Consider the following 277172-nt stretch of genomic DNA (forward strand, 5'->3'; position numbering starts at 1 on the left):
GTCCGCCTGCCTGAAGTGCACTGCAGTATCCACTAAAACTGCTCCAGGGACCTGCATACTGCTGTCATGGAGCTGGGTATGATATTTGAGGCTGGCATAGAGGCTGGAAAAAAATATTAAAAAAAAATTTTTTTTTGGGTGGGAGGGGGTTAGTGACCACTGGGGGAGTAAGGGGAGGTCATCCCCGATTCCCTCCGATGGTCATCTGGTCATTTAGGGCACATTTTTGTGGCTTGGTCATAAAATAAAAGGACCAAGTAAAGTCGGCCAAGTGTTCGTCAGGGACACCCTTCATTTTTCCATTATCGGCCGAGGACGCCCATGTGTTAAGCACGCCCCAGTTGTCAGGGTTATGGCGGCCGGCAGCAGCGGTAAAATGCGTGCAGGCTTGGCCCTTTTCTCTCTGAGCTCTGGTCCCGCCCTCATTTCCTGTTTCTGCAAGGGAGAGAGAGAAGGGCCGAGCCTGCACGCTTTTTACCGTCCTCGTTCTGCTATCGTGTGGTTAGTCAGTGCTGCTTCTGACGAACCTGGAAGCATGCTGACGTCAGGACAGGAGATGCATACAGCCTTACAGGCAGCATGAACCCTACAAACACTTCACTGCCACGGAGTCAGCTTCAGAACGTTGGAGGTGCTTTTTATTGTAGTAGATTATCACATGCACACACCAGAACAGGCATCCATAAACACATTGCAAATGTAAACAACAATATCTACAAAGTACATCCAAAATTTAATTTTTACTTTCTCATTTCCGTCTTCCAAAATTCCAAAGCAGTCCAAAACAAATAAAGTTAAAAAACAAACAAACAAACAAACAAACAAACAACACAGTTTATAGCTAATTGTTCAACCACCCTTAGGATTCACCTTTGGGTTCAAAATGCAAAACTATGTGCATGTAAGAACTGTATAGATGAATTAAAACAAAGTTTATAGCAAATGTCCTTAATATGTAATACTTGGTATCAATAATGAAATAGTGATGGAATATTCACATAGCAAGCAGCCTGAGCAAACAGATTTATTTTCCATTGAACATAATTAACTTTGTATGAACCTGGCAGCTAAAAGTGTGCTGAACTGGGCAATGTTGGCACATTTAGGGCCCTGTTTACTAAGCCACGCTGTAGGCACACTAACTTTTTAGCGCATGCTAATGGTAGAGACACCCATTATATTCCTATAGGTGTCTCTATCATTAGCTTGTGCTAGTTTTTAGTGCACGCTAAAAAGCGCGCCTACAGCATTGTTTAGTAAACAGGGCCCTTAGACTGCCTCTGGACAGAACTTCTGCATGAAGGAAGCCCGTACCTCATTGTTTAATACATATCTGTGAAACAGTAGTATAAAACAAAGGCAAGTGCATTTTTTATAATATACCACTGCAGTCCACAAAAAGGAGCAAGTTCTAACATGCCATCTTTTTCTTTTGATGTAGGCACACGAAAAAAGATGTTAAATGCTCCCAGATCCAACCTAATTAATGTTTTTTTTTTAAATTGTACTTATAAATAATAAATGTGATTGTTAAGTACCTGATTCTCATAACATGATATCTGTTTTGGTGCCCCTTTACTAGGTGAAAACATCTTTCCATGAATACAGGGGGTGCCTATAGCCAGCCCCTCCAAATGATACAATGATTTAAAATGTAGAACAAATTGGTACTCTAACCAATGAAACCAATACTTCTTATGCAGAACAGGTCTCTTTGGTGCCTTTCCAGGGTGAATAGGTGCTTCTCATGGAAGAAGAAGAGCTCTCTGAGGAGCAGGTTATCCTGCTTCCTGCCCTGCAAAGCCCTTCTCTCTCGCTCTGTGCCATAGCTGCACATAATCCATTGCACAGCACACAGCTTTATGTGAGGAGCATGTGACATGTTTAACATTCGTATCTTTCATTGAGGAACTGAGTTCAATTCCCACTTCAGGCACAGGCAGCTCCTTGTGACTCTGGGCAAGTCACTTAACCCTCCATTGCCCCATGTAAGCCGCATTGAGCCTGCCATGAGTGGGAAAGTGCGGGGTACAAATGTAACAAAAATAAAAAAAATTTGGCGCTGCTAAGCTGGATGCACTACCCCTCATTGTCCTGGGTGTACACAAGATCTATGTTCATTGAAGCAACATAGTATACTTGGATTTTGATTCACAGAAACTTTTAGGGGGAGGGAGGGCTGAGAGGTATATTTCATTGATGAAGGATGACAGGGGTCCCCGCTCCTGTCTTATAGCACACTGCGATAATGGCATGTACACGCTGCTTCTCCGGGATGTGTCAGAGGATGGCGGAGGCAAGTTGGGAGACAGGTAAGGGCTCGTGCAGGCGCCAAATATAGGTGTTGCACTGGGCTTGATCTGGTGGGGGGGCAAATCATGCAGTATTTCACAGGGAGATGGCTAGATCTAATGATGAGATTGCTAGAATTAAAAACCCATTTATAATCTTCAAGGCCCTTAGAAAAAAATGGATAATCTATTCTTCAAATAACCTGGCCTATCTACATACTTTAATGGTGTCTAAGGTCCTCCAAAACAGCAGCTCAGGCTGTACCTTCCCAAAAAGAAATTATGCAATGTGACACTTGCCAATGGGCTTTCTCAGGACCAGCTCCCACACTCTGAAACTCATTCCCAGAAGGACTCTATCTCACTGAAGAGTACCTCTACTTCAGGAGTCAGATGAAGCCTCTTTTCCCATTCATTTGGCTATGGCAACTGACTAGCCAGTCACTCATACTGTATCATGATTGGCTTGCCAAATGGTGGAATGGGGACTGTGGGGAGCTAGGCCTAGAGCTTGGGGCTAGTAGCTGAGAGGTGAGGACTAGGGGGGAGCCAGGCCTAGAGCTTGGGGCTGATAGGTGGGGGCTTGATATGGTGGGGCACCTTGGAAGCCAGGCCTTAACCTGGGAGCAGAGGGGTTTACATCTGTATCAGTGTTTCCCCACTGTGATAACATGCATTTTCTCTTTCCTCTTCTTCATTTTCTTTCAGATGCATCTTTAGAGAAAGGGGGATCACCCCCTCCCCCACCACCAAAGCCGCCACAGGCACTACCACCACCTGAGCCATTCCTTGAGGTGCTGGTGGCCATCCACCTGGGGACCCCCTCCAACCATCCTCATGAGTATTGCTGTGGGCGGTTAGTCGGGGGTCTAATATTAGTGGGATGGGAAGGTCACAATTTGCTAATGTTTCTCCTGTCTAAACGTTTGAGGTATATAGATAGTGGAGGATCAGGATGCTGCTGGGCCCCCACCTACCCACTCCTTCCCGCCTCCCCATCCGTCCCTCCCCCCTTTGTGAATACTGTTTGTTGACAAATTATTGAAATTACTAAGGATGCTGTTTGAGTCATGAACCCCATTATGCCCGGCCCCCACCATGAGAATAGTAGTCAATCTTGTGTGATGGACATTTATTTGTGGGTTGTTGGTTTCCCTCCCTACAGCAAACTAATGGTAACTGTTCCTGTTTCAACAGCCAACAACAGTTTCTGCCTAGAACATAGTTTCAGGGTACACAGTGTTTGGATATACTAGATGTAAACAACAGGATGCACAAGCAGGACAAGATGTTTTTAATCTGAAATGGGGGGGGGGGGGGGGAGGGAACATGTATGCTAACAGGGCGTACAACATGTTCTAAAGGTGCCTCCTCAGGTGGGGGACATGTCTCCTGAAACCCTCTATCCTGCAAACACCAGATTCAAGCACGGAAAAGAGCCGGACATAGAGGGTGAGCCCCATGTCTCCTTAGGTACACATTCCGAATTGACCTGGCAGGGTTGATCCATTCCAGGGTTAACTCTTTGGCGTGCAGAGACTTGTAGTAGTGATTTTTCGCAAGACTATCACCAAGCCTTGGAGTGGGAGGACCCTCTCTGCCAAATCAGAATTCCTCTTGGCAAACTCCAAAGCACTGCCCCCTTATATAGTTAGGAAAATTGATCAGGCAAATTCTTGACAAAAGTAAAAGTTTGATTTAAAAAGTGCTGTTTATGTATTAAGACAGTATACAGATGGATCCATACATTACCAATGTTCTACCTGTAATGAAAAGGGTGCACACACTGTTTTGAAACTGTTCAGGGTGGACAACATGTTTTGCGAAAGCTAACGGTGTAGGGATTGTCGAGGAAAAGGTAGAAAAGTCTCAGAGCTCAGCTCAGAACTTTAATGTTCTCACAAATCTTCACAAGCCACATAATAGGCATAAAAACCTCCTTTGAGCACAAATAGCAAAAACAATATCTTTACAATGAGGACAACACTCTCATGTTGATGTTATGGGGTTGGGAAAGCAGTTTTATTTTCATCTCAACTGGGTGGACAACATGCTAACGTTATATCAATGTGGATGGGACCATACTGCATGTTTAAATCAGAGAAATGATAACCGTCCGGGGGGGGGGGGGGGGGGGAGGGAGAGGGGACAACATCTAACAATAATTAGAATGTAACAGGGCCCACGGCATCATCAAAAAATGAATGCCGGTGGGGTCGACAGTAGTTTGCTTTGTGCTTCTTCATAATCTTCATAGGGTTCAGATTAGAATGTCTCTGAACCACAAGGCCACCACTCTGCACAACTCTCTGGCAGTCCTGTGTATGTGCTCTGCAAAAGAAGAAAGGCATGACCAACAGGAAGAATGCAGGAAATTAAATAAAAGGCAATACAAACTGCCCCGTACTGCTATTAGTATGGCAGCATACTATGAGACACCACACAGATCATTGTCGCTCACAGAAAAGAAAAAGACACACGGAGACCCCTACATAGTATAGATGTGCACAGGCTTAGAAAAAAAAAGGGAGTGGAACACTTATCTTGGACCCAAGGTGGGGCATGCCATCTCACTCTGACTCCGTTGCTCCTGAGGGGAATGATGAATCCTGTTTGGGGACACAAAAAAAATGGTGTCAGCTAGACAGACAATGATAAAGTGTAGGCCTGCTCACAGGAACACGTCAGCTGTCCAGAGAAGAACAATGTTTACAGCAGTGAGACATTAAAACAGTACCAGTAATGACCTTTTAAAAAAAAAGAAAAAAAGGATTGTATCTTTGTTCCTAGGTGGGCCCTGCTATCTCAATCCACTCACTCGCTGTAAAACTTGAAGGCTGAACCACAGGAACACAGTCAGCTGTCCGGGGGGGGGGGGGGGGGGGGGAGGGGGGAGGGGGATGATATATTCTGGATGGAGGCAAAAAAAAGAAGTGTCAGTAGCACAGGCAATAATAAAGGTAGACATAGAACCCCAACAAGTCCTGACTTTTCAGAACCTTACAGGAACTGAAAGGTACACATGGGATCTCAAAATGATGTCTCTCCTTGGCCCATGTAATTGTTCCCAGGGGCCTTCTTAAATCCTTTTTCAGCTAAAAAGAGCCACAAATTCAGGATGTAGTGAAGTAGGGACTTCGACTAAAAAAATCATGGGAACATTACACACATACTTGTATGAAATAAAACATGCGTCTGTCTTACTTATATGAGAAGCACCACTCAATAACGCTTTGCCTTGTCGGATTCCCCCTGTTCGCATCTGTCTCATTGCTGGCCACTGCTGGGGGTGGAAATTTGCCTCGGCTACCACAGCAGGATCGATGCAATATCCAGTGATGTTGTGCAGGTAGCGATACCTAGAACCCGCCACAACAGCACTCAACAGGAAATGCTCAAATGTACACTTGCTCCAAAATAATAAAATACACACAATCATCAGACTCTGTCCACGCTTCTCCCAAACTCTGCACACAGAAACAGCTACCTGTAGCACAAAACTGCACATATAAGTATTTATTTATTACATTTGTATCCCGCACTTTCCCACTAAAAGCAGGCTCAATGTGGCTTACATAGTAATAGGTAACACAGAATTTTGTTATGTAAAGTAGGAAATTAAGTATAACATAATAGAAGGATGGATGGCTAGTAAATGGATGGGTAGGTAGGTAGAGACACGTGATAGAGAGAGAAGGGTAAGGTGGGAGATAGATTCTGGGTCAATGTCATTTTCTCTTCAGTATATGTAGGGTAGATGTGTTCATGAGATTAATCTGGGTCTTTTGGGTAGGCTTGTTTGAATAGATGGGTTTTTAGTGCTTTTCTGAATGGTAGGTGGTCATGGATTGCTCGGATAGGTCTAGGGAGAGCATTTCATAGACGGCTGCCCAGGAAGGAGAAATTGGATCCATAATAAATGTTGTATTTGAGACCTTTACAGCTGGGGTAGTGCAGGTTGAAGTACTTTCATGAGGATACAGACATGTTTCTTGCTGGAAGGTCGACCAGATTTATCATATAGTTCTTGTGGATTAAAGTCTGGGTTTTGAAACACGCCCTCTTATTGGCTTACATACTAAAAGCACAGATGTGGCAAGCAATTTTATGAAAGCTCTTTTCTACACGTAACGCATGCTTTACACACAGAAAAAAGGTTAAGATATGGAGTAATTTCAATCTGCCATGGCCTGTGTATGGCAAGCTTGCACCTACTTTCTCTGAAAAAACAGTTCCAGCAAGAAGGTCACACTTAGGGACTCTTTAACAAAGTAGTGCTAAAAAGTGGACTTAGTTCTGGGTTTTTTTCCACATGCTATGGCCATTTTTAGCACAGCAATAAAATGGCTGATTTTTAATTTTTGTATTAATGGTCACATGCTAATTTTCCCATTAGTGCGTGACCATTAAAAGATTAGCACGTAAGTCCTTACTGCCACCTATTTTGTAAGCAGTTAGGGCACATGTGCTAATCAGCACACGGCAGTGTAGCAGTGCTGATTACCGCAGACACGCCCCCTCCGTGGTAAAAATAAAATTAATTTTTTACTGTGTGGTGTGTGCATGCTACCCGGAACTTACTGCAGGATGCCTAAGTATGCCCTGCAGTAAGCCCTTTTAAGCTGCGGTATGCATACACTAATGCTTACTGCAGTTTGGTTAAAGGGCCCCTTAGTCACTGGGCTGAGGAGGTAGGGCAAGGCAGTCTCCAGCTTCTGACCAACTCCAACAACTTCTGCCTTGAATGGCTACTATTTGGGCACGCACGAGGTGTGCACTATTTGCAAAGAATGTGTAGTATTGAAAATAGCACGAGCATGTCTAAATAGTGTGCGGCATACATGCACTAATTTTCAATAGTGCGCACTCTATGCAATAGTGCATAGTCTTTGAAAATAGTGCGCATTATAAGCAACGTTGCCCAACAAAATAAAAAAATAAAAAATAAAACAAAAGGAAAAATGCCTCAATCGACACAGAAAACTAAACAAAATGAAAATGGTTGCCTTGCACAGCCTTATGACACTGCGCTGCAAGGGGGGTAGGCACTTTTCCTGGACTGCTCCTTTGCCACATTTCTCCTCCACCTTGCTCGGATAATATAAGCAACTTCTCACACAAGTGCCAAACTGAAAGATAAAAAAATCATATAAATAATAATAATATATCCCTGAAAAGTTGAAAAACCAAGATGAGAAGCAAATGCACCTATTTACTAAAAGGTTTGTGAATAGTACATAGTAAGAGGTCCTTTTACTAAGCTGCAGTTAAAAGTGGCCTTAATGTGCCCTTGTGTGGGTTTTTCCTGTGCACTACAGCCATTTTAACTACAGCCATAAAATGGCCAGTTTTCTAGTTTTTGTAGTAATGGCCATGTACTAATGTTTCCATTAGTGCACTGCCATTAAATAAAATTACCGTGTGAGCACTTACCACCACCTATTTTGTAAATGGTAACGGTTCACATGGTAAACTGTGCTAACCAGTTAGCATGTGGTAATGTAGCTGTGCTGGTTAGTGCAGGAATATCCGCTGTCCTCCCCATGACACCCCATCAAAAAAAAATTACAAATATTTTTTGATGCATGCAGATTTGGCAGTTACCGCAGGATGCCTGACTGCCTGTGGTATGCAGCTTAGTAAAAGAGTCCCTAAATTAATTGTTTGTGTATGACTGAGATGTTTTAGAGCACACTGAAATGACAGCATGTTCCTATTGTTTGATAAGGGATTCAGTGGGTACTTACAGAAAGTTTATTGGAATCCCTGAGCATACAATAATTTCTGGTCCAAATGTTAAATCACTTTATCATAAAATCAAGCATCTGTTTTCTCTTCACAAAGAACATATTCACCAAAAATGCTAAAGAATAAAGTGATTAAGATCTTGTAAGTGCTTTCTATTTCATGAAGTGGCTTCCTCTTTTAACAGCACCTCTCCACTCAAAAAGGATTCTTCTGCCCTCCCAAAACAGTGAGAGGAAATGAACAACCCACAAGGTGGCGCCAACATATCAAACATTAAAAAACAAACTGGTCAATGTCACCAATGATAATTTTTTTTAAAATTTATAGATAGATAATTCTAAATAACAGCTTTGACTTGCCAAGCCTATAAGCACTCTTCTATAACACTTCACTGAAACAGATTACACTATTCAATTGTATTATGTTAAATAGTAATATGGACCAAGCTCTTTGCCCCTTTAACTTTACTGCCTGGTCATTATCAAACAGAATTAACAACAACTTTAAATAAACCTATTAGATTTAAGAGTGTAATTCTATACAGGGTGGGTGCTTGTTATGGCACCTATTTTACGTCTATTCTATAAAGAAAAGTAGGCACCTCATTTTCTTTATCGAACACTATCCTAACCCTATACTAATGTAAATGCCCATAACTAGATGTCAGCACCAACGAGTGTAAATGCTGAAGAGTTCTATAGTTTATGTGCAGCACCAACGCTCCATTCAAACTCTGCCCATGCTTACATCTACCTACAAAGTACACACCATCAAATCATAGCACACACACTTCCGCTAGTTACTATTCTATAAAAAGGCCACTTATGCACATAAATGAACAGAATGATGCCATTTACATGCCTTCCTGTTTCCTAAACCTAGGTGGCTCTTTATAGAATTACTCTCTAAATGTAAGGATATTCTCTCTCCTCTTACACCATCTGCCTTCTCAGGAAAGACCCCTATTGTGCCGCCGAGATCAGGAAAATATGTTTTTTTTTCCTCCAGTTGTAGTTTTCTGCTTTCTGATGCGAGATCATTTCATCCCTCTAGGTGTGCACAAACTGACAACATTAGAGAGTCCTTTTTCTAAGCTGCACTAAAAGCGCTAATGCGTGTGTACCACAGCTAAAAATGGCTTACTGCGGGGTGCATTCAGGTGTTCTGTGGTAATTTTAGGATCAGCACGCGCTACCCAGGTGCTAGAAAATAAAGTTTCTTTTAATCACTCTGGATGGGGCTAGGATCAGGTCTGGGGTGGAGAGTAGGTTGCTCTGCGTTAATCGATTACCACAGCTACATTGCCACATGCTAACTGATTAGTGCATAAGCTTTTACTGCCTATAAAATAGATAACAGTAGGGGCTCATGTGCTAATGGCCATGCATTAATGAGAAAATTAGTACATGCCCATTAATTAAAAAAATTAAAAAAAAACCCCATGGAAAAAAATGGCCTTAGAACGCAGGAATGACCTGTGTAATGACACACTAAGGCCATTTTATTTTACCACAGTGTGGTAAAAGGGCCCCAAAATCAGGTTGTCAGTAAAAATTGGGCAAACTGTAAACCATGTTATCATGAATAAGAAACGATATCAAAATAAATGCTCCATTAACACAGTTCTTTGAAATGCATATATGCTCTGTGTGTTTTTAGCTTAGTCCAGTGATTCCCAAACCTGGTCCTGGAGGCACCCCAGCCAGTCAGGTTTTCAGGATACCCACAATGCATATTTATGAGATAGATTTGTATGCAGTGGAGGCAGTGCATGCGAACCTCTCATATGAATATTCATTGTGGGTATCCTGAAAACCTGACTGGCTGGGGTGCCTCCAGGACCAGGTTTGGGAATCACTGGCTTAGTGTGATATACCATGCATAGTAACACATAATGCTAAAATCAGTGTAGTTACTTTTAGCATGCTTTTTAGCACATAGCCTTGTATGTTACACAAGCAAGCAGCTGAGATATCTCAGGAGCAGATGAGAGGTGAAAAGGACAAAAGAAATGGTAGAGAAAAGAAGCACAGTCTAGTATTAGTGAAGATCATGGGATAACCAGTTCAGGACCAGCAAGTTATAGCTCACAAGGAAACACTGTCGATGCTTGCAGGATGGTGGAGACCGTTACTATCCAAAATGTCCACATTGACCTAGAAGACTGATTATTTACATTGGAGCTTGGTGGAAAAGCATGATGAGGAACCCCCCCCCCCCCAAACTGATTGGCAAATCAATAATGCCCTGTAAGCGATACATCTCACTACACTCATACCTTTACTCACAGAAAATGTATACCAAATGCCTTCCTGTTATTATATATTGCCCCTTTTAGTTCCTGTTGTTTCCTTCCAATGTTTCACTGCTCTTTCCATTGTTATATTCCTTAATGTTACTTTGACTTTGTCTCACATAACTCCTCACAATGTAATCTATAACCGAGTTGTAACAAATTGTAAAGACTTGTATGGTCTGTGCCCTGAAAAAGGCAGGTACAAATCAAGGTAAGGTATTCGCATATGAGTTTATCTTGTTGGGCAGACTGGATGGATCATGCAGGTCTTTTCTGCCGTCATCTACTATGTTACTATGTATTACTCACAACTTATTGTAAGCCACACTGAGCCCGCAAAAAGGTGGGAAAATGTGGGATACAAATGCAATAAATAAATAAATAAATAAATAAATAAAATCTTCTTCATTTGGAATATATGATCTCCTTGTAGTGGATAGGGCCTATTGGGAAGACTGGATGGATCACTTGGACATCAACTATGTTACTACTGTCTAGCAATCACTAAGCAATTTTCAAAGGATTTAAATGTCTAACATTAAGAGTTAGGTTTTCTAAATTGTCACCTTTGAAAGCTGACTAGGGCTCTGTCCCTGAATATAGACTCTTGAAAAGTAGGCAGGGCCAGAGACTAGATCAGGTCAGAGGAAGTTAGGTGTCTAGCCCTTATTTCCAGCAAGAAGAGCCTTAAGTTCATAAATATAAATTAATACATAGCTGACCTAATTTTAGATTAATCAGTTTTAGGAGTCTGAAGTGCGATGAATTTTCAGCTCAGAACTTAGGTCTAGGCCAGGTACTCAGCTTTCTTTGAATACTCACCTACATAGAATGTAAAGTACAGCCTGATTTTCCTGTCTTTAAGCTATCTCTATGCCCAGGATACAGACATTATGTCTTGTTAAATCCTGACAACTGTGGGAAAAAAATATAAGTAATTGTAACCATGATTGAACCCTATGACTTCTGACAGTGTCTTATGACTTATTCAAGGCCTCCCTGCATGGGAGATGGCACAGCAATCAGCAGGCCTGAAAAACTGTACACTAATAGCCTCACTGAAAACCTTATAACATATTAAAGAAAGAAAACTCTGGAATATATCAAGACTTTCCTATCTTAATTCTCAGATAAGTGACAAATGGTATTGTGTTCATAAGGTTAATGATGTGCATCATGACAAAACCCAGAATGATATTTTTCTATCATAATAAATGAATTACAGAGTGTCAAGGACATTGGAAAGCTGCCAAGAGTTGCAGCTTAACCTGGAAATGTACATCAGACAAGTAAAATAAAAAATACACAATAACAGTGGTTTATTATTATTACCGAGGCTAATATTTGAACAGCTGCTGAGTGGGAAAGTTAACTGGACAACTTTTTCCATATATGTAGCCTATATCTATGTGGCCTGAACATACACAGATAAAATTACCCCAATAAAGTTACTGAGATAAAGTTGACCAGATAACATTTTCTGGTTAATTTTAGGGTACTTCTACCTGGAAAACTTTGACTTGCCATTTTTCTTAGCAACCTTCTTATTTCTTATGAACACAAACCCTGGCCCAGGAGTAAGGTTCATAATTATCATGGTATGTACAACACTAACCCATTTGGAGATACTGGAGTGTAAAGCTGTTCTGTGTTCTGCTTCCTGGATCCAGCTCTATGGATTATGTCTGGAAAGCTCTTACCTCAAGTTTAAGGTAGGCCTTCACGCTTGGCATTTTTCCCAGGCCTGACTTGCAGGCCTAGAACAGTTTCTGGCAACCTTATTCTGATGCCTGTGTGGCCTATTTGATGGTGGCCAGCTGACTGCTCACTGATTTACTTCCTCTGTCTGTTTCCTTCTTTGTTCTCCCAGTGTAGCCAGAAGGCAATTTTTGGGTGGGCTAGCAGGTGGGAAAGAAACATTTTCTCTCCACATCCCACTCCTACCTACCAAACTTACATATTGAATACATTAGCTGGCATGGACCCTAAGCCCTGCCAGTTGAAGACATCAGTGATTTGTGTAGGCTCTGGCTAGAAGGAGAGAGAGGCAACCGAGAAGGAGGAGGTGACCCCTGCTGAGGATACACAGGTGCAGGACCAAGTTCCTGGCATTGTCATAAGAGCAATACTTATGCATACTTAGGTTTGGCAGTACAGTCATTATTTATCTAAGCCAGACGTTACAGGGCAAGCTGTAGCCTTCCCTAAGAGAGGCCACACCATGCCAGTGCACCTGTAGGACACCGCAGTCCTCATCTTTTTTGCCACTGGAAGCTTTCAGGTGAGGGTAGCTTTGGAGATGCTGCACAGAAGAAAAGTTTATTAGGGTGCTGGTCTCTAATTGGGATCACCTCATAAAACTGCATAGGGTCTTGAAGGATAGGGGAGACTTTGTGCAGAATCTAAACTGGAGTAAAAATAATAAGACACCAGGCAAATCGGCAAAATGATGAAAAAGTATTTGGGTCAATGTTCAGCTCACGGCAGTCAGCGGTATTTTAAACACTGGTCACTGTGGATGTTTTATACCTAGATATTTAATACTGGGCTAAACCTGAATACTAGCATTGAATATCCAGTTATAATGTAGCCACTGGCACTTCGAAGCAGAATATTTAGGCAATGCTATTTTGGTGCCAGGATGGTCCGGTGCTGAGAGATTTAGGCACCAAATGGTGGTGCATGAACGTCATATACCCCTGGCTCCTGCTCATCATGCTGTGCCTACAATGCATATCCCAGGTAGGTTTAAAAATCCCCCAGTACATCAGTGGAGCTTCAGCAACACTGATTGCAGTAACTTCGAACACCATGAACCCTGCACATAGGACTTCACCTAGCGACAACAGTTAGTCTTTCTCCCATATCCCACCTCTGGCACCACCCACCAAGAACAGGAGGTAGGGCAGATAAAGGAGAAGGGAAGAAGAATAAAAGCTGGAGAGAGGATTCTGAGGAAGATTAAGGAGGGAAAGATGCAGGAGACAGAGGCTGGGGTCAGGTGGTAAGAGACAGAGGGAAATGCTGGGCCAGGGGCAAAGGGGTATCAGGGCAGATACTGGTGAATGGAGGGAGGAGGCTGAAGGAGAGAAGAGACACGGGGACAGATGCTAGGGCAAGAAAGAAGGGGTAGGGGAGATTCAGGAAAGGTGGATGAAGGATTAGGAAAGGTAATACACAGGCCACAGGTATGGAACAGACAGTAGGAGAAAGGAAGGATGCATAAGGAACATAGGGAGAGGGAAATGAAGGGGGTTGGTGGAAGCAAGTAGAGAGGATGACAGACAAAAGAAAGGAATGGTTAGAGAAAAGAAAATGAAGTGGAGGGATGGTGAGAGAGCTGAAAATATAATAAAACTACAGAAGAGTGAAGAGAAAAGATAGCAGTGAAGGGAGGAGAGACAGAACATTCAGACCAATACTCAGATAACTACCTGGATAAAGTTAGGCTAGCTTTTTTGCTACCATTCTATCTCAGATGGATTACTGTAATTCTTTGTATTCTATATTTCAGTGAAGTTTAAGATGAAACTTTGATTCAAAACACTGCTGCTAGGCTGATATTTCAGAAAGCAAGATTTGATCATGTCACCCCTTTGTTTGTAAGTGTTCACTGTTTATTTATTTATTTGTCATATTTATATCCCGCTCGATCTTGTAATTCTTGGTGGGTTACAATAAAAACATACACATTTTGTCAAAACAAAAACATCATAAACAAACGGAATAAAACAAATTAAACCACTCCTTCCCAGTAGTCATACTGAGTGGACCACATAAGCCAGCTCCCTTGTGTTTCAAAGATGCGGACCAACAATTATAATATCCTGCAAGTTCTATTAATAATACATTCAATAATGTCACACTTCATTCAATGTGTCTGATATTACAGCCGGTAAACCTGCTCGAACTGCATTGTCTTCAAGTTCTTTTTAAATGCAGCAAGAGCCTTGACCTTTATTAATATTAAAGGTAAGCTGTTCCACAATTCAGGTCCTTCTACTTTAAATATAAAGCAACGATACTCTTCTAATCTGATTACTCAATATGAAGGGATATCAATCAAAGATTTAGACACAGACCTTAGGGGTCTTAATGGTTGATATCTCCTTAGTCTAGCTGCCATCACTAGAGATATCAAGTTATTCAAAACTTTGAAGAACAGCAACAAGATTTTAAACTTAATTCTATACTGAAATGGGAGCCAGTGTAGGCTTGTATTTTATTTAAGCTTTGTTGTTTGGCTTTTAAAACTTTGAATAGTGATGCACCTGAGGGTTTTTCTTTTATGTTTCAACTTTTAGGCGCCAAAAATAGTGAACATTTAATTTTGTCTTTTCCATCGATGAAGGTAGTGAAGTTTAAATCTGCTCATGAAAGGTCTTTTGGCTATGGTGCAATTTGGAAATATGGTGCATAGGGAAAGGAATGGCCAGCAGGAAGAAGGAAGTGCTACTGCATCTGTATAAGTTGCTGGTGAGACCCCTTACCTAAGGTTACCATCCAGCTTATTTTTGAAAGAGATCGCCGGCCATCTTCTGACATAAATCGGGAGATGGCCGTTGATCTCCTGAACCCGGCCAAATCGGTATAATCGAAAGACAATTTTGGCCGGCGCCAACTGCTTTCCATTGCGGAGCCGGCGAAACTTTGAATGTAGTTGCAAAAACCTCAGAAAGGTGGTATATCAAGTCCCATTTCCCTTTCCCTTTCCCTTCAAGTGCACTCAATCTGCAGCCCCCCATTACCTCTCTACCCTCCTCTCCCCGTATGTTCCCACCCGTAACCTCCACTCTCAGGACAAATCACTCCTATCTGTACCCTTCTCTACCACCGCTAACTCCAGACTCCGCCCCTTCTGCCTCGCATCACCTTATGCCTGGAACAGACTTCCCGAGCCCATACGCCATGCGCCCTCCCTGCCTATCTTCAAGTCCTTACTCAAAGCCCATCTCTTCTCCCTTGCTTTTGGCGCCTAACCACCTTCCCCATTCATGTTACCTACACTGACTACAGAGTTTGTAACCTCTAGATTGTAAGCTCTCTTGAGCAGGGACTATCCTTTCCCATGTTAAACTTGTACAGCACTGCGTAACCCTGGCAGCGCTATAGAAATGCTAAGTAGTAGTAGTGGTGGTAGCCGTGTTAGTCCACTCTTAAGGTTATCAATAGAAATCAAACAAAATAAAACATGGAAAAGAAAATAAGATGATACCTTTTTTATTGGACATAACTTAATACATTTCTTGATTAGCTTTCGAAGGTTGCCCTTCTTCGTCAGATCGGAAATAAGCAAATGTGGAATTTTGTTGTTAATGCCTGCCTCTGGACATGCTGGGAGGAGCAGATTACCCCCTCCCTCTAATTGCTCTTCTGAGGCAAATAAGAATAAAAGAACATAGCCATACTGGGTCAGAACAATGGTCCATCTAGCCCAGCATCCTGCCTCCAACAATGGCCATTCCAGGTCATAAGTACCTGGTAGGGGAAAAAAAGGCAAAACCAAGCTTTCCCCCTGCCCCCCAAATCAAATCAACATTAGAGGGGAAGTGAAAACAACAACAACTACTACTACTACTACTTATCATTTCTTTAGCGCTACTAGACATATGCAGCACAGTACACTGTACATGAAAAGACAGTCCCTACTCAACAGAGCTTACAATTTAAGTAGGACAGACAAACAGGAGAGATAAGGAATAAGGGAATTACTAAAGTGGGAATGATAAAACATGGGTACTGAACAAGTGAGTAAGGGTTAGGAGTTAAAAGCAGCATCATAAAGGTAGGCTTTTAGCCTAGATTTGAAGACATAGTAACGTGGTAACATAGTAGATGATGGCAGAAAAAGACCTGCACGGTCCATCCAGTCTGCCCAACAAGATAAACTCATATGTGCTACTTTTTGTGCATACCTGACCTTAATTAGTTTCTGCCATTTTCAGGGCACAGACTGTAGAAGTCTGCCCAGCACTAGCCCCACCTCCCAACCACTAGCCTCACCTCCCACCACCGGCTATGCCACCCAACCTCCGAAAAGCTTCTGAGGATCCATTCCTTCTGAACAGGATTCCTTTATGTTTATCCCACGCATTTTGGAATTTGTTACCGTTTTCATCTCCACCATCTCCCGCGGGAGGGAATTCCAAGTATACACCACTCTCTCCGTGAAAAAATACTTCCTGACATTTTTCTTGAGTCTGCCCCCCTTCAATCTCATTTCATGTCCTCTAGTTCTACCGCCTTCCCGTCTCCGGAAAAGGTTTGTTTGCGAATTAATACCTTTCAAATATTTGAACGTCTGTATCATATCACCCCTGTTTCTCCTTTCCTCCAGGGTATACATGTTCAGGTCAGCAAGTCTCTCCTCATACGTCTTGTAACGCAAATCCCATACCATTCTCGTAGCTTTTCTTTGCACTGCTTCAATTCTTTTTACATCTTTCGCAAGATACGGCCTCCAAAACTGAACACAATACTCGAAGTGGGGCCTCACAGTTAGAGATAGAGCTTCTCCACTACTGCCAACTCCAGACTTCGCGCCTTCTGTCTCGCTGCACCCTACGCCTGGAATAAACTTCCTGAGCCCCTACGTCTTGCCCCATCCTTGGCCACCTTTAAATCTAGACTGAAAACCCACCTCTTTAACATTGCTTTTGACTCGTAACCACTTGTAACCACTCGCCTCCACCTACCCTCCTCTCTTCCTTCCCGTTCACATTAATTGATTTGATTTGCTTACTTTATTTATTTTTTGTCTATTAGATTGTAAGCTCTTTGAGCAGGGACTGTCTTTCTTCTATGTTTGTGCAGCGCTGCGTATGCCTTGTAGCGCTATAGAAATGCTAAATAGTAGTAGTAGTAGTAGTAGTTGATGTGAGTAATTCAGGTGCCATTTGTTGCTTTTGCCTTCTAATTGCCACTGTCACATTGTATTTGCTTGTCTGAAAAGTCATGATTTCAGTAAACAGTTATTTCAGAACAACAGCCTTGGGAGTGGACTAGCTTATTGTGAGAGTGGGGAGAGAGTGAGTAAAAACTGTTTATGGTCTCCTCTCCTGGAGGATTCCAGGCCACTGTCAACCCTGCCTTATATACAAGAAATGGAGTAAGATATGGATCACATCAGTATTTCAGCTACATCCATAGTTGACAAACCAACTATCCAGGCAGATATTTCACAATGCAAGGCCTTAATCTGTGCTTTGACTCCTAGGGCAAAGACCTTCATGTCTTCGTACTAACTGAAAGGATAATGTCCACATACAAAAGGCAATACAGGAATTTTAGTAGTCTCAACATCAATGTGCAAATCATGTATTGAGCATAGCCTCCATCTGACATCCCTTATGAGCTGTACAGGTTTGTTCTGGAAAGAACTTATTCATGCTCTTTGATGTAACAGGTAGTTATAAAAAAATTTACTGTGGAAGAACTACACTGATTCAAGCAGTTCTGCCTCGGGATTTAGCAAATCAGTCTACTTGTTTTCCTGAATAAATGCTCTATCTCTAAAATTGTACAAGTTTTGTATTTCACATGTTTTGGAAGAGACAGATTTTATGTGAGCTTAAAGTCTAAAGGAGCTTGGTTGTTTTGTACAATGGAATCCCATTCCTCACACACAGCCCCATACTAAGGGCTGTACAAAGGGTAGGTTATGCCATTGAACTTAAAGTGTCCTTCAGAAATCCTTTGTACCATTCTAGAAAAACTTTGTGACACCTGCTGCACTTAACATAAGAACATAAGAATAGCCACACTGGGTCAGACCAATGGTCCATCTAGCCCAGTATCCTGCTCCCAACAGGGGCCAATCCAGATAACAAGTACCTAGCAGAAACCAAAATTGTAGCAACATTCCATGCTGTCAATCCCAAGGCAAGCAGTGGCTTCCCCCATGTCCATCTCAATAATAGAGTATGGATTTTTCCTACAGGAACTTGTCCAAACCTTTTTTAAACCCAAATACGCATCCTCTGGCAATGAGTTCCAGAGCTTAACTATTTTGTGAGTGAAAAAATATTTCTCCAATTTGTTTTAAAAGTATTTCCATGTAATTTCATTGAGTGTCTCCAGGTCTGTACTTTTTGAAAGAGTGAAAAATCAATTAAATTTTACCCATTCTACTCCATTCAGGATTTTGTAGACCTCAATCATATCCACCCCTCAGCCATCTCATTTCCAAGCTGAAGAGCCCTAACGTCTTTAGCCTTTCCTCAGATGGGAGGAGTTCCATCCCCTTTATCATTCTAGTCACTCTTCTTTGAACCTTCTCTAATTCTGCTATATTTTTTTGAGATACAGTGACCAGAACTGAATGCAATACTCAAGGTGAGGTCACACCATGGAGTGATACAGAGGCATTATAGTATTTTTGGTTTTATTTACCATCCCTTTCCTAATAATTCCTAGCATCCTGTTTGCTTTCTTGGCTGCCACCGCACACTGAGCAGATTTCATCGTATTGTCTACAACAACACCTGGATCTTTTTCTTGAGTGTTGACTACTAAGGTGGACCCCAGCACCAGGTAACTATGATTTGGATTATTCTTCCCAATGTTCATCATTTTGCATTTGTCCACATTAAATTTCATCTGCCATTTGGATGCTCAGTCTTCCAGTTTCCTAAGGTCTTCCTGCAAATTTTCACAATCTGCACGTGTTTTGATAACTTTGAATATTTTTGTGTTATCTGCAAATGTAATCATCTCACTCATTATTTTGATTTCCAGATCATTTACAGTATAAATTACACTGGTCCCAGTACAGATCCCTGTGGCACTCCACTATTCACCCTCTTCCATTGAGAAAAATGGCCATTTAATCCTACCCTCCATTTTCTGTCCAATAACCAATTCCTAATCCATAGAAGGACATTGCCTCTTATCCCAGGAATTCTTTTTCTCATGAGTCTCTCATGAGGAATTTTGTCCAAAAGCTACATCCACCAGCTCATCTTTAGCCACACGTTTATTCACGCCTTCAAAGAAATGAAGCAAATATGTGAGGCAAGACTTCCCTTGGCTGAACTCATGCTGACTCTGTCCCATTAAACCATGTTTGTCTATGTGTTCCATAATTGTATTCTTTATAATAGTTTCCACTATTTTGCCTAGAACTAGAACTCTTTAAAAAAATTGGTGCTACATTGGCCACCTTCCAATCTTCAGGTACCATGGATGATTTTAACAACAGGTTACAGATCACTAAGAGCAGATCAGCAATTTCAAGTTTGAGTTCTTTAAGTACCTTGGGGTGTTTGCCATCTGGTTCAGGTGATTTAATTTGTCGATTTGGCTCAGTACATCATCCAAGCTCACCGAGATTTCTTTCAGTTCCTCCGCATCTTCACCCTTGAAAACCATTTCTGGTACAGGTAGATCTCTTGCATCTTCTTCTGTAAAGACCGAAGGAAAGAATTCACTCAGTCTCTCTGATATGAACTTGTCCTTCTTAAGTGCCCCTTTTGCTCCTTCATGATCTAACAGCCCCATAGATTCCCTCACAGGCTTTCTGCTTCTGATGTATCTGTAAAAGGTGTTACTATGAGTTTTGTCTCCATGGCAAATTTTCTTCATGTTGTCTTTTAGCCTTCTTTCAGTGCTTTGCATCTAGCTTGACACTGCTTATGTTGCTTCTTATTTTCTTCATTTGGATTATTTTTTCCATTAGTTGAAGGACGTTCTTTTGGCTCTAATATCCTCATTCACCTCACCTTTTAACTATGTTGGCTGTTTGTTCTTCTTTCTAGCTTTGTTAATACATAAAATTCATCTGGTCCGGGCTTCCATGATGGTATTTTTAAACAACGACCATGCCTGATTTAAAGTCCTAACCTTTGCAGCCAATCCTTTTAGCTTCTTTTTAACCTTTTTTCTCACTTTGTCATAGTCACCCTTTCAAAAATTAAATGCTGCTACTGTAGATTTCCTTAGTGACTTCACTCCATATATAAGCTCTATTTGATCATGTTATGATCACTGTTTCCCAGTGGATCCAATACCGTTACCTCTTGTATCATGTTCTGCATTCCACTAAGGACTAGGTCTAAAATAGCTCCCCTTTTTGTCAGTTGGACTGTTGCTCCAAGAAGTAGCCATTTATTACATCTAGGAATTTTACCTCCCTAGTATTCCCTGATGTAACATTTATCCAGTCAATATTGGGGTAATTGGTTACATTCAGTAAATAAAAATCAGCTGTTTCAATAAAAATGAAAAGTAAAAAAAAAAGAGAATCAGCTGTCATTGCCTAATGCAAGCTGTATTAAGTTGCAGAATACAAGAAACAGGACCATTCTAGGTAGTGCACCAATGGTGTGGAATTCTTTACTATGTACATTAAGGTACACAAAAAGCACTGAACAATTCCACAGTAAAAAGCTCAGCTGAAACCAAAAAATGTGGAAACAAACTCTAACCTTTAACAATAGTTTACAAACACACATCTATTTGTTGTGAATCTTTTTCACGTTTGTTCTTTTCCTTTTGATTATGTACTTTAAAAAGAAGGAAAAAAAAGGCCTCAGCAGTCACAGGTTAAAGCTATGGAAACTGGGCACTGTTCACATGACCCAGTAAACCACTCAACATGAGGACCACAGCACCCTCTGACTTAGACCAATCATTGGCCAAAAACTTCCCAACACTCTTTTTCAATTTTTTCAAAATCTTGCATCAAACATGTCATGTATTTACATTTCTGCCCACTGATGTCTGGTCACACGGGGCAGGGGGGGGGGGGGGAAGCACTTAATTGTGCAGCAGCTTCATTCTGATCCCAACAGGGACCCATTTCACTGCCACAGGTTTCTTCAGGGGAAACTGTATATCTTTTAAATGCGCTGCTGAAACCTCACATTGACCGGCAGAGATCCTTCATGTGCTTTAAGGACAATACATTGCTATAGAAAATTCTGGATTGCTTTCAGAACCTGGATTTTCATCAATATCTATAATAGGTTGATTTTGTTATATATCTATTTAATGATAATTTAATTCTTTGCATCTGGAATAATTACTGGACTGTGATGTAATAATTTTGGAATGATGTCTGTGTTGGACGATTGTGTAGATCATTTGCTATGTAAACCATCTTGACCTATATTGATAAAGTACAATATAAATGCCCATATTAAATTACATTAAATTCTGGGCTCCTACCTGGGTAACTAGTGCTGAGTATTGACGACAGAATCTTTAAGTTAACACTGTTGTGAATTGGAGACCAATATGAACATCTTAAATGTGCGGTAATGTAGTTTTATTGTCTACGGCCCACTGAACCAAGCTTCAGCATTCTCAGTTATTTACAGCAACCATTAAAGATCATGTTGACCAGGCCAAACCCAGATATTTAGTGGCACATATCTGGATATTTAGACAGACCTCTGCAGCACCATCCAGGTATTACCTGAGTAGTCCAGGGGTGAAGTTGGGGCAAAGGTGGGAGTTACCTGGGTACCACCAATATTCAGTGGTTGTATTCAGATAACTATCTAGTTAACTTAGCACAGCAAAATGGCTGTTCTGTGTGAACTGAGTAACTATCTGGGTATTGTCTCTGAATAATGATAATACCATGGTAATTCCCGGCAGGCTGCTGAGTACCCAGATATTCAGTGCCTGCATTTGAATAGGGGCCAGCGCTGTATATTCAAGTATAATTCAGCTGGCAGTGGCCTGTGTTTAAGAAAACACTGACTGGTATTGGCTGAATATGGACCAGTCTATGTTTGAACTTTTGGGCGTTGGCGTGCTTGGACCCAGCTTATCTCAGAGAGTGATTTACTTCATTTATGCCTCAACTTATACTCCAGTCCCAGGGAGATCATCTGTTAAGAATACTATCAGTTAGACAAGCCAAGTTGGTTGTAATTCACAAGGAAGAGTTTCTTGAATTGCACCTTCACTTTGGAAAAATTTGATCGAAGAAATACACTTTATTGATGATTGTCTCTACTCTCAAAGCAGCTTAAGTTGTGGCTGTTTCTATCATAGGCATGGTTTGACTGTTTAATTTGGGGGGGGTAACCAGCTAAAAAGTATATTATGTTTAAACGTTTTTATTGAGATTTCAGCATTATACATCTGTTCAAAACATTGCACTTTATATATTCCACAAACAAACCATGCTGTATCCCAACACTTAACATGAATCCACATCCAAAAGTGTTTTAACATTTTCTCCCCTATCCCTCCATTAACCCTCCCTCCACCCCGCTCCTATTGTCATAATCCAAGTTAATTTTTGTTAGTGCTAGCCAAAAATTTTTTTATTATTTGCCCTCTTTTATAGAAGCCTGGTCTGGATTCCACAGTTATTTCTAACTTTGACCAGTCTATAATCTTCACTGTCATTTCTAAAGCCCTGGAGAAAGTAGTCCTTGGTTATTTGAACAAGTTTCTCAAGATACCAATGTTCTTCATTCTAGGTAGTGTGGGTTTCATCCAGCCGTATTACTGAGGTACTCTTGGTTGCTAAGCTGAATGAGAGCTGCTGCCATCTTGATGCTGAGAAATCTACTATAATTGTTGTAAACTCAGTGCAGCCATTGATTAGTAGACCGTCAGTTATTGTTGGTTTGTCTTCCAGAGCTAGGGCTGGCGGTGACAGTCTTGGAATGGTTTCTCTCATACCTTAGTAATCACTTTTTAAAAATGACCTCTATACTTCCTACTCTCATACTTTCCCTCTACAGTAATGTATTCCTCAGTGCTCTCTATTCTCTCTGGTACTGTTTAACTGTTTCTGGCTCCATTGACCACCCTTGTACAAAACAATGGCATTTATAGTTTTTACTATGCTTATGACACACTGACAGTGGCCTGTATTGACCTTGTGTGCTCTGATCTCATCCGTCTTAATGGCTGTCTACATACTATTGCCATGTGGTCCACTAAGAACAAATTCATCCTTAATCTGGCTAAGAATCTTTATGGATAGCTAAGAAGTTGCCTCTCCCTCAGCTTGTTCCCACCATTTGTGGCTACTGTATTTCAGTTTGTGATGTGGTTATTACATTAGGATTTTGTGTAGATTCGTTGTTGTTATCAGGTGACCTTTGTCATGAAGTCTCAGTTTTCACTCTATGGAAGTTCATGCTTCCAGATCTGTACTTGATATCACAGAGCTCCAAACTTTGACCCATGCCGTAATTCTGAACCATTTTGATGACTGCAGTTCTTTCTATTCTGGCATTAGAGACTTATCTTTGAAACATTTGCAGCTGATACAACACACAGCAGTTAAGCTTTTATACAAGGCATGAAAATTGAATCATGTGACAGCTTGCTTGGCTGAACAGCATTGTCTCTCACTTTTCCTAAGAATTGATTCTGATATTGACATACAAAGCCTTTTAATCTAGGGTTTCTCTTTATTTAGCTAAACTTTTGACTGCTTGTTATCCTGCATTCTCTCTTGTACACAGCCTGTTAACATATTCACAGTCCCCTCCCTGGTGTTTATTTATCTTGAGATTACACGCTGGACTCCCTTCACCTATCTTGTTCCGGCACTGTGGAACTCTTTTCTGCTTCATTTGAGAACCATCTGTACTAAGGTTTAAGGCTTTACTTAAGTCGTTTTTCTTTACTCAGGTCTTTAGTAGGTTGTGGTGTAGGGTGGTGTGTGACCAGTGTTAGAAATGTGAACCATAACCTTTTCCCTTACCTGTCTGTTTTATTTTATCTAGTCTGTTTTCCTCTCATCTCTTTAGTTGTTTGCTTGACTACATTAATTGTATTTTTAGCATGTTTTTGTTTTATTTTGTGTAAACTGTTTTGATGTGACAGGTGGAATAGGAAATCTTTTAATAAACCAAACTTAACTAATTCTTACTGTTCCACCCTGAGTGCCTCTATCAATATTACTTGCCACAAATATCTATATATATATGTATTTTTTTTTTTGTTACATTTGTACCCCGCGCTTTCCCACTCATTGCAGGCTCAATGCGGCTTACATATTATATACAGTTACTTATTTGTACCTGGGGCAATGGAGGGTTGCCCAGAGTCACAAGGAGCTGCCTGTGCCTGAAGTGGGAATCGAACTCAGTTCCCCAGGACCAGAGTCCACCACCCTAACCACTAGGCCACTCCTCCTTCCTAACTAAAGGGCCCTTTTACTAAGCTGTGCTAAAAGGTGACCTGCACTATGACTAGTATGCGGGTTTCCCTGCACGCTGAGGTCACCTTTAGCGCAGCTGTAAAATAGCTGAGTTTTCATTTCCACAATTAGTGGTCATGCGCTAATTTCCCAATTAGCCTGTGACCATTAGTGCATGAGCCTATTTAGTGGGCAGTAAGGGCTCATGTGCCAACCATGTGATAATTGGAAGGAGCACAGCAATGTAGCTGCACTGACCGATTAGCGTTGGGCATGCCTACTGTCTGCTCCCAAACACCCCCCCAGGGCTAAGTATTTTTTAGCGCCTGGGAAGTGTGCACAGATGCCAACACTACTGCGAGATGCTGAGCACACCCCACAATAGCGTATTTTCCTGCATGGTAAACATGCATTAGTGCTTATTACCGCTTAGTAAAAGGACCCCTAAGTAAATAAATACTGGGGAAAGGTGTATGTTTGTCTCCCTAAAAATGAAAATGGACATCTGCAGTTAATTCAGAACGTGGCAGAGTGGTTTCTAGATAGGGTTACCATATTTGCTCCCCCCAAAAAGAGGACTCATACCCCACCCCACCCCTGCCCCACCCCACCCCTGCCCCACCCCACTACACCTCCACTCGCCCCCCTGTCACACACCGCCCCACCCCTTTCACACCCCCACCCGGCCCCCTATGTTACTATTAATCCTCTCTGCTCCCGGCTGATGCACAGATCTTAGCTCTGACATAGGCAAGATCATCAGATGTCACCTGACCTACTGGCGCGTACATGTGGTGATCTCTTAGCACTCAGTGCCAGTGAATCAGAGAAGTCTTACGTGTGCACACCAGAGTGTTCTAACTTCCAACTTCTGTTCCTTCCTTGCCTGCAGTGCTGCGGCTCAAACCCAGAGACTGAGAGAGCCAACAGAAATTTTTTTAATGTACCATTAAATTCTTGTTGTCAGAAGGGAATTCCAGAGCATGGAACCTAGGTCATAGAAAGCAGTATTCCTTGAAGACTCAAAGCCTGCTGAATGTACCAAAGACACAAACAGTCAGAACTGATGATGTAGAGTAAGGAACAGTCATAGCTGATAGATAAGATGGACAACCTTTATAGAGAGCCTTATGATCGAAAGACAAAATCTTAAATTGAATACTAAAGGAAATCAGTATGCAATGCTGGTTCCTAAAAAGAGGAGTGATTCGATCAAACCTCCTAACCTGACAGAGAAGTCTAACTGCAGTGTTCTGAACTGTTTGAAGTCATTTAACTAAAGAGAGGGGAAGACCAGCATAGAATGTGTTACAATAATCCAGTCTAGACATGATCTGATTATACAAGAATGTGTGTTGAGCTGAAGAGTCCAGGTAATCACATAGGCCTGAAATTTCCATAAGGACCAAAAAAGAATTCTGTCCAACAACACACCTAGATAGTGGAAAAAATCTGCATGAGAAATTGAAACACCGGCCAGTAATGGCAGGGGCAGCAAAGTCGTTTGCTTGTTGTTGGATATCCAGCAGGCGATAGATTTGGAGGGATTAAGGACCAACTGGTTTAAACAGAACTAGGAATAAGTGGCATCTAGGCAAAGTTGAAGTGAGGATAGATCTGGGTGAAGGAAATCAATATGTAAATAGAGAAGAATATCATCATGCTGGAATATTGTGTGATTTAGCTCATGCTTTTCTTAGTTGTAATTTATGGTACATTACATTCAGGTATAGAAGATATTTTCCTGTCCCCAAGAGGATTTACAACCTAAGTTTTCCTGAGAAAATGGAAGGTTAAGTGACTTTCCCAAGATCACAAAGGAGGACAATAACACAAATGTATATTATGAAGGAAAGGAGAGACAGAGGTGATTTGATACAGACATTCAAATATTTGAAAAGTATTAATTTTCAAACAAACCTTCTCCAGAAACGGGACATGAATTGAGGTTGTGTATGTGTGTGTGTGTGTGTGTGTTGGGGGGGAGGCAACTCAGGAATAATGTCAGGAGGTACTTTTTCACAGAGAGGGTGGTAGATACCTGGAATGCCCTCCCGTGGGAAGTGGTGGAGATGAACATGGTAACGGAATTTAAAAATGCATGGGATAAACACAAAGGAATCCTGTATAGAAGGCGTGGAACCAAACAAGCTTATCAGAAATTAGATGGCAACATCAGTAATTGGGAAGCGAAGCCTGTGCTACCCCAGCGGTAGTGCTAATTGGGTGCACACTATCCGCATATTATCCCTCCCACGCCTTAAAGGGCCCCTATATATTTTTTGGACCCTCTCCATTTGGAGAATTTTTTGAAGGATACGTTTTCATCATGATTATTACCATTATTGTATCGGAGTAGTGGTAAGGTTCAGTAAATGTAATGTTCGCTAGTGTAAAATTTGAGGTTTAATTGTATTTCTTGATTTTGGTGATTTATTTTATTTTTTTCTCAGGTTTCCCTGTGATTGGGCTTGTGGCACTAATTCTTTAAGGGTTTGCCCCCGGATTCTATACAGTACGCCTAGAGATCCATGCTGAAATTGGCGCAGATTCTATAACAACGCACATAACTTAATAGGCTTAACAAGTTAATCAGCATTGATAACAGCTCTTAACAAGCAATAATAAACACTAATTGGCACTGATTAGAATTTATGTGCACAACTTGCTAAGCATATTCTGTAATGAAGTGCGCCAAACTTGTAATGCGTGCAGGCAAAAAAGGGTGTGGTTAAGGGAAGGGAAATGGGCGTTTCTGTTGCGTTCTCGAGGGCTGTGGCATCCTGTCCGGTCCTCGAGGCAGGACTGGAGTTCGTGAGCCCTTGGGCCACTGCCGAGGAGCGGCAGCGGCAGGCAATACCACCTCGGGACTGGAAACACAGAAGAGCAGTACTGGAACTCTAGACTGGAGTAGTACAAGGCAGGCAACTAGAACAGATGAGACAGGAACAGCTTCACCTGCACCTAGCCACCGTTCCTCTGGAGTTGAGCTCCGAAGTGCAGGTGGCCGGCAGGACTTGCAGGATAAGGCAGGAACTGAAGATCCAGAGGACCCACCCTGGGTCTGGGATACACGAGGGCGACAGGGCACGGAACTAGACTCAGACAGTGTGCTGCTGCACAGCCACTAGCAAGACCCAGAAGACAGACCAAGAAACACAAGGCGTACAGAAGCCAGCAGGAGCAAGGACTAGGGCAGCAACACACTAGGCAGAATGGGAATCCAGGAACACCCACAGGGTAAACCCTCTAGCTAGGTGGAGACAGGATACAGGAATAATCACCCAGGAAAACACACTAGCCAGACCGATACAGGATTCAGGATATACCCCCAGGATATACAAGCAGCGTAGGCGCACAGGCTAGGCAAGGCAGGGTTCAGGGTAAAGACAGCAAACCAGGAATAACAGGCCAAGGGTCTTGGGCAGGCAGCACAGCAAACAGAGTAACCAGGAAGAACAGGCCAAGGGTCCGAAGCCACAGCCGTTCCACACACTGACTGGGGAACCCACAAAGGCTGAGGCTTCGCATACAGACAGAGAACAAACCCGGACAAAGGCTTCACCCCAACCCAGGGTAAGCCAGGAACAGAGGCTTCACCCCAAACACAGGGTAAGCCAGGAACAGAGGCTTCACCCCAAACACAGGGTAAGCCAGGAAGGACCCACAGTCCACAGACAGACAGTGGCAGGGAAGACCCCCCACGGAAGGACAACAGAGACACAGACACAGAAAGAAACTGGGCTGGAACCCAGAGAGAGGCTAAGCAGTAGTGCAGCAGACACTTACTAACCTGACCTGGCCTAAGAGCATAACACTTATGCAAAGGCCCTGACTGCAAGCACTGCACTTCCTTATGAAGGCTCTCACTGATGAGTCACCAGCAGCAGGACAGAAGCAGGAAGTACACTGACCCCAAAGAGAGGCTTGACACACATAGGAAGTGAGCCCACAGGAAAGACAAGCAGGAGTCATCTTGGAAGCTGGCACAGAGCCGGTGGCAGCCATCTTAGATGCTGGCTCCCTAGAGCGACATAGCCCACACAGGTGAGGTCTAGTGAAGCAATCAGGTTCATGCTGGAAGCAGCCAGCACACCAGGACAGAGACAAGACTAACACAAACACAGACAGAAGCCAGCAGAGCTGCTGACCCCCAGAAAGAAGGTAAGGCTGAGGGTGGTCACGGCCACAGACGTGACAGTTTCATGGGTGTTCCAAAATTTGCATGCATAATTATAGAATATGGCCCAATGTGTGTAAATCTACGTACCAGGATTTACGCACATTTTCATTGGTGTAAATGGATGTGCATAGTTTTAGGCACTGAGATATCAACTAATCATATTCTAGAATTGGCGCCTAAATCTAGACACTGATTATAGAATACAGTTCAGTGCCGAATTTTTAGGTGTCATATATAGACTCTAGTCCTTAATCTCTATTTGATTTATGTCTTTGGATATTTTTCCTATGTAGTGTCTTTTCTTTCTTTGTATTTTTGATATAATGGAATTACAATTAACAAATTAAAAAAAAATGAGTCTGGAGTTAATAGAACAATCCAGGATTTTTACAGTAGTTACCAAAGTGATTGGAACATTGAGTAACAGAGGACCAATAACTGGACTATTTGAGGGAACCTGTAATCTTGTGGCATTGTTTTAATCTATTTTCTTCTAGCCAGGCTGTAATAGCTACCAAGCAGGAGTTAAGAGGTGAAAGATCAATGTTATTGCAGTCTACAAAGTAAACTAATTGAATATCATCTCCATGGTAACAACCAGTAATAACCAAAACTCTAGAGTACAGTTGACAGAGGACTGAGAAAAAGATGAAATAGTATAGGGGCAATTAGAGATTCCCAAGGCACCCCACAAATCAGGTCCAAAGGCAACTAACAAAAATCTTCCAGATAGCAGATTAACCATTTCAATGCCTTGCTACACACACTGTAACTTAGCTCAGTTCCTTATCTCTTGCTTAATATACAATGGACTTGCCTTGAGTTTAGCTAACCACCAAATTATCCCAACTGACTCTGTACCACGCATGTTGTTCCCATCATTTATCTGCTCTTGGTTCCTCAGCTGTATGGTAAGCAGTATTGTAGAAAATCTTTAGCATCCTATCTATGTTAGTTAAATGTTCTAATGCATGCTTATTAGGTGTATCATTAGTTTTATGCTAACATTGTATTATATCTCTGGTATTTGAATTCCACTGCTGCTAAATATGTATATTTTTGATATTGTTTCATGGTAGTTCTATTATTAGGTTTCAAGTTACTGTTTTCAAGTTTACCTAATTTATTGTATTTATGTTTATTCTTAGTTATTTTATTATTGTTATGCTGTTAACAAAATTATAAGTTTTATGTTAAACTGTACCCACTGTACACCGCCTTGGGTGAATCTCTTCATAAAGGCAGTTGATAAATCCCAATAAATAAATAAAATAAATAAATAAGAAGATGAGACTAAGTGAAAGGTGACAGCAAGGTCTAAAGATATAAAAACCGGTAGCCTTCTGCTATCAAGTGTTTCTCACAAATCATGTAAAATGAGGCTAAGACTGTTTCTGTACCATACTAAAATCCTGCCTGGTTGCAATACATGAAGAATAATGGTTTGTTCTATAAAATGTTAACTGAGTCAGTAGTATGCTTTCAGCAAGCTTAGAGGCAAAAAGGAGATTTGAGATGGGTCTGAAGCTAGTGGGGTCACTAGGGTCTGATTTGCAGTTTTTTGGGACCAATATAATAGTGGCCTGAATCAAGGTTGAAAGAACCAAACCCATATTCAGGCTGGTGGAAGTGAGACCAAGGGTCAGATTTTAATAAAAGATGGATGAAAAGAGTTGGCCAACATATTGGGAGATTTAACAGGTTACCCAGAATATCTCAATACACAGATGATTAGTCTGTGCCTCGGGAGACTTTACATTATGGGTCCTGCTTACTAAGCTGTGCTAAGGGTGCGCTAGCATTTTTAGCGTGCACTAAATGCTAAAGACTCCCATATATTCCTACGGGTGTCTTGAGCGTTTAGCGTGCACTAAAAGCACTAGCGTGCCTTAGTAAACAGGGCCCATTTGCATTTTTTCAAGTTTTTTATTTGATTTCTTTTTCTTTAGTTTTTGGTGGAGATGAAAATGGCAATGGAATTCAAAAATGTGTGGGATAGACACCAAAGAATCCAGTACAGAAAGAATGGATCAACAGAAGCTTAGCAGAGATTGGGGGCAACACCAGTAATTAGGATGCAAAGCTAGTGCTGGACAGAGTTCTACGGTCTGTGCCCCGAAAATGGCAAGGACAATTCAATGTCAGGTATACATATAAAGCAGCACATACAAGTTTATCTTGTTGGGCAAACTGGATTTACCATACAAGTCTTTATCTGTCATCATCTACTATATTACCATGTTACTATCTTAGGGGCCCTATTACTAAGTTGCATTATTTGCTAATATGTGCCTAATGCAGCATAAAATGGGAACTATGGGATGTGCTCAGGCATCTTGCGGTAACATTGAAATCTGTGTGCACTAAAAATTTTTTTGAAGGGGCATATCAGAGGCGGAGAGTGGGCATTCCTGCATTAACTAGTAAACACATTTACATTACCAACGCAGGAGCCCTTACTACCTACAAAATGGGTGGCGTAAGTGCTCATACGGTAATTAAAAAAGAAATGACCACACACTAATAGCAACATTAACATATGGCAGGAATCACTGACCAAGAAAGGGATCTAGGCGTCATCGTTGAGGATACATTGAAACCTTATGCTCTGTGTGCTGCGGCGGCTAAGAAAGCAAATAGAATGTTAGGTATTATTAGGAAAGGAATGGAAAACAAAAATGAGAATGTTATAATGCCTTTGTATGACTCTATGGTGCAACAGCACCTCAAATATTGTGTTCAATTCTGGTCACCGCATCTCAAAAAAGATATAGTGGAATTAGAAAAGGTAGAGAGAAGGGCGACGAAAATGATAAAAAGGATGGGATGACTTCCCAATGAGGAAAGGCTGAAGCGGCTATGATAGAGGTCTATAAAATAATGAGTAGAGTGGAAAGGTAGATGTGAATTGGAGAAAATCTTTCTTCACTCAACATGTAATTAAACTCTGTAATTCGTTACCAGAGAATGTGGTAAAGGCAGTTAGCTTAGCGGGGTTTAAAAAAAGGTTTGGATGCTTCCTAAAGGAAACGTCCATAGACCATTAGTAAAATGATTTGCAGAAAATCCTCTGCTTTTTTTTCTGGGATATATGCAATACAAAGAGTGTCTAATATCTTCCAAATGGGTTTTTCCAATGTGTTATTCATTGGAAAAACCCAGTTGGAAGATATTAAACACTCTTGCTTTAAACTCTACTATTTTTTGTATTGCATATATAACAGCATTAGTAGATTACCGCTGCTTTAGTTTGACAGTATTTCTGGGATAAGCAGCATAAAATGTATTGAACGTTTTTGGGGATTTTGCCAGGTATTTGTGACTTGGATTGGCCACTTTTGGAAACAGGATGTGGGCTTCATGGACCTTTGGTCTGTCCCAGTGTGGTAATACTTTTGTACTAAGCACCAAGGTGGAGAAACAGGATCTGCTAGGAGGAGAACAATACAGGAGCTCGGAAGTAGCAAGATCAACAGGAAGGAGACAGAAGGATGATGTAAATGGATCCTTTATTGAAGTAGACTCAAAATGTCCACGGGCTGAAACCTAAAAGCTGAACAATAGTGGAAAACAGTGAAAAAAAGAAGAATCGGTAGCAATTATGTAGTGCCCAAGAACAAAAAATAGAGAGCTGCCAAAAGAAAATAGTGAGGGAAACCGCTGCAGGGTGAGGAGCAGAAACGGTTATATACTACGTACACAGGTTACTGAAAACTTTGAAAATAAATAAATAAAACCAAGACTACATAACAAATCCATCACTTTCAATTATAATGTTCTATTATGTATTGTGTTGACATTGTAAGTAGTATACCATGCCATACTTTGTATTGTTTTTGAATATTTTTACTGCTGTAATTGTCTATTGCTCATGTTTGATCTATTCTTACTGTACACTGCCTTGAGTGAATTCCTTCAAAAAAGCGGTAAATAAATCCTAATAAATAAATAAAAACTCATATGGTCTATCAGCAGAAAAAAAAAGTGTATAGGTAAAAAAATGAGTATGCAATTTAAGGAAGCAAAATCACAGCATCAGATGAATGGTGGTAAAAGCCGAGCGGCATGCAGTGAGTGTATCAGACACTGATTACCTTACGATAAATGAGAAAGCTGTAAAGTATCAAAGTGGAGTGCTGCAACGGCAGTGATGAGTGTGGCTAGGTAGCGATCTGTATTCAAAGTAAAAAAGGCGCCAATAAAAAGTTGGGGGAGCTATGAATGACGTATGCTATATGTTGTCCCATAATTATGATACCCATTATTATGATACAAATAGAGAGCTGCCAAAGTAAAATGGTGACTGAATCGCCACAGAATGAAGAGCAACAGATCTCTGCTACATACACAAGTTGGCTGAAAGCTTTGTAAATGAAAATAAAAATAAACAAGTAAGGTCTGTCGGCAGGGAAAAACTCCGTACTGAAGGAGAGACAAACATGCAATTAAAAGGAGAAAATGTGCAACATCAATAAAGTGTGTGTAAAAAGCACATGACATGCAGTAAGTGAAAAAACAAGTTTCAACTGCTAATTACCTTAAAATACTTAGATAAGCTGCAAAATATCGAAGTGGAGTGCTGTGACAGCAGTGATTAATGTGACCAGGGATCGATCTGTGTGACGTATGCTATATATAGCGCAATGAATGAGAAAAAGTGCAGCAGTCTTTTTGGTTAAAGCACTTTTTCTCATTCATTGCGCTACACTTGGCATATGTCACACATGGCTTCCCCCTTTTTTGGCTCCTTTTTCATTTCATATACAGATCGGACCCTAGTCACATTCATCGCTGTTACTCTTCATTCTGTGGCGATACAGTTTTTGGAAGAGTACTGTTGATCCAAGATTAACACATGGCCATTAATGCAAAAAAAATTAGAAAAAAGGCATTTTTACAGCAGTAAAAATGGCCTTAGCGTGCAGAAAAGACCAGTGTAAGGGCATGCTAAGGCCACTTTTTACTGCATCTTAGTAAAAGGACTCCTTAGTTTGTAATTTGTATTATGTATTGTCTGAATTATTTTTATACTAGTAAAAAAGGCCCGTTTCGTAAGCAAATGAAACGGGCGCTAGCAAGGCTATAGAGAGAGTGAGAGTGTGTATATGTATGTATGTGTGTGTGTGTGTTTGTGTGTGTGTGACACAGAGAAAGTGTGTGTGTGTGTCTCTGTGTGAAAGAGAGTGTGCACAGGTAGGGTGAAAATGAAGAGACAGCAGTGAAATTTTACATAGGACAGCTGAACCATTTGAGGCATGTTTGTGTGTCTGTGTGAGAGAATGTATATATGTATGTGGGTGCATGTGTGTGAGAGATAGAGACAGTGTAAGTGTGTGTGTGTGTGCGTCTGTGTGAAAGAGAGTGTGAAAGGGTAGGGTCAAAATGAAGAGACAGCATTATAATTGTACATAGCACAGCACAAACATTTGAGGCAGTTCTTGCCTTATCTCCCCTGCCGCCCCCTCCATACCCAACGATTCGTTCCTTGTCTTCCATCCCCTCTGTGTCCCGTGTGTGTGTGTGTGTGTGAGAGAGAGAGAGAGACAGAGAGAGAGAGGTGCTAGCAGTCCCTGTGATAGTGGCAGGTCAGTTGCTCATTATAGCTAGTTAAGAGTGAGTGTGTTTATGTTCTGGTTTTTTTCCTTCCCTCCTATGCCCTCTGTGTCCGTTGTTTGTGTGGAGAGCAGAGATCTATATGGTCCTTTTAGCGTTGCTGTTGACGTCGCGTAGCAACTGTGTGCTGCTGGTTTTCATTGTTTCGCGATGTGTCTTATGACACGTTCCGTCACTTAGTAACGGGTTTGCGATGCGATTGGTTGAGTGTCATTGGTCCGCCCTCGACGTCATGACGTTTGATGCAGGGGGCGGGGCCAACACTCAAGGGTGAATTCTGGGTTTCACCACCATGCATTTAGAACGTTGGGACTTGTGGAGGCTTCAGAACATTGGAGGTGCGTTTTATATAGAGAGATATTTGCTGTTTATTTCTGATGTTAATGTAATCTTTGGTTAGATTGGGAATTATTAAAAGAGGCCCTGGGTGGGAGGAAGCCCAGGGAGGGTTGTGAAATCATTGCAGTAAAAGAGTGTTCTGATTTGCAGAGTTACAGAATGGGGAGGAGCTTGGTAAGTAATAAATAGGGAGAATTAGAGCTGGGGGGGAGGGGGGAATTGTCCTTGGTTGCCTAGGTTTTGAATTGTCTACCAGCCCCCCTGCCAAGTGACCCTTAGAAGTTTAAGGAGGATCCTGAAGTGCCAACTCCAGTTGGCTCATTCTAAAAGGGGCAGTTGCTGTCAAATTCATAGAAGCTGGTACAGGAGCCAGAACCTCGGGCAGATTTAGGAGTCCGTCCTGAAAACAGGGCTAAGGGTAGGACGCGCTCTGTTACCCATATGGTGATACCCATGAATAGAAGACAACCACATAGGGGTCCACACTTGGTGGTGATAAAGATTTACTGGGAGGAGGGTGCAGCCCTGGTGTTCCATCTGGTTGCAGGATAGGCATAGCAAGGTTGTGCCTGTGCATACAGCCTTATAAAGAAACTGCTCATTGCAAACTCCTGGTGGGTGTAAGAAGTGCCCACTGATGACTGAAGGTGACCTGGAGTTATATGAGTAATTACTTTATGGATTGTGTTTAAAAGATCATTGAAGCAGAGTTGCTATCCGATGAAGCTGCAAATAAAGTTCAAGTTATCCTTAAACCTTTTGAAGTGCTGCATAGTTAAAATATTAAAAAAAAAAAAAAAGAACCACTAGGGATATAGGTGGGGGCCTGCCTAGACTTCAGGAGGGGCCCATTCCAGGAGAGATGGGAAGGGCATTAGTTCTCACCGGCTGGGTGTAGGAGGGAGGCTGGCAGCTGCAAGGGGCAGGAGCAAGGGGGCTTTACTCTTGCCCCCAATGACCCCACTAGGACCACCAAGGATATAGGTAGGCTTGCTCCTGGGGGACGGGGAGGAGCTTGGATTCCTGTGGTCTCGGGATAGAATGGAGGGGGACTATTTTGGAGGCCAGGAGGAGGATTATGGGGGGGGGTCTTTCAAGTTCAAAAGTAGTTATGTGGGTTCTGGCCGATATTCAGTGCTGGGGCCTGCAAAACTAGGCAGGAGAATTTAGGACAGTTTTTGATCTATGTGGGTCCTGGCACTGAATGCTGCCATACCCGCATAACCCCCAGATCCTCCCCATTGCCAACCTCTGTCCCAACCCTGACCTGCTCACTTTTTTGTTGGGTGGTCTGTGGAGGTATTCAGCAGCACTGTCTAGATATGTGTCGATGAATATCACCACTTAGGTGATGGTAAGTGATTTAAGTTGGCAGGAGCCGCAAGGCACAGTAGTGAGAGGGTTTTGCTCCTGCCCCCAACAACCCCACTAGGACCATCAAGGATACAGGTAGGCCCAGGGGGCCTACCTAGACCTCAGGGTGGGGGTGGGGGCTCATTATGGGGGGAAGGGGCGGGGATTTTATTCTTCCAGGTTAGGGATAGGAGGGAAGGGAGCTATTTTGGAGTCTGAGAGGGGGATCAGGGGGATAGCAAGTTAAAATATAGTTAAGCAGGTCCCAGCCAATATTCAGCCGGCACCGTCATAACTGTCTTATGCAGGCCCCGGCTGAATATCGGCCTAGACCCATATAGGCTCCAGTGGACATCCCCATCAAATTTAGCCCCCGATATTCATTGCTGGTGCCTGGACATAGCCTGGCACTGAATATTGACAGCTAATCTAACTGGTGATAGTAAGCATGTAAAAAAAATGTTGACCACTTCCAGCTGAATATCAGCTGAATAGTTTTTATATAACTCACTTTATCACACCCTGAGCAGCTACAAAGTGACATAACATGTAAGAACTATTTTTGAGAAATACATAAACAAATGTGATTCACTTCTGGTCATTCACTTCCTGACTTTATTATGTATGCTGACAGGTTCCCAGTATAAAAACAAACATTGACACAGAAGTAGAAAAAGCTTATGAACTAATGCCAGGTGGTCATTAGAGACTCATGTGACATTATAAAGTATCCTTACTGTTTAAGTAATGGTGCTACATGGCATCAGAACTGCTTTACACATTCTCTGTCTGCTGGATGGTAGGTGTGGGTTGGCACAAGGGACAGGCAGTGGCAAGCACAAAATAAAGCCAAGTAGAGTGAATCATGCCAGAAATAATTTCGTTCAAATGTTTCATCAAAAAGATTGTGCAAGCATCGTTACACCTGCACATCCTGAAAGTATAAAGCACAAGGTGAAGAGGGCCACAGAGGAAGATCCAGCCTCACGTACAGAATACTTGCTGGTCCCTCACTCACAGTCACTGCCAAACAGGCTGTACTGGTAGGGAACTGGCAGCATGGCAAAGCCAACAGTGCTGCCTTTTGTCCTCTTCATTCTCTGCTTGGCAAGCTCATCCTTTGCACGACAAAAGATTTTAGTTTTTTTGCTGGACGGCCTACGCTTTGACTACATTAGTGACAAGGAACTGGATTCTCTGCCTGGATTTCGAGAGATTGTGGAATGGGGTGTGAAAGTAGATTACATGACCCCAGATTTCCCTAGCTTGTCCTATCCCAATTATTACACACTTATGACTGGTGAGTACTCCTTGTTTTTATTTTGTTTATGTCTGGTTTGGTTTTAGAAGCTGATTGGGGTGATGACATATTACTTTTTCCCTCACGGACAAAAGTTCTTTTCACTGCCTCCTAATTTGTGATGTATTGCTCATTAAAGCTTCATGTAACAGACAGTGATCTTCATTATTATTATTTTTTTTTTAGCAAAGGTCGTATTTGCAAAAGAAATCGTCAATGTGAGAGCCAAGATCATTGCTAGACAAGGCAGTCCTGACACACTAGGCAGGGGAGGGGACCCTCTTCCAAGACACAGCTGTCCTGGAGGGTTCCCCTCTGATACAGTCAGTCAGATGAGTGTGGAGTAATTTGTGTAACTAAAACAGTCTATCCCCACACATTTTCTTTCCCTAACCCAGTGGTTCCAAAACCTGGTCCTGGAGGCACCCCAGCCAGTCAGGGTTTTAGGATATCCACAATGAATATTCATGAGAGAGATTTGCATACACTTCCTCCACTGCATGCAAATCTCTCTCATGAATATTCATTGTGGATATCCTGAAAACCTGACTGGCTGGGCTGCCTCCAGGACCAGGTTTGGGAACCACTGCCCTAACCCATTTCCCCCACACAGTCTGTATCCCTGTTCTGCAGCTACTCTCCCCAACAATCTCTCTCTGGATTAGTTTGCCTCACACCCTGTAACTAAGGCTGGTTCTTTTACCTAATTCAACTGTACATACAAGGTGAGGCAAAAAAAAAAGTAACCCCCTTTCAGTTTTTTTGCAGTCAACAAGAAATTTTACATACCTATTTAGTCATCATACTTAAGTATTACTATTAAACAACATTTAGTTATCTTAAGCTATGTCGATGTTACTGACATTTTAGCGTTACTACCTAGTGATTTTTGCATGTTAAAAATGTTCGAGTTAAAACACAGTAGAATAACACAATTCAGACGATACAATTAAAAATGTGTCAGAATTTTGCAGTCGCACTGACAAATTTTCTTCACAGTTCTGAGCTTTCAGTTCTTGAGATGAAAATGCTGCCAGTATCGCCTTTGCTCTGAAATCTTGTTCAGGCGGTGTTTGGATTCTCATTTTGTCCCATAGCGACACCTTGCCCACGATTGCTGTTTTGATCTGAAATGCTTTTAAATAAATTATCTGTAAATTATTCATATTATCAAATACAAATTATTCAAATTCAAATTATTTTTTACAAAAGTCTACGTCATTCTGGCATCATTAATAGTAAGCTGGTACCCCATTTTTTTTCAAATAATGGTAGCTTTACAGTGCAAATGTTTTTGAATGCATGAAAATTGCTAGGTGGTCACACTAAAAGTTCTGTAACTTCGCCATGTTTAAAAATAATCTCATTGCACTCGGCTCATAAACGTAGATAGTAACAACAAATAAAGCTGTAATATTTACTACTATTACTAGTAATCAATTCTATAACACTACTAGATGTATGCAGTGCTGCACACATTATATATAGGTACTTTCTCTGTCCCTAGAGGGCTCACAACCTAAGTTTTTGTACCTTGGGCAATGGAGGGTTAGGTGATTTGCCCAAGGTCACAAGGAGCTACAGTGGGCCTCAAACCTAGATTGTCAGGATCAACACCCACTGCACTAACTATTAGGTTACTCCTCTACTCTACTTTCACATTGAAATTCCAAGTGGTTGCTGAGAAAACAGCAAAAAAAAAAAACAAACAAACAAAAAACCTCTCACCCTGCATAATTTCCCTTCAGTATAGCCACCCATCTATTCATCCCAATGACTGTTTCTTACCCAGCTTGTCTGTTTATATGTCTCAACTGTACTTGCCCCCTCAGCTGCCGATTAAGATGTTTGATTGCATTATACTAACATTATGAGTATCATATAAGTTATTTGATTGTTCTAATGTGTGCCTATTCAGGTGTGTCATTTGCACTTAGGAGACATGCTGGCCGATACTCAGCCTACGGTTGGTCAGTGGGTTTTTTTTTATGCCGACCGTCACAGGCAGAATTAGCCCTAGATTTTTAATGCTGGCCAATGTCCAGACATTGGCTTTGAATATCCAGGGCTAAAAACACTTGTTCTGGCCGCTGGAACTTATGCAGGTCCTGGTCAATATTCAGCCAGAACCCATATAAGACTCATATGCAGGTCCTAGCTGATATTAGATACATAGAAAAATGAAGGCAGATAAAGACCATATGGTCTATCCAGTCTGCCCATCCATGCCACTTTTGATCCCTTCCTCTCCTCTAGAAATCCTATATATCTGTCTCAAGCTTTCTTGAATTCAGTTACAGTTTTTGTCTCCACCACCTCCACAGGGAGTCAAGTTCCATGAATTCACCACCCTTTCTGTGAAGAAGTATTTTCTCAGGTTACTTCTGAGTCTGTCCCTTTTCACCTTCATCATGTGCCCCCTTATTCCAGAGCTTCCTTTCAACTAAAGAGACTTGCCTCCTGTGCATTTATGCTATGGAAGTATTTAAACATCTCTGTCATAGCTCCCCTGTCCTGTCTTTCTTCCAAAGTATACATATAGAGACCTTTAAGTCTGTTCCTCCCTGCTGTTATGGTGAAGACCAATGACCAATTTGATAGATGTCCTCCAGACTGCCTTTCTGAAAATGATGTAAGAAGTAATATTTCTAATGTCTTTAGGCAAGTTATTCCATAATTCTGAACCTTTGCCAATTGTATAGTTCTATTCCTGGTAGACATCTTGCAACAAGTCAACATAGAAGATGCTTTTAATCTAATCTCCTGAGCCAAATGTAAGAGCATTGAAGCAGAATAAAGCGTTACTTCATTAAAGAGATAGTCTGGAGCTAAATCATATAGAATTTTAAAAACAAATAGCAGTAACTTAAAATGTATCCTCACACTAACTGGCAGCCAGTGTAATTTAATCAAAAGTGGCATTGCATGGTCAGATAATCTACCTCCCAAAATCAGCTTTGTGGCTGCATTCTGCATATGCTGTAAAAATGGATTGCAGAATTAGGTAAACCCAGCAAGACTATATTACAGTAGTCTAGTTGATTAGTATGGAGTGTTGCCACGATTTGGGTTTCTGCAAGGTATTTGTGACCTGGCTTGGCCACTGTTTGGAAAACAGGATACTGGGCTAGATGGGCCATTGGTCTGACCCAGTATGGCTACTCTTATGTTCTTATTATAACCTGTAATATTGTCCTTAAATTGATTGCTCCAAGAAAGGCTTAATTCTGCGCAAGAGCTTAAGTTTGAAAAAAGATTTCCGGACAATCTCATTTTTGTGCACTTCCATACTCAAAGTAGAATCTAATGTCACTCCTAGAATTTAATATTAGTTTGCAGTGAGATCTCAGCTTCCTGCAGTTTTACTAATAACCTAGGTACAACTACATCTTCTGGAGAGAGGTGGGAGGGAGGGGGGATTGAAATGGAATGGGGTTGTAATGTTCTCAGGGGTGGGTGGGAGGGAGATCAGCACACTTAGACCAGCACCCAGAAGTTATGTAGGCACCAGCCGATATTCAGTGTTGGCACCCGCATAGCTAAGTGGGTTAATTTAGGACTACTTAAAAGCAGTCTTAAATTTGCCTGGTTATCTATGCAATTGCCAACACCTGCATAACTGGCGACTCCTCCCCAACTCTAACGCAGCCCCGTTCAAAAATGACTGTTTTTTTGCTGATATTCAGTGGCTGCTGAGCATTGATGATTACCTGGCTCCAAGCAATTTTTTTTTAATTTTATTTTTTTGTTACATTTGTACCCCGTGCTTGCCCACTCATGGCAGGCTCAATGCGGCTTACATATATTGTATACGGGTACTTATTTGTACCTGGGGCAATGGAGGGTTAAGTGACTTGCCTAGAGTCACAAGGAACTGCCTGTGCCTGAAGTGGGAATTGAACTCAGTTCCTAAGTCCACCACCCTAACCACTAGGCCACTCCTCCACTCCTGCCAGCTTAAATCACTTTTAATATCAACCAGATGGTGTTTATCCTATGTTAGTCGAATGTCTTAATGTGTGCCTATTGAGGTGCTTCATTTGTATTGTGGTGACATTGTTGAATATTATGTTTGTTACATGAATGTGCTTTCCATGGTGCCTATTATGATACTGTATATCGGTTACACTCTGTGATTTATCACATTTTTATTTTATGATTTTTCTACTATGCTGTGTAATTATATATTTCTGTATCAGGCTAATTTTCAAAAGAGATAGAAGTCCAAAAAGTGACATAAGTCAGCATTTGGACGTTTATCTCACAGAAATGTTCAAATCAGTATTATCAAAACCTCTTTTTGGACGTCTTTCTCTGAAGTCCTTCAGAAGGATGTCCAAATCTCAAGGGGGCATGCCAGGGGCATGTTCAAGGCAGGACTTGGGAGTTCCTAAGATATCGATGTCTTTTAGCAATAATGGAACAAAAGTCCAAGACTAAAACTTAGACATTTTGAGCTAGATCTGTTTTTATAGTGAATAGCTGCAGTGGGAATTGAACTCACTTCCCCAGGATCAACATCTGCTACACTAACTACTAGGCTACTTCTCTACTCCACACAAGAGGTGCCCCAAATGACCAGATTACCACTGGAGGGACTCTGGGATCTCCTCCCCTTACTCCCCCAGTGGTCACTATCCCCTCCCACCCCCCCAAAAATGTGATTAAAATATTACTTGTCAGCCTCTAAGTCAGCCTCAGATGTTATACTCAGGTCAATTATTTATTTATTTGTTGTATTTGTATCCCACATTTTCCCACCTATTTGCAGGCTCAATGTGGCTTACAATTTCTGTCATGATGGTGGATTACAGTTCCAATTATAAGTCATTATGGTATGTCGAATTAAAGAGATGTGTCTTCAGAGCCTTACGGAAGTTAATTAGGTTGCGAATTATTTTCAGGTCCAATGGCAGGGCATTCCACATTTGAGAACTCAAGTATGAAAAGCTGGATGCATGTATTAATCTATATTTTAGACCTTTACAGCTGGGGAAGTGAAGATTTAGGAATGTGCGTGCCGATCTTATAGCATTCCTGGGTGGAATGTCAATAAGGTCTAACATGTAGGTCGGAGCAACACCGTGAATTAATTTTATGCACCAGAGTGCATATTTTGAAAGTTATACGTTCTTTAAGAGGGAGCCAGTGTAAGTTTTCTCTTAGGGGCTTAGCACTTTCGTATTTTGTTTTTCCAAATATAAGTCTGGCTGCAGTGTTTTGGGCAGTTTGAAGTTTTCTGATGATTTGTTCTTTGCAGCCAGCAAGAAGACCATTGCAATTGTCTAAATGACTCAGTACCATTGATTGTACTAGATTTCGAAAGATTCCCCTGGGGAAGAAAGGTTTAATTCTCTTGAGTTTCCACATTGAGTGAAACATCGTCCTTGTTATATTCTTCACATGGCTTTCCAGTGTGAGATTCCGATCAATGGTTACTCTGAGAATTTTCAGGCTATCTGAAATGGGAAGGGTAAAGTTTGGTGTGGATATAGTGGTGAAGTTATTAGTATTATATTGTGATGTAAGTACAAGACACTGAGTTTTCTCTGCATTTAGTTTCAATTGAAATGCATCCACCCAAGAGTGCATAATTTGGAAGCTATGATTAATGTTGTTGGTAATTTCTTTTAAATCACGTTTAAATGGGATATAAATTGTGACATCATCTGCATGTGTGTGGGTTAAGGCCTTGATTGGCTAATGATTTGGCTAGCGGTGTCATCATTAGGTTGAAAAGGGTTGGCGAGAGTGGAGACCCTTGGGGAACACCACAATCGGGTGTCCATGAAGATGACATATTTGAATTAGATATCACTTGATAAGTTCTTGTAGTTAGGAAGCCTTTGAACCAGTTTAGAATGTTACCTCCAATTCCAAAGTATTCTAGGATAGATAATATAATTTTATGGCTTACCATGTCAAATGCACTAGACATATCAAATTGTAGGAGGAGTATGTTGTTTCCAGTAGCACTTGCTTGTTTAAATTTGTTTAAGAGAGTAATTAGTACTGTTTCAGTACTGTGATTGGAATGGAATCCCGATTGAGAGTCATGGAGAATAGAGAATGTATTTAAGTAATCAATTAGTTGTTTTGTAACCATGCTTTCCATTAGTTTGGTTACAAGAGGGATAGATGCCACTGGTCGATAGTTAGTTAAGTCATTGGTGGTTTTCTTTGAGTTCTTAGGTTTGGGGGTAAGTAAAATATTTCCTTTATCCCTAGGGAAGAGTCCATTTTGCAGCATAAAATTTAAATTTATTGTAAGTTCTGATATAAATTGTTGAGGTGCAGATTTTATAAGGTAATTTGGACAAATTTCTAGTTTGCAATGGGATTTGGCGAATCTGTTAATTGCTCGAAAGATGGTATTATCCGAGAGGGTGTCAAAGTTAGTCCAGGTTCGATCAGCTGGATGTTCATCAGGGCATGGGTCTAGGCAGTCGAGGAATTTGACATAGTTGATGTTGTTGATTGGTAACGTAAGTTGTATTAGAATTAGAATAGCATGTAGGTCCCTAGAGTAGTCTAGTAGTGGTGTAGTGCACTGCAGACAGGTGAACCCAGGCTTCTACTTCCCCCTACTTGTGGAGGAAACTATGAGCCCTCCAAAACCCACCAGAAACCCACTGTACCCACATATTGGTGTTCTCTTCACCTGTAAGGGCTATGGTAGTGGTGTATAGTTGGGGGTAGTAGGTTTTGGGGGGTGCAGCAGACAAGGTAAGGGAGCAATGATGAGATGTGTACCTGGGAGCATTTTATAACGTCCACTGCAGTGCCCCAAGGAGGCACTATTGTTTTTCTGGGATGTCACTTTTCCACTATTCTACCTGATGCCAAGCTTTCTATTTTTTTTTATAACATCTGAGCTTTGTGTCTATTGTTTATCATTAGATTTGGGCTTTGAATTCAGATCTATAGATGAAAAGGAGGTCTCAATACATGTATCTAAATACCAGAGTGCTATTTTTCCATACGTCATAGCAAGAGTGTACATTTCCTAATTACCCATCCCAATGCAACTGAAGCTTTTACCTCCTCAGTGCATTTAAATGGTTTCATCCCTGTGTGGATTCTCTGATGCCATGTGAGGCTTTCTTTCCAACCAAAGCTTTTACCACACTCAGGACATGTAAATGATTTCACTCCGTGTGTCTTCTCTGGTGCATTGTGAGGTTTACCTTCTGACCAAAGCTTTTACCAGACTCTATACATGCAAATGGTTTCTCTCCCATGTGAACTTTCTGATGCACTTTGAGATTTACATTACAACCAAAGCTTTTACCACAATTAGAACATGTGAATGGTTTCACTTTATTGTGGATTTTCTGTGTATTTTGTACGTTTTGCATTTGGATGTATTTGTTTGAAAATGGACCAAAAAATAAAACATCCAAATCACAAAACATTTTTCCAAACAACATTTTCAAAAGGAAACGATGGACTTTTTTTTGTAGAAAATGACCTTTCCTGTTCTGATTTTGGACGTTTTACAAAAAACATTCAAATTCAGACTTAAATGTCATATTCAAAAATGCCCCTTGTGCATTTGAGTTGCCTAAAGTCACAAGGAGGAGCCGTGGGAATTGAACCCATGTTGCCAGGATCAAAGCCTGCTGCACTAACCATTAACAACAAAGAGAGTCCAAATCTCCCGCAAAAACACACAAGAAGCCAACAAGTCAAGCGGAAAATATCCAGAAGGACCAGACTGAAGTCACGGATGTTAAAAGCCATAATGATTTATTGGGACCCAACACGGTCCGTGTTTCGGCCAAAAAGGCCTTCTTCAGGGGTCTAAAACAAAAATATATAAAATGTTTATAACAAAACATATGCATAATAAAAACATATAAAGACATGTTTCATACATAGTGCTATGTGTGATATAAAAAGTAACATGGAAAAAACAATAAAAACATAATAACAATTACATATTATCGTAAGCCGTCTATGCAAATATATTATAAAAGCATATATATGTACCATGAAAAATTACATTTAAAATAGTCAAGACACCAATCAAAACAAGTTTCATGATAAAGGCAAGAAGGCTTATGAAAATAATGGTATTATGATTATAAGCTTATAAACACATTATATGATAATTAAAGATTAAAAATTAAAAATTACAATTTATATATGCAAATTGTGGGATATAGATCCATCCTAAAAACATGTTAATAATATATGTGCTAATGATTCAAGGCAAAATCTATAATTGCAAAAATGAACGCTAAAGATTTTTGAAATGCAAATGGATACATAACAGTAAGGGCAGACTTAGACGATAAAAGGTAGCAAAGGATACAATAATATTGCGTTGGTTTCATGAAAAATATATCATGCCTTCAAATTCGGTAGATACGGATAACCCTTCCAAAAGTACTTAATAAGCAAAACGATCTGGACAATACCAAGAAAAGAAAGCTGTGAAAGAATACAAATGAATAAAAACTGAAAATTAAAAAATTAAAAATTAAAAATATATAAATATATGTAAATTGGATGATAATCATGTTATAAAAAGTTGCAGTGTAAAAGTTAAACATGGTACGTGAAAGAGCCATAGCATATGCACTGTAGGTAGAAAAAGTTCTGTTTACTAAAAAGGATAATGTTCCAACCTTATTGCTAGAGAGACGAAATGGTACTGAACCAAAAATGTATCAATATACAGTGGTGGAAATAAGTATTTGATCCCTTGCTGATTTTGTAAGTTTGCCCACTGACAAAGACATGAGCAGCCCATAATTGAAGGGTAGGTTATTGGTAACAGTGAGAGATAGCACATCACAAATTAAATCCGGAAAATCACATTGTGGAAAGTATATGAATTTATTTGCATTCTGCAGAGGGAAATAAGTATTTGATCCCCCACCAACCAGTAAGAGATCTGGCCCCTACAGACCAGGTAGATGCTCCAAATCAACTCGTTACCTGCATGACAGACAGCTGTCGGCAATGGTCACCTGTATGAAAGACACCTGTCCACAGACTCAGTGAATCAGTCAGACTCTAACCTCTACAAAATGGCCAAGAGCAAGGAGCTGTCTAAGGATGTCAGGGACAAGATCATACACCTGCACAAGGCTGGAATGGGCTACAAAACCATCAGTAAGACGCTGGGCGAGAAGGAGACAACTGTTGGTGCCATAGTAAGAAAATGGAAGAAGTACAAAATGACTGTCAATCGACAAAGATCTGGGGCTCCACGCAAAATCTCACCTCGTGGGGTATCCTTGATCATGAGGAAGGTTAGAAATCAGCCTACAACTACAAGGGGGGAACTTGTCAATGATCTCAAGGCAGCTGGGACCACTGTCACCACGAAAACCATTGGTAACACATTACGACATAACGGATTGCAATCCTGCAGTGCCCGCAAGGTCCCCCTGCTCCGGAAGGCACATGTGACGGCCCGTCTGAAGTTTGCCAGTGAACACCTGGATGATGCCGAGAGTGATTGGGAGAAGGTGCTGTGGTCAGATGAGACAAAAATTGAGCTCTTTGGCATGAACTCAACTCGCCGTGTTTGGAGGAAGAGAAATGCTGCCTATGACCCAAAGAACACCGTCCCCACTGTCAAGCATGGAGGTGGAAATGTTATGTTTTGGGGGTGTTTCTCTGCTAAGGGCACAGGACTACTTCACCGCATCAATGGGAGAATGGATGGGGCCATGTACCGTACAATTCTGAGTGACAACCTCCTTCCCTCCGCCAGGGCCTTAAAAATGGGTCGTGGCTGGGTCTTCCAGCACGACAATGACCCAAAACATACAGCCAAGGCAACAAAGGAGTGGCTCAGGAAGAAGCACATTAGGGTCATGGAGTGGCCTAGCCAGTCACCAGACCTTAATCCCATTGAAAACTTATGGAGGGAGCTGAAGCTGCGAGTTGCCAAGCGACAGCCCAGAACTCTTAGAGGCAGATGCAGCAACCAAACGTAAAAAAATCTAAATCGTTAAAGTCCCTAACGATTTTAAAATAACGAAAAATGCACCAAAAAAAAAAGTCACACATGCTGAGATCGGTAGTGAAACGTACAATGTATCAAAGAATCACAATACATATCGTTAATCGGCCCCCAAATCATGCGCAGAGCAGCCAAGCGTTATGTTAGCTGCTCTGCGCATGCCACAAACAGTCAAAACACAGTCAAATCGCAAGCACATGGCTCCCAAATAAAAACAAAAATAAAAAAAAAGGGTCGGGAGGGGGCAAGGGCGCTCATCAGGAGCGTCCTGTATAGACGGCCTTGCCCCCCCCCCCGCTGCTCCCCACTTTCCGCCGCTCCCCCCACCCCGAAAAAGCAAAATTCTAGCAGCCCCTGCCCCCTCCCCACTTTCCGCCGCTCCCCCCACCCCGAAAAAGCAAACTTCTAGAAGCCCCTGCCCCCCTCCCTTCCTCACTACTCTCTCACCTCAGCTCCGCCTCCCGACATCCTCCGTCCGTGCCCCGCCCCCTTTTGGGGTTGTCGCCGCCATTCCCCTCCTCCATCGGGCCCCCCTTCCTCTTACCGGGCCCGTGCAGCGCCTCTCTCCTCTGTCCGAAGGCGCTGCACGGGCAAGAAGAAAGCTGAATCAGCTGATGCCTGCCTTCGCCTAGCTTCGATAGAGCGTCTTTCTCCTCCTGGGCCCGCCCCTGTCTGACGTCAGTAACCTACGTAGGTTACTGACGTCAGACAGGGGCGGGCGCAGCAGAAGAAAGACGCGCCATCGCGAAGGCAGGCATCAGCTGATTCAGCTTTCTTCTTGCCCGTGCAGCGCCTTCGGACAGAGGAGAGAGGCGCTGCACGGGCCCGGTAAGAGGAAGGGGGGCCCGATGGAGGAGGGGAATGGCGGCGACGACCCCAAAAGGGGGCGGGGCATGGACGGAGGATGTCGGGAGGCGGAGCTGAGGTGAGAGAGTAGTGAGGAAGGGAGGGGGGCAGGGGCTTCTAGAAGTTTGCTTTTTCGGGGTGGGGGGAGCGGCGGAAAGTGGGGAGGGGGCAGGGGCTGCTGGGATTGTGCTTTTTCGGGGTGGGGGGAGCGGCGGGAAGGGGGGAGCAGCGGGGGGGGGGGGCAAGGCCGTCTGTACAGGACGCTCCTGATGAGCGCCCTTGCCCCCTCCCGACCCTTTTTTTTATTTTTGTTTTTATTTGGGAGCCATGTGCTTGCGATTTGACTGTGTTTTGACTGTTTGTGGCATGCGCAGAGCAGCTAACATAACGCTTGGCTGCTCTGCGCATGATTTGGGGGCCGATTAACGATGTGTATTGTGATTCTTTGATACATTGTACGTTTCACTACCGATCTCAGCATGTGTGACTTTTTTTTTTGGTGCATTTTTCGTTATTTTAAAATCGTTAGGGACTTTAACGATTTAGATTTTTTTACGTTTGGTTGCTGCATCTGCCTCTTAATGATTTAGAGATGATCTGCAAAGAGGAGTGGACCAAAATTCCTCCTGACATGTGTGCAAACCTCATCATCAACTACAGAAGACGTCTGACCGCTGTGCTTGCCAACAAGGGTTTTGCCACCAAGTATTAGGTCTTGTTTGCCAGAGGGATTAAATACTTATTTCCCTCTGCAGAATGCAAATAAATTCATATACTTTCCACAATGTGATTTTCCGGATTTAATTTGTGATGTGCTATCTCTCACTGTTACCAATAACCTACCCTTCAATTATGGGCTGCTCATGTCTTTGTCAGTGGGCAAACTTACAAAATCAGCAAGGGATCAAATACTTATTTCCACCACTGTAATAATATGATATAATATATGTCTATCACAAGTATTTAGATGTAATGTACTGTAAGTAAATGCTAAAACACAAAAGTATAGTTTTATAGTTTTACAAGGATGTCCGACCATCTGAATGTACTTAAAAACCATTTGGAGAGAGAAATATAACACAAGAACCTGCAGATCAAATTGAATAAAATAAAAATTATTTAAAAGCGAGTGTAAAATGAGATTAATAAAAGGCACAGGAGTACATTCACTTTCGTATGAGCTAAAATCTTACCTCTAATACGATCCAAATCCAGCATAGACTTTCAAGTCTACTATGGTGAAAAGCGCTACTATTTAAAAAATGGACTGATGTAACAAAATGTCTGAATCAATGGGTGATAAATAGGACCCAGTGGGAGCACTGATATTTAAAAGAAAACAAAATTACATTGCAACCGTCTGAATCAATCAATGTCAAGACAAAAATGGTGATGGAATTCAAGAATGAGTAGGATAAACACAGAGGATCACTATATAGAAAAAGGATGGAATCCAATTAAAGCAAAACTTAATGACCTCATAGCTGGAGTGAGCTTTGACGTCAGCTTTAGAGGTTCAGGAGTCAGAGCAATGCTGGACAGACTTTTATGGTCTAGGTCCTGTAAATGGCAAAAAGCAGATCAGGATCGAGGTTGGAGTAGGCGTCGATTGCAACTCCAGTAGTTGAAAAGTAGAACCGGGCCAGGCATACTCTTATGGTCTGTGCCCCAAAACTGGCATACAAAGACAGGATGAGCACTCTTTATAGAACAGCATTGGGTGTCAAATTCTGTGCCCAACTTTAGACATGAGGACTTACATCAACTGAAACAGGTGTAAATCCTGGTGCGCATCTGCAGTATTATACTGCATGCAATTTTCTTTGACCCACCCACGCCCCTCCCATGGGAATGCCCCCTTTACAGTTGCACATGGATACACTTAGGTGCTATCCTATAACTGGGTATGTAAGTGCATTTCTGCGTTGATCTGCTATTCAGCCCCATTTTGGCACCTTGCATCTGTTGGAACGTGTTTTGGTGACAAAATTTGGGTGCCTAACTTTAGATGCCATTTATAGAATTTTCCCCATATGCAAATGAGGCTTTAGCATGTGCCCTCCTCCATCAGCAATTTAGCATTTGCATTCTAAAGTAAAAAAAAAATTACTCCTGCCTTAGATCAAGCGTCAACATTTTACTGAACATGTTACTGAAAGGGTTAGCAAACTGTAAGCACTGTACACGGTTTTGGTGTATTAAATACCTGCATTGGGGGAAAACATCAAAAAGTCTCCTGTAACATAAAAATGACACATGTGTAGACATTGATGACTATTGCCTCTTTGAATGATGTTTTCGGTTTTACGTCTTACAGGAGATTTTCGATGCCTGGGTTTTCCCTAATGCAGGCATCTAATATACCACCACTTGGCTAAGTTGGGAGCTTGAAGTCACACTGTTTATTTCTTTTATTTATTTATTTGCAAAGTGAAAACATGATTTCAGGTTTACACAGTGGTTCCCTGAATTTCGAGAAAAACCACAGATATATAAGTTAAGTATTAACAGCCAAGGGACTTCAGGAAGTTTTTCAGTGCAAATCAGTGGGTCTCCTTTTGAAGATTAGATAATGGACTATAGAAATCTATGGAAATCTAGCTTATGGATCTCTGTGATTTTTTTTACTATTTGAAAAAGGTAAGAAGTCATAAAGAAGTTTTTAACAGGTCAATAGGAAGCACAAGTTTTTGAAGAAAAATTAATGTGATAAAAGAATATACAGAAAAACATTTAAGGAAATGAAATTTGGAAATAAATATTAAAAATAAGTGTTGGAGGCTATGACTGTAAGATATGTTGTTGGATATGTGTCTGGTATAGCCAGTGCAAATTATGGCTGCTTAATTATTATTATTTTTATTTTATCACCTTTGTACTTTGTACCAAAGATAGCTGATGATTTATAGGTCATATAATCAGCCCTTTAGCTGCCATTCCTATCTGTTCACGTTTCTGTTACATATTCTGTATCTTCTGCTTGTGTAATACTCCCAGCTTTTCTGATATGGACAATTTTTCCCCAGTGCAGGGGAACAGCACAGCCTACAAAGCTCTTATAGATTTTTGGGTCAATATTCAAAGTGATTTAACTGGCCAGAAACAGCTCCTGGCCAGTTAAATCAACTGCTTGGGGCTAACCGGTCATTTTCAGTGGCACTTAACAGGTCAGTGATGGTAAACAGCAGTTGGCGGAGTGGGGGGGTGAAGGGGTCTAAGATGGCGGACGCTACTCGTTAACGCGCATCGGGGCTCTGCGGACTTCTATTCCTATTTTCCTGAAATTACTTTTAAACTACAAACTATGCCCCATACAAAAAGGAAAGGGCTGGTTAGGGGCTTACCGACTGCGCCCAGAGCCTCCCAAGCAGTCCAGCGGACCCTTGATGAATTCGCGACGAGTACTCCACGGGATAGAGAGGCGAGGAGCCCTGCTGTGGGAGCGATCGGAGGAGCGGTGGCTCCCCTGGGGCTAGAGACGACGCTTTCCTCGCCCGAATTGAACCCGCCTCCATGTCCAGCAGAACTCCGTGGGGAGGTGGAACCTTCGGAGGTGACCGGAGAAGGCGCCGAGGAGAGTATCGCAGTCGGAACCCCCCCTCCACGGAAATGCTGTTGAAGGTTTTCATCAGGAGCCAGGAGCCTGCGTGGAGGTTTCTCTGGAAAGCATTTGGGCAATGCTACAGAATCTTCATAAGACAAATTCGAAAGCTGCCTTGGACACGGCTTCATTAGTGATTAAGGTAGATTCTTTGCATGACTCTTTTGAAAAATTCAAATTAGATTCTGAGAAGCAAAAGGCTTTGTTTCAACAAGAACTTACCTCATTAAAAAATACAACTGAAAGTTTGATTAAGGATAAGATTATCCTACATAACAAGTTAGATCAAATTGAAAATTTCAACAGACGCTTCAACTTGAGGGTATTAAACTTTCCAATTATGACAGAGTTGGGCCCAATGGAGTTATTTAAAAAATATCATCAACTACAGAAGACGTCTGACCGCTGTGCTTGCCAACAAGGGTTTTGCCACCAAGTATTAGGTCTTGTTTGCCAGAGGGATTAAATACTTATTTCCCTCTGCAGAATGCAAATAAATTCATATACTTTCCACAATGTGATTTTCCGGATTTAATTTGTGATGTGCTATCTCTCACTGTTACCAATAACCTACCCTTCAATTATGGGCTGCTCATGTCTTTGTCAGTGGGCAAACTTACAAAATCAGCAAGGGATCAAATACTTATTTCCACCACTGTAATAATATGATATAATATATGTCTATCACAAGTATTTAGATATAATGTACTGTAAGTAAATGCTAAAACACAAAAGTATAGTTTTATAGTTTTACAAGGATGTCCGACCATCTGAATGTACTTAAAAACCATTTGGAGAGTGAAATATAACACAAGAACCTGCAGATCAAATTGAATAAAATAAAAATTATTTAAAAGCGAGTGTAAAATGAGATTAATAAAAGGCACAGGAGTACATTCACTTTCGTATGAGCTAAAATCTTACCTCTAATACGATCCAAATCCAGCATAGACTTTCAAGTCTACTATGGTGAAAAGCGCTACTATTTAAAAAATGGACTGATGTAACAAAATGTCTGAATCAATGGGTGATAAATAGGACCCAGTGGGAGCACTGATATTTAAAAGAAAACAAAATTACATTGCAACCGTCTGAATCAATCAATGTCAAGACAAAAATGGTGATGGAATTCAAGAATGAGTAGGATAAACACAGAGGATCACTATATAGAAAAAGGATGGAATCCAATTAAAGCAAAACTTAATGACCTCATAGCTGGAGTGAGCTTTGACGTCAGCTTTAGAGGTTCAGGAGTCAGAGCAATGCTGGACAGACTTTTATGGTCTAGGTCCTGTAAATGGCAAAAAGCAGATCAGGATCGAGGTTGGAGTAGGCGTCGATTGCAACTCCAGTAGTTGAAAAGTAGAACCGGGCCAGGCATACTCTTATGGTCTGTGCCCCAAAACTGGCATACAAAGACAGGATGAGCACTCTTTATAGAACAGCATTGGGTGTCAAATTCTGTGCCCAACTTTAGACATGAGGACTTACATCAACTGAAACAGGTGTAAATCCTGGTGCGCATCTGCAGTATTATACTGCATGCAATTTTCTTTGACCCACCCACGCCCCTCCCATGGGAATGCCCCCTTTACAGTTGCACATGGATACACTTAGGTGCTATCCTATAACTGGGTATGTAAGTGCATTTCTGCGTTGATCTGCTATTCAGCCCCATTTTGGCACCTTGCATCTGTTGGAACGTGTTTTGGTGACAAAATTTGGGTGCCTAACTTTAGATGCCATTTATAGAATTTTCCCCATATGCAAATGAGGCTTTAGCATGTGCCCTCCTCCATCAGCAATTTAGCATTTGCATTCTAAAGTAAAAAAAAAATTACTCCTGCCTTAGATCAAGCGTCAACATTTTACTGAACATGTTACTGAAAGGGTTAGCAAACTGTAAGCACTGTACACGGTTTTGGTGTATTAAATACCTGCATTGGGGGAAAACATCAAACATCAAAAAGTCTCCTGTAACATAAAAATGACACATGTGTAGACATTGATGACTATTGCCTCTTTGAATGATGTTTTCGGTTTTACGTCTTACAGGAGATTTTCGATGCCTGGGTTTTCCCTAATGCAGGCATCTAATATACCACCACTTGGCTAAGTTGGGAGCTTGAAGTCACACTGTTTATTTCTTTTATTTATTTATTTGCAAAGTGAAAACATGATTTCAGGTTTACACAGTGGTTCCCTGAATTTCGAGAAAAACCACAGATATATAAGTTAAGTATTAACAGCCAAGGGACTTCAGGAAGTTTTTCAGTGCAAATCAGTGGGTCTCCTTTTGAAGATTAGATAATGGACTATAGAAATCTATGGAAATCTAGCTTATGGATCTCTGTGATTTTTTTACTATTTGAAAAAGGTAAGAAGTCATAAAGAAGTTTTTAACAGGTCAATAGGAAGCACAAGTTTTTGAAGAAAAATTAATGTGATAAAAGAATATACAGAAAAACATTTAAGGAAATGAAATTTGGAAATAAATATTAAAAATAAGTGTTGGAGGCTATGACTGTAAGATATGTTGTTGGATATGTGTCTGGTATAGCCAGTGCAAATTATGGCTGCTTAATTATTATTATTTTTATTTTATCACCTTTGTACTTTGTACCAAAGATAGCTGATGATTTATAGGTCATATAATCAGCCCTTTAGCTGCCATTCCTATCTGTTCACGTTTCTGTTACATATTCTGTATCTTCTGCTTGTGTAATACTCCCAGCTTTTCTGATATGGACAATTTTTCCCCAGTGCAGGGGAACAGCACAGCCTACAAAGCTCTTATAGATTTTTGGGTCAATATTCAAAGTGATTTAACTGGCCAGAAACAGCTCCTGGCCAGTTAAATCAACTGCTTGGGGCTAACCGGTCATTTTCAGTGGCACTTAACAGGTCAGTGATGGTAAACAGCAGTTGGCGGAGTGGGGGGGTGAAGGGGTCTAAGATGGCGGACGCTACTCGTTAACGCGCATCGGGGCTCTGCGGACTTCTATTCCTATTTTCCTGAAATTACTTTTAAACTACAAACTATGCCCCATACAAAAAGGAAAGGGCTGGTTAGGGGCTTACCGACTGCGCCCAGAGCCTCCCAAGCAGTCCAGCGGACCCTTGATGAATTCGCGACGAGTACTCCACGGGATAGAGAGGCGAGGAGCCCTGCTGTGGGAGCGATCGGAGGAGCGGTGGCTCCCCTGGGGCTAGAGACGACGCTTTCCTCGCCCGAATTGAACCCGCCTCCATGTCCAGCAGAACTCCGTGGGGAGGTGGAACCTTCGGAGGTGACCGGAGAAGGCGCCGAGGAGAGTATCGCAGTCGGAACCCCCCCTCCACGGAAATGCTGTTGAAGGTTTTCATCAGGAGCCAGGAGCCTGCGTGGAGGTTTCTCTGGAAAGCATTTGGGCAATGCTACAGAATCATCATAAGACAAATTCGAAAGCTGCCTTGGACACGGCTTCATTAGTGATTAAGGTAGATTCTTTGCATGACTCTTTTGAAAAATTCAAATTAGATTCTGAGAAGCAAAAGGCTTTGTTTCAACAAGAACTTACCTCATTAAAAAAATACAACTGAAAGTTTGATTAAGGATAAGATTATCCTACATAACAAGTTAGATCAAATTGAAAATTTCAACAGACGCTTCAACTTGAGGGTATTAAACTTTCCAATTATGACAGAGTTGGGCCCAATGGAGTTATTTAAAAAATATCTAATTGAAGTTCTCCACTACTCCTCTGATTGTATTCCTCCGATTAATAAAATATACTATCTCCCAATTCCACGAAAAAATGAGGAGCAGCAGAGAACAAAGGTTCAACAGGATTTACAACCTTCAGGATTACAGGATCTGACAGCATTTCTTGAGAAATCGTTGACTGAGATCCAATCTCGTGCTACTTTATTGGTATCTTTTATTTTTGAGCCCGATGTTAATTCAATTATGAAACTATTCTTTAAGAACTCTCAAAAAATTATTCTATGGTGCTCGAGTATGGATCTATCCGGATGTGATAAAATCCACCCAAGAAAAGAGGCGGAAGTTTTTGTTATTGAGAGAGGATGTTAAAAAGCTAGGAGCCAGTTTTTTGCTGGCTTATCCTTGTAAATGTCTTATAAAGTATCAGGAAAATAAGTATACTTTTTTTGAGCCTGAACAATTGAGAAGTTTTGTTGAATTAAAGAAGCTTGCTAAATGACTTTCCAGGATTAGGGTTCAAGACAGTGTTAATATGCCTGTGGTTAGCTCTAGGTCTTAATTTCTATAAAGTATGATTGTGTTAAATTTCTCCTCAAATTTTCTGACCCCCTTCCTTATAGTTGTGATCTAAGAAAGGGAGATTCGTTTTTTTTTTCCTGTAATTATTTACTTGATTTAATATGACTTATGTCTCTGTATTACCTAAAGCAAGGTTATCTTGTATATTATTGTTTGAAATTATAAATAAATAAATAAATAAATAAAAGTAAACAGCAGTTGGCGCATGCTGCATGCTTACCATTCGGGTAGCACATGAGACCTTACCACTAGGTCAATGGGTGACAGTAAGGTCTCATGCTGAAAATTGAAGTGCGCTGGTTTCAATTTTAGCGCACGTTCATTTTCTGGCCCCTTTAAAAAAGGCCCTTTATTCTAGATGTGGTAAAAAAATGGCCCTGCACATGCCCAAAAGATATGCTCGTACTACCATGGGCCACTTTTTACCACAGCTTAGTAAAAGGACCCCTAAGTTAGCTAAAACGTACACCAGGGGTCCAAAATGTGATGCCCAATCTTCTTCTGAACTATCAGCAGGTCACAGAATCCCACCCTAACTCAGTCCCAGGATAACACTGGCTGTGGTCAGAAAAACACTGGGCACAGCCGGCTGAATATCAACCCCCTTTGTTTTCTGTGCTTTACCAGTGTGGGCATGAAAATGTCCCTTGTGGTGTATTAAAGAGATTTTGGGAGGTGAACGAGTGAGCTTCTGTCATGAGAGCTTCATAAAGACTATCCACCCAATATTTAGTGCTATTTAACCAGTTGGAATGGATGCTGACCAGATATATAGTGCTTAACCGGCTATCCACCATGATATAACCGGCTATCCACCGATTTTTAAACCGTGTCAAACCCTGGTATATCTTTGGCTGGTTTAAAGATAACCGGCTATGTCTGAATATAGCTGGTTATCTTCAAGCCAGCCAAAAGAAAACCCGGATATTCAATGCTGGTCACTGGAAACGACCTGGCATTGAATATCTGGGATCAGCGTGGACTGCAGGAGACAGCCCAGCTAACTTCCACAGTCTGAATATCGGGGCCTATGGGGCTGATATTCAGACCATGGGAAGTAGCCGGGCTGCCTCCTGTGGTCAGCGCTGAGTCCGGATATTTATTACCAGGCTGTTTCTGGTGATGGGTATTGAATATCTGTTTTATTTTTGGCCGGTTACAACGTAACCAGCCAAGCCGATATTCAGCACTGGCCAGTTAAGTTTGAACCAGCCAAAGCTATTCCAGTTATTGATATGGCCTGATTTGGCTGCAAAACTTAGCCAGCGATACACTGAAAATCGACGGATACCTGGTTATATCGCATGATATAACCGGCTATCCACTAAGCACTAACTGGGGATATTCAGCGGGAGATAACTGGCTATCTCCTGCTGAATATTGGCACATAGCTGCCTAAGGGGGTCTTTTATTAAGCCGCAGTAGCATTTTAGTATGCAGTAGAAATCAGATAGTGGTAAATGCCGAGACGCCCATAGGAGGGCGTCTCAGTGTTTACCACCAGCTGATTTCTACCGCAAGCTAAAAATGCTACTATGGCTTAGCAAAAGATCTCCTAAGTACCATTAACCGGTCAGGTGCCGTTCCTGGCCAATTAAATGGTTTTAAATATTGGGCGGTATCTCTCCAGGAATTCATAATTCATCCGAGTTTCATAATGCTGGAGTAATTCAGAGGTATTGTTACAGTCCAATTTGATTTCATATCTGCCTAGTTATTCTGGAGTGCCTGTGCTCAAGAAAGAACCTAGGAGCAGTGTGGCAACTTAAGACTATTACCTCAGTTCAGTACAAGGAACTTGCCAGTATCCTGGACTGAACTGACATGGGATATGTGACTAAATTTCATGTAGGGAGTCTCATTCCTTGTTTTTAAGGCTATTTACTACAGAGATAAAATGTTGTGAGTATATTCCGAGAACCCTTCCTTGAACAGACTGAGTGATTATAGTGTATCACTTTTAAAGATGACAACCTTTGGGGGTCCTTGGTAGAAACTGTGTTATGTCCTGAGGGAACATCCTTGTTAGAGCTTCTATAAAATTTGGGGGGAGGCAGTGCTTGTTGCTCTGAAAATCTGCTGTTTCCATTTTTTATTTATTTTACTATTTATTTATTAGGATTTATTTACTGCCTTTTTGAAGGAATTCATTCAAGGCGGTGTACAGCAGTAAAAACTGTTTCAAATGAACCCAGGAAGACACACATTGATCAGCGTTGGTGAAGTTTTTAGGTTTGCACCAACTATTTCTAATTGCCCCTGACACAGCCTGTACTCTTGGGAAAACATGGCCATGTCGGGCATATGATTGTGAGTCCTGGGAGCATCAATAGAACTCATTAAAGATTGTGTTTTCTTCAATAAGATTTGCTTCTTTTCTTTTGTTCCATGGTGGATATTGTAGACCGATTGCCTTCTTGTTTCCTTATCCTTGCATTGTGTTCCCAATATCCATTGCTTTGGTTTCTATTGCTCTGCGGATGGACTGGAATGTGAAAAAGAACCTGCTAACTAAGGCAGGGTACAGTAAAAAAATCCCATTTTGCATTCTGCATTGAAATGTGAATTGGGACATCTAGATTCACAATTCCTCCAATACAGACTCTTTTATGGAATACATATACAAACCAACACTATAAAACTTTATTTCTGCTCTATTGATTGTGTAAATAGAAGGTGTGGTAAAGGGCCATCATTTAAACAGAAGCCTCAGCTACCCCGAGGAAAGTCATAGACCTTTCAACAATATCTCTATGGGGTTTCTATCATTGGCTTGAGCCTGACTAAAAAAACAACGGTGGGAAACAACTCCCGAACCAGAAGAAAAAGCTATTGCTGAAAAAAATAGTTTAGACTCTTAAAAATCCCAAAACATTTATTTATTTATTTATTTGTAGCATTTGTATCCCACATTTTCCCACCAATTTGCAGGCTCAATGTGGCTTACATTTGCCGTAATGGCGGTCGCCATTTCCGGGTAAGAAACTCTTCTGTTAAACACTATCCCCTACTAGTCTTAAATGCAATTGTTTTTCAAAAAACACTAAGAGGGTCTTCCACTAAGGCACGCTCATGTTTTTGGCGTGCGCTGAAATTGTGGGTGCGCTAAACGTTAGAGATGCCAATGCATTCCTATGGGCGTCTCTAATGTTTAACACACCCACAATTTTAGCGTGTGCTAAAAACGTGAGGGCGCCTTAGTAAAAGACACCCTAAATGATGCTTGTATGGAATGTAGAAGTTAACTGAATTCTCATGCTGCACTGTGTTGTCTCACTAACAATCTATTGTCAAACTTTGCATAGCAGCTGCTATTACTTCATAACATCCCAAATCTTCAAGGCTTTAGCACCCCAACAAGGAGCATTTCTTATTTTGCCGAAGCTGTGTCAGGAGGTGAGAAACTTCTCAACAGACTGTAAAGCTCAAGATGACGGCAAGAGTAAATTAGGAGTTAAATTGGGTGATTTTGTAGACTTTTCTGTATCTATTTAATACTACCTAATAACATTTAAGTCTGCTGTTAAGAGACTCTTTAATAGTCTGTGTGCAGTGGGAAAGAAGGTTTTTGGGAGATTTGGAGGGGCAAAATGGAAAGATCGTCCAAGTACGAATTAGGGCGTTCTTACGAAAACGTCCAAAAATAGACCTGTATAATGGAAAAATAGTGTGGGCGTTTTTCGATAATCGATTATCCCTGTAAGAAAACAATCAAATGACGAGCGCATAAGCGTGACTAAATTGGGCGCCCTAACACGGTCGATTATTGCAGGTGCAAACGACCAAATCACGTGGTGTGTAAAATAATGTACATAGGTGTATCGCAAGTACAGTACATGTTGTTCAGGCCATCCAGGTACGGAAATATATGAGGAACGCATATATTTGTCAACTACAGACATATCATGCTGCTCCACCCATACTTTCATCATATGTGCCCATCTGAATGTGCGGATCTGCATGCACTGTACACCTACTGAACATGCAGTAAATGCATATTGTGTATATGTGAAAAGGGTCGGGTGGGGTGCGTCATACTCATCTATAGAAGCCACGTTTCACACTCCTGCAGGCATGTGCACGTCAAAGACGTCTATGCTTACGAGGGCGTCCACGTGCTGATAGGGGCCATATATGGAATGGTCATCCATATATGGAGCTGTGCGTGAAACGACGTCCCTCACGCAAGGTCGTCTATATAAGGCACTTCTTTTCCAACACGTGGAAAAATGGCACAACGAAGAGAACCCAACTTCGGACAGGAGGAGAGCCTGATGCTGGTGCGGCTGTGCGTAAGGCACCGGCACAGGCTCTTCATCCAGCACCATCACCTGCCCCCCAGGCTGCAGGCCATGCGAGCCTGGTCCCGCATCCGGGAAAGGTTAGAGAGGTAAGGTTATGGCCCAACCCCCCTCCCCTCCTGTACCTACACATATAACAGCTCCGTCATCAATGTTACCAGCAGTAACTGGAGTGTCCATGCAAGGATCATGAGTAATATAGGAACATGCACAATCACTAATAATTTGTATGTTATTGAAACGACCACCATTCCCACATCCCTACAAGAATGTATTTCGTTAGGTTAGGTATGTGACATTTGCTATTAGTGTTATGTGACAATTTCGTTAGTTATGTGAAGGCCACATTTTCCAACCCCTCTTTGGAGCCTCCGAATAGTGGAAGCATGAGACCAATGAAACCTATACCATACTTTATAACATGGTCATGATAACACATATAAAGTAGTTTAACAAGCATACATTATAATGTATACAAACGGTACTGTCTGGCCTCATGGCCACCTCTCTGGCATCATCTGCATAGGAACCAACTCGGTGGCTGCTGTGGGTGCTTCACCACCCCACCCCCAATATCAAATATGTATGGAGGGAGGGGTCATCTCCACTGGGGGTTCCACCCCCCAAAATGGAAAAAAGGTGGCTCCTATGATTCACTACCAATGGAGGTGCCCCCCCCCCAACACTGTAGACCCTCTCTCTCTGGTATGTGAATAGCAAATGAATGTGTGCAGAGGACAAAAAGGACCAACACCCCTGACCCCTGCTCTCCAAACTTATATCTTACAGACGCTTTGGAGTCCACCGGGACCTCGAGTCCCTCCGGAGGCGGTTCCGGCGGGTGAGGCGGGAGAGGCCCGACCTCATCCGGGCGGTGCGAAGGCACCTCAGGGCTCGCCGTAAGTATTCAAAAACAGGACACCTGTACAGATTACTACATACATTTCATGAATAAAGCAAATGTGTTGTACAATATCACTTCCCATGTGCCTAATAGCCACCTAGTAATACCAATCTGTCCCAGATCAAGGATGCAGGTTGCAGGGGTTCTCCCATGAGCGTGCCTGCAACGTCCGACCATCCCCCCGAGATGAATGAGATGATATGCCACACTTTACTATTCCCCTTATTGTGGTGGCTGATTACTGTGTCCTGGTACAGCTGCCTGAGGCCCTACTTGTACTGCATGTTATGGCCTAAATCACATAAAAGAATTGTGCTCAACACCCTTCCCACTGCCCCCCCCCCCAATAACTCCTACAACAACTGCCCATCAACCCCTCGTTGCATCTCACAATGCAAACATGCTGGCAACATGTCCTGCGTGGTGTGTGTCAGAGGAGGGTCCAGGGTTCTGTTTCATGTCATCTGATGCAGCTCATTCCCCATGGGCATAGGCTACGCCTTACCACACCCTGCCCCATCCCCTGCCTCACGCCACCCAGCTACTGCACTATGCAAGCCATGGTGTATGCACTGATCTCAATCACACTCCTTTTTACATACACAGGGCTCCACCAGCAGGAAGCTGAGCGGCAGGATGAGGAGGGCCACCACCTCCAGGAGGAGGAGGAGGAGGAGGAGGAGGAGGAGCAGGAGGAGGAGGAGGAGGAGCAGCAGGAGCACATGGATGAGGAGGAGGAGGAGGAGGAGCAGCAGCCAGGCCAGGAGGCGGCCCACCAGGAGGAGGACTCGGACTCGGAGGAGGGAGTCCTCATCATAGATGAGGAGGACAATCATGAGGACCCCTCCCCACCTGCAGCTCCGTGTGAGGCCTCTCCCTCCCCTCAGGCAGCGCCATCGCCTGGCCCACCTCCATCCCCTGGGCCAGCGTCCGTGTCCCCTGGCCCACCTCCATCCCCTGGGCCAGCGTCCGTGTCCCCTGGCCCACCTCCATCCCCTGGGCCAGCTTCCGTGTCCCCTGGGCCATCTTCCGTGTCCCCTGGCCCACCTCCAGCCTTTGGCCCAGCTACTGTGGTCCGCCTCCTGCAGCAGCTGGTAGATGGCCAGCAGCAGCTTATAGTTGGCCAGCACCAGCTGCTGCAGGAGGTGAGAGCCCTACGGCAGGGCAATGAGCAGCTCCAGGGCCCACTAAGGGTACTGCTGGGGCTGCTCATTGCCCTGCTACAGAGGGCCTTGCTAAGAGGGCGTGGCCGCCCTTAATTGAAATAGGGGGGCCTGTTGGGGGTGTGGGGAGTGGGTGGGGGAGGGAATTGTTGGGGTTGTGTGTGTGGGGGGAGGGAAATGTTGGGGTTGTGTGTGTGGGGGGAGGGAAATGTTGGGGGTTCTGTGGGGGGTGGGGGAGGGAATTGTTGGGGTTGTGTGTGTGGGGGGAGGGAAATGTTGGGGTTGTGTGTGTGGGGGGAGGGAATTGTTGGGGGTTCTGTGGGGGGTGGGGGAGGGAAATGTTGGGGTTGTGTGTGTGGGGGGAGGGAAATGTTGGGGGTTCTGTGGGGGGTGGGGGAGGGAATTGTTGGGGTTGTGTGGGGAGTTGTGGGGGGGAGGAGGGCATTGTTGGGGCTTATTTTGTAGGGGTGGGGGTGGGGGGAAATAAATGTTTTGTTACAATATAACTATCAGTGTGTGTGTGTGTGTTTGTCTCCCTTGTGCATTACATATCACCAAATGGTGCTGTTGAGTTGAGAGAAAGGAGGCAGCAATATGCATAGCATTAAATGTGCTGTGTGAATGAGAAGGTGATGTATGTCTGAGAATGTTGGCCATACAGAACGCCACCTGTTCATTCCAACCTGCATGCCCATATGTGCAGGGGGGTTGGGCCAGGGAGGCTGGATGGATATTTGTGTTCATTAATAAAAATGGCCAGCCAGCATCTCTCTCTCCCTCCCACCCCTCCACCATACTGACCCACAATACAGAGTGCCATCAATAAGAGATTAATAGTGTACCACGTGTGATCTGCCAGGTACACACTTCCACATAACTCCAGGTACCACATACACAGTGTTTGCTGTCTGATGGACACATATCCTTACCCACAATCCACATTGGTGGGGGGGGGGGGGGGCCCAAGAAGGACCTACAAACAGCTGGCTCATATTTTCACATTGAATACATCAGCTATGGTATATAATGCTGAGGAGCAAAAGGGAAACAATGGGAAACCCAATAGATGGATGGTTACTTCATCACAGTTGCAATGTAATACTTGTGTTAGGGAAGGGCACAAATAAAAATGGTGCTCATTATTTGCAGGTGTGATCACACTTTCTCCAGTAGTTGATCAAGGTATGTTACATTCAAGTATTCTGGGTTTGTGTCAAACTTTGTCCCTGAAGTGACTTGCCTTAGGTGGGATTTGAACCAGCAACCTTATGATTATAAGGCTGGTGCTCTAACCACTAGACCACAGCAGCCACCAGGCTTTAGCCACCACCAGTTACTTTGGGTTGGTACCTGTACACACACCCCTCTCCCTCACCACCACGTCATAGGCCTCAGTGGGACTACCTGTAGCCACCTCGATCATTTTGTCCAGGCTACCGATTAAAAACAATGTAATGTGCATGTTCCCTACCCTACTACCTATGGAGCAATTTAGGAAGGTGTTCCATAATGTGCTATACACATCCATTGCATTAATCATTCTCCCCTCCCCCGCCTATGGACCTTGAGAATGGGTGGCCACTTCATAAATGGGGACTGGGGTACACCACATAAACAAGGAAGATGGAAGCTACCGGGAACCAATACAGCACCTCGAACAGCTGGCCCACACCACTGAGGACCTGCCAACCCCACAGTACAGTGCACAGGAACCTGGTGAAAAGAGAGCTACCTAACATCTGACTCCAGACTACATACATACAGTGAATGCACACTCCTTGACTATGAGCACAAAAAGAAGAGGTGGCAGACAAATGAGAGCTTACCATGAACGTCTGTTTCAAGACTGTGTAGTGCGCCTTTTATCTTCTGGAACATTAGCTGCACATCTCCTTGATTGAAATGACCCTTACCGAGGGGTGCTTGATGTGGGCCGACTGTACTAAATTCTTGGCCCCCACACACTGCCTGCTACAACCAGGCAGAGAGAATGGGAGAAAGGAAGGGAGCATCAGGGGATGTGGAAGACAGGAAACGGAAGGCGTGGTGGCTGAGGGCCAACAATTATTCCTCCCCCCCTAAATACACAGGTGTACCCAAGCATACTTAGCTAAACACATACCTTCATATAAGTGAGGGTAAAACCCTGTAAATGATTATTACGAACAACGGGCAAGGTCTAAGTGCAGGAAATGGTAGGTAAAATGGCAATGAAGAAAGGGAAGGCAGGTGGAGACGCCCATACTTATCTACTCATAATCGAAACCATGTGTTCCTAATCGCTATCTGAGCTGGGCACGCTTAGGAATTATGTGTATAATTGAAAAAGAAACGCCCATATCACAAACGCCTATTCCCCCGTCTCAATGGGCGTTTTTGGCGCCTATATAAACGCCCACTCCGTATTTTCGAAAACCCCATTGGTACAATGCCACCACGCATGCCGCCGACCCGGAAGGGTAATTTTGTCGAGGCAGAGGTGGAGCTCCTGGTCCAAGAAATTGTACAGCGCCACCGGAGTCTGTTTGCTCCCACAGGGCAGAGGCTGGCAGCAACAGTAAAGCAGCGCGAATGGGAGGCAGTACGGGACAGCCTGAATGCTGTCTTCCATGCTGGGAGAGACGTGGAGGACTGCAAGAGAAAGTGGCGGAAGCTGAGGAGGGATGTTCGCAGGAAGGCGGGGGCCAATCCCCCAGGCAATGACACTGCCAACCTTACACCCATGGAGCTGATGGTGTACTCCCTCCTACCCCAGGAGGGCATCCACGGGATTGGCTCCCTGGACACCTCGGGCCAGGCTGAGGACTCAGGTAGGTGTTTCATTATGCAGTTGGGGTATCTGTTGTGCTGCACTACACTTGTGTTGGGGTCAGGGGGAGGGAGGTGAGGAGTGGGGGGCAGGAGGAGGGAGGTAGGTGGGGGGGGGGGGAGTATCTCTGGCTGTCTTTATGTATATTAACAGGCCACCTTTATGATGCTGTTGTGACCTGGTAATCCCTACTCCCTAGCTCTCTACCCTTACTCCCTATCCCTACCGTTGTCATTGGGTTTCCTCTTACCTGTCCTGTGTGCCCATATTTATTGAATTAATTGTAAGCTCTATTTGAGTAGTGGTAGTGGTCATGTGTGTTATAGGAGCAAGCAGACAGGGTGGGTGCTGTGTGTGAGCACCCCCAATATTGAGGAAAGATCATGTAGCTGTGCAGGGAGGAGGGTTGGTCACTGGGCTTAGCACCCCCAATACTACTTTCCAGTTGGCTCCTATGGGTGTGTGTAGGTTACTACTGTGGCAGAACTTTGGGGGCCGTCCTTCCCTACTACTCCTCTATTTTCCCATTACCAAACTGTGCCTAGTTCCTCCTGTGACCTCTGTGCTCTACTGAGTGTGGGCCACATGCATTCAACTGAAGGAGCCTGTAATGGGGGTCATAAAGCAGTTCTATGCAGTTTAGCAAGTCAGTAGTAACACAACACATGCTGCAATGTTGTTCAATTTAACATTTATACAACTAACAGCTTGAGCACAACGTTGTGAGTGGTGTCCTTCTCTTGGCTGCTCATCCACCACCTCTACCCAGCTGCCTGCGGGGCTCTCTCTTTCGTACCCGTGTCAATTCCATTCCTCCTCACCATCTCTTTGCTGGGTCATCAGGTTGGGGGACATACCAATGTATATGAATGCTGAAAGACAAAAGTGGGTTATTTGCACCAACACTATTCCTCACTCTTGTGCTATACAGGTGAAGACTCGGAGGAGGCTGGCCCTAGTGGCCTGCAAGGCCAACGCCCTACACCATCCGTCCAGCCTCAACCTCCACAGCCTGCAGCACCAGCAGTCCAGCCTCCACCACCTGCACCAGCTATGCATCCTCTGCGTTCACCACCACCTGCACCAGCTGTCCAGCCTCTGCCACCACCACCACCACCTGCACCAGCTGTCCAGCCTCTGCCACCACCACCACCACCTGCACCAGCAGAGGCCGCACCTCCAGCACCGGAGGACTTTGTTGAGGAGGAGGAGGGCCCAGCTCCCCGCCAGAGGCCATCCGGCCAAAGGAGGCAACTCCTGCGGCTGGCCACCGAACTACTCCGCCACAACGTGCGCTTGGAGGAGTACCGCCAGCAGAAACTGGAGCTGCAGCGCCAAGCACTGGAGGCACAGCAGCGAGCACACCAGGAACTCCTCCAGGCACAACGTGAAGGCCACCAGGAGGTGCTCCAGCAACTGAGACGGCTGGAGCAGAGCATCCAACACCTGCGCCCTCAGGGCACCACGCCTACTCCAGCCCCCGTGCTGCTGGAGCAGCCCCTGCCATCAACATCCTCCTCCACTGACCACCAGCAACCACCAGCTAAGAGGTGGGCATTGCGATCCTCAGCCTCCGCACCCACTCCTGCAGCACCCACCAAATCTGCTCCCATTCTGGGTCCTGTGGCCAGACCACTAGAACCAAGAAGGTGGCCCGATTTCCATGGTGCAGCCGAAGCCGCAGGCTGCCGTGGGGATAGGGAGCAGGACACTGGGAGCAGCAGCTCAGAAGAGGGTGAAGAGACTTCCCATGCAGCACCAGCTGCAAAGGAAGGGCGTGGGAGGGGTAGGAGGGGACGAGGGAAGGGAAGGGGAAAATGATGGGACATGCTGTAGGGTGAGGGTTGGTGGGAGGGGGATGGGTGTGGGAGGGGGGTGGTGGTGGTGGTGGTAGTGGGGTTGAACACACACATATGCACTGAATGTCAAAAATAAATGTTCACTTACTTTCACCTAAAACTTGTTTCAATGAGTCTTTGTCTTGCTCTTACGCCAAGCTGGTAGGCATTGAGCTCTGCTCTGTGGGCTGGGGGTGGAGGGGGCTCCTCTTCCAGCTCATCTGGGGCCTCTTCTGGTGGTGGCTGTGGCTCCTCTGGGAGAGGCTGTCCTCTGCGCTGGGCCAAATTGTGTAACATGCAGCACGCCACAAAGATCTTGGCCACCTTTTCTGGACTGTAGAGCAGCTCTCCTCCAGACCGGTCCAGACAGCGGAAGCGGTTTTTCAATAAACCAAAGGTGCGCTCAATGATCCCCCGGGTGCTGCGATGTTTCCTGTTGTAGGTTTCTTCTGGCCCTGGTTGTGGGTGGATCAGGGGGGTCATAAGCCATGTCCTCTGCGGGTAGCCTCGGTCACCTTTGCAGAAAAGCAGAATGAGATAGATGAGTGTGTATCGCTTGGAGCAGGTACAGGGGGGGTGGGGGGATTTGGATAGTGGGTTGTGGTGGAGGAAGCCAGGGCGGAGGGTTGCCCAGTGGAGGAGGTCTAGTATGGGTGGTACATGCATGTTGCACTTACCTAGTAGCCATCCACCAATGAACTCCCCTCGCTCGAACCTGCGGAAGATGCCCGAGTGCTGTAGGATGTAGGCATCGTGGCTGGAGCCGGGGTACCTGGCACACACGTCTAATATCTCCCCTGGGCATCACATACAACTTGCATGTTCATAGAATGAAATGCCTTCCTATTTCTGTAGGTGGCTTCGTGTGCCCGGGGGGGTCTGAGGGCTACGTGTGTGCAGTCTATCACACCGATGACCGAGGGGAATCTAGCAACAGCATAGAAGGCGGCCATGTTGTTGTGCAGGGCCTGGGGGGTGGTGGGGAAAGTGATGTAGTGTGAGGTGTGAGTTATGAAGGCATCCAGGAACTGGGTGAGACAGTGTGAAATAGAAGCCTGGGTGAGGCCTGTGTTAGCAGCTAATACGGATTGAAAACTGCCAGTGGCCAGGACAGAGAGAGCGGAAGTGATTTTGAGGTGGGCAGGGATGGGGTTATTCCTACGTGTCTGGGGCTGAAGGAGGGGTGTCAGCTGCTCACACAGCTGACGAATGGTGGCCCTATCAAACCTGAACCTTGTTAGACACTGCTGGTCAGTGAGTTGTAGGAAGGTGGTGCGGGGCCTAAACACTCGTGGCCGTGAATACCTCCTGCGGTGGGTGGCCTCTTCGTGTAGCATGCATGCCACAAGTGCATTAAGTGCATCCATATCCCCACCACCAGTGCAAGTATTAGGACTAGTAGTCAAACAAACAGCAACACACACAGATCTTTCACTTCCAGCCACCACGCCCTCTGGCCACTCACTCGCCAAACAGTACAGGAACACAGAGACAAACGGAGGTCAGGGAATAGAGTACACACGTGGGAAGAGTGAATGGGGAGGGATAGGGGGAGGGGAAGGGGGCGATGGAGCAAAGGAGTAGGAGTAAGGAACGGTCAAAGGGTAAGACACAAAAAGAGGCAGGGCACACAGACGACGGTCACAGGTACTCAACACGCTCGGCTTTCTCTCTGCAACCACCACTTCCGCTCTTCCACCAACAATATCGCCACTCTCCAACTACACACAATCGCTAATGGGTCTAAAGACAATTTCCCCCTTGCTCTGGTCGCTTTTATTTCGGGTCCATCATATTACGCCCATCTTCCCGCTCAACCAGAGCCCTTTCGCTATTCGTTATACGTTGTACCCGTCCACGTCGTATCACCGCCCCTAACACGCCCCCGACACGCCTCTTATTTGGACGTTTTTACGTCCACGTACGAGCGACACGGGCGCACTGAAACATTGCTTTCGATTATATGGATATACTCGTTTTTGTGAGATTAACGTCCATCTCCCGATTTAGGTCGGAACTTGGGCGTTTGTCTCGTTCGATTATAAGCAGGTCGATGTGTTTGAGCCATAGACCTTAAATAATTTGTTTGTGCACCACCATCTGGGGCAAGTGGTTCCCAAACTTGGTCCTGGAGGCACCCTGGCCAGTCAGATTTTCAGGATATACACAATGAATATTCATGACAAAGATTTGCATGCAGTGAAGGCAGTGCAAGTAAATCTCTCTCACGAATATTCATTGCGGACATCCTGAAAACCTGACTGGCTGGGGTGCCTCCAGAACCAGGTTTGGAAACCACTGATCTGAGAGGCCATTTTATATTTTATTAAAGCATACTATACCGCTCAAGCTAACTTGCAGATCTGGGCGGTTTACAGTTTAAAACCAAATATAAATAGAAGCAGGAAAAGAACTACAATATGTTAGCCTATTAAGGTGCAGTTTTGCATATGGTAACAGCTAACGCATAAACATGGTAACCACTTTTGCTGTATTTTTAAGGATACCGCTCGCTAAGTTGTACTTTATGGCCATTTTGTGTTAGGCGTGGAACTAGCTGGGGCATGGGCAGAGAATGGGCATGAAGGGTACAGAGTAATTAGCATGCTCCACTTACCATGCGCTGACTAGCAGGCAGTTAGTATGGGACCAATTAACGCCTCCTAAATAGTACCATGCACTAATGCAAAAGTTAATGCATGACCTGCAATGGAAAATTCTAGGCCCACCTTCAATTGTTAACGCATTAGAGTTGCAGCTATCACGTGTATTTTCTGCATTAAGTCACGGTAACTGCAAAATTTGGCACTTTAGTAAAAGGGCCCTTTTGTTTGTTGAAATCAAGTCCTTTTTTCTGAGAACATACATTATCTTATGAATTGCATCATAAATATATAAATAAATTTAAAAAAGAAAATCGAAAGAAAAAAAGAGCAGTGGGCTAGGAATCATGGAAACTGGATAAGGTAGGGTGACATCAAAGGGGTAAATGGAGTACACTCTGAAGAAAGGGACAATATCAGTGGTATGCCATAGGGATTGGGCCTTAATCCTGTTTTTAAATATTTTAGTAAGTGATCTTGCAGGAAGGCTGCCTCTTTATGGGTGTAACCAAAATCTGCAGCAGGAAAGCAAGATGCTGGCAAAGCTTGAGGAATGGTATAGATTTCAGCAGCTAAGATTTAATGAGAGAAATGCGGGTCATGCATTTGGCTGCAAAACCCTAAGGGGGCTGGACAGTATAAAGGATGAAGCAATATACACGAAAGCAGAGAGAGACCTGGAGGTGATTGTATCTGACTATCTTAAGGTGACTGAACAGATAGACAAGCCAAGGAAACATTCATCCAGTAGTTTTTCTTTGGAAATTCACTTTCATGTACATGACTACTAAGATTTGCATGCATTTTGCTCTGCTATTTCTGCAAGCAGAGGAACAAGAGAAAAACTACTCATGATTTTTTTTTATTTCCACTATTTACAGATGGGGGGATAATTCTATAAAATAGGTGCTATCATTTATGTACCAATTATGCATGTAAATGTTAGAATAATAACAAAAGAAAAGAGAAAGTCTAAAACTTCACAGAGAAGCAAAAACAGCTAGCGAAGTTACATTATGAATCCTGCTTGTTCTCTATCCAGACTCCCCTTGTGTGTATGCCCATCTGCAATACAGGCTACTTAGATTTGCACATACAGTATATGCCATTATTCTAAACATTAAGTGAAGGGGGGGAGTAAAAACACTTAAAAGCGGTATACAGATAGAATCAACCTTTTATCTTGCTGCACCATATGCCTGGAATACACTTCCTGAGCCAGTACGTCATGCTCCATCTCTGGCCGTCTTCAAATCTAGGCTAAAGCCCACCTTTTTGATGCTGCTTTTAACTCCTAACCCTTATTCACTTGTACAGTACCCATGTCTGTTTTACCATTCCCACCTTAAGTATTTCCTTTTCCCCTTATCTGTCCTGTTTGTCTGTCTTGATTAGATTGTAAGCTCTGTCGAGCAGGGACTGTCTCTTCATGTTCAAGTGTACAGCGTTGCGTACGAATAGTAGCGCTATAGAAATTATAAGTAGTAGTAGTAGTATTAAAGGGATCCAACATGGTCACTATGTTTCGGCTAGAAAAGCCTGCATCAGGAGTTGGTAAGACCTCTGGCAGGTATATGAAAAAAGGCTTCAGTAGGTGAAAACTAAATATGCAAACACTGGGGCTGGCAGGAAAAAGTATCTTCACTGAATCCGGTGAAATCAATCAAGTGGATTGCTATGTGTTATGCAACACTGTTTGTACACCGTTTCACATATGTTTTGGTTAATAAAAAGATTGAACCAAACAGTGTTTTCTGTGTGTAAAGCCTGTTTTATATAAAGCAAAGGGACTTTGTAAAATTGTGTGACCGCATACAAGCATAAAACGTATAGCAATAAAGGTGTGTGACCTGCTTGCAGGCATTCTGGAAGCTCAGTTTTCAGCGGTGTACTTGTGTATTTTATAGGCCTGTATAAGTGTAGAGTACCCTCCAAATTCTATATATGGCGCCAAAAGTTGTGTGCCAGGGGCGTAGCCAGACAACAGATTTTGGGTGGGCCTAGGCAAGAATTGGGTGGGCACCAAGTGTTCTCCCCCCCCCCCCCCAAAAAAAAATGATCTCAGCTGGTGGGAAAATGCTTCTTTCCACCTCTCCAGTCGGTTCAAAACTCTGCTGCCCATCTCGTCTTCCGCCAGGGTCACTTTACTCATACTACCCCTCTCCTCAAGACCCTTCACTGGCTCCCTATCCGTTTTCGCATCCTGTTCAAACTTCTTCTACTAACCTATAAATGTACTCACTCTGCTGCTCCCCAGTATCTCTCCACACTTGTCCTTCCCTACACCCCTTCCCGTGCACTCCGCTCCATGGATAAATCCTTCTTATCTGTTCCCTTCTCCACTACTGCCAACTCCAGACTTCGTGCCTTCTGTCTCGCTGCACCCTACGCCTGGAATAAACTTCCTGAGCCCCTACGTCTTGCCCCATCCTTGGCCACCTTTAAATTTAGACTGAAAGCCTACCTCTTTAACATTGCTTTTGACTCATAACCACTTGTAACCACTCACCTCCACCTACCATCCTCTCTTCCTTCCCGTTCACATTAATTGATTTGATTTGCTACTTTATTTATTTTTTGTCTATTAGATTGTAAGCTCTTTGAGCAGGGACTGTCTTTCTTCTATGTTTGTGCAGCGCTGCGTATGCCTTGTAGTGCTATAGAAATGCTAAATAGTAGTAGTAGTAGTAGTAGCATGCACTGAAAACTGAGCATGCGCAGGTGCCGGTGTCATGGAGAGTAGCGTTTTCATTACCATCAGGGGAAAATCTTCAGCTGGCGAAGCTTGGGATTCCCACCAGTTACCACTAAACATGTGCTACTGTTGGGTGGGCCTGAGCCATAAATGGGTGGGCCCTGGCCCACCCAAGCGCACTTGTGCGCACTAATTTGGCTGCATGGCCAAATTGCATGCACAACTTAATTGGTTAAGAAGTCAATCAGCACCGATAATTGGATGTTAACAAGCAATTAGTGGCACTAATTGGTTTTAATTTGAATTTACACGCATAACTTTCTAGGCATGTTGTATAACATGGTGTGCATAAATTCTAATGTGCACTACCGTGGGCATGGAAAGGGTGGGTTGTGGGTATTTCAAAAAACTATGTGCACTATTATAGAATATACCCGATCTGCGCCTAACTTAGGCGCAGGTATTTAGACCTGGTGTTAGGTGGCCTAAATGGGTGTGCCTAAATTTTAGGGTCAAGAATGACATGTGAGTATATTTTATAGTTTATAGAATTAAGCTAACTGTGTGGTTTTACGGTGCCGATTTTTAAGGTGCCATATATGGAATTTTCCCCTACATGCACAAGTTTATACTTATGGAGCAGGTATAAATTTGTGCATCAACATTTGTACACTATTGGGGATATATCTGGGAAGCGCTATGTAGGCAACAAATTCCAGTTCTGTGGATCTACACACTGTCTGAAAAAAATGGGACCCCTTGCTTAGTTTTTCAAAATGCTTTGCAATTGTTTAAACATTTAATATAGCCTTTGAAAATACATTAGTATAATGCAGTTAATTCATAATTTGTGTTCAGAGTGACCTCCTTCAACCTTAACACATTCACAAAGAGGGGCATAATCGAACGGGGCGCCCAAGGTTTCCTGAGGACGTCCATCTTTCATTTTGATAATACGGTCGGGGACGCCCAAATCTCAACATTTAGGTTGACCTTAGAGATGGTCATCCCCAGTTTTCGGCGATAATGGAAACCGAGGACGCCCATCTCAGAAACGACCAAATCCAAGCCCTTTGGTCATGGGAGGAGCCAGCATTCATAGTGTACTGGTCCCCCTCACATGCCAGGACACCAACCGGGCACCCTAGGGGGCACTGCAGTGGACTTCAGAAATTGCTCCCAGGTGCATAACTTCCTTACCTTGGGTGCTGAGCCCCCAACCCCCCCCCCCAAAGCCCACTCCCCACAATTGTACAACACTATCATAGCCCTAGGGGGTGAAGGGGGCACCTACATGTGGGTACAGTGGGTTTGTGGTGGGTTTTGAAGGGCTCACATTTACCACCACAAGGGCAAAAGTGTGGGGGGGGATGGGCCTGGGTCCACCTGCCTGAAGTGCACTGCACCCATTAAAACTGCTCCAGGGACCTCCATACTGCTGTCAGGGAGCTGGGTATGACATTTGAGGCTGGCATAGAGGCTGGCAAAAAATATTTAAAATTTTTTTTTAGGGTGGGAGGGGGTTAGTGACCACTGGGGGAGTAAGGGGAGGTCATCCCCGATTCCCTCCGCTGGTCATCTGGCCAGTTTGGGCACCTTTTTGAGGCTTGGTCGCAAGAAAAAAGGACCAAGTAAAGTCGGCCAAGTGCTCATCAGGGACGCCCTTCTTTTTTCCATTATCAGCCAAGGACACCCATGTGTTAAGCACGCCCCAGTCCCGCCTTCGCTATGCTTCAGACACGCCCCTGGGAACTTTGGTCATCCCTGCAATGGAAAGCAGTTGAGGATGCCCAAAATTGGCTTTCGATTATACCGATTTGGGCGACCCTGGGAGAAGGACGTCCATCTCCCGATTTGTGTCGAAAGATGGGCATCCTTCTCTATCGAAAATAAGCCTGAAAGTCTTCTACACCATGGAGCTGTTGGCTTAATGAATTCTGGGGTTTCATTAAATAAGAGCTCAACTGTTTTGTGAGCTTGATGCACTGAAGCTCCATCCTGTTGAAAAATAAAGTACTTAGAAATGTCTCAAATTTTAAGCAGAAGTTTCTGCTGAAGTGGAACATTTTTGGGTATTTTGAAAAATGTTGGGGGACCCATTTTTTCCAGATACTGTGTAGTGAGCTAACTCCCTAGCAATTAGAGGGCTTGATTAATCACATTAATGCCTTGTTTTCTGAGTTGTCCTATACTTGGCACAGACAAGCCAATCTTCTGGTTTTACAAGATGGGAAGGGCATTTCAAATGGCAAAGTTCAATTTTTAACAACATGAGGGAAGACTTAGACACAGAGATAGCAGAATAGGACTTGGAAAAGTGGGACAGAAACTGGGACACAGAAACTGGGACTCGGAAAAGAATATTTGTGTATGTGTGTGTGTGGAGAAAAGAGTTTCCTGGCCATGAGCCTAGTCCTTAAATTAATCAGCTGACTGACAGATGCTAAACAGTTTCAACAGAAGTAATTTTCATATTCAGGCGTTGTAATTCTGAAGAATAAGAAAATGGTGAGAGTTGGCAGCCACTAAAGGAAGATACATGAGCTGGGCAGTTCTTAGGCAAAAGAAACCTCTTAAGAAATTTGGTTTGGTCTTTCTACTAAAAAAGTGCACAAGCATATATTGCACACATGAAAACACATACAAATAAAAGGAGAAGCGTGAAGCGTCTGTTTACGCTTTCCAAAAATACTAGGACTAGGGGGTATGCAAAGAAGCTACAAAGTAGTAAATTTAAAATGAAGCAGAGAAACGTTTTCTTCACTTAAAGTGTAATTAAACTCTGGAATTCATTACCAGAGAATGTGGTAAAGGCAGTTAGCTTAGCAGAGTTTAAAAAAAAGGTTTGGACGGCTTCCTAAAGGAAAAGTCCACATAGACCATTATTAAATTGGACTTGGGGAAAATCCACTATTTCTGTGATAAGCAATATAAAATGTTTTGTACTTTTTTGGGATCTTGCCAGGTATTTGTGACCTGGTTTGGCCACTGTTGGAAACGGGATGCTGGGCTTGATGAACCTTTGGTCTGTCCCAGTATGGCAATACTTATGTACTTATGTAAAGCTTTATAAAAATATGTTAGCAACAAGAGGAAGAGCAACACTGGCATTGTGAGCCTGAAAGCAGAAATGGAGGAATATGTAGAGGGTGATGAGGATAAAGCAGAACTGCTTAATAAATATTTCTGTTTGGTGTTCACAAAGAGCCAGGAGTAGGACTACAGTAAAGAAACACAAATAGGAACGGAAGTGAGTTAGATCTGAAATGATTTTCAGAAAACTCTGTTTAGCTCAATTAGAAGTAGACAAAGTGATGTGGCTAGATGGCATACATCCAAAGGTAATGAAGGAAATTTTTGGCTGTCTGACCAGTTTAATGCTTCTTTAGTGTAGGGAGTGTTCTTGAAGAACTGGAAATGAATGGACGTGGTTCCACTACACAAAAGTGGAAGTAAGGAGGAGGCTGGGAACTACTAGCTAGTTAGTCTGATTTTGGATGTCCATAAATTAATGGTATCACTGTTTAAACAGAGGTTAGTGCACTGTGAAGATGCAGAAAGTGATCCTATACCCAGGACCTGCCCTCCAGGAGATGTGATATCCACTCGCACTGAGGATGAGTCTCTAGGGGAGGCAGGAAGTGATCCTGCAACTAGGACCTGTTCTCCAGGGGATGTGATATCCTCTCACATTGAGGATGTATCTCCAGGGGCTTCTGCCTAGGAGGAAAGGGTTAGAATGGCTGTTGTAGATACATGGGCAGCTGGTGGATGTGAGGATTGTTCGGTCACTTGCCTGCTTGGTGTGACGGTGGCAGACCTCATGTGAATAATTTCCGGCAACTGAAACCTTTCTCAGAGCATGTAAAATGTGTCTCTTTTATATATGTTTCCTGTTGTCCTTGTAGTTCCCCCTTTTGACTGAAGGTTTTTCACAGCGCTGTGATTGGCTCAGAGACTTCCAGGTCTCTCGGCTGAGTGAAGCATGGCCAAAAAAGACATTTTTTATTATTGAGGTGAATGGCGGCGAAAATGGACGGCTTTTTTCGATGGCCGGCCTCAACTGCACTTTTGTTTTTATTATTGCGGTGGTGGTGGGGGGAATGACTTTTATAGCGGTTTTTTATCAGTTTTCAATCCCGCGCAGCCCCAACAAAAAGCTTAGTGCATCTCATTACAATAGGGTTTCTACACAATTTGCTCATCAGCATTCCGTTTTTGTTAGCTGCTACCGCCGTCGTAAAATGACTTTTAGTGCATGCCAGGGTTTACTACTTGCTCATTAATGGCTTGTTATTGACTTGTTAGGTTTAGTGCATCTGGCCTGGAGTCTCCAGCAAAGGGAAAGGGAATGGGACGTGATATACTACCTTGCTATGGTTTTTGCAACTACATTCAAAGCAGTTTACACAATATATACAGGTACTTATTTGTACCTTGGAAAATGGAGGGTTAAGTGACTTGCTCAAAGTCACAAGGAGCTGTAGTGAGAATCAAACCCAAGTCCCCAGGAGCAACATGCGCTGCACTAACCACTAGGCTACTCCTCCACTCCTGGCTCAAGTGGGGGCTGATTTGGAATACTTTAAAAACTGAGCCTGTTGTTATCTTGGCCATAGCTTCTATTGCGACTGCTTTCGTTACCATTATTGCTGTCAGCGTGGGAACATGCTCTGCCCACTGTCCTCCCTGTCATCTCGGCTTTGGGCATGGGAGCAAGTTCCGCCTATTGACACCTACATCAGATGACACGGGAAGTTTAAACTGCGGCACCTAGCAGAGCGCCGCTACTCGGCACATCGCCTAAGGCACAAGCCAAAGATGCACATCTTAGTGCAGCACCTGGTGCAACAACTGGCTGAGAATTAATTTAAAGTTAGTTATGACATATTGTCATAGATTTAATGCTTTGTGCAAGGTGATTCTTAAGCGAAACTTGGGTATTATATAAGTGATGGTATTTCCGCATTCAGTTGACTTCTACTACCCCAAGGAATCCTAATCCACCCTGTTAAATTGTCCAGGGGTATAAAATACAACATGTTCTATATGCCCTAGAGGGGAGAAATATGTCCTGTGAAGCACTGTTATGATTTTTTAATCTGTGGATGAATAAGAGTCATCAACAATGTCAGGATTCAGTCTAGCTCTCCTGTCTTCCACAGTCCCTCCTGAAATAGAAGATGTCTTCTTAGAAGATGTGCTGGTAGCAGGATGTACAGGATCCCACATGCAAATTTGCTAACTGTGGTCAGCGTGTTTGCTTGTTTTTCCTTAAAATAAAAATATTGTCGTCTGCTCAATCCAACATAACAGTCCAGTTCATTAACAGACTTCAAAGTAGAATGTGACATGGGGACAAGGTTTGTCCCCGTCCTCATGGGCTCTGCCCCATCCCCTTCCCGTCCCCTTGGGCTCTGTCCCCATCCTCACCCTATCCCCGTGGGATCTGTCCCCACCCTGTCCTTGTGGGCTCTGTCCCCATCCCCATCCCTGAGGTTACTTTGGGTCCCCATCCCCGTGTCATTCTCTACATAAGAAGTTTCTATCAGCTCCACCTCCAACCTGGCATTGGTTCCACTTTGGTGAATGGTTGAGTTTATGGCTGTATTGATTTAAGCCCAGTCTTCTATAAGCAAGGAGCATTATTTATATTTTGTGGCATATTTACTTTTTATGAAAATTGTTTTTTTAACTGTTGCATATTTGATTTTCCACATTTTTTTGTGAATGATTTTATTGTGGATAAAATATTTTTGATAGCACATATTTGAGTTCTGCTTATAAAATAGTGCCAGACATAAAAGTACATGTGATGACATGAATTCTTGAACTTTTACTGTACATTATACACAAGCCGGGGAAACCAGAATCATAACGCAATCCAAAAAGTGTATATGTATATGTAAAATAGAGAGCGGCCCTCAGAGATACCATGTACCCATACAGCAATCCATGGTATACAAACCACTAAAGAGGGTGGACAAGTTTTTCATTCATGGGGCTATCTCATCACCATGTGACCAAATTTATATAACTTTAAATAATAATAGTGTCCTCCAAATAATATGCACAATATAGCACACTATCAATATATATATATATACACACTAAAGTTTCTCAAATGGTCCTCACGTAATCCTTCAAATAATTCTCACAATGATAATCTTAATGTATAAGATGTAAAATATTGCACTTATCTCTCTGCTGCCAAGGTGGAATTCCAATACCCAGCAGTGGTTACAAACGGCATCCCTTTTTAAGTTCTCCAAATAAGTCCCCTGTTCGCCCAACGCTGGAGGTTTTGTCTGTGACTGCTTCAGGGACTTGGGTGAGGCTGCTTCAGTCCACTGAAATAAAGCTGTAACAATACAAGAACACAGAGAACTTTCCATTGAACCGGACCCCAGTAGCACACGACTCTTTTAAAGCTCCAAGGCAGAATTATGTCACTTCCTGTATTATGATTGCGGTATGATTCTGGTTTCCCCGGCTTGTGTATAGGGATATTATTGATACTAGTTTAATTTTTACTGTAGGCATTGTCAGAGGCATAGTCTGGGCAGAGCAGTGGTGAAGGTCTCCAGTACATGTATTGATTATAAATGGCATTAATCTACCTGGGTACTTCCAAACTTTACATACAAACATTTACATCAGGTCTCAAGCAGGTGTAAATGTCTATGCCTGCATTCAAGGTGCAATTTATGCCACTTACTTTAGTGTCTTTATAATATAGAATCAAAGTACATGTCTAATTACAATACTATAAAATACTGGCTCTTATCAACTGCGATTTCCCAACAAGGGATGCTTTTACTTAGGCGCGCTAATACATTTAGTGCATGCTACATGCTTTGCAGCCCATTGTATATGTATGAGCTACATGGCAATTAGGGCTAGATTCTATATATCATGCCAAAAAATACACTTAGGCATATTCTATAAACTGCACCTAATTTAGGCACAGTTTATAGAATACACCTAGCGCCTATCCACGTGACTAAATTTAACTTTAAAAGGCCTAGCAGAATAATATGCTTTAGAGTATTACAGTGCTTTTTTTTTGTTGTTGTTGGACCTTTAAAAAGTCTCATTTATCAAGACTCTACCTTGACTACTAGAATTCCACCTTCTACCTGATACGTCAAATTTCAGTGTCTATAAATTTCCTTGGTAGAAACCTAAGAAAGCCTACGTAACAATAAGTCCTGCACCTTTAAATTCTGAGAGTGAAAACTGCTAAAAGAGGTCTCCAGAGTAAAGTCCAGCCTCTGATACAGTAAAGAGCTGCAGATTCTACACTCACAGTTACTGCCAAGTGACAGGCAGCATAGACAGAGAACTAGTGGGGTTTCTGCCAACATGGCAAAGCCCAAAGTGCAGCTTTTCATCCTCATCATTCTCTGCTTGGCAAGCTTATCCTTTGCAAGACAAAAGCTTTTAGTTTTTTTGCTGGACGGCTCCCGCTTTGACTACATTAATGACAAGGAACTGGAGTCTCTGCCTGGATTTCGAGAGATTGTGGAACGGGGTGTGAAAGTAGATTACATGACCCCAGATTTCCCTAGCTTGTCCTATCCCAATTATTACACACTTATGACTGGTGAGTACCATTTGCTTTGCTTTAATCTATGTTGCTTAAAAGAAAGAAAGAAAGAAACAAACCAGACAGCATTTCTTAGTATTATGATCTGTTCATGTTGGGGTCAGTATTCAGCATTTTTGTTAACTGCTGTCCGTGCTTACCCCAGAAATTCAATGCTGGGCCATGTCTGGGCACTGACATTAAATTTCCAAGTGTGCGGAGCCGGCTAAGTGTAATATTCAGTACTTAATTGGCTATAGGTTACTACATAAAGACAGGACTGACTTTTATACAGTCCTCTTTATGCAGTTAACCTGACCAGTTAAGTTCTAAATATCAGCACTTAACCAGCTCAGGGTCGATTCCGCTCCTGGAAAGCCCCCAAAATATCGTTTTTGAGTTTGGCGCTAATTATTTTCAGCAGCACTAACCAGTTAAGTGCCCCCGAAAATGAACGGTTAGTCCCGAACAGCCGATTTAACCAGTCAGAAGCAGTTTCTGGCTGGCTAAATCCCGTTGAATATCAACCCCATTAAATGCAGGGCTTTTTTTGAGGGGGTACTTGGGGGTACTGAGTACCGGCACCTTTTCCAATGTCTGCTAAAATTGACCCATGGTCCCCAAGTTTTAATGAAAGAGCTCAGGCTCTACACACCAATTTTACGTTGTCATAGATTCTGTGACTGGTTGCAGGGGGCCTGGCTATTGTGGGGTGGGTCCCTCAGTGATCACCCCACCCCTGAAGGGTGGCCTGGCATTTTGAGTACCAGCACCTTTTTTGCTAGAAAAACTGCACTGATTAAATGTATCCTCACCTGCCACAGAAGGAAGAATTATTTGTTTGGGATAGGTAAGAGACTTTCAAATGCACTATTCTTCTGAACAGGGCTTCATAGTACTGGTCCTGAGCAGAGTTCCCAGTTGGTGAAAAATATTCTAGCTCAACTCATGCTGGAAAGTAGCCCAAAAATAACTATGTGAAGAGCGGGAGGAGGGGAGGGGGAAACTCCGTCTCCGTCCCCTGACCTGTAGTCACTGCCTCACCCGTGCTGTGCTCACTTTGCCTCCTCCTCCTCCTCCCCCTCCTCCTCATCCCTTCCCAGTACTTGATGATGAATCTGATGATGTAGGCATGAACAAAAGAAGCTATTGAAGCCCCAGAATGAGGGTTGAAATGCAAAGAGCTCAGTAGCCTGAACCAGAAATAGCCACCAAAAGAAAACACATACACACACACACACACACACACACACTTTAGGTAGCCCAAAAACCCATGACCTGCAATCGCCGGGAATTACCCACAACTGACTTTAACCATCCCCCCCCCCCATCCCCATTGGGTGGGAAAATCATGGCATTGGCACCTCACTCCCGAGGCTCCATTTTGATACAGAAAGTGAAAGTGCCTTGGTGCTTTGTAGCTTTTACTACATGAGACGTGGGGTAAGGAATAATATATTGTAAAGGAGTATATTCGAGTTATTCCCCAAGTTTTCCACGTCATCACTGTGACCCCTGACGCAGGTGCTAGTCACCGAAACACGGCCCGTGTCGGGTCTTTTTGTCAAGGCTCATTCATTAAAGAACTGTGTTCCATTTTTAAAGGCCCGTGGTGCTGTTTTTTTTGTTTGGACTTTAGTTTGTACTTTGTTCCCTCTCTTTTGTTACATCCATGTCATATTACATAACATATAACACAAGTGATATCACACTTGTGGTGTTATGTAGTTTCTTGCCGCAAAGGTCTTCTCATACACGTCTTACTGGTTTGTCTGTTTAGGTTCTTATGGGGAGCAAATTGAGTTTTTTGTGACATGCACTTTAGGTGCAGCTGTATGTGCTTTTCTTTTTTTGCGGTGGATGTAATATCATAAGGAGCTTAACCCCATAATTCTGTAAAAGTCAACCAAACTTGTGTACGCAAATATAAGCACATACCCAGTTTGCGTGTGCAATTTAAATTAGTGCCAATAATTGGCTTTTTAATAAGCAATTATTGGCACAAATTGAATTGAATTTTATGTGCCTAAATTTTATGCGCGTTCTGAAAAAGGGGTCGTGGAAATGGGAGGGTCATAGTTGGAACAGGGGCATTCCTAAAATTAATGTGCATTGTTATAGAATAAGAGGAATACACGTTTAATGTAGGTGTGTACATTTGCACCACATTTGAGTTGGTGCAAATGGCCATGCCAAAAGTTAGGCGCAATTACTGGGTGTAAGCACTATTCTAGAAGCTGTGCCTAACTTTTAAGTGCGGCTTATACAATAGTGCTTTTTTTGGTGCAATATATAGAATCTAGCCTTAAGTGTGTAGAACAGAATTTTACAGGCTGATGGAACATCATCTGAAGGTATATGTACAGTGGTGGAAATAAGTATTTGATCCCTTGCTGATTTTGTAAGTTTGCCCACTGACAAAGACATGAGCAGCCCATAATTGAAGGGTAGGTTATTGGTAACAGTGAGAGATAGCACATCACAAATTAAATCCGGAAAATCACATTGTGGAAAGTATATGAATTTATTTGCATTCTGCAGAGGGAAATAAGTATTTAATCCCTCTGGCAAACAAGACCTAATACTTGGTGGCAAAACCCTTGTTGGCAAGCACAGCGGTCAGACGTCTTCTGTAGTTGATGATGAGGTTTGCACACATGTCAGGAGGAATTTTGGTCCACTCCTCTTTGCAGATCATCTCTAAATCATTAAGAGTTCTGGGCTGTCGCTTGGCAACTCGCAGCTTCAGCTCCCTCCATAAGTTTTCAATGGGATTAAGGTCTGGTGACTGGCTAGGCCACTCCATGACCCTAATGTGCTTCTTCCTGAGCCACTCCTTTGTTGCCTTGGCTGTATGTTTTGGGTCATTGTCGTGCTGGAAGACCCAGCCACGACCCATTTTTAAGGCCCTGGCGGAGGGAAGGAGGTTGTCACTCAGAATTGTACGGTACATGGCCCCATCCATTCTCCCATTGATGCGGTGAAGTAGTCCTGTGCCCTTAGCAGAGAAACACCCCCAAAACATAACATTTCCACCTCCATGCTTGACAGTGGGGACGGTGTTCTTTGGGTCATAGGCAGCATTTCTCTTCCTCCAAACACGGCGAGTTGAGTTCATGCCAAAGAGCTCAATTTTTGTCTCATCTGACCACAGCACCTTCTCCCAATCACTCTCGGCATCATCCAGGTGTTCACTGGCAAACTTCAGACGGGCTGTCACATGTGCCTTCCGGAGCAGGGGGACCTTGCGGGCACTGCAGGATTGCAATCCGTTATGTCGTAATGTGTTACCAATGGTTTTCGTGGTGACAGTGGTCCCAGCTGCCTTGAGATCATTGACAAGTTCCCCCCTTGTAGTTGTAGGCTGATTTCTAACCTTCCTCATGATCAAGGATACCCCACGAGGTGAGATTTTGCGTGGAGCCCCAGATCTTTGTCGATTGACAGTCATTTTGTACTTCTTCCATTTTCTTACTATGGCACCAACAGTTGTCTCCTTCTCGCCCAGCGTCTTACTGATGGTTTTGTAGCCCATTCCAGCCTTGTGCAGGTGTATGATCTTGTCCCTGACATCCTTAGACAGCTCCTTGCTCTTGGCCATTTTGTAGAGGTTAGAGTCTGACTGATTCACTGAGTCTGTGGACAGGTGTCTTTCATACAGGTGACCATTGCCGACAGCTGTCTGTCATGCAGGTAACGAGTTGATTTGGAGCATCTACCTGGTCTGTAGGGGCCAGATCTCTTACTGGTTGGTGGGGGATCAAATACTTATTTCCCTCTGCAGAATGCAAATAAATTCATATACTTTCCACAATGTGATTTTCCGGATTTAATTTGTGATGTGCTATCTCTCACTGTTACCAATAACCTACCCTTCAATTATGGGCTGCTCATGTCTTTGTCAGTGGGCAAACTTACAAAATCAGAAAGGGATCAAATACTTATTTCCACCACTGTATGTAAAATGTAGGGGCACAGAAACACACCTACTTTGCCCAATATTGAGGTAATTCTGTAACCTAAGTGTTCACATTATGCACATATTATATGCATACAGTACAACAGTACTGGATTGCTTGATTTTTTTTAAATACACATCCTATCCATTATGAATGAGTTTAGATGTTATGTAATATTTTGAATAACATTTAAAAAGTTGAACAGGTATGAATAAAAATGGGGAGGGGGGAGGGTGACCATTAATGTTACTGTAGGCATGAAATTCCTCCAGTGACATCACTGCATTTACATATATGGAGCTAAATTTCTGTAGCAACATCATTGCCATTCCATAAATGGAGTGGAATTCCTCAAGCAACATCATTGGCTCAGCTCCAGCTGTTGTGCACAATCAACACGATAAAACATATAGCAAAGGGAGGAATGATATTGAACAGAAACACTTTTTCCAAATCTACAGCCTCCTGTAGCTGATTCACTTTTAATGGGCACCAGAAAACTAGTTAGCAAGTTTTGGAATGTACTGTATACATTTGAAAGTATTTTCATATCTTTTTGGAATGTAAACAAATAATATCCTACAGTCTAAATAGAAAAATATACATTAGTGAAACTAAACACTTCCAACTTTGGGATTTTAAAAAGTGTTTTTGGAAATAAAATACCTGTACATTAAAGATTAGTTGAAACTCAGATCACTGCTGTATAGAGGAGTCGTGGCTGGTTTTTACTATGCTAAAGATAAGATGGCATATCATTCTGCATTTCATTAGTGGAAGCCCTCCCTAACATTTTTTGTCTCCTTTGCATATGTGATTAACTGTGATAGCAGGACAGTAGAGTAAAATGCAGAGCCCTGGTCAGTTCCAAACACTGCTGGCTCAGAAGCAAAATACACATTAACCAAAAGGGTGTGAGATAAGTTATCTTAGCATTCTTTTAAAACTGCTCTGTCCTCTCTCCCCCACCTTAAGAGGAAAACAGCTCTGTCAGAATTCTGGACACACACACAGAACAGAAAATCAAGCTCATACCTCTGGATTGGAACTTTACTTAGAAAATCTGCAGAAAAACGTCTGCTGAAAGTAGATTGGGGAAACAAGGGGGAGTATTGTTGGTACTTTTACTTCAAATGAGAGAGAGAGAGAGAGGGAGGGAGGAAAGAAATGGAACAAGGACAGTATAAAAACAAGTCAGCAATTTCTTCAGCCTAGACTTGTAACCCTTAACCTAAAGCTAGCACAAAGGCAAGACTAACAGTACAATGTGTCTCTTTAATGCTCTGTGAAAATAGGAGGCATGCAAAATCTGACCATGTACTCAGAGTTGCAACAAACAACTTGAAAGTTTTATTTTTTTATTTTATTTTTTTTAATTTTGTTACATTTGTACCCTGTGCTTTCCCACTCATGGCAGGTTCAATGCGGGTTACATATTGTGTACAGGTACTTATTTGTACCTGGGGCAATGGAGGGTTAAGTGACTTGCCCAGAGTAACAAGGAGCTGCCTGTGCCTTAAAAACAAATATATATATATATATATATATATATATATATATATATATATATATATAAAGTGATATGTATATATACATATCACTTTTATTCCTCTTAATACCCCTTGTATACCTGTTGCCAAAAATCTTGAATCTTTTTTTTTTATGTTTTGAAATCTAGTGCACTGTTATTTTCCCAGAGCTTACAGTTTACTTTTTGGGCAAACATATTTAATGAGACAATCACTATTTGACGTTTAGGGGTAATTTTATCAAGTATTTTCTGTGTGAAAACCATATTTTACAAGTGGAAATGGCTGTTAAAATCTTGTGTGCGGGTATTCATGCGTAAAAGGTAGGCACACAGAAAGATGGCAAATCCCTGTGAGATACCCATAGACCTCACAAAATACACACAGAAAGAGGCGTCGATCTGGAGCTTATCTACAAAGCAAAGTAGAACACTTTCCTTCACAGAATATTAGCACATCAGTGCAAGTATATAAGTATATAAGTTAGATGCAACCGATTACACTAGCTACAGAGCTTCTGCTAAAACTCACACCTGGATTGCTAAAAAAATACATGTACATTACAGTTTTACATAAATTACACTGTGACTGTGCATCCTGCCCATGCTTTGTCCAGACTCTGCCTATGTGTACCTTACAAATACGTGCCATCTCCGATCACATTTAGGTGCCAGAATATTGGCATTTATGCACATGTCTGCACATGTAGTATATGTATTCTCAGTGCCTAAATGTTGGCGCCATCTTTATAAGTAATTCTTTAACTGTGTGTATACTTAGCTACCTACTTTCCTTTTCTAGAGCACTAGTATAGCCATTTACATATACACATATGCACTTAGAGCTAGTGTATGTGTGCATGCATAGTTGGAGGAGACATGTGTGTAACTTGTAATATTACGCATGTAACTGTGCACCCCCTCTACTCTCCACTCACCTGCAAAATATATACTATCGTAGTGTGTAGGCATATATCTGGCATGTAAACGCAGATGTCCACACATAAATGACAATTTTTTATTTATTAGGATTTATTTACTGGTCTTTTTTTGAAGGAATTCACTCAAGGTGGTGTACAGTAAGAATAAATCAAACATGAGCGATAGACAATTACAGCAGTAAAAAATATTCAAACTATACAAAATACGTACTAGGATACTACTTACAATGTCAACACAATACGTAATAAAACATCCTAATAGGGCATAAGCAAAGATGGAACATTTAGATAGGTAAGAGAGTAAGAGGAGTCTAAGTTTCTGCCAGGTACTTATGACCTGACTTGGCCACTGTTTAGAAAACAGGATACTGGGCTAGATGGACCATTGGTCTGACCCAGTATGGCTACTCTTATGTTCTAAAATAAGGGGATTAATTTAAAGAAAGTTGCACATGAGATCAGAGAGGTGATTAAATATTATCTCAGCTAGGGTAGGAGTGGATAAGCACGTCCTGCTGCAGTATGTGTACTATGTTTCCTCTGTTCCATGGCTGGGCCTTTCTGGGCTAATTATTGCCTATTTCAGTTTGTCTTTCGTGGCCTAATTGATTGTATTAGTAATGTCTCACCATCTTCAAGATTTTGTGGATGATTTTAATATCCTGGTCCCATACCTGTTTAGGTTCCTCAATGGGCATAATACATAAACCTGGCATTACCCATTTTAGATTCTGTATGTAGAGTTTGTATTCAAATACTACATAATTTTTAGACCTGTGCTCAGCCTTTCATGCCATCTCTCAACCCATCTTGCTGGGTCATGAGAAATCCTGAAGCTTGACCTTTAGCTTTATATATTTTTTCTGGTTTGACTCATATTTGAGTTAGTGTGCTTAGCAGGTGAGGCCTGGAGATAGGGCTGTCTTTAAGGCCTCCAGAATTAGAAGTACAATTCATATAAGTCTCTCTAGCCACATATCTAAAGACATCATCACCTCCTTATTTTTCTTTCCTTCTGTCAAATTCGGTAGGTCTGATTGGTCCATTTGAACGGTTAGGTTGGTTCAGCAGAGATGTGTTTTGGGCCTCTAGGCACTTAACTGGGGGTGTTCCAGGGACAGAGTCAGCACATGCTAATATTCAGTACTTAATCAGCCAGGGTAACTGCATAAAATAAGACCACGTAAAAGTCAGTCCTGTCTTTATGCTGTGCCCCATAGCCAGTTAAGTGCTAAATATCACACTTTACCAGCTATGTTTAAGCCAGCTCTGCAAACCCGGAAATTCAATATTGAAGCCCAGACATGGCTAACATTGAATTTCCAGGCATAATTCCGCCAATGGTCAGCAAAACACTGAGCACTGCTGGCTGAATCTATAAACTTTGGTGTATCCGCATCACCATACTTTTTCCTTGCATTTCTGCACCAAAATGCATGACAATTGAATAATGAGTAATAACCTGAAAGTTGTCAATCTGGTAAAGTAGCGTGGAAAGATAACTGGATGTTGTTTGAGTGCATAAAGAGACATATAATCAAGGACAAGAGAAATAATATTGTTCTATTACAAGTTACAAGCAAGAGTATTGTGTTCTGTTCCAAAGGTCACATCTTTGTAAGGACAGTGACCACATAGAAGCCAGAAGACTCCTAAAACAATGCAGGGCCAGCAACAAACCCTGAATGGGGAAGCTGAAGGAATGCTAAATGGATTCATTGGAAGGGATAAAGTAAGGGGAGAATATGACAAACCATTTAAATGAAGTGCAAGATACTTGAATTTGCCCTAGAAAAACAGATTGCATTAGCACAAATTTAGAATTTGTCAACAGTAATGCCAATTGTCAAGTTTCAGACTTAGCTATTGGGCATTCACATATCGTTCATAAGCGTTCATGATTTATTTACCTGAATTTGCTTTATCACCTCTCAAAAGCTTGGAGGAAATATGAGGAAATACTTTATTGAGAGAGTAGTGGATGCTTGGTATAGTTCACCTGCCAGTAGGAATATGCAATGAAACAGTTCTAAGATTCCACGGCTGGTTTCAGGATCATTGTGGCTCTCCAGGTTGTGCTGCATCCAGGTGAGTGAAGAAAGTCATATCATGATGAACGAAACATTCGTTTCACCTACCTGGATGCAGCACAACATGGACAGCCGCAATGAGTTGTGGAAGCTTAAGAGAAGTGTTTTATTGCATTTTTCATTGCACATTCTTACTGGCTGGTGGACTTTAGAGAATGCTGTTGCATTTTGAACTTTTCTTACGGATCATTTACCTGTTTCTTTTTTGCAGCACAATCTGAACAGCTACAGTGAGCAATGAAACAAGCTTGCTGCATTTCAAAATGACTAAATATTTTTATGTCATGTTATTTTTATTTTCTTAAAGACTACCTGTGTTTCCTGGCCACAGCTTTTGAGAGGCCCTCTGAAGTTACTGCTTGTATTCTCATGTTTCACTCCACAGCAAAAAAGAGAGGGTCCAAACGCACACAAAATATAGCAACATAAAAGAGCACAAAAGGGCCTCCAGAACTGGAAAGATGGTACAAGGTGCAATCTTTATTGAAAGTGACCCGACACGGGCCATGTTTTGGCGCTCGACAGCACCTGCCTCAGGGGTCGAGATGAATATTCCTTAAGATTCTTACAGTTCCAAACTGATTGTACCAAATGCTTTGTGATAAGGTTCTAAAGAACCGTTCTGGAATCTTAAGTAAATTATACCGGACGCTTCTGAAGAGTTGCAATGAGGTTCTGTAAGAATCTTAAGGAACATTCATCTCGACGCCTGAGGCAGGCGCTGTCGAGCGCCGAAACACAGCCCGTGTAGGGTCACTTTCAATAAAGATTGCACCTTGTACCATCTTTCCAGTTCTGGAGGCCCTTTTGTGCATGTTTCACTCCAAAAATTATTTATTTTAGGGTGCTATCATTGTTAAAGCAGTTAAAATAAAACAGGCAGGCACTGCCAAGGTAGTTCTGGGATTGGCATGTGCCAATCCTGTACTAAAAGATAGCGTGTTAGGAGGCGGAGAGTAGGTGTGCCCTATACTAATTGGGTGGCACGGGTAAATTGCTGCACGCTTCCGATTAGCGTGGGGTTAGCATGGGAGCAAATAGGTGGCAACAAGGGATCACACGTTAATGGCCATGCGCTAATTGGGAAATTAGCGCATGGCAATTAAGGGGAAAATAGAAATTGTGGCCATTTTACTGCCGTGCTATTAGTGGCCTCAGTGTGTGGGAAACCCACATGCTAAAAATAGTGCAGGCCACTTTTTAGTGCTGCTTAGTAAAAGGGCCCCTAATTGAGCTGAATGGTACTATATACACTCTTCTCAGGTTCCCTGGCTATACCAGTACTTATGGGTAGGAGAGACCCAGCAGGTGCAGGGGGTCTCAGAACTAGGTTGAGGTTTGTGATCAAAGCTTGAAATTGGGGCTTGGTGCAGGAAACTGAAGTAAGCAAAAACAAGGCACTCAATGCTGGACATTGAGGAGAGAGGATTGGAACTCAAAGTGGGTGTGCCACAAGGATTGATTCTTGGACCCTTAGAACATAAAAACATAAGAATAGTCATACTGAGTCAGACCAATGGTCCATCTAACACAATATCCTGCTTCCAACAGTGGCCAATTCAGGTCACAAGTAACTGACAGGATCCCAAATAGTAGTAAGATTCATGCTACTGATCCCAGGGACAATCAGTAGCTTCCCTATGTCTATCTCAAAAGCAGGATTATGGAGTTTTCCTCCAGAAACTTGTCCAACCCTTTTTTAAACCCAGATACACTAACCGCTGTTACCACATCTTCTGGTAAAGAGTTCCAGAGCTTAACTATTCGTTGAGTAAAAAATATTTCCTCCTATTTGTTTTAAAAGTATTTCCAAGTAACTTCCATGAGTGTCCCCTAGTCTTTGTACTTTTGGAACAAGTAAAAAATTGATTTACTTCTACTTGTTCTACACCACTCAGGATTTTGTAGACCTTAATCATATCTCCCCTCATCCGTCTCTTTTCCAAGCTGAAGAGCCCTAACCTCTTTAACCTTTCTCAAACAAGAGGAGTTCTATCCTTTTTATCATTTTGGTTGCACTTCTTTGAACCTTTTCTAATTCTGCTACATATTTTTTGAGATATGACGACCAGAACTGAATGCAATATACCATCTGAAGTACTTGAACTGGAAGGTTGATTTCTTGGTAGCTGTTACTTCAGCTCGTGGGGTCAGTGAGCTTCAGGCTTTAGTAGTGGATACACCTTATACTAAGTTTCATCACAACAGAGTAGTCCTCTGCATGCACCCTAAGTTCATGCCAAAGGTAGTGTTGGAGTTCCATCTGAGTAAGTCGATTGTCTTGCCAACATTCTTTCCCTGACCTCATGCCCATCCTAGAGAAAGCAGCTTGCATACCTTGGATTGCAAGAGAGTATTGGCCTAGTACATGGAGCAGACAAGGCCCCACAGACAGTCCAACCATACCATTTTGTTGGCTTTTGAACTGTTTCATGTCTTTATGTCCTTAGTGAGATACGGTCTCCAAAACAGAACACAACACTCCAAGTTGGGCCTTACCAATAACTTGTACAGGGGCATTAACACTACTTTTCTTCTGCTCATTATGGAGGAGTAGCCTAATTGTTAGTGAATTTTCAAAACAAGATGGATGTCCATCTTTCGTTTCGAAAATACCGTCAGGGACTTCCAAATCCTCAAATTTCGCCATCCCTAGATTTGGACGTCCCTAGACCTGGATGTTTCTGATTTTCGTTGATTTTCGAAACTAAGGATGTCCATCTCAGAAACTACCAAATGCAAGCCATTTGGTCATGGAAGGAGCTAGCATTTGTAGTGCATTGGTCCCCCTGACATGCCAGGACACCAACCGGGAACCCTAGGGGACACTGCAGTGGACTTCATAAATTGCTCCTAGGAACATAGCTCCCTTACTTTGTGTGCTGAGCCCCCCACCCCCCCCCCAAACCCACTACCCACAACTGTACACCACTACCATAGCCCTTATGGGTGAAGGGGGGCACCTAGATGTGGGTACAGTGGGTTTCTGGTGGGTTCTGGAGGGCTCGCTGTTTCCTCCACAAACATAACAGGTGGAGTGGGGGGGGGGGGGGGAGAATGGTGCTGGGTCTGCCTGTCTGAAGTGCACTCACCCACTAAAACTGTTCCAGGTACCTGAATACTGCTGTCATGGACCTGAGTATGACATCTGCGGCTGGCACAAAATATTTTTACAGATGTTTTTTGAGGGTGGGAGGGGGTTAGTGACCACTTGGGGAGTAATGGGAGGTCATCCCCGATTCTCTCTGGTGGTCATCTGGTCATTTCAGGCACCTTTTTGTGCCTTAGTCGTAAGAAAAACAGGTCCGGGTGAAAACGTCCAAGTGCTCGTCAGAGACGTCCTTTTTTTTTTGTTTATGGGTCAAGGACGTCCAAGTGTTAGGCATGCCCAAGTCCTGCCTTCGCTACGCCTCTGACACGCCCCCTTGAACTTTGGTCGTCCCTGCGACGGAGTGCAGTTGGAGATGTCCAAAATCGGCTTTCGATTATACCGATTTGGACGTTTCTGTGAGAAGGACGTCCATCTTCTCATTTATGTCGAAAGATGGACGTCCTTCTCTTTCGAAAATGAGCTCGAAAGTGATACTATTGTAAACTACGTCTCAGTTTTTTGAAAATGAGGAAGGGAGTTGTTCCAGAAAAACCATAAAAAGATCATCTATTGAAAAGGTAGATAAAGCTCTATTTTTGGTTTTTGCAAAAAAGATCCTTGGGACACCTGATTTCTGGGCCACTACTAGCCAAAAAGACGATGTTTTTCAATAAGTATTTTCAGGGAGATTCAGACTTCAAAGCCAGGACTGGAAGGCTTTGATGAAATCATGGAATCAGTACAGGACAAGGAACATGAAGAATCAGAAACTGATAATGATCACCAAGTTAATGCTGATGCGGGACTGACACATGCAGAAGCCTTGAATGTTTAAATACAGCAATGGCTTGGCTAGAAAAGCAGGAAGAAAGCAATGCAATCCAGTGCCTTTGTCTGAAAAGACTATTTGACCTTGCAGCAGAGAAATGAAAATTGGACTTGAAGCAATTAAGAATTACTTCCTTTGTAGTGTACAGTAGTGTACATACTTTACTGTACTGTATGTTATTACAAATTTTTTCCCTTTTTCTGCCAACTATTGTTGAAAATAAAATGATTGTTCAACATTGTTCAATGTTCTGATTGTGTCTTCCTTTTAAAAAAATGTATGTCCAATTACCCAGATTTATGATTATCTGGACCACCCCCTGCAGAGGATAGTCTGGATAATTACCATTGTACTGAATACCAAATCCCATCCCCTTTCTCTATGCAGCCCAGCATCTTTCTGGCTATTGCCACTGCCTTATCACATTGTTTCACAGCCTTGAGATCCTCAGACACTCTCATTCTGAGGTCTCTCTCCTAAAATGTGCTTATCAGCCTTTCACACCCTCATACATCTTCTTTGGATTTCTATACCCCAAGTGCATCATTCTATACTTATTGGCATTAAGCTTTGACTGCCAGACCTTAGACCAGTCTTCTATTTTTTATAGATCACGTCTCATAATGTCTACTCTCTCCAGAGTATCGACTCTGTTGGAAACCTTCATGTCATCCGCAAAAAGGAAAATGTTTCTAACCCTTTGGCAATGTTGCTCATAACTATATTAAATAGAATCGGCCCCAGTAACAATACCTGAGGTACTCCACCATTCACCTTCCTTTCCTCTGAGCGAATTTCATTTATCACTACCCTCTTTTGCTTGTCAGTCAACCAGTTTCCAAGCCATTTCACCACTTTGGATTCTAACTTCAGCCTGCTCAGCATATTCATGAGGCTTCCTGTGAGGAGCCATTTCAAAGGCTTTGCTGAAATCCAAATAGACTCTATCTAGCCTTTGACCTCACTCCAATTCTCTAGTCACCCAGTCAATGGTTCTATGGGAGACTGAAGAGACATGATTGCAATTTAGAACAGGAGCTGCAGCTAGGAACATGAACTGGTATTTGGAACAATCAGGGCAAAGTTTGGAATAAGGGACTAGAAGAAAGCAAGGGTGTAGGGAGGAATTTCCCCAAAGGGAGAAAAAGTAATTTTTATTGTATTATCCAACTGAGCTTTCTATGGATTAGGTAGTAAAAGGGAGGGTGATACCTTATGTATGATGCGACAGATAACATTTTAGAATTCTTGAGCAGATCAATATAAAGAACTGTTAAAACATCAACAGGCTTTCATTTCCCTATAAATGTTATATACAAAACGTCTGATTCTAGTGCCATTTCAGTAACAGCAACATTAGCATGTAGTAACATAGAGGGGCATAATCGAACGTGGCCGGCCATCTCTAAGGGCGGCTATCTGTACTGACGGCCCCGTAAAGCGGCGTACCCGACCGTATTATCGAAACAAGATGGCCAGCCATCTTTCGTTTCGATAATACGGTCGGGGCCGGCCAAATCTCAACATTTGGGCCAGCCTTAGAGATGGCCGCCATTGGTTTTCGCCGATAATGGAAACTAATGGCGGCCATCTCAAACCCGGCCAAATCCAAGCCATTTGGTCATGGAGGACCCAGCATTTGTAGTGCACTGGTCCCCCTCACATGCCAGGACATCAACCGGACACCCTAGGGGTCACTGCAGTGGACATCACAAATTGCTCCCAGCTGCATAGCTCCTTTACCTTGGGTGCTGAGCCCCCCAAATCCCCCCCCAAAACCCACTCCCCACAACTGTACACCACTACCATAGCCCTTAGGGATGAAGGGGGGCACCTACATGTGGGTACAGTGGGTTTTGGGGGGGTTGGAGGGCTCCCATTTACCACCACAAGTGTAACAGGTAGGGGGGGTGGGCCTGGGTCCGCCTGCCTGAAGTGCACTGCACCCACTAAAAACTGCTCCAGGTACCTGCATACTGCTGTCATGGAGCTGGGTATGACATTTGAGGCTGGCATAGAGGCTGGCAAAAAATGTATTAAAATTTTTTTTTGGGTGGGAGGGGGTTGGTGACCACTGTGGGAGTAAGGGGAGGTCATCCCTAATTCCCTCTGGTGGTCATCTGGTCAGTTCGGGCACCTTTTCGAGGCTTATTCGTGAACAAAAAGGGACCAAGTAAAGTCGGCCAAATGTTTGTCAGGGCCGGCCTTCTTTTTTCCATTATTGGCCGAGGACGGCCATCTCTTAACCACACCCCTGTCCCACCTTCAGTACACTGCAGACATGCCCCCTTTGGCCGGCCCTGTGATGGAAAGCAGTTGAAGCCGGCCAAAATCGGATTTCGATTATACCGATTTGACCGGCTTTAGGAGAAGGCCGGCAATCTCCCGATTTGGTCGGAAGATGGCCGCCCTTCTCCTTCGAAAATAAGCAGGATAGTAAATGACAGCAGATAAAGACCTGTACGGTCCATCCAGTCTGCCCAACAAGATAAACTCATTTTACATGGTATGTGATAATTTATATGTATACCCGAGTTTGATTTGCCCTTGCCATTCTCAGAGCACAGACCGTGGAAGTCTGCCCAGCACTGTTCTTGTACTAAAAGTTCTGAAGCTAATGTTGAAGCCCCTTAAATTTACACTCCAGCCCATCCATATCTATTCAGTTACGATCAGGGCGTAGACTGTAGAAGTCTACCCAGCACTGGTTTTGCATCCCAATTACCGGTGGTGCCACCCAATGTCTGTTAAGATTCCATAGATCCATTTCTTCTAAACAGGATTCCTTTGTGTTTATCCCATGCATGTTTGAATTCCATTACCGTTTTCATCTCCACCACCTCCCGTGGGAGGGCATTCCAGGTATCTACCACCCTTTCTATGAAAAAATACTGCCATTACTCTTGAGTCTGCCCCCCTTCAACTTCAATTCATGTTCTCTAGTTCTAGCACTGTAAGAAGAGTGCACACATTGGCAAACTGTATTTCATTGCAAATGACAGTCGATCCCCATAAACGTGTAAACAGCAATTTTAGATAAGGCACTATTTACAGGTGTATATCCATAGGATGCACAGAATTGAAGGAAGTCATGTTCTGGACATACCTTGGAAGTATATGTATTTTGCAATTGAGATATCTATCTAGTTTAATAAATTTAAATGTCAGCATTTACATCTAATCCTGGGCACACATACACGTAAGCCAACCACTCATTTGGACTTCATATTTGGAGAAATGATTGAGGAGGCAATGGTGCATTTAAAGCACCCCAGAAAGCCAGGTTTTGGAGCTTTTCTCTTCTTGGATGTGCAGTTTTATAAAACTTTGTTACTTTGAAATGTAAGTGCCAGAATTTATGCATGTAGAGCCCAGTGTAATGCCACAGTACAAAGAAAACATGCCACAGTACATGCCATAAAACACATGTGTATTTCCTGTGGCATTTCATGCATGTTCAGTGAGCCCTTTGTAAAATTCCCTGCAAACTGTAAACATTTAGACCTAGACATCTCTTTTTGTACCTAGATATGCAAAATTAGGCTTCAAATATCTTCTTGTTTAGTAGTTTTGTAGTAGATCTACTTGAATGTTTTAAGATCGTTGTATTGCTGCATGATCTACTTTCGGCTCAGTATCAGCCTGTTTGCTGTCCTAAGTTATCTGAATAGATATCCAGGTAGCAGCGCTGAAAATCACCACTGTCCAGATATCTCTGGTCTCTACCCTGACACTATACAGATAACACTGAAGTGGCTTGTACAAATATTCAGTGGCACTATTTGGATTCTGCCACTGAATATCTGACTTGGCAGAACTTTTTTTGGGCAGCAGGTGTTGCCACCCTGATAAGTCCTTTTAAATATCAACCCCACAATCTAGTAATATTCCTATGAATATCATTCTGATTCACTATTTTTCTGATGGTTGATACATGAATCTTCATCTCAACTGCAGCAGGAGAGACCTGTTGATCTTTAGATGGTAGTCTGTCATGTTGGCAGGATGAACGCTCCTAGTTAGAGTCATTGTAGTTTTCAATGTTTTCCATTTATAGACTAATCTGATTGACTGTAGAAGTATGGAACCATAAATGTTTAGAAATGATCTTGTAATCCTGTCCAAATAGATGAGCGCAATTACTTGCTCTAAGTCTTCGCTGGCTCTCTTTACAGGCCCACGTCCTTTTAAAATTGTCTTGCATAGTATTTAAATTGTTTGACAGCTCTGCTCCTGAATATTTACTTGGTTTGCTCTCTTTTCCTTCTAATCTCAGACTTTCAAGAGCCAAAGATCCATATTATTTGATTTTTCCGTCATTTTCTGGAATTTGCTATAAAAAGCTTTTGGAGAGCTCAATTTGTTATCAGGCTGACTAATTGTGGCTATCTTTACCTCAAGATCTACAAGCTTCCACTTCTTATTATTCTTTCCAGAAAAATCCAGTAATTTATTTATTCAGAAAATTTCTGTCTTAATTACTCCATAGTATTCTTTGTTATCTGCTTTGAACTATTTATGTTGGGAGATGGCGGAATGCAAAAGTCATATTACATTACATTACATCCTCTGAAATTTTGGTTGATTGATTCATGGTGAGGTCTTACTAACTTTTATTCAATAGATTAGCTGTAGACTTTAAAAAAATGACTGCACAATCATTTTACCCTTAAAATTCTCCTTTTATGTTCACCAGTGTGTGCTTTTCCATGGCTCAGTGTGATGCTTGCATGAGGTTCTGATATGAGACTTGCTGATATCTATGATGGTTAAAGTGTAATCTAATCTAATATTAACATTTTTATTCTACTCTATTGAGGTGGCTCAAGGCAGATTCCATACAATATAGATGCAAAGAGATAATCCCTCTTATAACAATGTCACTTCCACCTCTCCTTCCCTTAATCCATTCTCTCAACCCTCCAACCCCTGCCTCCTTTTCTTCCTTTTCTGAAATCACTGGAGGAAACCACACATCTTCTTTCCTCCTCGAAACTAACTACCTGTTCCTCTGATCCTATTCCCACCCATCTACTTAACACTATCTCCCCTACTGTCATCCCATTTATCTGTCATATCCTCAATCTTTCACTGTCCACTGCGACTGTTCCTGATGCCTTCAAACATGCCGTAGTCACACCACTCCTTAAAAAACCTTCATTGGACCCTACCTGTCCTTCCAACTATCGCCCCATCTCCCTCCTCCCTTTCCTATCCAAGATACTTGAACGTGCTGTTCACTGCCATTGCCTTGACTTTCTTTCACCTCAAGCTATTCTTGATCCACTTCAATCTGGCTTTCGCCCCCTTCATTCAACTGAAACAATGCTTGCTAAAGTCTCCAATGATCTGTTCCTAGTCAGATCCAAAGGTCTCTATTCTATCCTCATCCTTTTCGATCTATCTGCTGCTTTTGACACAGTTGATCACAGCCTGCTCCTTGATACGCTGTCCTCACTTGGATTTCAGGGCTCTGTTCTTTCCTGGTTTTCTTCTTATCTCTCCCAGCGTACCTTTAGTGTATACTCTATTGGATCCTCTTCTACTTCTATCCCACTGTCAGTTGGTGTACCTCAGGGATCTGTCCTGGGACCTCTTCTCTTCTTCATTTATACTTCTTCCCTTGGTACTCTGATCTCATCCCATGGTTTTCAGTATCATCTTTATGCTGATGACTCCCAGATCTACCTCTCCACACCAGAAATCTCAGCTGAAACCCAGGCCAAAGTATCAGCCTGCCTGTCTGACATTGCTGCCTGGATGTCTCAGCTCCATCTGAAACTAAACATGACCAAGACTGAGCTTCTTATCTTTCCCCCTAAACCAACCTCTTCTCCTCCCCCATTCTCTATTTCTGTGGATAACACTCTCATCCTTCCTGTCTCATCAGCTCGTAACCTTGGGGTCATCTTCGACTCCTCCCTCTCCTTCTCTGCACATATTCAACAGACTGCTAAAACCTGTTGTTTCTTTCTCTATAATATCAGCAAAATTCACCCTTTCTTTTCTGAGCACACTACCAGAACCCTCATCCACACTCTTATCACCTCTCGTTTAGACTATTGCAACTTGCATCTCACAGGTCTCCCACTTAGCCATCTCTCTCCTCTTCAATCTGTTCAAAATTCTGCTGCACGACTAATATTCCGCCAGGGTCGTTATTTATTTATTTATGGTTCATTTATACCCCACAATTTCCCACAATTGCAGGCACAATGTGGCTTACATGAATTACAAAAGTAGAGAAGTACAACACATGAATTTTACAGCAGAATAAGGAGAGAACACTAACAACAATTAGGGTGACTAATAAGCAGAATTACTAATGGAGTAAGTTTTTTCAAAAAGGAACGTTTTCAACATCTTCTTGAAAAGGTGATGATCAGATTGAGATTTTAGGTTCAGAGGTAAAGCATTCCAAGTCTTCGGGCTGGAGTAGTGAAAAGTAGAGGCAAAAAGAAGCTTGTATTTGACACCCCGGCAAGACGGATAATGAAGTTGGAGATAGGTGCGGGCTGTGTTGATGGAATTTCTAGGTGGGAGGTCTATTAGAGGAATCATGTATTCCGGAGCTAGACCATAGATAATTTTATGCGTTAAGGTGCAGAGCTTGAAAGCGATTCGCTCTCTAACTGGGAGCCAGTGCAGATTGAGACGTAGAGGTTGCGCAGGAACCATGTGCGATTTGCCCAGGATGAGTCTTGCAGCAGTGTTCTGGGCAGTCTGGAACTTTCGCAGTAGTTGCTCCTGGCAGCCTGTGTAAATCCCGCTGCAGTAGTCAAGGTGAGAGAGAACTAACCAGTGAACAAGTGTGCGGAAGAGCTCTCTGGTGAGACAAAACCTCATATTAGCCCTCTCCTCAAGTCACTTCACTGGCTTCCTATCCATTTCCGCATACAGTTCAAACTCCTCTTATTGACCTATAAGTGCATTCATTCTGCAGCTCCTCAGTACCTCTCCACTCTCATCTCTCCCTACATTCCATCCCGGGAACTCCATTCACTGGGCAAATTTCTCTTATCTGCACCCTTCTCCTCCACCGCTAACTCCAGACTCCGTTCCTTTTATCTTACTGCACCATATGCCTGGAATAGACTTCCTGAGCTGGCACGTCAAGCTCCATCTCTGGCCGTCTTCAAATCTCAGCTAAAAGCCCACCTTTTTGATGCTGCTTTTAACTCCTAACCCTTATTCACTTGTTCAGAACCCTTATTTTATCATCCTCATCTTAATATTCCCTTATCTCTTGTTTGTCCTGTTTGTCTGTCCTAATTAGATTGTAAGCTCTGTCGAGCAGGGACTGTCTCTTCATGTTCAAGTGTACAGCACTGCGTACATCTAGTAGTGCTATAGAAATGATAAGTAGTAGTATTAAACAATGTATTTCCATAATGATTGTCCAGATTCTTATAGAATCAAAATTCTTGTCAGATATAAGGCAAGAAAGCCTTTGATAAATCTCCTAAAGGTGTTGTAAGAAGTTATGATATGAATATTACATGGTTAAAGTGACCAAGAGGTGCTCTCAAATACATTAACTGTTCATATTTCTTTTGGAATGAAAAGAGTGAAGGAAAGGGAGGAATTTTGGATTTAGCTCATGCCTTTTTCAATAGTAGCTCAAGGTGAGTTACATTAAGGTAGAGTAGGTATTTCCCTGTATCCAGAGGGCTTAGGGAATTGAGGGCCAAATGATGCCCAAGATCACAAGCTGGCTTCTTTAATTCTTAGCCTACAGCACTAACCATTAGGCTACCAATAAATCTAAAGGCTGTTTAAAGAGCATTTTACTGCAGTTCAGCACCATGGTCTGGACAGCTCTTGCAACTACTACAAGGGTTGCTGCACTCCTTTATGCTGGTCCCAAACTTTGGAATACACTCCACTTGGAATCCTCTTTAACCTCTCCTCTCTATTTTCTAAGACCTTTCCAAAACCTAATCAGTCTGATGTCTTGTCTTCTCCTGTCACCCTCCTCTTTTCTTTTATTATACTGATTGTTGTAAACCACATAAAGCCTTTGCAGTATATCCAACATTGGTAAATAAATAAATAGCATTCTATAAGTTTCTATAAGTTACATGTGTATATTGGAAACACGCCCATAAGAGAAAAAATTTATGTAGGTGTAATTTTTTAGCGCCATATATAGAATCTAGCCCTTAGTGTGTAACTACAAGGGGCATACAAATAGGTGTACTTTATAGAATAAGCCTAAATTTCCACAAGGATTTTAGAATACACCGAGCGCCAATCCATGTGACTAAATTTAGTTGTGGGCAGTTACACCAAGTAAAATGCTAAATCACTGAATCTCAAAAAAGGCAGGGACATACAGTACATTGAATTCCACCACAAAGTAAATCTGAACAGGTTCTCAGTTCTTACCCTAAAACTACACATTAACAACCTGTCCCCTATATCCCATAGAATAGCAGTAGGAGAAAAAATAAGGATTGGTAGTTGTTTGACAGGCTACATATTTTATTATCACAAGTACAACAGCCCCTACATTTGGAACTATGGTAAAGAAACAAAGAGCCCCTAAAGCTACTGCTTTCATTACAGCTTCTACCACTGTCAAGACCAAACCTTTGGACCAAGACAAGATTCTGGTTTCATGTGATAAATGTACGTACATCGAATCCCTCGTGAAAGACGAACAAGAACTAAGAGAAGAAGTAACAAGACTAAGAAACACCTGAGACAACATTGAGGACTTCCAGCAAAGGGAAAGAATTTCTTGGGCAGACAGAGCACATCTGGAAGCAGGTCACCAAGTCCCATAATATCAATCCTCTAACTCCACCTTCTGTTCAACTAAAGAATTTGTTCACAGCCCTGGAGGTAGAAGAGCTAGAAACAGCTAAAAAAACAGGAGGAAACAATGACCAAAAATGCTATTACCGCCGGACAAATGGCCAAAAAAAAGTGAAAGGTAGTGGTGATTGGAGATTCACTTCTCAGGGGTACTGAAGCACCTATCTGCTGGCCAGACATGTTGTCCATGGAGGTGTGCTGTCTGCCTGGTGCCAAGATTCGCGATATTATGGAAAGATTGCCTAGACTCATCAAGCCTACAGACTCATCCATGTTGGCACAAATGATACAGCTAAATATCCTACTGAACATATCACATGATACTTCATGGCTTTGGATCAGAGGGTGAAGCATCTTGATGCGTAGGCGGTGTTGTCATCGATTCCCCATGTTGAAGGTAAAGCCCGAATGAGAGAAGCTCGCATCTTGGAGATAAATGCGTGGCTGCATGGTTGGTGTTGACGAGAGTGCTTTGGTTTCGTAGACCATGGGATAATTTTCCAAGAGGTACTGAGTGGTGATGGTGTCCATCTGTCAAGGAAGGGAAGGAGTGTCTTCAGCAACAGGCTGGCTAAAGTACTAAAGAGGGCTTTAAACTAAAATTGATGGGGATGGGTATAAAAGGCCACATAGCCATAATTAACCCCAAGGAAGGTAGAACATCTAATGCCTTTATAGAAGAGAAAAAAAAGAGTAAAGTCTTATACTAATGCCCGTAGTGTGGGAAAGAAACTTCCAGATCTTGAGGCTACAATGGTAAGCAGACTTGGATTTAGTGGCGGTCACGGAGATGTGATTCACGGACAACCATGACTGGAATGTTGCTATATCTGGCTATAATCCATTCAGGAAGGACAGAGTAGGAAGAAAGGGTGGAGGTGTGGCATTATATGCTAAGAATGATATTCAAGTGACGGAACTGCAGGACATGTAGGGTAAAGAAGAAGCACTGTGGGTTAAACTGGAAGAGGGAAAGGGAAATGTATCTATATTGGAGTGATATACAGATCACCCTCATAGTCGGAGGAAATGGACAGAGACTTAATTGAAGACATCCCCAAGATAGCTAGGAAAGGGGAAGTACTACTGATGGGAAACTTTAATATGCTTGATGTTGATTGGGGTGTCCCGGCCGCGGGGTCATCTAGAAGCAAAGAGATCTTAGGTTTCCTTCAGGAAGAATTGTTCCAGCAGTGGGTAATGGAACTAACTCAGGATGGAGCTATTCTGGACCTGGTGCTTATGAATGGAGAAAACGTTTCTGACGTCAAGGTGGCAGACCATTTGGCATCTAGTGACAATCGTATGGTGTGGTTCAATATTAAAACAGAAGAGAGGGCTCATTCGAGATTGAAGGTCCTGGATTTCAAAGGAACTAACTATGCCGAGATGGGGGAATTTCTCAAGGAACAGTTAGTAGGATGGGAACAGCTGAAGCATGTAGAACTGCAATGGACAAGACTGAAAGGAACTATATTAAAGGCAACTAACCTTTATGTTAGAAAATTACATAAAAGTAAGAGGAAAAGAAGGCTGCTCTGATACTTGAATGCAGTAGCTGAAAAGATAAGGGTAAGGAGGTTAGCCTAAATACATTATAAGACAACTCAGAAAGATGAAGACAGGAGAGAAGCTGGAAAAGCTATCAGGAAAGCGAAGTGGCAAATGGAGGAAAAGAAAGCTAACATGGTAAAACTAGGAGATAAGACCTTTTTCAGATATGTAAGTGACAAGAGGAAATGCCATAATAGCATTGTGAGGCTCAAAGCTGAGGGAGAGAAATATGTAGAAGATAAAGATAAAGCTGAACTGCTTAACAATTTTTTTAGCTCTGTGTTTACGGATGAAAGACCGGGGGTAGGGCTACAGAAAACAAAGGCTAAAGGGGATGGATGTATGGTAGACCAAGACCTGTTTACGGAGGACAGTGTTCGTGAGGGCTTGCCAAACTAAAAGTAGACAGAGCGATGGGGCCTGATGGGATACACCCAAGTGTACTCCAGGAACTTGGAGAAGTTCTGTTGGCTCCGCTGATGGACCTCTTCAATGCTTCCTTAGAAACTGGAGTGGTCCCGGTGGACTGGAGAAGGGCGGATGTGGTTCCTTTGCACAAGAGTGGAAGTAAGAAGGAGGTTGGGAATTACAGACCTGTCAGTCTGACATCGGTGGTGAGTAAGCTAATGGAAACGCTTCTAAAGAGGAGGATTGTGAGATTTCTTGAACTAAATGGAATACAGGACCCGAAGCAGCATGGCTTCACTAGAGGCAGTCGTGTCAGACGAATCTGACTGTCTTCTTCGACTGGGTGACCAAACAGCTGGACATGGGAGGGGCGTTTGATGTGGTACACTTGGATTTCAGCAAAGCCTTTGACACGGTTCTGCACAGGTGACTGATAAATAAATTGAGTGCCCTCAGTATAGGACCCAGAGAAACCGACTGGGTTAAAATTTTGTTGAATGGAAGGAGACAGAGGGTAGTGGTAGATGGAGCTTGCTCTGAAGAAAAGGATGTCATCAGTGGAGTACCGCAGGGATCGGTCCTAGGGCCGGCTCTTTTTAACATCTTTGTGAGCGATATTGCGGAAGGGCTGTCTGGTAAGGTTTGTCTCTCTCTCTCTCCTACTCCTGATGGGACCTGGGTGATTGTGTCCCGAGAGGAGCAGGAGAGAAAAAACTCTGGCGCTGGGACCCCCTTAGAGGCTGGGAAGGAGCAGGCAAAGGGCTTTGGGGTCTCTGGTTTGGCTGGTGGAAATTGAGCATGGATGATGTGAGGGAAAAAGCAGTCACAGGCCAGGCAATGCGGTGGAGAACAGTGCTGGAAAAAGGCTTCTGCTGGCAGGGCTTGGGGACTCCTGGCAGCCAAGGTATGTGGAGTTGTGGTTGGGGAAAGGGAAGTGGCCCCACCAATTTTCTCTCAGTAAATGCTTGATGAGCAAGAGAGCACAATTGAAAGTTGTTTCCCCCTGAAGCAGCAGTATGGCACTGAGAAACGGTGGACAACATCATGAAGATTGTTGCAGCTGCCAAGTTCAAACTAAGTAGCTGGATTATATTTATGTAAAGACTGAGATATTATGATAAAACATTTATAAGTAAAAAGATAACAAGGAAAAGAAAAACAATTTAACGATTTTGATGAAAAAAGGGGAAGATTTTTTAGCCAATGAACAATGTAGCAGGATCCTTTGAAATAATAACCTGCAATTTCTGAGGCTTTTTTCTTACCAATCGTTGTGATATGCAAAAGTAATCCTTGCTCTGAAAAGTAACTGAACACAGTTCTTATGAGTTTCATTTAATTTAAGCAACTCTACAGGCAATAATTATGTGGCTTAATATAAATCACAGACAATGGCGAAGGTTGAATAATTGTTCAGTTTATTTGTGTTATAACTTTTGTGATGCCACATGTGTTATTTCCTTTGAACTAGGGTTGCATCTGAATAAAAATTTTAATTGTGATTAATCGTGTGATTAAAGGTATGTTGTTTATTTTTCCCCCCACTGCAGGTCCTTGTGACTTTGGGCAAATAACTTACCCCCAGATTCTATATAGTGTGACTGAAATTGCGCGCGCAAATCCGGTCATATTCTGAATTTGTGCATGCAATTTAATTACTTAAGCCAATCAGCACTAATAATTGTCACTTAACAGGCAGTTATTGATACGAATTGCATCATCAATTAGAATTTATGCACCCAACTTGCTAGGCATATTCTGTAAAGTGGAGCATATAAATTCTAATGCATGCTGTCAAAAAAGGGGGCATGACCATGGGTGAGGAATGGACAGACAGTGGGCATTCTAAAAATCTTCATGCGTGGTTATAAAATACACTTACTCTCACCTAATTTAGGCACCAGTATTTACACCAAGTTTTACTTGGCATAAATGGCCACACCTTTGCCTAACTTTAGGCATAGTTTATGGAATACACCTAGGCATATTTTTTCAGTGCTGAATTTTAAGGCGCCCTATATAGAATCTAGCCCTTAACCCTCCATTGCCCAGAGTCACAAGAAGTGACAGCGGGGAAAATAAATAAATAAATAACATACCTTTAATCAAGTGATTAATAACGATTATAAATTTTAATCAAAATGCAGCCCTAAATAAAGAATAAAAAGTAATGAAAAGTTCCAAAAATCAATGAAATCAGTATTGTTTAAGAAGGCTTATTCCCCAGGTTTAACTTAACTTGAATTAACTATAAATTTAGATCCAAGGACAACAATTACCTGTTATTATCTGTTGCCTTTTTGTTGTTTAATTGTTATTTTTATATCTTATTCTCAATTTGTATAATTGTTCTTCTTCCACTGTAGCATTACTACAGATTTATGTAAGCCACTTTGAGCCTGCTATCAGTGGGAAAATGTGGGATATAAATGTAATAATAATAACAACAACAATAAGAAGAAGAAGAAATACAAAATACAAATTGAAAAATTACAAATTGAAGACTCTAAAACAGCATGCAGAATAGCTACAGTATAAACAGCCTTACAGTTTTCAGAGCCTGTTTCAGAAATGCAGCCCTATTTTGAACAGATAAAAATATTTAAACAAATAAAATTACCTCACTGGCTTTGAACTGTGCTAATTCATGCTGGGCTTGACTGCTTGAAATCCTAATACTGTACAATACCTAGAGAATGGAGTTGTAGAGATACATCACTGGACATTGTTTAGACATATCTACCCCTGTTTTGTAAAACTATGTAATTAAAAGTATCACTTTTTATCATTTTGAGGTCTTAATATTTGCAGCAGTCAGTACATTTCTCACTGAAGTTAAATGGCTTGTTATCTTGGCTCCTGCTAGATCTGTGACTCACAGTTCACTACTTCAGCTGTCTGGCACCTGCATCAGTAGTATATGCTTTCTGTGCATCTTAAATTTCCACATTCTTCTTTTAATTAAGAATTTCTGATTTCTTGAAGATTTGTTTTGTTGCATAAATGCAGAATTAGAAAAAAATGCTTGCTAAATTAGGTTTTTAGATATAGTGCTATATAGCCAGAAGCCCACAGACCTTTATAGTTTCACAAACTTAGAATGATAAGTTTGCTTGGAATTCATCTATGAATTGTTTCACTTCAGTTTGTATGTTCAGAGAAATGACCAAAGATTAACAACATCTTTATGTAACTGACAAGACCACTTAGATTCATCATGAAATAAAGTGAGGACGTTTCTATAAGGGAGTTTCTTTTGGGTGCAAAGCAGGCTTCCCAAACCTGTCCTGGGAAACCCTCAGCCAGTCCAGTTTCAGGATATCCACAATGAATATTCATTGATAAATCTGCATACAAATTTAGCTCAAGCATATTCTTTATGGATATCCTGAAAACTCAACTGGCTATGGGGTCCCCAGGACAGGTTTGGGAAGCCCTGGTGTAGAGTTATTGTGAATAACACATATCGCTCATTCCCATTAGGTCATCCTTCTAGGTGATTCCACAAGGCGCAAAAGGAGACAAGGCTCTGGCTCTCCAGGTTCCTGGAGGAAGAATGGCAAATTACTTTACTTTTCTTCTCCACTGAAGTGCTTCCAGGAAAGATCCAGGCAGAGTTCTCATCTTAACACATAATGGATAGAGACACGCATTGATTTTGCCTCTACCAGCTTTGATACTATGTCTGAACAGATATTTGTTAGCTTCATCTGTGGGAGAACAGGATTTCAAAGATTACTTCTGGGGTTCTAAAGGAGAAAGAGACTCAGAGGAAGTTACGGGAAGACTAGATTTCTCTGCGCCTATACTTAAGAACATAAGAACAGCCATACTGGGTCAGACCAATAGTAAATCTAGCCCAGTATCCTGCTTCCAGCAGTGGCCAATCCAGGCTACAAGTTCCTGGCAGAAATCCAATTAGTAGCACCATTCCATGCTACCAATCCCAGGGCAAGCAGTGGCTTCCTCCATGTCCATCTCAATAACAGACTATGGAATTTTCCTCCAGGAGCTTGTCCAAACCTTTTTTAAACTCATTGCCATTATCACATCCTCTGGCAATGAGTTACAGAGCTTAAATATTCTTTAAGTGAACAAAATATTTCCTCCTATTTGTTTTAAAAGTATTTCCATGCAATTTCATTGTGTCCCCTGGTCTTTGTACTTTTTGAATGAGTGAAAAAGCAATTCACCTCCACCTGCTCCACACCACTTCGGATTTTGTAGACCTCAATCATATTCCCCCTCAGCTGTCTCTTTTCCAAGCTGAAGAGTCTAACCTCTTTAACCTTTCCTCATATGGGAGCAGTTCCATCCCCTCTATCATTTTGGCCGCTCTTCTTTGAACCATTTCTAATTCCGCTATCTTTTTTGAGATACGACAACTAGAATTCTTTCCGAGCACTCTACCAAAACCCTCATCCACACCCTTGTCACCTCTCGTTTAGACTACTGCAATCTGCTTCTTGCTGGCCTCCCACTTAGTCACCTCTCCCCTCTCCAGTCGGTTCAAAACTCTGCTGCCCGTCTCATCTTCCGCCAGGGTCGCTTTACTCATACTACCCCTCTCCTCAAGATCCTTCACTGGCTCCCTATCCGTTTTCGTATCCTGTTCAAACTTCTTCTACTAACCTATAAATGTATTCACTCTGCTGCTCCCCAGTATCTCTCCACACTCGTCCTTCCCTACATCCCTTCCCGTGCACTCCGCTCCATGGATAAATCCTTCTTATCTGTTCCCTTCTCCACTACTGCCAACTCCAGACTTCACGCCTTCTGTCTCGCTGCACCCTACGCCTGGAATAAACTTCCTGAGCCCCTACGTCTTGCCCCATCCTTGGCCACCTTTAAATCTAGACTGAAAGCCCAACTCTTTAACACTGCTTTTGACTTGTAACCACTCGCCTCCACCTACCCTCCTCTCTTCCTTCCCGTTCACATTAATTGATTTGATTTGCCTACTTTATTTATTTTTTGTCTATTAGATTGTAAGCTCTTTGAGCAGGGACTGTCTTTCTTCTATGTTTGACCAGCGCTGCGTATGCCTTGTAGCGCTATAGAAATGCTAAATAGTAGTAGTAGTAGAATTGAACACAATACTCAAGGTGAGGTTGCATCATGGAGCGATACAGAGGCATTACAATATTTTTAATCTAAATTTGCATCCCTATAGTAATAATTCCTAGCACCCTGTTTGCTTTTTTGGCCACTGCCACACACTAGGCAGAAGATTTCAGCTTATTGTCTACAATGACACCTAGGTCTTTTTCTTGAGTGCTGACTGCTAAAGTGGATCCTAGCTTCAGATAACTATGATTATTTAGAAGCTGTACTTTTTGATTTCTTTTCTCTTTTTTGAATGTTTGAAATGATGCACTCGTTTCTTCTTTTGGACTGTTGAATTCTAAACAGGGCAGGATTAATCTTTAAGTAGCCTAGTGGTTAGTGCAGTAGACTTTGATCCTGAGTTCAATTCCCACTGCAGCTCCTTGTGACTCTGGGCAAGTCACTTAACCCTCCATTGCCCCTGGTACAAATAAGTACCTGAATATACTATGTAAACTGCTTTGAAAGTAGTTGCAAAAACCACAGAAAGGCGGCATCGGCGGTCGGTGGCCCAACTGTTTGGGGAGGCTAAAAGGGGTGGGGGTTAGAGGTGGAGCCAGGGGTGGAGCTTAAATCCATAATTGTCTGATAACACACAGAAAAAATAAATAAATAAAAATAAGTCACAATTAATACCTTTTATTAAATATAGATATTAGATATGTATCATATGTCAAAGAATAAAGTGGTTGCTCAAAGCATATACTAACCACAATCGCTCAACTGCAAAACACTATGCACAAATTTGTGCAAAAACACACTCAGAACCTTACTGTACCATAAATATTACACTGGACAGAACCTAATACACCAATATACCACCCATACGGAAAATGCAGACCGTCAACAATATGAAACAAGGGATCATATCATCACAATTCTCATGTAGAGCCACAAAACACTCTAATTTATGTTTAATGTGGGATAAAATGCCATACATAAGTAAATAAATAAATATAAACTTTTAATGTTGAGCACCTGATTCTCAAAGTGGACATATTCCAAACACTATAATGAAAATAAAATGATCTTTTCTACCTTTGTTGTCTGGTGACTTTGTTTTTCTGATCATTCTGGCCCAGTATCTGATTCTGCTGCTATCCGTCGGCCCGGAGGACTTTCTAGCAAAGTCCACATCAAAATCAAAAAATGTCCCCCGTCGCGCGGGTGGATGCAGTGCGCATGCGCGCGTCCGTTTTCCCGCCCGCCGCGAGGGCACATTCCTCAGTTAATTTTCAAGAATTAGAGGAATACAACTCCAAAGGGGAGGTGGGAGGGTTGTGAGAATATATTGCCTGCTGTCTTCGGAGAACACCTGTTACAGGTAAGTAACTACTCTTTCTCCAAAGACAAGCAGGCCAATATTCTCACATATGGGTGACGTCACGTCGGCCCGGCTGTCCTCTTAACTCCGTTTCCAGGGCTTCCTTTCCATTTCTTTCTTTCCTTTCCTCCTTTCTTCTTCATTTCTGGTCCTCAGCTTCTGCCTATTTTCTTCATCCATGTGCAGTTTTTCTCCTCTCATCTCCTTCCTCACTCTTCCCGCCCCTCTATCCATGTCCAGCATTTCTTCTCTCACCCCTCCTCTCCATCCACCCATGTCCAGTGACCCTTCTCTCCTCCTGCCCTGCATGCACCCATTATACCCAGCGACCCTTCTCTCCCCTCCATCCACAAATGCCCTGCGACTCCCTTCTCTCCCCTGCCACCCCTCCCGAGTTCTACGGTGAATTCTCCCTCCCTCCCTCCCTCCGGATCCGGTCCCGTCCCTCACGTTACCGACCTGACTCTTCGGAGCTCAGCTGTCAGCGCTAACTCTCCCCTGCTGGCGCTGCCAGCATTCGCGCTTCAAGATGGCCGCTGAGACTTACAGGGCGGCCTCCAAGACTTCAGCAGAAGTCTCGTGAGGCCGCCTCTAGAAGTCTCGGCGGCCATTTTTAAAGCGCGAATGCCGGCAGCGCCAGCGGGGGAGAGTTAGCGCTAACAGCTGAGCTCCGAAGAGTCAGGTTGGTAACGTGAGGGACGGGACCGGATCCGGAGGGAGGGGGAGGAGCCGGCTCGCTGCGGCTGAGGAGGCTTAGCCTCCCCAAGCCTTCGATACTGGGCACCTATGAAAGGCGGTATATCAGGTCCCATTTCCCTTTTCCTTTCCCTTTGATGGTCCCTATGTAAGCAAACATCAGCGCACTTCATTATAGAATACACTTAGCGAGTTGTGTGTGTAGGTTGTAATTAGTGCCAATTAGTGCTCATTATTGCTTGTTAAGTGATGTTATCAGCGCTTGTTAAATAATGCGTGTTACATAAGTACAAGTAATGCCACACTGGGAAAAGACCAAAGATCCATTGAGCCCAACATCCTGTCCATGACAGCGGCCAATCCAGGCCAAGGGCACCTGGCGAGCTTCCCAAATGTACAAACATTCTATACATGTTATTCCTGGAATTGTGGATTTTTCCCAAGTCCATTTAGTAGTGGTTTATGGACTTGTCCTTTAGGAAACCGTCTAACCCTTTTTTAAACTCTGCTAAGCTAACCGCCTTCACCACTGGGATAGTGCTGGGCAGACTTATACGGTCTGTGCCCTGAAGAGCACAGGTACAAATCAAAGTAGGGTATACACAAAAAATAGCACATATGAGTTATCTTGTTGGGCAGACTGGATGGACCGTGCAGGTCTTTTTCTGCCGTCATCTACCAAGTTACTATGTTACTATGTTACCACGTTCTCTGGCAACAAATTCCAGAGTTTAATTACGCGTTGGGGAAGAAAAAATTTCTACGATTTGTTTTAAATTTACTACACTGTAGTTTCATCGCATGCCCCCTAGTCCTAGTATTTTTGGAAAGCGTGAACAGATGCTTCACATCCACCTGTTCCACTCCACTCATTATTTTATATACCTCTATCATGTCTCCCCTTAGCCGTCTCTTCTCCAAGCTGAAAAGCCCTAGCCTCCTTAGTCTTTCTTCATAGGGAAGTCGTCCCATCCCCGCTATCATTTTAGTCGCCCTTCGCTACACCTTTTCCAATTCTACTATATCTTTCTTGAGATGCGGCGACCAGAATTGAACACAGTACTCAAGGTGCGGTCGCACCATGGAGCGATACAATGGTATTATAACATCCTCACACCTGTTTTCCATACCTTTCCTAATGATACCCAACATTCTATTTGCTTTCCTAGCCGCAGCAGCACACTGAGCAGAAGGTTTCAGTGTATTATCGACGACGACACCCAGATCCCTTTCTTGGTCCGTAACTCCTAATGTGGAACCTTGCATGACGTAGCTATAATTCGGGTTCTTTTTTCCCAAATGCATCACCTTGCACTTGCTCACATTAAACGTCATCTGCCATTTAGCTGCCCAGTCTCCCAGTCTTGTAAGGTCCTTCTGTAATTTTTCACAATCCTGTGGTGAGTTAACGACTTTGAATAACTTTGTGTTATCAGCAAATTTAATTACCTCGCTAGTTACTCCTATCTCTAAATCTCTAAATCCCGCGGGAGGTGGTGGACATGAAAACGGTAACGGAATTCAAACATGCGTGGGATAGGCATAAAGGAATCCTGTGCAGAAGGAATGGATCCACAGAAGCTTAGCTGAAATTGGGTGGCAGGGGGAAGAGGGGTTGTTGGTTGAGAGGCTAGGATGGGGGAGGGCAGACTTATACGGGGTCTGTGCCAGAGCCGGTGATGGGAGGCGGGACTGGTGGTTGGGAGGCGGGAAATACTGCTGGACAGACTTATACGGTCTGTGCCCTGAAAAAGACAGGTACAAATCAAGGTAAGGTATACACATGTGAGTTTATCGTGGGCAGACTAGATGGACCGTGCAGGTCTTTTTCTGCCGTCATCTACTATGTTACTATGTTACTATGTATTTATAAATATGTTAAAAAGCAACGGTCCTAGCACAGACCCCTGAGGAACCCCACTAACTACCCTTCTCCATTATGAATACTGCCCATTTAACCCCACTCTCTGTTTCCTATCCTTCAACCAGTTTTTAGTCCACAATAGGACATTTCCTCCAATCCCATGACTCTCCAATTTCCTCTGTAGCCTTTCATGAGGTACTTTGTCAAACGCCTTTTGAAAATCCAGATACACAATAACAACTGGCTCCCCTTTTCCCAGTAATGCCATACTGGGAAAAGACCAAAGGCCCATCAAGCCCAACATCTTGTCCCCGACAGTGGCCAATCCAGGTCAAGGGCACCTGGCAGCTTCCCAAACGTACAAACATTCTATACATGTTATTCCCGAAATTGTGGATTTTTCCAAGTCCATTTAGTAGTGGTCTATGGACTTGTCCTTTAGGAAACTGACCAAACCCTTTTAAAACTCTGCCAAGCTAACCGCCTTCACCACGTTCTCCGGCAATGAATTCCAGAGTTTAATTATGCATTGGGTGAAGAAACATTTCCTCCTATTTGTTTTAAATGTACTACACTGTAGTTTCATCGCATGTCCCCTGTCCTACTATTTTTGGAAAACATGAACAGACGCTTCACATCCACCTGTTCCACTCCACTCATTATTTTATATACCTCTATCATGTCTCCCCTCAGCCGCTTGATTTTGGCGTAGATCTCTAGGCACATTTATAGGCACGCTATACAGAATCTGGGAATTACTGGCTAACCAGCATGATATAACTGGTTAGCTGCGAATATTCAGTGCATCGCTGCCTAAGTTTGGCGGCCAAATTGGGCTACACAAATAGCAGCCCTATCTTTGGCCACTATAAACTTAACCGGCCAATGCTGAATATTGACATGGCTGGTTAAGTTTAAACCGGTCAAAAAAACTGGATATTCAATGCCAGTCACTGGAAATGGCCAGGCACTGAATATCCCAGCTCAACGCCGATTTCTGGACTTAGATCTGCCTCCTGCGGGCTGAATGTCAGCCAGATAGTATTCTATAAGTTGCCTGCATTGCTAGGTGAAATGTTAATGACGTATTTATTTATTAGGATTTATTTACCGCCTTTTTGAAGGAATTCACTCAAGGCAGTGTACAGTAAGAATAGATCAAACATGAGCAGTAGGCAATTAGAGCAGTAAAAATATTTGAACAACAATACAAAGTATGGCATGGTATACTGCTTGCAATGACAACAAATATGTACTAGAACATTATAATTGGTAGTGAAGGGTAAGGCAAAGTTGTAACATATAGATGAGTAAGAAAGTAGGAAGAATTAGAAAGTAAGGCGATTGATTTGAAGAAAGTTGCACGTGAGGTCAGAGAGATGGTTAAATATTATCTCAGCTAGGATAGGAGTGGATAAACATGTACCGCTGCAGTATGTGCAGCCCGAGTCAATCCTTGTGTGTGTGAGTGAGACTAACAAGTTAGTTACTTCTTCCGTTAAAGGCTTGGTTGAAGAGCCAAGCTTTCACCTGCTTCCTGAAGTAGAGGTAGTCTTGTGTTAAGCGGAGCCTTTCAGGCAATACATTCCAGACATGCTGATGCTCCTCCCATGGCAATGCTCCCTTGCAATTGTGTGTTGTGCGACTTCGGTGCACTTTTTATAGAATAGTGCCTAGCACTTACGTGCATAAATGCTAATTTGTGATGCCAATTTTAGGCACCCTTTATGGAATTGCCTTTCTTGTGTTTAGAACATACGACGCTGTGAATGTTTTATGTATACATGTGTATATGCATTCCTTCTTGACAGGATGAGTATGTATAGTGGCAACTGGGCCCGGTATTCGGACCATGGGAGTTAGCCGGGCTGACTCCTGCAGTCGGCGCTGAGCCCGGGTATTTGATGCCGGGCAGTTTCCATTGACTGGCATTGAATAACTGGGTGTTTTTTGGCCGGTTTTAACATAACCAGCCAAGCTGATACGTAGCGCTGGCTGGTTAAGTTGAAATCAGCCAAAGATAGGCCTGCTAATTCGGCAGCTGAATTTGGCTGCCAAACTTAGCCAGTGATGCCCTGAATATTAGTGGATAGGCAGTTATATCACACGGGATAGCCAGTTATATACACGATTTAACTGGTCATCCGCTAACCCCCAGATTCTATATCGTGTGCTTAGAGATTTTTGAACCGAAATTGGCACAGATTCTATAACAATGTGCATAACTTAACAAGCTTAACAAGCTAATGAGCGCTGATATTAGCACTTAACAAGCAATAATGAGCCCTAAATGGCACTGATTAGAATTTAGGTGCACAACCCGCTAAGTGTATTTTGAATTGATTTGTTCCGAATTTCTAACGTACGCAGGCAAAAAGAGGCATGGTTATGGGTGTTTCATGGGCGTTCTGAAATTTACATGCCTAGTTATAGAATATGGCTCAATGCGCCTATATCTTTGTGCTGGGATTTATGCCACATTTCCATTGGTGCAAATGGATGCGCATACATAGTAAACATAGTAGATGACGGCAGAAAAAGACCTGCATGGTCCATCCAGTCTGCCCAAGAAGATAAATTCATATGTGCTACTTTTTTATTTGTACTGTCCTCTTCAGTGCACAGACCTTATAAGTCTGGCCAGCCCTATCCCCGCCTCCCAACCACCAGCTCTGGCACAGACCCTATAAGTCTGCCCAGCACTATCCCCGCCTCCCAACTACCAGTCCTGCCTCCCACCACCAGCTCTGGCACAGACCGTATAAGTCTGCCCAGCACTATCTCTGCCTCCCACCACCGGCTCTAGCACAGACCGTATAAGTCTGCCCAGCACTATCCCCGCCGCCCAACCACCAGCCCCGGCACAGACCGTATAAGTCTGCCCAGCACTAGCCCCGCCTCCCAACCACCAGCTCTGCCACCCATTCTAGGCTAAGCTTCTGAGGATCCCTTCCTTCTGCACAGGATTCCTTTATGTTTATCCCACGCATAGATTTAGGCACGGAAATAACTATGCGTATTCTATAATCGGTACCTAAATATAGGTGCATTATAGCATACACTTAGTCAGCACTGATTTCTTTGCCAATTTTATAGGCACCGTATATAGAATCTCCCCCTAAGCGCTAACCGGCAATATTTAATGGGAGAAAAATGATGATCTCCTGCTGAATATCGCTGGATAGTTGGTTACGTGCCATTTAAATGGCCAGGAGCTGTTCTTGGCTGGTTAAATGTTTTAAAATATCGGGTAGCTTAGGTATTGTTTCTCATGAGATGGCTTTGTGCAGCACTGTTTCAGGTAACACTTTGTATGTTAAATTTTATGATGTGTGTTTTAATATGGAACCTGCCTCAGTTTTAGGTGGGTTATACATTTTTAAAATAAATACAAAAATGTTATGGGTTCTTTTTAAAGTGAGAGTTCTTTTACTGAGCAACCTGGGCTTTGGCTTTAACTGAAGGCACTGCTGGGATGCTGAAAGCCTTTCATTTGACAACATCACTTGAAACCATTTTACTCTGTATCTTTCTATCACATTACTAAAGACTTTGTGATGAGAAAATGAGAACAAATGTTTTTTTTTTCATTGCAGGTCGCCATTGTGAAGTACATCAAATGGTTGGAAACTACATGTGGGACCAAAAGACAAATAAATCATTTGATATTGGTGCAAATGAAGACAGCTTGCTGCCTCTTTGGTGGGATGGGTCAGAACCTCTCTGGGTCACAATGGAAAAACTAAAAAGGAAGGTTTTTATGTACTACTGGCCTGGTTAGTATCTAGAAATGCAATGTAAGAACATCACAAACACTAATGTATCATTAGGTAATACCAAGCTGTTTCACGGCAGACTGAGGTTGAATACTACATATTTAGATTCAAACTGTACAGTATGATAACCAATAGCATGTCCTGATAGAAAACTGTGCCCTCCATGTAATGTTAAAAACTACTCAATGAATGTTCAGTTTTTATCCATTTAAAAGTAGTATTAATGCATTCATTTTGGAATTTTTTCAGTAGTCCGCACTTAATATTGAACTTCAGGGCACAGTTGTACCTCCTAATGACTAAAATACCGACATTTACCTGGGTAGTTTTATAAGGTGGTGCCTAGTTTTAGGTGATAACACAGGTAAATTTTAGTCATTAAGAGGTGTATTTTCAAAGCACTTTGACTTAGAAAGTTCCATAGTAACCTATGGAACTTTGTAAGTGCTTTGAAAATGAGCTCCTTACTCAAGCAGGTGGCCTCTCAAAAAATACTAACCAGTATAAAAATAGCCGCTTTGTCTGCATGGTGCATACTTTTACTATGGACATGTACATGGGCACAAGTATGCACAGGCCACACCTCAAACACAAGGTTATCGTTCCAAATAATCACAGCCCAAGACAGGCTTGCCTTCAGCCTGGACACACAATATATCAGTCTTCAAGATGTTTGCAGAAAGTCTTTTCCACTTCCTCTGGAGATATAAGCTTGAGGGCCACTGCTTCACTCAGCTTCTTCAAGGTACTATATATAGCCCAGCCATCTCCATGGGAGGATACCTCCTCTCAGTCTTCCTCCAGGAGACCAGGGTTTCACTCCTGAAGACCTATTGCCTCAGGGCCTCTGAACTACTCAACCCCAGGGCATTTAACCACCTCCCGGTCACTCCTCTGGCTCAGCTTCTGACATGGTAGGTTAGCACCATGTTCTCAGGGCCACCTGCAGTTATATCACTCACTCCCTCACATGTGGTTTCTACTAAAAATTGATTTTATATCTAAATTTTTAACTTGCTGTGGTTTTAAAATACCAGGTTTTCAAAATGTATAGTACAACTAATGTACTCCAATTCCTGTTTGGCAGTAAAGACTTTTTCTTAAGGCAAAAGAGAGACTTAAATCTTAGTGCAAAATAATTTTAAGAGACTACAAGGTGCACTTAATAAGGAAAACAGGATAAACATTTTAAACTTAAATTCTAATCATAAATTTTGAATATCAGCACTTAACTCCATAAGTGCCAACTCTGCCCCAGGACTGCTCTCAAATTAGCCAGTTTCGGCTTAGGAACTAAGGCCTTTTTAAAAATGGGGCAATATATGGCCGTGTGCTAATATTAAAAATAGCGCGTGACTATTTAATGCCTGAGCTCTTATTGTCACCTATTTACTTGGTGGTAAGGGCTCACATGCAACTAGTGTGGAAATCAGGCAACGTGTGGCAATGTGGCCGTGTTGCCAATTATCGCAGGGAACGCCCCCCGTGGTAGAAAATTATTTTCTACCGCAGGAAACTGCAAGCACCAACTTCAGAACTGCTGGCAGGTGCCTGTGCTACCCAGGTGGTAGGGTTGATTTGGCGCATGCTACCCGTGCAGTAGCCCTACAGTGGCTTAGTAAAAGGACCCCTAACTGTAACTGTAACCCCTATTGTAAGCTACATTGAGCCTGCAAAGAGGTGGGAAAATGTGAGATACAAATGCAATAAATAAATAAATAGATATTCAACAACACTATCCAATTAAGGGGCCCTTTTACTAAGCAGCGTAAGCATCTACGTGCACCCAACGTGCGCCAAAATGGAGTTACCACTCGGCTACCGCATAGATTTTACGGTAATTTCATTTTTGGCATGCATCTGGTATGTGCATCCAAAAAATAAAATTTTTATTTTCGGACGCGTGTATCGGACGCACGCCAAGTGGCATTTGATGTGCATAGGTCATTACCACCCGGTTACTACAATGGCTGGCGGTAAGGTCTCAGACCCAAAATGGACATGCGCCAATTTTGATTTTGCCACACGTCCATTTTTGGCAAAAATAAAAAAAGGCCTTTTTTGTAGGCGTGCTGAAAAATGGATCTGTGTGCGCCCAAAACACACGCTTACACTACCACAGGCCATTTTTCAGCAAACCTTAGTAAAAGGACCCCTGGGCACCACTGAATATCTGTAGCTAGCCCCAGACAAGCAATTTAAACTGCCAGGAGAGCTTAAATCGCTTTGAATTTCGGGCCCTTAGATTTTTACTGAGCCAAGGTCTCTCAGTTATAGATAAATCAATAAATCAGTTCTATGTCTACAATACCAGTATATTTCTATGAGAGTGCTATCTTAGTACTAGTGTTGCAAAAGTTTAAGCTTGTTGGACACATCATTGAGAACGCGGGTATATGGAAGCTCAGGGCTAAAAGTTTGTTTCAGGAGTTTTGTACCCTCTAGCATCAATTCTAGAGATTTTAAAAAAAGAATGTCTCAGCCTTTTCCCATTTTATAGCCTGGTGATTGGGAAAATCCACTTCTTATTTCCAGGATAAGCAGCATAAAATGTACTGTTTTGGCATCTTGCCAGGTACTTGTGTCCTGGATTGCCCACTGTTGGAAACAGGATGCTGAGCTTGATGGACTTTCGGTCTGTCCCAGTGTGGCATACTTATGCACATGATTTATGGCATATAGATAATACAGTGGCTGCTCATTTGCAAAGTCTAGACAGAATTATGTTAAGTAAAATGCTGTACTATCTATGATAAACACTACCTTAAGCAAACAAATACCCCCTTTTCTCCCAAGAGTTCCTTTCTATCTAATCCCTGAAAAGACATTTTACAGGCCTCTAAACAGAGTCTGGAAAATTGGGCTCTTATGACATTTTTAAGGTCAAGTTCTTAAATACTCAGAAATATCATTTGAAACCATCAGCAGTTCAAGTCTTTCATTGAAACGAATGACAGATAAAGATTTAGCACCAAATGTCAAATATGACATTAAGGAAGAAAAATATAGTTTCAGACTCTAACCCCCCCTGTTTACTAAGCCGACACAACCCATTCACTTTTGGGGTGTTCTACAGAGGTGTGCTAGCGTTTTTAGCATGCGCTGTGTAGATGCCTATAGGAAAGTTATGAGCGTCTACATGGTTAGCGCACACTCATTTTTAGCGTGCACTAAAAACGCTAAGGCACCTTTGTAAAAGACCCCCCAAAGTGAATGGGCTGTGTCAGTATTGTCACGCTGCTTAGTAAACGGGGGGGGGGGGGGGGGGGTAAATCTTTAAATTGCATTGTGACACTGAGTAACTTTGTGGACAAAACATTGCTGTTGCTAAATGCAACTGGGGGACTTATAAGTAATGCCATACTGAAACGCCCATCATGGGAAAAGTCATATTTAGAACGTATTAAATTCAAAGTGAAGTCTTCATGGAATTATTACAAGACCTGGCCAAAGGGACTTTGAGGCCATGTTGTTCATCCTTTGCTTCAAGGCAGGATCCATTCTATCTAAAGATATATACCTTTTTCATTGGAACCAACTCTGAAGGTGCAGTGGGCGCTGCTCATCAACCCCAATATTGAGCAGACCCATGCAGTGGGTACTGAACATCCCTAATATTGAGCAAATCCCTTCATTTGTGTCCAGGGAGAGGTAATTTGAATTGTGTTTTGAAATGTTGGCATCTGTGATCTTTGTCGCCCAATTGCTCCAGCCCTGCCACTCTTGTTCATTACCATTTGTTAAGAACATAAGAACAGCCATACTGTGTCACACCAATGGTCTATCTAGCCCAGTATCCTGTTTCCAACAGTGGCCAATCCAGGTCACAAGTACCTGGCATAAACCCAAAAAGTCTACAAATCCCAGGGCAAGCAGTGGCTTTCCCATGTCTGTCACAATTGCAGACTATGGACTTTCTCTCCAGGAATTTGTCCAAACCTTTTTTAAACCCAGATACACTAAACGCTGTTACCACATCCTCCGGCAAAGAGTTCTGGAGCTTAATTATTCATTGAGTGAAAACATATATCTTCCTATTTGTTTTAAAAGTATTTCCATGTAACTTCCTTGAGTGTCCCCTAGTCTTTGTACTTTTGGAATGAGTAAAAAAATCGATTCATTTCTATTCGCTACACCACTCAGGATTTTCTAGACCTCAATCTTATCTCCCTTCATCCATCTCATTTCCAAGCTGAAGAGCTCTAACCTCTTTAGCCTTTCCTCATACGAGAGGAGTTCCATCCCTTTTATCATTTTGGTCACTCTTCTTTGAACCTTTTCTAATTCTGCTATATCTTTTTTGAGATACGACAACCAGAACTGAATACAATATTCAAGGTGCGGATGCATCATGGAGCGATACAAAGGCATTATAGTATTTTTGGTCTTATTCACTATCCCTTTCCTAATAATTCTTTGTTGGTCAGGAGAAGACTTGATTGTGATTCAGGTCCATCTTGCAATTAAATTAAGTTTAAAATTTTCTCTCTTTAGATTTGTTTTCTAAAGATTTGAAAAAAAAAAACATTTGTTTATTGCCTATTAATCGAGAGATCTCTTGATCCCCCTTCCTTATTGTGGACTGGTATTGGTTTTTACTTAAATACATATATATATCTATGGAGCGCCATTAACAATATAAAGTTAAGGAAAAAACCTAAAATGATGCACCCCAAACTAATTTGTGTCTACCCAGGCAGAAGTTATCTTGTTTCACATTTAGGAAGGTTTTCAGTTGCTCAGGACTAAAGAAAAAACACATTTACTCCCACCAAATTTAACCAAACATTTACATGGATAAGATGACAAAAAGGATGCTCCAATATTTTTAGTCTCTTGTCTCATGGGTAGTAAAGCCGTTCTCTCTTGAGTTGACTGGTAACGCTTGGATATATCCAGATTTTTTGGCCATAAAACATAGTTAGTGCATTAGCAAAATACTTTCATCACATGATTCAAATCTTGTTCAAAGACAAACGATACCACTAAGGTGGCTCTTTCAGTAACTTTTGAAATTGATTCTTCAAATAGTGCTGACAAATTATTTAAATCCATTCCACCTTCCTTAAACTGCCCCTCTGGATTATTTCCTGTAGCACTGGTAGCATTTGGATATACTTTTAGAGGGAAAATTAAGAATTTCAGTCAAATATTTTTAAACAATTTTCCAAAAAGAATGCCAGGTGGTTTAGGAAAGTTCAGGGCATGGAGAATCAATCTCCTATTGTAGTTTTCAAGCTGCTCTATTTTCCTATGCAAAAACATCTTATATTAAACAGTTTTTACTTTAAAATCCTGAAGCACTTTAATATCTTCCTTAATTTGATGAAACTGATTGGCACATTCCACCTTCACAGTGTCTACAATTGTTGCTACTGAGAGCCAGAGTCACCACCGTGGAGGTCTCCGATATACCTTCGGTACCTTCGCTCACACCAACGGCAGGGATTCTCTCTGGCACTCTCTCCTCACAGACAGGGCCCAAGGCCATGCCTCCCGATTCCTGGGTGTCCATCAGTGGTGCCAGTGAAACTGTTGAACATGAGGGAGGGTTGGGATTTGGAGGGGATAATGAAACATTTGGCCCCAAAGCAAAGGATGCTCCTTCATCGACTTCCAAAGCAGGGACAACTCCATATTTACCTACGGGGATTCTGACAGCATAACGATCCAACCTCTGGTGAACTGGAGAGGATGTCTGAGCCTGCTGAGGGAAAGCTCTGACCATTTCCTTCGTCTTTGTATGTGGCATCATGAAGAAGAAATCCAAAGTTAAGAGGTAAAAACTCAGCTCAACTAGAGAGTTGCTTTATGCTGCCAGCTTGCCACTCCCCTCTCCCTGGTAATATTTCTTTTCTATATTTTTTCTTGAAATCTCCAATATTTCTATATTAAGTTTGTATTACTTGAATTATTTGTTATTAATTGTACTAAAAATAAAATTTAAAAAATCTCTATCATATCTCTTCTCTCTCACCTTTCTTTCAATGTATACATACTGAGACCTTTAAGTCTGTCCCCCCTATGCTTTACCGCAAGATCACTGACCATTTTAGTAGCTGCTCTCTAAGCTGACTTCATCCTTTTTATACCTTTTTGAAGGTGTGGTCTCCAGAATTGTACACAATATTCTAAAAGAGATCTCACCAGAGTCTTATGCAGGGGCATCATCACCTCCTTTTTCCTACTGGCCATTCCTCTTTCTATGCACCCAAACATCATTCTAGCTTTTGCCATCACTTTTCTATCTGTTTGGCCACCTTAAGATCATCACATATGATCACACCCAAGTCCCGCTCCTCTTTCAAGCACAAAATGCATAACCCTGCATTTTATAGGTTCTCTTTTTTTCAACGCCCAAGGTAAAATTTTACTCATATGCTGATGATATGTTCCTTCTGGTATTAGTAGATGACAATCCTACAATTGCCGTGTCCAGAGAATTCGATAGTATTACAAAGATTGAGATACATAGTAAGATCCATGGACAAGACACAATTGCTGTGGTTCTGCCATCCTATAAAATTTGTTCCCGAAGGTTAACTTTGCCAGATGGTGGTTCTCTTCCAGTTGAGAGGACCTCTAAAGTTCTGGGCTTCTTGTTGGACTCAGCATTATCTCTTGAGCCACAAGTTAATAACACTTTTTGTACCATCTTTCTAAAACTTTGCTCACTGTACAGAATTTGTTCTTTATTCACGATGGAGCATTTTAGTTTGTTTGTTCAGGCTGTTTCCTCCTCTGCCAGTAATACAGTTTTGAGGAACAGAAGTGTTAAAACTTGTATGTAATCCTGGTCTCATCACAGTTCGGGCACCAGCTAGCTTTTAATGGGTCAGGGGCAACTGAGACCAGGGCCACAAAGAAAGGAGGGGATGTCAAGTGCCTAAAAGCACTGCATTTTTTTTCTAGTCACACACACTGAGCTGGACGTAGGCTGGGGCCAGATAAAAATCTGGAAGGCCGTAGGGTTTAGAACTGGGGCTTTATTTCAGTTACTCAAAGTTCTCTCTCTCTCTTACCAGTCTGGGAGTAAACACATTTCATTCTTACTCAAAGAAAAGACTCTAGTCCAGAGTTTTATGCAAATAAACAGAACTTTACTGAAGATTCTGCAACAGGTAGTTAAAATCCTTCTTGAAGCAAACAGTCAATTTATAATCCAACTTGATATTTATTTATTGCACTTGTATCCCACATTTTCCCACCTGTTTGCAGGCTCAATGTGGCTTACAAATACCTGTAATGGAATTGCCATTTCAGGGTACAAAATACAATTGGTGTTACAAAGATAATAAGAATAACAAGGTTCACATGTCAATATAATCAAACAGTTATAGAACGGAGACAGTCATAGTCAAAGAGTCGTAGTGATATGTTGTGGTTAGTTATGGATTCTCGTGGTAAGCTTTAGTGAAGAGATAGGTTTTTAACGATTTGCAAAAGTTGGTTATTTCATTAATTGTTTTTAAGTATTTTGGTAGTGTATTCCACAACTGCGAGCTCATGTAAGAAAAGCTGGATGCATGTATTAGTTTGTATTTTAATCCCTTGCAACTGGGGAAGTGTAACTGAAGAAAAGCACGGGCAGATCTTTTGGCATTCCTGGGTGGGAGGTCCACTAGGTCGTGCATGTATGACGGGGCGTCTCTGTAAATGATTTTATGAACTATCGTTCAAATCTTGAACGTGACACGTTCTTTAAGAGGGAACCAATGTAACTTCTCTCTTAGGGGTTTTGTACTTTCATATTTTGTTTTTCCAAATATGAGTCTGGCTGCGGTGTTTTGGGCGGTTTGAAGTTTCTTGATAATCTGTTCTTTACATCCAGCGTAAAGTGCATTGCAGTAGTCCAGGTGACTTAGTACCATCGATTGTACCAGATTTCAGAAAATGGCCCTTGGGAAGTAAGGTTTTACTCTTTTGAGTTTCCACATGGAGTGGAACATTTTCTTAGTTGTATTCTTCACGTGGCTTTCAAGTGTGATGCAAACTTTAAATCCAGAGACACACTTAGGGATATGGTGTATCTTCTTAAATGCAAATTATAATCCTATAGTATGTACATATTTACAGCTCCTCCTGTCCATACTCATCCTTTCTGGGTGAAACAACCTAAGGTTGTGCCTGCAGCACTTATGCAGCAAGCAGATCTTCCTTTGGACCAGACTTCCCAGTCTGTCCACACTCTCCTCCTAGGTGTACCTCTCCGGGATACCACCTTTGGCTCCGAACAGCAATTCACTGTTCCTGCTCCCAGGCTGGGATCCACTATTTCCCATCTGGAGCACTCCTCCACCTCAGGGTTAATGCTTTACTGGCAGAAACCTCCACTCATCCAGGACTAAATTTTGGTCACATTAAGGGAAGGAAATCTTCAGACAGCCAATTTGTGTCGACAAGATACTTTTAACCTGTGTAACTATCTTTTTTTGTTGTTGTTTTATTTTTAATATTTCAAGCATTGTACAAAGAATATCTTTGAAAGGAAAAACAGAGTAGGCTCCACATATTTAAGGAAAAAGCTAAATATACACAAAAAAGAACCTCACTGCTGAAAAAAAACAGTCCACACTAAAAAAAAAAAAAAAAAAGGGGTGGGGGGGAATCAAGCTATCATACCCAAACAAAACAAACCACTATAAAGAGATGTGTGAGATCAGTGCCTGAAAAGAGAAAACAACCTAAACACTGATAGTTAACAACCCTAGGAATCAAGATAGCTCTGTGTAAATATCTTTAAAAATAGTCCATTCACAAAACCATAACTTTCCCACATATTAAAGTTTGCCAGACAGCTTAGTTTAGATGGGGGAAGTACCTTTGGAATGCATTGACAGGGTGGGAAGAGTGGGATAAACAAAACGGAGCATGGAGGAGTGGCCTAGTGGTTAGAGCCCTGGTCTTGCAATCTAGAGGTGGCCAGTTCAAATCCCACTGCTGTTCCTTGTGATCTTGGGCAAGTCACTTAAGTCTCCATTGCCTCAGGTACAAACTTAGACTGTGAGCCCTCCTGGGACAGAGAAATATCCAGTGTACCTGAATGTAACTCACCTTGAGCTACTACTGAAAAAGGTGTGAACAAAATCCAAATAAATAAAGGGAGCAAGCCTTCATGTTAGGAAAGTATGGTAAATAAAAGGAAAATTAAAAAAAGAGGTTGGCATGGTTTTAAAATGAGGTACTTGAAAATGTAAAGCTGTAAAAAGCATACATGAAACTTCTGAAAGAGGAGAACAGGAAAGAATATCTGGGAAGGTGTCAGGATAAGAAAGGCTAAAGCAGAGGAAAGACTAGTTAAGCCAGTAATGCAGGTTGGAATGACCTTTTTAGATACGCCAATGAAAGAAGGAAGTACAGAAGTGGCACTGTTAAACTGAGAGATGAAAAGGAGGACCATGTGGAGAGTGACAAGGGAAAAACAGGAATACTGAATACCTTTTTTCAGCATTGTAAACAACAACAAAAGTGGAAGAATGTGTCCCAAAGGAATACATAATGGTAGTGAAATAGATGTAGGGTCTAGGTCAAGTGGAAGTAAAACCTGGACTGGCTTAGTCTGTCCTCCATGACCTGGAGCCATATGGTAACTCTAGATGTCACTTGATTTATGAAAGAAGATTTGTATGGAAGTGGAACAATTGAAAGTGAGCAAGGGCAACTTTGGGAGCCAGATGGGACACATGAGAGAGCTTACAGAAGTTCTGGCAGCTCTACTGAGTGCTCTGCTTAATCGGTTCCACAGGAGTGGGGAAGTGCAAAGGTGGTAATAGGACAAAGGTTGGTATATATAGATCAGTTAGTCTAACCTCATTGATAAGCAAATTAATGGAAGCACTCACTGCTAATGGAAAGGATAATAGTGGAACTTAAACCCAATGAATTGCAGCATCCAAGCACAGTTCTACCAGAGGGGGGTGATATGTGAAATCCCTTTGCATGGCACTTGGGAGGTAGGAATTGAGGGTGTCCAGGTTTGGATGCCAATGATTCTCCCAGTATTAAAACAAAAAGGCTCTGTCAAATGCAGAACCTTTTGTAGAATATATATAAGGATGCTGGCAAATACATGTCTTATTAACATTTGCATGGGAGCACAGATTTTGTAAAAAAAAACATACAAAAAAAGAGCAGCATCATTTGGCAACCTCCAAGTATAAATGCTGGCCCTTATACGTGAAGGTAGGGACTTTGCAACTTAAACATATAAGTGCTGCTATATATATAGTTTACTCACTTTACCTTAGATTAGAGCTATCCATTACGCAATTCAGATCATCCCTTAAGGCCTCCAACGTTCCCGTTGCCTTCCATTCCTCATTAGGTTAATCTCAGCCTTTCCCTCTACCTAGACTAACTGTTGACTCTCTTTTCTCTGGAGGGTTCTGCTGAGAAAGCATGAGTGATGTTTCATTCCCTTCCTTATTGTTCTTTCCTTCCCAGACCTTCCATCTGTGTTCAGTTGTATCCTTTCCTTCCTTTTTTTCCCTCTTGTTTTTTGTCTATACTTATCTCTCTGGTCTATATTTTTGTCATCCCTGTCTTACTTTTTAATCTCTCTTGTAAACCTCTTAGATCATTTCTATTTATAGGCAGTATATCAAATCAAACCGACCCTGACCTTGACCTTATAGTTATTTATTTATAAACATTTTATACCATTATTATGGGACAAGAATCAATTCAAAATGGTTTACAAATTAAAAAAAGAAAAATATCAGCAAGAACAATGGATTAAAACAGAAAAGATAAAATACAATGTACCAATATCAAGGCCCGAACAAATAGCAAGGTCATCAGTTTTCTCCTAAAAGCCAGCAGTGAAAGTTGATGTCTCAAATCTTGAGAAAGACAATTCCAGCCTTTTGGACCAATAACCCTGAAGGACCGTTTTCTCCAATGCACAAGCCTCAGGATATCCCAACATCTGGTTTTTGATCATAAAGTTCTCCTTGGACAGTACAGCACCAAATGTTCCTTATGGTACAATGGCCCAGATGTATCAACCAACTTGTGCATGATCATCAATCATTTAAACAGATAGCATTCTCTCACTGGGATACAATGTAGACATGCCATGTAACTGAACACTGTCCCATCCTGTCAATCTAAAAATCAAACATCCAAATATTGCTATAATTGCAGTTTGTTCAAATATTGTACCAAAACTCCATTAAAAAGGCATTACACTAATCCAAAATACACATAAACAAGGCTTGTACTATAATAAGCATAGGTACATCATCTAGATGTGGCTCGATGGACAGCATCAACCTTCATTTAGCTATAGCACTTCTAATAACCTAATACATTTGTTCACCAATACCATATCACCCCAGCATGACACCCAAGCATCGCACCTCCAAAACTCAGAGAACAGAAGCATCCCCAAGTTTCAAAAGAACTCCCAAATCAGAAGAATTTATATCTCCCATTCCCAAGTGGGTGTTTTTTGTCCCATTTATCAATAAACCACTTTCCACCAACCACGCTTGCATTTTAAAAATGTATGCATTCATATGTACATAAGTATTGCCATACTGGGACAGACCAAAGGTCCATGAAGCCCAGCATCCAGTTTCCAACAGTGGTCAATCCAGGTCACAAATACCTGGCAAGATCCCCAAAATGTACAAAACATTTTATGCTGCTTATCCCCAGAAATAAGCAGTGGAGTTTCCCCAAGTGGAGGAGTGGCCTAGTGGTTAGGGTGGTGGACTTTGGTCCTGAGGAAATGAGTTCAATTCCTGGCACAGGCAACTCTTTGTGACTCTGAGCAAATCACTTAACCCTCCATTGCCTGCCATGAGTGGGGAAAGCGCGGGGTACAAATGTAACAAAATAAATAAGTCCATTTTAATCATGGTCTATGGACTTTTCCTTTAGGAAGCCATCCAAACCTTTTAAAAACCACGTTAAGCTAACCGCCTTTACCACATTCTCTGGCAACGAATTCCAGAGTTTAATTACACATTGAGTGAAGAAAAATTTTCTCAGATTTGTTTTAAATTTAGTACTTTGTAGCTTCATTGCATGCCCCCTAGTTCTAGTATTTTTAGAAGAGTAAACAGACGCTTTACGTCTACCCGTTCCACTCCACTCATTAGTTTATAGACCTCTATCATATCTCCCCTCAGCCATCTTTACTCTAAATTGAAGAGCCCTAGCCACATTAGCCTTTCCTCATATGGGGAGTTGTCCCAGTCCCTTTATCATTTTCATCGCCCTTCTCTGCACCTTTTCTAATTTCACTATATCTTTTTTGAGATGCGGTGACCAGAATTGAACACAATATTCGAGGTGTGGTCGCACCATGGAGCGATACAAAGGTATTATAACATCCTCATTTTTGTTTTCCATTCCTTTCCTAATAATATCTAGCATTCTATTTGCTTTCTTAGCCGCCACAGCACACTGAGCAGAAGATTTCAACGTATCATCAACGTCGACACCTAGATCCCTTTCTTGGATGGTGACTCCTAATGTGGAACCTTGCATGACGTAGCTATAATTAGGGTTCCTTTTTCCCCACATGTATCACTTTGCACTTGCTCACATTAAATGTCATCTGCCATTTAGACGCCCAGTCTCCCGGTCTCATAAGGTCCTCTTGTAATTTTTCATAATCCTCTTGCGATTTAACAACTTTGAATGACAAATTTAATTACCTCCAGGTTTACAGAGATTTCATTCAGTTTCTCTGACTTGTCAGCTTTGAATACCATTTCTGGCACCGGTATCTCTCCCAAATCTTCCTCGGTCAAGACCAAAGCAAAGAATTCATTTAATCTCTCCACTATGGCTTTGTCTTCCTTGACTGCCCCTTTTACCCCTCGGTCATCTAGTGGTCCAACCAATTCTTTTGCTGGCTTCTTGCTTTTAATATATCAAAAAAAAATTTTACTATGTGTTTTTGCCACCAACGCAATCTTTTTTTCATAGACCCTCTTTGCCTTCTTTATCAGTGCTTTGCATTTGACTTGACATTCCTTATGCTGTTTCTTATTATTTTCAGTTGGTTCCTTCTTCCATTTTCTGAAGGATTTTCTTTTGGCTCTAATAGCTTCCTTCACCTCACTTTTTAACCACGCCGGCTGTCGTTTGGTCTTCCATCCTTCTTTTTTAATACGCGGAATATATTTGGCCTGGGCTTCCAGGATGGTATTTTTGAACAGCATCCATGCCTGATGTAAATTTTTGACCTTCGCAGCCGCCCCTCTAAGTTTTTTTTTCACAGTTCTTCTCATTTTATCATATGGGGGCATAATCGAATGGTGCCGGCCATCTATATGGCCGGCCTCGTAAGGTGGCATCCCGACCATATTATCGAAATAAGATAGCTGGCTATATTTCTTTTTGAGAATACGGTCGGAGCCGGCCAAATCTCAGCATTTGAGCCAGCTTTAGAGATGGCCGGTATTGGTTTCCAGTGATAATGGAAACTAATGCCGGCGATCTCAAACCCGGCCAAATCCAAGGCATTTGGTCATGGGAGGAGCCAACATTTGTAGTGCACTGGTCCACCTGACATGCCAGGACACCAACCGGACACCCTAGGGGGCACTGCAGTGGACTTCAAAAATTGCTCCCAGGTGCATAGCTCCCTTACCTTGGGTGCTGAGCCCCCCCAAATCCCCCCCAAAACCCACTCTCCACAATTCTACACCACTACCATAGCCCTAAGGGGTGAAGGGGGGCACTTATATGTGGGTACAGTGGGTTTTGGGGGGGGGGTTGAAGGGTTCACATTTACCACCACAAGTGTAACAGATGGGGGGGATGGGCCTGGGTTCACCTGCCTGACGTGCACTGCACCCACAAAACACTGCTCCAGGGACCGGCATACTGCTGTCATGGAGCTGGGTATGACACTTCAGGCTGGCATAGAGGCTGGCAAAAAAATGTTTAAAAACATTTTTGGGGGGGTGGGAGTGGGTTGGTGACCACTGGGGGAGTAAGGGGAGGTGATCCCCAATTCCCTCCGGTGGTTATCTGGTCAATTGGGGCATTTTTTTCAGGCTTGGTCCTAAAAATAAATGGACCAATTGAAGCCGACCAAATGGTCGTCAGAGCCGGCCGTCTTTTTTCCATTATCAGCCGAAGCCGGCCAACTCGTAACCACGCCCTCGTCCCGCCTTCCGTACCCTGCCGACACGCCCCCTTGCACTTTGGCTGGCTCTGTGACAGAAAGCAGTTGGAGCCGGCCAAAATTGGCTTTTGATTATACCGTTTCTGCCGGGTTTAGAAGATGGCCTGCCATCTCCCGATTTGTGTTGGAAGATGGCCGGCCATCGCCTTCAAAAATAAGCAGGATAGTTTCCTTTTTTTAAAGTTAAATGCTAACGTATAGGATTTCCTCCGTATACTTACTCCAAAGCTAATATCAAATCTGATCATATTATGATCACTGCTTCCAAGCGGCCCCAGCACCATTACCTCCCACACCAGATCATGCAATCCACTAAGGACTAGTTCTAGAATTTCCTTCTCTTATCGGCTGCATAAAGCAGTCCTTGATTTCGTCATGGAATTTTATCTCCCTAGCATGCCCTGATGTTACATTTACCGATGGATTATTGAATTCCTATGCCCAGCCAGGGGCACCAACATTTGAATATCAGCATGAGTAAAAACCAACCATCCGTATTTCTGAATAATACCAGCCAAAGGGGACAAATAAATATTAAATAACAGAAGCAACAAGGGGGAACCCTGTGGTTTATGGTTTATTAGGACTTTATGTACCTCTCTTCATGGGGAACACTGCAGAGTGGTTTACAATCAATGCTAACAAAAAAGAAAAATAAGAGGAAAGGGAATGCAAGCAAATGGATAGGATAAAGGAAAAGGTAGAACTAAAATACTAATATAGTGAGAAAGTCGGAGTCATCATCCTGGCAGAAATCTCCTCGACCCTGCCCTAATCCATAGGCTTCTTAGAAAAGATAGGTCTTCAAAGCAGATTTAAATTTGGGGAAAGAGGCTTCAATGCAAAGTGATTTTGGTAATGCATTCCAAAGAGTTGAGGCAATACAAAAAATGGCACAATCTCTTGTAGTGGTGAATTTAGACATTGGAGAAGAAGGAACACAAAGTCTATTATCATGCAGGGAACACAAACAGCGAGAAGGTGTGTAATGAGTTATAAAAGAGGAAAAGTAGGAAGGAGTCATAGTGTAGATGACCTTGTGAGTAAGCATTAGAACCTTATAATGGATTCAAAATGAAACGGGAAGCCAATGGTGCTGAATGAGAAGGGGGGAAGTTTACTCGATCATACTTGCACGTGAAAGAATCCTCATGGTGGTGTTTTGGGTGGATTGAAGTCTCTTGAGTACATGTTGTGGGAGACCAGAGTAAATGATATTACAGTAATCAAGTTTTGAAACAAATAATGCCAAAAATGCACTTGGGAACTAATATCCCCTATCTTTACAAAAAAAGGACTGGTCCTGCAAAAGATAACTCAACCACTGCAATACTTGTCCCTGAATACCCTAAGGCCACACAACGGCCCAACAAAACAGATTGCTCAACCAGATCAAAAGCTGAGGAAAGTCTACTGACAATAACTCAGAAATATTCTTATCCCATCTTAACATGGCCAAAATGAAGTTTGTCCCACTGTATGGTCTAAAATCACCTTAGGACTTATCTAATAAAAATGTTATCATCCTAATCATCAGATATTTGGAATATCACAGAATTGTTCCATTTCAGAAAACTGTCTGGCTGATATTCAAAGTGATTTAGGTGGGCAGGCGCTTCTCCTAACCTATTGCCTAAGTGGTGATATTCAGCGGCACTTAAGCAGATAATGCCACTGAATATCACCACAGACTGCCCAACAAAAAAGTGGGCAGATCAGGGGCAGTGCTGGGGGTTGCACTGCTCAAAAGCTGTCCTAACTTCACCCACCTAGCTATGTGGGCACCGGCACTGAATATTGGCCGGGACCTACATAACTACTTTGTACCTAAAAAGATCCCCCCAATCTCCCTTGGAGCCTTAAAAAGTGCCCCCTCCCGCCTACCCCCCGGCTCCAGGAAGCAAAGCTCTTCCTCTCCCTCCCGGACTGAGCTCCCCCACCCCCAACCCCCCAGGTCTAGGTAGGCCCCCCAAGACCTACCTCTATTCCTGGTGGTCCTAGTGGGGTCATTGGGTAAAGGAAAGAAGCCCCCTCACTCCTGCCCCATGCGGCTGCCTGTGTAAAAAGACTGCCGTGACCTTTCATGTAGCTCTCGATACTTCGTGTTGTACCATGAGCTGCTGTGAGAGATCACGGTAGCCATGTCGCAGACAGCCACAAGGGACAGGAGCAAGGGGGCTTTGCTTCTGCTCCCAATGACCCCACTAGGACCACCAGGGATAGAAGTAGGCCCGGGGGGGGGGGGCGCTATCTAGAACTCGAGGGGGGATGGGGGGGTTATTCTGGGGAGGGGAGGGGTAGGAGGGAGGGAACAGATTTGAAGGCCAGGAGGGGGATTAGGGGGTTCTTTGTATGTACAAAATAGCTATACAGATCCCAGCTGATATTCAGATGGGGCCCACATAACTTCTTATGTGGGCCTTGACTGAATATCAGCTGGGACCCACATAAACTCTGGCAACCAAGCCACATAAAATTAGCACCAGATAATTGTCTGCACATGGTCCAACACTGAATATCTGGGGCTAATATAGCCGACAATGGTAAGTGTTTAAAAATAGGCTTACCATCGCCAGCTGAATATCAGAGGGTATATATTTAAATTGGATTAATTAAGCAATGGTGATGTTAAAGTTTTGTTTTTCCTCTCATAGGTTAAAAAAAATTAAAAAATGAGGAAATAAGGGCATTAATATCCTCCGTTCTCGTGTTAAGCTTGGTTGAAAAGAACACTTTTATGACAGGTGCACTTACTTCAGGAAGGGAAAGAGTAACAATCCAAGAAGGCCTAGGATAAATTCAAAGAACCCTTGGTTGCAAAGAAATGAAGAAAAAGCCAAAAATCAAGTGGTGTCTATAGCATTTGCAAACGGAACCAGATTAGACAGATTTAGATGATCTATGTGTTTCCTATTGATTCTCATAGTCTAAGTTTCCAAGAACATAACATATTAGTGTTCTTCATTTCGAGGCCCGGGATCACTGTTCCTCTAAGCTGAGCAGAAGTCCTCCACCTACAGTGCTGTCAGTGAGGGGTGCTGTTTCACTATCACATTTTCAATAGTGAGGGACAGGCAAGTTCTGCAGAACTCCAGAGAACCTGCCTGTCCTTAGCGATTGAAAACACAATATTGAAGCACCACCCCCTACTGGTAGCAATGCAGTTGGAGGACCCCCGCTCAGCTTAGAGGGAACAGTGCCTGGGAGCCAAAGGTGGTCCTCACTGATCACGTGTGGCTCCCTAACTCTCTTCTCACAATACATATTTACCCCCACCTTGTCCAAAAATGGCTGCTGACACTGTCTCTAGACAACTGTTCTGTTTTCCCACAGGACCGTGGGGCTCTTAGTGAATCTGAGTTACATAGCATACAAACTTCCATGCTATTCTTGAAGGCTGTGCAAACAGTGAAGAAATTTGAATACCACACAAATCAAGCTCACCAAGAGCCACATGATGCTGGAAGAAGGTAGAACAGCTGTCCCAGAGGCAGTGCCTGTGGCAAGACTCTAAGAAAGGTCAAGAAGTATTAATAAACCAAGGGGAGATGTAGCTTAGAGGAATTGGCAATAGGATGATGGTGGGAGTTGAAATTGATTGGGATACAGCTGGGGGAGAATATATTGGGGGAAGAGATATTTCGGAGAAAAAGTGGATTAGAGGAGACAAGATGGACTGTGGGAACACCAACTGCTTTATCTAGCACCAGTCCTGGCTCTCACTCTGAAGTCTTTTTGCCAATGTGGCCTTCTCTTCAAATGTACTGAAGGTCACTGGAAAATATCATACTGTTAAGCCAATGCAAAGTTTCTGGGTTTGGATTAAAGTCATCATTCCCTTCGTTTTAAAATAATTTTCTTACTGCAGGTTGTGAAGTGGAAATCCTTGGTGTCAGGCCGAATTACTGTCGAGCATATTCCTCTAACACATCAGATGCTGAATTTGACATAGCTGTTAAGGATGCGCTTCAGTCCTTGAGGTAAGATATATAGTCCAAAGATCATGTTCAAGCATAAAGAGAAAGGCTATGAGGATGATTTTTTACTCTATAATCTATAAAGAAAAAGACTTACAAAATATACAGGGAATAATATTTAGCTGGTGGCAGTCATCATTTTGGGGATTGAAACCCACAGGTCTACAAAGGGTAACGCCTAGGACAGAACACTTAGGGGTCTAATAGGTAGGCAAGGATAGACCAACATGGACACAAAAGGCAATCAAGCCAAAGACTCACAACTGGATCTCCTCCAGTCAGGAAGACTACAATCAGTCTCACAAGACAAGTAAGGTTGGTATTTCTAAGTAATTTATAGCAGCTGCAATGCCAGTGTTTACATGTACCACCTTGCACATCAATGTGCTTTGAAAATCTCATTCTATAAGTGTAGACCACAGCATTGCCCATGAAAACCTTCCCTTATATATGTGGAAATATGAACATGCTAGGCACATCTTCATTATATCGCTGTCCAGCGGCAATCCTTGGTCGGCGGCCACCCGGGGCGGTTCGCCGCTGCGCACCCCCTCGGGTGTAGCATGACACCCCCTCGAGTGCAGCATGACACCCCCCCTTGGCGCATCAACACCTCCCCTGAATGCAATCTTGCTTGCTGGGAGCAGCCACGCGGCTGTCGGTTCCGCTGGTTCCCTGCTCCCTCTGCCCCGAACAGGAAGTAACCTATTCCGGGGCAGAGGGAGCAGGGAACCAGCAGAGCTTACAGTCGCGTGGCTGCTTTCTGCACCCCCAGTGGCGTGCACCCAGGGCGGACCACCCCTACCGCTCCGCCCTCGGTATGCCACTGTCGCTGTTCCCATGTGGTTGCATGTGGAAATCACAATTTGTCTATGTCACAAAATGCCTAGACACCCACCTGGGGTTACCTTGTGGCCACTTAGAGGGTCTATCCCCAGCATATCTCAGGCCCATCTACACTTGTCACTTGTGCTCTGCACTAGCATCCTCCTCCCAGCAACTGGGTCTCAACCACCTCTGGGCGAGTCTCGTGCTCTCAAATGATCCCCAGTGATTTCTAGGTTACTGGGACTACACTCCCAGTGGTCCCACAGTTCCCAGAAAGCACTCACAGACCCAACCACCAGGATTCTTTATCAGTCCAGACAGACACAGGCAATAAACAATTGTTTTATTGTCTTAAAATTATACTCAACAATAAACAGAAAATGTGCAATCAGCAAACAATAACAGGTAACTAAAATATGGATCAATTATAACACTAACTAAACATTTATTTACTTTCTAATAAGTATCTGGGGAGATCAGGACATATAGCTGTTCACCAGTTATCAAATATAACTGTTTTTTAACAGGGCTTCAGCAAAGAGCTCTTTCTCCCTCTTCTCCTGGGCTGAAACTGAAGCAACAGCCAGCAACTGCTAGGTAATTTCAAACTCCAGGCCAATCAGAGCCCAGAACAGCAATATTTGAAAAAAGCTGGTTACATTACTACAGGCATTTCCTTTATCTGTGTTAACTAAAGAAGGGAAAGTTCAGTTTTTTATAACAGCTTAAAACATAACATGCACCACCTGTGCAAAACTAAAGAAATGCACTTCGAGATTTAATAAAGACAGATTTACAGGCTTAAAACACACTGTTCTGTCTCAGTCTAACTATCTGTATAGTGAAAAGGTGGAAAGAGGGTGGCAACCCAAAACTAAATGTATAGTGCTGATATTCAACTGTCATATGAAAGATCTTGCAAGAGCGGGTGCTCAGGATATTCAGATACATTTCCATATCTTGAGCCTTCAATGCATGTGAAATTATCTCATGCACAACTATTGTAAATATCTTGAAAATCAGATTGGCTGTGAGGTCACCAGGAGAGGTCTGGCAAATTACTACTACTACTACTACTATTTAGCATTTCTATAGCGCTACAAGGCGTACGCAGCGCTGCACAAACATAGAAGAAAGACAGTCCCTGCTCAAAGAGCTTACAATCTTGACATATAAAGCTGTCGATAAGAAAACCTGAATTACCGGATCTCTATGCATTACTAAGAAAGAACACTTTAGAAACTTATTAAGGAATAATTTTAATAAATCACTCACCACAGCTGAACTTTAAGAAAAACACCAGTGTGCCATCCCCTATAAGCAGGACAAGTGTAAATTTGTAACAAATCCACATACTCTCTAATATTTTACCAAACTTCACACCATTCAGCTCTTTTCATTTCATTTTCTTATACAGAAAAACCTGTTGTGGATTAGTGTTCCTTCTTATTAGAAGTGCTAGGAAATAAAATGCACACAGCAGAAAAACACAATCCTTTTAAAAAGTAAATTGCCACCTTCTGTTTTACCAAGTTCTTCCAAATTTATTATATAGATATATAGGGATAAAAAAAATGAAACAAAATCAAAAACCAAAACAGGGAAACCCAAAACAAAATTCCTAAACAAAAGGGTAACCCAATGAGTAATGTTGAGATCCAAACACTAAACCCTTTGTTTACTAAGCTGCGCTAATGGCTGCTACATGGCATTAGCACACGGCTGCTGCTAGCGTGGCTTAGTAAACAGGGGGGTAAGTAACCAATGAAAGTCTAAAATGTTTCGTGATATAGGAGCCCTTAGTATCCCTTCCTTCACCCTCTCAATCAGAGGGGACAGCGTAAATGTCACAATACAGGTCTAACCTGCTATAATGAATGGCTGCTGTTGAGACCGCTAACACAAAGCAGGTAAACCACTGTATACCATCACACTATCATCGGTACTCCCAATGTGCATAAATGTGCCCAAATTAGAAAATAAAACACTTTTGAATCTCAACAAAATTCTAAATATAGGACGTTGTAGAACAGAAGCTATCACTAAAAATTCAAAAAACAAATACTCCATTAATATCAAGTCTATGTACACTTATCTGTAAATGAAAAACAATGCACTTCTTTATCAGAGCTCTACAGAACTGTTTCGATAATCTTTCATCAGGACCCCCCCCCCCCTTTGCCTTTCTGTGAAGTAACAACCATACACAATCCATGTCTGTTAGCTTTCAAAATGGTGACCCTTTCAATTTAGGCCTTAAGGGATTTGACAATATTTGTTGTCTAGTTTTGCAGATGACTGACGGAATGAAAGAAGATTCTTGACCTATCTGGGATTGTGATACATGGCCATGTCTGTCTTACATCCTGGAATATTAGCAACCTTGGCTTTTTCCACTTACTGTGCACAGAATGTCTTGGCATCATCTCAGTTTAATAATTTTGTGCTTTAAGGTCGCCTGTCTGGTGTATATTAAATAGTTTAGCAACCTTAGTGGGTAATTTTATAACAGGCCACCTATGTATAAAGGCCTATTTCATAAAGACATGCAGAGGGGAATTTTCGATTTATGTTTAAATCTGACTTTGGACGTTTTGCCCAAAATATCTCAAATTCAAGTAGCAATATAATAATTTTTGGAAATGAAAAACGTTTATCTTTTTGTTTCGAAAGCAGCCTTTTTCTAGATGTTGCTGTGCTCAGTGCGTTTATCTTTTTGGACCATTAAAAAAAAAGGTCCAAGTGAAAAATGCACAAAATCAAGCCATTGAGATGTAGGAGGAGCCAGCATTCTTAGTAGACTGGCCACACAGACATTCCAGCAGAGCAGTGGGGCACCCTAGGGGACATTGCAAAGGACTTCACCTAAAAGCAATACTGGGACAGAACAAAGGTCCATCAAACCCAGCATCCTGTTTCCAACAGTGGCCAATCCAGGTCAAAAGTAAAATAGATTTTATGCTGCTTATCCTAGAATATGCAGTGGATTTTCCCAAGTTCATCTTAATAATGGCTTATGGACTTTTCTTTTAGGAAATTATCCAAACCTTTTTCAAACCCCGCAAAGCTAACTACTTTTAACACATTTTCTGGCAATGAATTCAAGAGTTTAATTACATGATGAGTGAAGAAATATTTTCTCCGATTCATTTTAAATGTACTGCTTTGTAGTTTTATTGCGTGCTTCCTAGTCCTAGTATTTTTAGAAGCAGTAAACAATTGATTCACGTCTATCTATTAAATTCCATTAATTATTTTATAGACCTCTATCATATTTTCCCTCAGCCATCTCTTCTCCAAGCTAAAGAGCCCTAGCTGCTTTAGCCTTTCCTCAAAGAGAACTCACCCCATCACCTTTATCATGTTTGTTGCCCTTCTCTGTACCTATTCTAATTCCTCCATTTCTTTTGTGAGATGCGGTGACTAGAACTACACACAATATTTGAGATGTGGACGCAATGGAGCAATAAAAAGGCATTATAACACCCTCATTTTTGTTTTCCATTTCTTTCTTAATAATTCCTAACATTATATTTGCTTTATTAGCCACCGCTGCACACTAAGCAGAGGGTTTCAATGTATCATCGATGACAACTAGATCCCTTTCCTGGTCGGTGACTCCTAATGTGGAACCTTGCATCATGTAGCTATAGTTTGGGTTCCTCTTTCCCACATGCGTCACTTTGCACTTGCTCACATTAAACCTCATCTGCCATTTAGACGCCCAGTCTCCCAGTCTTGTAAGGTCCTCTTGTAATTTTTCACAATCCTCCCACGATTTAACGACTTTGACTAACTTTGTGTCATCAGCAAATTTAATTACCTCACTAGTTACTCCCATTTCTAGATCATTTATGAATATATTAAAAAAACAATGTTCCCAGAACAGGCCCCTGGGGAACCCCACTATTCTACCCTTCTTCATTGAGAATACTGACCATCTAACCCTAATTTCTGTTTTCTATCTTTTAACCAGTTTTTAATCCACATTAGTACACTCCCTCTTATCCCATGACTCTCCAATTTCCTTTGGAGTCTTTCATGAAGTACTTTGTCAAATGCCTTTTGAAAATCCAGATACACAATATCAACCAGCTCACCTTTATTTACATATTTGTTCACCCTTTCATAGAAATATAATAGATTGGTGAGGCAAGATTTCCCTTTACAAAATCCATGTTGGTTTTGTCTCATTAATCCATGATTTTGAATATGCTCTGAAAATTTGTTTTTTATAATAATCTCTACTATTTTGCCCAGCAGAGACATCAGGCTCACTGGTCTATGATTTGCACGATCACCTCTGGAACCTTTCTTTAAAAATCAGCGTTACATTGGCCACCCTCCAATCTTCCGGTATCATGATGGATTTTAAAGATAAATTATATATTACTAACAATAGCTCTGCAAGTTCATTTTTCAATTCTATCAGTACTCTGGGATGAATACCATCCAGTCCAGGTGATTTGCTACTCTATAATTTGTCAAATTGCGCCATTACATTTTCCATGTTTATAGAGATTTCATTCAGTTTCGCAGACTTGTCAGCCTTGAATATGTTTTCCGGCACCCGTATCTCTCCCAAATCTTCGGTGAAAACTGAAGCAAAGAATTCATGTAATCTCTCCTCTATGGCTTTGTCTTCCCTGAGTGCCCCTTTTACCTTTCAGTCATCTAGCAGTCACCATTTCTTCCTTATTATTGTATAGTCAGTCCTCCAAAACCCACCAAAAACTTACTGTACCCAACTGTACATCACCACAATAGTCCTTATGGCTACAGGTGTCATCTATATGTGGGTACAGTAGATTTTTGGTAGGTTTTGAAGAGCTCATACTTTCCATCACAAGCATGACAGTTAGAGTAGATTATGGGCCTGGGTCCCTTTCTCTACAGTGCACTGCACTGACCACTCTGCTACTCCAGGGACCTGCTTGCTGCTCTAATAGGACTGCCTATAACATCTGAGGCTGTTATAGAGGCTGGTATGTACTGTTTCTTTCACAACTATGGAGAGTGGGAGGGGGTCAGTGATCACTGGGGGAATAAGGGAGTGGGGTCATGCCTTTTTAATCCCTCCAGTGGTCATCTTGTCATTTAGGTCACCTTTTTCTGACTTAGTTGTGATAAAAACAAGTCTAGACCAAAACATTTAAATTGTACCACAGGATATTTTTGTTTTGTTCCATTACGGCAGAAAAACATCCAGTCTTAGGAATGCCCAAATCTCACCTCCAGCATGCCCTGGATATGCCCCCTTGTGATTTGAATGCACTGCTGACAAACTGCACACCAAAGCATTTTATGTTTCAACAATTTTTTATTGATGAGGTCACATGGTATACAATTCCATCTCAGTCAATATAAATCGTATAACAGCGAAGTCTAGTACATATTACTAAACCTGAAATGTCCATCACCAATGTTTTCCAAACTTTTCTCCCCTATCCCTTCCTTCTTGTCTTCTCCTATATCTATAATGTGTACATGTATAATTACTGTGCAGTTGCTTAACTATTAACAATAAACTTTTATATGAAACTCCAATATTTATAACTCGTGTTTTACTCAGTGTATTATCCCAACAATATTTACTGGTGGGTCCTCTTAATGTGCTCCTTCAAAGGATTGTTCTCCTATCTAATAATACACATGTCCCTCTATTATGCATTGAACATTACCCTTCCCACTCCTATACCCCCCTCCCCCCAACCTCCCTCCCCCTCTACTCACTTAAAATGTTCTCTAAACATCATGGTTGGTTAGCTCTACCTCTGCACATGCTATTCCTACCAGAGTGTAAAATATTGGTCTTGCTTCTTTTGGCACTGTGCTCCTCTTATAATAGGGGCAGATTATTGAGCACTGCGCTTCTCGCTTTATGTGAGATACTGTGTAAATATCTGTTCCAAATTGAAATAAAGGCTTTTCTTTTCTTTGGGATGCCGCGTGCCGCTCTAGCCTCCCATAACATCAACTCATGAAATTTATTCCTCCAAAACCAGATGGTGGGTGGTTCCTCTTGCAACCAATGCCTCAGTATACATTTTTTCCCCACTGCGTATGCCTTACCCAGTAATAGATCCATGTTCTTGTCTGATAGCTCATAGGCCCCCCTTTTGTTTAATAACACTCCTCTCCACGAGGGAATTAGTCTGTGGCCTATGAGAGTCTCAAGGTAATTATGGATCCTTTTCCAGAATATTTTCACTTTGATACAACTCCAAAATGCATGCAGAAGTGTATTTCTCCCTTGTCTACACTTTACACACTGAGCATCCGGTGCACAGCCCGCTCTTGCTGCCTGTGTTTGTGCCATGTATCCCCTATGTAATATCCTATACTGGCTCTCCTGTAGCTCTGCCCCGCTAACTTGCCTGGGGATATCTTTTATCAGTTTTGCAAAATTTACTCCCTTCAATTCATATCCCAGGTCTTTGCTCCAAGCCTCTATGAGTGCTCCATAGTTTGGGGGCGGACAGAGCGACAGCAGGGCCCGGTGCAAACTAGATATGGAAACGTGACCATGTGCATCCCCTTTTAAGAATTCTCTGAGTTTTTGTCCTAATTTTGTGCCCAATGCCTCTTGATCTAAGCTGTACCAATAGTGATGTAATTGTCTGTATGTAAAGTGATCTTTGTTAGTTAGAGAAAGTCTCTGCCTTAGGTCTTGAAATGTATACAAACCTCCTTCCTCATTTACTATGTGTTCCATTAGGCTGATTCCCATGTCTGCCCATCTCTTAATTAACCTAGCCTCCAGTCCAGGTGGAAAATCTCCATTCCCCTGGAGTGGAAGCTGATTGCTAATATTTGGGTTTTGATTCCAAACTGTCATAAGAAAGCGCCAGACCTGTCTTAAAGGTAGTAACAGAATACTTGTCTTGCATGTTGGCGGTAAACTTTGTGATTGGGCCTGTATTAGAAAGTTTACATGCCAAGGGCGATATAGTGCCTGTTCCCAACTGACTGGAGTAAATTGTTCTGTATTAAGTATCCAATCCCGAAGGTGCCTCAGTAGACATGCTTGATTGTACCGTCGAAGATTTGGGAGACCCAATCCTCCCTGTTCCCAGTTATCATATAGATATTCTAATCGCATCTTTGATTCCCCCCCCCCCATAAGAATTTCCTACATATGCTATTCAATTTCCGGACATCTCTTCGTAATAAGTGTATTGACATAACTTGTAAAATGTAAAGCCATCTTGGGAATATTATCATTTTAAATAAGTTGATTCTGCCCATCAATGACAAAGGCAGATGGTTCCATTGCTCCAAGGAGGAACCTCTATCCCCTAACAGCTTCTCTATATTTAGTTGGTATAATTTATCTACATCCATGGACAGTCTCACTCCTAAATAACGAAAAGACTCATCTGCCCATTTTAATGGCACCCTTTCTAGCCAATTCCCCTCTTGCCACTCCTGTCTTTGTAATGCTTCAGACTTTTCTAAATTTAATTTGAAGCCAGAAAAATTTCCATACTCTTCCATACATTCCAAAAGAGCAGGCAGTGAGGTGTTGGGTTGGGTCACATGAACTAGCAAGTCATCGGCAAAAGCTGCAATTTTGAAAATATTATCTCCTATTTTTACCTGTATGTCTGGTGTCCACTGAATATCTCTAATCAGGGGGTCTAATGTTAAAATGAATAATAAAGGCGAAAGTGGGCATCCTTGCCTGGTGCCACGAAATATAGAGAAGGGGGGAGATAGTATACCATTGGCACACCAAAGCATTTTTAAAAAATGGCTTTCAAAAATAGCAATTTGAATATTTTGGCAAGCAAAACATCCAAATGCCAATTTATGCCACTTTTTAAACATTTTTCTCTTTCAAAAATGAGCCCCATAGATGGGCATTTTCAAAAGAATATCAAGTTAGAATAAGAGCTATCATGCCCCTCACCTGATTCAGAAAGCCTCTAGAATCCAGCAGTATGCCATGCCTATAAGTCTTGTGAGTATTTACTTCCTGGTTGCTGCACATCATTTTTATAGCCCTAGATGGGGTGCTGACAGATGACCCCACTTCCTGGCTAGGGATATATAAGGAAGTGCTCTACACTCCTTCAGTCAACAACAGACTTCCAGAGTTGTGCTACTCCAGTGTTCGGTGCCTGGCCAGTTCCTGGTTCCAGTCCTGCTTTTTCCAGTCCTATCTGTTCCTGCTTCCCGGTGCAAGAGGATAGTACAATCTCCTGGTGGGCAGGTCCTGGCTACAGGAGTACTTCCTACTTCACCAGGGTGATGCTCTCCTTCTAGGAGACCTCCATCCTCCAAGGCAGCACAGGCGCTGCCAGACTGGAGGTGGACTTCTCTACAACATCCCTGTAGGTCTCCTCTATGTATCTCTCTGTCTCCCTCAATTCCACCAAGTCTGCTACTCTAGCCTTAAGAGAACGGATCCGCTCACCAACTGCAAGATAATCATACATGGGACACTCAATGCAAAATACTTGAATATTGTTTGCACTATATTGCATTTGTTTATTGCTGTGACTAATAAATTAACAATTTTGATTTTTAAGTCATCAGTGTGTGTGTGTGTGTGTGTGTGCGTATGTCTTTATGTCTATATGCAAAAGCAGTGAAATGGAGCCTCCACAGTAGGTGATATTGCTTGCACAAAATGCATCTAAAAACACATATGTAATTAGCAATGTTGTTGACCGCATCAGCACATATAAATATCAACCTTAAAACTCCACATCCAACACCTAAGGAGCATTATTGCATAGTCCAGTCGGGAACACATTCTCACCTAGCTAAACACCAAGTTGAACATTGCATGAACTTTAAAAAAAAGAAAGGAAACTTCCTGTTCCGGGGCAGAGAAGAAGCATGGAACGAAAGGAGGACAGGCGCGCGCGGCACCCCCCCCCAGCGTCGTGCACCCGGGGGGGGGGTTCTTTCGTGGGGGGTGTCATGCTGCATCCGGGGGGCGCTGCACCCGGGGAGCGGGGCGCATCAGGAACGCCACTGAACAGAGGACAAAAGCAGGGCTCCGAACTGCATTAAAAGTTTTAAAAACCAAGTCTTCAAAGCCACTTTGAACTTAGGGTGAGATGATATATAGCAGAGATTGGGTGGTTCTCCCAATCATGCGAACTCCTGATGAAATTATCTTACACGCTACACTGTTTGGAGTTAACTTTGCACTGGAGGTCACTTTAAGACATGAACCCTCTACAATGTATATGTATTTTATCAGCCAAATTAGTAGTCAAAGCATCTATAAATAAAACAAAAGGCCTGGGAATCGGTGCCTGATAAAACTTGAAGTTTTTAGATCATTAAAATTCAATACAAATATTTGTGTTTTAATCAGGGCTTTTTTTGAGGGGGTACTTGGGGGTACTGAGTACCAGCACCTTTTCCATTGTCTGCTAGAGGAGTGTGGTAGCCGTGTTAGTCCACTTAAGGTTATCAATAGAAATCAAACAAAATAAAACATGGAAAAGAAAATAAGATGATACCTTTTTTATTGGACATAACTTAATACATTTCTTGATTAGCTTTCGAAGGTTGCCCTTCTTCGTCAGATCGGAAATAAGCAAATGTGCTAGCTGACAGTGTATATAAGTGAAAAACATTCAAGCATTGCTATGACAGTCTGACAGGGTGGGAGGATGGGGGTGGGTAGGAAGTATGCATGGGGACATCAAAGTATATCATTGGTATTCTAACAGGGTGGGTGTGGACAGGTGAGGGGAGGGTGATCAACAGAGACATACAGCTTTATGGTTTATAATGGGCTAGGAACCCCAGGTCCTTGTTAAGTCCTTTCTGTTGGGTGTTAAAATATTCAATCATTCTGACCTCAAAGGTCTTACGTTCTTGTATGGTTTTAAAGTTACCTTTGAGGATTCTCACTGTGAACTACCACCTAACACCCTTCTGGTCACGATGGATGTAGAATCACTATACAGCAACATTCCACATGCGGATGGCATAGCTGCATGTGGAAGACTCCTAAAAAAATCCACACTGGACCATCAATACTCACCAGAAACTATTACAAAATTAATCAATTCATTTTAACTCACAACTACTTCCACTTTAACAATGATATCTATCTGCAAATAATGGGCACTGCGATGGGCACCAGGACAGCACCCCAATATGCCAACCTTTTTATGGCTGAGCTGGAAGAGACATTTCTGAATACACACCAGACCAAACCTCTAAAATACTACCGGTACATCGATGACATTTTTATGATTTGGACGGAGGGTGAAGAAACTCTGAAACAATTTTATTCTGCATTCAATACATACCATCCTACAATCAGATTCAAAATTGACTACTCCCCAGAAAAAGTCAATTTTTTGGACACCACGGTCTCAATCAGTGATGGCTGTATACAAACATCTGTATACAAGAAACCCACAGACAGATGTAGCTATCTCCACAACTCCAGCTTCCATCCTTCACATACAAAAAGATCCATCATTTACAGCCAAGCCACAAGATACCACCGTATCTGCTCTGACCCAGGGGACAGAGACAGACACCTTAAAACCCTGACTGAATCCTTCAAACAGAAGGGCTACAACCCCAAAATAATCTCCAAGAATATTGCCTCCTCCCTCAAAACACCCAGGGAGAATCTGCTACAGTACAAAAAGAAAAAATCCACAGACAGAATCCCGCTTGTAGTGACATACAATCCAGAGCTGGAAAAACTGAGGAAAATCATAAGAGATCTACAACCTATACTCCAGGAGGATGAATTACTGAAAGAGATATTCCCATCCCCACCAGTACTGGCCTTCCGACAGCCACCCAATTTAAAACACAAGCTAATCAGAAGTAAACTTCCTTCACAGACTGAAAAGGAACAGAAGGGCACACTTCCCTGTAATTTATCCAGTTGCAAACTATGCCAAAATATTTCACAGGACCCCAAAGTCATCCACAAAGGAAAGACATTCAACATAAAGGGATCTTTCACTTGCTCATCTTCCAATGTGGTATATATCATTCAGTGTAAAAAATGTAATGAAGGATGCTATATTGGAGAAACAGGCCAGATGCTTAAGACAAGATTCAATTTACATAGACATCATATAAACAATGCTGGTGCCAGCAGGGTTCCCACGCCTGTTGGGCAACATTTCACAGGACCAGGACACTGCACCAGTGACTTCACAGTGAGAATCCTCAAAGGTAACTTTAAAACCATACAAGAACGTAAGACCTTTGAGGTCAGAATGATTGAATATTTTAACACCCAACAGAAAGGACTTAACAAGGACCTGGGGTTCCTAGCCCATTATAAACCATAAAGCTGTATGTCTCTGTTGATCACCCTCCCCTCACCTGTCCACACCCACCCTGTTAGAATACCAATGATATACTTTGATGTCCCCATGCATACTTCCTACCCACCCCCATCCTCCCACCCTGTCAGACTGTCATAGCAATGCTTGAATGTTTTTCACTTATATACACTGTCAGCTAGCACATTTGCTTAATTCCATTGTCTGCTAAAATTGACCCATGGTCCCCAAGTTTTAATGAAAAATCTCAGGCTCTACATACTAATTCTGCCTTGTTATAGATTCTGTGACTGGTTGCAGGGGGCCTGGCTATTGTGGGGTGGGTCTCTCAGTGATCACCCCACCCCTGAAGGGTGGCCTGGCATTTGAGTACCGGTACCTTTTTCGCTAGAAAAAAGACACTGGTTTTAATCAAAGTACTCTGATTTTATTCCTCTAATAATTAACTCATATTGATGGCATTGTTTCAGTAATCTTATTCTTATGTCCTTGTCATTTCTTTCTCTGTTAGCAAAATATTTTACCATTACACTTTCTGAGCTGTTGCTCAATAATATCATTTATCGTTCCTCCCCTCAGCTCCCCAGTAAGCTTGCCCACTGATGTGCCAGGCTAGGAAGGTGAAAACTGGTCAACTACTGCACCTGCTAGCACTTCCAAGCAATAGCAGGACCTTCAGAAAACGTCACCATCTTGCCATTAGTTTTATTTAACTATTACATGTGTTTTGCAGAACAATAGCTAAATGGTTCAGTTGACACATGAAAGAAATGTGTGATCATCTTCTTCTTTTGCGGACCCAGAAATGGAAGTACAGATATGGCAGCAGTATATTATGAACGCATTGATATTGAAGGTCATCACAATGGTCCCTGGTCCAATCAGAGAAAGAATGCCACCAGAGCAGTAGACCAAGTACTGAAGGACATGAACCAGCAGATTAAGGTTAGTGAAATGGCCTGTGTCACTTTCTACCTCAATTACTTCATAAGAATACACCACATTATAATTATTTGACATCTCAGTCTATTGTTGCTTCTGTACCGTGTAATTATGACTAACTAAGCAACAATCCAAAAAGTTTCCTTTCTGGACAGTGATGTGATTTGGGATAGAATCAAAGGTCAAGGGTCATAGATTTGATATAAGGCCTTTCTGTGGTAGAACCAAAGTGGTTTTGGATTTATTATATATTGGTCTTCTTCTGTGTCTGGGGGCCTTACAATCTCAGTTTTTGTATCTGGGGCAATGGCAGGTGTAGTGACTTGCCAAGGGTCACAAGGAGCCAGAGTGGGAATCGAACACAGCTCCCCAGTTTCTCAGCCCACTGCATTAACAGGTCATCAAATAAAACCATACCCCTAAGGCCAAACCTCTAAAGAAACCAAAATAAAATTGGTTCAGATATTGTGATTACTTTATAATTTTAATGAAAACAGGATCTCTTTGAGACTCTTGTTTACTTAAACTAGAAGACAGCAAATATGAGACCATTGTCATCTTGTAGCATAATTTGCCAGGAGCCCCTGTATTCCAACAAAACAAAACAGTAATATCAAGGGACACTTTAACTGGCCATTACAATAGATTTGGTGCACAGATTAAATGAAAAAATACAAACCAAAAGAAAAAATGTTAGTTACAATTCTAAGAGAAAAACAATAACAATTACTAAATAAAACAACTGAAGTAAATAAAACAGCATCCCCCCCCCAATATTCAAAGCTATTTAACCATCCAGACACAGCCACTGACCGGTTAAATAGCATATTGGAGCCTAACCGCAGATATTCAGTGGGAGATAACCAGTTATCTCCTGCTAAATATCTCAGTTAATAATGGCTAGCTGCTAACCAGATATATCGCATGACATGACTGGTTAGGTGTGTATATTCAACGCTTAACCAGCTATGTTCAGTGGTTAAAATAGGCCGCATAAATAGCAGGCCTATCTTTAAGCGCTAAAAAATTAACTGGTTAGCGCTGAATATCGGCTTAACTGGTTGACATTTAGTGGCTAAAACCACCCTGGATATTCAATGCCAGTCACTGAAAATGGCCTGGCATTAAATATCTAGGTTTAACGCTGGAGACGGACAACAAAAGTGCTGTCTGTCACCGGCTGAATATTGAGCACCATATGACTGAGGCACCCAAGAAATATGATGATACCCAGGTGAAACAAATCCATTGTTGTCTTAATGCTTCTATAGAAGAGAGTATTTATATTTACATAGAAAGACAAGGATTGCAAGGCTTATCTATTCTATTTGCCCGTATTTCCTCATATCTGAGGATCTTCTGTGCTGCAATCATGCTTCCTTGAATTCTGTTACTGTTTTGGTCTTCACCACTTATATTATGAGGTAATTTTATGCATCCAGCACCTGTTGGAAGAAGAAATACATTATTGTGTTATTCCTGAGTAATATTTGACCCTTGTAGTATGGTCTCTTATTCTATAACTCCATTTCCATGGCAACATCCTTGCTTTTTGTGCATTATTTATATCTTTAATGTCATATCTCCATTCTCCTTCCCCCTTTCTAGGGTATCCATAATTAGTATAGGTCTTTAAATCTCTTCTTCAACAGTTTATGGAGAAGCCATTGCACCATACTGTATCTGAATGTATTTGCCCTGAACTAATAATTAAAATGTGTAAGCTAAATCTGAACATCTCACAAATCTAGTGATTTACAAAATGTGGGGTCACATAATCAGTGGATGGGGTTACAGAGAAATGGGTGTTTCCCTCCCTCTGGGCCTCTACTGTGACTACTGCCCAGTAGTACCAAGCCCTATCCCTTCCTCTGATGTGGACTTACTGTTGTATTGGAAACACACAGAATACTGGGGGCACACACTGACACATAGGATCCTGGGTGGACTTTTGCTACTGTAGCGTCCCCCTTTGCTAAAGGAAAGTATTCACCATCAAAGAAGTGGGATAGCTGGCAGAAACAGTATCATATTTGCCCTTCTGTCTCATTAGCCCATGTGGGAATTTGGTAAAAATTTGATTTTCATCTCTAAGGGGGTCAGGCAGTGTCTCTAAATCTCCCCCCCCCCCCCAACACAGGCCCCAGGTTCCTTTCAGAGTGCAGTGTTCACGGATTGTGCTGTGTATAAGAAACCAATATCTGTGAAAAATGGTATGTGGCACACTCTACCAGAAAACCAGTAAAACTTCAGTGCAGGTATGATTTATTAACTGTACATAGAAACAGAGAAAAATGTTGGCAGATAAAAACCACATGAACTATCCAGTCTGCCCATCCATGTCATCTGCTCCCCCATCACTCCCTTAGAGATCCTATGATAGAAACATAGAAACATGCAGGCGGATAAAGACCATATGGCTTAGCCATATGGTCTTATAAGAATAGTAAGTCAGTTGTGTTGTTACAGAAAGAAAACAGGGCTGGCCTAACCATTAAACAGACTGGGCATCCACCTAGGGCAGCATAATTTGGGAGTGGCACTAGCATGGCACTATCGCACCACTGCCACCCATCAAATTGTGCCACCCAGGAGGGGGGTAAGGAAGGGAAGGGTAAATGCAGACACATCAGGGGGCAGATAAGAGGAAAGACTGGACACTTGAGGGAGTAGGGAATGGATGATGTGGACACTTTGGGGAGTAGGGAAGGGGTGATGGTGAACTGGAAAAATAAAGGCCTTGAGCTGCCTCTGGGGGTGGAGTTTCATTTGGTTGAAGGTTTGTCTGTAGCATCAAATACACTCTTCGACTGGCTCTGAAAGAAAAACACGGGCTACTGCATATTAACACTTTAACGCAAAACAAATATAGCAGCTTCAGGGTTTGTAGAATAATTGTGCAGTAGTGTTTCACAAACAGTTCTTGTTCACTACACTAAGAGTGTATTAAGTGGTGTGTGGTGACATTTTACAGTATGGGATTCAATAAATGTGCCAGACAACAAGAGGGGCTCAACACCATCAACACTGCACCTCCCTTTGCCACAAAAATAGCATATTGGGCTCAGCAGCCCCTAACACACTTCAACAACAACAACAAAAACCCAAGAGGGATTTGGTGGCCCAAAACACCAAACCTCCCGCTGCAGCAAAAACACCATGAGGGCTTGGTAACCCCAACCTAATACCTCTGACTCCAGCATGATGTCAATATAAATATATATTTTGATAAAAACAAAGAAGTCACTAAGAGCTTGCATACCAAGGAACAAAAAGAAAAAAGAAATGCAGTTTATATCACCGAAATAAAATTATAACACTTTTTATTTTGGTGTTATAAAGTGCGCTACGATTCTCACTATTTCTTTCTAAATATATATGCTGCATCCACAGCCTCCTTCCAGTGTTCTCTCAGTAACAGCAACCTAAAACCTTTTCAGTCCCAGCCATTTTGGGAGTCTTCTTACTAAACTGTGGTAAGTTTTGCACATAATACATACATTTAATGCAAAAATGAATGTGTGGTAAGTGTGAAGCCTGTGCAGTAAATGTAGCAGGTGTGCACAGCATCTGCCTGGATTTACCACGTAGAGCAGAGATCTACCTCAGCAGAAGCACGATGTTACATGCAGTGCCAGATACTGTGGCAAGGGAGCACCTGTGTTATCTGCCACTGCAGGTAATGCATTGCAGACCCATCACAAATAAGTAAATAAATACATTGTGATGTAGCTGCCGCGGTGGTGCACCTGATCATAAGAACATAAGAATAGCCATATTAGGTCAGACCAATGGTACATCTAGCCCTCTATCCTCCTTCCATCAGTGGCCAATCACACATATCCCTCCTTATACAGGGATTGGTCCAGTTTCATCCTCTAATTCCCTTAACCTGACACCCCATGACAGTTTTATTCTCCAATTCTCTCACCCCAATAGCCCCAGTTGAAGCTCAAACTCCCCCAGTTACAAACCCCACCCTCATCTATAACCCATCCCCTGGGCACAAGCCCCACCTGCAAAGGCCACTCCTTCCCCACCCCCTCCTCCATCCTGGGTCCTACCTCATATCATTTTTGGTGGTCATGAGACATGCACCGGTGCACAGTGCCCATAGTCTGGATACTACAAAACCACCAGAAGCCTGCGATGATGGTACAAACGGTTGGCTGCGAACCCATTACTCCGCTGCACACCACCCACCCCATGCAATCCCGAAGAACCAAAAAAACAGCACCCATAGATATTGTTGTGGAAAATTCCTACTCTCCTCTATCTCACCTACCCATTCTCCCTATCCCCCATCACTCTTAACCTTTGCTCCCAATAGCTGGCTGGCTCAGAAAATGGTATTCCCCCCCCCCCCCCCAAGCCAAACCTGGGGGGGTTCTTTTAGTTAAAAACTGTAGGCGCAGGCTCAAAATAGGTATTTAGAAGCCATCTTATGCCAAAGGAAAAATGCAGCACGGAGCTAAATAAACAGCAGGTATAAACGGAAAACATGGAAGAAAGTGGCTTTGACTTAGAACTCCAGAAGCAGTGGAATGCTGAAGCTAAAAAGTGCCACAAAAAGACTTACAAGCCAAATTGAAAAAGAAGAAAAATGAATTAATAGCAGAGGAAATGCAAGAAACAATCATGTCAGCATTTACCAATCTGAGTAAGATCACTCCAAAGTTGCACATAATCAACAAAGAACAAAACCACCCGGGTAGCATCAGTTTAAAAGGCGCCAAAATCCCCCAATTACTGATGCAAATGCAAGACACTGTGCCCTATTGCGTGATCAATGCATAATGATATGTAAAGCAAAAACAACACGCTTATTCCAAAGTTAAAGCTGGACATAATATCTTCCCTTAGAAAAATGAAAAACCATATGGGCAATAAATACTGGAATTTGAAATGACATAAACCAAATAGTGTACGGAGTACCTGCTGTCAAGTGGATACTGTGAATAGTGACAGTGACATGTACTAGTGAGATACAAATTTTATGCAGTCTTCCAGAAACTGCCTTAGAAAGTATTAGACAGCAAAAAATGAGAACTGAAATAAAAACTGTAATGAAAACTGAGATAAAAAGCAGAGAGCATAAAAAGAACAGAAGAGAACATTATCAAAAAACCTTACGATACTGGGAGACTGGGCATCCAGATAGCAGATGACTTTTAATGTGAGCAAGTGCAAAGTGATGCATGTGGGAAAGAGGAACCCAAACTATAACTGCATGATGCAAGGTTCCACATTAGGAATTAACGCCCAGGAAAAGGATCTAGGTGTTAGCGTTGATATGTTGAAACCCTGTGCTCAATGTGCAGCGGTGGCTAAGAAAGCAAATAGAATGTTAGGAATTATTAGGAAAGGAATGGAAAACAAAACTGAGAATGTTATAATGTCTTTGTATCGGTCCATGGTGCGACCACACTTCAAATACTGTATGGAGTTCTGGTCAATGCATCTCATAAAAGATATAGTGGAATTAGAAAAGGTACAGAGAAGGGTAATGAAAATGATACAGGGGATGGGACGACTTTCCTATGAGAAAAGGCTAAAAAGGCTAGGGCTCTTCAGCTTGGAGAAGAGATGGCTGAGGGGAGATATGATAGAGGTATATAAAATACTGAGTGGAGTGGAACAGGTAGATGTGAATCACTTGTTTACTCTTTCCAAAAATACTAGGACTAGGGGGGCACACAAAGAAGCTACTAAGTAGTAAATTCAAAATGAATCAGAGAAAATATTTCTTCACTCGGTGACTAATTAAACTGTGGAATTCATTGCTAGAGAATGTGGTAAAAGCAGTTAGCTTAGCAGGGTTTTAAAAAGGTTTGGATAATTTCCTAAAAGAAAAGTCCACAAGCCATTATTAAGATGGCCCCACCAGCACTACAAACTCCCTCCCCTCCGGTCCCCACCACCGATACAGAACCCGCCCTCAATTCCTATCCCCCTACCTATGTCTAAGTAGGCCCCTCCAGGCCTACCTTTAGCTCCCTGGTGGTCGTGGGGGACATCAGGGCAGGAGCAAGCCCCACTTACCCCTGCCCCTAGCAGCTGCTGCTCTAAAATGGTGGCCGTGACTCTAGTAGTAGTCTCACGGTACTATTGCTAGAGGTCAGCTTTTCCTGCCCACTTAAAATTCTTTGAATATCAACTGGCTTATCTTTAGACAGTACATGTTTCTCTGGCTTCCCAAGAAACCTGGTCCTGTTCTGATACTGGGCAATGTTTTGCAGTGCAGCATCAGGTACTATTTCAAACCTAGATTTCTGCAAATGATACTTCTAATTAATATCTCTGCCATACCCTAAGCTTTTCATTTGAAAAAAAATAACCCCCAATATTAAGCCTCTGATGGTCAGCATTTTAAAAATAAATTCCCAGCGCAAAAAATCCGGATAGTCAGTGGTACTCTTAAATATTTTAAATTTAAATGCTTTACTTTTTGTCTATTAGATTGTAAGCTCTTTGAGCAGGGACTGTCTTTCTTCTGTGTTTGTACAGCGCTGCGTACACTTTGTAGCGCTCTAGAAATGTTAAATAGTAGTAGTAGTAGTAGTACTCTCTGGATAGTGGCTGCCTCTGAATATCCAGACAGAGTGGTGAGCTACCTGCAATAGCCAGATATCAGCAATATTCATCCACTATCCGGATAGCACATATGACAGCTTTGCTGTCTATCCCAAGTACTGCAAATACTTATTCAGATAAGGGCAGTGAAAATGGCCCCTATCCGGATAAAGCGTGACTCCTCCCTGACTCTGCCCCCGGACTGCCCTGGTACTATCTGGATAGTACTGAGACAATCTGTACAGATATTTAGCAGCACTGAATATCTCTGTCAACGATATTTCTCCAGGTATCAGTTGCTGTTACCTGGATAAATGCTTTAAAGTATACCCCCTTCCCCAAGAGACTCCGAGATGAGGGACACATGCTAACATACTGCCATGCTTTACCTGATTTTGTTTTGGTCTGCGATTCCATGGGCAAATGCAAGGGTAAAGTACTGGCATGACCCTCTCAGCTGGTTGCTTCACTTCAGCCTGGCCCAATGGAAGTGTTTGTTATCCGAGCAAGGACTCAAGTTATGGGCTCCATGAGATGCCTATGTGAGATGCTGCAACAGGCGTGAGTTCTTGATGGCATGCAAGGACATGATGTTACTCTGAGTCCAGACCCAAGACCACTGTCTCCTATGCTGCTGCACAGTCTCCCACTGGCCTCAGTTCCCATAGCATCTCTGTTGTTGACTTTTGAGGAGGCCGCTGTTGGCAATGAGAACACTGTATAGAAGTCAGCGATACCAATGGAAGTTAGTGGTGAGCAGAAGATGGAAACTGAGTGTGGAGAAGAGTCGGCAATATTACAGATCCTCAGAGCTGCTGGAAAAGGGTCGGTGGTTTCTGCTACTGGAAAACGTGTACTGCCTACATTTCTTTCAATGTACCAAGCTGCGATAACTGAACACTATCTGGGAAGTGACTGTAGATCTGGGCTTTGATCCCTCAAGTCTTTGCTAGAAACTAGAATTGAAGGTTGAGAAGGAGTCTAAAGACTTTGCCCAGCTGATAAAGCAGGTTGATATACTGGAGAAAACTGACATCCTGACCAACGGTACAATCAGCTGTTATTAAGGATGTTACCAACTTGTGAACTAAAGATGAAAATTTGGAGAATTACATTTTTTGAATTGTCCTCATGTGTTTAATGTTTCTCCAGAAGATAAGTGAAGGAGGTATCTCAAGGAAGTCTTGGATGTGCCTCTGGAGAATTTACCACCATTCACTTGTTATTTACCTCAAACAATGAAAAACAGACTCCTCCATGCAAGGAGAAATTGCCCCAGAGATAGATATTTTGGATATATCGGGAATTTTAGAAAGATCTGATTCTGAGTCAGCTGTCTGGGCTACTTTGGTGGCATCTTTAGCATTGTGTTAAGATGAGGAATGGCATATTAAGGGGTCCTTTTACTAAGGCGCACTAACAGATTTAGGGCGCACAAATGATTAGCGCACACTAAATGATAAGATGTCGACAGGAATATAATGGGCATCTTATCATTTAGCACGCGATAAGTCTGTTAGTGTGTCTTAGTAAAAGGACCCCTAAGTGTGGTGTTTTCCTGGATGTCTCCAGAGAGGCAGAGGCAGTTTCTTTGATGCACCCAGGAGTTTTACAAATGAGTTATTTATTCCTATTAAGATCTACTATAATAAAACTCACTCTCAACGTTCTGAAGACAACGTTCTGAAGTCACTCAGTCACTCCCTGAAGGGTTCATGGATTCATGGTGGTGAAGCCACAACACTGACCATGTCTCTCTGCCCCGCCCTTGCATGATGGACCAATCAGAAAAAAACACCCTCAACATTCTGAAACACAAAGGACCATCACAACACCGTTCCCAGGCAACACTAGGCAACTTAAGACGGACCAATCAGCGGAAACTACGTGACAATAAGGGAGGAGCATTCCCAAGCAGAATGGCTCATTATCTGTGGAGCACGGAGAGCACAGAACCACCGCTGGAACGAGAGAAGAATATTCCTGCTGTGGGTATGTGCAAAAATTGAACTCAGTTCTTCAAGTTCCCCAGGACCACAGTCCACCACCCTAACCACTAGGCCACTCCTCTATTCATCATTGGTATTATATATTGTTCAAGTGAATTTTTCCACACCCTAATAGTTGATATTTAGTGGTTCCTAAAAGCTCAAACATGGCATGCTGGGTTTTAAAAGAAATGACATCATTTGAACCCATCATTAATCAGTGATTGTTGTTGCATCCCTCCAGTCACAGCTATCTTTACAATATATCACAATTATATATATGTACCCATCTGTATCTATATTTTGAAATTCTTATCCTACAATGAGTACATGTTGCTATAACATTTTGTAAGCCACATTGAGCCTGCAAATAGGTGGGAAAATGTGAGATACAAGTGCAGCAAATAAATAAATAAAATATAACTTAATATCAACTTTTGCAAAAGTTAAATGTTTTTAATTCTATTATTTTAATGCAGCCGAGTCATACTAGTTACTACTACTACTACTTAACATTTCTAGAGCGCTACCAGGGTTACGCAGCGCTGTACAATTCTTATATGTAGTGCTATGCTCTTTGTAAATTCTTAAAAGAAACACTAATGTTTCCTCGTTACCTTAAAACCATCAGAATATCCATCATTACCCCTCAAAAATCTTTTAATAACTTGAGTTATTTTAAAAGAAATGATGTCATTCTGTCATAGAATTTAAACCCTGTGAGGGTATTGTATTTAAAGGAAAGATCCACTACTGTTTGTTACAAAAAAGTTGTCGGTTCCGGTGTAGTGGAGTTTGTAGCATAGTCTGTAATAGGAATTGTTATTAGAACATAGTAACATAGTAAATATCAGCAGATAAAAGACCTGAACGGTCCATCCAATCTACCCAACAACATAGTAACATAGTAACATAGTAGATGATGGCAGAAAAAGACCTGCATGGTCCATCCAGTCTGCCCAACAAGTTAAACTCATATGTGTATACCTTACCTTGATTTGTACCTGCCTTTTTCAGGGCACAGACCGTACAAGTCTGCCCAGCAGTATTTCCCGCCTCCCAACCACCAGTCCTGCCTCCCATCACCGGCTCTGGCACAGACCGTATAAGTCTGCCCTCCACTATCCTCGCCTCCCAACCACCAACCTCTCTTCCCCCACCTGCTCCGCCATCCAATTTCAGCTAAGCTTCTGAGGATCCATTTCTACTGCACAGGATTCCTTTATGCATATCCCATGCATGTTTGAATTCCGTTACCGTTTTCATCTCCACCACCTCCCGCGGGAGGGCATTCCAAGCATCCACCACCCTCTCCGTGAAAAAATACTTCCTGACATCTTTTTTGAGTCTGCCCCCCTTCAATCTCATTTCATGTCCTCTCGTTCTACCGCCTTCCCATCTCTGGAAAAGTTTTTTGCGGATTAATACCTTTCAAGTATTTGAACGTCTGTATCATATCACCCCTGTTCCTCCTTTCCTCCAGGGTATACATGTTCAGGTCAGCAAGTCTTTGCTCATACGTCTTGGAACGCAAATCCCATACCATTCTTGTAGCTTTTCTTTGCACCGCTTCCATTTTTTTAACATCCTTCGCAAGGTACGGCCTCCAAAACTGAACACAATACTCCAGGTGGGGCCTCACCAACGACTTGTACAGAGGCATCAACACTTCCTTTCTTCTGCTGATCACACCTCTCTCTATACAGCCTAGCAACCTTCTCGCTACGGCCACCGCCTTGTCACACTGTTTCGTCGCCTTCAGATCCTCGGATACTATCACCCCAAGATCCCTCTCCCCCTCAGTACCTATCAGACTCTCACTGCCTAACACATAAGTCTCTCGTGGGTTTCAACTCCCTAAATGCATCACTTTGCATTTCTTCGCATTGAATTTTACTTGCCAAACCTTAGACCATTCTTCTAGCTTCCTCAGATCCCTTTTCATGCTTTCCACTCCCTCCCGGGTGTCCACTCTGTTGCAAATCTTAGTATCATCTGCAAATAGGCAAACTTTACCTTCTAACCCTTCGGCAATGTCACTCACAAATATATTGAACAGAATCGGCCCCAGCACCGATCCCTGAGGCACTCCACTACTCACCTTTCCCTCCTCCGAGCGAACTCTATTTACCACCACCCTCTGTCGTCTGTCCGTCAACCAGTTCCTAATCCAGTTCACCACTTCGGGACCTATCTTCAGCCCATCTAGTAGTCAGAGTTGAATCTGGCACTCTGCACAGGTTCCACTTTTTCATTATTAAACACTGGCCTTCGTGATCTCTCCCTGTCAATTTTGGGGCACAGACCATAGAAGTCTGCCCGGCACCGGTCTTACTTCTCAGCTACTGGAGTTGCCATCGAATCCTGCTCCAGCCTCGTTCCTGATCTGTCTTTGCCATTTACGGGAATTATACTGTACAAGTCTGTTTAGCATTGGTCTTACTTTCCAACCTCAGGAGCTGCCATCAAAGCTCACTCAAGTTATGAAGTCACTTAAGTGTTACTTTAATTGGATTCCATCCTTTTTCTATATAGAGATCCTCTGTATTTATCCTATACGTTCACCATTTTTGTCTTCAAAACCTCCCCTGGGATGGTATTCCATGCATGCACCACCTTTCCTAGATTTTTATGTTCGGTTCTTTATTTCCTGGTCCAGTATAAGATATTACAACCTGCAACAGTTTCATTTGTCTGCCTTCTCAGTCTTCTGGTTTACAAACTCAAAACCGAATAAATGAAATAACATTCTGCCTATTCACAGTTAGTGCTATATAGCTGACGTTTACACTGCTCATGGGAGCCAACTTTTCAAAATGATTTGGGGTCAAGGAATTTGTATAATACTGGGGATGCTCAAGCACCAAAAGAGTTGGCTCCTCAATGACCCCACATGTCCTCCAAATCCAACATGCTCACAAAGCAATCAATTTAAATAAGGTCCAGTTCACTGCAAACCTTGAACAGAATGACGTTCTAATAAACAGAGAATGGTTTGTATAAGTAAAATATTTCATTTCATAATTTCAAGACAGAGTACAGATCAGAGCCAAAGCTAAGGATATCCATATGTATCAAGATCAAGCCCTTGTCAGCTCTCCATGATTAATGTCTTCTCTGGTTTGTGACCTGTGAGCTGCATATGAGCTCTGTAATGCTTTACGTAACCTCACAGGCTGAGAAACATCTCATGTTTGATTCATTTAGTCCACCTTTAGCTCATTATGAAAGTAGCTGTGGCTAAGGGTGAAACTTATAAATGCATGGATATCTTTTATGTGATTAGAAGTTTGCTATATTTTATCATCTTAAAAGTAGAAAAAGAAATGAATGGATCCACATTTTGAAAAGTCAAAATCCTATGTTTTTTTTAAAGAACAAAATAATTTTAGACTCATTTATTTACTCTTGTACTGTAGTACATTTCTATACATTTTTGAAAGTATAAATCTATCAAAGGAAAATAAAGCAGTATTTCCTTCTTGCTGACCTTAAGGTTTATAACCAGCATTTATCAGGATAGCATGTCTGCTCTCAAAGTATCGAGTGGCTCATTACTGAGGGACAACATTCAACAGCAAAAAAGCATCCTTTATTTCTGAGTCTAATGAGGCTCTTTCTACACAGGACATTTACACAGGTCAGACTGTACAGTTTGAATCCACATGGAGATAACATACATATATACAGTAGAAGGGGATCTGGATTTAAATAATGTCAATCCAAAGATGTCCTTCTCTGCAATAAAATGTCCCTAAATGATAGCAAACTTGGAGGCTTATTTCCACATAGACTTACAAAGTTACGTCTAAGTCCGACTTTGGACATTTTGCAAAAAATGTTTAAAATCTAAAAAGGAAAGAAGGTCATTTTCAAAAAAGAAAAATGTCTATCTTTTTTTTCCGGGTTAAAAGAAGTGGGAAAAGTAAACCAGGCTTGTCCAAAGAACTGGGACCAAACAAATAATTAATAATAAAATCAACACAGTTTATTAATGTTTCCTTAGAAATGACTCCTCCAACCCAGTGGCATAGCCACAGGTGGGCCTGGGTGGGCCAGGGCCCACCCACTTAGGGCTCAGGCCCACCGAACAGTAGCACACGTTTGGTGGTAGCTGGTGGGGATCCCAAGCTCAGCCAGCTGAAGACTTCCCCTTGATGGTAATGAAAACAGTACTCTCCATGATACTGGCACCTGCTCATGTTCAGTTTTCTGCACATGCCTGCTGCAGACTGAAAAGGTAGAAAGAAGAGTTTTCTCACCTGCTGAGATATTTTTTTGGTGGGGGGGGGGGGGGGGGGGGGGGAGAGCATTTGGTGCCCACCCACTTCTTGCCTAGGCCCACCCAAAATCTGTAGTCTGGCTACACACCTGCTCCAACCATTGTTACATTAAGGATATCTCAGGTGGTGCTTGATGTTCCTCTTCTTGATCCAGATGTTTCAATAATTGATTCAGATGGTCGTCACTGAAACTCAGGACATTGGTCCAGCTTTGGAAAGCACTGAGGAAGGTTGGGGGTTGATCGATGATTAAAATTGTCACAAAATAGGGGTTCACCTTATTGGTGAAATGAAAGTAACCCTGGTGACCATATGAGACTTTCCCTGAGAAACCTATTTTGAAGCTATTGGGCACTTTTGCCTTAAATTCTACTACTCTTTGTATTGTATCCTAGACATAAGCAGTGCATTTTCCCAAGTCCATCTTAATAATGGTTTATGAACTTTTGTTTTAGGAAATTATCCAAACCTTTTTTAAACCCTGCTAAGCTAACTACTTTTACCACATTCTCTGGCAATGAAGTCCAGAGTTCAATTATGTGGAGGGGCATAATTGAACGAAAACATCTATCTCCATGGGTGTTTATCTCCGAGAACGGGTCCGTGAAGGGGCGGACCGAACCGTATTTTTGAAAAAAATAGACGTCCATGTTTTATTCGACAATTTGTGAGCTGGGCGTTTTTGTTTTTCAGTGATAATGGAAAATGAAAGCGCCCAGCTCAAAAACGAATAAATCAAAGGCATTTGTTCGTGGAAGGGGCCAGGAGTCGTAGTGCACTGGTCCCCCTCACATGCCAGGACACCAACCGGGCACCCTAGGGGGCACTTTTACAAAAACAAAAAAAAAGGTAAAAGAGCTCCCAGGTGCATAGCACCCTTCCCTTGTGTGTTGAGCCCCCCCAAATCCCACTCAAAACCCACTGCCCACAAGTCTACACCATTACTATAGCCCTAAAGAGTAAAGGGGGGCACCTACATGTGGATACAGTGGGTTTGGGGGGGTTGGACGACTAAGCATTAAGCAGCACAATTGTAACAGGTGGGGGGGATGGGCCTGGGTCCACCTGCCTGAAGTCCACTGCACCCCCTAACAACTGCTCCAGGGACCTGCATACTGCTGCCAGGGAGGTGGGTATGACATTTGAGGGTGAAAATAAAAAGTTGTGAAACATCATTTTTTGTGGTGGGAGGGGGTTAGTGACCACTGGGGGAGTCAGGGGAGGTCATCCCCGATACCCTCTGGTGGTAATCTGGTCATTTAGGGCACTTTTTGGGGCCTTATTCGTGAAAAAACAGGGCCCAGGAAAAGTGCCCTAAATTCTAGCTACAAACGCATACTTTTTTCCATTATCGGCGAAAGGCGCCCATCTCTCCTCGGCCGATAACCACGCCCCACCCAGTTCCACCTTCGCCATGCCTCCGACACGCCCCCGTCAACTTTGTACGCTTCCGCGACGGAGTGCAGTTGAAAACGTCCAAAATCGGCTTTCCATCATACCGATTTATTCTTTTTTTTTCTGAGATAAACGTCTATCTCCTGATTTGGGTCAAAATCTAGGCGTTTTTCTCTTTCAATTATAAGGTGGATAGTGAATGAAGAAACATTTTCTCTGGTTTGTTTTAAATTTACTTCTTAGTGGCTTCATTGCATGCCCACTAGTCCTAGTATTTTTGGAAAGAGTAAACAAACAATTCACGTCTACCCGTTCCACTCCACTCTATTTTATAGACCTCTATCATATCTCCCCTCAGCTGTCTTTTCTCTATGCTGAAGAGCCCTAGTCGTTTTAGCCTTTCCTTATAGGGAAGTCATCCCTGTGCTTGCACGGTCTGCCAGGTTATTCCTGAGCCCGGCTCTGGTCCTGAACAAATAAATTCTTTCCCCCGATGTTCAAAACCATTTAACCAGCCCGGAATGGCACCTGACCAGCTGGCACTTAACTGGCCATCCAGTGATATCAGCGGGGGATAATGGCTAATCCCTGCTGAATATTTCCGGTTAGTGGCCAGAAGATAACTGGCTATAATGTGCGATATAGCCAGCTATTGTAAGCAGTCACATCAGGCCACGTAATAACTGGAATATCTTTGGTCAGTTTAATCTTCACTGACTATCTCTGAATATTAACTTAGCTGGGTAAGTTTAAACTGGCCAAAAATAAACCATATATTTAATGCCGGTCACTGGAAACAGTCCGGCATTGGGTATCTGGGGTGACTACTGACCGTAAAAGTTAGCCAGGCTCCCTCCCATGGTCTGAGGGGTCCTTTTACTAAGGTGCGCTGAAAAACAGCTTGTGGTAGTGTAGGCATGGAGTTTGGGCGCGCGCAGGTCCATTTTTCAGTGCACCTGGAAAAAAGCCCTTTTTAAAATTTTTGCCAAAAATGGATGAGCGGCAAAATCAAAATTGGCACGCGTCCATTTTGGGTCTGAGACCTTACCACCAGCCATTGACCTAGCGGTAAAGTCTCATGCTGTAACTGTGCAGTACTGACCTATGCACATCAAATGCCACTTGGCACGCATCCAATACACGTATCCAAAAATAAAAATTATTTTTCAGATGTGCGTATCGGACACGCATCAAAATTGAAATTACTGCAAGAGCCACGTGGTAGCCAGGCGGTAACTCCATTTTGGCACGCATTGGGCACGCATACACGCTTACGTGGCTTAGTAAAAGGGCCTCTGAATGTTGGTCCCTTTGTGTACTCTTCATCCCACAGTGACTAGGCAGCCTCAAAAACCATATCACCAAGCTACGAGGTTGCACATATTTCTGCTACATGATTGTTCTATCGTGCTGTTTTAATGTATATATTTCCGACACTATCATGTTATTCCTATTATTAAGACTCAATAAGTTTACCTCAGTGATTGTATTCATAGTTATATTTGGTCATTTTACTGTTGTTATGCTGCTGACACGTTTGTTTAAGTTTTATGTTAAGCTGTGTCTGCTGTATACCGCTTTGGTGAATCTCTTGATAAAAGCAGTTAATTAATTCCAATATATAAATACATGATGAAACAGTGAAAAGAGAGCAAATAGGAAGACTAGGAAGAGGAGAAAGAAGGAAAAGTCAGAAGGAAACAGGAAGAGAAAGTATCCAGCACTGAAGTAAAATGATAAAGAAGGAAGAGTTTGAATTGAAATAGAAATAGAAAAATAAAAAGGAAGTAGGGCACCAGACAAAGACAGAAAATAAGAATTAGAGACATGGGCAGAAAACAGAGCCAGAAAATCAAGCCAGAGAGACCAAAAGTTTGAAATTATTTTATTATCTGACAGAGAATATTAATTAAGAAGAAAGCAGTTCAGAGGCTAGGGGAGGTGATGTACAGAGAGTCTGTGAAGCCTAGTTCCCCTGCCCACAGGTTGGCTTCCCTCCTTTAGCTTCCTCAAACAAATGAATCACCAACCACCTATGTTTGGAGAATAATGCGCCCCCACGAACACAACTTCTTACATCATTCAGTCTTCCCTCACCCTGCATAGCTTCTGAGATACCACTGGATACGGGCCTAAGTTTATATATCTGTAGGCTGTAAGACTCATAGAAGGTTGCAAGCGACGTGACCACATCATACCATTTTTGCAAAAACTTCATTGGCTACCAGTACAATACAGGGCTAAATTTAAAACTTTATGTCTGATCTTTAAGGCCCTTAAAGGAAATGGCCCCGAGTACCTGAAGAATAGGATGATACTCTACACACCTCCTAGGACACTAAGGTCCTCCCAAGGAGTATCCCTACCCTCTCCAAAAGACATTACACGATGTGATACCTGCAAGCGAGCCTTCTCCGGAGTAGCCCCCGCACTCTGGAATGCACTGCCTGAAAGGCTCCGCTTAACACAAGACTATCTCTGCTTCAGGAAGCAGATGAAAGCTGGACTCTTCAACCAGGCCTTTAATGGAAGAAGTAACTAACTTGATAGTCTCACTCACATACACAAGGAGTGACTCGGGCTGCACATACTGCAGCAGGACATGTTTATCCACTCCTGCCCTAGCTGATATAATAGTTAACCATCTCTCTGACCTCATGAGCAACTTTCTCTAAATTTGTCACCTTACTTTCTAACTCTTCTTACTCTCTTACCTATCTATATGTTCCATCTTTGCTTTACCCTTCACTATCAATTAAAATGTTCTATTACATATTGTGTTGACATTGTAAGTAGTATACAATGCCATACTTTGTATTGTTGTTTGAATATTTTGTCTTCTGTAATTGCCTATTGCTCATGTTTGATCTATTCTTACTGTACACCACCTTGAGTGAATTCCTTCAAAAAGGTGGTAAATAAATCCTAATAACTAACTAACTAACTAACTAACTAAATAAATATTTTAAAGTAATAAGTACTGTGCACTACACTTTGATGACAAGTAAATGTATTTTAATAAAACATCTCCTTCTTCCTATTGGTAGCAGCTCTAATGTACACCTTTTTCATGACTGCCCTCTAGCGTGTATCAGAGCCATGTCGTAGAAAGGAACAGCAGTAGTAGTCTTGGGATGAATCTGTGGGCAGCAGGAGGAAAGCACTCAGAAGGAATATGCTAGAATCTCTAATGTTTTAGAGCCTCACGTTCACTTAAAAGAACAGTTAGTGAAAGACTCTTTCTACATAACAGTTACGTGCAAGGGAAAATTTTTTTTAATTGTAATTTTGAAAGACTTTTCTAACCAATACACCCAATGCACTGACCTCCATAAACAAATACAGCAGGGAGCGAATGAATACTTTTCAGTTTTGCACCAAGGCTCAGATTTCACAATAACCTTCTATTAGAAATGTATTCCCCTAAGGGCCTATACTGCACTTTTTCAGAACAGAACACCTGCAGGGAGAATTTTAAGCTAGTTGACTTTTCTGTTGGCTGGGCTGCAGTTTCATTTGTTTTGAAGTTTTTGTGAGTAAATTTATACGCTTGAGAGCTGAGGTTTTGACAAAACTCCATTTAGCATGTAGAAATGTCTGAGAGTTAGTGTGCAGTGTCTGTCATGTGCTTTTGCTTTGAGGTATGTGTATTCATACATCATTTTAGAGGACAGTTTTGATAGTCATTTACTTGAGGAAATAGGGAGTTAGCCATTTAGCTCTGGGGTACTGTATGAGCAAGGTTGTTTGTGTGGCTGATATTCCATTCCCCTGACATTTGGGGCTGTGTTGGGTAGGGAGAAAGATAACTTTCTTGCTGATCTCACTGTAGATAAGAACAAAAAATCTACTATAATAAAACGCACCCTGAACGTTCTGAGGACAAAGTTGTGAACTCACAGCACAACGATAAAGGATTCGTAAGTTCATGGTGGTGAAGCCATCCCACTATGACTCTGTGCCCCACCCTCGCGTCAAACATCATGACGTCATATGAACCCTTTAACGTTGTGCTGTGAGTTCAGAACCTTTGCCCTCAGAACGTTAAGGCTGCATTTTATAATAGTAGAAGTCAACGTACGAATCGCAACTTCCCTACTCCTCCCCCTGGATGTCCAACATCCACCCCCTGTGCCACCCCCCCCCAAAGCCACCCACGAAAAACCACAAAAAAAGAAGCCCCGCTTCCACATGCTGGAGGTGCAACACCCACCCCGTGCCGCCCCCCCCCCAAGTCACCCACGAAAATCCAGGGAAAAAAATAAGCCCCGCTACAAAATGGAGATGAAGCAACACCCACCCCCACCCCTACCCACCTACCGACAAGTAGCTTTGCCGCCGGGGAACCCGAAACCCCGCAAGAACAAGTCCTGTCTTCTGACTCCGGTGTGATCTTCAGCATTACTAGCCTCTGCAGGCAGGGCTTCTGTGTATCTGACGTCCTGCACGTGCAGGACGTCAGATGCACAGAACCCCACCCTGCACAGGCTAGCAATGCTGAAGATCACGTCAGAGTCAGCACAGCACACAACAGAGGACTTCTGCTGGCGGGATTTTGGGTCCCCCGCCAGCAAAACAACGAGATGGTAGGGTGGGATGGTGACGGGAGGGGGTGCATCGCACGGCGGCGGCGGGTGCATCGGGCGGAGGAGGCGGTGACGGCACACAACAAACAACCCCTGAAACCAGCCTCCGCTTCCTTCGATCTTCATCACACAAACACTCTCTCACTCTGGCAGCGCGTTCTGAACCCCCTCCCTCCCCAACCACTCTCTCTCATCTGGCAGCGCTTCCTGAAACCCCATACACACACACACTCACTCTCTCTCATCTGGCAGCGCTTCCTGAAACCCCATACACACACACACTCACTCTTTCTCATCTGGCAGCGCTTCCTGAAACCCCTGCCCCCCCACACACACACCCACTCACTAATGTGGCAGCCGTTCCTAAACCCCCCCCCCACACCTACTCACTCACTCTCATTTGGCCCCGTTACCTCAACCCTCCCCCCCTCCACACACACTCACTCTCTCTTCTGCAAGTGCTTCCTGAACCCACGCCCCAAACACACACACACTCATCTGGCACTGCTTGATAAACCGCCCACCCCCACACACACACTCACTCACTCATCTGGCAGCGCTTCATGAAACCCCCCCCCCACACCCCTCTTCTTCAAAGCAGACCCCCCAACACACACCCCCAAACACACACACACTCTCTCTCATTTGGTAGCGCTTCCTAAAACCCCATACACACACACACACACTCACTCACTCTCTCATCTGGCAGCGCTTCCTGAACCCCCCCCCCCCCACACACACACACTCACTCTCGCACACCAATTGCTTGGGTGCAGTGGCGGGAATTTCAGACACCAGAAAGAGAGAGGGGGGGCCTGACAACAGAGAGAGAGAGGGAAGGTGGTATCTCTGTCACACACACACTCTTTCACACACTCTCTCTCTCTCACAGACAATGTCTTTCCGTCTCTCTCACACATTCTATGTCTCACAGTCAGTGGCGTAGCCAAAGGTGGGCCTGGGTGTGCCAGGGCCCACCCACTTAGGGCTCAGGCCCACTCAACAGTAGCACACATTTAACAGTAGCTGGCAGGGATCCTAAATTTGGCCAGCTGAAGACTTCCCTCTGATGGTAACGAAAACACTACTCTCCACGATACCGGCACCTGCACATGCTCAGTTTTCAGCACATGCCTACTGCAGACTGCCAGGGTGGAAAGAAGCATTTTCCTGCCAGCTGAGATATTTTTTGGGTGGTGGTTGAGGGGGGGGGGGGGGGGGGGGAAGAACACTTGGTGCCCACCCACTTCTTGCCTAGGCCCACCCAAAATCTGCTGTCTGGCTACGCCCCTGCTCACAGTGTATCACATTCACTCTCTGTGTCACACAATCACTCACACACTCGCTTGGTTTCATACACTCAGTCTCACAGAGCATCTGAGTATCACACACTCTCTCTCACGCACATACAGAATCTGTGTGAAACACACTCTCAATCACACTGTTAGGCATATTTTCAAAGCACTTTGGGAGGCTAAGTTCCATAGGTTTCTATGGAACTTTGGGAGGCTAAGTGCTTTGAAAATGAGCCCCTGTGTCTCACATACGCACTTGCACACACTCTCATTTTCACACATACACTCTCTCACAGACACACTCACACCCAGACTCTCTCTCTCACATACACACACACTCGCACTTTCACTCTCCCAAACATACACACTCCGAGGAAAACCTTGCTAGCGCCCATTTCATATGTGTCAGAAACGGGCCTTTTTAACTAGTGTTTAAGTAAAATGAAAATAAAGTGAAAAAATGCCCTACTTAAGAGTTCCTTCTCACATTCAAAAGTGAAGGTCTTAGATTAATGGAAAACCAGCTTTGACAAGATGGAAGAATATCTCAAGGGGTTGTTAGCTGGATAGGAACATCTGGAGGAAGCAGGAAAGCAGTAGGCAAAACTAAAAAGAATATTAGGAAAGTCAATAAAAGCAAGAGGAAAAGGGAGGCCACTGTGGAGCTTATGGAAGTCTCAAGATGTAGAAATGGACGTCCATGTGCTTGAAATGTCCAAATCCTGATTTTGCAAATGCAGAAAAGGGAAGTTCAAATAGCAAGAGAACATGTTGTGGGTGTGTTTTGGGCAGGACTAGGGAGGGCCCAAAATCGGGACGTCCAACAGTGATTGCCGAACGGGAAGAAAAGTCTAGGCCTAAAAAGAAAGGTGTCCTAAGTGAGACCTGTTTCAGTCATGTCCAAGGTACAAAAATGATTAGGAGCTGACCACTGAAGGGATTATGGTATGACACCTCCTTAATTCCCCAGTGATTGCTGTCCTCCTCCCTTTCCTCAAAAGTGAAACTGATAGAGGATACTAAGTTCTATGACAGCTTCAGGCATTGTGGGCACTCTTAGCAAAGCAGGAAACAAGTATAAGGAGTGGTTAGTCCAATGAACTTTAACCAAGGGACCCAACTTCAAATCCTACTTTAACTCTTATTTTTTTATTGTGAGGTCTCTAGAAACAGTACTTAAATATATAAGCCATCTGCAAGCCTGAAGGCTGTTGAAGTGGTGTACATTTCAGGTACAGTAGGTATTTTTCTGTTCCTGGAGAACTCATAATTTCAAAATAAAAGAATGAAAGTGGGATTTGAACCTGGGTGTCTTGGTTTAAAATCCACTGCACTAACAGCTAGGCTGTCCCTCTGCTCTGCAGGGATGCCTAGGTGGCCATGCTGCTAAGAATGATGCCAGTCAGACACCCTTGTCCCTGCTTTTTTGCCATTCATATGTTGTACGTTTCAGTTTGTAAAATGGCTGTTCATCCTGATATACTTCCTGTTGGAAAATACATGTGAGATGGACGTCTGTTTTGGATGTTATGAGTTGGACATATCTATTCTGACTTTGAAGTCCTTTTGAAAATGCCCCTTCATAGTTCTCAGAAGAAGTAACTGAAAAGATAAGGAAAAAGAGGAAGACAGGCAACAATATCTGGAAAAGCCAAGGGAAGCTGGTAAAGTAGTTGGGAAAGCAAAGCTGCAAATGAAAGAAAAAAGAATAGCCAATATGGTAAAATGGGAGGATGCCAAGAATTTTTATAGATATTAGTGATATACTTGAATGAATGGAGGTGTAAATATTTATTTATTTAGTTAGTTATTGGGATTTCTTAACCACCTTTATGAAGAGATTCACCCAAGGCGGTGTACAGCAGGTACAGTTTAACATAAAACTTACAATTTTGTTAGCAGCATAACAATAGTAAAATAACCAAGAATAAACATAAATACAATATATGAGGTAAACTTGAAAACAGTAAATTGAAACCTAATTATAGAACTACTGTGAAACAGTATAAAAAATATACACATTTAAAAGCACTGAAATTCAAATACCAGAGATATAATACATTGTTAGCATAATATTAATGATACACCTAATAAGCATGCATCAGAACATTCAACTAATATAGATATGATGCTAAAGATTTTTTACAATACAGCTTACCATATACTGTAGCTGAGAGCCCAAGAACAGATATATGATGGGAACAAGATGCGTGGTACAGAGTCAATTGGAATAATTTGATGGTTAGCTAAAATCAAGGCACGTTCTTTGTATAGTTAAGCAAGAGATAAGGACCTGATCTAAGTTACAGTATGTGTAGCAAGCTAGTCCAGGTGCAGAATGGGTGTACAGTCAATCACCCTATGTACTAAAGGCTTGGGAGAAGAGCCAGGCTTTCACCTACTTCCTGAAGTAGAGGTAGTCTCAAGTTATATGTAGCCCCTTTGGGAGTAAATTCCAGAGCGTGGGTTCTACTACTGAGAAGGCTCGCTGTGGGTATTTTTAATGCGGGTACAGATAGTGATGATCCTTGAGAGGACCTTAGAGGTCTTAAAGGTGTGTAAAGTGGTAGAGTGGAGGAGTAGCCTAGTGGTTAGTGCAGCGGACTTTGATCCTGGGGAACTGGGTTCAATTCCCACTGCAGCTCCTTGTGACTCTGGGCAAGTCACTTAACCCTCCATTGCCCCAGGTACAAAATAAGTACCTGTATATAAATAAACCACTTTGAATGTAGTTGCAAAATACCACAAAAAGACAGTATATCATTTCCCTTTCCCTAAAGGGTTAACTTATTCTGTGGCCCATTTTGTCTGAGGTCCTTGAAAATCAGACATAGCATTTTGAATTTAGCCCTTTAAGGTACTGGTATCAAGTATAGCTTTTCCAGGAAGGGCGTGATGTGGTCACACCACTTCCAGCCTTCTATCAGTCGTGCTGCAGCATTCTGAAATAGTTGGAGCTGATACAAACTCTTTTTGGTTTGGCCAGTGTACAGGGCATTACAGTAGTCTAGTTGTGATGTTATCATGGCGTGGACCACTATGGTCAGACTCGTCTTTTCAATATATGGAGAGGGATTTCGTAGCTGCCATAGGTGATAGAGACAATTTTTGAAAGTTGTTTGAATTTGTTGGATCAGAGTGAGTGATGAGTTTAGTAATATCCCAAGATTCCTGACCAGTGATTTTTAGGGGGAGTTTATACTTCTCAAAAGGTATTTTGAAGTTGGGTATTTGTCCACTTGTGTTTGGTACCTGAGGAATCTCTGTTTTATTTGGGTTCAGGCAAAGTTTGTTGTTGTTTGCCCACTACTGAGTATGCTTCCCTGTCCAGAGAACAAAAATGATTAGTTACTACTCTGGTCATGTACATACACTATCGGGCCAGTCTTCAGTGACAGTGGTCACCTCATTAATTTAAACACTGGTAAATGCGGATGTCCAGTTATAGAATTGCATTTAATAGAGTTTATGCACACATTGGGGTAAATTTAATAAACGGTGCCAAAAATATTGGCTTGGGATGATGTGCGCTGAGTGTATAAGTGTAATCTTGCAGTTTTGTGCCTAACCTTAGGCATGAGCACTTATGCCATGTCAAAGGATGGTGTAAGTGCTTGTGCCTAACTGTTGGCAGTTAGACGCATAGCCCCAAGTATTCTATAACCTGTGCACGTAACTCATAGGCACGCCTTTGACCCATCCATGCCCTTCCCTTGGCCATGCCCCCTAGAAGTTGCTCATGACAGAAATTATGTGCACAGCTTCTAGAATAGTAATTAAGGTCAGTTGCAATCTCAGCTGCCAAATTGGAGTTAATTGATGCCAATTAACACCAATTTAAGTCAGTAATTGGTTGTTAATGCCAATTAATAGCCAATTATTAAATTAAGCTATATGTGTAATTGAACTTAGTCTATAAATTGGGCACTCAACTTTGGGGCCCTTTTACTTTGTAAAAAAAGGACCCCTTTGTGCAAAGTTGGGTGCCCAATTTTATAGAATTAGGGGGATTATACCTTCTTCAGAGCAGGTGTAGATAGGGAAAGGGAAATGGGACTTGATATACTGCCTTTCTGAGGTTTTTGCAACTACATTCAAAGTGGCTTACATATATTCAGGTACTTATTTTGTACCAGGGGCAATGGAGGGTTAGGTGATTTGCCCAGAGTCACAAGGAGCTGCAGTGGGAATTGAACTCAGTTCCCCAGCATCAAAGTCCACTGCACTAACCACTAGGCTACTCCTCCACTAGCAACATTCCATGTAGAAGCCTGCCCTTGCAGATCAGCAATGCGGCCGCGCAGGCTTCTGTTTCTGTGAGTCTGACGTCCTGCACGTGGCTTCTACATGGAATGTTGCTAGTGGAATAGCAACATTCCATGTAGAATCTCAAATAGTAGCAACATTCCAGAATCTCAGATAGTAGCAACCTTTAAATCTAGACTGAAAGCCCACCTCTTTAACATTGCTTTTGACTCGTAACCACTCGCCTCCACCTACCCTCCTCTCCTCCTTCCTGTACACATTAATTGATTTGATTACTTTATTTCTTGTCTATTAGATTGTAATCTCTTTGAGCAGGGACTGTCTTTCTTCTATGTTTGTGCAGTGTACGCCTTGTAGCGCTATAGAAATGCTAAATAGTAGTAGTAGCAACGTTCCATGTAGAATCTCAAATAGGGAAAGGGAAATGGGACTTGATATATCACCTTTCTGAGGTTTTTGCAACTACATTCAAAGTGGTTTACATATATTCAGGTACTTATTTTGTACCAGGGGCAATGGAGGGTTAAGTGACTTGCCCAGAGTCACAAGGAGCTGTAGGGGGAATCGAACTCAGTTTCTCAGGATCAAAGTCCACTGCACTAACCACTAGGCTACTACTCTGCTCTGCTACACTACACTCCTCCACTTGCATCAATGTTGCCTTTCTAAATTAGGCATAATATAGTCGTTTTTGTTGACATTTTTCAGGTGCCCATTAATGAAATTATTCCTCATGAGCTTATGTTCTTTTAGGTGTGGTATGTGATTGTGTCTTGTCTTCAATTTGCTGTTTGAGCTAAACTGTGCTCTTCTCTCATAATCTGTGACAGGACTTTGGCCTGCAGAATGACCTCAATGTTGTCCTTTTCTCGGATCATGGGATGACAGACATTTACTGGATGGAGAAAATTATTGAGCTTGTGAACTACATCAATATGAGTGATGTTCTCAAAATGATGGACAGGGGTCCTGTGGTGAACCTGTGGCCTGCTGAAGGCAAGCACTCCGAAGTACGAAGCACCTGAACGCTGAGTAGCCCCTCTTGTCCTGTTGCTGTTTACTAATGCTTTGCTTCCATTTTTTTAAATTCACCTAGAAGATAAAAAGGCAATTCTATAAAGCTAAATTTAACTGCCAGTTGCACACCAAAGTTTATAGAATCGTTACATTAATTGGCTCATACGCAAATAAGTGCTTGAACCTATTCTGTAAAATTGCATAGCTTGTAACCAAAAGTGGGCTGTACCTGTGGGTGGAGCATAGATATGTTATGGGCATGTTGTCATGTGATTCATGCAATTTTTTTTTTTAGTATTTATTTATTCCATAGCAGAATAACAGCCATAAATACAATAGTAAATATCAAACATGCAGCTTGAAATGAACTTGGACAATATACAGAACAGCTGCAATGTGCACAATTTATAGAATACTACTAGTATCAGCGTTTGCTGATTGTGACAACTTATGCCAGTCATTAACCTGTCATAAGTGGTCAGGGCCTAAGTTTGGCACGCAAAGCTGCTTTGTGGTTGCATTCTGTAAGTGGTTAGGTGCTCCTCAATGCCATTACATAATTGATGCTAAGCACGCCCCATTCTGGCTCCTTAATTTAGACTCCATTGTATAGAATTGGTCCCTCAGTGAATGTAATACTTTTGTGGGGTAGGACAGAAATAATAGGTTCAACGTATGTGTATGTATTTTTATTTGCAAGATGTGCATTGTTAAAATTATTTGGGGGAGACGTGGGGTGCAATTTACCAAATGATAAACACAATAGGCCTTGTTTTATTACTGTGATTGCTACCACAGCATCTCCCCTTAATGGGGAACAGGTTTATGAAACTACTGAAAGCACAAACTAGAAGACCAGTCTCCAGACCACAGAAACTGATTCCAATTGATGAATAAGAACTTACACCAGACTTCTTTCGTCTGTCAAATTGCAATGCTTTCTAGAATAGTATAATACATGTAGTTAACATTTTCCCTTTAGCTAAAAGTTAGAATGTCAGAAATATCACCTGTGAGCCAGAGTCTCTTTTGAACTCTGATGACTCCTTCCTCATCCTGTCTGAAATTTTCCACCGTTTTTGTCCCACCCTCCTTGTAGAGATGGTTAGGGGAAAAAAATGACAAAAGTTTTAAAAAATGAGATAAATACAAAGGATCATTATCTAACAAGAGGATGGGATCAGAGAAAAACAAATTTATTTATTTATTTATTTGTTACATTTGTATCCCACATTCAGTGGCGTTCCGACACTGGCTGACACCCGGGGCAGATAGCCGATGCGCCCCCCCCTGAGTGCAGCGCGACCCCCCCAGGTGCACGCCGCTGGGGGGGGGGGTGCCGCGGCGCATGCCTGTCGCCTCCGAGTTCGCATGTGTTCACTGCTTCCTCTGCCCCGGAACAGGAAGTAACCTGTTCTGGGGCAGAGGGAGCAGTGAACACACGTGAACTCGGAGACAGGGCGACAGACGCGCGCCACGGAACCCCCCCAGCGGCGTGCACCCGGGGCGGACCGCCCCCACCCCCTTGGTACGCCACTGTCCACATTTTCCCACCTATTTGTAGGCTCAGTGTAGCTTACATAGTACCGGAGAGGCCTTTGCAGGCTCCTGTGTGAACAAATACAGGGTGATGTGGTAAGATCAAGTTCATTGTGTTCAGCTTTGGAGGCCGTATCTTGCTAAAGATGTAAGAAGACTTGAAGTGCTCCAGAGGAAGGCAACAAAAATGATATGGGACTTGTGCCAAAAGACATATGAGAAGAGACTGGAAGACCTGACTATGTATACCCTAGAAGAGAGGAGGGACAGGGGAGATATGATACAGATGTTTAAATACTTGAAAGGTATTAGTATAGAAAAAAATATTTTCCAGAGAAGGGAAAGTGGTAAAACTAGAGGACATGAATTGAGGTAAATGGCATTGAGGGGTGTAACCTTCCCAGAGGAATAAGTGCAATCCTAAACCAATGTAGAGAGAAGTTACCCTGTGTGGCCATCTGGCTGTGGGGTTCCACAAGGGTCATCACTTTCCCTCCTATTGTTCAATTTTTATATGAGGCCATTGGGAGGGTTTTAAACCTCGTTAGGAGTTTTCATTATGTCTTTTCTTGACAATATATTTCTTCCATGTTCTGCTTTGGATACCTTTCAAAATACAAGTAAAATGTTGATAAAGAATATTTCTTTGGTTGACTCTTGGTAACAAATGAAGTTCTTAAAGCTTAATAGACACAAGACTAAGGTAGTGTGCACAAAAGGCAGCCCTATCTTTGCCTATGTGGGTGCCAACACTGAATATTGGCCAGAACCTGCATAAGTACCGGGTCCAGGGCTGACCTGGGTTTTCAAATCCGGTGCCCAGACATGGCCCAGCAATGAATATCTGGGTTAAATTCAGTCCCCAGCAGTCAGCGGCTTTAAAATCACTGACCACCGCAGGCTGAATACTCGGGGGGGGGGGGGGGGGTTACTTTCTAGTTTGGAATGACACTCAGCATGTGGAATTTTTCTTCCACAGATCAAATGAAAGATCCTCTTATGCCTTACAGCACAGCTGTCCCCCCTCCAAGAATCAATGTTTCAGATATAGCACTGAGTCTACTAGAAGTCTCTAGGTTGTGTAGATATCCCCTTGAGTTTGTAGAAAGGGCATATGCAAGGCATACCCAAATCGATAGTAATGATACAATTTCTCTTAAATCTGGGTGTGTTTCTGCATGGGACAACCTGGCCAATATTACACATCTGATGCTATTACATTTCCTCACAGGTATATAACAAATTGAAAGCTGTGGCGCATATGAATGTTTTCAGCAAAGAAGAAATTCCTGATAGATTCTATTATAAAAAGGGAAAATTTGTGTCTCCTCTAACTCTGGTTGCTGATCAAGGATGGTTCATAATACAGGTAAAGTAACAGAAGAAAAAATACTGATTTACTGATACTATGTATTGCTGAGTATCTTCTTTATAGGGAAGAATGTACAGCTGTGGCTGGACATGTCACTATATAGCATATGTTGTAGATATTTTGGCCTAAAAATTTAAAGATTCAAATGCAAAATGAAGAATCTTGAAACAGGCCCTGAAGGCAGCTTGGAACCAATTTAAGTGTATCAAGACTGGTATATATGGAGGGGCATAATCGAACGCGAACGCCCATCTCCATGGGCGTCTATGTCCGAAAATGGGTACGTGAAGAAGCGGGACAGACCATATTTTCGAAAAAAATGGGCGTCCATTGGTCCTTTCTGAGCTGGAAAATAAAAACGTCCAGCTCAGAAACGTCCTAATCCAAGCCATTTGGTCGTGGGAGGGACAAATGTACAACACTGCCATAGCTCTTAGGGGTGAAGGGGGCAACTACATGTGGGTACAGTGGGTTTCAGAGGCCTCCCATTTACCACCACAAGTGTTACAGGTGGGGGGGATGGGCCTGGGTCTGCCTGCCTGAAGTGCACTGCAGTACCCACTAAAAGTGCTCCAGGGACAGGACTTGTTGCTGCTGTATAACCTTGGCACAGCAGTTGACACCTGAAGACTAATCTCGCTGAAAACGTCTTTTATTTGAATAAGCACCTTTACTCACAGTTAACTGCAGATCAGAGGTTTTGCCCCACTGGCAACGAGTCTCGGTGGTACTGAGATTAGCAGTAGGTCCGAGCTGGCAGAATGGTGTACAATGCCCTCTTTCAGCAACATTCAAGGTAAGAACTAAGTGCTATAACGTGGCTAACACATGAACAGGATCTAAAACTGGCTTACAAAAATGGCCACTACCTCATGGACTACTGGAAACAAAACAGGGCACACTCTGACCCAGTAAGCAGAGGGAAAAGCACCATGGGAGCAGAGCCTACCAACTACCAACATCGTGAGCATTTAACACAAGCTAGTGGAATCACGGAGCCCACTACCCTACACCCACCACAATGCATTGCTCATGTGACTCTGCAGTGCCCTTAACAGAAAAGGTGTCACACTCACCCGAGAGCCACATCAGAACCAGGGAAAGGCTGTCAGAGGATAGAACACATTCTGCTGTCATGGAGGTGGGTATGGAATTTGAGGCTGGCATACAGGCTGGGAAAAAAGTTTGTAAAGTGGGTTTTGTTTTGGTGGGAGGGGGTTAGTGACCACTGGGGGAGTCAAGGCAGGTGATCCCCGATTCCCTCCAGAGGTCATCTGGTCAGTTGGGGCACTTTTTTGGGACTTGTTAATGAAAAAAAAGTGTCCAAAACAAGTGACCCAAAATTGCGGTAAAAACTCCTTTTTTTCGATTATCAGCTAAAGATGCCCATCTCTCCTCGGCCAATAACCACGCCCCAGTCCCACCTTTGCCACGCCTCCGACATGCCCCCGTCAACTTTATTCGTTCCTGCGACGGAGTGCAGTTGAAGACGCCCAAAATCGGCTTTCGATTATACCGATTTGGGCGCCCACGAGAGAAAGACGTCCATCTCCCGATTTAGGTCGGAATATGGGCGTTTTTCTCTTTCGATTATAAGCAGGATGGTCTCCCATACTACATCTTACAAGTAGGTATGCTGCTGCATTCTGAAAAAGTTGTAACCCATGATGTCACCATTACATAAGGGTTCTGGTGGTTTTCAAAGTGTTTTTGAACCTTGTTTGCTAAATGGAGGGGCATAATCGAAAGGGGTCATCCTGGCGAAGGGGCGGGGAAATCCGTATTATCGAAACAAGATGGGCGTCCATCTTTCATTTCGATAATACGGCCAAGGATGCCCAAATCTTGAAATTTAGGTCGTCCCTAGAGATGGTCGTCCTTAGACTTGGTCATTTCTAATTTTCGGCAATAATGGAAACTAAGGACGCTCATCTCAGAAAAGACCAAATCTAAGCCCTTTGGTCGTGGGAGGAGCCAGCATTCGTAGTGGACTGGTCCCCCTCACATGCCAGGACACCAACTGGGCACCCTAGGGGGCACTGCAATGGACTTCAGAAATTGCTCCCAGGTACATAGCTCCCTTATCTTGTGTGTTGAGCCCCCCAAAACCCACTACCCACCACTGTACACCACTAACATAGCCCATATAGGTGAAGGGGGCACCTAGATGTGGGTACAGTGGGTTTGTTGTGGGTTTTGGAGGGCTCACATTTACCACCACAAGTGTAACAGGTAGGGGGGGATGGGCCTGGGTCCGCCTGCCTGAAGTGCACTGCACCCACTAAAACTGCTCCAGGGACCTGCACCTTTTCGTGGCTTGGTCGTAAGAAAAAAAGGACCAAGTAAAGTCGTCCAAGTGCTCATCAGGGAAGCCCTTTTTTTTCGATTATGAGTCGAGGACACCCATGTGTTAGGCACGCCCAAGACCCGCCTTTGCTACACTTCCAACATGCCCCCGGGAACTTTGGTCATCCCTGCGATGGAAAGCAGTTGGGGACGCCAAAAATTGGCTTTTGATTATGCCGATTTGGGCGACCCTGGGAGAAGGACACCCAACTCCCGATTTGTGTCGAAAGATGGGCGTCCATCTCTGTTGAAAATAAGCCTGAAAGCCAGCACTATTTTTTTTTATATTTTATTTTTATTACCATGATGCTATTCAAAGCAAACTCTAAACATTCATTATCATATAACCATGAACAGATTTTATTTCAAACTACTCCCAGTAACCACCCTCCCCCTATAATGATGACGATAATGGTCTTGCACCTTAAGGTTTCAGGTTAATATGGATTATATGATTCACACTGTACTACTTTAGCTATTCTGCTGGGTCAACCATAGATAGGGAACCCAGACGTAATCAAACTTCTCCAGTAATGTAGTAACATAGTAAATGACAGCAGACAAAGACCTGAGTGGTCCATCCAGTCTGCCCACTCGGTATCAATTCATGATCAAACCAACAATGAATGCGATATAAAATACTTGATTATGGTCTTTATTTGGCATTTCTGGGACATAGACCATAGAAGTTTGCCTGGCACTGTCCTTATGTTCCAACTACTGGAGTTGCTGTCGAAGCCCACTCTAGCCTATTTATATATTTATTTATTTGTTACATTTGTACCCCGCGCTTTCCCACTCATGGCAGGCTCAATGCAGCTTACATGGGGCAATGGAGGATTAAGTGACTTGCCCAGAGTCACAAGGAGCTGCCTGTGTCTGAAGTGGGAATCAAACTCAGTTCCTCAGGACCAAAGTCCACCACCCTAACCACTAGGCCACTCCTATCCAAACCTGTCTTGTCATTTGCTGGACACAGACTATAAAAGTCTGGCTCACACTGTCCTCATGTTCCAGCTACTGAATTGCCTTTGAAGCCCTTTCCAGCCCATCCTAACCTGGATTGCCTTATACGGGACAGAGACCATACAAATCTGCCTGGCACTGGCCTTAGTTCTTCACAGTCAGAGTCGCTACCTAAATGCCTCTCAACATATCCACACACATGCAGCCATTTAAGTTTTTCCTTTTAGTACCAACCATTAGAGATCCTCTGTATTCATCCCATGCCTTTTTGAATTCCATCAACGTGTTTCTCTATCATCTCCCTCAGGAGGGCATTCCAGGAATCGACCACTCTCTCCATGAAAACAAATTCCTGACACAGCATTAATCCTAAGACTATCACCCCACAACCTCAATTCATATCCTCTAGTTTTACCATTTCCCCTTCTCTGGAAAAGATTTGTTTCTATATTAATATCTTTCAAATATTTAAACATCTGTATTATATCTCTCCTGTCCCTTCTTTCCTCTTCAGAGCAGTCAGCGTGCTCAAAAAGTATACATTCCAAAATCAGCACTGGAATGCCATCAGATCTGGGGTTGAGGTCTGTTTCCATTCCTTAGCCACTTTATTGCAAGCCACCATTACACAGCAAACCAACAGACTGTGCAGTTCAGACTTCACTTCAATCAGCAATAAAAGTAACAAAAATACTTTTGGGTCAAGGGGCCATGGAACAAAACATGACACCTATCCCAGTAGGTCTTAATTGCAGAACAATCCCATCACATATGCCTCAGTGTGCCCACCTGCCCACAGCATTACCAACATAGTTCAGATACTGATCCAAGCACTGTATATAATTTGTGAGGGATCAGGTACCAATGGTATAAGTTTATAACCATGCTCTACTATATTGGCCAAGATTGCTGCTTTATTAACACTTTGGAATGTCTGGGACTAATACATGGTCACACAAAGTCTATCCCAGATCTTTCTCCCAATAATGAATGTGAAGAGAGAGGCACTCATTCTGTTGTATCAGCATGTTATAGATGGTTGACCACAGCCTGTGCTCTCTGTAGTATAGTTTCAAAGGATGTCATTTCTCTCCACAAATCCAGCTGGGGCTCTTTATACGTTAAAAAGTGGTGGAGCTGTAGAAAGGTTTAGAAATAAGGCTCTTGCAAATGGCACAGGAGAGCAGAGAGGAACCCAAGTATACTTGACCCAACTGTAGCAGCCCCACTGATCTCCATTTTGTAAATATACTATCCACCATTCATGGGGCAAAGTATTGGATAACACTAATTGACATCAGTCTCAAAAAGCATTTACCACCCAACAGGTTCCCTTTCACTTTTTCCCACACCGAGAGTCAAATCGATGAAAGGGCCCAAATCAGTTTCCCTCCTTCTCACATCACTCTTCAGTCACATGAACACTTCTAAAAACAATTCTCCAGCCTCAGCCTTTACTATATCTACCCATTGTTTCCCAGAACCTCCTCTCCAATCTAGCAATGCCTGCAGTTCAACTGCCTGATAAAATCTGGTAGCCTGAGCCCACCATCACAGTTGGGTTTTACTAAGATTCTTCAAGATGCCTTCTGAAAGCTGTTGAGATCATTCTCCAGTTCACTATCAAAACTGGGAGGGTCTGGCATAGATACAGAAATGTTAACATCACCATCATTTTAATGCTAGCAATGCTCCCCAAATGCGATTGATGAAACCTATGGCATCTATCCAAGCCCCTTCCAAGCTCCCAGAACAATAGGGGCAAATCTGCCCCTATCTGTACCATCAAATATCTCAAAGAGCCCATTGCCTACTTGAAAGGAAAGGACTCGGGCCACTCTTTATGTGGTCATATGGGACTGACATAGTCAACAATTCTGATGAAATCCAGACATACATCCATATCCCTGAAGTTCTCACCACAATGAGGATACAGACTGGCAGATCATGAGCAGATATCATCCATGAATAGTATGATCTCACAGTCCTCTGACTCAAGTGTAAGCCCCTTAATATCTGCAGGCCCAAATTCTGGAAGCCAATGGCTCAATAACAGGAGCAAATAAAGTGGCAACAAAGGACAGAGAGCATCTAGGCAATTCTAGTTGACACAAATCTCAAAAAAGATATAGTGGAACCGGAAAAGGCATAGAGAAGGGTTCTAGGTCCCCACCTGGACAGTTCCCACCGGACAGTTCCCAACCACCAATTCCCATCTGCACAATTCACACCTAGGACAATTCCCACCACACCAGGGAGGACAATTCCCACCCATATCCCAAAAAATACAAAAGTAAAACACACTGAGCACAAAACATCTACAAAATGTGTAGGAAATGGCCCCAAATGCAGGCAAAAGCTGCTTGCTAATTACTGCTTAAGTATTGCCATACTGGGACAGACTGAAGGTCCATCGAGGCCAGCATCCTGTTTCCAACAGTGGCCAATCCAGGTTACAAGTACCTGGCAAGATCCTAAAACAGTACAATACATTTTATGCTGCTTATTCTAGAAATAAGCAGTGGATGTTCCCCAATCCATTTTAATAATGGCTTATGCACTTTTCTATTAGGAAGTTATCCAAACCTTTTTAAACCCCGCTAAGCTAACCGATTTTACTACATTCTCCGGCAACGAATTCCAGAGTTTAATTACACATTGATTGAAGAAATATTTTCTCTGATTCGTTTTAAATTTACTACTTTGTAGGTTCATTGCATGCCCCCTAGTCTTAGTATTTTTGGAAAGAGTAAACAAGCAATTCATGTCCACTTGTTCCAATCCATTCATTATTTTATAGACCTCTATCATATCTCCCCTCAGTCATCTTTTCTCCAAGCTGAAGAGCCCTAGCCGCTTTAGCTTTTCCTTATAGGGAAGTCGTCCCATCCTCTTTATCATTTTCATCGCCCTTCTCTGTAGTTTTCTAATTCCACTATATCTTTTTTGACATGTGGTGACCAGAATTGCACACAATATTCAAGGTACAGTCGCACCATGGAGTGATACAAAGGCATTAGAATGTCCTCATTTTTGTTTCCATTCCTTTCCTGATAATACCTAACATTCTATTTGCTTTCTTAGCCGCCGCCACACACTGAGCAAAAGGTTTCAACATATCCTCAATGATGATGCCTAGATCCTTTTCCTGGTCGGTGACGCCTATTGTGGAACCTTGAATTATGTAGCTATAGTTTGGGTTCCTCTTTCCCACCTGCATCACTTTGCACTTGCTCACATGAATTGTCTGCACTTGCTCACATTAAACGTCATCTGCCATTTGGATGCCTAGTTTCCCAGTCTCGGTTGTTGCTTGTCAGCAAAGGCACATTTCAGGACTTAGGCGGTGCAGAAGGAGAGGAAGAGATGCTAGATGGACCTGGGGGAGGGTGGGAAGTTGAGGGAGAGAGAGAGAGACAGCGAGAGAGACGCTGCACTTGGAGAGGAAGGGAGGAGAGATGCCAAAGTACCATGGCATCAGGGACCAAAAAAATGGCTTTTCTACTACGGGCTTCTATTACTACTAGTTTTGGCTGGGCTGGCTAGTTGGCAACACTATCCATAGTACTAAGATAGCACTGCTTCCTTATCTCCTGTGACAAAATCTTTTGCACAGGTGTCTTTTCTGTGGTTGCTTTGCTGCTTAGACTTATGGGAAGAAGTTAATAAAAGAACAAAGCAAATCATGGAGCAGACTACATTCACAGACACACCCCTAATCACGTCTGGGTTTTAGGATGTCCTAGTAAATATACATGAGTTAGATTTGCATACAATGGAGGCAGTATGTTGTATGCAGTTTCATTGTGGATGTCCTGAAAACCAGAGTAGCTAGGGCAGGGGTTTGCAAACTTTTTTGGTTCACGGCACTCCCCCCCCCCCCCCCCCCCCGGCCACATGGGTCTCTGCAGCCCCCCCCCTCAGCCACATGGGCCACATGGGTCTCCACACCCTCCCCCCCCCACATGGGTCTCCCTTGTCCTGCAGCCCCCTCCTCTCACACCAACATACCTTTTCCTCCCTGCAGCTCCCTCCTCTCACACCAGCACACCTCTGCCTTCCCTAAATCCAGCATCGCTCGCTACCTTCCTTTCTGCAGGTCCAGGATTGCTGCCGCTTCCTTCTCCTTCCCCTGCTGCCACTGCAGTGCTTGCAGCTTACATTTTAGGGCCATCCGTGGTTCACACAGGCATTCCAGGGCTTTCATAGTCTGCCGTGTCTGGCCCTCTCTAATGCAACTTCTTTTGCGAGGGCCGGACAAGGGAGAGGGAAGTCCCCGCAGTGCCTGTGTGAATCGCGGACGGCCCGAAAATGTAAGCTGCAAGCACTGCAGCGGCGGTGGGGGAAGAAGCAGGAAGCAGCAGATGCCGGACCTGCGGAAGGGGAAAGTAGGGAGTGATGCACCGTGGCACCCCTGAGAGTTCTCTGAGGCGCACAAGGGTGCCACGTGGTGCACAGTTTGGGAATCGCTGAGCTAGGGGATTGGACAGGTCCAGCTTGAGAAACAGCATTTAAAAAAAAACCCTTGTAGTTTGCACTAGGAGGGAAAAGAAAAGCATAACATTGTCACCAATAAAAATAAACACATTTTAAAGTGACAGTGGCACATTTCCTCATTTCTCCATGTCTTTGTGCAGTTTAAGGTGAGAACACACATTATAGAATGTGTATCAGCAGGTTGGCAGCAGGTGTGTTTGCAGAGAAGGGGGTATGGGATGTGTATGTGTGTGTGAAAGATGTGATGTGTACATTGGTGTGTCTGTGCAAATGTGCGGTGTCTGGGAAGATGGGTTGTGCAGTTGTATGGGGAGATGTGGGAAGAGTAAGGGAACAAGGTGTGTATGTTGTCAGATTATTTGTTTATCAGGGATTAGAGGTGTGTGTGGAGGGGTTAATGAGAAACAGGGGTCAGAGGAGACAGGAGGGCAGGGTGTGTGTGTCTGTGTATCTGTGTGTAGGGAAAAGGCTCTTCTTTCCCTTTTCCCGCCCCTTTTTATTTTCTTATCCCCTCCCCTTGCACTTTTTCTCTTCATCCCTCACTTATTTCAGGGCCTGGTTTCTCTGCATCTTCTGGTAGTAGCCACCGTGCTGATTTTTTTTCAGATCCTAGGTGGGCTCTTCATCTTCCAGTGGCAGGCCTGACCTCCCTGCTAGCGTGCTGCATTCAGGACTCAGCTGATGCTCCATCTTTTGGTGGTGGACCTGTCACCCTCCTCCCCTGCTGCATTGTACATTTTCAGGACCTGGACTGGGTTTTCATATTCCAGTAGCAGAACTCGGGCTCCCCACCACCACAATGCTTTTCTCTGGCTCACTTCTCTACACTTACCTGTTTTTCTTTCCCCCTATTCCCTATATATTTCTTTATTTGTCCATGCGCAAAGAAACAGATATGAACAGATAGACAGACTGCCCCTCTACAGTAGCCCTCATTCTTTTTGTCAAACATGCCTAAAAAAGATATTTGCACAAGTTATATTCATAAATGGATTCTCTGTGGTTAAATAGGTGTTTACACATTGAGAAGAGCCCTTTGAAACTTGCTCTCCCCCTGCCCCCTCTGTGGTTAAGATGTAAAGAAAATTATTCTCTTGAAGATTTACCATAGAAATACATTTCTTTTTCTACACAGAGTAAAGACAAACTTCCATTCTGGAACAATGGTACCAAAGTAAGTGAGGCCTGGCAGCATGGATGGCATGGATATGACAATGAGCTCATGGACATGAGGGCATTCTTCCTGGCATATGGACCCAGTAAGTAAACTAAGCTTTAGCCACTTAACTGGCATTTATTTCTGTGGCTGTATACAAAGGACAGCTCAGGCATAAATCAGAGGATATTAAAGGAACCTAGGAAAGTTCTGGAGACTCTGCTGTCTGACGTTTTGCGTGTTTATTTAGAGTTGGGAGTGATCTCCAGTGAACTGGAGAAGGGAGGATATAGTCCTTCTCCACAAAACTGGGAGTAAGGAGGAGGTTAGGAACTACAGGCCAGCTAGTCTGACGTCTATGGTGAGTAAATTAATTGAAACTGCCAAAACAAAGGATAGTTCAGTTTCTGGTATCCAGTGGATTGCAGGATTTGAAGCAGCATGGTTTTACTAAAGGTAGGTCTTGTCAGATGAATCTGAGTAATTTCTCTGACACAGTTTCACATAGGCAACTTATAAATAAACTGAGCACCCTTCACAAGCACAAAAGCAAAGCAATGCAGAAAGTTGTCATGGGCAAAAGCACATGGTTAGCAAGAGATTAACATTCAATTTAAGAGCCACCCAGTGCAAAGATAGGTTTTGTGTTGAAGCCAAACATTGCATTAGTATTCCGTAAAGTATTCTGTGCTTGTCTTAGCGCAGATCATAACACAAAGTGATGCACAGCCATTTTCTGAGCGATGCACTGAAGAAGTCCCTTACTTTACCGTGGAAAATTTAATGGGAGGTCTGAAGCTGTCGGTCATGACAGGTCTTCATGGTTGCAAGGGTCCTCTGCCACTCCTGCAGGAGGAGAAGGACCCATCCACTGGAGCAGGAAGATTGCTGACTGCAGCAGGGGGTGGGGGGCAGGGAAGATGCAAGTGCCCTAGGAAAGCAATTTAAAAAGGGCTGAGTGAGTCAAACAGCACCAAAGTAAAGGAAACCTCCCCAAAAGGAAAGGACCAACTAGAAGTAAACAAAAGGTCATGACTCCTGTTGTGAAGTTATTTCCTCTGGCAGTGTCAAAAGAAAGTTGAATGAAACTGTACATCGGCTTTCATACATACAGCTTCTTTGCGAGTATGAAAGCCGTATGCAAGCGTTGCTCTGAGCTGCAAGGAGATTGTTGAGCGGCAGGCAGCGTGTGGGAATTGCTGTGAGCCGAGCCTGCGACCGGAACCGCTGTGCAGGAACACTGCTGCTGGGCAGGCCTGACCCCAAATTGGGTGGGTCCAGGCCTACCCGGGCCCGCCCCTGGCCAGCGCCTGATGATCAGAGCCAGTGAGCACATATAATAACGAACTCAGTGGTTCTGAACGCTAATTGCATGCAAATGCATGCAAAACAGGGGAATTAATATTCTCCCCTAATGCTCAGCAAGCAGTGCGCCAAACAAGGGCGCTGCTCCCTTGGCAAACACTACGCCAGCTTGGAGCTGGTGTTAGGGTTTGCCAGGGCATTGGGGAGAAATGGGGAGAACATGTCTAGCATGCATTTGCATGCTTCCAGGCCTCCCACCCCTCTAAACACAAAGGACTTGAGGTCCGGTGGACCTCCAGACCCACCTCTCCCCAAACACAGTTGGAGGGCCTGGTAGTCTAGTGCCCCCCAGTCCCCCATCCCCCAAGCCCCTTAGATCCCCCAAACCTTGAAACAGGAGGAGGGAGTAGCACTCCCTCTCTCCTCTTGTGAGCGCCGCTTCAAAATGGCGGCACCCTGCCCTGCCTGGTGCATCCTGGGATGCTCTGGGTGGGGCTTCACTACCATAAAAGAGAGGGGGTCTGGGGTGCACTAGAACAGCAGGTCAGCATCCAGGTGGGTTGGGGGGACCTAGTAGGAGTCCCACTGGACCACCAGGGGCTTTTTAAATTGTTGGTGGGTGGGGGTTGTGTGTGTGTGTGTGGGGGGGGGGGGGGTCTGGAGATCCACCAGACCTCCAGACCCTTGTGTCAGGGTGCTTGGCATTAGGTTTGACAGGTCTGGCCTTTTTTTTTGACAGCCCAGACCCGTCAGACCTCTTCTGTGGGAGGATTGTGCCTGGGCATCCTCCCGCAGAAGTCTCCCTATGATCAGCACTAATAACGCACATAAATTTGCATTTTATTAGTGCTGATCATAGTGAAGTTAGTTCCCTATGCTGTTCTGATGATATTTTTCTCCGCGCTATTCGGAACAGCGCGGAGAACTGATCATCGAGGCCATACTGCTTAGCTTTTACTATATCTTTCTTGCTTCACAGCCCCTGTGTTGCACAGTTGACTACCTGGATTGCAAATTGTAACAACCAGTTGAGTGTTACTCTGGACTTTAGTGCAAGGTTATGCAGGATACAGCAGGCAATGAAATCTGGCAGACCTTTTCAGGTTTGTAGAGCAGCTCTCCTCTGGATCTATCTAGGCACCTTAATTACGTCTTGAGCAGTCCAAAGGTATATTTAGTGATGGCCCTGGTTTGGCGGTATACCCTGTGGTAGCAGTCCTCTGCCTTATCGTGAGGTATGTTGATGGAGGTCATTAGTTGCCTCCTCTGTGGGCAGTCCTGATCACCTGTGTGAGATGGAGAGAGTGAAAGAAGGGACATGGGTTGAGTGGGAGACAAAGGACATGTAGGATACTGTTCCAGTAGCATGCACACTGATGCTCTAGTTCCACTCTCTCCATGTGAACCTCGATCTGTCGGGCATTGTTCCGTTCTATATCACTCTCCTTGTTGGAAGTTCCCTCCCCTGGCATGCTGACATAAGCACAGGTTCCACTATGATGGAATCGTGGTGGCAAACTCCTCCTCCAGTGATTTCTCTTGTCTGTTGTTATGATTGTTAGAATTCTGCTAGTCAGACAGGGGAATGCTTGGAACCACTCCTGATTGGTCCGTCAGGGGTTGCGCTGGGGTCAGTCTGATCTACTTAAGCTCACCTCTCCCGTCAACTCCTGCTTTGGCGTTTTCTCCAATTCTGCTGAAGCCTTACCTTTGCTCTGCCTGAGCTATTAGCTCTGTGCTTGTGTGGATTTGTTACTCCTTTCCTGGCTTCCAGTTTTCTATTGCTCTGTCTCTGTCTGCCGGCTGCTGCCTCCGTGTGTCTAATTACCTCTGTCACTACACCTGGGTTTCTCTGTTTGCTCTGGTGCTGTGTGTGGTGAGTTCCTCCTTGTTCTGTTCCAGTTCATTTGTTTTGCTTCCCTTCCTTCAGAGGTCCCTTCCTGCTGTGTTTGTTTTCTGCTTGGCAGGTCCTGCCCTTTGTTTCTCTCTGTGGGGGTTGATTGTTTATTTTTCATTGTACTCCGGATTAACCTAACCTTGTCTGCAGTGTTCCCTGCCTCTGGTAGCTGTCTGTGTGCTGAGCTTGGTTTAACCCTTTGTCTGCAGAGCTTCTCTGCTTCTGGCAGTTATCTGTTTACTGCAGTCTTCCCTTTGTGACTGTTTCAGTCCTTTCTTTGCTTTACTACTTCCTGTATTACAGAGCACTGTCCCTTTCTGTGCTGGTGTGTGTGTTAGGTTCCGCACTCCGCTTTGCGGACTTTTCCCTTCCCTGTTTGCTGAGGGTCTCTGCCTACAGTATCTTATATTACAGTCCCTCACTTTCTTTGTGTGTAGTGGGCTACGGCTTGACGTGTATCTGTGTATGCTTCCCTTTCTCCATGATTACCAGCACCGAGGGTGTTGCTGGTGCTCCGGTCCCCATGGGGGGACCCCTCGTTTAGACTCTTTCTCCCCTCCCTAAGTATGAGTCGGTTCCAGTTAGGCCGTGAGGCCCGCCTGATTGCCCTATTTTCCCTTTTCTGAGGTGCAAATTGGTTACTGCATGTGTGTGTACAGGACTTGGTAGCTGGGGTAGTGTGTAGTGCCTGCTTGGCCCACCCTCGGCCTTGGCCTAACCCCTATACTAGGCCTCGGCCGGGGCCCAAGGGCTCACAGCCATACTAACACCTGTGGGAACAACCACCACATTTCTGCGCAATCTCTCCCACCCAACTCTGTCCCAGATGTTATTCACAGCTCCTCAGGCTGGGCTGCACCATGGTCTCTTCACACGGCTTATCCTCGAGGCAGGTAAGGCTCAGCACAAATTTGGTCTTTTACTTTATTTTATCTGACACAAGATGTAACACAGTCTAAAAAAAATCATTCAGTCAAAAAAAAAAGTCTCCACTATGTCTCTCGATTCAATGTCTTTGTCTCAGAAACATTTCCTCTTTTGCCCCATGTTATTGGCGCCAGTTTATGTAACCCCTGGGTCGCCCCTCAGTCGGGGCCACCAGCAATGCTCCCCGGACTAGGTACTTGGGACCACGGGTCATAAAACAGATTGTACTTCAAGCAAGCTGGGCACAGGCCAGGGTCGAGCTAAATCCTGGTAGGCCGAAAGGTAATCTTTCTCTGGGGCACTATTGTTCAAAACAAATAACTAGCAGTTGTTGAGTTAAACTTCAACTGGCTTTACTTAACAACAACTTGAAAACAGTTCAGTAAAGCAAATTGATATGTACAGTCAGGGCATGTAACAGTTCTAGATCAGCTTCAGACTTCTCTTCCAAATGCCAAAAGAAATGTGAACAGTTATTGTACATCAGCAGCATAGTTTCTCTTGTATTTTTGTCCCATCCGAACACTCATTGAATGTCCTGCCAATAGTGAGGCTTTTCTGCTCCAACTTCTTCTACCTGGGGTGTCTTTTCCTCCCGAGCAGTCCTTTTTATTCCCAAGTCAGGAACTCCTCACAGGCACCCTCTGCCCTATGGCAAAGGCTTCATCCACTGGATAATGCAGAAGTCTTCCCTTTGGTGCCCAGGAGTTCCTCCTCGGTGCTAGGTTCTCGGCTGGGGTGGGCAACTAAAGACCACATTCTCTGTAAAACCATTCCTTTTATTAACTCCTGGCCCTACCAAAATGTGATGACCCTTCTCATGTCCACCCACCAGGCTGGCAGTCCCTGACCTCCCTGAAAATCCTCCCTCCCTCTGCCCTAAAACAACATTTTTCAGGGGGATTACACATGCATATGTGCACACATGTGCATACAGTATATGAAATTATTCTCATAATTTATGCATTTAAGTGATGCAACATGTTAGCACAGACTTTATAGCAGGAGTGCTCAATGTCAGTCCTTGAGGGCTGCAACCTATTTGGGTTTTCAGGATTTCCCCAATGTATATATGCATCACTACTTTAACTCAGTGTCACTACAATCTAACAATGATGGACTTCTATTCTTACACTCCAAGCTATCATTGTACAATTATAATATTAATTCCATTTCATTTATTATTATATTTCTTAGAAAAACACACTTAACACAATTTGAACTTAAAACAAAAACCTGTCTAGAATCCTGGGTGAATTTCTATAATATGTATAACATATTGCCTGCAAAAGTCCACAACATTACGTTTCACACAGCATTATAGTTTCAAGCTTCATAACAGTGTCCACAAGATAACAAAGTTGTCCTGATCATTTCGAACCTCTTGGATATGAGTTCAGTCTTTATCCTTGGACATACTCCATATGCTCAACATGCACATGTTTTAAAGTTCAAATTGCGTTATTCTAATTTTGGAGTATAACAATTTGTATGCATGAGATCTACTTACATGCACTGCCTCCATTGTATGCAAATAGATCCCATGCATATTCATTGTGGAAAGCCTGAAACTCCAACTGAGTTGTGGCCCTTGAGGACTGACCATGAGCACCCCTGCTTTATAGAATTACCCCTGTGGTAAGCGGAGGAGTAGCCTATTGGCTAGTGCAGCAGGCTTTGATTCTGGCAACCTGGATTTGATTCCCACTGCAGCTCCTTGTGACCTTGGGCAAGTCACTTAACCCTTCATTACCCCAGGTACAAAAACTTAAGACTGTAAGCCCTCTAGGGACAGAGAAAATACCTGCATATGTACAGCACTATGTATGTCTAGAAGCACTATAGAAATGATTAGTAGTAGTGGTGTCAGGTCAACAATCCCTGTAACCAACCCATCACGATCCATGTAGTGAAGGTGGAGTGAGAGAAGAGCAGAGAAATTGTTCAGACAGCAGCAATTTGCAGCTGCTACCCAGAAAGCAGCAGCACAGTCACCTCACAATATTTATATTCATTGCTGCTGAACATATGTATGAGTTTAAACACTAGCTCAGGCATTTTTAAATTAAGCTACTCGTTGCTGCCGCTGACTGTCAGACCTGTTAGCTTTAACATGCACTGTAGAATCTCAGAGATTCAAGCACAATTAATTATCAGTACCAACCATGCTAGAAAAACACAAACCAACACTTCTGAATTGATTGATTGGAAACATAAAAATGTGCTACAATAAGATGTGTGATGCCTAGATTTTAAATACTCTATATTAATTTCTCCTGCCATCTGATTTTATGTAGGATTTGCATGAAAGGTTAAGGGGATGAATCACTGCCATTGCTCTGGAATATTTAATCTGTTTGCTTGGACATAGAATTTGGGCAAAATCATCAATGTTTCAATTTCTCTTTCAGACTTCAAAACAAACTACAGATCAGCACCAATCAGATCAGTGGATGTTTACAACGTCATGTGTCATGTTTTAGGAGTGGAGCCACTACCAAATAATGGATCCTGGTCCAGAGTGGAGAACATGTTGAGAAGCAGTGCCAGTCTGGCAGTGTCTCTCCAGCTGGGCAGCTGTGTGTTAGCATTAGCTCAATATTTACTCTTAGCATGACAGATCTTGTTCCAAGAGTGAGCTATCAATTGATTTTTTTTTTTGTTAAATGTTTTATTTGAATGACGGCTTTGTAACAATATTCCGGGGTGTGGGGGTAAGCTAATGAACACTTTCTATTGTTTCTATGGTGGTAAGGATTTTTTTTTCTATATGGGAATCCTATTTTGTAGACATGAAAGGAATAAATGAAATGAAAGTCTTGCTTCTCATAAGTACAATAAAGCAAGTTACAATTAAAAAAAATAGAATATAATAGTTCAAACAAAAGCTACTAATGCGGCTACAGATCCTGTCTCATCCTTTACTGTTCTCATAAGAATGAGTGTCAAGAAAGCAACTCACTTTCATAATTTGGATTGTGAAACATGTCAATGATCTCTTTACACAAGTAGTTCTTGACACACCCAGCCAATCTGGTTCTCAGGAATTCCACAATGAATATATGTGCATAAGATACATTTACCTGCATTCAGCTTCTATTATAAACAAATCTATCTTATACATGCTTGTTAGGGGTATCCTGAATAACCTGGTGTATGCCAAGCACTGAGCTGAGATCTACTGCTTTAGACCTATGCCAGTCCCTTTTATATTCTCACTACAGTTGTGGAGGTGTTCCCAAGAAGAAACTGCAATCAATTATGACATGAACGGACAATTTTATGTAAACTGCTTCGATTGTAACCATAGAAAGGCAGTATATCAGATCCCATCTCCTTGTTGGTCCTCATAAAATTATTGATGGGAAGCTTGTGGTGCTGCTGCTGATCCTGTAGGTATTCTCTCAAACTAACTTGCCTCAGGGGGATGCCAGCTCTACGGTGCAAGTATAAAATGCATATGTATTTAGAAACATAGAAACATGACGGCAGATAAAGGCCATATGACCCATCCAGTCTGCCCATCCTCTGTAACCCCCAATTCTACCTGTTCCTAAGCGATCCCACATGCTTATCCCATGCCTTTTTTTTAATTCATTTTGCATGTACTCTAAAACAGCTCCACTGCATCACACTGGATCAGGAAAAAAAAAAGAAAGTGCTTTATTAAATCAAACTTTTCTTCCACTGTTACATGTTTTGTCACTCTCACCACTCCATCCTGCAAACTTGCACAGTGAAAGGCTGTTGCCTGCGGTACTCTCCACTGGCAGGAGGTGGGACATGAGGCACATTGCAGGTTGCTCTCTTATCCCAAATTCAAACCTAGTATTTTGAGCTGTTTTATATGATTCACCTAACATTCACGAAGTTAATTAGCAGTCTTTTAGGTTAACAAGCTTCAAGTAAGGTCTACATGCTAAAATTGTTTCATTTGTTGGCCACGCCCATATTATACTGAATTTATGTAAAGTTCACAAATCACAGCAGTTACAAGGAGAGGTTCATAGATGTTGATAGTGGTGGCATATCAAAGTTAAATAAAGGATTTCAAAGTTATCTGAAATAATGGTATGTGCTGGAGTAGATTTACATCTCAAACCTTATGTTATGTTACTTTATTCTTGATATACCACTAGGAAAGACCAAGACATGTTCTGGTTAGCCAATTTAGGTATAGCAACTCAAAATCTCTAGCAGCACTGACATATCTCAAGTCTACATCAAACCCTGTGCTCCATGCTTGATGTCTGATCCACACAATAACTGTTGAAATGGCAGCCTGCAGTAAAAACCAGAGGGGTAAAGGTAATAAGAAAACAGTTCAACAAAATGTTTACCACAAGTAACTCTCTTTGTAATGTTGCAATATATTGGATTAATTGCCTCTCACCTTGAATAGATGAGTTCAGTGGTCTACCCCTGTGTCTTGAGCTTAGGTTGCTGGTTGATCCTACCCACTTAAAAAACATAAGCACATAAGAGTGGCCATACTGGGTCAGATCAATGGTCCATCTGGCCCAGTATCCTGTTTTCCAAACAGTGGGCAAGCCAGGTCACAAGTACCTGGCAGAAACCCAAATCATGGCAACACTCCATACTACAAATCCCATACTACATGCTTTCCATGTCTGTCTCAATAGCAGACTATGGACTTTTCCTCCAGGAATTTGTCCAAAACATTTTTCAACGCAGATATGCTAACTGCTGTCACCACTGCCTCTGGCAAAGAGTTCCAGAGTTTAACTATTCGTTGAGTGAAAAGATATTTCCTCCTATTTGTTTTAAAAGTATTTCCATGCAACTTCCTCGAGTCTCCCCTAGTCTTTGTACTTTTGGAACGAGTAAAAAAATCTGTGGGCTTTACCCAGATATTCAGTGGCACTTAACTGCACAGTGCTGTTGAATACCCCCTTTGACCACCATGGCTACTGCTGCGGCTGCCCATGGGAGGAGTCAGGGACGATTTGGCAGTTATGCAGGTGCCAGCCTTGTTCAGTGCCAGTGCCTGCATAGCTAAGTGGGCAGATAGGACCTAACAAGAGGCAGTCCTATCTTTGTGCATGTAATTATGTGGGTGTCAGCACTGAATATCAGCTGCACCTGCATAACTTCCAGGTCAGCTGACGTGGATATTCATCGTTGGGACCTGGACATAGCCCGGCTTTAAATATCCAGGTTAGATTCAGCCCACAACAGTCAGTGGCTTTACAACCATTGACCACTAAGGGCTGTATATTAGAGGGGGGAGAGGGGTACACATAAGTGATGCCAATTAATCAGTGAAGCTACAATACGTTTTTGCTTTTTAATTTGGAGGCAAAAATAGCAAACTTTGTATTAAGGAACATTACCCCCATCAGTGGGACAGTTATCAATGTGGGCTACTACTACTACTTAACATTTCTAGAGCGCTACTAGGGTTACGCAGCGCTGTACAAAATAAAGAAGGACGGTCCCTGCTCAAAGGAGCTTACAATCTAAAGAACAAAATGTCAAGTTGGGGCAGTGTAGATTTCCTGGGTAGAGGTGTAGAGGTTAGGTGCCGAAGGCGACATTGAAGAGGTGGGCTTTAAGCAGAGATTTGAAGATGGGCAGGGAGGGGGCCTGGCGTATGGGCTACTGTTAAGATTAAGATGTACTGTTTTACCATTATTAGTAACTAGGCCAAATTGCATAAAATGGGACCTATGCTAAAAAGGCCCTAGTTGGTGGTAAAATAACACATGATAGCCCACATTGATAACTGTGCCCCTAATCTCTTATAAGTTGTGGTTGAAACAAGTACTGTTTTGAAATTTGCATGTAGCTCAGAGGAAGTATAAAAAGCAACAGGGAAATTATGTTGTGTATTTTATGGATTATGGATAGTTAATTTTGCCACCTGAAAATAATTGTTATTGGTATTTATTTCATTCATTTTTGAAGATGTTGTATGCCTGGTGTAGGTGCAAGTGCTGACACTCAAACCTCAAATGCAATGTAATTAATTAATAAATTCCCCACAACAGTAATGTCATTCACACTGGAAGCTAGTCAGTGCCAAACTAGACCAGAATTCTACAATATAACAGCCTTTCCCCACCCACTAGAGGTTGACGGTACCGCAGGGCCTCCAGCTACATGTGACAGTGCCGTACACAAGCACAAATGTTACTTAAGGCTTTGCACAATAGTCTTATTCCTCATTTATCCTCTTCACTCCCCCCAAATTCTACTTAACTAGCAGTGACCAAACCACCCAGCCACCCACAACACCCCAGCCAAAACCCCTCATCCCTCACTTAACCTAGGGTGGAATGGGCAGGGCAAAAACCAAATCCTCCACACCCTTTTCTTCCCACCCACCACCCGCTACAAAAATGCCCACTGCCTTCCAAAAAACAAGTAAACCACCCATCTCCCTTTCTCTGCCTAACATTCCATCACCAATCAAAACCAGCCTTCCATTCCCACTCTCACCTCCTCACCTAACCAATCCCGCATCTCCTACTATCTCTGCACAGCTCCACTCGGCTGACATTATAAGCCTCAGAGCTTAAAGCTCTGGGATCCCTATGTGTATATTTCCCAAACCAGGCCCCCTTGAAATCTCTTCATCTTATCCATTTACATATATAAATTACAGCTTTCTAAAATAGTCATTGACACATAGCCAATCTATAAGTATATTATTTCCACATGTAGATCCTTCTAAAATGTGTCCCAAGAAAGTTAGGTTAGAGGCTGAAATGTCATGAAAGTTAAATTGCCTCCCCATTGAGAGGATGCTTCCAAATTATTGTTAATAAAAAAGGATTCTTATTCCTTGCCAAAACTATATCCATTCATACAAAAATATGAAAGCTACAGTTTTGTATATGTAAAACAGTTTTCCTCTTTTCCCGACCAAAATAGAGACCAATGCCATGATCTATGTCAGAAAAAAGTATTTTAGCACAGTGTTTTACAGCTTACAACATGATACACAGTATACAAAATGAAAATCCTGATTGCATCATATATGGATAACCTGTAACCCACCCAAGAAAATCAAGGGATGGTGAATGCATGGTAGCATGAAATCTGTTTTAAGTTACAAAATCAGTTTCAACATCATTGAACACATTGATACTTTCCTTAGGTAATATAACTGAATTTAGGATGCTGTTTATTTTGTAGCAGAAAATTCCTCACAATCTTATTTTCACAATGTTATTTGAATATTTTTACTGCTGTGATTGTCTATTACTTATTTGATTTATTCTTACTGTACACTGCCTTCAGTGAAATCTTTCAAAAAGGTGATAAATAAATCCTAATAAATAAATAAATATCTCTCTCTTAATGATCTTGTTCAACAGAGCCCTTCAGCAGCACACACATTTTCTGTTCAGAAGAAATGAGCAAAATAATTTGCATATGTATCCATGGGCTCACAGTTGCCAACTGCAGTAACAATAATTTAGTATATGGAGATAAAAATGGCCAAACCCCTGAGAGAGATTTGTTAAGTTCAAATCACAGCAATCAACTACTACAATACAATAAACTCTGTCTGTATCTTGAAGCTCCTTTGTGATGATCTAGGAATACTTCAAGATTCAAGGGGGAATTTGTAGTAGAGTCTGGAGAAGGAGCAAGTCGGTGTCCTGTCTCCCTCCTTGCAATGGATTGCACACGGTGCCTCAGAGGTGCTCCTGTGATGATAAATTTGGCATCCTGACATAACTTTTTCTATAATAATATCTGGAGTAGGAAGCCAGTCTGTGTGACTAACTCTTACCACTCCTGGATTTTTCTTCAAGGCAAGGAAGCCCAGCTCAAAGTTCAGATTAGAACTAAGACACATCTCTTCAACAAAGCCTACAAAAAACATCCTTAATGAAACAAATCATTCCTTAAACCACCCAAGTACATCAAAAAACCACCTCTCACATGACCTTACCTAACACTTTCCATCTAAACCCTCTTTACCTTCAGCTTATTATCGACTGTATTTAAAATCATGTAATGACTATATCATTACAACACTCTGTAAGCCACATTGAGCCTGCAAAAAGGTGGGAAAATGTGGGGTACAAATGCAATAAATAATAATAATAATAATGGACAAGGAGTTAGTAGTTAAATACTGCACTACTGGAGTGGAGAAGGACAGGATGATTGACTACCCAGCTGATAGTTCTAGGTACAAGTTTTTCATCAGGTGATTGAAGAGTGAGTAAGGAAAGACCTATCAATCTAGTGCTCATTCAGAGAAAAGAGAGCAGTGACATGGAGATCAAGCACTGGAGAAAATGAATAATAGAGGGTCCCTAGAGAGGTGGAACTCAGGAGAACCTATAATCCAGAATACAAGAGAGGGATCCCAGGAGGGAAACGTTGGCTGAGACATCCCATTATCTCATTATCTATTATCATTTTCATTATCTCATTGACTATTGACATTATCTCATTGACTATGGACGCTAAAAAGAGAAAATGTACCATATGCTAAATTTTGTGTGCAAATACATTGAATTTGATCGCATGCCCTATCAAAAGCAGCTTGGAGCAAGGTGTACCTAACAACATAAGAATTGCCATACTGGAGCAGACCGAAGGTCCATCAAGCCCAGTATCCTGTTTCCAACAGTGGCCAATCTGGGTTACAAGTACCTGGCAAAATCGAGAAAAGAGATTTTATGCTGCTTATCCTAGAAATACTCAAAAAATCAACAAAAGTAGAAAACAATAAACTGATCATTCAATATATGTGTTTCAGGGGAAGTCTCATATTATCGCTTTAAATAGCCGGCTCTACTGCCGGTTTCCTGCGACTGTTCTAATCACAGACAACCCCCTACCATCCACATAAAATTTTTTCTTTTTTTCTTTTTCTTTCTAATGTGTTCAAAATAGTCACAAAAACTTGTGCAATTTAGTGACCACTATCAAATCAGTGGAAGTTTGATTGTCCTGCTTTACATTTATACAAGACGCTTTCAAACACTTATCTGTGTGTATCTGTCTTGAGCGATCCCAGGAGCTCTTATTGTCCCTGGGATCGCTCAAGACAGATACACACAGATAAGTGTTTGAAAGCATCTTGTATAAATGTAAAGCAGGACAATCAAACTTCCACTGATTTGATAGTGGTCACTAAATTGCACAAGTTTTTGTGACTATTTTGAACACATTAGAAAGAAAAAGAAAAAATTTTATGTGGATGGTAGGGGGTTGTCTGTGATTAGAACAGTCGCAGGAAACCGGCAGTAGAGCCGGCTATTTAAAGCGATGATATGAGACTTCCCCTGAAACACGTATATTGAGTGATCAGTTTATTGTTTTCTACTTTTGTTGATTTTTTGAGTTGTTCACACAGAGTAAGTAGAGTGCCATATAGAAGTTTTACAGTATCCTAGAAATAAGCAGTGGTAAAATGTAACCAGAAAGATCCATAGTGAGAATCAAACCCACATCCCCTACGGTGAAGGCCTACAGCCCTAACCCCTATACCACACATGTAACTATAAGCAAAGCTAGCTACAGTATAGGGGCCCCATTTACTAAGCTGCACTAAAGGCACATTAGTGCTTTTAGTGCGTGCTAACTGTGTAGGCACCCACAATATTCCTATGGGCACCTACACAGCACGCACTAATTTTGTGGTACATGCTAAAAACCCTAGCGCACCTTAGTAAACAGGAGGGCCCGTGGTCTTTTGTATGCACTATAAGAGTGGGAAGGGTAAATTGTGTAATGTTAGCTATTATTATGATTTTCTAAAACCCTGTTGCACAAATTACAAATCCAAGTTTTATTGCTCCTGGAACTGATAAGGGAAAGGGGAAGGGAAAGGGAATGGGACTTACATACCACCTTTCTGTGGTTTTTCCAACTACATTCAAAGCGGTTTACATATTACATACAGGTACTTATTTGTACTTGGGACAATGGAGGGTTAAGTGACTTGCCCAGAGTTACAAGGAACTACAGTGGGAATTGAACCCAGTCCCCCAGGATCAGAGTCCACTGCACTAACCACTAGGCTACTCCTCCACTCCACCATAAACATTGAAACAGACCAATTATTATAAAAAAATTATACATACCAAACACATTACAAAAATAAATTAATGACTAAAACTAATTAATAAACTAATAAAAAGAAATATTCCTCTTGAAGAAAATTTTTGGTAATCAGGTTTCTCTGTCTATGATGTTGTATGTTTATTGTAATGACGACAAGTTAGTTTCAGAACTGAATTTATTTTTCCCTCTAGTTCATATGTGCTTGTTTGAATAAACTAGACAATTGTGAAATAAGTACCTTAGAAACATTCTAATTCTTAGGAAGGAATTGATAGCTTGAAATTTTGCAATGCATAACAATTCTACTAATAAGTCATAGTTCTTGACTAGAGTCTTACAGTAAAATGCCTAGATAGCCACCTGACCTCATTCAGAGGTTTAAGTGAGATAGCTTTACATTTCTCAGCAATTTCATTAAACTTCGCCTTTCTCATACTAGATCTGCATTGTATAGATGGTGCATTAAGGATTTCTATATCCCTCAAAAACAGAATCTATTTCCAGGCATCTTCAATGTCTAAAGCCTCATGGTGTGCCACACAGTGTTGTTCTATGAAATGAGGAATAGATTTATGCAAAACGCACAAGTCTCCTTTGTTACAATGTGTATTGTCTTATGGAAGACCTAAGGCTGATAACTAAAGAATTAAAGAACTGAAGAACTAAAGAAGAAGAAGTTCTTTAAGTTAAGTAGTTGGAATTTTTTCTGAAACATATTGATTTTTTGATGGAAAGTAATATTTGATGAACAAGCATTATATATATAAAAAAAAGCAAAAAATATTTGATAACAAAAGACTTTGGATCAATGATGAATACAGGCTCCTTTAAATTGTGTTTGGCTTGATAAAATTGGGCCATAAAAGTGGAGTCAGATGCTTCTGACAGAAATACCTCCATTGTATCATCATCACAAGTCTTCTTACTGGATTGTTTTCTTTTAATTGGAAAATGGCTGTAGTTTTTCCACATTCAAAAGATCCTCAAGGTAATTTATCAAACCCTCTTAATTACCGCTATCATGAACTCAGGGAAGGTGAGCCCTTGGACCACTGCTGGGAACTGGCTAGAGGCAGGCTAGGCACACCACTAGGTAGGCAGGCTAGGACTGGAAACCGGGGAGGCAGGCAAGGCTTGGCTGAAGACAAGGCAAGCAAGGCTTGGCTGAAGACAAGGCAGGACAGGTAAGGTGAGGCTGGAACTGGAGACAGGGCAGGCAAGGCAAGGCTGAATCTGGAGACCAGGCAGACCAGGCTGGAACTGGAACAGGAGACAGGCGAGGCAAGACTGGGGCTGGAACAGGAGGCTGGTGAAGCAAGGTTGAAGTTGGAGACAGGCGAGGCAAGGCTGGGGCTGGAACAGGAGACTGGTGAGGCAAGGCTTGGCTGATGACAAGACAGATAAAGCAACAAAGGCAAGGCAAGGTGACCTCATTGCAAAGGCCCTTTTGCCATAAATGGCCTCAGAGTGATGATGTCACCCAGACACACCCTGCTCCTTGTCCCTCTTCGGCACTTCTAAAATGCGTGTTGGCGCACGCACCTAGGAACACCACTGGACATCAGCGCAGGGAGTCAGAGAGAAGTGGCATCTAGGAGCTGCAGGCCCCCTCGCTGAGTTGCAGCATGGGTTCAGCCTGGGGTTGTGACAACTGCCCAGTCTTCCAGCTCCCTTTCACTCAAAGGTAATTGATAAAGTAGTGACTCAACAATTGCAAACTTTCCTAAATAACACTAATGACCTTCATCCTCATCAAACTGGATTCAAACAGGGATTCTTTATAGAACACTCCCTCTTAGCACTTCTGAGTTTTGTATATACAATTCTGGAGAGAGGAAGCAAGGTTCTTCTTTTGTCTTTGGACCTTAGTGCAGCCTTTGATTTGGTCCATCATCCTACTCTTCTGTGTCATCTAGCTGATCTTGGTATATCAGAATGTGTGTTTTCCTGCTTTCAATCTTACTTGCAGGCAGGGGTGGACTGACCATTGAAGCATTAGGGCAATGCCTGAGTGCCCACAGCAGTAGGAGGCCCACTCTCTCTTAGCTTCCATCTAATTTAATCACTTCTGACAGGTGGTTAAGAGCCCATGGCCCTTATTACTCGAGAGCCCAGAATACTGTCAGTCCACCCTTGCTTGCAGGAAATGTCATTCTAAGTAAAATGGCTCAATACTCTTATCAAAAAACCCCATATTCTAACGTGTGGTGACAGGATTCAGTGTTGGGGCCCATTCTCTTCAGCATCTTTTCGGTTCCACTTGCTTTACTGATGCAAACCCTTGGAATTTCATTTCATTTCTATGCAGATGACATTCAGCTCCATTTCCCTCTTTGTTCATGGATGGTAGAGGCCATCACTGATTCCTCTAACAAATTAGGTGTTATTGCTAATTGGCTCTCTGAAAGTGGTCTGAAACTAAATGTTACAGACAACTGCTGTTCTTTTCCCTTTTTGTAGTGCCGGCTATGCATGATACTCCTATTCCCTTGAAAGACTGTGAAAATTCTGGGAAGGAATCATTATAGATGCTCATCTCACAGTCCACTTATTCAGAAATCATTTTATACACTATGTCAGATATATGTGGTATGATCGCTGCTTAATCCCCAATCTATTGGATTGCTTATCCATGCCCTGGTGATAACGAGCCTTGATTACTATAACAACTTTCTCCAAATTCTCCCTCAATATTAATAACAAATGTTACAAATATTTCAAAATATGGCTTTTAAATTGATTTACAGTGCTAAGGGATGTGACAGCGCATCTGAGTTATTGATTAAGGAACACTGGTTACTGATCTCTTCTTATAGGATATCATTTAAGATTCTTGCTCTCTCCCTTCAAACACTCCACTCTAGGATTCCATCATTTTTATTCAGTTTCTTTGTGCCCTATATGCCTACAACAGAGGTTCTCAAACCTGTCCTGGGGAACCACCAATCAGTCATGTTTTCAGGATATTCCTAATGAAAATGCATAAGACAGATTTGCGTGACTGTCACCTCTATTATATGCAAATCTCTCATGTATATTCATTAGGAATATCATGAAAACCAGACTGGCTGATGGTTCCCAAGGACAGGTTTGAGAATCTCTGTCCTATGAGAACCCTCCGCTCAGTGCAACATTTATTTGTCATCCCAAGCCACCTTCAACTTTGTTCTCACGTAGCCTAGAACATCCTGCTTTAGCATAACTGCTCCCACATTATGGAACTCCTTATCTCTGGATTTCCAAGGAGAACTCTCATTTAACAAATTTAAGTCACTTCTTAAGACACACTACTTCATCCAAGCTTTCCTGCAATCAGGCTCCACAGCCAATTTATTATGAAATGTGGCTCGTTGCCACCCTGACCTGCCTTTAATCCTGTTTTCTTCACTTATGTCTTTGTTTTTCTGTTCATGACCCAACCCTCTTTCCATTAGTAGCTGACTGAATTTCTGTTTTGGTTTCAGTTACAGTGCCGAAACTGGCCCAAAATCCTTTTTCTGCCCAGTTTCAGTTTTTGCCAAAAGGCTATGATCATGGTTTCAGCTTCAGCCAAAATTGATCATGTATTTTTGGTGGAAGCCGAAAATGTGTGCTTTGTCCAGTTTGTCTTACTCCCTCCCTCTCACTTCCAAACAGGAGTTGCTTCTCAACCCTGCCCACCTGTGGATGCCCCTCAGGCCTATCCTACAATCTTTGGCGGTCTAGGGTTTAGTCAGGACAGGAGTAATCCCCAGTCATTCTTGCCAATGCTGGCTCTGCTCTCAAAATGGCTTCCTTGACCTCTAATGACAATCTTGTGAGACTGCCTCAAGAAGCCATAGCAGCCATTTTGAGAGTATAGCTGACATGTGGCAAGAGCGACTGGGGATCAGTCCTCCCCTGACTACACCACTAGGGTACTAGGAATTGTAAGGTAGTCTGGGGCGGGGTGGGGTGCTACTCTTTGCAATCTTTATTTTTTTGTGTGTGTGATTGCAAGTAGTGCAGTTATGATCCTGCATAGTAGTTTATACGGTTAATAGAGTGCTCCAAATAAATGTTTTTAACACAAAAGTTTAGAAGGAATTTAAGTCTATAAATTTGGGATGATAAGCTCCTTAGGAATTAGCCTCTCTGTAGAGATATGACATTAGCTGTCACTCTAAATGTGGAACGAAGTCAGTCATTGTAAAAGTACTGTGACTTTTAGTTTCAATTTCCATTAGCTGAGGTCCTTCAGATATTTGCTTAGAGATAAAATATGGTCTTTCATTATTTACATTATTTTATATATTCTGGCTTGCATAATATTTTGGGTGATTCTAAAGAATTTCCAGGCTATATTGGGTGTGATCAAGATGCAGCATTTTAATCAAACTTGGGGTGTGCAGAAGCTACTACTACTACTACTTAACATTTCTAGAGCGCTATTAGGGTTATGCAGCGCTGTACAGTTTAACAAAGAAGGACAGCCCCTGCTCAAGGAGCTTACAATCTAAAGGATGAAATGTCAAGTTGGGCAATCTAGACTTCCTGAGTAGAGGTATAGTGGTTAGGTGCCGAAGGCGAATTGAAGAGGTGGGCTTTGAGCAAGGATTTGAAGATGGGCAAAGAGGGGGCCTGGTGTATGGGCTCAGGGAGTTTATTCCAAGCATGGGGTGAGGTGAGACAGAAAGGGCGGATCCTGGAGTTGGCGGTGGTGGAGAAGGGTACTGAAAGGAGGGATTTGTCTTGAGAGCGGAGGTTGTGGGTAGGAACGTAAGGGGAGATGAGGGTGGAGAGGTAAGGAGGGGTTGCAGATCGAGTGCATTTGAAGGCTAGTAGGAGAAGCTTGAACTGTATGCGGTACCTGATCGGAAGCCAGTGAAGTGACTTAAGTAGAGGGGTGATATGAGTATATCGGTCCAGGCGGAAGATAAGATGTGCAGCAGAGTTCTGAACGGACTGAAGGGGGGATAGATGGCTAAGTGGGAGGCCAGTAAGGAGTAGGTTGCAGTAGTCAAGGCGAGAGGTAATGAGAGAGTGGATGAGAGTTCGGGTGATGTGCTCAGAGAGGAAAGGGCAAATTTTGCTAATGTTGTAGAGGAAGAAGCGACAGGTCTTGGTTATCTGCTGGATATGTGCAGAGAAGAAGAGGGAGGAGTCGAAGATGACTCAGAGGTTGCGGGCAGATGAGACGGGGACGATGAGGGTGTTATCAACTGAGATAGAGAGTGGGGGGAGAGGAGAAGTGGGTTTGGGTGGGAAGACAATAAGCTCGGTCTTGGCCATGTTCAGTTTCAGGTGGCGGTTGGACATCTAGGCAGCAATGTCGGATAAGCAGGCCGATACTTTGGCCTGGATTTCCGCAGTGATGTCTGGTGTGGAGAGATAAAGTTGGGTGTCGTCAGCATAAAGATGGTATTGGAAACCATGAGATAAGATCAGGGAGCCCAGGGAAGAGGTATAGATTGAAAAAAGAAGGGGTCCAGGGATGGATCCCTGAGGAACTCCAACAGAGAGCGGGATGGGGTTGGAGGAAGAACCATGAGAATGTACTCTGAAGGTACGGTGGGAGAGATAAGAGGAGAACCAGGAGAGGACAGAGCCCTGGAACCCAAATGAGGACAGTGTGGCAAGAAGTAAATTGTGATTGACAGTGTCAAAAGCAGCGGATAGGTCGAGGAGGATGAGGATGGAGTAGTGACCTTTGGATTTGGCAAGGAACAGGTCATTGCAGACTTTAGATAGTGCTGTTTCTGTCGAGTGTAAGGGGCGAAAGCCGGATTGAAGCGGATCGAGGATGGCATGAGAGGAGAGAAAATCAAGGCAACGGCTGTGAATGGCACATTCAAGTAACTTGGACAGGAAGGGTAGGAGGGAAATGGGGTGGTAGTTGGAGGGACAGGTAGGGTCAAGTGATGGTTTTTTGAGGAGTGGTGTGACTACAGCATGCTTGAAGGTGTCAGGGACAGTTGCAGTGGAGAGATATGACAGATGGAGGGGGGTGATAGTAGGAGAGATGGTGTTAAGTAAGTAAGTAAGTAATTTCCAGGCTATATTGGGTGTGATCAAGATGCAGCATTTTAATCAAACTTGGGGTGTGCAGAAGCTAGATTCTATGAGAAAGGAACCTGCAGTGGTTGTTTTCAAACACAAATACAGGCCAGCTTTTAGTGTTAGCAGGGAAATAATATATGAAATGAAGGTTATATATTAGAAAATAATTTGAAAAATGTATTGCTCTTCATTGTAATTTTTCAGAGCATATAGTCCTTGAATTCAGCAACATCAATGTGATTTTTTATTCTGGATTGTGCATCAGGCTGGTATAATGTGTGCAGTGTCTGGACTTTTTTTTTAACCTATTTTAGTAAGAAGCTATATCATGCTTGTCCTTAATCAGTTTTATAACTAAATACAAAATGGGAAACATCTCAATGCTACTGTGCTTTTTACTTGTGCACAGTTTGGGTAAGCATAAAAAGCTGGTAATCATGATTATTTTACTCAAAGTTCTTGTTTCAGAGGATATTTAACTACATCTGCATTGACTTGGGAACCTAAGCTTGCCAGACCTGTTGGGAAGTCCCTGTTAAAATGGCTCTCCCAGTTGTCAGCCTGTTCTTGGAGTTCCTGGGACTGAAGAAGGGTAATAATCTCCTGTAGGTTTAGCAGAGGGCTCCCAATTGCAAGCTCTGACAATCCCCAGTGGGCCTCATTGGTTCACAATCACACAGCCAGACTTTAGTTTTGGGTTTCTGCTTCGGCCGAAACCAGGCAATCAGTTTTGGCTGCAGTCTCCGTTTCAGCAGAAAGTGTTTAGATAGTTTTGGTAGCAGCTTTGGTCGACCTCTACCTTCTGTCTCAAAAATTAATTAAATAGTCTTCTCTACTTCCCTTTTCCCTAATAAAATGATTGTAATATAGTTGTCTCATGTCTCAGACCCTGCTGCTTAGAAGTCTTTTCATTATTGGGCCCTTTTACAAAGACACTCCAAAACCTGGCCTGCTGTAGTGTGGGCACAAGTTTTTGGTGCGCACTGGACCCTTATTGTACCGTGCCTGGAAGAAAGGGATTATTTTAATGGGCCGGAAAATGGATGTGTGTCAAAATGAAAATCAGCACGCGTATATATTTGGCCTGAGACCTTACCATCACCCATTGATTTAGTGGTAAGGTCTCACACGCTACCCGGGAGGTAAGCATGCAGCACATGCCAATTGCCATTTACTGCCGGCAATTGGCCCCACAGTAGCAAATAGAAAATATTTTCTACCACGTGTTTTTGGCGCATGCCAAATTCAGAATTACCGCCAGGGGCACACGTTAGCTGGGCGGTAATGTCTATTTGGCGCACGCTGGATTTGCATAGGGCCTTGTGCACCTTTGTGAAAGGGCCCCTATATGCGTCATAGCAAATAAAGGCAAATGTGAAATGTGCCTCTGGCTCCACAGTTCTACTTCCTTATTTTCTACAAATGAAGCCCTGGACTGGAATAATCAGAAATATTGCTTAAGAACAAATTTTGGGAAATTTTCACACACATTTCTCCCACTCCATTACAAACACAAAAATGAAACATATCTAAAATTAATCTATAGTTTTAGGAAGAAAAATCAGACATGTTTCACAAACATTTTCTGTGATGTACAGTATGTGAAGATTAACTAGGGACATCTAATCAACTAGCAATAGAGAGAATGCCAGACTTTGGTATCGGGTTGTTGACTAGAAAAGGCAATTTTCTGCTTTCTAAGCATTGGCAATGAAGGTTAAGACAAGCGTCTATTGTCTAAAATTTCCTAATGGCCTTCAATGAGTCAAATTCACTGGAGTGCATGTCAAGGGAGTGCATGTCAAGGGAATAAATCATTAGTAGGAAAATAGTAGGAAAATAAACAAATCACCAATTTGCAGCATTAGGTTTCACATATAGCAAACTAATTCCTTTTTTACAATGCCTTATTCCTAGGCTGCAATTGCACTGGCTGATTTCTACTTACCCTATTATTTAAAGGGCACTAGTGCCGCCTTCTGTTGTGTTTTATGGCTATATGACTTGCTGATGAAATTTTATGGTAACATAGTTTTGTAGTAAATGATGGCAGATAAAGGCCAGTATGGTCCATCCAGTCTGCCCAGAAAGGTGGCCAGGGTTGTACCTGGAGTCTGTGCATATTATTTCCCTTCCCCCTTTGTCTTTAGGGTTCTAACTGGTACCCAGTGCAGTCTACCCTCCTCCCCTCCTGCCTTTTTTTCTTTACAGTTATAAGTTTTATTTCTTCTGAAAGTTGTTTTAAGTTTTACTGTGAGTGGAAATTTTTTAATACTTTTTTATTCTATCTTCCTGCTAGATAAGGAATGTCCGTGTCTATTCCCCAACTTTTAAAATTCTATCACTGTTTTCAACCCCATCACTTCTGGTGAGAGAACATTCTAGGCATCCACCACTCTCTCCGTGAAAAAAAGTATTTCTTGATGTTGCTTTTAATTTTCCTTCCTTGCAACTTCACTTCATGTTCTCTACTTCTATAAACTGTGAGACCTAGTCCTTAGTGGAGCACATGATCTGGTGCGGGAGGTAATGGTGCTGGGGCCGCTTGATAACAGTGATCATAATATGATCAAATTTTATATTAGCTTTGAATTAAGTATACACAGGAAATCCAACACGTTAGCGTTTAACTTTAAAAAAGGAGACTATGATAAAATGAGAAGAACGGTGAAAAAAAAAACTTAGTGGAGCGGCTTCGAGGGTCAAAAATTTACAGCAGGCGTGGATGCTGTTCAAAAATACCATCCTGGAAGCCCAGGTCAAATATATTTTGCGTATTAAAAAGGAGGACAGAAGACCAAACGACAGCCGGCATGGTTAAAAAGTGAGGTGAAGGAAGCTATTAGAGCTATAATAAAATTCTTCAGAAAATGGAAGAAGGAACCGACTGAAAATAATAAGAAACAGCATAAGGAATATCAAGTCAAATGCAAAGCGCGCTGATAAGGAAGGCAAAGATTTGAAAAAAAAAGAGCAAAAAGACATAGTAAAAACTTTTTTTAGGTATATTAAAAGCAGGAAGCCAGCAAAAGAATCTGTTGGACCCCTAGTTGACCGAGGAGTAAAAGGGGCGATTAGGGAAGACAAAGCCATAGTGTAGAGATTAAATGAATTCTTTGTTTCGGTCTTCACCGAGGAAGATTTGGGAGAGATACTGGTGCCAGAAATGGTATTCAAAGCTGACAAGTCGGAGAAACTGAATGAAATCTGTATAGACCTAGAGGATGTAATGGGGCAATTTGACAAATTGAAGAGTAACAAATCTCCTGGACCGGATGGTATTCATCCCAGAGTACTGATAGAAATGAAAAATGAACTTGCGGAACTGTTGTTAGTAATATGTACTTTATCCTTAATATCGAGCGTGGTACCGGAAGATTGGAGGGTGGCCAATGTAACGATTTTTTAAAAAAGGTTCCAGGGGAGATCCGGGAAATTATAGACCGGTGAGTCTTATGTCGTGCCAAGCAAAATGTTAGAGACTATTATAAAGAACAAAATTACAGAGCATATTCAAAAGCATGGATTAATGAGACAAAGCCAACACGGATTTAGTGAAGGGAAATCTTGGCTCACAAATCTATTACATTTCTTTGAAGGGGTGAACAAATATGTTGGTAAAGGTGAGCCGGTTGATATTGTGTATCTGGATTTTCAGAAGGCGTTTGACAAAGTGCCTCATGAAAGACTCCAGAGGAAATTGGAGAGTCATGGGATAGGAGGTACTGTCCTATTGTGGATTAAGAACTCGTTAAAATATAGAAAACAGAGAGCAGGGTTAAATGGTCAGTATTCTCAATGGAGAAGGGTAGTTAGTGGGGTTCCCCAGGGGTCTGTGCTGGGACCGTTGCTTTTTAACATATTTATAAATGACCTAGCGATGGGAGTAACTAGTGAGGTAATTAAATTTGCTGATGACACTGTTATTCAAAGTAGTTAAATCACGGGAGGATTGTGAAAAATGACAAGAGGACCTTACGAGACTGGGAGACTGGGCACCTCAATGGCAGATGACGTTTAATGTGAGCAAGTGGAAAGCGATGTATGTGGGAAAGAGGAACCTGAATTATAGCTACATCATGCAAGGTTCCACGCTAGTAGTCACCGACCAAGAAAGGGATCTAGGTGTCGTCGCTGATACGTTGAAACCTTCCACTCAGTGTGCTGCTGCGGCTAAGAAAGCAAATAGAATATTAGGTATTATTAGGAAAGGAATGGAAAACAAAAATGAGGACGCTATAATGCCCTTGTATCGCTCCATGGTGCGACCACACCTTGAATATTGTGTTCAATTCTGGTCGCCGCATCTCAAAAAAGATATAGTGGAATTAGAAAAGGTGCAGAGAAGGGCGACAAAAATGATAAAGTGGATGGGACGACTTCCCTATGAGGAAAGGCTAAAGTGGTTAGGGCTCTTCAGCTTGGAGAAAAGGCGGCTGAGGGGAGATATGATAGAGGTCTATAAAATAATGAGTGGAGTTGAACAGGTAGATGTGAAGCGTCTGTTTACCCTTTCCAAAAATACTAGAACTAGGGGGCATGCAATGAAGCTACAATGTAGTAAATTTAAAACGAATCAGAGGAAATGTTTCTTCACTCAACGTGTAATTCAACTCCGGAATTCATTGCCAGAAAATATGGTAAAGGCGGTTAGCTTAGCAGAGTTTAAAAAAGGTTTGGATGGCTTCCTAAAAGTCCATAGACCATTATTAAATTGGACTTGGGGAAAATCCACTATTTCTGGGATAATCAGCATAAAATGTTTTGTACTTTTTTGGGGATCTTGCTAGGTATTGTGACCTGGATTGGCCACTGTTGGAAACAGGGTGCTGGGCTTGATGGACCTTTGCTCTGTCCCAGTGTGGCAATACTTATGTACTTATTTTGATGTATCTTATTTTTTGACTGAAATTTTCTATCAGTGTAGCCACACCAGGGGTGTTAGCTGTATAATGATGGAATTCTCTCTGTGTTGAATAGACTTCTCAGGGGAGCTGTTTCTGAAATAAGTATAACAAAAAGGGTTAGCTATAGAAAAGTATGAATATCTTTACATACTACACGCCAGTTTTCAGTAATACTCTACAATCAAACATATAAACGGCGAGTGACCATACTCACTCGCAAATGCGCAGTAGAGACTTCCCTCTCTGTCCCGCCCCCGCGTCAATACGTGATGACGGAGGTGGGACAGAGAGGGAAACTGCGCGAAGGGGAGGGAACCACCGAGGTCTCCACTGCTCCCCCTCCCAAGGTTGCCGCTACTGGTGCCCCCCCCCCCCCGGAGTCACCGCTGCTGCCACACCTCCATCCGGCCCGTCTCTTCGCTATTCAACTTACATCTCCGCAGCAGGCAGATCAGCTGAGCTCCCGTCGGCCTTCCTTCCCTGCCTGTGTCCCGCCCTCGCCGACGTTACGTCACACGAGGGCGGGACACAGGAAGAGAAGGAAGGCCAACAGGAGCTCAGCTGATCTGCCTGCTACGGAGATGTAAGTTGAATAGCGAAGAGACGGGCCGGGTGGAGGGGTGGCGACGGCGACTCGGGGGGGGGGGGGTACTGGCAGTGGTGAACTCGGGGGGAGGGGGAGGGGGCAGTGGCGACCCACTAGCCCGTTTTAACGGGCTCAACGGCTAGTTAGATGATAAACTGTGAACAATATTTAACCTTATATTGACAAGTGTGAAGATCTAGTATGCCTTAAAATATCAGTGAAATATAATCCTCAGGGTATATATCTACACTAACAAATGCCCCCTAAAATATACATGTATAAACATGTACAATTGTTCCCAGGCCTTCTGACAGCAACACATACTGGTCAATATTCAACCTGCTCTGGACAGCATTTTTTAAAATACTGACCGCCACAGCCAGAACTAGGTTCAGATATCCAATGCCAGGCCATGTACAGGCACCAGCATGGAATATACAGGCTGCTGGAGCTTATGTTGGTCCAGGCTGATATTAGGCCAGCTGAATATCAGCTGGGACATGTAGGGGTATTTCCCTGTATCCAGTGGTGTGCTGGTAAATGTTTAACAACAGGCTCTCTCCCCGATCCACCTCTGCGCGCCCCCCCCCCCCCCACGTCCACCTTTGCGCCCCCTACTCTCTCCAGGAAAAAAAAAAATTAAATGATCCCAGGTTCCAATCTAATTCATGTTTAATGTGGGATAAAATGCCATAAATAAGTAAATAAATATAAACTTTTAACGTTGAGCACCTGATTCTCAAAGTGGATATATTCCAAACACTATAATGAAAATAAAATGATTTTTTTTCTACCTTTGTTGTCTGGTGACTTTGTTTTTCTGATCATGCTGGCCCAGTATCTGATTCTGCTGCTATCTGTCCTCTTAACTCCATTTCCAGGGCTTGCTTTCCATTTATTTCTTTACTTTCCTCCTTTCTTCTTCATTTTTTGCCCTACATCTGTAAGTAAAAGCTGGGTCCTCCGTAGACTTGACTGTCCAGTGGATCCAGCTTCTGCCTATTTTCTCCATCCATGTGCAGTTTTTCTCCTCTGTTCCTTTTCCCTCATCTCATCTCCTTTCTCTCTCTCTCTTCCCTCCCCTCCATCCATGTCCAGCATTTCTTCTCTCCCTTTCCTCTCCTCCATCCATGTCCAGCATTTTTCCTCTCCCCCCTCCATCTATGCCCAGCATTTCTCCTCTCTCCCTTCCATTCATGGTCATCTTACTTCCTCTCTCTTCCCTCCCCTCCATCCATTTCCAGCATTTCTTCTCTCTCCCTTCCCCTCCATCCATGTGCATCTCCTTCCTCTGTCTTCCCTGCCCTCCATCCATGTCCAGAATTTCTTTTCTCTCCCCTCCATCCATGTGCATCTCCTTCCTGTCTTCCCTTCCCTCCCCTCCATCCATGTCCAACAATTGTCCTCTCTTCCTGCCCTCCCCTCTATTCACCCATGTCCAGCAACTCTCCTCTCCCCTCCATCAACCTATGTCCAGCAACTCTCCTCTCGCCTGCCGTCCCCTCCATCTACCCATGTCCAGCAACTTTCCTCTCTCCTGCCCTCCATCCATATCCAACAATTCTCTTCTCTCCCCTACCCGCCTTCATCCATCCATACCCAGCAATTCTCTTCTCTCTCCTGCCCCCTCCATCCATACCCAGCGATTCTCCTCTCTCCCCTGCCCTCCCCTCTATTCACCCATGTCCAGCAGCTCTCCTCTTCTCTCCCCTCTATTCACCCATGTCCAGCAGCTCTCCTCTTCTCTCCCCTCCATCCAACTATGTCCAGCAACTCTCCTCTCCCCTGCCCTCCATCCATATCCAGTAATTCTCTTCTCTCCCCTGCCCCCCTCTATCCATCCATACCCAGCCATTCTCTTCTCTCCCCTGCCCCCCTCTTTCCAGCCATACCCAGCAATTCTCTTCTCTCCCCTGCCCCCCTCCATCCATCCATACCCAGCAATTCTCTTCTCGCCCCTGCCCCTCTCTTTCCATCCATACCCAGCGATTCTCCTCTCTCCCCTGCCCTCCCGCTCCCATCCATGTCCAGCGATTTTCCTTCACCCCCATTCTCCCCTCCTATTCATATCCACCTGCCCGCCCTCTCCTGCCCCAGCATCCCCCTTTTTCTTCCTGTCACAGTGCCACCCTGCGTGGTTTAAACCTCTTTTATTACCTCTGTCGAAGTGGCCGCGTCATTGGAAGCCCTACCTGTCTCTAGCCTTCCTTTCATGTGTTTGTTCCCTCAGTCCCGCCCTCATGGAAAGAGGAAATGACGTTAGAAGGCGGGACTCTGAGGGAACAAACTCACAAAGGGAAGGCTAGAGACGGGCAGGGCTTTCAATGATGCGGCCACTTTGACGGAGATAATAAAAAAGATTTAAACCCTCCCAGGGTGGCGCGGGGCAGGCGCAGGCAAATGTGGGCCATGGGAGGTGAGATAAGCATGGCTTATGGCGCCCTCCTGCCATGCTTGCCTCGTTCACTGGAGCCGGTTCACTGTGCAGAACAACCAGCTCACAAGATATTTAAAAATTTAACAACTGGCTCTTGTGAGCCGGTGCGAGCCAGCTCCAGCACATCACTGCCTGTATCTCACCTTTGTAGTAGGCCTGAGGCCTGGTTAGACCATGAACCATCTTTTCTGAAATAACATTTCTTTCTGGCATGGCTGTGCTAGCTGACTTCATCCAACGACAATTTATCTCATAAGTTGCTTTCCAGTTTATCTCATAAGAAGCTGTGGAGTAGAGAACTTTCCAGGCACAAGGGGGGGGGGGGGGGGCCTCCAGTATCTTGTGTGAAATTGTGGAGGAGCACTATACACTGTTTACCTTGTGGATAAGGGCTCTGGTGGCGTGTTCAGAAAGGAAGGGGCAAATTTTGCTAATGTTGTAGATAAAGAAGTGACAGGTTTTGGCGATTTGTTGAATATGGGCAGAGAAGGGGAGAGAGGAATCGAAGATGACTCCAAGGTTACGAGCCGAGGAGACAGGGAGGATATGAGAACCAATGACGGAGATAGATAATGGGGGAATAGGGGAGGAGGGTTTAGGGGTAAAAACGAGAAGTTCGGTTTTCGACATGTTTAATTTAAGATGGCATTGAGACATCCAGGCAGCAATGTCAGACAAGCAGGCAGAGATTTTGTCCTGGATTAAAGTTGAGACAAAATCTCTGCCTGCTTGTCTGACTTTGCTGCCTGGATGTCTCAACGCCATCTTAAATTAAACATGTCTAAAACCGAACTTCTCATTTTTCCCCCTAAACCCTCCTCCCCTATTCCCCCATTCTCTAGCTCCTCGGCTCGTAACCTTGGAGTCATCTTCGATTCCTCTCTCTCCTTCTCTGTCCATATTCAACAAATCGTCAAAACCACCACATGAAAAACTAACCCCCACCCCCCTACCTATTGTCCGCTTCCTATAGCATCAGTTACTGATCTCATTGGGACCCTATGGTATTGATGCAAGCACCCTTTCCCATAACTCACCATACTGGCGTTGCCCCAAGGAATACGTTGCTTTAATAGACATAAGCACCCAACTAGCCATTTCCCTCATATTGCCCTTCCAAAGGGGAAGGAGAGGGTTCCACCCAGGCCTTAAGAATACACTTCTTTGCCAGCCAGGTTGCCATCAAAGCAAATTTGCTCTGAGCATCCCCCAACCCCTGCTCCTTCAATGATGCTGTACATCCCATAAGCACAGCTGAGTACTGCCACTCTATAGCACACTGCAATACATGCTCTGTGACCTCCAACACCTCTGTCCAAAACCCCCTCAAGGACGGGCATTCCATAAATGAGTGCAACAGGGTTCCCACCTTTGTCTTGCACTTATTACAATTGGCATCTTCTCACATCCCCATCACCACTCCTTTCTCCTTAGTGATATGCACTCTATACATTACCGCGGGTTATGACGATAATCCAAGAATTTGGAGAGTTCTCGGGACTTAGCATAAATTTTGGAAGATCAGAAGTGCTTCCTATAAGTAAACCATGTGCGAGCGTTGATTTGAGCAGCTTCCCTTTGTCTTGGGCCCAAGTAGGCATAAAGTACTTGGGAATGTATCTAAGCGCAGAGTCGACTTGGATATATAAAAGAAGTGTATTAAATAAATTAGAAATGGTCAAAAGATTATGCATTCAATGGAAGGACCTTCCATTAAATTTTATGGGCCAGAGAGCGCTGGTCAAGATGGTAGTGCTGCCTAAGCTGCTATACCCATTACAGATGCTTCCGCTGTGGGTCCACAGGAAGGAAGAGTATGTGTTTCGCAGTGCAGTGAGTTCCTTTATTTGGAGAGCAAAGCATCCCAGAATATCCTTCATGAAGTTAGGGTATGATAGGACGAAAGGCGGTCTCCGATTGCCAGATTTGAGGGCCTATAACGTAGTGGCGTTATTACGCTGAGTTCATGAGATGCACTCGGGAAGTGGCTTCTTTGCTCCTACAGGTGAGAGATTCTGCTGGCATGTGGTTTGTGTGAGGATATATGAGTCTGTCTTGTCTGATTTTTCCAATGGGATGCACATTGCTGTTGTGTATATTCACTGCTGTCTTTTTAAAGGTACTGTTATTGGTATTTGTGTTCAGAATTGGTGTTATGGTTTGTGATAAAGCTCTAAGAAGCTTCTTTGCAGGATTTAGTGTTACTTCACAAAGTACCTGGCAGTGAAGGGATTTTGTGTTGCTATTATTGAGGTGCTACCAGAATTTGAATACTTTTTTCCAATGGAAAGCTGTAAGAGGAAACATTCTAGCTATGTTCTGTATGCTACAGATTCCACAGTAGGTGGATAAAAATCTTGATATTGACAGTAGAATTTTTCTTATTTCATCAGTGAGAAATCAGGGGCTTTGCTTCATGCAGTCCTTGATCTGATGAAGAACAGACAAAGATTAACACTTTTGAAAAATGAAAGGTATTTACCTGTCTTGCTTAATCAGGCATTTACATTTGTTATAAAGCAAAGTTTGAAGGCTATATGCCATTGCTGTAATTATATTGTACGATCATGTCACATGCATTGAGATGTTTGCCATTATAGCAGACTTATGTCTGGTCAAGTTTAAAATATGGGATAATGTAACTATATTAATTGTTTTTTCCTTTAAGAATATATGTGGTTTATGTTGATGCAGAGCAGCTGTTGGGCAGAGAAATCCATCATCAAGTGCTTTTTAATGCATTATTTAGTAGTATCCCAAGAAACATTACTCATACCTATATACATAGTGCCCACCCATATTAGTTCTGGGACCACCCAAAAAGTCAGGTCTGCCTACACCATTGCTTGGACCCAAGGGCCACTTAGGTGCTCTCATACCTCTAACCAAATGAGTCCAGAGTAATTACTATCTGAATGATTATCTGTCATACTAGCAGTGCCTACACTCCACCTTAACTATCAATCATAAACTAAAACCATTTCTCTCTGTAACTTATTGCATAAACATACCTCTTGGGCTGGGCTTTCCTCCCACCCAGGGACATCCCACATGCTCCCCCAGTGACTCCAGGGAAAACCTACAACACTACTACTACTACTTATCATTTCTATAGCGCTACTAGACGTACGCAGCGGGGATTACACTTTCCCCCCAGTAAAGAAAAGATGACTTTCCTGGTTCCATCACAGGAAATCATCTTGTCCTCAAGGGCCAAACGTTTACTTCCCCCTTTATCTCCTAAGAGTCACCAACACATTTAATAACACCAAATATGTTGTGAAACATAATTGCCATTATGCACCAATACCTTCTCATGCAAATTTTAAACACTTATTCAATTGTTCTTTACCATAACATCATGTTCCTACAGTATACACTCTCATCTTCCAATTTATATGTGTTTCCTTTTCTTTTTTTTTTTCCTGTTCCCACCCCACACGTTTACCAACGTTCAGTTAAGTCAAGACAAGACACCCAGCTGCTACAAGGGTGGCAACCTGCTTAAGTCTTTATTCATTACCTTACCCAATGTTTAAATTAGGACACCCAGATCTGGAAGGGTGGCAACCTGTTTTAAACTTACACATTACTGCATACCTTTCATTTAGTTTACTTTATTCTCTTTTTTTTTTAGCATGAGTCAGGATACCTGGGATGACTCAAATGTCAGCCTTGGTCTTCCTCATGTCTCTTATTCTGGAAGAGTCCCGGTGTAAACCACACTTTATTACTCATTGTGATGTTTCCCTTTCCACCCCATAATAGCCAAAGTGCAAACATTGTTAACACAAACCAAACCTTCTATTCAACAAAATTATCTTTCACTTCATACTTACGATTTATAACACTATAGCAAGCTTATAACCACACATTATTATTTTTCCTCTTCTTCTGAAAATCACAGTTTCATTTTTCCCAACCACGAACACAAGCTACTGTTTCTTCTTTTGTTCTAGCAATATAACTTTCAGTAAATTCAAATCAATTCAAATCAGTTCTTATATACCGCTAATATCCCCTTTCCAGGGTTCAGTGCAGTTTACATTCTAGGTGAGACAAAAGCAAATAGTGTTATTGTGAGGTATGAGAAACATTAGAGACCATTGGATAAATATATGAGACGAAACACATGAAGGAAAGGATAATGGATGATACTAGGAGGTAGAAGTCATGATGGATTGTTATGACATAGTCTTTGGGAAGAGCAAGGTTTATAGTGGAGGAGTGGCCTAGTGGATAGGGTGGTGGACTTTGGTCCTGGGAAACTAAGGAACTGAGTTCAATTCCCACTTCAGGCAGCGCCTTGTGACTCTGGGCAAGTCACTTAACCCTCCATTGCCCCATGTAAGCTGCATTGAGCCTGCCATGAGTGGGAAAGCGCGAGGTACAGTACAAATGTAACAAAAAATAAAAAAAATTCCTGAAGCTGAGGTAGCTGTTTTCTGTTCTGATGGGAATAGGTAGAGTTCTGTATTTTGACTCCAAGAATGGGGAATAGAGAACTGAAAATCTTCTGATTTCTAAATTGTCTTTTGAAATGGTGATGCTAGCATCAGTTGTTGTTTCAGTCTGTTAGACTGAAACAAACATAGCGAAGGGGTCTTAGCAGTTTTGAGGTGAAGTCCTGTAGGATTTGAAAAACTAAACAGATTTGAACCTGAGTCATTCTGGTATGGGAAGCCAGTGTAGTTGGTTTAGATGAGTTGAAACACTAGTATATCTATTCAATCTGTATATTAGTCTAGCAGCAGTGTTCTTTCTGTATGATTTGCAGTTTTTTCTGATATTGACATTTAATACCAAGAAATAGAATGTTACAGTAATCCAAGTAAGGTAGGACTAACATTTGGACTATTAGTGCAAAGGCTTAATGGGAAGCAAAGGTGAGTGAAAAATCAAGCAAGACCCCTAGTACTCTGGTTTCTGATTTGACTGTAAAGATTTGACCATTGGTCAAAGATATTGATGATGAGACCTCAACTCCTTGATTTCGGAACCACAGGGCCTTGGTTTTTTGTGCATTCAATTTCAGGTTTGTTGGTCAAGGCCCAGGTGCTGACAGCAGTCATACCATTCATACCAGTCATTCAAACATTATCAGTGTCAACAGTTCAAGGCAAAATGCACTTTTCACCAATCTTCAGGTACTATGGACAATTTTAACACAGGTTACAGATCACTAACAGCAGATCAGCAATTTCATGTTTGAGTTCTTTCAGTACCCTGGGGTGTATACCATCCTGTCTATGTGATTTATCACTCTTTAACTTGTCGATTTGATGGAGTACATCTTCCAAGTTCACAGAGATTTCTTTCAGTTCCTCTGCATTGTCACCCTTGAAAACCATTTCTGGTACAAGCAGATCTCTTACAACTTCTTCCTTAAAGACTGAATCAAAGAATTCATTTAGTCTTTCCACTATGGCATTGTCTTCCCTGAGTGCCTCTTTTGCTTCTTCATGATCTAACAGTCCCACGGATTCTCTCACAGTCTTTCTGCTTCTGGTGTACATGAAAAAGGTGTTACTATGAGTTTTGTCTCTGCGGCAGGTTTTTCTTCACATTCTCTATTAGTCTTTATTATCAATGCTTTGCATCTAGCTTGATAGTGCTTATGTTGCTTCTTATTTTCTTCATTCGAATCCTTTTTCCATTCTTTGTTCTTTTGGCTCTAATAGCCTCTTTTACCTCACCTTTTAACCACACAGGCTGTCATTTGCTCTTTTTTCCACCTTTGTTAATACTGGAATACATCTAGTCTGGGCTTCCATAATGGAATTTTAAACAATGTCCACTCCTGATTTAAAGCCCTAGCCTTTGCAGCCGACCCTTTCATCTTCTTTTTAACCATTTTCCTGTTGTAGTTACCCCTTTCGAAAATGAAATGCTGCTACAGTAGATTTCCTTAGTGACTTCACTCCAGATAGTAGCTCAAATTCGAACATGGTATGATCACTGTTTCCCAGTGGATCCAACACTCAAGAAAAATGTCAGGAAGTATTTTTTCACAGAGAGAGTAGTGGATGCTTGGAATGCCCTCCCGCGGGAGGTAGTGGAAGTGAAAATGGTAACGGAATTCAAACATGCTTGGGATAAACATAAAGGAATCCTGTTCAGAAGTAATGGATCCTAAGGAGCTTAGCCGAGATTGGGTGGCAGAGCCGGTGGTGGGAGGCGGGGATGGTGCTGGGCAGACTTATACGGTCTGTGCCAGAGCCGGTGGTGGGAGGCGGGACTGGTGGTTGGGAGGTGGGGATGGTGCTGGGCAGAATTATACGGTCTGTGCCAGAGCCGGTGGTGGGAGGCGGGACTGGTGGTTGGGAGGCGGGGATAGTGCTGGGCAGACTTATATGGTCTGTGCCAGAACTGGTGGTGGGAGGCGGGGCTGGTGGTTGGGAGGCGGGGATAGTTCTGGACAGACTTATACGGTCTGTGCCCTGAAAAGGACAGGTACAAATCAAGGTAAGGTATACACAAAAAGTAGCACATATGAGTTTATCTTGTTGGGCAGACTGGATGGACCGTGCAGGTCTTTTTCTGCCGTCATCTACTATGTTACTATCCTGCTTATAATCGAACGAGAAAAACGCCCAAGTTCCGACCTAAATCGGGAGATGGACGTTTATCTCACAAAAACGAATAAAGCGGTATAATCGAAAGCCGATTTTGGACGTTTTCAACTGCACTCCGTCGCGGATGCGGACAAAGTTGATGGGGGCGTGTCAGAGGTGTGGCGAAGGCGGAACTGGGGCGTGGTTATCTGCCGAACAAAGATGGGCGCATTTCACTGATAATGGGAAAAAAGTATGCGTTTTTAGCTAGAATTTAGGACACTTTTCCTGGACCCTGTTTTTTCACGAATAAGGCCCCAAAAAGTGCCCTAAATGACCAGATGACCACTGGAGGGAATCGGGGATGACCTCCCCTGACTCCCCCAGTGGTCACTAACCCCCTCCCACCACAAAAAAATGATGTTTCACAAATTTTTATTTTCACCCTCAAATGTCATACCCAGCTCCCTGGCAGCAGTATGCAGGTCACTGGAGGAGTTGTTAGGGGGTGCAGTGGACTTCAGGCAGGTGGACCCAGGCCCATCCCCCCTACCTGTTACAATTGTGCTGCTTAATGCTTATTAGTCGTCCAACCCCCCCAAACCCACTGTACCCACATGTAGGTGCCCCCCTTCACCCCTTAGGGCTATAGTAATGGTGTAGACTTGTGGGCAGTGGGTTTTGAGGGGGATTTGGGGGGCTCAACACACAAGGGAAGGGTGCTATGCACCTGGGAGCTCTTTTACCTGTTTTTTTGGTTTTGTAAAAGTGCCCCCTAGGGTGCCCGGTTGATGTCCTGGCATGTGAGGGGGACCAGTGCACTACGAATCCTGGCCCCTCCCACGAATAAATGTCTTGGATTTATTCGTTTTTGAGCTGGGCGCTTTCATTTTCCATTATCGCTGAAAAACAAAAACGCCCAGCTCACACATTGTTGAATAAAACATGGGCGTCTATTTTTTCCCAAAATACGGTTCGGTCCGCCCCTTCACGGACCCGTTCTCGGAGATAAACGCCCATGGAGATAGACGTTTTCGTTCAATTATGCCCCTCTATGTATCGACTATCTCTCATACCAAGCCCTGCATTCACTAAGGACTAGATCTAAAATAGCTCCCCTCTTGTTGGTTCTTGGGCTAGTTGCTGCAAGAAGCATTCATTTATTACATCTAGAAAATTTACCTCCCTAGTGGTCCTTGATGTAACATTTATCCAGTCAATACTGGTGTAATTGAAATCACTATATAATATCGGAATAAGTAGAATCCAAAATCCACAATAATCCAAAAACAATTCTACAACAATCAACTTTGAGTATTCAAGAGTAGATGGAAATCGAATGAAAAAATAGTGGAGATAAAAAAGGACCTCAGTAAATACCGGATACACCTCTTTGTAAAGGACACACCTTTTAAATAGAGAGGGAACCTCTTAATCATTAGTCTTTTAAAAAAAACTCCACTTCATTTACTTTCATATTCATAATACCATCTCACCCTTGTAAACACTCATTAAGGGCAGACACACTGCTTCATATCAAAAAGCCACAAATTTATTTACTACTTATCTTGGACGGTGACTACTTCCATCGTTAAGATAAGTCACCATCCTGCAGGGCAGGTTGAGGAGCCTGCATCAATACAGGAAACCAGTGGACCTGGAGGTCACATGTGGAGGAAACACAGGGTGCAGCAGGAGAGGACCTCCCTCCACCACCACCCCCCCCCCTCCTTTGCTCATATTGACACTGAGGATGAAGAGGCAGAAGGGGAGGCACATCATCAACACAGGCCATCCAGCCAGAGGAGGCAGATGCTGTACCTTGCTAAACAACTGCTTTGCCACAATGTGCAGCTAGAAGAATATCAGCAGCAGAAATTGGAGCTGCTATGGGAAGGGGTACAGGCCCAGAGAAGTTGTCCAGCAGTATCGAGGAACTACATGAAGACATTCAAGCTCACACTAGAACCCTAACGCACCAAGAGGTGCACAGCAGCCTCCAGCAGCCACAGCTACTACTACTATGACCACCAGGCATCCTTCTCCTTCCACCAGTGGTGGTAGTGCACAGCAACCAGCTGCAAAGCACAGGAAGATGGTATCTTCAGTCTCCCCCCCCCCCCCCCAGCCACTATTCCACCAGCTCACAGGCCTCCATCAGCCTCCACACCAGCTCCCATTCTGAGTCTTGTGCCCAGGTTGCAGGGCAACACCAAGCCAACAAGGTGGCCAGACTTCCAGGGGGCAGCCAAGGCAGCAGGCTGCCTTGTCAAGACTAAGTAGAGTGGGATCTCATCAGGGGAGGACTCTGAACAAAGTTCGCCAACAGCAGCATCAACTGGACTGCCACTGGCTGCTCAGGAACAGGGTGGGAGGAGTAGCACCCAATGGGGCCAGAGGAGAGGGAGTGAAAGGGATAGTTTCTCTGATGGGACATGCTGGGGGGTGGGGGAGTGTTGGTATGGTAGGAGTGGAGGTGTGCTGGGAGGTGGGAGGAAGGGTTGGAGGGAGGGGAATATGCATAGAGCGGGTGATGGTGGTGGGTGGGTGTTCATCATTTACTGTCACTAAAAATTTGTCTCACTGAGTCTTTGCCTGGTTTGGACCTCCAGCTGGTAGGCACTCTGCTCTGCTCTGTGGCTGGGTGGTGGAGGGGGTTCCTCATCATCTTGGTCTGGGGCCTGCTGCTCTGGTTGCTGTGGATCTTCTGGGAGATCCTGTCTTCTGCGCAGGGCCAGATTATGTAGCATGCAGCAAACCATAAAGATTTTGGCAACCTTTTGAGGGTTGTACAGGAGCTCCCCTCCAGAATGATCTGGACATCAGAACCTGTTTTTGAGTTGTCCAAAGGTGCATTCTATGATGTCAAGTGTGGTCTGATGTCTGCTGTTGTAGTTCTCCTCTGCCCCTGTTTGTGGTGCACTATAGGGATCATGAGCCAGGTCCACTGTAGGTAGCCTCTGTCACCTTTGGGAAGAAGCAGAATGAGAAACATGAGTGTGTATTGTCTGCAGTGGGTACCTTGTGGAGGTGGGGGGGGGGGGGGGGGGGGGAATTGTGGGTTGTGGGGTGACCTGGAGGAAGACACTACTGACATAACCTAAAAGCCTGAACCCTGCTACACAACTATATAAAGAAACTAATGGACCTAACGCAATCTCCTCTCTACGATTCCCAAATGTGTCTGTAACACATGTATCTTATTCTACCATTATACCACTTTGTATTTGTTCTTTACCGGCTTGGCATACACCTACGGTATTGTGTAAGCCACATTGAGCCTGCAAATAGGTGGGGAAATGTGGGATACAAATGTAACAAATAAATAAATAAATAAACTATTCCTCCACTCTCCTAATCCACAAAATCGCTATTGGGTCTGAAGACAACTTTGCTCTTACCCCAGACACTTTTATATCAGGTCTAAGAATGTACATTTGAATTCCCGCCAATGTGAAATCATTTTTCTATCCGTTATTTGCTGGAGATGTTCATTCCCTAAGACTGCCCAAGATACACCTTCAACACGCCTCCTCTAGAGACATTTTAAACTGGATGCACTAGCGATTTAGACTGGGTTTTTTTTGTTTGTTTGATTATACCATTTGGACTTTTCCCACTAAGAAAAATGTCTATCTCGCTTCTAGACCACTTTTTAGACGTTTTTCTCTTTTGAAAATGAGCCCAATAGCCAGTGGCCGGGCTAGCCACTAAGCAGTAACGTTCAGCCGAGATAGCTAGCTATCTCATGCTGAATATTAGCGCTTAGCCGGCTTAAGGCTATCTATTCCTGACCAGTTAAATAGTTTTAAATATCAGCCGGAATAAAAATGCTAAGACAAAAAAAAAAAAAAAGAAAATTTTTTTTTGTAAAATTGTACAACCATACATACATGTAAAAAATAGATGCATAGAAAGAGTGTACTTATTTTTCATTACTGATACACAGACATTCCTGGATACATAATTTGAGTTCACTGGAGCTGAATTAGCAATATGTGTATATTTCATAAAATACACAGGTTCACACATGAACCACATACATCTTTTTTTTTTTTGAGCAGCTGTAAATTTGTGTTTTTATTATAATCCACTTAGATTTTGGACTATAAATACTTTAAATACATAAATAACTTTGGGGACAGCTGGTTAGCATGGTTTAAGCAGGGTGAAGCCTTTCCTGCCCACTTAAACCACTCTGGATAGGGACCTATTTAAATTATAAGACCTTCAGGGATAGGAAAATGTCTACTGTACCTGAATGTAATTCACTTTGAAATACAGAGATAGGCATGAGCCAAATCCAAGTCCCCTTTAAACTGACTACAGTCATTCAAACTGGAGAAGAAATACATGAGAGTGGATATAATAGCAATTTATAACATTATGAATGGTATGGAGTAAATTAATGAGGAATGGTTGTTTTGCTTTTGAAATAGTGTTAAGATCGGGGGGAACATGAAATTAAAAATAAATTCAAGAAAGTATTTTTTCCAGTCAATGCATACTTAAGCTTGGAATTTGTTTCTGGAGGTTATAGTCAAGGCCAGTTGCATAGGTGGCTTACAAAAGGCAAACTTGAGGACTGTCAGGGATCAATCTTATTAGGATCTGCTGTGCACTTACAAGTGATCTGGCTTAGCTACTGTCAGAGAAAGGATGCTAGTCTCACTGAATCACTGAGGTGACTCAACCTGGCACATTTTAGGTTACAAAAAAACACACAGCAAGGTGGAAGGGGGACTGTACCTTAGGCATAGCACTAATCTAACGAGAACAATTCACCACCAAAACCATTGCCGACTCCATAACACTCCAACTAGAAATTGCTTCATTTAGAATACATAACAATGCCCTGGTTGATCACCTGAATTGTGTTCTGTTCTACAGACCACCCAGCAATTGGAACGAAAGCCAGCCCATCTTCACGGACTTCATATCAAACAATTGTGTAAACAACTCCAACACACTAATACTAGGTGACATTAACCTTCACCTAGAAGACCCCAATTCCACTAACTTACGTGAATGTAAATACTTCCTACAGTCCTGGGATCTCAAATGGCCTCACATGCAAGCCACCCATATCAAGGGACACAATTGGCCACAGATCATAACCTATTAATAACAGACATTAAATGGACAGCAACACCTTGGACCGACCATTACAAATTGAACCTAACTTTAAACTGGCAGAAGAAGGGTATAAACCGTACACCAGAACACACAACTTACACTACAAGAGGGCAAATAGACCCACAAATATTCTGGCAACAGATATACGCCAACGAATGGTCAACACCAACTGATTCCGTACTTTATCTCAACTGCTGGGATGACAGATGTGGCAGCGTACTAAACGATATAGCAACCTTCAAAACAAGAATATCTAAAAGACAGAATGCTATACCATGGTTTAATGATGAACTAAAAAAACTCAAAACTCAATCCATGAAACTTGAACGAACATGGAGAAAAATAAAAGATGAACATACACTCAACGCATGGAAACAAATACATAGAAAATACAAATATGCAATAAAACAAACCAAAACGTCATACTACAAAACCAAATTAGGACCGGATTACAAAGATATGAAGAAACTATTCCAATTCGTAAATAAGCTACTAGACACCTACCCTATCACCACAACCAACACAGACATCCCACCTGCAGACAAACTTGCTAACTACTTTAATGAAAAAATAATAAAATTACGCAGCACACTTCCTCATCACAACACGGACATCAAAAACTTCTTCAACAATCTGGACCAAACCTTCGATGGATACCCAGCTGACCGTATTTGGACAACATTCAATCTCCTCAACACCGAATCAGTTACACAAGCAACTCACAGGTTCGCCAAGACCCACTGCAAACTGAATACATGTCCCAGTCACCTACCAAAATCTGCCCCTGACCACTTCAAAGCAGACCTCACATCCCACTTAAACTTCATGCTACAACAATGTCTCTTCCCTGAGGAATATGGCAACATCCTACTCACCCCAATACCAAAAGACGCCAAGAAAAGCACAAACGATCTCACCAACTACCACCCAGTTGTGTCTATCCCATTAGTAGTAAAAATGATGGAGAGTTTGGTGACCAAACAACTTACGGAATATCTGGACAAGTTCTCAATATTACATAATTCACAATCAGGATTCCGCCCCCACCACAGTACTGAAACAGTCCTAGTCACCCTCCTGGCCAAATTCAAGCAGGAGATAGCCATAGGTAAAAGTATACTCCTCCTCCAGTTTGACATGTCGAGCGCATTTGACATGGTGAACCACAACATACTACTAAGACTACTTCACCACTTCGGGATTGAAGGAAATGTACTTAATTGGATCAAAGATTTTCTAACCACCAGAACCTATCAAGTAAAATCAAACTCTAACATATCACCACTGTGGAAAGCAGTCTGCAGAGTACCTCAAGGATCACCATTATCACCAATACTCTTCAACATGATGATGATCCCACTGGCACAGTCCTTATCTAATTTAGGCCTCAACCCATTCATTTACACAGATGATGTCACAATCTACATCCCCTTCAGACACAATCTGACAGAAACAACCAATAAAATCAACGATGGGTTGAACATCATAGACTCTTGGGCAAACTCATTCCAACTGAAACTGAACACTGAAAAAACACACTGCCTCATCCTCTCCTCTCAACACAGCAAGTACAAACCCACAACCATAAACACCCCAAGACACACCCACCCTATCTCAGACAGCTTGAAATACTCGGAGTCACACTCGACCACAATCTTACTCTCGAGAGCCAAGTAAACTCTGTAATAAAGAAAATGTTCAATTCAATGTGTAGGATCAAATGATTAAAACCTTTCTTCCCAAGGAAAACCTTTCGAAACCTAATACAATCAATGGTCCTAAGTCATGCAGATTACTGCAACGGAATCTATGTGGGATGCAAAGAACAACTCACAAAAAAACTCCAGACCGCCCAAAATACAGCAGCCAGGTTGATATTCAGCAAAACACGCTTCGAAAGTGCCAAACCCCTTCGAGAAAAGCTGCATTGGCTACCAATAAAAGAACAGATCATCTCCAAAATCTGCACTTTAGTCCACAAATTTATATATAGCGTAGTCCCAGGATACACGATAGACCTTATAGATCTACCAACAAGAAACAGAGTCGGATCATCAAGATCATACCTAAACCTGCACTACCCAAATTGCAAAGGATTGAAATACAAAACAACTTACGCATCCGGCTTCTCCTACATAAGCGCACAACTATGGAATGGCCTCCCAAAAGCTGTGAAAACAATCCATGACCACCTGAACTTCAGGAAAACACTAAAAACCAACCTCTTCAAAAAGGCCTACCCCAACGACCCTACGTAAACATCTTCAACCAGAAACACAGCATGACTAATGATCGCACTGGACAATACACAATCTTCATCCCTCTGACCCTCCACATTGACCTCATTCGATTACTATACAACCTTGTATTTGTTATCAACCGACTGGGCAAATGCCTCTGACGGTACTATGTAAGCCACATTGAGCCTGCAAATAAGTGGGAAAATGTGGGGTACAAATGCAACAAATAAAATAAATAAATAAATAAAATAACCAAGGCTGACCACGGGTAAAAAGTATCCAAATGTTTATTTGCCAGTAGTAAACCTGCCCCAATAAAAAGGACCCAACATGGGCCGTGTTTCAGCTGGAGAGCCTTCCTCAGGGGTCAAATCCTTCAAATCAATAATTCCACAGAGTTGTATAAACATATAATACAACGTACTCCTGTAGTGATGAAATCACTTTGGAGAAAGCGCTCCTGCTAGCGTGATGAGTCGTGGTCAGCCTTGGTTACTTGGTACAGTCCCCCTTCCACCTTGCTGTGTGTTCTTTTGCCCTTTCCCTGTAGAAGGTGCGTGGACCCCCTTTTTTGGGGGGGGGGGGGTTCTCTTTGACATTTTAGGCTACCACATAACTTTGTAAGTCTATGTGCTTTGAAAATGAGCACTAAATATATATTCTTATGACTCTAGAAGCTGCAAAAATAATATTTGATTATTCAAAACAAAACTTTTAAATACCTTTAGGGTTTCTAAATTAATAGAACATCTGGTCTTCTTCTGATTGAATATGGCACCCAAGAAGTGTCAACTGAGTCAGTTGTTGAAAAAGGTATTTTATAGAGCAAAGAGTGTTTGAAGTGTCTGCTGACAAAAGCCATTGATATTAATGATAATTTTTTTTTTAAGTAAAATAAAAGAAAATTGCAGGAATCCTTCCTGCTAGAAACATCTGGTTCAGCTTACAAGTAGATCAGTCTTACTACGAACCAGGTATGTTGTCTTCTGTTTTCTCCCCTGACTCCAACACATAGTGGTCAGGTCATCTTATTTTAATATATAGTAATGCGTTATTGGGGCAAGTAATACTTAACTACTCAATAAATTCAACATTACAGGCACATACAGAAAGATGTTACTGCAGAAAGTTTTTATTTTTTCCCCCTCAATATAGAATGTTGATACAGCTGTGGGACAGTTTCTCCAAGTGGGTTAGGTTAGGTTTGCACATACCATGACAATAATGAACCTCATTCCTAATCCAGGTTACTTAATGTATGATCTCAATTTCAAATTCACATCTTACATTAGCTGTAGTACTTGCATTGTGCCAAGGGGAGCTTTTATCTGAAGTTCATAAAAAATAATATGCTTATGCAATTTATCAAAGTGTGTATGGAAATTTCTTTTAATTGGACCTGTATCATCCAATACAATAAGAAATATTCATTTGTATTTCTGTCACATTTTTTAAGTCTCTGACAGGGCAAACCTTGCCACTAAGTGGATTAGGTACCTGCCTAAGTTAGCAGTATTTTGGGGTGCCAGCGGCACAGAGGAGAATGGTATCTCATCTCCCCATATTTCCTTCTCCTTGCTGCTGCTCCACCTCTTCCTGGGCCAAAGCTTCCAGTGGATTCAGCACTGGCATTGGACCTTTAAGTACAGGGCCACATATGAGTGCTGCATTCCGCCCCTCTTTAACAGGAAGACTGGTGACCAAGGGGATGGGACACAGCAATGTTTGAGCATGGGCCTGTGCTTAAAAGCCCTGTTCTGGCACTGAATCTACTTAACAGCTTTGGCCTAGGAAAACCCAGCTGCAAACACAAAGGAGTAGCCCTCCTCACATTCCCAAACACGTAAGTCCCCTCATGCAGTGGTGATAAATATGTGCATAAGTCTTATAACAAAAGAACAGAAGAATAGTCTATGAAGGGGAAGGTCAAGTACCCAGCAAGCTGAACTCTGATGTCATCCATCTGCCTGATCCAGTAGATATTACCATGCCCAGACATTACTGTCAAATAAATAGTAATATGAAATAGTGAACTGGTCCTGAGATCCAAAGGAGTGACATAGCCACCCCGTATTAGCGGCTTGGGGAGGCTAAACCTTCACAACTCCAACTTTGATCTCCTCTCTCTTCTGTGACACTGTTGCTGGTCCTGCTGCTTTCCCAGGTTGGTAGCAGCTACAGGAGCAGTAAAAACAAAGTGAAGATGCATGGGACAATTTCCCATGGGGTGCTGCTGCTATCCCTGCTGATCATGCCCCCTCTGATATAAACTTCCTAAGCTGGAGGGGTGAGACTGGCAGAGCTAGCAGTGATGCATGCAGGAAAATGGTCCGAAGTGCCTTCATATTGTTTTTACTGACAATGGACGGGAGAAGAGAGACAGAGAGAGAAGGGGTAATGCTGGATGGGGGAAATAATGACAGAGATGGGTTGATTCTGGATGGCGGCTGGGACAGAGACAGCGAGAGAGATAGGGTGATGCTGGATGAGGTTATGAGAGAGGGACAGAAAGAGATGGGGTGATGCTGGTTGGAGAAGACATAGAAAAAGAGAGATGGGGTGATGCTAGTTAGCAGGGAGAGAGACAGACAGAGAGGAGATATTGCATGAAGGAGGAAGAGAGAGTCTGACAGGAGATGTTGCATGGCGGGGGGTGGGGGGGAGAGACAGAGAGGAGATGCTGCATGGGAGGAGGGGGGAGAGAGAGAGAGACAGAGAATCAGAGAGGAGATTTTGGGGAAAGAAGGAAGAGTTAATAAAAGACTGGATAATATGAGGAAAGGGCATGGAAGGGTGTGGATGAGGGAAAGAGATGGAAAGCACCATTGGTTACCTGTACATTAGGATTTTATTTAAAGTGTTAATCCTGATCCATAGGGTCTATTATGAGAAAAAACTACCCTCTCTTGCATATTTGGTGTTGCCATATGTTCCAGGAAGGGCATTAAGGTTAGAAATGGTGCTACAATTACCTTCCTTCACTAGGGGTCATTGGGTGCCCATAAGGGCAGGGGCATTTTTCTATATGACCCTAACCCTATGGAATGCCCTACTTCCATCTTTGTGAGCCAAAGGGCCCTTGAAATGATTCAAAAGATTATTGAAGGCACATTACTTTACAGTTACATTCGTGGATCTGTCCAGGTGAATTAAGAGAGGTACTATGGCATATGTCACATAACAGCAGTGAACTTCTCTTACCTGCTGATAGGATTCACAGCTTCAGTGATTTGCCATTCATGAGTCACTAGATCTATACATTGTCACAGCTCAGTCCACTGGCAGGTGTGTGCCTACTTGTTGTAGGGACCCACAGGATCTCAGTTTTACTTGAGTTCAGATAAGGTATGTTGCTTTTAGCCCATTCTTGAATTGCTGTTAAACACATCAGTTTACATCAGGAGCCTTGGGATACAGTTGGACTCAACACTTACACTAATCCCCCTAATCCAAGCAGCTTCCGTGAGCTGCTTGTCATCTGGAACAGCTGTCTCTCGCAGTGCATCAAGAAGACAAGTCTTGCCACAATGGTTCAAACCAAAATAACATCATGGCTGGATTACTGTAATGCACTCTACATTGGTGTGACTACAAAGGGCTTCCATCAACGCTAATGTATTCAGAGTACCTCAGTACAACCAATATAAGATTGCAAGTGATGTGATCACATCACATCATTTCTGCAAAATCTCCACTGGCTACCAGTATAATACAGAGCTAAATTTAAAACTCTATCTCAGATCTTCAAGGCCTTTAAGAGAAATGGGTGAGAGTACTTGAACAGAATCTCCCTCTATGCACTTCCAAGGTCACTAATATCCTCTCAAGGAGTATCCCTAACATACTCTCTCCAACAACACTTGCCAATAAGTCTTCTCCGGAGTAGCCCTAACATTCTGAAATGCACTCCCAGAAAGGTTCTGCCTAACACAAGATTATCTGGCTCTTCTCCCAAGCCTTTGATGGAAGAAACAACTAACTAGATAGTGACACACACAAGGACTGTCAGCTGCACTTACTGGAGCAGGACTTGCTTACGACATGCACACTTTTTATAATTCCATATGCAATTTTTTCCTTACGTTATTCTTGCTTATCTACCCATACCCCACCCAGATCTCACTCTACAATGTATTAAGCAGTAAGCCTAGGATTTTTATTGTTCTACCTGTTTTGATGCATTTGGGTCTATGCTTAGCACTTGGTAAAACCCACACTACCTGCATAGCATATTTTAGTAAATATTATGGTGATTAGATGAATTGTCGTTGGCAAGGAGTCTCATTGCTGTTATAGAATGATATTAATTGGTTCTGTTAGTCATAGGAATTCATATAAAAAGGAGCCTGCTTCCACATAATTGCTCCCCTTTACTGTGTAATTTAAAGTATAATGGGTAGTCTTTACAGTTAGTGAATCTCTCGGAGAAGTAAAGGTTGTAAAGTTGGAGATTATTAATAAAGATAGGTTGGATTAGTAATGGTAAATCATATTATCTTTACTTAGAATTGCAGTGTTTTTGAACATTTTATTTCTCAGGAAACTTGGAGATAATTCTGCAGAAAAGGTGTAATTTGTCACAGGTAAGTGTAGTTTCACAAGCTGTGAAATAGTTGCGTAAAAGACAGTTGAATTTTCTCTTTTTACACTATCTCATTCTTCTGCAGGTTTCACAAAACCTTTCAAATGCAATAAATCCAACAGGGATGTCTCAATTTGTTTTAACCAAGTAAGTTTCTAATTAATATAACCACTAATATTTCTAGGAATTAGAATTTTTTTAACTTAACTGAATCCTTTTTTCCTCCTTTTACAAGTTTGCTTTCATAATGTAATTCTGTTTGAGTGTTCCAGCCAAAATACTCAGTGCAGTTACTATTTTAAATAATGTTAAAACCATTTCCCAGCTCTTTTACTTGAGATAAAACTGATAATAGTTTACTCTTTGTCTAGTTGCTCTCATACGAACATAAGATATGTTCTACTGGATCAGACCAAAAGTCAATCTAGCCCATTATCCTGCTTCCAAAAGTGGTCAGTCCAGGTTACAGGTACCTGGCAGAGTCCCCAAAAGTTGCAAGATTTCATATTACTTAACATTACATTACAAATTGCATTTATAACCCGCCATTACCAAGCTAGTTCTAGACGGTTCACAAAAGAATAGACTGAGCAATTCTCAGGATAAACAACATACGTACATAAGTAATGCCACACTGGGAAAAGACCAAGGGTCCATCGAGCCCAGCATCCTATCCACGACAGCAGCCAATCCAGGCCAAGGGCACCTGGCAAGCTTCCCAAACGTACAAACATTCTATACATGTTATTCCTGGAATTGTAGATTTTTCCCAAGTCCATTTAGTAGCGGTTTATGGACTTGTCCTTTAGGAAACCGTGTAACCCCTTTTTAAACTCTGCCAAGCTAACCGCCTTTACCACATTCTCCGGCAATGAATTCCAGAGTTTAATTACGCGTTGGGTGAAGAAACGTTTTCTCCGATTTGTTTTAAATTTACTACACTGTAGTTTCATCGCAAGCCCCCTAGTCCTAGTATTTTGGAAAGCGTGAACAGATGCTTCACATCCACCTGTTCCATTCCACACATTATTTTATATACCTCTATCATGTCTCCCCTCAGCCATCTCTTCTCCAAGCTGAAAAGCCCTAGCCTCTTTAGTCTTTTTTCATAGGGAAGTCGACCCATCCCCGCTATCATTTTAGTCGCCCTTCGCTGCACCTTTTCCAGTTCCACTATATCTTTCTTGAGATGCGGCGACCAGAATTGAACACAATACTCAAGGTGCGGTCGCACCATGGAGCGATACAACAGCATTATAACATCCTCACACCTGTTTTCCATACCTTTCCTAATAATACCCAACATTCTATTCGCTTTCCAAGCCGCAGCAGCACACTGAGCAGAAGGTTTCAGTGTATTATCGACGATGACACCTAGATCCCTTTTTTTGGTCCGTAAACTCCTAACGTGGAAGCTTGCATGACATAGCTATAATTCGGGTTCTTTTTTCCCACATGCATCACCTTGCACTTGCTCACATTAAACGTCATCTGCCATCTAGCCGCCCAGTCTCCCAGTCTCGTAAGGTCCTTCTGTAATTTTTCACAATACTGTCGCGAGTTAACGACTTTGAATAACTTTGTGTCATCAGCAAATTTAATTACCTCGCTAGTTACTCCCATCTCTAAATCATTTATAAATATATTAAAAAGCAGCGGTTCTAGCACAGACCCCTGAGGAACCCCACTAACTACCCTTCTCCATTGTGAATACTGCCCATTTAACCCCACTCTCTGTTTCCTATCCTTCAACCAGTTTTTAATCCACAATAGGACTTTTCCTCCTATCCCATGACCCTCCAATTTCCTCTGTAGCCTTTCATGAGGTACGTTGTCAAACGCCTTTTGAAAATCCAGATACACAATATCAACCAGCTCCCCTTTGTCCACATGTTTGTTTACTCCTTCAAAGTATTGAAGTAAATTGGTCAAGCAAGATTTCCCCACACAAAAACTGTGCTGACTCGGTCTCAGTAATCCATGTCCTTGGATGTGCTCTGTAATTTTGTTTTTAATAATAGTCTCTACCATTTTCCCCGGCACCGACAAAGGCAGTAACATTAAATTAACAATCCCATATTAAGTCTGCTAAGGGAGTACATATTTCTGAAATATAGATGCTTTCAAAAATTTACAAAATTGTTTATAATTGGCCATACATTTGAAGGAGCATGATAGTAGATTCCAATTTTTTTATAGCTTGAAAATTGAAAATAGTTGAAAATATCTTTACTTACATCCTTTATGTGATGTTATTAGAGTCCTTGGTGTTTTAAAAATCATTTTTATGCAGATGATCCTTTTATTATATGCATCTGTTTCGTTGGGAGATGGTCCTTATAGTGACCAGCTCTCTGAAGATTCTGGTGCCACCATTTCTTGACTGGCCACTTGTGGTCTGATGGTAAATTGTCATAAAACTAAGGTCCTCTTTGTGACACAAGACTTTTGTTCTTCCTCCTGTTATTTGCATAGCTGATGTGAGCATTAACCTCAGAGATAAGCAGTGGCTTTCCCCAGGTCTACCTTAATAATAGTTTATGGACTTTTCCTCCAGGAATTTGTCCAAACCTTTTTTTAAGTACAACTACATTAACTGCTTTTATCACTTGCTCCAGCAATGAGTTCAGAGCTTAACTATATAATGAGTGAAAAAATATTTTTTCTGTGCTGCTGTGTAACTTCATGGAGTGTTCCCTAGTCTTTGTACTTTTTTGAACGAGTAAACAAACTGATTCCCATTTATCTGTTCCACTCTATTCAGGATTTTATAGACTTCTACTGTATCTCTCCTCAGCAGCTGTCTTTTTTCCACACTGAAAGGACCACACTCTTTAGCCTTTCCTCATATGAGACTTACTCCATCTCCTTAACCTTTTTTGTCACCCTTTTGTACCTTGTCCAGTTACTCTACATCTTTTTTTGAGATGCAGCAACTAGAATTGCACTGAGTTCCAATATCCTTATTTTTGGATGCCTCTTCAGAAGCTTTTCCCCAGTGTTCAGAAGAGAAATGAAGATGGTATCCAGTAGATGCCTCCAAGTTCTTTTGAATTTCAGATTTTTTGGAGAGGAGACTGTGACTAACTAAGAAACTCTGGCTAATTGCACACTCTCAATGTACGAAATTACACATGCTTAGATTACTTTTTCTCTGAATGCACTAGCTTGACAGTAAAATGTAAGTTAACAAGTCTGCTTCTCACTTCACTTTATTTTCACATTAGCTCTTTAGAATAACAAGGCATTGCTGCAGCTTCTGGGAGAGTTTTGCTGTTCTGCTCTCCTATTCTGACCTGCACATATTTATTTTATTATTATTGTAACTTTTATTAATGTTTTGTGATTCTTTTTCCTTTCCTTTTTTCCTTATTTTCTATTTGTGCTGATATTATTGCAATTTTTATTGTAAACTGCTTTGATAATGTTTGAAATGACAGTGTAGCACTTAGAGCCTGCAGTCATTGGTCATATAAGTACTGTACATAAGTACATAAGTAATGCCATACTGGGAAAAGACCAAGGGTCCATCGAGCCCAGCATCCTGTCCACGACAGCGGCCAATCCAGGCCAAGGGCACCTGGCAAGCTTCCCAAACGTACAAACATTCTATACATGTTATTCCTGGAATTTTGGATTTTTCCAAGTCCGTTTAGTAGCGGTTTATGGACTTGTCCTTTAGGAAACCGTCCAACCCCTTTTTAAACTCTGCTAAGCTAACCGCCTTCACCACTTTCTCCGGCAACGAATTCCAGACTTTAATTACACGTTGGGTGAAGAAAAATTTTCTCCGATTTGTTTTAAATTTACTACACTGTAGTTTCATCGCATGCCCCCTAGTCCTAGTATTTTTGGAAAGCGTGAACAGAAGCTTCACATCCACCTGTTCCACTCCACTCATTATTTTATATACCTCTATCATGTCTCCCCTCAGCCGTCTCTTCTCCAAGCTGTATAGCCCTAGCCTCCTTAGTCTTTTTTCATAGGGAAGTCGTCCCATCCTCGCTATCATTTTAGTCGCCCTTCGCTGCACCTTTTCCAATTCTACTATATCTTTCTTGAGATACGGCGACCAGAGTTGAACACAATACTCAAGGTGCGGTCGCACCATGGAGCGATACAACGGCATTATAACATCCTCACACCTGTTTTCCATACCATTTCTAATAATACCCAACATTCTATTCGCTTTCTTAGCCGCAGCAGCACACTGAGCAGAAGGTTTCAGTGTGTTATCGACGACGACACCCAGATCCCTTTCTTGGTCCGTAACTCCTAACTTGGAACCTTGCATGACGTAGCTATAATTCGGGTTCTTTTTTCCCACATGCATCACCTTGCACTTGCTCACATTAAACATCATCTGCCATTTAGCCGCCCAGTCTCCCAGTCTCGTAAGGTCCTCTTGTAATTTTTCACAATCCTGTCGTGATTTAACGACTTTGAATAACTTTGTGTCATCAGCAAATTTAATTACCTTGCTAGTTACTCCCATCTCTAAATCATTTATAAATATATTAAAAAGCGGCGGTCCTAGCATGGAGCCCTGAGGAACCCCACTAACTACCCTTCTCCATTGTGAATACTGCCCATTTAACCCCACTCTCTGTTTCCTATCCTTCAACCAGTTTTTAATCCACAATAGGACATTTCCTCCTATCCCATGACCCTCCAATTTCCTCTGTAGCCTTTCATGAGGTACCTTGTCAAACGCCTTTTGAAAATCCAGATACACAATATCAACCGACTCCCCTTTGTCCACATGTTTGTTCACTCCTTCAAAGAATTGAAGTAAATTGGTCAGGCAAGATTTCCCCACACAAAAGCCATGCTGACTCGGTCTCAGTAATCCATGTCCTCAGATGTGCTCTGTAATTTTGTTTTTAATAATAGCCTCTACCATTTTCCCAGGCACCGACGTCAGACTCACCGGTCTATAATTTCCCGGATCTCCCCTGGAGCCTTTTTTAAAAATGGGCGTTACATTGGCCACCCTCCAATCTTCTGGTACCACGCTCGATTTTAAGGATAAGTTGCATATCACTAGCAGTAGCTCCGCAAGCTCGTTTTTCAGTTCTATCAGTACTCTAGGATGAATACCATCCGGTCCAGGAGATTTGCTACTCTTCAGTTTGCCGAACTGCCCCATTACGTCCTCCAGGTTTACCGTGAAGTCAGTAAGTTTCTCCGACTCGTCCGCTTGAAATACCATTTCCGACACCGGTATCCCACCCAAATCTTCCTCGGTGAAGACTGAAGCAAAGAATTCATTCAGTCTCTCCGCTACGTCTTTGTCTTCCTTGATCGCCCCTTTTACCCCTCGGTCATCCAGCGGCCCAACCGATTCTTTTGCCGGCTTCCTGCTTTTAATATACCGAAAAAAATTTTTACTATGTTTTTTTGCCTCTAATGCTATCTTTTTTTCATACTCCCTCTTGGCCTTCTTAATCTGCGCCTTGCATTTGCTTTGACACTCCTTATGCTGTTTCTTGTTATTTTCAGACAGTTCCTTCTTCCATTTTCTGAAGGCGTTTCTTTTAACCCTAATAGCTTCCTTCACCTCACTTTTCAACGAGGCCGGGTGTCTTTTGGACTTCCGTCTTTCTTTTCTAATTTGCGGAATATGTATGGCCTGGGCCTCCAGGATGGTATTTTTGAACAGCGTCCATGCCTGTTGTACAGTTTTTACTCTCTCAGTTGCCCCCCTAAGTTTTTTTTTTACCGTTCTTCTCATTTTATCATAGTCTCCTTTTTTAAAGTTAAACGCTAACGTATTTGACTTTCTGTGTACAGTTACTTCAAGGTCGATGTCAAAACTGATCATATTATGGTCACTGTTATCAAGCGGCCCCAGTACCATAACGTCCCTCACCAGATCATGCGCTCCACTAAGGACCAAGTCTAGAATTTTTCCTTCTCTCGTCGGCTCCTGCACCAGTTGCTCCATAAAGCTGTCCTTAATTTCATCAAGGAATTGTATCTCTGTAGCGTGTCCCGATGTTACATTTACCCAGTCTATATTTGGATAATTGAAGTCACCCATTATTATCACATTGCCCATTTTGTTCGCGTCTCTGATTTCTTTTATCATTTCTGCGTCTACCTGCTCATCCTGGCAAGGCGGACGGTAGTACACTCCTATCACCATTTTTTTCCCTTTTATACATGGAATTTCAACCCACAGTGATTCAAAGGTGTGATTTGTGTCCTGCTGAATTTGTAATCTATCTGAGTCAAGGCTCTCGTTAATATACAATGCTACCCCTCCACCAGTCCGGTCCACCCTATCATTACGATATACTTTGTACCCCGGTATGACAGTGTCCCACTGGTTATCCTCCTTCCACCAGGTCTCAGTAATGCCTATTATATCCAATTTTTCATTTAGTGCAATATATTCCAACTCTCCCATCTTATTTCTTAGACTCCTAGCATTTGCATATAGACATTTCAGAGTATGTTTGTTGTTCTTATTTGCATGATGCTTAGTACCTGACACTATTGATTTGACATCTTTTGTCTGATCTTTAGTTGTATTTAAGGGCACCTGGCCTACCACGGTCTGTTGTGTAACCTCACTATCCAGAAACCCTATCTTCCCTGTTTGTGAGGTATCTTTGCAAGATACCTTTTCCCGAACCATGCGCTTTTGAGCGACTGTCGGCCTTCCCCCCATTTCTAGTTTAAAAGCTGCTCTATCTCCTTTTTAAATGCCGACGCCAGCAGCCTGGTCCCACCCTGGTTAAGGTGGAGCCCATCCTTTCGGAATAGGCTCCCCCTTCCCCAGAATGTTGCCCAGTTCCTAACAAATCTAAAACCCTCCTCACTGCACCATCGTCTCATCCACACATTGAGACTCTGGAGCTCTGCCTGTCTCTTGGGCCCTGCACGTGGAACAGGTAGCATTTCAGAAAATGCTACCCTAGAGGATCTGGATTTGAGCTTTCTACCTAAGAGCCTAAATTTGGCTTCCAGAACCTCTCTCCCACATTTTCCTATGTCATTGGTACCCACATGTACCAAGACAGCAGACTCCTCCCCAGCACTATCTAAAATCCTATCTAGGTGACGCGTGAGGTCCGCCACCTTCGCACCAGGCAGGCAAGTCACCAGGCGATCCTCACGTCCACCAGCCACCCAGCTATCTATATGCCTAATGATCGAATCACCAACTACAACAGCTGTCCTAACCTTTCCCTCCCGGGCAGCACTTGGAGACATATCCTCAGTGCGAGAGGATAGTACATCCCCTGGTGGGCAGGTCCTGGCTACAGGAGTACTTCCTACTTCACCAGGGTGATGCTCTCCTTCTAGGAGACCTCCCTCTTCCAAGGTAGCACAAGGGCTACTAGACTGGAGGTGGGACCTCTCTACAACATCCCTGTAGGTCTCCTCTATGTACCTCTCTGTCTCCCTCAGCTCCACCAAGTCTGCTACTCTAGCCTCAAGAGAACGGACATGTTCTCTAAGAGCTAGGAGCTCTTTGCATCGGGCGCAAACATATGACATCTCACCAACTGGGAGATAATCATACATGTGACACTCAATGCAAAAGACTGGATAGCACCCCTCTCGCTGCTGGACTGCTGACTCCATCTTAGTGTTTTTGAGTTTTCCAATATTTTAAAACTTGCTACAGTATTAAGGGTATTAGCCTAATATAAAAGTGTCTTTTACTTTATATAGTGTATTGTATGATTTATTTAGTATTTCCTTCTTAGATGGTAATGAAATGTATTTAAAACTCTATAAGAGCACTCCTTGCTTGTTACCCTAGTTACAATAACTGACTATAAATGAGGAGTTGTCCTAGGGGTGGGTGGGAATACTAAATTAGATCCTGCAGTGGCTGTTAGATTCTATCTGTTAATGCTGTGGTACAAGGCTTTTAAAACTAAGTGGAAAAGACTATGGAGATTAGCTGTTTTCTGTTAGCTGTTGAAATTTGCTTTTTAAGTTTGCCTAACACTAACCTACAATTCCTCCTTTAAACCCCAATCTTTAAGTTCCCAAAGCACAAGCAAAGTAGCGTTCACTTACCAGAGAAATGTCCTCTTCTCTCAGAACTTCTCAGAAAGAAAGTTCAGTGGGACCTTCCCTCTTTATATACTTTTGAATCTAAGGGGCCTCTTTTGAGCAACCTATGCAAGTATTCTACTTTCCCCACACCTTAATTATCACTTAATTGAGGTCACTGGATGAGCTAACTCTCCAGCAGCCAAGGTAAAGAAAAATAACTGCCGTTTAGAACAAAGGAGTTCCTACCTCTAGAAAAGGTTTCAGTTTAAAACTAGGTCACTGGATGAGCTAACTCTCCAGCAGCCAAGGAAAAGAAAAATAACTGCCGTTTAGAACAAAGGAGTTCCTACCTCTAGAAAAGGTTTCAGTTTAAAACTAGGTCACTGGATGAACTAACTCTCCAGCAGCCAAGGAAAAGAAAAATAACTGCCGTTTAGAACAAAGGAGTTCCTACCTCTAGAAAAGTTTCAGTTTAAAATTATGTGGAAAATGCCTATTTCTAGAGAAAAGTTCAGTTTAAAACTGTGGGGAAGGGGTTTATACACTATGGCAACTACATAAGTACATAAGTACATAAGTAGTGCCATACTGGGAAAGACCAAAGGTCCATCTAGCCCAGCATCCTGTCACCGACAGTGGCCAATCCAGGTCAAGGGCACCTGGCACGCTCCCCAAACGTAAAAACATTCCAGACAAGTTATACCTAAAAATGAGGAATTTTTCCAGTCCATTTAATAGCGGTCTATGGACTTGTCCTTTAGGAATCTATCTAACCCCTTTTTAAACTCCGTCAAGCTAACCGCCCGTACCACGTTCTCCGGCAATGAATTCCAGAGTCTAATTACACGTTGGGTGAAGAAAAATTTTCTCCGATTCGTTTTAAATTTACCACACTGTAGCTTCAACTCATGCCCTCTAGTCCTAGTATTTTTGGATAGCGTGAACAGTCGCTTCACATCCACCCGATCCATTCCACTCATTATTTTATACACTTCTATCATATCTCCCCTCAGCCGTCTCTTCTCCAGGCTGAAAAGCCCTAGCCTTCTCAGCCTCTCTTCATAGGAAAGTCGTCCCATCCCCACTATCATTTTCGTCGCCCTTCGCTGTACCTTTTCCAATTCTACTATATCTTTTTGAGATACGGAGACCAGTACTGAACACAATACTCCAGGTGCGGTCGCACCATGGAGCGATACAACGGCATTATAACATCCGCACACCTGGACTCCATACCCTTCTTAATAACACCCAACATTCTATTCGCTTTCCTAGCTGCAGCAGCACACTGAGCAGAAGGTTTCAGCGTATCATCGACGACGACACCCAGATCCCTTTCTTGATCCGTAACTCCTAACGCGGAACCTTGCAAGACGTAGCTATAATTCGGGTTCCTCTTACCCACATGCATCACTTTGCACTTGTCAACATTGAACTTCATCTGCCACTTGCACGCCCATTCTCCCAGTCTCGCAAGGTCCTCCTGTAATCGTTCACATTCCTCCTGCGACTTGACGACCCTGAATAATTTTGTGTCATCGGCGAATTTAATTACCTCACTAGTTATTCCCATCTCTAGGTCATTTATAAATACATTAAAAAGCAACGGACCCAGCACAGACCCCTGCGGGACCCCACTAACTACCCTCCTCCACTGAGAATACTGGCCACGCAATCCTACTCTCTGCTTCCTATCTTTCAACCAGTTCTTAATCCATAATAATACCCTACCTCCGATTCCATGACTCTGCAATTTCTTCAGGAGTCTTTCGTGCGGCACTTTGTCAAACGCCTTCTGAAAATCCAGATATACAATATCAACCGGCTCCCCATTGTCCACATGTTTGCTTACCCCCTCAAAAAAATGCATTAGATTGGTGAGGCAAGACTTCCCTTCACTAAATCCGTGCTGACTTTGTCTCATCAGTCCATGTTTTTGTATATGCTCTGCAATTTTATTCTTAATAATAGCCTCCACCATCTTGCCCGGCACCGACGTCAGACTCACCGGTCTATAATTTCCCGGATCTCCTCTGGAACCTTTCTTAAAAATCGGAGTAACATTGGCTACCCTCCAGTCTTCCGGTATTACACTCGATTTTAGGGACAGATTGCATATTTCTAACAGTAGCTCCGCAAGTTCATTTTTTAGTTCTATTAATACTCTGGGATGAATACCATCAGGTCCCGGTGATTTACTACTCTTCAGCTTGCTGAACTGACCCATTACATCCTCCAAGGTTACAGAGAATTTGTTTAGTTTCTCCGACTCCCCCGCTTCAAATATTCTTTCCGGCACCGGTGTCCCCCCCAAATCCTCCTCGGTGAAGACCGAAGCAAAGAATTCATTTAATTTCTCCGCTACGGCTTTGTCCTCCTTGATCGCCCCTTTAACACCATTTTCGTCCAGCGGCCCAACCGACTCTTTGGCCGGTTTCCTGCTTTTAATGTATCTAAAAAGTTTTTACTATGTATTTTTGCTTCCAACGCTAATTTCTTCTCAAAGTCCTTTTTTGCCCTCCTTATCTCCGCTTTGCATTTGGCTTGGCATTCCTTATGATCTATCCTGTTACTTTCAGTTGGTTCTCTTCTCCACTTTCTGAAGGATTGTTTTTTGGCTCTAATGATTTCCTTTATCTTACTGTTTAGCCACGCCGGCTGACGTTTAGTCTTTTTTCCCTTTTTTCTAATACGTGGAATATATTTGTCCTGAACCTCCAGGATGGTGTTTTTAAACAGCATCCACGCCTGATGCAAGTTTTTTACTCTGCGAGCTGCTCCTTTCAGTCTTTTTTTCACCATTTTTCTCATTTTGTCGTAATCACCTTTTCTATAGTTAAACGCTAGCGTACTTGATTTCCTAGTTTCACTTCCTTCAATGCCAATATCAAAACCGATCATATTATGATCACTGTTATCAAGCGGCCCTCGTATCGTTACCCCCTGCACTAGATCATGAGCACCACTAAGGACTAAGTCTAGTATTTTTCCTTCTCTTGTCGGCTCCTGAACTAGCTGTTCCATGAAGCTGTCCTTGATTTCATCAAGAAATCTTATGTCCCTTGCGTGTACAGATGTTACATTACCCCAGTCTATATGCGGGTAATTGAAATCCCCCATTATTATTGTGTTGCCCAGTTTGTTCGCGTCCCTGATTTCCTTTAACATTTCCGCATCCGTCTGTTCGTCCTGGCCAGGCGGACGGTAGTACACTCCTATCACTATCCTTTTCCCCTTTGCACATGGAATTTCAATCCACAGTGATTCCAAGGAGTGTTTTGCTTCCTGCAGAATTTTCAATCTATTTGATTCAAGGCTCTCGTTAATATACAATGCTACCCCTCCACCAATCCGATTCACCCTATCACTACGATATAATTTGTACCCCGGTATGACAGTGTCCCACTGGTTATCCTCCTTCCACCAGGTCTCAGAGATGCCTATTATATCTAATTTTTCATTTAGTGCAATATATTCTAACTCCCCCATCTTATTTCTTAGGCTCCTGGCATTCGCATATAGACATTTCAAACTATGTTTGTTGTTCCTAAGTACATCATGCTTAGTACTTGACAGTATTAATTGGCAATCTTTTGTCTGATTTTTATTGTTATTTAAAGATACCCGATCTACTACAATCTCTTTTGCAACCTCACTATCAGGATACTCTATCTTCCCTGTTATGGTGATATCTTTGAAAGATACCTTATCCCGAACCATGCTCTTTTGAGCGACTGTCGGCCTTCCCCCCATTTCTAGTTTAAAAGCTGCTCTATCTCCTTCTTAAACGCCGATGCCAGCAGCCTGGTCCCACTCTGGTTAAGATGGAGCCCATCCTTTCGGAATAGGCTCCCCCTTCCCCAGAATGTTGCCCAGTTCCTAACAAATCTAAAGCCCTCCTCCCTGCACCATCGTCTCATCCACGCATTGAGACTCTGGAGCTCTGCCTGTCTCTTGGGCCCTGCGCGTGGCACAGGTAGCATTTCAGAAAATGCTACCCTGGAGGATCTGGATTTCAGCTTTCTACCTAAGAGCCTAAATTTTGCTTCCAGAACCTCTCTCCCACATTTTCCTATGTCATTGGTACCCACATGTACCAAGACAGCGGACTCCTCCCCAGCACTATCTAGAATCCTATCTAGGTGACACGTGAGGTCCGCCACCTTCGCACCAGGCAGGCAAGTCACCAGGCGATCCTCACGTCCACCAGCCACCCAGCTATCTATATGCCTAATGATCGAATCACCAAGTACAACAGCTGTCCTAACCTTTCCCTCCCGGGCAACATTTGGAGATATATCCTCGGTGCGAAAGGATAATACATCCCCTGGTGGGCAGGTCCTGGCTACAGGAGTACTTCCTACTTCACCAGGGTGATGCTCTCCTTCTAGGAGACCTCCCTCCTCCAAGGTAGCACAGGGGCTACCTGACTGGAGGTGGGACTTCTCTACAACATCCCTGTAGGTCTCCTCTATGTACCTCTCTGTCTCCCTCAGCTCCATCAAGTCTGCTACTCTAGCCTCAAGGGAACGGACACGTTCTCTGAGAGCTAGGAGCTCTTTGCATCGGGCACACACATATGACACCTCACCAATTGGGAGATAATCATACATGTGACACTCAATGCAAAAGACTGGATAGCACCCCTCTCGCTGCTGGACTGCTGACTCCATCTTAGTGTTTTTTGAGTTTTTCCGTAATTTAAAACTTGCTAAAGTATTAAGGATATCAGCCTATCACTAACTTACAGTTCCTCCTTTAAACCCCAATCTTCAAGTTCCGAAAGCACAAGCAAAATTTGTTCACTTACCAGAGAAATATCCTCTTCTCCCAGAACTTATTAGAAGGAAAGTTTTCGCGCGCCTAATGGCGCGCGGCACCTTGAGCAGAGGCCCCGAGTGGATCGGAACGGACCTGGGAGTCACTCTGGCGAAGGCTCCGAGGATATGCAGATGAGCTGCAAGTCCTCCACGGCACCTGAGAAGGCAACCGGTGGGAGAGCTGGGCACCTCTAGTTAATGGTGCTTGCTTTTCTCTCTCTCTCTCTCTCTCTCTTTCTCTTTTTATTCCTCTAAACTAGGCCCTGCTTGCTTTTCCCCCTCTCTCTCTCTTTTTATTCGCCCTTAATACTAAATTAGATCTTGCAGTGGCTGTTAGATTCTATCTGTTAATGCTGTGGTACAAGGCTTTTAAAACTAAGTGGAAAAGACTATGGAGATTAGCTGTTTTCTGTTAGCTGTTGAAATTTGTTTTTTTAAGTTTGCCTAACACTAACCTACAATTCCTCCTTTAAACCCCAATCTTTAAGTTCCCAAAGCACAAGCAAAGTAGCGTTCACTTACCAGAGAAATGTCCTCTTCTCTCAGAACTTCTCAGAAAGAAAGTTCAGTGGGACCTTCCCTCTTTATATACTTTTGAATCTAAGGGGCCTCTTTTGAGCAACCTATGCAAGTATTCTACTTTCCCCACACCTTAATTATCACTTAATTGAGGTCACTGGATGAGCTAACTCTCCAGCAGCCAAGGTAAAGAAAAATAACTGCCGTTTAGAACAAAGGAGTTCCTACCTCTAGAAAAGGTTTCAGTTTAAAACTAGGTCACTGGATGAGCTAACTCTCCAGCAGCCAAGGAAAAGAAAAATAACTGCCGTTTAGAACAAAGGAGTTCCTACCTCTAGAAAAGGTTTCAGTTTAAAACTAGGTCACTGGATGAACTAACTCTCCAGCAGCCAAGGAAAAGAAAAATAACTGCCGTTTAGAACAAAGGAGTTCCTACCTCTAGAAAAGGTTTCAGTTTAAAACTAGGTCACTGGATGAGCTAACTCGCCAGCAGCCAAGGAAAAGAAAAATAACTGCTGTTTAGAACAAAGGAGTTCCTACCTCTAGAAAAGTTTCAGTTTAAAATTATGTGGAAAATGCCTATTTCTAGAGAAAAGTTCAGTTTAAAACTGTGGGGAAGGGGTTTATACACTATGGCAACTAGTTAATGGTGCTTGCTTTTCTCTCTCTCTCTCTCTCTCTCTCTTTTTATTCCTCTAAACTAGGCCCTGCTTGCTTTTCCCCCTCTCTCTCTCTTTTTATTCGCCCTTAATACTAAATTAGATCTTGCAGTGGCTGTTAGATTCTATCTGTTAATGCTGTGGTACAAGGCTTTTAAAACTAAGTGGAAAAGACTATGGAGATTAGCTGTTTTCTGTTAGCTGTTGAAATTTGTTTTTTTAAGTTTGCCTAACACTAACCTACAATTCCTCCTTTAAACCCCAATCTTTAAGTTCCCAAAGCACAAGCAAAGTAGCGTTCACTTACCAGAGAAATGTCCTCTTCTCTCAGAACTTCTCAGAAAGAAAGTTCAGTGGGACCTTCCCTCTTTATATACTTTTGAATCTAAGGGGCCTCTTTTGAGCAACCTATGCAAGTATTCTACTTTCCCCACACCTTAATTATCACTTAATTGAGGTCACTGGATGAGCTAACTCTCCAGCAGCCAAGGAAAAGAAAAATAACTGCCGTTTAGAACAAAGGAGTTCCTACCTCTAGAAAAGGTTTCAGTTTAAAACTAGGTCACTGGATGAACTAACTCTCCAGCAGCCAAGGAAAAGAAAAATAACTGCCGTTTAGAACAAAGGAGTTCCTACCTCTAGAAAAGGTTTCAGTTTAAAACTAGGTCACTGGAGATCTCGCGATGCTATGAGCTGATCAGTCGCTTCGCGCTACAGCTCCGGGACTCCGGCTCCTAAACGCCCCCAAAATAACAGAATAAGACTGATTTGCTCCCCTCACTTGACTATAAGCAACGGAGAATTTTATGGACAGATATCTACGCCGTTCACCCGGTCAGATGGCGCATAAAGCGGTGAAAAAAGAGAAAAATAAAACCGGGACTGAAAACAAAATGGCGGACAACGAAGGCGAATTGAGAACGGAGTTCTCGGAAGCCCAACTAACGCAGATTACAACAGCGGTTATGAAGGCACTAGCCCCGCAATGGGACTCCTTGTCCGAAAAACTTGATAGTTACGCAGCTGGCTTTGACGGCTTACAAACCCGCGTGGGAGACGCGGAGACTCGAATAACGGCTCTGGAAGACGATGTGAGAACACATGGACCTGAGATCGCCAACTTGAAGCAGCAATTGCTAGATCTGACTGATAAGTTTGAAGATCTCGAGAATCGCTCGCGGAGAAACAACATAAGGTTAGTTGGCCTACCCGAAAGCATACCGGAGGCTAATATGGCAGAGTGGCTGGAACATTGGCTGGGCAAGGAGCTGGCTCTGACCGATTCAAGAGGACCATTAGTAGTAGAAAGAGCCCACAGAGTAGGCCGCAAAACTGAAGACACTAATCGGCCCCGAGTGGTAATAGCTAAAATATTGAATTATAAACATAAGCAAGAAATCCTACAAGGCTTCAAATTAAAGAGAGACACTCTGACCTATAATGCCAAACGAATATTGATCTTCCAAGACTTTTCCCGGACGATACAAGAAAAGAGGAGACAATTTCACCCCCTCTGTACAATGTTGATTAAGAAAAAAATCAAATTCATGCTAACATATCCAGCTCGGTTGCGAATATTACACCAAGAGAAGTGGCAGCACTTTGACACAGTACAACTCGCAAGAACATTCTTGAGCGGCCACGGATTGCTGGCGGGAGACTGAGAGTGGCTGGATAACCACGGGAGTTTGGTCATGAGGCATAAGTCACTTGCAAGGTGAGGGAAGCACGAAGAAAGAGGGGGGCGGGCGGGAGTCGGGGTTCCTTGGTGTCATAAGAGATCCTCGCTTTCAGCTAGCGCTGGAAGGTAATACAGGGTTTTGGCAGAGGGAGAGGGGGGGAGGGGAGGGAAGGAGGGGTGGGAAGAACAGGCAATTAATAATGTGTGAAAACGAAGCTTCTGGGCAAGGAGGACGGCGATTAATAAGGGAGGGCAGATGCCGTCGATCCCCGGGAAGGGAAGGAATAGACAAAAAATTAGGCATAATACATAGATCGAGGACTTATACAAAACAACACCATGTGATGCAAACATGCCAATTAGACTAGCTACATGGAACGTAGGGGGCATAACTTCCCCCATAAAAAGAACAAAAATCTTAGCTGCCCTAAAGAGACACAAAATAGACATCGCTTGTTTACAAGAAACGAGGCTGTCGGACCTAGAACATAAAAAACTAAAAAAGCAGTGGGTCGAAGAGGTTTATGCAGTGTCGGCCCAGGGGAGGAGGGGAGGGGTGGCTGTCCTGGTAAAGAAGGGAGTGCCATGCAAATTAACTACGGTAGAACGAGGAGAGCAAGGGAACTACATGCTGCTCCAGGGGTGGGTGCAAGGGGAAAAATTCCACTTGCTAGTACTATACGGTCCCAATATACCGGATAAGCAATTTTTCCAACGTCTGATGGCTAGATGTTTAGCAATTCGGGAGGGGGAGCTGATGGTAGTAGGAGATTTCAACTTGATTTCTGACCCCTCCCTAGACTGCTCAGCGACCGCATCCCCATATTACAGAGGTTATAGATCTCAGATGTGGCAGACTTTCACCAACACACTGGGACTGGTGGACACCTGGCGGACCTTCCACATGGGGGAAAGGGATTATACTCACCGTTCCCGGGCCCATAACACACAAGCTCGCCTAGATTACATATTAACAGACCGGTCTCTGTTCTCCCGGATACAGGCAGTCCACATAGGCCCTGAGGAGATCTCGGATCATGCCCCGGTGTGGGCAGATATTGCATTTACTTTGGGGACAGAGGGAAGTGGCCCAGGCTGGCGTTACCCATCTTATTTGGCTGGGGACCCTCACTTCAACCAATATATACATACTAAATGGGCTGAGTTCGCAGAGTATAACGCACAACATAAGGACCGGCCTAAACTATACTGGGCATCCTCGAAAGCAGTGCTGAGAGGTGACATAATTGCCTATGTGTGCAGAAGGAAAAAACAACTGGCGAACAGTATACTACAATTAGAAAAACAAACCCAAGTAGCTAAAAGGCAGTATATTAAAAATCCTAATGCGCACACTATGGAGGCCCTGAGAGCGACACAGATAGCTCTTAACACTCTTATACATGAGAAGACTACTCACTCCATGAATTATCAGAAATATAGGCTAAAACGATTTGGGAACAGATCAGGGAAATTGATGGCCAGGATAATTAAGGGGTGGGGAGGTTCCAGGGTTATAGAAGCCATTAAAGGGCCTAATGGACAGATAATAAATAACCATAAAACAATAATCGACCAATTTACGAAATATTTTGCCTCTTTATATGGGGCAGATGTGGGGGAACAGGGGGCGCCCTCGGAGATCCTACACTATTTAGAGCAGGCGAAGGTCCCCAAGCTCACAGAGCTAGAACTAGAAGCCTTGAATGCACCTTTACAACTTACCGAATTACAGGCAGCGATAAAAACTTTAAAGACATGCTCAGCCCCGGGACCTGATGGATACCCTGCAGAATACTATAAAAACCTACCGATGGAAGTAGTGGGAGATCTACTAGCTTATTTTGAAGAGGTAGTTGAGACAGGTTCATTTCCCTTACATGAAAATACAGCACTCATAACCCTGATCCCGAAACCAGAGAAGCCCAGAGAGCAGATGACGTCTTACAGACCCATCTCCCTCATAAATGTAGAAGTAAAGCTGCTAGCTAAGATAATGGCGGAGAGGATGGCGGTGCCTCTTGCTAGGATGGTGACCCCTGAACAGGTGGGTTTTGTCAGAGGGAGACAGTCTTCCTTTAATGTCCGACGTCTGCTGCTTGCAATGGCTCGCTGCCGGGCGGGAGGAAATCCCGCCCTGGTAGTGAGCCTTGACGCAGAGAAGGCTTTTGACAGAGTCGCCTGGCCATATCTTTTCCAAACGCTAGAATACATGGGCTTTGCTGGATGGTGTGTGGAGGTGATACGGGCACTTTACAAAGATCCACGGGCGGGACTGTTGGTGAATGGAGTACAGGGACCGAGTTTCCCGATAATGAGGGGGACTAGGCAGGGTTGTCCCCTATCGCCACTCCTCTTTACTGTAGCCCTAGAGCCCCTGCTCCGAACTGTGATATTAGCGGAGGAGGTGAGGGGGGTTGTTCTGGGGCGTGAGCAAGTCAAACTCTTAGCTTATGCTGATGACCTACTCCTGGTGCTGCGGGAACCAGCATGCTCTCTCCGGGGCATGTTGACCTGCCTAGAGACCTATGGACGCTACTCTGGATTTAAACTGAACTATGACAAATCCTGGGCACTCCCAATAATGCCCTCGGTGAGGAGCGCCTGGCGTGGACCTTTCCTCCTCAGATGGGCAGAAGATTCCCTCAAATATTTGGGAATACGGATACCAGCAGACTTGAAGAAACTATATGAACTTAATGTGACTGTTTTAATGGCAGATACTAAATCAAAGCTGGAGGGATGGGAGAACCTTCCAATATCCTTGTTTGGACGAGTGGCACTATACAATATGTTCATTATCCCAAAGTGGCTATATGTCTTCCAAACAGTGCCCCTTTACCTTTCCAAAACGGATGAACGAAGGCAGAATAGACTTTTAAATAAATTCCTGTGGAGGGGAAAGAAGCCACGGCTCCCGTTAAGGATAATGTGCACCCCAGTGGAATATGGGGGGGTGGGCCTTATTAGCTTGCGTCATGCGACTGTCGCATGTGAAATGCGCCATATCAATGACTGGCATAGGCGAACCTCAGACTTTTCAAACACCCCCCTGGAGAGGCAGATGTCCCCGGCTATAGACTTGGGATGTCTCCTACATTTGCCAGATGGGGAGACTCCTACGGAACTACGTCAGTCAGGCATAATACCGGCGGCGCGGGCCGCGTGGCGCTGGATATGCCGACTCCATCATTTCTCACCAAAGGTAACACCATTCCTGCCCATATGTGGCAACCCGAGGTTTCCTGCAGGTACTTTGTATCCAACATTTGAACGCTGGGGGAGACTTGGACTCAAATATTTGCTGCAAGCAGTTACCGATGAAGGGAAAGTTAGACCTTTTGTGGAATTACAAAGAGAATACAATATCCCCAACAAAGACTACTGGCACTATTATCAGCTGGCACATTATATTCGGGGCCTCCCTTGGACGGACCTGACTGAAGATGTCAGGGAAGAACTGTCGTCGGCACTCTCCTTTGAGGCTCAGCAGCGAGTGCCACTGACCTTCCACCACAGATCTATCAAAGACTCAGCCTCTGAGTTGGATTATAAAAAATTAGCGGAGGCCTGGACCAGGGACCTTGGGACCCCAATTCGAGTAGAACACCTCAAGTCTTTTATTCTGGGCATTCGTCAGAGATCCAGATTCACTGAGCACTGGGAGATCTGGTATAAATTGGCGCTCCGAATGTACATTTCTCCACGTAGAGCATTCCACATGGGGACCTCCGCCTGGGGAGAGTGCCCGAGATGTGGTGCAGAAGGCGTACTGATTGGTCACATGTTCTGGGGATGTGGGAGTGTGGAGAGGCTGTGGAGAAAGGTGCTGTTGCAGGTCTCTGCTTGGTGGGGAGCTAGGTGGCACTACGATGTCTTATTGCTGTTTGGCAGACCCCGCCTAGGATTACCAGCGCCTAGAGGCTATAAACCTTTTGCCAATAAGGTGACTCTAACAATACTTCAGTTACTCCTGACGGGATGGACGTCCGGACAGTCCATAGGAATTCAACAATGGCGTATCAAGTTGATTGAATTGATGAGGCTTGAAAGGCTGGAGATACAGGACTGGAGTTCGGAGAGAGGTGTGGAATTCCAGGACTGCTGGAACCCCTTCTGGAGATCGTTGTCATCTGGAGCTCGAAGCAGACTGTTAAATGTTTAAATGTTTAAATACTTGCCTGTTCTTCTACTGGGGGGGGAGGGAGGAAGGGAGGGATAAGGAGTTAACAAAGGGAGGGGGAGGGGGACAAAAATAAAATGTTTGGTGACGCAGTTAGAGATGAAGTTATGACATGATTTCGTTTATGTTCGTGTTGGAGCATTGTAACAAGTGTGTTACCAATAAACAGATTTAAACATAAAACTAGGTCACTGGATGAGCTAACTCGCCAGCAGCCAAGGAAAAGAAAAATAACTGCTGTTTAGAACAAAGGAGTTCCTACCTCTAGAAAAGTTTCAGTTTAAAATTATGTGGAAAATGCCTATTTCTAGAGAAAAGTTCAGTTTAAAACTGTGGGGAAGGGGTTTATACACTATGGCAACTAGTTAATGGTGCTTGCTTTTCTCTCTCTCTCTCTCTCTCTCTCTCTTTTTATTCCTCTAAACTAGGCCCTGCTTGCTTTTCCCCCTCTCTCTCTCTTTTTATTCGCCCTTAATACTAAATTAGATCCTGCAGTGGCTGTTAGATTCTATCTGTTAATGCTGTGGTACAAGGCTTTTAAAACTAAGTGGAAAAGACTATGGAGATTAGCTGTTTTCTGTTAGCTGTTGAAATTTGCTTTTTAAGTTTGCCTAACACTAACCTACAATTCCTCCTTTAAACCCCAATCTTTAAGTTCCCAAAGCACAAGCAAAGTAGCGTTCACTTACCAGAGAAATGTCCTCTTCTCTCAGAACTTCTCAGAAAGGTCAGTTTATTTACTACCTTTGAAGCTTTCTAAGGGGTCCTTTTACCAAGCTGCAGTAAAAAGGGACCTTAGCACGCCCTTGCATGGGTCTTTACAACATGCTAAGGCCATGTCAGCTGTAGGACACATAGGCATGGGTTCATACACACACCCACATCCCTGACAAAAACAGTAACAATGGCCCCATCCATGCAACACCGCAGTGCTATACTACTTCCCAGCCAGTGCCTGCCCACCCAGGGCCCTACTGCATGCCCATAGCCAGACAGGGGACAAACAGCTCTGATATCATTGCCTCTGGGGTTCCCTGCTATGTTGTTTCATTGATGCCATACCTCAGACAAGTCCCCCCAGGTAACAACTATCATATAGTAACACAGTAGATGACGGCAGAAAAAGACCGGCATGGTCCATCTAGTCTGCCCAACAAGATAAACTCATATGTGCTACTTCTTGTGTATGCCTTACCTTGATTTGTACCTATCTATATGTTAATTATGTCTCTGACCTCATGTGCAACTTTCTTTAAATTGGTCACCTTATTTTCTGACTCCTCTTACTCTCTTACCTATCTATATGTTCCATATTATCAATTAAAATATTCTATTACGTATTGTGTTGACATTGTAAGTATTATACTATGCCATGCTTTGTATTGATTTTTGAATATTTTTACTGCTGTAATTGTCTATTGCTCATGTTTGATTTATTTTTATTGTACACTGCCTTGAGTGAATTCCTTCAAAATGGCAGTAAATAAGTCCTAATAAATAAATAAATGTTGTTATGAACTTGAAAATGTCATGGTAAACCAAAGGAGAAAAACATTTTCTAAGTTACAATCATCTGTCCTCAGTTGTTCCTGTCCCTGCCGCCCAATAGCCAGCTGCACCACAATGCAAGTTATGTGTTGATCTCAATTGTATACAGGGCACCCTCCAGCTGCTGAACAGCATGTCGGGGACCAAGCCACCTAGGACAAGAACGCCTTAGATCAGGCTGACAAATTGCTCCCCTGAGTGTGGGAGGAATTTGTGATGGACCCTGGAGATGCCACTCCCCCCACAACATCTGGAGGCCAAGGAGGGGGAGGATCCCTGGAGGGACATGATCCCACTGGAAGGGGGAGAAAGAGCACTGGAACAGCCCCTCCCTGGCAACTATGCTGGAGGGTACAGCATCTAAGCCCCAGCCTGAAATGGCTGCCACACATACTGGTGGGCCCACTCAACCAGACACCTAGGTCCAGATTCTGCTGCAACTCTCAGCCAGATTGTAGCAGAGATAAGTATGCTCTGTGAGCAGCGGTGGCAGCCTCAATGTGGCCAATGGACCATCACCACTGTAGATAGTTTAGAGTGTTTTATTGGTACAAATATAAGGTTTACAGTTGTTTGCATACAAAGGTCTTGTCACTACTCTGTAAAAAAATGTATTAATTTCCTGAAATGGAAAGCTGACAGGTGTTGTGGTTTAAATACTACTATCCAGGCCCGGGAAAAGGGAGACTGCAGAACTAGGGGGGCAGGGGTGACAGACGGGGAGAGAAGTTTCCAAAGGGCCCTCAGTTTCCACAATCAGAGTAGCTCCCTCTGAATGCCAGGTGTTCTACCAGAGGGTTACGCTGAGAGAGATCTAATGGGTCCTGCAGCAGAAGAGGTCTCTGTGGGACTCAAACCTGGCCCCTCTCCAGGAACCCAGGCCACACCCCAAACCATCAAAACTTAGGTGATGGCAAATGTCTTATGGCCTGCCATGGCTTGCGATCACAATTGATCTAAGTTTGCCCACCACAGTACTTAACACAGTTGTAATGTCTTTGGAAGCTGCCACCTAGTTCCCTGAGGGGGAGGGGACGACGACACAGGACTGCAGTCTCCCTTACCACTCCCTTCTCTAAGCTCATGGCTGTAGGGCATCCAGGAGTGGGGCCTTTCCCGAGCTGAGTCATTAGGCCAGATATTGACCTGCCAAATCCTGGGGGCAGGCCAGCCCCTCAGTTGGCAAAGAAATGGCCAAGGCAACTGTTTGACCGACATGTGCAGGGAATGTTGTCAGTGCATGCACATGTCTCTCATACAGATTCCTGGGCCATCTCCTCACCAACTGAGGAGACAGCCTGCCCGCAGGACCTGTAAGAGCAACATCTGGCCTCTTGACTCAACTTGGGAATGGCTCCACTTCCAGATGCCCTACAGCCATGAGTTCAGCCAGTGTCCCTCCAGGGATTAGAGGAATGGTTTGAAGGTAAAATGACTACAGGAGAATATCCTCTATTGTAGCTACAGTTACCTAGACATGAGAATACAAACAAGGTCACAGAAATAGCATTGTGGGCTACAGTATGAGGCAGACTGCCCACCTACAACATCATTGCACTCTATAGCCATCTGTCCACGGGGAATAACAATGGGGCCATTATCCTATACCACTGTTGCCACCAGATATCTGGTCTGAGGGAAAGCTGGGGTTGACAGGGCAGCATGGTCCGTGACAAACATTGATGGAAACTTGGCATGCTGGTCCCCCATTCCAGCTCCATGCTAGAGGCTGGAACCAAGTTCCCATGACAGGTGTCCCTTGACAAAAATTGTAGGTAGACATTTACACTGCTGGCCCCAGGAAGGGGGCCACATCCACTAATGTGGGCCACAATTCACCTACTCTAAGCATATCCCTGTTTGTTCCTGACAGCTCACAGCAAGAGACCAGCCCCATTAACCTCCTTTACCCTGCAGCCCCACACCCTTTTGGCAGAGTGCATAGAGCTTCTCAAAATAAAGGTGTGCTGTCCAACACTAGCCACCCATTTGGTACCAACCAGCAGGTGTGCATAGGAGTACCTAGATTATCAATTAACTCTCTGTTCTGCATGCTTTCCTGCCCACAACCAACATGGCTGAGGGCTGTGGAAGATATGCAAATAGCTGCTTCATATCTACATATTTACAACAACAGTGGTAGACATTGGAGGGGAGGGAAGGGAAACAAACTATATACAACTATGGGGGATATATATATATTAGGAAGGAATTCAACTGTTATACACATGTCTGTTGTCTCACAATAGCAACCGGTCAGGTAAACAGTAGGTGTCCTTAGCCATTGTAGAGACTAGAGTTTACTCTGTGTTCAGCAGGCCAGAGGGCAAGGGAATAGTGTAGGCACCAGCCAGGAGCTGCATGCAAGGGAAGAGCAGAAACAGTTACTGGGGGAACCCATACCTCCCTGTAGAATTTGCACATGGCCCTATAGAGCGTGAGGGGCCCCACCTCAGGGCCTAGTGAACTTGAAGGACAGGACTGGGATGTTAAAAGATGCTTGAATTTGGATGATTATGGGGAGTGAGTTAACTTTTTTGTGAATGACAATTCGTACATATAATAGTCCCCCTCAACCCTGGGAATGGGTGGGCACATGGGCAAAGTTGAATGGGGTTTACCACACAAATGGAGATGTGTAGGACTGCCATTAAACAAGAGGAGCCAGCTGAAGAGAGATGTGAAGTGAAAGGCTGGAGAGAAGCCAACAGATGTGGACTCTGTGATCCTCAGGCCTGTGAAGAACATGGTAGACAGACCCATTCCCTGGGCAATCTCCTTACCCCCCCCCCCCCCCCCCCCCACTGAAATGATGTCTTCATGACATTCATAGCTGCACATATCCCCACAGACCATAGCATCAGTTTTAAAACAATAGATAATTTGCATGAAAACAGTTTGTATCACACTCCACTGTTGTCCCTTGTGTTTCTGCTGACCAGTGCCTATTCTCTATCATGTCCAGCAGCCAGGTCCTGCAAAAAGCAAGGAATCTTTTGTTAGTAGAAACATAAGGCAGACCAGGTCTCACGCCATCTCCCTACCAGAAGGGGAACAGTAGTGTGACCTCACCTTCAAGGATAAAAGTATATCCTACTGTACCCAAGTGTTTACCTCAGATATACTCCATCAAAACGGAGGTAAAGGTCCAAATATTGTCACTAGCCTCGCCTTCCTAATTCTAAAATAGGAGGGGAATAAATCTAAAATAAGTAACTCAGTCAGGCAGATGTTTTACCTTTAAAATTATTAAATATATTTAAAACTATTAATTTGACATAAAATTTCTACTATGTTTGACAATGTATTTCTTTCCTTCATAGGCTACTAAACCATAACAGTTCTGAACACAATAGGAACCTATCAGATAAGTATCAATTTTGAGATCAGTAAGATTCTATAACTAAACATACATTTAACATCAATAAGTTATTTTAAATTCCTCTAGTTTATAAGAATTGATTCTTTGTTTTACTTCTTTTTCAGATTCTTCATCAAAGGAGCAGTTAAGTATAATATATATGTTTTTGTTTTAGTCCCCCTAGTTAGTGTCTTGTGAGTCTGTTCTCTATGTACTTGTATAGATGTATTAAGTAACTTAGCTATTTCTTCCAGCTTTCTTGTATTTCTTTGGATCTTCACCTTTCTTTTATCGTTGGGTACCTTATACGTGATGATGACAGGAACCAGGAACTAGGTCCACGGTACCTACTATTCTGAACTTTAAAAACTAAAAAATTAAAACCTAAACCCTAACCAATTCAGAAATTCAAGTAATCTTGTTATATGACTCTTGAATTACTTCCCTATCTAGCTTCCCCAGTAAAAAAAAAACAAAAAAACGTATAATTGCTTAACCCTATTCTATACCTCCCACAAATAAGTTTTTTTAAAAGGATTTTCAAAAGTCTCAGTATAACTCTTTCACTCACAGAACTACTGAGATTGGTATACAATTCAGAGACTTTAAGTCTTCTCCAACAGAACAGCCCACAGCTGCTCTAAAGTCCACTGTATTTTTAAATCAATTTAATTACTTTTTCTTTTCAAAGTAGTTTATTCTAAGGTTCAGCGGACGTTTTCCAATTAATAATTTCTCACTGAACCCATTTGTCATAAGTACTCAGTGTGACATATTTTTAGCTAAACAACTTATCAAATTATTAATAATATTGTTTGATATATCAAATTATTTTATTATTAAAACAGCAGCTTTTGCAAACAGCTCTCAGCCACAACTCTATAAGCCTTAAAAGACGCAGGAGGCTTTTAAAATTAATTAATTAATTCAGTCACACTTCTCAACACACAATTCCTAAAATTCACTTAATCTGTTTTAAAACAGATTTTTCTCTCACAGCTGATCAGAGACCATCAACACAGGTCTATTCAGCATCAAACCTACCTCCCAACTGCCTAACACACAGTTTAGAACCTTTACTATGTCATAACATGACACGAGCCCAGCACGAGCCCCTGCACTAACATACAGTCCACTAAACAGCTTCAAAACACAAATTTTACAATAAATCATAACATTCTAACATTATACAGCATTTAAATAAAATTTAACCATATTTTCATAACTTTTTAAAGTCCTGGAGTGCTTTATTTTCCGTTTTCTTTCCAACACATGCCCGGTGCACAGCTCTGCCATGAGCCAGCATCTGGCTCATGCTGTCAGCTGTCTCTCCCTCCTTCTTGAGGCACCCCTGCAGTGCGTGCCAGCTAACCGCACGCCCACCTGCAGCCCACTTGCTTTCTGGGTCACCGCCCCAGCAGCCTCAGGCAGGGCCGTGCCTAGGGTCTCCGGCGCCCCCCTGCAGTTGGCCCCCGTCATTTATGATGTCAGAAGAAGACGGAAGAGAGCGAAGGGAAGAGACTGACACGTCGGGGCGGGGGAGCGCCGCCTCCTCACTAACGCTACGCTGCCACGCGCCGGAGAGGTAAATTTAAACAAACAAAAAAAAAGGACAAGGATCTGGGGAGAAGAGGGCAAGGTAAGCATGGTGCAGCGGGGCGCCCCCCAGAGGATGGCGCCCTCCTGCCATGCTTACCTTGCTTACCGTGTCAGCACGGCCTTGGCCTCAGGTAATTTTATTTTAACCCCTAGGGGTTACAGTAGGATCAGAGGTCTCTGCTTACCTGGAGACAGTGGCAAAATGGGACTCAGGCTGGCTCGTGGCAGGGTTCAGCTGCCTGATGCTTTAGAGACAGAATGGAAAACAAGTGAGTTAGTTTCCCAGTTGTGGAAGTTTCAAGACAGATAAGAAGCAACCTCCTCTTTAGGAACGTTAAGGGAACATTGAGGGTCGAAAATGGCATTTAAATCATAGGATTTAGACGTCATTCTTCCCAAAACATTTTCATGTGTGGTTCATAATTTTTTTTTTTTTAAAAGGTCCATCTCCCAAACTTCTAAGTGGCTGCAACTAAAACATCTACAGTGCCTTATAAAAATGTGCAGTTCAGAATTTTCAACCCTCCACATTCCACAATTGCTATGGCACACAAAAAGAAGGCTCTGAGCAGGAAGTGCAATTTTCAGCGATGGCGATATTGAGTTCCTTGTTAAGGAGATCATGGCACACCATCATCCTATATAATAAAACGCACCTCCAAAGTTCTGAAGCTGACTCCGTGGCAGTGAAAGTTTGAAGGGTTTGTGCTGCCTGTAACGCTGTAGCCATCTCCTGAATTGATGTCACTTACTTCCGGGTTCGTCACAAACAGCACTGACCAACCACAGGTTAGCAGCACGAGGCACAACCTCAATGTCTATAGCCTTCCCTTCGAGTTCGTTCCCTCAGAGTCCTGCCCTCGCGGAAAGAGGAAATGATGTCAGCAGGCAGGACTCAGAGGGAACGAAGTCGAAGGGAAGGCTACAGACGGGCAGGGCTTTCAAAGACGCGGCCGCTTCAATGGAGGTAAACAGGAGAATGAGGAGAATCGATGGGTGGCTGGAGAGGGGTCAGGGGAGAGAAGAGCATCGGTGGGTGGCTGGAGGGGGGCACAGGAAAAAGGAGAATCGCTGGGTAGCTGGAGGGGGGCAGGGGAGAGAGGAGAACCACTGGGTGGCTGGAGGGGGAGCAGAGGGCAGAGGAGACTTCCTGGGTGGCTGGAGGGGGGCAGGGGACAGAGGAGACTTCCTGGGTGGCTGGAGGGGGGGCAGGCGACAGAGACACACTCGCACCCAGTGGTCTCACTCTCTCTCTGTCACATACACACTCGCACATTCACTCTCTCTCTCTCACACACAGTCACTCTCACACACACTCTCTCAAACATATACAATCCGAGAAAAACCTTGCTAGGGCCCGCTTCATTTGTGTCAGAAACAGGCATGTTTTACTAGTAAGAACATAATAGCCATACTGGGTCAGACCAGTGGTCCATCTAGCCCTGTATCCTGCTTCCAACAGTGGCCAATCCAGGTCACAAGTATCTGGCAGAAACCCAATCTCTTTGCTCCCAAGGGGCAAACAATATGCACTTACACCAAGGGAAAAGAATGGGTCATCATAAGCAACAAGCTTAATGAGGTCTATCATTCAAATAGGGAGGTAGATGACTGCAAGAGAAATGGTGGCAGCTGAAGAGGTTTGTGAGGCAGAAGGCTGGGGCCAACCCGCTGGGTGTGGACACAGTGAACCTTACCCCTATGGAATGCATACTGCACAGCCTCCTTCCCCAAGAGGGCATCCATGGCCTGGGAATCCAGGACACCTCAGCACAGGCTGGGGAGTCAGGTGTTTGGGTGAACAAAACCTGTGCTGGCTGATCTGTTTCAGAAAAATAAGTAAAAGTGTGGCTTAAGACCCTGCGGCCCAAGATCAAGCCTGGCCCTGGCCTGCGCCCAGCTCAGTGAAACAGAATTATTGTTTGTGGAACTGGTTTTGGCCTCCTGACCCAGAGAGGTAGCTGGTGCCCAGAACTTACGGTAAGACCAGGGTTACAAATGCAAAGTGATTCATGTAGGAAAAAAAAATGATCCCAACTATGGCAAAAAAATCTGGGTTCTACGTTAGGAGTCACCACCCTAGAAAAAGATCCTGGAGTCACTGTGGATAATACATGCAAATTTTCAGTCCAGTGTGCCATGGCTGCCAAAAATGCAAATGGAATGTTGAGGGAAAATTCAAGAACCTCAAATTGCAGGCCCTTTGAGCATTCTCTGTCATTTAAACCATAGAATGTAACACATGAAAATCCCTTAAGAAGGATCCTGAAGTAGCATGCCATGTGGCTACTTGACACTGTAAACCAGAAACTTGATTATTATTTATTTATTTATTTATTTATGCATTCTTGTATCCCACTATTATTCAAAAACAAGTTTCGGTTCAAAGTGGCTTACAATTTACATTTTGTTGGAGTTGCAATAGTGTTATGCAATGTTGAGAGGGCATCTATAGTTTGTGTGGTTATTTTCTAACTTTTGTACCACTTGCTCAGAAAAGAGAACCATCTGAGATACAATTGACTTCAAAAACACTAATTATTTCTATAGCACTGCTAGATGTATGCAGCACTGTACACACTATTTACACACTGAGTGAAGAAACATTTTCTCTGGTTTGTTTTAGATTCACTACTTAGTAGCTTCATTGAGTGCCCCCTAGACATTTAAATACTTGAAAGGTATTAATATAGAAACAAATCTTTTCCAAAGAAGGAGAAACAGTAAAACTAGAGGACACGAGTTGAGGTTACGGAGTGGTAGGCTTAGGAGTAATGCTAGAAAATTCTTTTTCATGGAGAGGGTGGTCCATGCCTGGAATGCCCTCCTGAGGGAGTTGGTGGAAACAAAAACAGTGACAGAATTCAGAAAGGCGTAGGATGAACACAGGGGATCCATAATTAGAAAATGGATGGTATAAATAACGAAACTTAAATTACTATATGTGTGTTATTGTGTCGAGTGGTGCTTAGATGGTGACTCCAGCTGTGCAGAACTAAGACCAATGAGTACTATGAGTACATATATGGCAAGACCATTTAGAATGTGCAGGAGAGGGCTTTGACAGCAACTCCAGTAGTTGGAACATGAGGATAATGCAGGCGGAATTCTACAGTCTGTGTCCTGTATATGACAAGACAGATTGGGATAGGTTAGAGTGGATTTTAACAGAACTCCAATAGTTGGGAATATAAGGACAGTGCCAGGGGATTTCGGCTGTCTATGTCCCAGAAATGGCAAAGAAAGATCAGAAACAAGTATTTATGCCACATTCATTGTTGGTTTAATCATGAATTGATAATGAGTCTGACTGTTGGGCAGACTGGATGGACCATTCAAATCTTTATCTGCTGTCATCTAGAAAGGGTGGTGAAAGCGTGGAATGGCCTCCCGGTGGAGGTGGTGGAGTCGAGGACTGTTCCATAATTTAAAAAGGCTTGGGATAAACATGTGGGATCGCTTAGGAACAGGAAGAATTAGGGGTTACAGAGGATGGGCAGACTGGATGGGTCATATGGCCTTTATCTGCCATCATGTTTCTATGAGGACATGGTCAAAACAATTGAATTCAGAGCAATCAATAAGGAGAAGGTTAAAGGCAAGATAGGCCAGGCATGGCAGCAGGCCCAACCAGCCTTCCGGTTACAGAGGAAGGAGAGACACACACAAGGACTTATACTATAAGAAGATCAATTTATACCTTATTAGTCAGTACCTGTATACCCTCTTAATTCTAGGCCTTATATATGCAAGAGGTGCTCACAGTGAATGCAACTTTATTTGGGAATTAAAGTACAGCTTTTATTTAGGTCAAATTACTCAGATTTGAGCTAAATAAAACTCAAGTTACACAGATTAACACATTTAATTAAGGTCTGATTAAAGAAATATGTAGAAAACTTACAATCTCAGTAAGATGTTATGTTTAATGTCTCCACACAGAGTCAATAGTGGCGAATGCAGGAGTAGCCTAATGGTTAGTGCAGCAGGCTTTGATCCAGTCAAGCTGGGTTCAATTTCCACTGCAATTCCTTGTGATCTTGGGCAAGTCACCTAACCCTCCATTGCCCCAGATACAAAAAAACTTAGTGAGACCCCTAGGGACAGAGAAAGTACCTGCATATAATGTGTACAGCACTGTGTACATCTAGTAGCACTATAGAAATGATTAGTAGTAATACCACATATTTACTGTAGCTTACTCCTTGTTTGTTTGAATGGACTTAGACTATGATTGCTTTAAAAAGAGTCTGATTTAAAACAGAACAGCTTTTCTGATGTTAGCTCAACTTAAATAGAAATTTCTCTCTTCTGCCCAGGGAGAGATCCTTGCTCCCCCCCTTTGGTGAGCCATCTTTCTCCATGGCTCATTTTTCCAGTCCCTCTGCTGGGAGGGAGACCACGTTTTTTCACATATTCCATCTCACTCACTCTCACTCTATGCCACATTCCCACTTTCACTCTTACTCTGTCACTCTCCCATTCTCACTCTCATATTCTCCTCTCTCCCTCTGGCTAATATCCAGGAAAAACCTTGTTATATAGGATTTGTCTCCATAGTCATTAATGGTGTGTCCTGTCATTGGCTGTTGACAGGCTAACATTGAAGTAAAGGAGCTTGGCATTTTATGATTGGTTCTGCTTAATGAGGAATAAGTCATGGGGGCTGATCCTATGATGCAAAGACCTGGTCAGCTTATGTATACACAACCCATTCCCTGAAAGTGCATCAAAGAGGAGTCTTCCCAGAACTAAACTCTGAGCACCTTCATGGGCGGGCATAATTGGGCTTGGGAGAATAGAAGGGCTCTCATTGGGGAAAGTTCTGTTTGTTAGGGTTTAAGTGTAGGCCTAGTTGAGTGTGGTTAATAAAGCTACAGCCCTTGATAGCCTATACATTATCTGCTTTCCTTGTTTTCATGCTTGTTCCTGGAGGGGTCTTCAGGTAAATCCCACCTGCTACTGTTAATGTGAGAAAAATGGAGATTCATTTTAGATGCTACTCAAGGCATGTCAGATCTCCCATCTAATTGGGTCTCTGATTTTACCCCCCCCCCCCTACACACACACTTTTATAGAAGACAGTTAATTTGGTAATGCATCACAATTCTTCGGTCCCACGATCTCAGCTAGAGTAAATAGTCCAGCTCCACACTACACTGCTCTTTGACACACCAGCTTAGATCAATAATGCTGACAGTTTAATTATCTTAAAAAATACAGTTCAAGTCTTGTCTGGACAGCTAGGAAGTAAAGCCTGATTTGACCTAATTTCCCTATAGTCTATAGGCCAAAAACTAACCATAACAGTGCCACCCTCTCTCTACCCCATGGTTGCCACGGTGTGCCTCAGGGTGTGAAGGAGAGATGCAGCTTACCTTTCTCCTTTCTTTCTCCCCCCAGTGGAATCCTGATTTGAACTCCACCGCACCACCCAGTATCCAATTGTTGGGTGTCACACAGCCTGTTCTGTTGAGGTTGGGCTGGAGAGAAACCTTCCCTCAGCTATGTGCAATTTTGAGTCCCATGGTCTCTTCTTCTTCCCTTCTGATTTGGTGACAGAGTACATGAGCCACATGGGCCATCAGGATGGAAGTGACTCTACTCCCTCACCTTTGCAATATAGCCTCTGGCTGCCACTTTTGCTCCCTGCCCCTATGCAGTCTCTTCCTCCATCGCAGTCTTTTGGTTTGGTAAGTTATTGATTTGATAATATGGATATTGTTAATTATGGTGTTGAGCTTATGATAATATTCTTTTGGCTTGATATTGTTGCAACTAGTGAGGGACAATAAAACTGAGACTAGTTTGTGTTTTGGGGGGGGAGGGGGAGTCATTAGGAAAACAGAGTTATAGCAGACCCAGTGTAGGATCTGGGAGCATGCTAGGATATGGCTGGCAGAGCAGTTTACCTAGGGTGGGGGCAGGGATTCCTCTGACAAAGCATCTGAAAACTGGGGGCTTTAAGGTTCCCTGTGCTAGGAATTGCAGTAGTCCTGGCATCCATGGGTGGTGGTGGGGGGAGAAGAATAGAAGGGGCTCTCATTGGGGAAAGTTCTGTTTGTTAGGGTTTATGTGTAGGTCTAGTTGAGTGTGGTTAATAAAGCTACAGCCCTTGATAACCTATACATTACCCGCTTTTTATCATGTTCATTCCTGGAGGGGTATTCAGGTAAATCCAGTGGTGTGCTGGAGCAGGCTCTCACAGGCTCGCAAGAGCCGGTTGTTAAATTTTTAAGAATTTTGGGAGCCGGTTGTTAAAGCAGGGCCCTCCATGGCTTCTTTAACAATTGGCTCCCAAAATGTGGGCTTGGGCCCCCTACTGAATTATCTTTTACTTTGCTGGTGAGGATGCTGAGCCCTGCAAGCTAAGTAAATAGACTACTACTGCTCCCTGCTCCTTGTTTCCAGCTCTGGGCAGCAGGCTGGGACTTCTCGAGCATATGAGAGAAGTTCCAGCATGCTGCTCAGAGCAAGACGTTGGGAGTGGTGGCAGTCAATTTATTGGCTACCAGCAAAGGTATGCCTAGCGTGCCCGCACGAAGGGAGGGAGGAGAGAGAGGCAAGTGTTGCTCCCCCTCCGGCTACCCCTGGCCCTTCCAACTGCAGAGCTGGCTACGTCCGGAGAAAGAGCCTGTTGTTAAAAATTTACCAGCACACCCCTGGGTAAATCCCACCTGCTACTGTTAATGTGAGAAAAATGGAGATTTATTTTAGATGCTACTCAAGGCATGTCAGATCTCCCATCTAATTGGGCCTCTGATTTTACGCCCCCCCCCCCTTTTATAGAGGACAGTTGACTTGGCCAATTTGATGCCTGTGATTGGTATCCAGCCTATTGCAATGCACAAAGTAGCTTTAAGTGGATGAAAAGGTCAAAAGAAATCCTAAATCTATCCTTTTTGTTGCATCCTAAATGTGCCCCATCCATGTCCTGTATGCGTTTGTTTTGTGTCTGCATGAGGGTCTTTAAGGATGCCCACATATTTTCTGTTTAGATTGTTGTTCTCTTTTGTACCATCTTTTTTCAATCAAACTTAATAAAATAATATTTTAAAGCAATTTTGTCCCATCAACATTAGTCTTGATCTGTTCTGATAGGTGAAACCCAGTTGTTTTGTCAGTTTCTGCCTGCAGTCAGCAGTAATTGCTGAAGCAGCTATTTGTGTTAACACTGCTTAGGGAATGTGCTGAGGCAGGCTCTCTGCCAGTTCATCTGTGCTTACTGTTTTGAAATACAGTAGCTACAAAGAAACTCTGATCTGTTTTGCTTTACTTTTCAAAGTCAATTCAAGAACTTTCATCAAACATGGCAAGAAAAGGCGCCACTGTACTGCATTGACAGAAATGGATGGGAAAACTGTACATGAAACCAAAAGTAATCATAAAACAGATGAAATGGTTCAATAACTTTAGACGTAAAAGAGTGGTACAGCCTGCCAAGGAGCTGGTGTGGTTTTTTTTTCTTCATTCTGAATGAGCAAATGTTCCTGTGTGCTGACTTCTGTATAATGATTCAGCATTTATTTGCAATCACGGGACAAAGTAAACCCATTTTGTGGACCAAGAGGCTTAATGCAACTAAGTGTCCAATGCAGAAAGCCGCACATTAGTGCCATATGCCAGTGACTGAGCGCACAGCCTTCTAATGTGAGTGTAGTGCAAAAGGTTAGCACCTCAATGCACTAAGCAATGAGTATACAAATTATTGCTGTGTTAAAGTGTGTGCTGTCAAACAAATTGAACACTGCCAAAGTAATTTGCAGCTCATTGCTAAAATGTTCCCCCTTCGGTACATGAGCAGTGATTATTTTCTGTCCTCATATTCATGGTGGCAGGGTGCATTGTTATGTATATTTAATATGAATATTAATTGTATTCAATTCCATTGTCTGTGTAATAACACTGTGTATTAGGACTGCTTTTCCTAAAGGTTGCAGTATCCTGTGATTGATTCCTTCTGAGCTTTGCCTACTGGCTGTTAGCTCTGAGCTTGGGCCAACCTTCTCTCTCTGCCCCTATGGGCTGTATGAGAGAGCTCAGTCTTGCTAGTATGCTTTTTGATTAGCAGCTGTTCTAAGGCTGATCCCTCCTTAATTTACTGTAATTCCACCAAGATTTTTCACCATTTCCCCATGTCATTCTCTATTTATTTTCACAGAGTTTCTCCCTCTTATTCTCCTTTTCCTCTCAGATGAGCTGAGGTTCTGGCCATCTCCTTACCTCTGGGGTGGCCAGATACAGACTCTATGTGCAGAAGGCAACAATTCTCTTCTAAGCAACTAAACTGTAAGTTGGATTTTCTTTGTTTATTATGAATACTACAAGGCGAATCCCCTGTCTCAATTTCTGTGAAGATCATCTAGTAGAGATATGAGGACTGTTTCTGTTCCATAACCAGGTGTGAATCTAGATTGACATAGATCTAGCCAGTTTCTCTCTTCTAGCCAATTACTGAGTTGAACACAGACTGTTTGTTCTATAAGCTTTCCTAGAAATGGGATGTTGGATATTGGCTGGTAACTTTCAAGTTTGTCCTGGTCAAGGTTGTTTTTCTTAAGCAAAGGGTGAACCACTGCCCTTTTTAATGCTGTTGGTAGTTGCCCATTAGAAGAGAGGAGTTCACAATTTTTGTGGCACCTTCTATGAGGCTCATACTTGCCTGCTGCACTATCTTTGATGGGCAGGGTACAAGGGAACAGGTAGTTGGTTGAAGGTCTCTTAGGATTTTGTCAAGGCTCTCCTCTGTCATTGGGTTACTACTACTACTACTTAACATTTCTAGAGCGCTACTAGGGTTACGCAGCGCTGTACAAATTAACAACTAAGAACGGTCCCTGCTCAGAAGAGCTTACAATCTAAAGGACGAAATGTCAAGTTGGGGTAGTCTAGATTTTCTGAGTAGAGGTGTAAAAGTGTCCCATCTATGTCTAGCAGGAGGGGGCAAGTTTGTGCACCCCTGGTTAACTGATTGGAGACTGGGTGGGATTGCCTGTAGATCCTGGTGGAGATTTTTAATTTTGTTGGCAAAGTATGCAGCAAAATCATTGCAGTTCATTTTAGACTGGGCAGGCTGGTTCTGTTGTGGGGGTTGCAGTAGACTGTTTACTATACCGAACTGCTTGAATTGTAAGGTTGTGCAATGCATTGAGAGAAATATTGTTCTTTGGTTGCTGTTAAGGTTTGGTGGTACTTTGTCATGTGCTTCCTAGTTTAGCCTGTCTTTATCCAGGCAAGATTTACGTCATCTCCTTTCCAGTTTCCATCCTTCGCGTTTAAGGATCTGAAATTCTGGAGAAAACCAAGGTAAGCGTTTGTTAGTGAGGCATAAGACCTTTTTTAGTGGTGCCATTTTCCCTAAAGTCTTGGCTAAGTGTATATTCGAAATATCAACCTGTTCTGACACTGTAGTCGTCTTTTCATCCACATGTGGATAGTCCAAGGCCTCTAGGAAATTATCAACAGTCAGCTTTTTTTCTGTCTCTGATCTCCTTCCAGACTCTGGGAGGTGCTATTTGTTTCAGGTGGTCAGTTAGGGAAAATTTAATTAGAAAATGGTCTGACCACGATAGGGGTGTTATTTCAATACTGTTATTCCAGAATTCTGGGATGTCAACCCCTTTGTAGAATATCAGGTCTAGTATGCAACCCTTTTTGAGGGTTGGAGAATTGATCACCTGTGTGAATCCTAGTGCTGTCATCGTGTCCAGAAAGGCAGCTGTGGTGATATCTGTGGTTTCGATGATTCTTTGCCTTTTGTCCCACCTTCCCCCAGAAGTGACATCAGTGGTTGCTCCAGTGTCTGCCTGCTCTCTAACCCACCTCATCCTGCCTTCTCCCGGAAGTGACATCAGTGTCAATACTGTATTTCTGGACTCTCCATAGTGGCACACACACTGAAGGAGCACACAAAGGAGCATGTTTGTGTGCTTCTTAGTGTATACCCTGAGTGTGCACCCTCTCCCAGGACTATGGCACAATTCCCTGCTTGCTTCTTCAAGTCTTTCCCTTAAATCCTGTCTTTCTCTTCATTATGTGTCTCAATAATGCCATCCCTGTTATTTAGGGCCACAGGTCGTCAACATTCTACCCCTCTACTAGACTCCCATGGACAACACAACTTCTCTCCGTTCTTTTAGTCCATCTCTATGTACACCCGTCTTCTATCCCTTCCTCTTTCTCTATAGCATTGCTCAACACATGATCTATACGTGATAAACACTTTCTATTATGTGACCTCATTACCTCCCATAAACTTGATATTCTCTGTCTAACTGAAACCTGGTTATCTGATACAGATGCATCTTATTATAACCAAGTAATTCCTTGGCTATCAATCTTACATTTGCACTTGCTGTGGCAGTGGGATAGCTGTGATCTTCAGTTCCAAACTAAATGTATTGTATCTTTCAACTTATGTCTTTCCTCAGGCTTAGAATCACTACAGTTGAGCTGGCAACTCCCCATCATCAGACTTTCTTCTGCTTTACCATCCTCCCTCCTTCAGCTTCATCATTCTACCTTCTTCAGTTCCTTCTTACCGACCATTGCACTTCTTCAAATCCCATCATTATGGGTAATTTTAACATACATTTTGAGGGCCCCACCTCTCCCCTTTCTCAGGACCTTCTAGCACTCACCTTCAGTTTAGACCTTGCTCAAGAAAGTCACCTACTGAGGTGGTTATACATTAGATCTGCTCTTCTTGACTTCCACCAATTCGGAGTCCTTAACTATTTCCCCTTTACTCCCTTTGTCATGGACAGATCACTTTTTTTTTCCATTTAGCTATACTATTTCTACAATCCCCAGCAACTCCACTCCATCAGCCACTCTATATAGAGATCTCAGTAAGGTCACCCCTGAGTCTCTCCTGAGTACTCTGACCTTAATATAGATTCCTTCAACAGTCTTTCTCTAGATGACCAAACAAAACAGTGGAACTGTCTTGCACCTCCTATACCTCACAGCTCAACCCTGCCTTCCAAGCTGTGACCCTTGGTATACCTCTGAGCTATACCACTTAAGACAGCTTTGACAACCAGAAAAAAAAGAAATGGCATCATTAGTTAACTTCAGCTTCCCTTTTTATATTCAAAAATACTGCACATACCTACAAAACTGCTCTTCTTACTGCCAAAAAATCCTACTACACAACCAAAAAATTACAAAGAGCTTAAAGCACTTACTTCTTTCCACCAGCCCCAGGATTCCTCTGATGGAGCACACACTGCAAGAACACTTGCTTCATAATTTGATAACAAGATTGCCAATCTATGACATTCGCTGACCTCCACTTCTCAGGCACATATTCCACTAACCCTCCCACACTGACCCTCTTATCTAATTTCCACCTTCCCTCTCTTCAGAACTTACTAGAACTTATTCAGGGTATGAAATTGACCACAACTCCTCATGATCCTTTCCCTTCCAGTGTGGTTAAAATATCCCTATGCACACTGCTTCCTTACATTCTTTCTATGATCACTCTCACTCTCTTAACAGGATGTGTCCTTGACATCTGGAAGACTGCAATTATTTGTCTGAAAATGAAAGAGTCCTCCCAGCCTATCAATGATCATACAAAACTTTCACCTCATTGCTAGTCTCCTCTTCGTTGCAAAAAATGCAGAATTGATTGTTCATTTTGAACTTACACACTTCATCAACAAGACAATCTGTTTCATCCTACCCAAACAAGATTTCAACAACATCTTAACACCGAGACAGCATTAAATCTACTACCACCTCGATCAACTGAAATGGATTCTTTTCAAATCCCTTGATTTGTCCGAATTTGTTCTAGTTTATTTATTTATTTATTGCATTTGTATCCCACATTTTCCCACCTCTTTGCAGGCTCAATGTGGCTTACAATACATCATGAATAGTAGAAATACATTAGAAAATAGATATTTAGTGTTACAGAACGATCTTTGGCAACATGATAAAGAAAAACATGATAGTGGTATAACAGCAGATACTGTCGGACAGTTCTGAATATATGTGGAGTTGTGTATATTTACGTTGGTTGATCTTTGGAGTATGCTTTGTTAAAGAGATGGGTCTTCAGTAGTTTGCGAAAGTTCGTTAGTTCGTAGATCGATTTTAAATTGACCACTCCATTTTGCTTCACTGCTTACATCAGATTGTACTGAAAGATACCACATTAGACTGATTCACATTCTATTTAAAAGGACCAGAATTTTATTTATTTATGTGGATTTTGCTACACCTTTTTCAGGAGTAGCTCAAGGTACACTGGGTATTTCTCTGTCCCTGGAGGGCTCACAATCTAATTTTGTACCTGAGGCAATGGAGGAGTAATTGATTTGTCCAAGATCACAAGGAGCAGCAGTGGGATTTGAACCAGCCACCTTTAGAGGTAAGACTAGTGCTCTAACCACTAGGCTACTCCTCCAAATTCAATTCCAAAACTCTTCATCCTGTGTGTTCTCACCTGCCTCTAGGGTTCCCCAGGGATCTATCCTAGCTCCAATAGTTTTAAACATTTTTATTTCGCCTTTATCAAATTTAGCCCAATATCTTGACTTCACCATGTATATCTATACTGATTATATACAGATTCTCTGCACTTTGGACCCTTGGAACCTTTTTCATATGAGGAAAGCTAAAGAGGTTATAGTTCTTCAGCTTGGAAAAGGGATCTAGGTGTCGTTGATGATATGTTGAAACCTTCTGCTCACTGTGCTGCTGCGGCTAAGAAAGCAAATAAAATGTTAGGTATTATTAGGAAAGGAATAGAAAACACAAATGAGGACGTTATAATGCCTTTGTATCGCTCCATAGTGCAACTGCACCTTGAATATTGTGTTCAATTCTAGTCGCCGCATCTCAAAACAGATATAGAGGCATATTTTCAAAGCACTTAGCCTTCCAAAGTTCCATAGAAACCTATGGAACTTTGGAAGGCTAAGTGCTTTGAAAATATGCCTCATAGTGGAATTAGAAAAGGTGCAGAGAAGAGCGATGAAAATGATAAAGGGAATGGGACGACTTCCCTATGAGGAAAGGTTAAAGCGGCTAGGGCTCTTCAGCTTGGAGAAAAGGAGGTTGAGGTGAGATATGATAGCGATCTATAAAATAATGAGTAAAGTTGAATGGGTAGAAGTGAAGCATCTGTTTACGCTTTCCAAAAATACTAGGACTAGGGGGCATGTGATGAAGCTACAAAGTAGTAAATTTAAAACAAATCGGAGAAAATGTTTCTTCACTCAACATGTAATTAAACTCTGGAATTCATTGCCAGAGAATGTGGTAAAGGCGGTTAGCTTAGCAGAGTTTAAAAAAAGGTTTGGATGGCTTCCTAAAGGAAAAGTCCATTGGGGAAAATCCACTATTTCTGGGATAAGCAGTATAAAATGTTGTGTACTTTTTGGGATCTTGCCTGGTATTTATGACCTGGATTGGCCACTGTTGGAAACAGGACGCTGGGCTTGATGGACCTTTGGTCTTTCCCAGTATGGCAATACTTATGTACTTAAAATTGATGGCTCAGGGCTATGAAATCCTGAGTGATATAGAATGGGTAAAAGTGAAAGTGAATTGATTATTTATTTATTTGTTACATTGTATCCCACATTTTCCCACTCATTTGTAGGCTCAATGTGGCTTACATAGTTCCGGAGAGGCACTCGCGGACTCCAGTGTAGGCAAATACAAAGTGATGTTGTGGTTAAATAGTTAGCTAAGGCTAATGTGGTGCAACCACATTGGGGGATCGTGCAACAGAATAGATGTGTCCTGGTTGAACCGTGCATTAGTTAAGTTGTGTTGCAGAGATCGGGCATTTATTTATTTATTAGGATTTACCGCCTTTTTAAAGGAATTCACTCAAGGCGGTGTACAGTAAGAATAGATCAAATATGAGCAGGAGGCAATTAGAGCAGTGGATCGGTGGGGTATGCCTTTTTAAACAGGTGAGTTTTTAGGCCTTTCCGGAAGTTTTGGTGTCCATTCGTGTTTTTTAAGGTTTTTGGTAAAGCGTTCCACAGTTTTGTGCTAATGTAGGAAAAGCAGGATGCATATGTTGATTTGTATTTGGGTCCTTTACATCTTGGGAAGTGCAGATTTAGGTGTGTTCTTGCTGATTTTGATGCGTTTCTCATTGGTAGGTCGATCAAGTCAGACATGTATTCTGGAGCTAGACCATGGATTATTTTATGAACCAGTGAGCAGATTTTGAAAGTAATTTGTTCTTTGATTGGAAGCCAGTATAGTTTTTCGCGAAGAGGTTTCACACTATCAAATCAGGTTTTTCCAAAGATAAGCCTAGCTGCCGTGTTCTAAGCAGTCTGCAGTTTCTTTAAGATTTGTTCTTTGCATCCTGCATTTATTCTGTTGCAGTAGTCCACGTGGCTTAGTACCACTGATTGTATCATGTTGCAAAATATTCCCCTTGGTAAGAATTGTTTCACACGTTTGAGTTTCCACATTGTGTAAAAATTTTCTTTGTTGTGGTCTGGCTTGGTTCTCTAGTGTTAAGTTGCGGTCGATGGTAATGCTGAGGATTTTCAGGCTGTCTGAGAAGGGAAGGGAGTAGTCTGGGGTATTAATAGCTGTGGGTAGTGGCGATCCTAGGTCAGCTGCCACCCGGGGCGGATCGCCGCTGCATCCCCCCCTGGGTGCAGCGGTGTCCGTCCCCCAAGGGTACAGAATGACACCCCCTCCCCGGCGCATCAAGGTCCCCCCCGGGTGCATTCTTGGCTGCTGGAGGGTGCAGAGAGCAGCTGCGCGCCTGTCGGCTCCGCTGGCTCCCTCTGCCCCGGAACAAGAAGTAATCTGTTCCGGGGCAGAGGGAGCAGGGAACCAGCGGAGCCGACAGGCGCGCGGCTGCTCTCTGCACCCTCCAGCAGCATGCACCCGGGGCGGACCGCCCCACCCTTGGTACGCCACTGGTTGTGGGGTCGGCAGTGCTGCATTGGGATGAGAGAATGAGTGTGTTTTTTTTCTTTATTGAGTTTTAGTTTGAATGCCATTGCCCAGGAGTCCATGATGTTCAAGCTGATCTTTATCTTGTTAGTGATTTCTGATGGTTTAGATTTGAAAGGTATGTATATTGTGATATCATCTGCATATAGAAAAGGGTTAAGGCATTGGTTGGATAAGGACTTGTATAGTGGGGTCATCATTAGGTTGAAGAGGATGGGTGATAGGGGTGAGCCTTGTGGCACTCCGCAATCTGCTTTTACTCTTTCAAAAAGCAGAAAGGTTAGGGAAACCTCAATATAATCATACGGTAATACTTTTAAAAGGAAGAGGAGGCATAGATCAACCCTTTAACTCACTGCTGGAGGATGTGGTATCAGCAATTAGCATATCTGGCCATTGTTGAAAGCAGGATACTGGGCTAGATGGACCATCAGTATGACCCAGAATGGCTATTCTTATGTTCTTCTAATTCCACAGAAATTCACACTATCAGAAATAAATTGATACAAATTACTAATTAGCTTCAAGATTAAAAAAAATCTACTGAATCTTAAGAAATCAAAATTCCTTCTTCTCTCAGATCAGAACAATAAATCCATTGTAACACCCATCCTTCTCTGCAATACTGCAATAACACTAACACCAAAAAAGTTCTAGGAGTGACATTTTATAGCGACTTGACTTTCAGATTACAAATATCATTGACAGTACAACGCTCCTTCTACAAGCTTTGACTAATTAATCTATTCAATTCCTATTTTCGAGGTGGCGCTGATGGAAGAGGATGGAGGCCACCTCCCTCCTCCAACAAAGGTAGGGGGTGGGGAAGAGGGCCACTAGACCACCAGGTCGGGGATGGTTGATTCACAGCCCACTGGGCCACCAGGGCTCTATTTGAGGGGATGCTGGGGGGGGGGGGGTAAGGGTAGCTGGAGACCCACGGGATCTTCAGCCCCCCCAAACTTGAGTCAGGGGGGTTGGGGGGACTTGAGGTCTGCCGGACCTCCAGCCCCTGTTGCTGGGGGGGGGGGGGGAGGGTCAGGTCAGGGTTCCTGTGGTGTGGGGGGGGGGGCTGCTGCATTGGAGGGAATGGGGGGCCTGCTAGCATCCAAATGCATGCTGGACAGGGCTCACCATTCCTCCCTATTGGTCTGCAAACCCTAACACCAGCTCCGAACTGGCGTAGGGTTTGCTGTGGACAGCGTGCCAATGTTTGGTGCGCTGCTCGCTGGGGAGAAATTCATTTAGCATACATTTACATGCTACTTGTGCTAAGAGCCCTGTTTTGCATGTAAGTTGTGTTCAGAGCCTGCAAGCACGTTGTTTCGTGTGCTTGGGGGCTCCGATCATGGGGCAGTAGCAAACACAGGAGCTAGTAGGATGCTAACAGCCTCTAGCGCCTGTTTGCTTCTGATGAGAGAGTTGAGGAGCCAGTGCCCGAGAGACTACTGCAGTGAATTTCTCCGATTGATCTTCCATAGTCGCTGTCTGCGCAGGGCTCAGCGTGGCCGCCATTTTATCTTCAGAGCCGTGTAGGTGATTCTTTTCCTAGGAGTTTTCATGGCCTTAAGGCTTCGAGATGGGATAAGGAAGAATCTGTCCATACAGTTCCACAGCGGGAGCTAGAAAGACTGAAACCATCGGATATGATTAAATCGCCAAAATAAGAAATTTAGAGAAGGGCCTCCAGAGAACAGCAGCAATGTGTCTCCTTCACTCAAAGCATCATGTGATTTCATGTTAGACTATTTAAACAAGCTACTAATTTAATTTAATTAAAACAGATTATCAATAAACCTAAAAATTCTCTTCTATCCCAAGCTTTAAATCACTAAGGGGCTCATTTTCAAAAGAGAAAAATAAACATAAAGTGGAATAAACCGGCAGATGGGCAGTTTTCTTGTAAAAATGTCCAAATAGCTATTTTTGAAACCCATTTTTTAGATGTTTTTCTAAGCTGTTTGTCTGCAGCATGTCCAAATCACAAGGAGGTGTGTTATGGGTGGGATTTGGGTATTCCTAACACTTTGGACGTTTTTCTGCCAAACACATAGGGCTACAGTTTAGAAGTTTTGCTCTAGACCTGTTTTAATCATGACCAAGTCACAAAAAAATGCCCTAAATGACCACTGGAGGAATAAAGGAATGACACCCCTTACTCCCCCAGTGGTCACTAAACCCCTCCCACTGTTTTCTATGCAGTTCATTTTTCTGCCATAATGGAACAAAGCAAAAATGTCCAGGGCTAAAAGCTGGGTGGTTTGGTGTAGACTTGTTTCAATCTTAACTAAGTCACAAAAAGGTGCCCTACATGACTAGATGATCACTGGAGGATTAAGGCATGACCTCCCCCTTACTCTCCCAGTGATCAATGACCCCCTCCCACCCACCCCCAAAGATGTGAAATAGTACATACCAGCCTCTATAAGAGCTACATATGTTATAGCCAGTCCTATTAGAGCAGCAAGCAGGTCCCCGGAGTAGCCTAGTGGTTGGTGCGGTGCACTGTAGAGAAGGGGACCCAGGCCTATATCCCAGTCTAACTGGTACACTTGTGGTGGAATGTGTGAACCCTCCAAACCCCACCAAAAACCTACTGTACCTATATATAGGTGACACCTGCAGCTATAAGGGCTATTGTGGTGTATAGTTGGGTACAATACGTTGTAGGTGGGTTTTGGAGGGGGTAGACGTGAGGTGTGTACTTAGGACCTTTTATGTGAAGTCCACTGCAGTGTTCCCTAGGTGCCCCACTGCTCTGCTGGGATGTCTGTGTGGCCAGTCTACTGAGAATGCTGGCTCCTCTTACATCCCAGTGGCTTGATTTTGTGCGTTTTTCACTTGGACTTTTTTTTTTAAGAAAATGTCTAAAAAGTTAGACATACTAAGCACAAAGTGTCTAGAAAACAGCCATTTTCGAAACAAAAAGACAGATTTTTTTCAAGTTTGAAAATGGCCATGTTCACTACTTGATTTTTGGACATTTTCAGCAAAACATTCAAAGTCTGGTTAAGTCATCTTATCGAAAATACCCCTCCACGTCTCCCTGCAAAGTAATAATCACTTACCCAGTGAAGCTTCCTCTTTTCTCAGAATGCCTTCTGAAAAGTTTTTATCTGAGGCAATGGAGAGTGATATGACTTGCCCAAGATCACAAAGAATGTCAAAGGGATTCACCCTTGGCTTCCCTGATTCTTAGTCTTATGCCATTAGGCTACTGGCTCCACAGTGCATGCTTATTACAGCAGTACTGAGACATTCCAGGTTGTGTTTTGGCAATATTAAAATACATCTAGGGTGTTGGGAGTTTCAGTATTTTGGTCAAGTGGCCTCTTGACTCATTATACATTTCAGATTACCTATAATGACCATACAATACATACTTTGTAGTGTCAAAGTTGTGCTGCATCAGTTCCATCCCATCATCAAGGAAACAAATCACCTTTACAACAGACAATTAAAAGCCAATCAATAAAGTCCACACATTGTAAAATGTTTATTTTATAAATGTGGCAATAGTTGAGAAGTCAGTAAACTTTTTTTTTAAATCACAATCAACAATTAATCTGTTTTTATCATCTTTCATTATTTTCCATCTATTTAGAGGTCAATTATAATACCAGGCCATCTCCAACAGAGGTCTTTTTTTTTTTTATAGTACATTACATGAAGAAACTAGGCAGGAAAGAATGAACTAAGAAAGATTCCAATGGTCTCTGCCTATGATTAAGCTGAAGCATCACAGACAGCACAACGCTGACAAGTAGGCAAAAACATGCAATAAATTAATTAGGGAAATGGTGAAAACAGAGGCCCAACCCACTTCTTCACATATTGAATTAAAACCTTAGCTATTAATGGGTAGAGAATATACTGATCATTCCTGTCCATATACTTTGCATCAGCAATACTCACCAAGGAGTCCAGGTTCTGATTAGCTTTCAGGCTTTAAATGTGCCACTTTCAACTCTTTCCCCTACACATCAATAAATGAGAATGCCAAAAATGTTGGAATAAAGAGAAATTTGTTTTAGGACAGAAATGGGGACATAACACATAAAAAAATAGAAAAGGTCTGCTATCTACATCTCAAATGTATTCTCACAAAGCTCTGCGCGAGTGGGGTGGATTACAAACACAGTTCTACCAATGATCCTTCAATGGTCTTGTCTTGCCAAAAACAAAGCAAAAATGGAAACTTCCAAAGTTTCCTACCTGTTAAGGACATATCTTTTAAGTTCCATCAGAATAACCTAGGCTATGGGTTGTCCTCCTTTCATTAAGTAGTGACAGATCAAAACTATCACATTAATAGAGACTATTGTTCTACTCACATTAGCCATCTATCTGTCCCATGGGCACTTCCTATTCAGGTTACTGGATTGGGTATAACCAATACAACACTTGATTCCCAAAGAATTTTATATTGTGACCTTTTCATTCTTTTGTTGTCATTCATATGAGTGTAGGCAGTCAGGGAGTAGTGTTGACAAATGACACTTCTAACAAAATCCAGGGAGACGAAGAATGCTAATAGATGCCTCCTGATGCAGCTTGATGAAACAAAGGGACCCTTGTCGGGGATGATGAACCTGTGCTAATGTACGAACTTGAGGAAGTTTGTTTAAAGTCTGGTTGAAGCATTCAAGTGACCGTGTTGGAAACGGAGTGACGCGCTTGAGCAGAGAAGTGCCTGCGTGAAGTTCTTTTGGAATTAGCACAGTATCATGCGACAGTTTACGCATTTTAAGAGAGAAGAACTTTTGAGACTGTTTATAGCAGACATCATGTCAATGGATACTGCATTAGTTGACTGCTTTTTTCAGCAGTGTTTTTTTCTCCCAGGTGGGAGTTGTTTCCACTGCTGTTTTTTCAGTCTTTTG

The 277172-nt window shown here is 42.8% G+C and overlaps 1 protein-coding gene across 1 annotated transcript; it reads left to right on the forward strand.

Annotated features, from left to right (window-relative positions):
• Window positions 1-79557: 79557 nt before the first annotated feature.
• On the forward strand, window positions 79558-192086 carry ENPP6 (ectonucleotide pyrophosphatase/phosphodiesterase 6). Its single transcript, XM_030191509.1, has 8 exons — window positions 79558-79872; window positions 115661-115840; window positions 133858-133969; window positions 146886-147027; window positions 172241-172420; window positions 175198-175335; window positions 184283-184406; window positions 190844-192086. The coding sequence occupies exons 1-8, from the start codon at window positions 79632-79634 to the stop codon at window positions 191047-191049; spliced, it is 1323 nt and encodes a 440-aa protein (XP_030047369.1). The 5' UTR covers window positions 79558-79631; the 3' UTR covers window positions 191050-192086.
• Window positions 192087-277172: the final 85086 nt, after the last annotated feature.

Source organism: Microcaecilia unicolor, chromosome 2, assembly GCF_901765095.1.
Source record: "Microcaecilia unicolor chromosome 2, aMicUni1.1, whole genome shotgun sequence".
Taxonomy (NCBI): Eukaryota; Metazoa; Chordata; class Amphibia; order Gymnophiona; family Siphonopidae; genus Microcaecilia; species Microcaecilia unicolor.

Excerpts from the sequence above, each read along its gene's own strand:
- ENPP6 (XM_030191509.1), top strand. The coding sequence starts at position 79,632 with ATGGCAAAGCCCAAAGTGCAGCTTTTCATCCTCATCATTCTCTGCTTG. Across the intron at positions 147,028-172,240 it reads ACATGAACCAGCAGATTAAG|GACTTTGGCCTGCAGAATGA; the intron begins GTTAGTGAAATG and ends AATCTGTGACAG. Across the intron at positions 175,336-184,282 it reads AAGGATGGTTCATAATACAG|AGTAAAGACAAACTTCCATT; the intron begins GTAAAGTAACAG and ends TTTTCTACACAG.